At 43.1% G+C, this 284,134-nt stretch overlaps 3 protein-coding genes and 1 non-coding gene across 9 annotated transcripts; 2 read left to right on the top strand and 2 right to left on the bottom strand.

The window, feature by feature from the left end:
* Window positions 1-7,239: 7,239 nt before the first annotated feature.
* Window positions 7,240-28,100, bottom strand: THAP9 (THAP domain containing 9). Its single transcript, XM_052641784.1, has 5 exons — window positions 27,962-28,100; window positions 18,457-18,652; window positions 15,477-15,780; window positions 14,106-14,256; window positions 7,240-9,220 (listed from the first exon to the last, which is right to left on the bottom strand). Exons 1-5 carry the CDS (start codon window positions 28,039-28,041, stop codon window positions 7,240-7,242), a joined length of 2,712 nt encoding a protein of 903 aa, XP_052497744.1. The 5' UTR covers window positions 28,042-28,100.
* An 11,033-nt stretch (window positions 28,101-39,133) lies between these two features.
* SEC31A (SEC31 homolog A, COPII coat complex component) lies at window positions 39,134-98,587 on the top strand. Of its 6 annotated transcripts, none has more exons than XM_052642334.1 (27): window positions 39,134-39,242; window positions 48,151-48,233; window positions 48,901-49,024; window positions 50,312-50,510; window positions 52,954-53,049; window positions 53,924-54,064; window positions 55,357-55,499; window positions 58,586-58,685; window positions 60,206-60,367; window positions 60,565-60,717; window positions 64,796-65,032; window positions 65,947-66,021; window positions 67,445-67,483; window positions 67,840-67,917; window positions 70,791-70,866; window positions 71,305-71,483; window positions 72,573-72,699; window positions 73,601-73,746; window positions 74,977-75,150; window positions 77,049-77,225; window positions 80,262-80,388; window positions 82,044-82,340; window positions 89,564-89,622; window positions 91,069-91,332; window positions 93,682-93,801; window positions 96,401-96,472; window positions 97,851-98,587. In XM_052642334.1, exons 2-27 carry the CDS (start codon window positions 48,155-48,157, stop codon window positions 98,028-98,030), a joined length of 3,624 nt encoding a protein of 1,207 aa, XP_052498294.1. In that variant the 5' UTR covers window positions 39,134-39,242; window positions 48,151-48,154; the 3' UTR covers window positions 98,031-98,587. The 6 variants fall into 6 exon arrangements, with proteins under 6 accessions (XP_052498294.1, XP_052498293.1, XP_052498296.1 ...); XM_052642333.1 differs by having other exon boundaries at window positions 82,044-82,385; XM_052642336.1 differs by lacking the exon at window positions 67,840-67,917.
* Window positions 98,588-108,596: 10,009 nt separating this feature from the next.
* LOC128050156 (U6 spliceosomal RNA) lies at window positions 108,597-108,699 on the bottom strand. Its single transcript, XR_008199663.1, has one exon. It is a non-coding gene; the product is annotated as a U6 spliceosomal RNA (small nuclear RNA).
* A 5,491-nt stretch (window positions 108,700-114,190) lies between these two features.
* On the top strand, window positions 114,191-283,258 carry SCD5 (stearoyl-CoA desaturase 5). Its single transcript, XM_052642226.1, has 5 exons — window positions 114,191-114,431; window positions 215,121-215,251; window positions 238,762-238,967; window positions 279,404-279,636; window positions 283,065-283,258. The coding sequence occupies exons 1-5, from the start codon at window positions 114,191-114,193 to the stop codon at window positions 283,253-283,255; spliced, it is 1,002 nt and encodes a 333-aa protein (XP_052498186.1). The 3' UTR covers window positions 283,256-283,258.
* The last annotated feature ends 876 nt before the right edge of the window (window positions 283,259-284,134 follow it).

Here is a 284,134-nt window from a genome sequence, read left to right as displayed (position 1 = left end):
TGTAGTGATAAAGTAGAACCTTACATAATTATCAGGTATGAAATTTGGCTTGGATGGAGAAATAAAGGGTATTGAAGCTCTAAGAGATGAATTTAGAGGAGGATTTTTCATCTATCCATACAGTTCTCTTTATAGACTTTTGAACTATGAGGTTTCAAACCAATGTATGGCTCTTACTTGATTTACTGAAAGGGGCCTCCTAACAAAGCTTTCAGAATTATAGTGGGGTTTCTTTTTATAAGGGAAGCTTAATATGGCATTATTTTTAGCCAGTGATTTGGTAAGCCTACAGTATGAATGTTTTCATATAATTACTAAAATAACATAAATCATTTTCAATAATTCAGAATTCAAAAGCTTTATGAATTTAACAGCCCATTATAATAGGACTCTGGATTTTATGATGAGAAAAAAAATATGTTGGAGTTCAGGCATTTTGTTAGGTACCTTAATCCTCAGTAATTAGTAGTATATGATTATTACATTTCCTACAAGGAATCTATAGTTGTATGTATTAAGTGTGTATATATGTTCATATGAACATGCAAGATATAGGCAATAGAAATTAAGTAATCCAAAAGAAGATTCCATTATTAAGTATCTTCCTTTTGAACTCTGGATTTATAAAGTCATAGTGCAGTAACTTTAAATGTAGATAGTGCCGACATTCTTAGCACCTCACTCTAGTATGTTTAATTAAAATTTGTATAAATGTAAATTAGTGTAAGAGAATAAAGTAATATCTAATCAAGTTATTTTTCAAAAGATTACAATACCTTTTTGGTCTACACCTAAACTGTGTTCATTTTGTACATATTCTGTGTTTAATTCTAATTGCACCTTTGTGATGTGTATTTATATACAGTGTGCATAATATGTTTGTGAAATTTGGATTACAATTGTAGATTATGTATGATGGCATTGCTTGAGAATGTTTTGCTTGTAAAAATTTGAAGGTGCAATCAAATGCTACTAGTTTTTCTGATTTTCAAGAAGCTATCTAAAGTATTAAGCCTTTTCCTTCCTATGTAGTACTTACTAAAAAACTTTTTGTATTTAGGCATTTGCATCAAATTGCTGAACAAGATTAATATCCACATTAATTCAACAATTTTAAAAGACTATTTGGGGAGGGTTGGGTATATAATTTTTTAGCTCTATTTACATCCCAAAGTAGAAAGATAAAATTTATATTTACTAGAGCTATTCAAAGAATACACTTTTCTATATTGTAAAAACAGGAACAGCAGAGTAAATCATACAGAAAATAAACATTTATACTATTCTGTAAGAAAAAGGTTTTGCATTTTTTTCTTTAATAGTACCACTTTTAACTACTGAGCATGCAAGAAACCTTTAAAAATACCTGATATTAAATAAACTTGACATTACTTCTGAAGGCACACAACTGAAAAATAGATCTATCATTTTGCCCAATTACCATGAACATAAATTGCTGTGAAATGAGAATATCTTATTTCCACTGTTCTTTTAAAGAGAAAGTCAATCTACTCTCTTTCCTCTTCATGTTTGATGTTCTTATGGAGAGCACCTTTCTTAATTTTCTTTTCTCAAGAACTGTAGGTCTTACCTCTGGACTGTATGGGAAAACAGAAACTTAATGTTGCAGGTAATAAAACAAGCAGAGCAGTGACATTGGGGGATAGACAACTGCTTTAGCCTCCCCATTTTCTGATATGGACAACTGACATTTTCTCAGTCTTCTGTAAATAAAAATACCTTTAGAAAAGTTTTCTATTTTTATTGTTTTATAACACAAATAACTAAGATGATGAATACTTGTTATGTAAATGCAGCTTCAAACCAGGACCTCCCGCCCTGTGACCATACTGCATCCTTAAGTATTAATATTTTAAATAGGGATTCTGGAGCAGCAGCTCAAAGCAGAGGGAAGCCAATCAGCTAAGAAGCCTTTATCACTGTAGTTACTTTTCATTATGTTAATACTTAGGATGTTTTTTTTCTTGTTAGGGCTTCTTTAATGCACATTTTTTCCCTTATCTATAGACCAAATGTGAACTTTTTTAATCCAAATAATTTTTATAAAATACTAAGTTTTAAAGGCTTTAATTAAAACTTTATTTTGCATTTAAGGCATTTTTACTTTATTCAAAAACAAAGTATATTCAGGGTAACGTTTATTATAAGGCCACAAACTTTAATGTAACTGTAATTTAGTCAAACAGTGACAGATTTTATTTTCTTGGGCTTCAAAATCATTGCGGACAGTGACTGCAGCCATGAATTTATAAGACGCTTGCTCCTCGGAAGAAAAGCTATGACAAACCTAGATAGCGCATTCGAAAGCAGAGACATCACTTTGCCGACAAAGGTCTGTATAGTCAAAGCTATGGCTTTTCCAGTAGTCATGTACAGGTGTCAAGAGTTGGACCATAAAGAAGGCTGAGCGCCGAAAAATTGATACTTTCGAACTGTGGTGCTGGAGAAAACTCTTGAGAGTCCTTTGGACAGCAAGGAGATCAAACCAGTCAATCCCAAAGGAAATCAACCCTGAATACTCATTGGAAGGACTGAAGTTGAAGCTCCAGTACTTTGGCCCCCTGGTGCAAAGAGTCGACTCATTAGAAAAGACCTTGTTGCTGGGAAAGATAAAAGGCAGGAGAGGGGCTGACAGAGGACAAGGTGGTTGGATGGCACCACCGACTCAATGGACATGAGTTTGAACAAGCTCCAGGAGATGGTGAAGGACAGGGAAACCTGGCGTGCTGCAGTCCATGGGTTGGACACGACTTAGCAACTGAACAATAACAAAAAAACCTGACAGTAAATAAAAAGAATACATCATGAACAGGTTGGGTTTACCCCAGAAATAAAAGGTTGACCCAACATTCAAAGAAATCAATGTAGTTCAGTGTGTCAGCATAGAAAAGAAAAACAATCATCTCAAAAACTGCAGAAAACCACCTTTTGACTATACCAACTACTACTAGATTACAAGCTTTAAAAGGGTGAATACTATGGTATGTAAATTAGATCTCAAAAATTTTCCGCCAGAAATGTGCAGAAAAATCTGAGAAAGTTCCAATACCCATTTATGGTTTAAAAAAAACCTTATGCAATTTAGGAATAGAAAGGATCCTCAACCAAAAAGCCTGCAACTAACATCACATGAATGGTGAAGACTGTTTCCCCCAAGATTGGGAACAAAACACTCCTGTCCAGTGTTGTGTTTGAGGCCACTGTACAATAAGATTTTCTTTTTTTTTTATAAAATGGCCTTAGATTGGGAATGAATAAATAGGACAGTGTCTATTTGTGGATGGTGTGATGTGATTGCCTATATAAGAAAAGTCAAAGCATCTTAATAAAAAGGTACTAGGATTAACAAGTGCATTTAGTAATATGAGTATGCAAAAGTATATTTCTACATAGCAATGAACATTTAGAAACTGAAATTCTAAAATTACCATTTATAGCAGCACAACAAAACATGAAACATAACAAAAACATGTACAAGATCTGTATGTGAAACAAAAACATTGATTTAAAAAAATGAAGATCTATATAAATATATAATTTTCATGGTTTGGAAGTCAATATTACGATATCATTTCTCCTTAGCCTATAGAGTCAACATAACTCCAGTCAGAATCCCATAAGGAATTTTTGTAAAAACAAGCTGATTATAAAATTTACATGGAAAGGTACAACTGGAATAGCCAAACATTTTTTATAAAAGAACAAAGTTGGAAGACTCCTGCCTGACTTCAAGAATTATATAAGGCTAATCAAGGTAATGTGGTGTTGATGAAAGACCCATGGATCAAGGCAACAGAATACAGAGGCCAGAAATAGATTCATATTTATGTGGTCAATTTTTGACAAGGGATCAAAGGTAATTTACTGGAAAAAGAACAGTCCTTTTAACAAATGGTGCTGGGATACCATCAGTATGTAAAAATATGAAGTACCACACACGAAAGTCAACTGAAAATGGATCATAACCTAAATGCAAAACCTGAAACTGGAAAATATCTACAAGAAAACAGGAAGAAAAATCTGTGACTGGTTTAGACAAAGATTTCTTAGATAAGAAACTAAGAAGTATGATCCCTAGAAAAATCAATAAATTAGACTTACTAAAATTAATGTCTGTTCTTCAAAACATACTCAAAAAGTAAAAGCCACATCCTAACCTTAAAAAATTGTGAACCACTCACTATGTTGTACACTTGCAACTTCAACTATACATCAACTTTACCTCCATCAAATTTTAAAAGCCATGGACTGGGAGAAGATATTTGCAAGATACATCTAATAATGTACTTTTATCCAGAATATTTAACTAACTTAGTTTTTATTTCTTAACTGTTTTCAATAAGAACACAATCAACCTTCCTTAAAATAGAGACAAAAGACTTGAACAGACATTTCAGCGAAGATGACAGTGAATGGCAGATAAGCCTATGCAAAGATGTTCAGCATCATTAGAAAGATGTTCAGTCATTAGAAAAAGAAATGAAAGCCACAATGAAATACCATGGCACACTCATTAGAACGGCTGATTCAAAACAGAACCCTGACAATAGCAAGTGTTGGGGAGGAAGTAGAGAACTAGAACTTTTCATGTATTTCTGGTTAATGTACTGCATGGTACATCACAGCAAAAGACAGTTTGTTACAATGTAAAACGTATACCATGTGACCCACTGTACGAATACAACACATTTTTTATATATCCACTCATGAGTTGGACATTTGGACTTTTTCACTTTTTAGCTATTTTAATGCTGTGAAATTTGTACATTTCTCTTGGGTATATGCCCATTGGTAGAATTGCTGGGTCATCTGGCAATTCTATGTTTAACCTTCTGAAGAACTGCTAGGCTGTTTTCCAAAGTATGTGCATTCCTACCAACAATGTATGAGGGTTCCGGTTTCTCCACATTCTTGCCAATGCCTGTTATCTTTTTTTATTACAGCCATCCTAGTGGGTGTGAAGTGGTATCTCATTGTGGTTTTGATTTGCATTTCCCAAAAGGCTAATGATGTTGAGCACATATTCACGTATATCTCCTTTGAAGAATAACTTCGTATTCTTTACCCATTTAGAAAATTGGGTTGTTTTATCCTTTATTATTGAGTTATTTGTATACTCAGATACAAGTCCTTTACCAGACACATGATTTGGAAAATGTTTCTATAGCTTGTCTTACTTTCTTGATGGGTGTCCTTTAAAGCACAAAGTTTTCCATTTTGATGAAGTTTTTGCTTGTACTTTTGGTGTCCTAAGAAGCTATTGCTGAATCCAAGTCTCCACTATTTTAATCTAAGAGTTGTTTTACCTCTTACATTTGTGTCTTTGCTCCATTTAGAGTTAACATTTTGCACGTGTATATCCAGTTATTCCAGCACTATTTGTTGAAAGTAGGAAGGATACATTTCTGAATATTTGTTTTCTCTGAAGAAGAGAAAGAACAAGGGTGCTGAGTAGAAACTGTAAATTGTTAATTAACCTAATCAAGTATGAACAGAAAGTTCACTGTGAAGTATATCATATCAAGTAAATCAGACATCAGACTTGGAACGCTGCACTAAGGCAAGAACAATTAACTGTGCTAGTGGCAGTGATGGAAAAATCCTTGTCTTCAGGGTTTGTCCAGTTTATACCCAGCACTTAAATAAATGCAAAACACTATTTTAATAAATTATACAAGACATGGGGTCAGATGTGACAGCGAGAACATAAGACACTACAGATATGAACCTAGTTTTAAGTAAAAATAAGTACAAAACTTGACTTTATATAAGCAATAAGTTAAAGGTGGTGACATAAACAGGCTTCCTTTAAATAAGATTTATCCTGGTGCATCTAAACTCATTCTACTGCAAACAAAACCAAACCCACAGTATTCAGACTTCTTAGAAATATCTCCTTATAAAATGCAATACAGGACAATTCTGGTTACAGTTCAAAACTGAAGCCTTTGTTTGAGGTAGACCCAGCAGAAATATATCAAAATATACTATTTATGGGGAATTTCAATTAATAAAACTGAAGTTTTACCTGTCCTTAATCTTTTATAACTTTGTCTTCATATTAACTGTAGTCTATGAACATTAATGACAATAAGAGATATTTTACATACACAGGTGAATAATGTGTCTTTTTTTTTTCCGTTTAAATACCATTTCTGAAAGTACATATATGTTATCATATTTTATCTTTTCAGATCTGGATATGAGAGAACAGAGAAAATTGTTCTTAGTATGTTTTCATCTTCAGATTATTTAAGCTTCTACCAAATTTCTGAAAAATCTCATTATATGATTAAGACAAACTTTTTCATACTCTCCCAACTGACTGTTTTTTCCCCAACTGATTTATCACATATGAAACAACATTATTCCAAACTGAAAATGTTTCATTATCATCCTCTTCAGAAGAAGTTAAACAAAGGCTTCTTTTCATTCTCTGATGAGCACTGTGCTCCTCCAATAGGAGTCAAGTGCCCACTTTATTCAAAGTAGTAGTATGAAGTCCAGACAAATGGGCTGTGAAAATTACATCACCTGCATACTCCCCAGACAACATTTCCAAGCTTGGTTGTAGCACAAGGAATCGTCCATTTCATGGTTCATGTGTTTGTTTACCTTCTGCCTAATAGAGTTTAATTACTTCTATTTAAAGGTACCCCAGCAAAAGGATTTTTGTAGTGTTTGGTATTTAACTTGGCTTAATTTTCATGTGTAAGTAAACTATATTCACAGTTTGATAGGTATTCTGATTAACAGTCTTCTTTTTTTTTCAGATGTTATTCTTAAGAGTTGGGGACCAAATCTCTTTCTGGGAATGTAGTCTTTATAAAAGGAGTCAATGTTTTAATAACTCCTTTGTCATTATTCTTTTTAAAACTTTTATTGGAGGATAACTGTTTTACAATATTGTGCTCGTTTCTGCCATTCTCACTTGTTTTTAAAGTATGTCCAGTTGAATTACTCGGTTGGATAGTGGTAAATTCAAACACAGCACCTTTTGGCTAGTCTGTTCTGACTTCTTGCTTTTTACTTTTTAGGTAACTCTGAAATGCAGGCTCTACCAAATTCCATGCAGATTTGATAACGTGCATAATAGAAATTCCTAAGACATAAACACAAACTTGTCCACTGTGCAGAATTTGTAAAATAGTCAGTTGAATTTTAAAATAAATGTTGGCCAATTATTTTTAATAAAAATGTTAATATATTTTAGGTCCTTCATTTGAATGGGTATCTGTTGTTCCTTAGCAAATGTCTGAATTTATTGGTATTGGCAAAACTTGAACATCTGTAATTCTGTGAAGATGACCAGTATTTCCTTGACAAAGTTTTCAATTCAATTCTTTCTGAGTGGTGTTTTAAGGAGTACTGAGTTATATCTTTAGCTCTGATCTTTAAGAAACAGATTATGATATTCTTTAGTAACTTTACAAAGTGATTGATGGCATATACTTCTCCATCAAAGAGATGCTCATCTAACTCTACAAAAAGATAAATGTGCCCAGAAAGCTCATATAATATTTTCTGTTGAAGGTAACATTCCCTTTGTTTGGGAAGCAGTGGTTCATGAACTGTCGGTTTTGAATGGGTTCTCACAACTCGCTCACAAGTATTTATGACTCGGCACAAACTTTCAGAAGGGAAATGCACACCATTCTCCTTTTTAACACATAACAGGGATCCAATCTTAGAGGCTTTGAGATCCGATGCGTACAGCGCACTGAGGCAGTCCTCGCATGTTAAAAGAGCTGATAACTTATTGGCAATATAACCAGCGCAAGAGGTGAGATTTCGCCTACGAACTGACAGGTCTAGTAATGCCTCACTTAGCAAACAGTCAGACCAGTCTGGGCAAATATCCTCTTTGTAAAAAAGACTCTCTATAACGCTGACACCATACTCACGCTGAACTGTCCCGAGGGCCAGGTCTGTCCTTCGAGCAATTGAAATGTCAAGGCTGCTTACTTCACTTAGAAAGACCTCATCTTGTAATCTGTGTCTCGTCTCCAAATTATGGTAAGCTTTCTGGAATGCCATGCAGGTAGGGTTAGAAGTGGTTGCTGATACCTGTCTGAGCATCTTTAGAAATAATTCCAGATGATCCTGACTGAATTTGTACATCAGGAGATAGGGGAAAGGCATGACTTTAGGGAAAACATAATTTTGGTAGAGCCATTTTAAGCTCTCGGCATTAAGCAAAAATCCCAGGAATCCCAGTTTTCGCTTACCTTTAAGGATTTGATTATTGCTAGTGTCAGATAATGTAACAAAAATAGTCTTGGCTTCAGTTAACACATGGTTGATTTTATTAAAAGTTTCAGGCAATAGAGGTCCTTTAAATCCCTTTCCATAAAAGTTCCTACTATTAAAAATGTCAAACAGATTGTTAATTAAGCGTAAGAAGTGGATGGTACCAACACAGTTCTGAAAAGAAGGCAGGCCTAATGATAGCAAACACTCTAATGCCCTGACCACGCTCTCACTGAAGACTTGGGCGGCACAATTCGTTTTTAGTATGTGGTTCTTCAGATTTGCAAGTTTTCTTGGGATTCTCTCCATATGTGATAATTCCTGTTCCTCTAGCGCTGCTAACTCCACAAGGTGCTGCCAATGTGCTGTGCCATTGATAAACTGAATGCTTTGGAAATTCTGAAATGCATTTCTTATTAATTTAAGCAAGTGGCAAGAATCAAAGAAGTAGGCAATCTGTTGGCTGGAAGATGAAGGATGCTGAAATGTACACTTCGTGTTGTCTCCATCGAGATGTATCCCCAGTGCCTTTGCCATCTGAACGCTGTGAGCTGAGGCATCTGACGTGACAGCCAGCACTGTGATCCCTATGTCACTTAGTTTGCCAATCGTCAGACGAAGAAGCTGAGCTTGCAAATATCCAGAGGCCCTGTTTACAAAAAAATAACCAAGAGGTGTACTCCAGTGACCAGAAATACCCACTGCCGTGAGCAAAATAGTTTCTGAGGCGAGTGGCATTTCATCAGCATCAAGTGTGCCAAGACCAAAGTCCATAAACCCTTGCAGATGGTGACTGCTGGGGTCCCACTGAAGCTGCTGCGTGAGAGACAGTCCTTTAATCATCAGTGAACAAGACTGATATCGCTGGTCTCCATTCTCTACTTTTTGCTGAAGAAAAGAAAAAATGTTGCTGTTGAAACCTGGACCAGGTTTGCATTTGGACAGCCATCTAGAAAATGTAAAAGATGAAAAATAATAAGACACAGAAGAAGAGGGACTTTCCTGGTGGTCTAGTGGCTAAGACTCCCCGCTCCGAGTGTAGGGGGCCCGGGTTTGATCCCTGGTCAGGGAACTGATACCACGTGCTACAGCTAAGACATGGTGCAGCCAAATAAACATTTTTTTAAAAACCACTAATGAAGACATTAAAAAAGGGGAAATGCCTTAAATGGTTCTACAGTAGCCTCAACTCCCTGTTGAAATAAAGGCAAGTAGCCAAACTGTACTGACACTTTCAAGCATATATTCCTATTGTGGCCATAAAACAGTAAGATAATGGAGAAACTAGAGTGTGTGCACTCAGTTGCTCAGTCGTGTCCAGCTCTGCAACCCAATGGACAGGCACCTCTGTCTACGAAATTTTCCAGGCAAGAATAATGGAGTGGGTTGCCGTTTCCTCCTCCAGGGGATTTTCCCGACCAGGGATCAAACCAGCATCTGTTGTATCTCCTGCATTGGGCAGGCGGATTCTTTACCACTGTGCTACCTGGGAAGCCCCAGTAGAGAAACTTAAAAAAAAAAACAAAACAGAACAGCATTTTTAAGACGCAAACATACCACAAAATAATTTTAAACTTCTTATTCACTTAAAAGAAGTGTACAAATCAATTACCTACTTTGTTCTAATTCACGTGTTTATAATTTAGATGATAAACCAGCCTTCCCTGTATATTCACTGAAATGAGAAAACTGTAGAGGGAGAAGAGAACTTTGAGAAACCTAGTACATCTACCCCATTTTATAGATGAGGAGATGGTGAGGCAGCTGCTGTGCTGTGCTGAGTTGCTCAGCCGTGTCCGACTCTTTGCAACCCCATGAACTGTGGCCCGCCAGGCACCTCTGTCCATGGGGATTCTCCAGGCAAGAATACTGGAATGAGCTGCCATGCCCTCCTCCAGGGGATCTACCCAACCCAGGGATTGAACTCAGAAGGACAGGGTAAGATGCCTGGCCCATGCTGTGCTGCTGGCCATGCACAAACAGGAAACAGCTTTCCTGAGACCCTTGTTCAGTGCCTTCTTGACTGTCTTTACAGTCAAAGAATTATGCCCTTCGGGACAATTAAGTGTCTGCTTGCTCCCAACAAAAGCACCTATACTATGATATTTATCTTGGGAGTTTGGTTTGTTTTTTATCTTGACTGCACCGGGTCTTCGTTGCTGCCCAAGGGCTTCCTCTAGTTGCAGAGTGGGGGCTGCTCCTTGTTGCACGCCACGGGCTTCTCACGGTGGTGGCTCCGACGCTGCAGAGCACCAGCTCTAGGTGCACGTGTTCAGTGCTCGTGGGCCGCAGGCTTCATCACCCTGCAGCACGTGGGATCCTGGACCAGGGATTGGATCCATGTCCCCTGCACTGGCAGGCAGATTCTTAACCACTGGACCACCAGGGAAGTCTTTTACAGTTTCCTTGGCCTTTCCAGGCTGCTGCTAATTGTCTCCTGTTACTGTTGGTGATTGTCACTAACTGACAGAATGCTTCTCATCAGTTCTAATTTACCCTACCTTGCTACAGATCAGGAGAGGAAGTAGTCAAGTTTCATAACTGTCTAAAATAAGACTAAATGGATTCTGAGGTAGACTGAAGTGTCTGTCTTTGCTGAAGTTTACTTTTGTAACTCTCAAAGGACTTTTTTTAGGTTGAATTTCTGATTTGGGGGCTATATTCTAGGTTGCCAAGATTACTTCCTAGACTAGCTGATCTCTATTTAATTGAAATTTTAAAGTATGTTTCCATAAGTATTTCAGGACAGGGCTTTCCAAATTTTTGCTGCAATCTGAAAGTGTTAGTTGCTCAGTCGTGTGTGACTCTTTGTGACCCCGTGGACTGTAGCCCGCCAGACTCCTCTGTCCACGGACTTCTCCAGGCAAGAATACTGGAGTGGGTAGCCATTCCCTTCTCCAGGGGATCTTCCAGACCCAGGGATCAAACCCAGGTCCCCTACATTGCAGGTAGATTGCTGCAACCCAGAATTTTCATAAACAGAATTTACCCTTATATGCTATATCCTTACTATATGTATGTGTGCATATAAATGCATATATAAAATTTAATGTGAATTATGACTCACTAAATTGATTTCAAGATGCATTTGAAAGATTTGAAAAACAATTATAGGATGCAAAAGACATACTGTAACTATTTAGAAGGCAAAAAGTATTAATCAGTTGTTTATATTTTAAAATAGGGCAAAATAAGACAATAAGAAAACATATAGTGGCTCTCAACCAGGGTGCTACAATTCACTGGTATGGTGAAAAACCCTTTTCAAGTGTGTCACCAAATTTTAACCAATTGTTTAAAATTTATTCTTTTGCATTAGGATTCTTAAACTCTAAAGATACTGTGTTACACATACAGTAAGTACATAATGAAACTCTTTAATGCTTCTAAGTAAGAGTTCTAGCTTAAACAGGTTAAAAAAGCTTATGTTCTGGTGAGCTTGCCTTTTAAATGGAAATCTGAATGATATCTTAATGTCCACAACTACTAGACTAAAGCTTATCAGGCAGAAAGACAAGTGAACTTCTTCATTTTCTTTAAGTTTTTATAACTTAGAGTAGAAATACCCAAACCAGGTTTTCAGAGTTGTAGGGAAGCAACTGATTTCTCTCTCACACCAACTTTTCCCCTGACTCAAAAGTGAAAAAAATTTTTTTTCTGATTGTATAAAATGATACTTTCATTTTTTTAAAAAAAAAAATGAAATACAAAAAAGTACAAAATGGAAAGTAAAGAAAAAAAATCACTGTTAATAGGTGAACTTTATAAAACTAACAGACTCATAGACATAGAAGACAAAAGTATGGATCCCAAAGGCAAAAAGGCAGAAGGGATAAATTAGGAATCTGGAATTAACATATACACACCACTCTATATAAAGCAGATACAAAAACAAGAGCCTACTGTACAGCACAGGGAACTACATTCAAAGCCTTGCAATAACTGGTAATGGAAAAGACTCTGAAAAAGAATGTATATACACACATATACCTGAAGCACTTTGCTCTACACCGGAAACAAAGCCCTGTTCACTGTAAATCAACTGTGTGTGCTAAGTTGCTTCAGTTGTGTCCAACTCTGTGCGACCCTAGGGACTGCAGCCCACCAGGCTTCTCTGTCCATTGGCTTCTCCAGGCAAGAATACTGGAGTGGGTTGCCATGCCCTCCTCCAAGGGATCTTCCCAAATCAACTATACTTCAATATAAATACATAATTTTTTAAAAAATCACTTAATATTTTAAAGACATTCTTCCAGATCTTTTCCTTACATCTGTTCACAATCTTAAATGCCCATCCAGGCATTCTTTCATTCCATAAATATTTATCAAGAGACCACTGTGTTCCAGGCATCCTGCCAGGGCAGGAGGTGTAACAGAGAACCAGACGCAGACCTCGTACTTGAGCAGCTCACAGTCTCACAAGGTAGACAGTGTTTTAAGTACTAAGTACTAAGATTTTAAATACTAAGATTCAGTTCCACGTTGTGTGTGCAAGAGGGTACCTTGGCCAGAACTGGAGGGACAGCAGGCTGGGCTTCTGAAAGGATGCGACATCTGATCTGAGTCTGAAGGGTGAGGGCTAACCTCCAGGACTAACAGGGAGAATGGGCATATCAGGCAGATGGAGGAGAAAGTCTCCAAGGCCAGAATCGGCAAGAAATGCCTTATGGAAGGAACATAGACTCTAAGAGGGCAGGGAGGGGGGCAGGAGATGAGTTGCAGAGCCCAGCAGGAGCCGCATTTCGTCACAGAGGCTCCGGGAGCCACAGGAAGGAGTTAGCCTACAGTTTCCAGGTAATGGGAGGCCCAGGCAGCAGGAATGTGACTGGTGTAAATTGAACTGCATCTCTCGAAAGAGAGGTATTGTCATGCTGATCCCCAGTTCCTCAGAGTGTGCTCTTACTTGGAGATGGGAATCTTTACTCATCAAGTTAAAATGAGATCATTAAGGCACACCCGAATTCAGCATGACCACGTCCTCATAAGAGGAGGGAATGTGGACACAGAAACACACGCGGATAATGGAAGACAACGTGAAGAAACAGGGAGAAGACCACCATCTATCAGCCAAGGAAAGAGGCCTGGAACAGACCCTCACCTCACAACCGAAGGAACTAACCCTGTCAGCACCTTGATTTTGGACCTCTAGCTTCCAGAAGTGTGAGGCAATGCACTGTTGCCATTTGAACCAAATAAAAATAAAAGGATCTGTAAAACCAGTATTTTGAATAACAGTGAATAGTGAGTATTAAATTTATAAGGCATCACAGTCACTGTGTTTTTTTGCTTCCCACTAAGAGAAAATAGGGAATAATAGGGAAGCCTGGTGTGCTGCAGTCCATGGGGTGGCAAAGAATCAGACATGATTTAGTGACTGAACAAGAAGAAGAGAAAATAAATATATCTATGTATTTTGACCACAGATATTTTTCATAAATCTGTTCTCTGGATAACTGCTCTGGCACCAGTGATCTTTGCCTCAAACCAATGGTATCAGTCTAGAACTCTTCTAGATTTTCTAGATGAGTCACATATTAAAACTACTGAAGTATATGAAGTATACAAAACTACTGAAGTATATTCCACTATTTCAAGATTCAGTCTTTACCACCCAGAGGGTCTCTACCATCTGAAAAATGCAAAAAAATATTGTCAGCCTACATGCCCTCACTCTGCTGATCAAATATCGAGACTGTGATACTATGCAAATACCAGCTAGAAGTTTTTAAAAAGAGAAAGACGAAACGAAGAGTATGAATACACACAGCGTTAGTGTATAAACTGCAAGAAAGAACAGTATGTTTTATTTTACATCGAAAAGGTCATTCACTTACGTTCTGAGGATGGAAGAATGAGGCAGCTTAAGAATCTTTCTTACATAATCGTAGACTTTGCTACTGCACAAGTAGAGTGTACATGCAAACTGCTTCATTTCTGCGGAGTACTCAGCTGTTTCTCTCCAGTTATACAACTCCCACTTAAAATCTGTTAAGAGCAAATTTATTCTTCGTGATGAAAAACGTGTACAGTAACATTTTCAGACATAGATCATAGTATTTGGATATAAAAATGTGCTAGGCACCAAAATTCAAATATAATCACATTTTAACTGAGTTGGTCCAGAGGTTACTATCCAGTCTTAGAGACTATCAATTTATCTTGTTCACTGTGGACCATTTCACAAAAAAGAGGGACGAAAAGTGTTTCAACTTGAGTTATTATGTTTTACTATTCATTAGCAGCTTATGTGGATATTTTTGGAGGAACAGTAAAGAAAATGAAATAAATGAGTAAAATTAAGTCTCTGGATTGTGAGGACATTCATTTGTTTTAGTTTGTTCTAATTTTAGAGTAAAAATTAGACACGAGAAACATTTTGAGGGATATGATCTATGGCATTAATCAGAATAAACAGACAAATCTTTCCTACCATTGAGAAAACAAAATTCTTTGTTCCTGGTGAGGACCCCTATTTATAACCTATATTCCCCTCCTGGAAAAACACAAAATATGCTCCTCCACTGGAGGTATCTACTCCTTTTGACATGCTTCTTTTTTTTTTTTTTTTTTACCAGAATGCAAGTCCAAAAATCCCTACTCCTTTCATCAAAGAGTATGTTGGCAATTCTTATGTGGCTGCTGCTACTGCTGCTGCTAAGTCGCTTCAGTCGTCTTACCCCTCTTCAAATATCCTGGTTCACGAAGAAGACTAGACAGTCTTTCAATGGACATATATATACTCTATAGAGTATTTTAGAAAAAACTTTTGAGACTTACACAATTTTAAGACTCAAAGAGATTTTGCAAATTATCTAGTTCAACTCATTGCAAAAAAGGCTTTAGTGATAAATTATGGAGCAGTTGAAACTGCTTACGAAGAATTTGCAGTGACAAGAGTGTGACTATAAAAAGTGAAAAGGACAATATATGGTATAAACTATATGATCTCATTTCTGGGTTGTAGGATTATGTGTTATTTTTATCATTTATACATTTCTTGGCTTCTCCTATAATAAACACAGAATTTTTAAAAATGGACAATTGTAACCAGATTTTGGTGATTATTTTTCATTTTTCTTCTTTATGCTAGAGACTCTTTGGCTAAAGGCATATTTTCATAGGCAATACAAAATAAAAATGTAATGATATTTCATAAAAATTAGGAGCTGTGCAGTAAGTGTTGCACAGGTCGTTGGGGAACATACCAGAAAATTGTGCTCGAAGCAGACATTCTGTTTCCTCTGTAAGTAGCTTCTGTTCTATAAGCGCATCAATTAGTTGTAAGCCCTTTCTCTTCTTGATCATCCTGTAGTTTTTTGCAGAAGCAAGTCTTTTTTTGGACACTTGTAGCATCTGCTGCACCTCAGCTAGTTTCTCTGCTCCTGCTGGCAGAGGTCTCTTTAAACTGTAGTTATGGTCTTCAGTAGCAACCTCTTGAGAATTATCAGGAAGTGGCTGTTTGAGGATTTTCTGTCTTGCTTTACCTTTAAGGTGTACACCTTGGAGAACCTAGGACACAAATGGAAAATGAGGTTTATTTTAGAAATTATCACACAATGATTATCTATTAAAATATCACTGACTACAAAGCACTCACCTGGTTGCTGTGGAGAATTAGGTATGAAAGAAAAGGTAATAATCTCTGATTTTTAAAAATGTATAGTCTCCAGGACAATGTACACAAGTTTTTTGGTGGTGGGATCCATACAGAAATAGTAACATAATGCTGAGTTTCTGAAATGATTCAAGTAACTAGTGAAAGATGTTGATAATTTGGGAAGGTTTTGAGTTGTTCTTCGAAAGAGTAACAACATGGTTAATGAAGGGGACTGGGAAGTTATTTGTGCAGAAGGGAAGGCATAGGACAGAGCATGGTCCCTGGAATTAAGACTCCTGGCTCCCTCACTTAAAGCTGTAATTTAACCTCTATAATCCCTTACCTTTTCATGTATAAAATGTGGATAACAATACAGAGTTGACTTGAGGATACAATAAGCTAATTTACATAAATTGCCTAGTGCACTGCCTGGACCACTGTGAGTCTCAATAAACTGTAACTATTACTGATTGTAAACAAAATCATAAAAGCAAGGCAATTTATCATATATGCAGTGGGTCAGTATTTGTGGTTCCAAAAGAGAATTCAGAGCAGTTAGAGATGCATAAATCAATTAATAAAAAGTTCTTGGAACTTATAAGTTTGGATGTGACACCAAGTATATTCTTCTGAAAGAGGGAATGAGATAAAATAACAACAAGAGATTCCAATGAATAAGAAGATAGGGCAGTGCCAGGATAGAGTAGTTGGGTGACTATATGAAGACTGCAGACAGTGACTGAGTAATATATGAGTGAGTGCGTGACTAAGGGGTAAAAGGATAACATAAAAACAATCAAAAGAAACATAAAAATATAACACCAATACTGGTGATTGACTCATAGAAAATCTTCTATTTCCTGTATACTTCCTTCCATATCAATGCTAATGATTAGGTACATTTCTGGTCAAAATCAATAACATTTTGGGGGAGAGCCAAAATAAAGGGTAGATAATTTCAAAGTATTGGGTTGGCCAAAGAGTTCATTCTTTTTTGTAAGATGGCTCTAACAAAAAAGAGCCATCTTACAAAAAGTTGTCTTTAACCTCATTTGAAACAATTTTGTTAGACTGTTTTGAGACAGCTGTCATATCAGTATGCATTTAAAAAAACAAACCTATCAAAACTGGTGAATTTTTGTGTAGCCATTTTAATATTGAAGGTGGGGCAAAAGCAACAGTTTCAGCATATTATACTTAATTACTGATACTTCAAGAAAGGCAAAAATGCAACTGAAATGCAAAAAAAGATTTGTGCAGTGAATGGAGAAGGTGCTGTGACTGACTGAATGCATCAAAAGTGGTTTGCAAAGTTTTATGCTGCAGGTTTCACTGAATGATGCTCCACGGTCAGGTAGACCAGTTGAAGTTGATAGCAATCAAATCGAGGCATTGAAAACGATCAACATTACACCATATGGGAGATAGCAAACTTACTCAAAACATCCAAATCAAGCACTGGAAATCATTTGCACCAGCCTGGTAATGTTCATCACTTTGATATATGGGTTCTACATAAGTTAAGTGAAAAAAAACCTTGACCATATTTCCACATGTGACAATTCTCTACTGAAATGTAACAAAAGCATTCCATTTTGAAGACAAATTGGGATGGGCAATGAAAAGTGGATATTAGACAATAATGCGGAATGGAAGAGACTGTGAGGCAAATGAAATGAACCACCACCAACCACAAAGGCCAGACTTCATCCAAAGAAGGTGATATTGTATGTATGGTGGGTTTGGAAAGGGGTCCTCTATTATGAGCTCCTTCTGGAAAACCAAGTGATTAACCCCAATGAGACCAACTGAAAGCATCTCTCAATGAAAAGCATCCAGAATTACTCAATAGAAAACACACAATCTTCCACCAGGCTAACGGAAGACTGTGTGTTTCTTTAATGACCAGGCAAAGTCTGTTACGGCTTTGTTGGGAAGTTTTGATTCACCTGCTGTATTCACCAGACACTGCACCTTTGGATTTCCAATTATTTCCGTTTTTACAAAGTTACCTTAACAGAAAAAAATTTAATTCCCTGGAGTATTGTGAAAGACACTTGCAACAGTTCTTTGCTCAAAAACATAGAAAGTTTTGGGAAGACAGAATTATGAAATTGCCTGGAAAATAGCAGAAGGTAATGGAACAAAACAGTAAATATGTTGCTCAGAGAAGTTCTTGGTGAAATGAAAAATGTGTCTTTTATTTTCACTTAAAAACTAAAGGAACTTTTTGGCCAGCTCAGTATTATGAAAACTGTCTCATATTTAAACAAAACCCTGAATTCTAAGGCTATTTACATTCACTAGTTGATTTTTACGATCATGTCAGTAACCTTTACATATTTCTAGGCATGATTTGCATATATACACCTTCCAAAGCATAATTATTAATACATATGTATTTTAAAAATATTACATAATATTACATATATATTTAAAAAAACCAAAAGTATTGTATTATTGGATTACTTTTTAAGGCCTAGGTTTTTGGTTTTGCTTTTATCTCTGTAAATCCTGACTATAATGTGAGCAGTCTAGACTTTCAGTTTCTATAAAATTGAATTTTGTTTACACCTAGATTTAAGTACCTTGTATAGAGAAACGGAAGGCACAGCTCCTTTTTTCAGCTTTCTTCTTATGCCATATGACTCAAAGTCACTTTCTTGAAAATGTTTGGAACATAGCATAGCACCTGGTCCTGGGATCCAAATCTTTTTGCTTCTGGGGTCCATACGATTCACAGCCCTGATCCATTTTGAGCGCTGAATAGTATCAGTTGGAAATCTACAGCAATCATATTAAAGTTCCATTAACATGAAAACATCAGAGTAATACTACAGCATTATTTATTACACAAACCCATTTATTATTTAATGGCTTCACATAAACACTAAGTCCAGCTAAAAGTTTAACTCACTTGATCTGATTTCATTTTTCAAAGTTCTTTGACTTTTTAAATCCAAAAGCTCAGTATCAAAGTGATCTCATCTGTTACAACTTGTATGTGGACAATTCTCACATTTAATATCCTGCACATTCTATCTGCACAGCCTACACTTAACAGAATCTACTCAAATTTAACATGTGTGTCTTTCCTTTACTGTGGCAATTTTAAACTATATCCACAGAGTCTTTGGTATGCCCCCTTTCAAGGGGTGGAGCCTATTTCCCTCCCCTTGAGTATGAGCTGGAGTTTGTGATTTGCTTCTAAAGAATATTTAAAAAGCAGAGGTGATAATGGGCTATAAGAGTAGCTCAGGAAAAAATACTGAAGATTTGTCTTCCTTGCTCTATTGAATGGTTTTTCTTTGGGGGAAGTTACCTGCCATATCATAAGCAGCCCTGTGGAGAGTCCACTTGGCTAGAAACTTGAATTCTCCAGTCAAAGACCACATGAGAGAGCCTTTTTGAAAGGATATCCTTCGGCCTCAATCAAGGCTTCAAGTGACTGCAGTCTTGGCTAACATTTTGACTGCAATCTTATGAAGCTCCCAGTCATACCCAGTTAATCCACTCCACAATTCCTGACCCTCAGAAACTTTGTGAGAAAACAGATGCTTCTGATGAATTTTGAGGAAATTCATTACTAAACAGTAGAAAACAAGTAGAAAAATCTGCTGGATCACAGAAAAAGCAAGCAAATACCAGAAAAACTTCTGCTTCTGCTTCACTGACTATGCTAAAGCCTTTGACTGTGTGGATCACAACAAACTGGAAAATTCTTAAGAGATGGGACTATCAGACCACCTGACCTGCCTTAAGAGAAACCTGTATGCAGGTCAAAAAGCAATAGTTAGAATCGGACAAGAAACAACAGACTGGTTCCAAACTGGGAAAGGATCACATCAAGGCTCTATATTGTCACTCTGCTTATTTAACTTATATGCAGAATACATCATCTGAAACGGCAGACTGGATGAACCACAAGCTGGAATCAAGACTGCCAGGAGAAAGACCAACTACCTTAGAAATGCAGGTGATACCACCCTAATGGGAGAAAGTGAAGAGGACCTAAAGAGCCTCTTGATGAGGGTGAAAGGAGAGTGAAAAAGCTGGCTTAAAACTTAACATTCAAAAACCAAAGATGATGACATCCACTCTTATCACAACAAGGGAAATAGACTGGAGAAAAAATGGAAACAGCAACAGACTTTATTTTCTTGGGCTCCAAAATCACTGCAGATGGTGACAGCCATGAAATTAAAAGATGCTCGCTTCTTCGAAGAAAAGCTACAACAAACCTAGGCAGCGTATTAAAAAGACATCACTTTGCTGACAGAGGTCCACGTACTCACAGCTATGGTTTTTCCAGTGGTCATGTATGGATGTGAGAACTGGACCATAAAGAACTGGTGCTTTTGAACTGTGGTGCTGGAGAAGACTCTTGAGAGTCCCTTGGACTGCAAGGAGATCCAACCAGTCAATTGTAAAGGAAATCAAACCTGAATATTCATTGGAAGGACTGATGGGGAAACTCCAATACTTTGGCCACCTGATGCGATGAGCTGACTCACTGGAAAAGACCCTGATGCTGGGAAAGACTGAAGGCAAGTGGAAAAGGAGATGACAGAGGATGAGATGGTTGGACAGTATCATCGACTCTATTGACATGAGTTTGAAAAAACTCCAGGAGATGGTGAAGGATAGGGAATCCTGGTGTACTGCAGTCTATGGGGTTGCAAAGAGTTGGACACGACTTAGCAACTAAACAACAAAAGAAAACAAGTACATTTTCTACACTCAGTTTTTCTATTTTATTTTGAAAGGACAACTTTTTCCTACCCTTGAACATAAAAACTACCTTGCATTTTTCTACTTGTCAATCCCAGCCAAATTATTATACTCAGAAATGAGTGAGGGAAAAAACTCATGAGATTAATGTAATGAAAATCACAGAACTGCTCTTTCTGCACCTTCTTCTTTATCTTGGAGACAGATCGACAGGTATCACTCTTACACATTTTAACTCATGCTTTAAAGCACACAGTTGTAAAGAACTGAAACTGGTAAAAAAAAGTTTCATTTCCTCAGCTAATTTTGTTAGGGAAATGATATGTCAAAATGGCAAAACATAATTCTGAGATACTCTCTCAATCACTTTCAGAAACAACACTGAGTTGGAAAACCTGCATTTAAGCCTCAATTCCCTTTTATCAGCCATGTGGTATTAGATACATCTCTCAATCTATCAGCTTCCGACAGGGCGGCAGTAAGAGTATATGACACAGATGTGTTCAGAAGCACTCTGTAAATGGAAAGGTACCATCTAAAGTTTGTTCTTTGTTAGGAACAACTAATTCCACTTTGGGGATTTTTTATCTTATTGTTCCAGGAAAATGATGCTAAACAATTACGAGAGAATGTACAGGGAATTATTTTCCAATAAAGAAAGGCACATCTCTTTTCACTGGGGTTTCTTAACGATGGTACGTGTTTGTGACGCAACATTTCCAGATTGACTGTAGTCTCTCAACAAGTCAGGGGCCATCAAAAGTTGGCCGGTCTACCAAGTTACATTACTAGCCTGATTTTCTGATGCAAAGCTTCCCAACTGGCACACCTGGAGAGCACAGCTATCAACCCCCTTAGCCCATGGGTAGGGCCTGGGCCACCTGGAGCTCTTGAAGTAGTTACATTAAGCCAGTCCCAAACAGCTTTCTAGGTTTGTAGGTTTCTGATGTGTAAAATGACATGGAAAAGGCTGGTAAATACTGTAGTCTAACCAGCATGTTCTTGATGAAAGTGAAAGAGAGGAGAGTGAAAAAGTTGGCTTAAAGCTCAACATTCAGAAAACGAAGATCATGGCATCTGGTCCCATCACTTCATGGGAAATAGATGGGGAAACAGTGCAAACAGTGTCAGACTTTATTTTCTTGGGCTCCAAAATCACTGCAGATGGTGACTACAGCCATGAAATTAAAAGACGCTTACTACTTGGAAGAAAAGTTATGACCAACCTAGATAGTATATTCAAAAGCAGAGACATTACTTTGCCGACTAAGGTCCGTCTAGTCAAGGCTATGGTTTTTCCAGTGGTCATGTATGGATGTGAGAGTTGGACTGTGAAGAAGGCTGAGCGCTGAAGAATTGATGCTTTTGAACTGTGGTGTTGGAGAAGACTCTTGAGAGTCCCTTGGACTGCAAGGAGATCCAACCAGTCCATTCTGAAGGAGATCAACCCTGGGATTTCTTTGGAAGGAATGATGCTAAAGCTGAAGCTCCAGTACTTTGGCCACCTCATGTGAAGAGTTGACTCATTGGAAAAGACTCTGATGCTGGGAGGGATTAGGGGCAGGAGGAGAAGCGGACGACCCAGGATGAGATGGCTGGATGGCATCACGGACTCGATGGACGTGAGTCTGAGTGAACTCCGGGAGATGGTGACAGGCAGGGAGGCCTGGCGTTCTGTGATTCGTGGGGTCGCAAAGAGTCGGACACAACTGAGCAATTGAACTGAACTGAACTGAACCAGCATGATTGAGTTCTGGACAAAAATAAATTGGTATTAACAACTGACAATACTTTTAAAGCATTTACCTTGTGTTTTGTATGTTTTAAAGACATTTTTAGTCTCAAAAAAAAAAAAAAGGGCTCGGTAAGACAGGTTTTTATCCTTTTACAGAAGATGAAACCAAGACTGGAGCAGCCAAGTTTAGCCATCAGTAAATAGTCAGTTAAAATTGGAATGCAGGAACTTCCCTGGTGGTCCAGTAGCTAACACTCTCTGCTCCCAAAGTAGGGGGCCTCGATTCCATCCCTGGCCAGGGAACTATATCCCACATGCCGCAACTAGGAGTTGCAAAGACACAACTAAAGATCCCACATGCTGCAACTAAGACCAGGAGCTCCTGTGTCACAGCTATGACCCAGAGCAGCCAAATAAATAACATTTACAAGCAAACAGATTAACTAATCAAATAAAACTGCAATCCAGAGGTCCCTAGTCTAAAGCCACCTCTCAAAGTGAAGGTCACTTATTCGTGTCCAACTCTTTGCAACCCCATGGAATTCTCCAGGCCAGAATACTGGAGTGGGTAGCCTTTCCCTTCTCCAGGGGATCTTCCCAACCCAAGGATGGAACCCATGTCTCTCGCATTGCAGGCGGGTTCTTTACCAGAAAAATTCTAAACTAATCACCATCTCATATACACAATAATGAATTGGCTTACACTGTAACACAGAATCCATTTTCTTCCTCCTGTTGACAATGCCTGTTTTATACTGTTAGTGAGGATTTACCTCTGGCTCCCTCCACATCAAATATTTTCCAGAAAAGTGGCTAACAAAACCTCTTCTACAGGGGTTACATCCAGGGAGAGAGAGAGAAAGGACTGAAGGGGAGGGCTTTAACTACACCTATAGCTTTAGCCTCTTCCAAAAAAGAGAAAAAAGCAAACATCTTACCATCTGCTTATTCTCAGTGATAGGAAACAGATGTTTGTTACATATAAATAAAAGTTTAAAATAGAATTCATTACAACAGTTCAGGCAAAACTGTTCCAAATTACCAATACATATATTTCCTTGGATATGAAATAAATTTCTTAATCTCTTTATACCTACAGAAAGAGAATACATCAAAGTGTCATTTCAAATTTTAACTTGCTGGTCCCACTTTCCATTTAAGTCATTCAAATGTTTGACAGAGCACCAATATTCTCATAATAATATCAGAGGCATGTATTCAAAATTTTTGTTATTGAAAGAGTGCCATGATTAAATAGTTTGAAGATAGCAGCTTCAGGCAACAGCAAGTTGATTAACTCTCTCCTTCCCATACTACCTTTTTGCTGAGCCCTTACTGCAGACCAAAGCCTTGGACTGTGTGGATCACAATAAACTGTGGAAAATTCTGAAAGAGATGGGAATACCAGACCACCTGACCTGCCTCTTGAGAAACCTATATGTAGGTCAGAAAGCAACAGTTAGAACTGGACATGGAACAACAGACTGGTTCCAAATAGGAAAAGGAGTACATCAAGGCTGTATATTGTTACCCTGCTTATTTAACTTATATATGCAGAGTACCTCATGAGAAACGCTGGGCTGGAAGAAGCACAAGCTGGAATCAAGATTGCCAGGAAATTATCAATAACCTCAGATATGCAGATGACACCACACTTATGGCAGAAATTGAAGAGGAACTAAAAAGCCTCTTGATGAAAGTGAAAGAGGAGAGAGAAAAAGTTGGCTTAAAGCTCAACATTCAGAAAACGAAGATCATGGCAACCAGTCCCATCACTTCATGGCAAATAGATGGGGAAACAGTGCAAACAGTGTCAGACTTTATTTTTCTGGGCTCCAAAATCACCGCAGATGGTGATTGCAGCCATGAAATTAAAAGACGCTTACTCCTTGGAAGAAAAGTGATGACCAACCTAGATAGCATATTCAAAAGCAGAGACATTACTTTGCCAACAAAGGTCCGTCTAGTCAAGGCTATGGTTTTTCCAGTGGTCATGTATGGATGTGAGAGTTGGACTGTGAAGAAAGCTGAGCGCCAAAGAATTGATGCTTTTGAACTGTGGTGTTGGAGAAGACTCTTGAGAGTCCCTTGGACTGCAGGAAGATCCAACCAGTCCATTCTAAAGGAGATAAGTCTTGGGTGTTCATTGGAAGGACTGATGCTAAAGCTGAAACTCCAATACTTTGGCCACCTCATGCGAAGAGTTGACTCATTGGAAAAGACTCTGATGCTGGGAAGGATTGTGGGCGGGAGGAGAAGGGGATGACAGATGATGAGATGGCTGGATGGCATCACCGACTCGATGGACATGAGTTTTACTGAGGGAGTTGGTGATGGACAGGGAGACCTGGCGTGCTGTGATTCACGGGGTCGCAAAGAGTCGGACACAACTGAGCGACTGAACTGAACTACTATAGACGAGTGTTACCTTGTCACTAGGACTTACACCACAGTATCCTAATTCCTTCTCCCCTCTCTATTCTTTCCTGTCTTCCTTACAACTTTCTAGCTGTCAGGAAGGCTGACAACTCCTCATTCATACATAGACTGTGTTTAATTCTGCTCACATGTACCATTAACAGAAGTACAGATGGAATGTATTTAGGTTGGCACAGAGGTATAGAGGAAAGGCTACACAGAGGAGCTTAGACTCTTATTTTTTAGGCACTAAAGAGCCTGAGGGATTAAAACACTTCCCTAAGGGAGCAAGCATGATAAAATCTGCATTTTTAGAAACATAATTTTCAGGAATCTAGAAAATGAGGGCTTTCCTGATAGCTCAGTTGGTAAAGAATCTGCCTGCAATGCAGGAGACCCCAGTTCGATTCCTGGGTCGGGAAGATCCCCTGGAAAAGGGAAAGGCTACCCACTCCAGGATTCTGTCATGGGTTGCAAAGAGTCAGACACGACTGAGTGACTTTCACTTCACTAATCTAGAAAATGAAATGAACGGAGAAGAAATCAGGCTGGAAGAGTCACAGCACACTGATGTAATAATTGCACACCCCCCCCCAAAATTTTTTTTTTTTAATTAAGCAGGTCTTGCTTTGGTCCTCAACATATGAAACAAATAAAGCAATACGTGAGTTCCTTATTTAAAGAAACTAGGGAAAAGGCACAGGAAAAACAGGGCAGCAAACGTTGAGAAAGAAATCAAAGAAAAGGGAGAGAACCAGGGAGAGGATGTCAGGAACAGCCAAAGGAGGTGTGGGTTCCAAGCAGTGACCAGTATGATTACAGTTAAACAGGGCAAGAGAAAGACTTATTAACAGAATTGCTCATTTAGGTTTGGCAAGATTACCGATTACCCTCAGTCAGTGGGTGTGGACAGATATCTGGCTGCAGTAGGTTGATAAGTCAATAGGAGTTAGGGAAGTAGGTGCAGGCTTCTGTTTTGAGGAACTTGGTTGTGAATGGAAGGAGAGTGGTAGGGTAGTGCAGAGGTGCACAAAGGTTCAAGAGTTTGTGTATATTTAAAAGTGGAGGTAATTCAAGCATGCTCAGTGTTTTTAGGCAAGTAGCCAGCAGAGAGAGCAATTTAAAATGAAACTAGAACAAGAACTAAGTGATGGAAACAAATATCAGAGAAGAAAGGATACAATTATAGCAGCTTAGGTGCAGGAAGTGGCCTTCCTTAAAAATAAGCAACACTACAAAAGGCCTACCATACATAGTCGAAACTCCTTAACTTGACACGTTTGTAGATAATTTGTTTCCAAACTACTTTGCCCAGCTTCTACATCTTCAGTTTCCATTCTTTATTTTCCCATGCTGTTTTCTGTGCTGTGTTTCTTCCCTCAGTCCTGTCCAACTGTTTGCGACCCCATGGACTGTAGCCTGCCAGGCTCCTCTGTCCATGGGGATTCTCCAGGCAAGAATACTGGAGTGGTTCGCCATTTCTTCCTCCAGGGGATCCTCCCAACTGAGGGATCAAACCCAGGTCTTGCGCATTGCAGGCAGATTCTTTACCATCAGAGCCGCCAGGGAAGCCCTTTTCCATGCTGCTACTGCTAGGTCGCTTCAGTCGTGTTCGACTCTGTGCAACCCCATAGACGGCAGCCTACCAAGCTCCTCTGTCCATGGGATTTTCCAGGCAAGAGTACTGGAGTGGGGTGCCATTTCCTTCTCCATGCTATTTCTATTTAAATGCTATCTTCTATCCACCCCACCCTCCATTCTAGATAGGGCTCAAGGTCCAATTCAAATACCACTTGTCCCATACAGTTCTTTTTGATCTTTTCATAAAAGTCCTTTGTTTATTTTTGTCTAACTCTCTACTTCATCATATTACCTTATTAGGCTACCACTTTTAAAAATACCGTATATTTCTTTCCCTCTGAGAGGATCTGTTCTACCCACGTTTCTACCTCGCATTAATTTCAGTGACCTTTACTAGACTGTCCCACAGATGTGGGTTCAAATTTGATCGGTCTGAAAATACACCCCACTCTTGTGCCAAATGAAACTTCCTTGCCATGACCAAATACAGCCGGAATTGGACCTGGATTGTAGAGCTGGGCTAATGATAGTGAGCAACACACAGTACTAGTTAAAATCTGAAAACAAGGGCCTTCAGAACCCTCCCGGGTACAAAAGCCATGTGTCTCCTGTTTCTTATTTTTAAAAGTGGGGTGTTGTGTGTGTGTGTGTGTTGGGGGGAGGGTAGTGGAATTCAGTCTCCCAGGCCTTCCCTGAGTTCCAAAGAGTAGATCAAAGCAATGACTAATTAGGGAAGTCAGGGAAAGCAGAAAAGTAGCACTTAAACCGGAAAGCCTGAACAATAAATAGTTCAGTGACAACACAACAGTCCCAATTCCTCCTCAAGGGATACACATAACAACGTTTTGGCTATCTTTAGGTAGTTCTGTAAAAACTAAACCCCACCCAGGTGGAGAATGGTGACTACCTGCGGATCACAAGCCCTTAGAACTCAGGTTTGGAACCAGAGATCTAACCACAACCAGAAAACTGATGATTCAGCTTCTCCAAACACCAACCTGTTACCCCCACTCAATCAGAATAACGTCACGCACCCTGCAAGCCCTCATCCCAAATGCCGCTTTGAAATAACCTAAAAGCCATCAGGGAGTTCAAAACTTTTCAACACCATCTATCCATTCCCCTCGCTTGGCACCCTGCAATTAACGCTGGACTTTCCTTCACCACAACCCGCCATCAGTAAATTGGATTTGCTAACCGGAGGGAGAAGGGAGGCGAACTCTATTCCGTAACAAACGCATCTGTACTCATGCTCCCAAGCAAGACACACACTAAAGAAAGCGCACGCCTTCAACAGTTCTAAACTGCCTTCCTTTCTCCTCTCTTCAATAAGACGACGGAAAGGCAGCAAGACTCCTTTAGAGTAACTCCTGCTAAAAGCTACTGGGGTCCGGTAGGCAAGCTACAGGGCACCGGTAGGCAAGGAGAAAACAAGCACTCCGCAGACAAACATTGAGCAGAATGACAAAACTGAATGTTACCCTCCAAGTTGCCCAATTCCCTCCCCCGCCCCACGCTACGCACGACACGTCGACGGCATGACGCACCACCCGGCCCCGCCCCTACCCCCGTGGCCTGCAGCCCTCCAGGCCCTGCTGGGAGTTAGCGCGGAGGCTGTTCTCACGCACTGGTGGAAAGAGAGGCCGCGCTCCCGGCTCAGCACGGTGTCTCGGGTGCTGCAGCCCACTGCTGAGCAACTTCGAGTCATCTTCTCGCTACGTGAGGCTCCACCTCCGGTGTTCCCGCGACAGCATGAGTCGCGGTCAAGTTGGCTCCGCCCGCTGACTCCGCAGCTACCACCTTTATTTGTTTGAGAAAGGCGGGCTCTTAAGGCTCCTTGGCTCCCGCCCTGCCTCTCCGCGGGCGCTGCGCTCGCCGCCGTGACCAATCACAGAGCACGCCAAGTCGCAGCAGCCAATCGGAAAGGCCGGGGGGGGGTATTAAGTCAACCACTGGGCCTCCCCTCGCTCCTCGTTGGAGGGTGATAAGTGTATTTCGCTGCAATGGTCTGTTTTTCGTCCGGCCTGGTGAAATCTAGCGCCATCGCCCTTATTCCGAGGCTCGGCCAGAGAATGCCAAGGGGGAGAGGCAGGACAAAAGTTGAGGCGAATCCAGAGGCATCCCGATGGGTCTCAAGGTGCGAGCTCTGAAAGTGACGGGAGGGCTAGGAAAGGATGAACGTGGCGCCCTAGAAATATTGAAGGCAAAATTAGAACCCAAATAAATTCTTTAATGGGAGGCATGTCATTTTCTTGCATTTTATTTTGCAGTTATCTGATGCGGAGATAATGTCGGAGCTATTGGTAGAGTAGGTATGTGGCCTCAGGATTTAATGAGAATTTAATACCAAGATAAGTCGGTTTTTAATTCAACGAGCTCTTTCCTGCAAGATTCTTTGCCGCAACGGAAATTACGAAGGAGATAAGGTAAAAAAAGGTTCTGGAGGTTTGGGGGGAAGCGCACGGTCTAGTAGGGACTCGTCAATAGAAGTACTAGGAGGGGCAGGAGAGAGGGCAGTGAAATGGTTTTGCTTGGGATGTGGGGCATCGTGGATAGTTTTCAGGAGTGAGAAGATCTTAGAACGATGTCTTTTTCTAAGCTCTTTATGTTTACGGTATGAGACCTAAGTTTTTACAGAAGAAACAAAATGGAGCCAAGGTGAGGCGTACTTTGTATTTTGTATGTTTGAAGAGGTCCTTAGTATATTATGTAGCATCTTTCCTGCTTTAACTTTGGAGGCTCATTAAAGAAAACAGATGTTCCTAACTTTTATTTCTGTCTCTAGCTGCAAGAATGAGTCCAACACTTCCAGGCAAGGTTGTTCTTTCTCCCTTGTTACTTAATCCAGACTTCGGCTGATAAGATTTCATCTCAAGGTATTGTTCATAGTTGCTTTCCATTATAATATGCTTATGTAGTATTCAGTTTAGTCCTTGGAAGGAAAGTTATGACCAACCTAGATAGCATATTAAAAAGCAGAGACATTACTTTGCCAACAAAGATCCGTCTAGTCAAGGCTATGGTTTTTCCAGTGGTCATGTATGGATGTGAGAGTTGGACTATAAAGAAATCAGAGCGCTGAAGAATTGATGCTTTTGAACTGTGGTGTTGGAGAAGACTCGAGAGTCCCTTGAACTGCAAGGAGGTCCAACCAGTCCATCCTAAAGGAGATCAGTCCTGGGTGTTCATTGGAAGGACTGATGCTAAAGCTGAAACTCCAATATTTTGGCCACCTCATGTGAAGAGTTGACTCATTGGAAAAGACGCTGATGCTGGGAGGGATTGGGAGCAGGAGGAAAAGGGGACGACAGGATGAGATGGCTGGATGGCATCACTGACTTGATGGACATGAGTTTGAGTAGACTCCGGGAGTTGGTGATGGACAGGGAGGCCTGGCAGTGCTGTGATTCATGGGGTCGCAAAGAGTCGGACACGACTGAGCGACTGAACTGAACTGAAAAAGTGTTGGTACCAGCGAAGCACGCTTATGCTCTTTCAACCCATTAAAGGTAACATTAAATGGAGACTTGAAGTTACCATTATGGAGTATTAAAAGAGCAATGCTTGCGGGTGTTGGACATTTCTGATGGAAGTAGAGCCCTGGGCGAAACGGCTGCTGTTAAAATGGGCTCAGGGATAATCTAACCTGCTGAGAGCTGGGCATGGAGGTGGGTGCTGCTCCTAAGTGAGCCCAGGTGCAGGCACTCATTTTTCATTTTCTTAAGCTAGAGCTGCCAGTTCAGCATCAGAGTACAAAGAAGGGATTTTTTTCTTTCCTGCTGAATTAGTTCATGAGAATGTGGCTCTCAAAGTCTTGACAGTATCCATCTAATTATTTATTACAGATGGGTTTCAGAAAACTGCAATGTTGGGTAACAATTGACTTAAATGCACACCTGCTCGATGAAAGTAACCAAGTTACTTTACAGCTACCGGGGGTCGCTGCTGTGGGTATACTTAGTGTGCTTCTGGATAGGGAAGCATGCAATCCTTTATAAATGGATTCATTGATGTTGAGTTGTATTTATGTATTTTTAAATTTGCTAATAAGCTTTACATTTTGTTGCTATTTTTCATTTTTTTTCCTGGTCACATTGAAGTTCTCAATTTAATCATTTGATTATATCTTTGCTTCCTTCGGAGCCTGGTGGGCTGCCATCTGTGGGGTCGCACAGAGTCGGACACGAGTGAAGCGACTTAGCAGTTAGCAGTTGCTTCCTTCGATAGCTTCATATCCAATGATTAAACATTTTCACTGCTGTTCACATAATGAATTTATGTGATTACTGAATACACGAATGAGGATATGTAAGCTGTATTAAAGATATTATTTGTAGAAAGCATTGACCAGTGCAAAAAATAATTTGAAATAAAATATCTCTTTTCAGGAATTGTATTCTTGAAGATGTCAGAAAAAGATTCGTGGGTCTTGGAAGAGAATTACTAAAACTGCAGGGGAGGTAATCTAATGTCTTTCTGTTTTTAGCATATTAAGTATTCCTGGTACAAAAGCAGTGAGTGGAAGGGGAGGATTGTCCAAGTAAAACATATATTTCTAAAGGGTTGAGTGAAATCTAACTTTCTGTTTTAAAAAAACAGAAAATCTCATTGTTATAAAATCTCATTAATTGCTTACTTGGGGGAAAATTAGTAACAGCTAATGCTTATTGAGTTGTACTAAATATTTTGTATGTGCACGATTTTTTGTTTTTAACACATTTTTCTCAACTATGAAAGCAAAAATAGAGGCTTTGCCTTCTAGGACTGGTATCTTCCTTATTGAATACCTATCTTTTTGTCAGATTTTTAGCTAGTTTTACATTTATTTGTCATCCTGCTATAATAAAATGTAGTAACTGACATTCTCGCAGAATTTTTCATCCTGTTGGTTCTCTGGGGATTTTTATTCTTCAGAACGCCTTGGGGTTTTGAAATTATTAGTGACTGAGTATAAAGTCAGTTCTGAATCCGATCCTTGCCCATGAATTTTAGACCTTTTCCTCTAATTCATAAGTTGTACATTTTACTTTTTTGGATATGGATTATGACCTTCTGGGACTTCCCTTGTGGCTTGGTTGGTTAAGAATCCGCCTGCAATGCGGGAGACCTGGGTTCGATTCCTGGGTTGGGACGATCCCCTGGGGAAGGGAAAGGCTACCCACTCCAGTGTTCTGCCCTAGAGAATTCCAAGGACTGTATAGTCCATGGGTTTGCAAAGAGTCGGACATGACTGAGCGACTTTCACTTCACTTCAGTTCTGACCTCCTGTGTTAGTGTTTATTGCTGTGTAACAGATTGCTCAATATTTGGCAATTTAAAACAAACACTGATCAAACAGTAAGGAAAGGAGGTAGAAGACAGACATCAGCTTCCAAACTGTCTTCAGTTTGCAAGCCTCCATTCCCTGATGGCTGTTGGCTGAAGGTTTCAGTTCTTCTTCACCATGTGAGCCTCTCCATGGGCTGCCTGAGTGTTCTTACCACGTGATAGCTGGCTTTCCCCAGAGGGACTGGTCTAAGAGAAAGGCCAAGATGGAAGCTTGTCTTTTAATACTTTTTTTTTTTAATTCACTTGAAAGTGACAGCCATCACTTCTGCCCTGTTCTGTTGGCCTTAGTGTGGTGTAGGGGGGCACTATACAAAGGTGTGACTACCAAGAGGGGAGGGGTCATCAGAGACCACCTTGGAGCCTGACTGCTGCTGCTGCTGCTAAGTCACTCCAGTCGTGTCCGACTCTGTGCAACCCCATAGACGGAAGCCCACGTAATTAAATACTTTAAGTATTATTGTTGTTGGACCCATTTCCCCTCTCCTAATTCCTCCTAGGTGGAAGTGGTTAGAGAAGCTCAGTGACACTAAACTGTAGATAGAAATTGTGTATCCTTTGCCTTATTTTCCTTGGGGTGCAGAATGACTTGGAAAATTTGAAATTTCTATTTAGAGTATTTCAAGGAATATAGTCTGATTGCTTGTAGGAAGTTACACAAATATTTGAGATAGGATGGATTAAAAATACAAATACGCAGCAGCAGAATTAGAGCAGTTTGCCCTTTTTCCCCAAAGGGTGAGTATATGTCCTTTTCTTTCTACTGCTCGCCACCGCCCTGGGCTCTGTCCCTCTTAATGAGTAAAATAGACCTTGTCAAGCAGTCATAATGTTCTGCTGCTGCTGCTAAGTCACTTGAGTCCTGTCCAACTCTGCGACTCCATAGACGGCATTCCATCAGGCTCCACCGTCCCTGGGATTCTCCAGGCAAGAACACTGGAGCGGGTTGCCATTTCCTTCCTCAGTGCATGAAAGTGAAAAGTGAAAATGAAGTCACTTAGTTGTGTCTAACTCTTGGGAACCCCATGGACTAGAACCTACCAGGCTCCTCTGTCCATGGGATTTTCCAGGCAAGAGTACTGGAGTGGGGTGCCATTGCCTTCTCCACATAATGTTCTAAATAGGCAGAATTCTAATTAGTTCTGGAGTCTTGTAATCTTTTGAGTCTTTTCCCATCATCACTGCTTGAAAGTTCTTTGTTAGCAGAGACGACTCTCCCACTTTTCCTCTTTTAGTGTTTTTGATCATTGGAAACCTTGTCTGATAACAAAGACATTACACACAGAGCAAGGCATAACCAGTTTGGGGATGTGTTAAGGTATGGGTTCAGTTCAGTCACTCAGTCGTGTCCAACTCTTAGTGACCCCATGAATCACAGCACGCCAGGCCTCCCTGTCCATCACTAACTCCAGGAGTTCACCCAAACCCATGTGCATCGAGTTGGTGATGCCGTCCAGCCATCTCATCCTCTGTCGTCCCCTTCTCCTGCCCTCAATCTTTCCCAGCATCAGTCTTTTTCCATTGAGGCAATCCTTCACATGAGGTGGCCAAAGTACTGGAGTTTCAGCCTCAGCATCTGTCCTTCCAATGAGCACCCAGGACTGGTCTCCTTTAGGATAGACTGGTTGGATCTCCTTGCAGATCATCGAAAAAGCAAGAGAGTTCCAGAAAAACATCTATTCCTGCTTTGTTAACATGCCAAAGCTTTTGACTATGTGGATCACAATAAACTGTGGAAAATTCTGAAAGAGATGGGAATACCAGACCACCTGACCTGCCTCTTGAGAAACCTATATGCAGGTCAGGAAGGTATGGGTACTCTTCCAATACCAGGGTTAATGTTGAGAAGACACCTCCAAGTTAGCATAAGCTAACCTGTACACTAGGACCACAGCCTTGTCTAACTTAATGAAACTAAGCCATGCCCGCAGGGCAACCCAAGACAGGCGGGTCATGGTGGAGAGATTTGACAGAATGTGGTCCACTGGAGAAGGGAATGGCAAACCACTTCATTATTCTTGCCTTGAAAAGGCAAAATGATAGGATACTGAAAGAGGAACTCCCCAGATCAGTAGGTGCCCAATATGTTACTGGAGATCAGTGGAGAAGTAATTCCAGAAAGAATGAAGGGATGGAGCCAAAGCAAAAACAATACCCACCTGTGGATGTGACTGGTGATAGAAGCAAGGTCTGATGCTGTAAAGAACAACATTGCATAGGAACCTGGAATGTCAGGGATTGGGGGCAGGAGGAGAAGGGGATGACAGAGGATGAGATGGCTGGGTGGCATCGCTGACTCGATGGACGTGAGTCTGAGTGAACTCCGGGAGTTGGTGATGGACAGGGAGGCCTGGCGTGCTGCGATTTATGGGGTTGCAAAGAGTCGGACACGACTGAGCGACTGAACTGAACTGAACCTGTATAAAGTAGTAAGTGACATGCTTGAAATTATCCTTGAGTTTTTTCCAGTCATAGTAAAATTGGAAGTCTAATCTGTTCTACGTGTGAAAACGGAAAACTAGAAATGTGCCTATATGTATTTTTAAAAGGGAGCTAAGCAATAAAAACTTAAAACTAGAGCTCAAGTTGAAAATAAGTACAAATGTCCAATGATTAAACTTTCCCACTGCTGTTCACATCATGATTTGTTGTGATTAATGTATGTGAATGAGGACATAATGAAGAAAAGAAAATCATGATGCATATAGTTAAGATGTGGTTTTTGTACATTGACTTGCCTGTAAATATTTTTCGTTTTAGGAATAAAATTGAAGGGTGTTTTTCTTAGAGAACACCATGTGTGAGATTTATCAAGAATTTGAAGATTTATATAAGGTAAGAAGTTTAACTTATTTTTTTAAGATAGTAATTTTAGAAAAACATTGGATTTTGTATGTTATGTATTGAGCATAATGTGGATATTTAATTAAAATTTTTCCTCATTCAGCTTTGAAAGATAAAAAATATTTCAAAGATAGTATAATTTTCATTTGATTCAGGAGAGGCTGTTGGGTGGGTGGGGGGGTGGCAGGACTTTTAACCTTGATAGTCATCTTTTAAGAAAAATAATGATAATTCTTTCAGGCCCTGAAATTCTTAGAGGTCATATATTCTTCGGTTTAAATTGGTTGAACTATTGGATATTCTATAAATCTTTGGTATGCTGGTGGATGCCCATCCTTTTACTTGAGCTTTATTCAAGAACAGTAGATAGGCAGGTAGTCAGAGCTGAGAATCTCAAACCTAATACCAGATTAACCTGCTATGAATTAGGCATGGTATCTTGGGGTGTTTCTCAAATTTAACTAAGTTATTTTCTATTTCTTAAAGTTTGATGTAAACTTTATGGCCCTTAGTGATAAGATATATGAAATTAACGGATTCAAAAACAGAATTTAAACATTAATGGGCTGGATGCTACTGTTTTCCAGAAGTAAACACAGTACTGGCTGCTGTTCAGTGAATTTTATACACATATGGTCTTGTGCCTTGTGATTGTGAAGTTTTACAATCTGGACAACAGTGCAGTTATCCAGAACTTTAATCTTTTGCAGTCCTTAGGACTATTGAAAGGAGGGGAGGGGCTGTAAATTCTCAATAAATTTAAACACTCTAAAGGGTGTTTTTGGACTGTCTGCAAATCCTTATTTGAAGAATTCTATATAACATTATCTCCAAACATTCTTTCAGTGAGTATTTCAGAGTCTTAGAATTAACATTCATTTCAGAAAAACTTCAGTTTTATTTGATCTAGAACTTGGCTTGGCTAGTAGTTAACTAAATTGGGTTAAAAGTTGACTATTTTGTGAATTACCAACAGAAGTTTTTCTTTTTTAGATACAGGTCCATTTCAACATGTGTGAATCTTTTCACACGGTAGTTAAACAGCACCTGACCCACAACAACACAGCTGAAGTTTTAGTTGTCACAATATTAACTGTGTATTATCGCATAAACTTGGCTATGGCTCTTTATTCCAGAATCATTATGCAAAGAAAAGGTGTGCATCAAGAATGGATTCAGTTACATCACTTCTTTCAAAGTCTTGGTCATTGAACATCTATTAGTTACACAGATAGCAAAGCATGTAACTGTGTTGCCTCCTTGTCTCCCAGTGATAAGCCCATGGAACATTTTACAAAAATGGATAATCAGAAGAGGGAATTGGTCAATAAATATGACTGAACTACAAAGAACTGAAAAATGATTAACACTGCAGGTAAAATTAGTGTTAGAAGCTTTGAAAATGGCCACTGCAAAGCAAGTATAGGATGATACCACAACCTACATGGAGCTACAGTACAAGCCACATTTTAAGAGCAAGGTAAAGCTGGTTCAACATCTTTCAGTGTAAAGTTTCACCAAGAACAGAAAGCCACTTACGGTTGAAGTGAAGCATTTACTTCTCCTTTGTAGTGTAGTCAAGAACAAAAACCAATTAGTTTGGCATTGAAGTTAGTTGCTACATTGAAGGAAATGGTAATTACAAGGACATCTGTTTACTGCCAGTAAAGGCTGGTTTCATCGCAAAGTCAACACTAATGTTAAACTACCTAGTGAAACTACAAACTCAGATAAGGATGTTACTGTGGAATGTGCACTCAGATTCCCAGAATTACAGGCAGTCCTTGCAGTAGTGAGAGGCTGTCCTGTGGAAAAACTGCAGGATTTGGATGGGATGTAAATGGAGTTAGAAGATAGAGATGCCTGTGAGAGTGTTGACACTGCTGCCATTCAAGAAACAGTTCTAGGTGTGTAGGAGGCAGAACTTAGTGAAGTTTTACGTAGGAAAGCAGTTGTAAACAATGAATGCGTCTCAAAAGAAGTGATGTTGTTGAACAACTTCACATTGAAGGAACTTGCAGAACTGTATCATGACATTGACTGTTAAAAGATAAAATTTTGGAAGCTAATTCAAACTTGGAAATGAGAATGACAGTTTGCCAAGGCACAGATAAGATGCCTTGGCATCTCACTCCATATTATAAGTTTTATAATGAGAAAGCAAGCACATTTCAAAACTACTTGATACATTTTTTAAAATAAAGAAATAAAACATAACTTTCAGTGTCTCTAGTGGTTTGTTTTGGGGTTTTTTGTTTAGTGGGGGAGATTATTGTTGGGGTTGATTTTTTTTTTTTTTTTTTTTTTTTGGCTGCACCAAGTGGCTTGTGGGACCTTAGTTCCCCAGCCAGGAATTGATCTCAACCCCAGCAGTGAAAGCTAAAAAATCCTAACAGCTCGACTGCCAGGGAATTCCCAATGTTTGTAGTGTTACTACAAATATTAAAGCTATAAATTACAAAATTACACAAAAATTTATAAATTACATTTATAACCAACATCAAGAGGCTTTTTAATGTTTTGCCAAGTCACAGAATAGTTGGTAAATAGTAACAATTACTGTTAATCCCATAGATTAAGACTTTGCACCATTTCAACTTGCGTAGTCAAAGGCAGAACTGCCTGCGTTTAAAACAAAGTGAGTTTTTATATTCAATCAGATATAAGTGCATCAAGTCTAGCTTTATCATAACCAATTATTATTCACACTTTTCACATTGTATGCTACCACATCAAGGCTTTGAAATAAAAAGTTGTTACACAAAGTCATTTGGACTTTGCAGGCAAAATCCTGTCTTAACAGAATGAAAGAGAAAGTCACTAGCATCCAGCTCTGACTCCACCAGGCTCCTCTGTCCGTGGAATTCTCCAGGCAAGAATACTGGGGTGGGTTGCCATTTCCTTCTCCAGGGGATCTTTCGGACCCAGGGATTGAAGCTGGGTCTCCTGCATTGCAGGCAGATGCTTTACTGGCTGAGCTACTAGGGGAGCCCCCAAATATGGTCCGACTTTTAAGTTGGATTTTTATTGACACCTTTTTAGGTAAACTAGTCCTTGGAATGGTAAGTGAAAAATGGAAGGCTTTTTAGAACTTGACATTAACAACTATGGTAAGCCTCTTGAGTGGGTCTACTTCAGCCTTACAGAAATAACTATTTGCTTTTTAAACTGAACCATAAGTGTATACCACCACTAAGTGGTTTTACAACTGATGCCAAAATCTTGTCTCTGATGCTGAACAGAAATAGTATGGAAGAGAAATAGTGGCTTTATTTCTTTGGCAAGCAAAGAGGGAACACAGCAGGCTAGCACCTCAAAAACCGCCTCCTTTAGGGAATAGGGAGAGGCTTTGTATCCCAATGAAGGTCCCGCTTTTTTTTTTCTCCTGCAAAATTTCAAGAACAGCCACAGCTGGCATCGCACAACTCAGTAATCAGATCATGTCTCCCTGAAGTTAAAATAACCTGTGACCTTTTTTGAAATGTTATAAGAGAATGCAGGGGGAGAAGAATGCCAGATGCAAAGTATAATTCATACAGAATCAGAGTGATTCGTTTTGTTTATCTTTGTGGAGGACAAGTCTAGCAGATAAATAATAAACAAGATTGCTTAACTCTAGCAGTCCTGTTTGGCTGGTATGTGCCTAAGACCATTCATACATTTATGTTATTGCTAAAACAGTATAGTGAGCACAAAAACTTGCCTACTCTTAAATACAAGAGTTTGCTATGTTTTACTTTACTTCCAGTGAAGGCGTTTAGAAAAGACCGTTGACTGCTGTATTGGGAAGAGAACTGCACATGTACAGGTAGGCTCTGGCGAAACCAGTCAAGTTACAGGGTGACAAATGTTAACAGATCTCAGATAGTATCGCAGGATACTAACTATAGTACCTATTCACTCCACTGTGCCTCTAGGGTAACTCAGCTGATAATCCGCCTGCGATGTAGGAGACCCGGTTCGATTCCAGGATCGGGAAGATATGGAGAAAAAAATGGCAACCCACTCCAGTATTCTTGCCTGGGAAAGCCCATGGACAGAGAAGCCTGGCGAGCTAGTCTGTGGGGTCGCAAAGAGTCGGCCATGACTGGGCGATTTTCACATTCATGCCTCTTTAGAGTAACAAATCAAGCATGTCCACAACAGCCTTTGGGTATGACCAGATCGTTTGGTTCTAAAGATATTCTCAATAAGCAATACCGTAGAACCGAGTAGATAAATGAAATAACCCAGTAACAGCCTTGTAATAAGGCCCTTGCAGCCCGATTTTTCGGCGGCCGGTCGCGTCGGCAGCGTGGCGGGGGCCGCTGACGTCTCATAGGACCAGCGCTACGTGGCGTTTCTGCTGGCCGGGGCCGGCCTCCCGCCAGACAGCTACGCCCACCCGGACTTCTCTTTTTCGCATCATCCTGGCCACCGCACGCCGCCCCTCTGAACTCACAAGTGCACGCGCGGCGCGGAAGCGAGTCCCCCCAGACTCCCACGCGCTACAGAACCCCGGCCCGGGCCTCGGGCCCGACCCCGGTCCCGGAAGTGCCGTGGCGGGCCGCGCATCGGGGTGGGCGGGGCAGGGCGTCGCTCCCGGAAGCGTCGGCCAGCCGGCTGGGCGGGGCTGCGGCTGCCACGTTGGAGCGGAACGTGGAGGTGGCCCCGGCCAGGAGGAGGGGCGGCGGCGAATGCTGGGAGAGTCCGACTGGCGCCGCGCTCACGCAGAAACCGGTCTCCGGGGGTCCCCGCCAGGTGCGTCCTCTTGTGCTCTCCTGTCCTCTTTGCGGCTCCTGGGGCCTTCGGGGAGAGCCCAGGCCCACGCCGGTATCCCGGTTTCGGTCTCCGCTGGTCCCCTCCAGCCTGCGGCCCGGTCTCCGGCGGCGGCGCGCCCGGGTCTTCGTTTCGGGCCCGGCGGGACAGCGCCTGGTGTCACGGCTGCTTCGGGGATCGCGCCGGGCCGCATCCGCCGACGTTTCCTCCGCTGAGCAGAAGCGCCCCAGAGGCTTGCGCCAGGGTGTCCAGCCGGGGCGCGTAGCTGTCGTCTGAGGTTAGGAGACCTTCGGACCCTGGTGCACAAAGAGGCGCGGTCCCCAAGGGCGAGGGAAGGAAACAGACCTCATCAGCATTGCCTTGGTTGACTTTAGTTTGGGATTTTTTGTTATTATCTGAGCTGTTGCCAGATTTAAAGGTTCGTAGGTTTTAACTACGGGCTTCTGTCACTTAACTGGGATTGTTTTATTTTAAGGGCAGTCGCCGCCGGTCGCAGCCTGTATCTCGAAGGAAGTATCATTCAGTGTTGTATGTTTTTGCTACTGGTTTACTATAATGAGAGGTTAAATTACCGGGGCAGGTGTAAAATAAATCAAAATGTTGCCTGGGCTTGTGGGCATTGTAAACTTTTTCATAACTCGGGGAACTAATTTTACCCAGGTCTTTCTGAAGTTTCAGTGATGGTCTTTTACAAATCCTTCCCGCGAAACTGTCTTTTCTAACACAGAAGACTGAAATTGATTGTCGTTTTGGGCAACTGTAACTGTTTAATCAGTAGTTAGAGCTTCGTCCTTGAATCATACTATCTTATGTTTTCTGTACATAACGACTGTTCTAGAGTTGGCTAAAGTTTACTTACCTTTTCTCAGTAATTCTTCTGTGCGCCTGTTTTCTCATTTCTCCCTAATTACAGCCCTGGGAATGGTTTGTAGACCCTTACGAACTTTTGGATAAGTTGAAGTGTTTTTGTTGTTTTGGATTTATGTTACGCACATCTAAGGTTATTTAGGAAGTGTCAGATTTGAAATGGATTTCCAATTATATAACTTAATTTAATATAAGCAAGTTATTTTCTGAAACCAGTAAGAACAGAAAGAAATTTGTAAACTATAAAGAGCAGTGATTCTTAATCTTTTGGGATTCCTCTCTCTTTTTTCTAGAAGTATTTGTGATTTTATTTTGTTTTCTGATGTTCTTTTGATATTTATGTATTAATTTCTAAATTTTTATTGGAGTATAGTTGCTCTACATTGTGTTAATGTCTATTATGCAGCAAAGTGAATCATTTATATGTGTACCTGTATCCCCTCCTTTTTGGATTTCCTTCCCATTATAGGTCACCACAGAGCATTGAGTAGAGTCCCCTGTGTTGTACAATAGGTACTCCTTTCTCCTTAGTTATCTGTTTTATCCAGAATATCAAGAGTGCATGTATGTCAATCCCAGTCTCCCAATTCATCCCCCATCCTCCTCCACCCCCACCCCCCCACCCCTGCCCTTGGTATCTGTAAACTTGTTTTCTAGATCTCTGTCTCTATTTGTGCTTTCAAATAAGTTCATCTGTACCATTTTTCTAGATTCCATGTATAAGCGATATTATACATTTGTTTTTCTGACTTAACTTCACTCTGTATGACAGTCTCTAGGTATATCCATGTCTCTGCAAATGGCATAAAAAGGAATTATTTCATTCCTTTTTATGGCTAAGAAGTATTACCTTGTGGGCTTCTGAGGTGGCTCAGTGGTAGAGAATCTGCTTGCCAATACAGGAGATGCAGGTTTGATCCCTGGGCTGGGAAGATCCCCTGGAGAAGGAAAGGGCAACCCACTCCAGAATTCTTGCCTGGGAAATTCCATGGATAGGGGAGCTTGGGGGGCTACAGTCCGTGGGGTCCCAAAGAGTTGGACACAACTTAATGAGTAAAGAACAGCAATGACATTGTATATATCACTCCACTCTCTTTTAAGGATCTGATGAAACTACTGGATCATCTTCCTGGAAACACGCACAGACACACATACAGGATTTTCTGTATAATATGAGGTTTATACAATTCTAATGAAAGATTCTTATAAAATGATATTATTAAATTATTACATTGTTTTTCTAGAAATGTCATTCTTAAATAGATTAATTTCAGGGACTTCCCCGGTGGTCCAGTGATTAGGACTCCGGAGGGCATGGATGGAATCCCTGATGGGGGAGGAACTGGGGATCCCGTATGCCATGTGATGTGGTCTAAAAGAGGGTTAATTTTAGCTCAAAAAGTTTTGTTGTATTAAGACTGCAGATAAGTGTGACACCATTTAGTTCAATGACCAGCACACAGTTGCATCTTTGATTTGGTTTTGGCTGAGACGAGCCTAGACCATCAGTAACATTAAATAAATTCTCTGGAACAAATGTGCCCATGCTAATGAGGTGTCTTGTCCACACAAGGTGAATTTTTATCAGCTACAGTGGCAGCCGGGTATTGTGTTTCTGGTTTGGGAGTCAGAGTTTCCAGTTCTGATAGCTCTTTGACTTTTTACTTTCTGAGGTTTAGTTCAGTGCTCCATGTATGATAACATTGTGAGGTTGGAGCTGTTTAGAGGTTAGTGCTGTTGGGTTTTAGTGTTGCTTCACAAAATCAGCTTTTAGAAAATGCAGGAGGAAAGTTTCATTTCACTGCACACAATTGTTGCGGAGAGAAACTTGGATGAATAAATAAAAGTTGTGGTCTGGATCGTAAATTTTCTTCAGTAGATGTATTCTTTTGAAGATTCACTGGGGTAAACATTTTAAATGGTGACTTTTGTATTAGCTGCCGTTCACAAGCATTTATTTACCAGGTGCCAGGCACTGTTCTCTGTGAATTCTCACAGCAAACCTATGGCGTAGATGCTTTTATTATAGTTATTTTACCAAATGGTTAGCCAAGACACACATAGATAAAATTACATACCAAAAGTCAGAGCTAGGACACGTGGAACTGGGATTTAAACTGACAGGGTTGGCTCCAGTCTCCATATCTTAACTGCTCTTCTTTTGGTGCTCTCTTAGGGGGGCATGTGTGAACAAACCATTGTCCTTGCAGTTTTCTTTTCATATTTTCACAATGATTGTGTTCTGTGTAAAATAGTTCCGAATGAAATAAATCTGTGTGGTGTGAATTCTAGTCACATACAATATTGAAAAAAATTACATAGAGAATTCCCTGGCAGTCCAGTGGTTGGGAATCTGTGCTTCCCCTGCAGGGTGACACAAGTTTGATCGATCCCCTGATCAATTAACTAAAATCCCACATGCCACACAGCACAGCCAGATAAATAAACTGAAATAAAAATATGTCATTAAAAACTACAGAAAGTTTTTAAAGCAAGTCTTACTTGGGAAATTGACATGGTTTAATCTAAGACTTCATATTTTTAAGGAAACTAGTTACGACTAAATGATCAATTGTAAGAGAAGGAAATACACATGTATCTGATGAAGCTGTATTTTCATAGTATTCTTAATAGTTTTGAGAATGATTGTAGCTTATGATATTTTTGTTTAATTAGATTCAAACCGCTTAATGTAGTTCAAGGCCATTGTTGTAGTATAGTATTTGATTTTTTTTTTTCCAAACAATGGTATTTAAACCTTATGTTCAATACAGGTTATTAAGTGGAACTGCTTCTGATGGCACATTGAGTACTAAGGCCAAGAAACAGATTTTATAAATGCTTTGAATTCCCTCTTCACTCTTTTATGTTCTTGTAAATTAGTCTCTCTCTTTCAGTAAATGTTACACATTAACTAAATGCTCCTGAATTCCTGTAGCCCTTGTACCTTTCTTCCTGGAGATACTGTACTTATATTCAACTGGGTTTAAACATATATATGTGTGTGTGTGTGTGTAGCTATTTTGTTTTCAATATTAGAAATTATTCTAAAGGCATTTTAGGAAACCTTTTTTTTCTCCCCAAGCAGTACTTTCCCACTTTTTAAATAAGAAAGATCCTTTAAACAGTTAAGAATTTAAAAATTAAATATTTTACTTAAAATTTGTCTTTCTAGCGCATCAGTCTTTTTGTATTCCTCTAAATATAGACATTGAGAATCAAGCAATGCATATCTCACCCTGTGTGAAACAGTTTTAAATCCCAAAAGGGTAAAAGTTGTAAGACTTGATTGAAAACAAGACAGCATTTGTCCATTTGGTGAAACAAGATGACCAAACAAGATGAAACAAGTTGATAAAACAGACAGTGGGGAAATATGTAAACAGTATGTACTAAGAGAATGTTATAAAGTTTTACCAAGATAAATGAGTTGCTTAAAGTGTGGTACAGGCAAATACAAAGAGTTTAGATCAGTGTCGATGGGATCAGTGGAGCAGGTTTCATGAAGGAGATGGGACTTGAACTTCTTACTAAAAACTATTGACTGAGAGGAGAAAGAAGGCCTTTCATAGAAAGAAAATAGGCCTCTTTTTTACCTCTTAGAAAATTGTGGGTTTTTTTTTCCTTTTTTCCTTCACAATAATCTTAGGAAACTAGCTGTGCAATTTTCTTGATTAGTCTCATGATGATAATAATCTTTAAAGTAGTTAGTGTATTAAAATGCTTTTTGACTTATGTGCTAGGCATTGTGTTTGGACCTCTGTAAAATACATTTCTTTCATTTGAACGTCACAACATCCCCTGAGGTAGTCACACTTATCCCCATCTTACAAGTGTGGGAATTGGGGCTCAGAGAGATCAAATAATGTGTAAAGGTGTCAAAAGTAGCAGAGTCAATGTTCAGGTTGAAGGACCACAAGGACCAGAAGTCAATGTTCAGGACCAGAGGTCCTACCTCTTTGTGGTGTTATTCAGCCTCCTAATTCACCCAGTTTGCCGGACCTTGGCTAGTTTCTAAAATTCATTTCTTCTTCCATTAATTTCATCTTGCATTGTAGCTTCTTTGCCATTCATTATTTCTCCTAAATTTTAATATTTTTTTATGATTAAAATTGAATACTTGAGCTTGTAACAAGAGGCTGGACTCTGGAGCTCACTTCTGAGTTCAGATCTTGGCTCTGTCCCTTGCTGGTGTGTTCAAATTATTTAATCTTTCTGTGCCTTCCTTTTATCATCTGTTCTTCAAATGTAAACAACTTGACTGTGTAAGACTCTGGGCATATTTTTAGTCTAAGGCCCTCTTAAGAAAACTATTAGAGGATGCACTTCATCCTCCAGAGATGAGTAAGAATACTGGCAAGAGTGCTGTTGGAGAACATTGAGTATATTTAACTACTATGCACCTGAGGCTGAAACCAAAGTGGGAATAAGGAGGAAAAGATAAAATGTACATGTTACATATCTGATGATGTAGAAATTGGTCATAAAACTAAAAAATTGAGAGAACTGGGAAGCAGGAAGAAAATTGGAGGTAGAATAAATTTGTGGATTGCCTAATCTGTAATGTCTAGGAGTCAAAGGACATCATTTAAAGCTGACAAATCAGTTAGTAGAAGTATAAGTGTATTTAACAGTACAAAGGTAAACACTGAGGAAGATAATACTAATGATTATAACTGTGTACTGCAGGAGAGGCAGTAAGATTATATAAGCTGATTCTGTTAGTGCTCATAGTAATTAACTATGTAAAGAAATGAAGGATTAATGGTATTAAATGGAAATTATCTAAAATTATAGTTACAAAGATAAGACCAGAAACATACATTACAACAAATCAGTGCTCAGGGAAAATTCAAGGCCTAAAGAAATAGTAAAAATGAATAAGTGAAGCATTTAACTAAAAAGTTAGGAAAACTTTTAAAAAGTGAAACTAATAAGTAAATCCAAAGTTTGACTCTTTGTAAATACTCAGTGAAGCAGGTAAGTCACTTAGCTAAGCTAATTTTTCAAAAGATGGTGGGATAAAACATGAATATCATAAGGACTAATCACCACACACAGCACAAATTAGAAGAAGCATGAGTCTATGTTCAAGTCTAAACAAATAAATTAGAAGATTGTAAAAAAGAGTACAAGAAAGGAACATCATGGGAAAATATAATTTACAAAAATGACCTTGGATAAAGAAAATTCAAATAGATCGATATCCATAGAAGAAACGGAGAAAATTACCACTTACCTTCCCTTCAAAACACCAGACCCAGATATCTCATAGGAGAATTCTGGTAAATCCTTAAAGAAATAGTAATTTCAGTGTTGTTGTTGAAAGTGTTCCAGAGCATGGGAATAGAAGAAAACCTCCCACATTTGTTATGAACAAGTATAACATTGATACCAAAACCTGACAAAGAATGTACAAAAGAGGAAAACTATCGATTAAATCTCATTTAGGACTCTAGGAATGAAACTCTTTTTAAACAAAATCTAGGAGCTCTGTAGTAGAATCATGGTCAAGAGAAGTTTACTCATGGTGTGAAAAGATGATTCAGTATTAGGAAATCTGTTCGTGCTTTGTTTTGTTAGTAAACTGAAGGAGAAAAATCATATGGTCATCTCCAATTACCTAATGAAAAAACATTCAACAAAATTTAACACCCAGTCTTTATGAATAGCATTCAGTAAGATAGTAATCGATGGCTATTTCCACATACATGTTTGTATACATATGTATATTTATTTACTTGTACAGATGTAAGTGTGTGTGGACACACACTTATCTGTACAAATATATGTATATATATCTCAAATTCCAAAACCGTGCCGAGTGGTGATACAGTAGGCTTTCCCACTGCAGAACAGGACAAGACAAGAAATAGCGCTGTTATCACTGCTGTTGAGTATGATACTGTTAGTCCTGGCTAGCTCACACAGGAGAAAGATATCAGAGGAGTGACAATGTGAAATGAGGAGATTGGCTCTGTTGGCACATGGTATGAATATATATGTGGAAAACCCAACAGAATCTACTGAAACACTGCTCCAGAAAGAGAATTCAATAAGAAAGCAGGATTAAAAATTAATGTAGTGAAATCATTAGCCTTCATTTAACAGTGAGATCATAGACATAATAGTGGAAGGAAAAAAAGCCACATTTACAAATGAACCAAAAGGTGAAATACTTAGGGGTAAGCAAACCCAATATGTCAAAAAATTTCAAACAATACTGAAAAATAAAAAAGACGGCTTAATTCTAAAGACATGTTCTTGATAGGAAGATTCACCATTCTGTCAGTTCACCATAAATTAATTTATTAATTTGGTACAGGTTCAATAAAAAATACTAACATGCTCTTTTTTTCTGGAATTAGACAAAAAATTTTCTGATTGTTTATGTAGTTAAAAAACAAAAAATAGCAAGGAAAATGGGTGGGGATTATTGAAATCATGCTCACGTAAAGCTTCAGTATTTAAAGCAGTGACATGCCTAGCATGTAAATACATGGGCATAAGGAATGGTAATCACAGAATAAATGTAAAGGAATTCTGAAATGTAAACCTTAGCCTATATCCTGATATGTACAGGAATATAAACCTAAATATTAAATCTAGAAATAAATACAGGAAGTTGGTACATGATAAAGGTGGTATCTAAAGTTAGTAAGAAAAAAATTTCAATAAATGATTTTAAAGTAATAAAAAATACATACTTTGAACATACTCAATACACTGTATACCAGGATATATTTCAAGTGGCAATATCCATCAGAATTAAAATTACTTTTATTCTTTAACCCATCAGTTTTACTATAGCTTTCCTTGTCCATGAGTGAAGTAACATGTATGTGTGGCCATTTATTTCAGCATTGTTTGTAAAAATAATAGCTCAGTTGATAAAGAATCCGCCTGCAATGCAGGAGACCCCAGTTCGATTCCTGGGTCAGGAAGATCCCCTGGAGAAGGGATAGGCTACCCACTCCAGTATTCTTGGGCTTTCCTTGTGGCTCAGCTGGTGAAGAATCTGCCTGCAATGCAGGAGACCCCATTCAATTCCTGGGTCAGGAAGGTCTGCTGGAGAAGAGAAAGGCTACACACTCCAGTATCCTGGTGTGGAGAATTCCATGGACTCTACAGTCCATGGGGCCACAGAGTCAGACACTCCTGAGCGACTTTCACTTTCAAAAACAATTCGGGTGTTCCTCAGTAGGAGACTAAGTAAGTAAATTAGGGTACATCTGAGAGTGGAATACTGTGCCATGCAAATTCATTTATGTAAAATCACAAAGTTGTTTCTGTTGGTGGTGTTTTGGCAGAATGTGGGATCTTAGTTGCCTGACTAGGGATTGAACCCACACCCCCTACATTGGAAATGTGGCGTCTTATCCATGGGACCACTTGGGAAATTCCAACAAAGATGTTTTTAATACTGTAGCACAGTATCTCCTGAGTTTTTCTACCAAAGTAACTTGCACATAGAATATATAAAATAATAGCATATGGGATTGTAGCTTGGAGTGACCATTTAAAAATTTTTTTCTGCTTTATCTTTAAAATTCTTTGGGTTTGCTATATTCACCTCTGTCTTAGTCTGCTTTATTTAAAATTAGTTTGTCAAACTGCTCTTATTGTTGAGCGGTCCTGCTCCAGGAAAGTGCACCTTGTTTGTTCTGTGCCTTCCCTTAGCCCTGCTACACTGCCACCCATCTTATCTTGACTGAGAAGTATACTGTATGCCAAGACTAATTAACCCCATGCTATCCCTGTTTTTGCACATTTCCTTCCAGACAGATTTTTCAACTGAAGGATGATAATCTGTAAACAGAATAGCCCTATACTTGTCTCAAAATAATTTAACAAGTTTCTTTCAAATGGTCCACATTTCCCAACAAATGATACCTAGACCAATTTGATTTATTGGCATTCCAGCATTACTATTAATGTACTGGGTTTGTCCAGTATATTTCCATGTTAAAAAACGTTCCATCTTACATGTTCATTATATTTCTATGTGAAATGTTCTCTTTAGCAGGATGAAGTTAAAGGAAGTAGATCGTACCGCCATGCAGGCATGGAGCCCTGCACAGAATCATCCCATTTACCTAGCTACAGGTAAGCTCAACAGAGAGAAGACAGTATGAGTCACCTGATTTCTTCTTTTCCACATCTGACTTATTTATACTTGTCCTTTAAGATTCAGGTCAAGCTTCAGCTCCTCTAGAAAGCCTCTCCTTTCCTGATGAGCTACGTGCAAGCTTCCTGTCGGCTGAGTTCAGTGGCCTTCCCATATGCTTGTACAGCATGGTGTTAATCATGGTCTATTACATTTATAGCGTCTTCCTCACTGCAGGACCATGCTCTATCTTTATTCCTCTGGTATTAAGAAGCACAATAGATAAAATGTTAACAAGTTAGTAAATACCAATTTGAATGAATGAACAACAGTTTTGATGCTCCATTTTTATATAAATAGCGTTGAAATTATATCATTTGTGACTATAAGCATGGAACTGTTCTTTCAGAGATTTTATCTATAGACTTAAAAAATTGTCTGCACTACCCACTCTTACAAACATCATATCTGAGCCTTGCATCAGAATCTTACTGCTGTAGTAATGTAAGCATCTGTCCAGTGGTGTACGTGGTGAGATTTTAGTCGTTAATGTAGCATTCATGAGTGAGATAATTGAAAAACAAGCATTTAATTTCTATTTTGTGTGGTTTTCTCTGAGTCTGTCTGTTTTTGCATGTATAGTTACCATGAATATATTTTCTATAGGAACATCTGCTCAACAATTGGATGCAACATTTAGTACCAGTGCTTCTCTTGAGATATTTGAATTAGACCTTTCTGATCCATCCTTGGATATGAAATCTTGTGCCACGTTCTCTTCTTCTCACAGGTATGAGATTCAACCTGAAATTTACATGATTATTTGATTATATGTTGTGGTTGATGCCTAATGTGTCTATAAGTGTTCCATTATGAACTTGTAAGGAATACCATTAGTGACATATTTTGTGAAAAAACAGATGAGTTGTTTAGGCAGAAGTTTAAAAAGTGTCTATATATGTTCTGTTGAATTTCCTTTTTTTATGGACTGCTGTGTGTAAGAAGGAAAGCCTCTAGTTTCTAGTATTGTTTTCTTCATGATACAGTAGAGTTACTTTCTTTTGCTTTTGTTAGTCTTACCTCTTTACAGAAAAAGGTAGTCATGACCAGAAAAAGTAGTTAGATGAATATTAAAATGTTAATAGTGATTTTCTTTGAATAAAGGTTGCTTTTTTCCCCTATCTACTAATGTATATTTCAAATTACATTTCACAGAGAATTTTATTGACATAGTTTCTGATAAGTATTTAGATAGGTAGATTTCCAAGTACTTAAGCTATATAGAAGGATACTTTAATTTCAGTAGCAAAATGTGCTTTATAGCCTAATACCTTGGCAAATTTTGGTGAAGAGATTGTACCTTGGCTAACAATACAGTTCAAATCATGGCGTCTCCCATGGGATGGCTTATAATCATCCAAGCCCTCCCACTGTACTGGGAACCCCAGATGCCTTTCATCTGGCAGTTTTTCTACTCAGTACCATTGTTATATATCTCCATGCCACCTCCATACCAAATTGTAATCTTTTATTCTCCACCAGTGGGTGGAGAATTATGTCGTAATAGACGTAATTTTGATATCACCTTTTTACTGTCAGAATACATTATTTTTCTTAGAAAATTTCAGATGACTCCCTTAACTGCTTTACTATTTAACAGATGACATGTTACTGAGTACCTCTGTAGTCAAATAAAATCCGGGGAAGTGGTTTATTAGCTCTATTTTATAAATGAATCAAAAGCAGCTTAGGGAGATTAAGTAACTGGCTCAGGGTCTCACAGATTCTAAATGGTAAAACCATTCTTAGGCTCTTATCTTCTGACACACAAATCAAGTATACTTTGTTGTATTAGCTGTACAAAAGAGTTTTTGTATCCTTCAAGGTTACAAAATGAAACATGAGTATGAATAAAAACTAAAATGCCATTTCACCAAGTTATGTACAGTTATCAGGAATAGAGGAGAAGCAGTGTTTTTGGTGTATTTATGGAAAGGCTTAAATGTATAATTTCCAAATTCTTTTCTAAGTTTATCTGACTTCAAAAAAGAGTATTTTTGCTCATTTTCTTTTAAAGGTACCACAAGTTGATTTGGGGACCTCATAAGATGGATTCCAAAGGAAATATCTCTGGAGTCCTGATTGCAGGTGGTGAAAACGGAAATATTATTCTTTATGATCCTTCTAAAATTATCTCTGGGGATAAGGAAGTTGTGATTGCTCAGAATGACAAGCATACCGGCCCAGTGAGAGCATTGGATGTGAACATTTTCCAGGTTAGACTTTTGACGTTTATTCATATTTCTTGAGATACGTGCTGCCTATTTGAAATAAGTATATGACTCTGCTGTGCCTCAGTCTTGGAGAAAGCTAAAACTGTGGCTGTGCAGGTTGATGAGTGAGTCTATTTGTATGAAGAATGAAAAGTTCAGAGCTGGCTTCAGTAATACACTAGCCCCAGGGAAGGGATCAGGGTGATGGGTTTAGTTCTAGAAGTCTGGAGATGTCATGTCATTTTATGGACATTTTTAAAATATTAGGCACCTCAGAGGTTGAAGACCTAGTCTTTTAAGTTTGTCTAGGCTACTTCCCTGCTGGTCCAGTGGCTGAGACTCTGTATTCCCAGTGCAGGAGGGCCTAGATTTGATCCCCTGATCAGAGAACTAGATCCCACACGCTGCAGCTAAAGACGCTCCATGCCACAAGTAAGACCTGGTGCCTCCAAATAAATAAGTAAATAAAGTAATTCTTAAAATTCAAAAGTTTGTGCTAGTTCAGCATTAGGCTGGTGCTGTTGTGTGTGGGTTAATCTGTTGTTTTACTACTGCTAAGTGTATTTATGTCAGAGATTACTACTCTATCAAATAATAAGATATATACATAAATATAGTATAAATTTAATGGGCAATGAAGAGTCTTTGTACTGTTGCCATTGTAAGCATTACTGAATGTTAATTGTAGAAATGTTAAATGGCAGCCCACTCCAGTGTTCTTGCCTGGAGAATCCCAGGGACGGGAACCTGGTAGGCTGCCGTCTGTGGGGTCGCACAGACTTGGGCATGACTGACGTGACTTAGCAGTAGCAGCATACATTAATAAAAATCTTGAGTTAATAGGATATTTGAGTATAATCAGAAAATAAATATTATCTTAAAAAAGTTTGATAGTTATTTTTCTTGTATTGTAAATAGATATTTTAGATATAGAAATACAGAAACCCAGCTTCTTCATTTTCTGTGGTTTGTGGTGCCTACTCTTTAGATTAGATAGCTAATTTCCAACAACTGCTGATTTTTGGTTCGTGTCTTATATCATAGGTGGCTACTGCCATGGAATTCCTCTGTTTTCAGAGTTGTATGTCAGTTGTTATAGTAGATTAATGAGAGTGAACAGTAAAGGATGAAGGTCAGTGTATGAACCTCATTGTCTTCCTGGACTTCATATCACAATTTTAGGGTCTTTCTGATCCAAAATGTATACAACATAGTTTACCTGGAAATACTACCACCTGGCGCAAGATGGAGCATACATGAAATAGAAATAGGTGAGGACAGAAACAGAAAACAAGTTTATAGTTACCAAGGGGGAAAGGGGATTGGAGAGGGATAAATTAAGAATTTGGGATTAGCAGATATAAACTACTATATATAAAACAGATAAACAGCAAGGTCCTACTGTATAGCACAGGGAACTAGTAATATAGTCAAAATCCTATAATAAAATAAACTATAATGGAAATATATATATTTATATAACTGAGTCACTTTACACCAGAAACTATAGTTTTGTTTATTTATTTATTTATTTATTTTAATTGGAGGCTAATTACTTTACAGTTTTGTAGTGGTTTTTACCATACATTGAATGACATGAATCAGCCATGGAGAAACTATAGTTTTTTAATTGAAATAAGTCAACTATACTTCAGTTTAAAATTTTTTAAAAATAAATACATGAGGATTTTTACTAGTCTTATCTTGATCCAGCTCCAGAGGCTGTCTTTGAAGTACCTGGTATAGACACCATTATTTTAGCATTCAGCTATTTGAAGCCAACAGAGTGACCTATTTTTGTCTCCCACAATTGGTTTCCCTTCCAGAGATCCAAACCACAGGCAATAATCACCATATAAGAATTTATCCATTTAATTATTTTATTAGTGTCTTATATTGAAATGGCAGTAGATGTGTTATCTTTTTTAGTTTAATAGAGTTCTACAATATGTTTCTTTAGAAAACTGATTAAATTTCAGATTGTTATATATAGTTTTTAGGGGTTCATGCATTTTGGTTTTTTTAATTAAACAGAAAAATTATATGCCTTAAAACTGAAAGATTTTAAAAATTAATTATTTTTAATTGAAGGATAATTGCTTTACTGTATGGTGTTCAGCCATAGGGTTACCCATGTCCGCTCCCACTTGAACCATACCTCCCACCTACCTCCCCATCCCTCCTCTCTAGGTTGTTAACAAGCCGGTTTGAGTTCCCTGAGTCATACAACAAATTCCTGTTGGCTATCTATTTTACATACCATAATGTAAGTTTCCGTGTTACTCTCTCCATACAGCCCACTCTCCCTCCTCCCCAACCAACCGTGTCCCTGGCTGTTCTCAGTGTCTGTGAAAACGTACAGATCTTCCAGCTCCAAATTGGGTTATTCTGTATTCTCTTCATTATTTGTAAGTGCTATTTATTTGTTAATTCTTTCTTATTGCAGACTAATCTGGTGGCCTCTGGTGCTAACGAATCTGAAATCTACATTTGGGATCTAAATAATTTTGCAACTCCAATGACACCAGGAGCCAAAACGCAGGTATTACATTGATTTCAGTGTAATCAAAAGAACCAAAATTGGTTTTTCGGCACTTACTTGTTTTTTTCACGTGAAGTATATCTGTTTAAAATCAGTGTTTAAATGTCATTGATTTTTCTTTACCATGATGAAGGGTTAATATATATGTTTCCTAAGAGTATCAGCAAGTCCTTAAACAGTAAATGTTTAGTACTTGCCATCTCCCAGGCACTGTTTGAGGTACTAGACTTGTGGTAGTAAATAAAATAGTCTTTAAAAGGTTTTTTAGGTATAATATTTTGTGTAATATAGTGTTCTATATTATATAGTATTTTAGCAATATCCAACCTCAGAATAAAAATCATAGAGAGGAAACTTACTTAAAAAAAAAAAACACACCCTGTTTCCTATATAATTCTAATAAGCTGAGAAAGAACAGACATCTCCGCCTTCTTTACACTGTATTAACTATTCAGTTTGAGTGGCTGTTATAACAGGCCCTAACATTTTGGCGATCTGAGAGGTAGTGTAACGACAGTATATGGTTTTCTTGGTCTAGGCTGTAATTTTTGCTCTGCCTAGATGTCTGTCACTTTGACTGGCGTCTACTTTGTGGTCCATTATCTTCCATGGGGCAGTTGCAAAGTAAAGAAACAGTGCTTGATTTGTAACAGGAACTTAATAAGTGGCTGGTGAATAGACAGGGTAAAGTACTTGAACTGGTATATACCTGAGATTGAAACTGCATATGTTGAGAACTTAAGAATATAAAAATAAATTTATGGAAGGAATAGATCAGATTTTAAGTAATCCATTTTCTAAAAAGAAGAATTAGATTTTGTAGTTAAACTTGATTACAGTTGGGAAATGGTTCTTAGTAGTTTATTCCTCACAGCCCCCAGAAGATATCAGCTGCATTGCATGGAACAGACAAGTTCAGCATATTTTGGCATCAGCCAGTCCCAGTGGTCGGGCCACTGTGTGGGATCTTAGAAAAAATGAGCCTATCATCAAAGTTAGTGATCATAGTAACAGGGTAAGTATGTGATTGATTTGTGAGAACCATGTTTTGTTTCTGCTGTAGCTGTTCCTATATTGTTTGTCAGAGTTGGCAACAAATCAGATTTCCATAAAGTCAAATCCTGTTTTCTTATGGACCAATCATGTTGGAATGAGAGGTTGTTTTTCCCTTTGGGGAAAATAAGAAAATCCCTGCTAAACCACATTGGATATGTTAATGATGAAGAGAAAGATTGGTTAATCAAAGGAGTTATTCCATGATACACTAGTTGTTTTGCTTTGCCAGCTGTTCCAAAGCATTATAGCAACTAGAATGTAAAATTTTTCCCTGCTAGTAATTTTATGACTATGAAGCTGCAGTTTCCAGACTCTTGGGTTCCTCTTTTCTGATTAGGGAGTGCTAAAATGAACTGGTATTCTTCTCCCACTTGCTCAGTAGACGCTGTTGTATAACACCTTACATTTTAAGCTTACAGATTCATTAATATTATATCATCATATGTTATAAAGTAATTTAGACACACTTTAGGGCTTGCCTTATTAATTTGTTTTTAATTACTGTTTTTAGTTGGACATTTAAAAAGTGAGTTTGCCTAAATCAGAGAATGCATATATAATTTAAAAACAACAATAGCAATGAGAAAACATTATTTATAAGAATATTTCCTCAAGGTATTGTTTTTCAGTGAGTCAGGAGTTTTAAAACAAGTTTCAGTGGAATAAAGTACACAATAAGCATTTCAGTCACCTTCTAGAACACTTAACAGGATCTGAGCTTCCAAGTATTTCTCAGTAATAATGTTAATTTATCCCATATGAAAATTTAAACAGTAGTTGTTGGTTTAGTCACTTTATCTTGATTTTTCTGATAAAGTAGAGGAAAGGTATTAATTTTTTAAAATCTTCTCATCTTCATTTCTCTAAAAGTATTAAATTTTAAATTTATATAAAGCTTTTCCCCTTATTACAATTTTGACAGGACAGCTCATTTGTGGTATAGAATTACTCTGGCCTGGAATGATTTGGTGTATCAAAGGGTTGGTTGAATTGAGAACATTTAAACTCGTTTGTTTAAGACCACTGTTTAAGAGTGTTTAATAGAATTTAATAGTTTAGTGGGTTTTTAAAAAACAAATTTTAAATAAATGGAAATAATAAAATAATGACTACATAAGTAAGAATACTTTTTTCATAAGCCTGAGCTGATGTTTTCTACTATTTGCTTCAACAAACATATATTCCTCGTGTTCATTTTGGCTTTTCATAAAGTAGTGTGATTGATAAGATGTGAGCCTTGCCTGTGTGCAGATGCATTGCTCTGGGTTGGCGTGGCATCCTGACATTGCCACTCAGATGGTCCTTGCCTCTGAGGATGACAGGCTACCTGTGGTCCAGATGTGGGATCTTCGCTTTGCCTCCTCTCCACTCCGTGTCCTGGAAAACCATGCCAGGTATCTTGCTGCTCTTCCAAAAAGCTTGATTTATGAATTGTAAAAAATGTATTTACTTACTGCTTTGAATTATCAGATAATTTTTTAAAATTAGGGAATCTACTCCATCTCTGTGAAAGTTAGTATAAATAGTTCATTTCTATTTTAAGCAATAGTCATCTGATTTTTTGTACCAAAACATGATAGCCAAATCATATCACAAAAACATGAAAATGTGTTTATGGATTTTCTACAACTTATTTCAAATAATAGGTAATAGATCAAAATTCTAGTGAATCATAGCTCTTTGGGACAACTCTTGAATCTTTGGGCCATTATACAGTTTGATCTTTATTTGATTCATCATACTTACGAAGAGTCTTCCATGACATTAATGTCAAGCAACAATTGAAAAGTTTGTTTTACTTCTGAGTGTTTATCTTAATTTAAAAGCAAACATTTTTGAGATATTAAGTGGTTCATTCTGCCTTCAACTTAATAAGTGTGTGGATGCTCTAAAAAACATGAGCATTGTCTTGTGTTAACTTTAGTAGCATTAAATTTAGTTTGTGGGAATTCCCTGGCAGTCCAGTGGTTAGGGCTCTGTGTTTCCACTGTAAGTGGCATGGGAGCTAAGATCCACAAGGTGCAAAATTAGTTTGTAATTGTGAAGATTTCCTATGATTTTTATATTCAGGTACCCAGGGAGTTTATGTATGTTTTGTTCAGTGTTTTTAAACAAGAAACAAATCTCTTTTAGTGTTAAAGTATTTTCACTGCTTTGGGCTTTTTTCTTCTTTCCTTCTTAGGGATATAGAAACTAAAGCTTTAAATTTCTTTTCCCCCGTGTGTGGTGGAATTACACACTTTGAGAAGTCTTAAAGTTTGTGACCTCTCCTTGAGCTTCTTATAAAGGAGAAAAGAATCTGGTCACAATGTAATCCTATTTAGATGTTATGCTTCAGTCAGCTTTTTAGTAAAGAAGGGGTGATTCTGAGAAGTTTTAATATTGTTCCCATGTTTGGTAAGGTTTTATTTATTTATTAAACACTTGCTTATCGAACACATGCCAACCAGTGTACTAGGATTCAGTAATACCACAAAAATCCCTGCCCAGTGTTGGACAGAGTTCCCTGTGCCATACAACAGGTCCTTGTTGGGTGTCTATTTTAAATATAGCAGTGTATACATATTAGTCCCTGATTCCCAAAAGTTAGCTTGATTAAGACTCATAGTAAACCTGTAGTGTAGATGCTATTATCCCATTTTACACATTGGAAATTGAAACTTGGTTTAGATTAAAACTAGTCAGCTGCTCACTTCCAACTCAAACATCCTGGTCATTGTATCTATGCTCTTAACATTACATTATACTGCCAGTTTTCAGAGTGGCTACGGTTTAGCAAGACAGAATACCATACTGGGTGCCAGGAGCAAATCAACCTCTCTGTTTCCGTTTTCTCCCTCTAGTAAATGCAACAGTTGGATTATATGATATTTAAGGTCCTTCCAGTTCTATAGTTCAGTGATTTTTTTTAACTTGCTAAGAATTTAAATGTTCCTTAAGATGTGATATTAAATATGATACTGATATCTAAAGGCATTCTTGATGTGCCTTGAAACTTTTGACATGCATAATTGGATTCTAAAGAGAGGAGACAGTAAGACTCCATTATTCCTAAATGGACTTCCCGGGTGGCGCTGGTGGTAAAGAACCCGCCTGCCAATAGAGGAGATGTAAGAGATGTGGGTTCAGTCCCTGGGTCAGGAAGATCCCCTGGAGGAGGGCAGGGCAACCTACTCCAGTATTCTTGCCTGGAGAATTCCATGGACAGAGGACTCTGGCGGGCTACAGTCCACGGGGTTGCAAAGAGTCAAGCAAGACTGAAGCGACTTAAGCACACACACAGGCATTGCTACAGTTGGGGAAAGTTGAATATGGACTCTCTATTTAGAGTATTGCATGAAAATAACATTTTCAGTATGAGATTGTGTATAGGAGAAGGTCTTATCACCAGAGAGAAGTGTAGAGGTGCCATGTAATAATCTGCATTTGACAGATGCAATATATATATAGAGAGAGCGTGTAAAATATAAAGCCCTAAAGTGAATGTGGCCAGATTGATGAATCTAGGTGAGAAGTATAAGGGTGTACATCACACTAGCCTACAATTTTTACAAAGATTTTAATGCTTAAAAAATGAAATGTTGGAAGCAAGGGCATTCTTAAATAATTTGAGTTCTTTCCTATAGCGTATTTTTCTGATTCTGAGAGGACTTAGATTGTAAGAAATATCATCATATTGAAAACAACTTTTGGGGAAAAGAAGAGTAATATCTACCTCGATGGTGAGGTTTACCTGTATTTTGGAAATTGAAAACAAAATTATTTTAGAATTACTATAATGTTTTCAGAATAATTGAGGACCATTTGTTATGTTTTTGTTTTAAGAAAGACACAGACATAATTCTAGTTTCTAGTATTTTTCTTCATGGTCTGATAATGTTAACTTTTCTTTCATCTCCTAATAGCAGAGGCATGAATGTAGAAAAAACAAACTATTAATATTATATAGTACTTGTTTCTGGATGGTAGGATACAGGGTTTTTTAAATTTTTGCAGGGGATGCTAATCTGAATTTTTCAAAACATTTACTGAAAATGTTACTTTGTTTGAAAGTAAAAGTGTTAGTCACTTAGTCGTATCCGACTCTTTGCAACCCCATGGACTATATAGTCCATGGAATTCTCCAGGCCAGAATACAGGAGTGGGTAGCCATTTCCTTCTCCAGGGGATCTTCCCAACCCAGGGATCACATCCAGGTCTCCCACATTGCAGGTGGATTCTTTACCTGCTGAGCCACCAGGAAAACCCCGTGTAGACCATGTTGTTGGGCATTTGTTTTCATTTTTTTGCCATCATACACTGTACTCTATATTGAGCATCTTTGTAATGATCACAGAGCATACCCATTGCTAAATTGCTTTCCAGAAAGATTATATGAAATTGTACTTCTGTTAGCAGTGTGTCTCTCCAAAGCCTAGACAGAAATAATTTGCAGATTTCATTTTCTTGAGATTAAAAATTTCATCTTTGTGTTTTTAAGGGGGATTTTGGCAATTGCTTGGAGCATGGCGGATCCTGAATTGTTGCTGAGCTGTGGGAAAGATGCTAAGATTCTGTGCTCCAACCCAAACACAGGAGAGGTATGGGGAGGAGATATTTCTCAGACTTGGAGTGATTGTAATATTTAACTCTAGCTGAATAAGAAAATTTCTATATGAATTCTTTAGTACATGATTAAAATTAAGAATGTGAAAGTAGATGGAGGTGTCTATGAAATGTTAACCTAGCAGAGACTTTATCTAAACCCAGCTATTTTCATCTGGAAATGTCAGTCATTGAAAATGGTGTATTTGAACCTAGTAATCACCCCACCCCCACCCCTCATTAACAATATAAGGCATTTATCTAGACTCAGAAATGGTTGGTTGGATTTATTTAGTGTGTTTTCTGGAAATCAGTGTCCTCAGAGTAGGAGTGTTCAAGGTTTGGGTCCTGAAGGTCCTCTTTGATTTTTGGAAATCAGTAGATGTAGATTTTCAGTCTCTCTTCTGAACTGTACAGCAAGAATAGGATACTTTATCATGAAATATTTGTCATGTGTTCTGTTTATGGAAATTTAGATGGATAAGCTAAATGAGCAGGCTAAATGCCTTTTCACTTAATTCTGTTTCCTTATAGAGTAAAACATTATTTAAAATGTCACATGAAGTCCAAATTAAGCTAATTTGACTTATTTCTTAAACCCATAAAACTTATGCTCCTAAGAGCATCAGTTAGCATCACACTAACTTTGAGTTAGCAACAATTATTACATGATTACATTGTAAAGTTAGTAAACAATTATTACATTATTTATATCAGCCATTTTTAATCATTTTTCTATATTCTGTTCCTCCTAAAGAAAACTGTTTATGCCAAATTCTGCAGCAGTAAGAATGATGTGTGCGTGTTTTCTCACTTGACAAGAAAGAAGCCAGTCTTCTCAGTGAATTCTTCCTTCTCAAGAATTTTTTTTTTAATTTTTATTAGAGTATAGTTGCTTTACAACGTTGTGTTAGTTTCTGCTGTACAACAAAGTGAATTAGCTACACGTGTACATATATCCCCTTTTTTAAAAATTTTCTTCTCAGTTAGGTCACCACGGAGCATGGAGTATAGTTCCCTGAGCTATGCAATAGAGTCTCACAATTAGTCATCTATTATGCATAGCGATGTATATATGTCAGTCGCAGTCTCCCAGTTCATCCCATCCCCCACTGCCCCCCAAGAGTTGTTTTTGAAATTTGATCTTCAAATGATTTAAACGTGGTACTTTGGATCTTGGCCAGCAAAGTCAGTTGGATAGAACCCTTTTAGAGTTCAGGAAGTTGATCCTAATACAGTATTCTGATCTTTCAGATGCATCATCTATTACAATTTCAATAAAAATAGGAAAATCTCAGTTTTTAAAATGTTCTTATTCCAAATCTGGTCAAAATTTTGTCACCTTTTGGTTTTGTCATAATGAACTTGGCTTGTATTTTAAAGAAATTTTTTAAATTGTTGTTTTTCCTGGCTGTACACTTCCTAAAAGTAAATGTTTAATTAAAGTTGTACTTGTTGATCATAGTGATTCAGGTATTTTGGCTATAAAGCACCTGTATACTTTTTTTTGGTCTAGGTGTTATATGAACTTCCCACCAACACACAGTGGTGCTTTGATATTCAGTGGTGTCCCAGAAATCCTGCTGTCTTATCAGCTGCTTCCTTTGATGGGCGTATCAGCGTTTATTCTATCATGGGAGGGAGCGCAGATGGTTTAAGGCAGAAACAAGTTGACAAGGTAATAGGAAATATTACACTTTTTTTTATTACAACACCTGAAAAGAATGATATTACTGTATAATTATTTTGAACATGACTTTACAGATCAGCGATACCAATTACTTGGAAAATTGTGTAAAAAAATTTATTCGGTATGACTTGAAAACATGTAACATAGTCTTGTATAAGTTATGAAAATCCCACTTTATTTTTTAGCTTTCATCATCTTTTGGGAATCTTGACCCCTTCGGCACAGGACAGCCCCTTCCCCCATTACAAATTCCTCAGCAGACGACCCCACATAGTATCGTGCTGCCTCTGAAGAAGCCACCCAGATGGATCCGAAGGCCTGTTGGTGCTTCCTTCTCAGTAGGTGGATTTGTTTCTATGGTCCATAAACATCGAGGACAGAGTATTATTATAAGATCTCTCAGATGGAAGAGGGCCGAGTTTGAGATGTGTTTGTGAGTTTTCATCATTCAGAAAGACTTCTCAGGAAGAGTGGAACCTACTCCCTTTTTTCTTCTAAATTGTGATAAAATATGCATAACATGAAATTGATCATTTTAACGATTTTAAAATACAGCAGTTCAGTGGCATTGGGTACATTCACCTTGTTTTGCAGCCTTTGCACTGTTCCCGCTGCCCCACTTTATCATACTTGTCACCCTTCTCTGTCTCTGCTTTCTTCATTCCTTTTCTTTTGGTGGGGCAGGGTGCTGCATTCCAGTTGTTACGAGGTCCACTGTGGTTGCACATCTAATCTGTGGCCTCTCACCTTGTAGCACTTACGCCAGCACTAAAGCTGACATTTGGATTCTCTATCTCATCCTTGGTGCCAAACTCATGTGGGGAAGAAGAGAGTGTTAGTTATTATCTTCGTAATACTTCAGTACTAGTGAACCGACCTTCACTTTCCCTTCCAAAGATAAATGTATAGTGAACATCCTCTGTCAGGCACCCTCCTGGGCACTGGAAACACACCTGTCAACTAGATAGAGTCTGTGTCTCAAATAGTGTATATTGGGGGGCAGGGAGACTTTTCTGTAAAGTTTGAGTTTTAAACCTTATTCATACATAATTTTATAATAATAAGTTTTAATTACTTTGGGAAGTAGAGAACTAACTAGATGGATGGTTAGGATTCAGTAAGTAAAGTGGAAAGTCACAAGTGAAAGTGAAGATTCAGAGACAGGAGAGCAGATAGTAGAGAAGACAAGCACTAGGGATGAGAGATTAATTAAATCAAGAATGAATTTACAAGTGATGTAAGCAACCATCTGTTATTTAGGAAGATTGGTATGTAGCCAAAAGGCAAAATGATTGTCTGAGGAGGCCTTACAAACAGCTATGAAAAGAAGAGAAGCAAAAGGCAAAGGAGAAAAGGAAAGATATACCCATTTGAATGCAGAGTTCCGAAGAAGAGTGAGAGATAAGAAACCGTTCCTCAGTGATCAGTGCAAAGAAATAGAGGAAAATAATAGAATGGGAAAGACTAGAGCTCTCTTCAAGAAAGTTAGAGACACCAAGGGAACATTTCATGCAAAGATGGGCTCAATAAAGGTCAGAAATGGTATGGACCTAACAGAAGCAGAAGATATTAAGAGGTGGCAAGAATACACAGAAGAACTGTACAAAAAAGATCTTCACGACTCAGATAATCATGATGGTGTGATCACTCACCTAGAGCCAGACATCCCAGAGTGCGAAGTGAAGTGGGCCTTAGGAAGCATCAGTACCAACAAAGTTAGTGGAGGTGTTGGAATTCCAGTTAAGCTATTTCAAATTCTGAAAGATGACACTGTGAAAGTGCTGCACTCAATATGCCAGCAAATTTGGAGAGCTCAGCAGAGGCCACAGGACTGGAAAAGGTCAGTTTTCATTCCAATTCCAAAGAAAGACAATGCCAAAGAATGCTCGAACTACCGCACAATTGCACTTATCTCACATGCTAGTAAAGTAATGCTCAAAATTCTCCAAGCCAGGTTTCAACAGTACATGAACCGTGAACTTCCAGATGTTCAAGCTGGATTTAGAAAAGGCAGAGGAACCAGAGATCAAATTGCCAACATTCACTGGATCATCGAAAAAGCAAGAGAGTTCCAGGAAAACATCTACTTCTGCTTTATTGACTATGCCAAAGCCTTTGTGTGGATCACAACAAACTGTGGAAAATTCTTAAAGAGAAGGGAATACCAGACCACCTGACCTGCCTCCTGAGAAATGTGTGTGCAGGTCAAGAAGCAACAGTTAGAACTGAACATGGAACAACAGACTGGTTCCAAATCAGGAAAGGAGTACATGAAGGCTGTATATTGTTATCCTGCTTATTTAACTTATATGCAGAGTACATCATGAGAAACACTGGGCTGGAGGAAGCACAAGCTAGAATCAAGATTGCTGGGAGAAATATCAATAACCTCAGATATGCAGATGACACCACCCTTATGGCAGAAAGTGAAGAAGAACTAGAGAGCCTCTTGATGAAAGTGAAAGAGGAGAGTGAAAAATTTGGCTTAAAACTCAGCATTTAGAAAACTAAGATCAGTTCGATACAGGATGCTTGGGGCTGGTGCACGGGGAAGATCCAGAGAGATGATATAGGGTGGGAGGTGGGAGGGGGGTTTAGGATTGGGAACTCATGTACACCCATGGTGGATTCATGTCAATGTATGGCAAAACCAATACAGTATTGTAAAGCAAAATAAAGTAAAAATAAAAATTAAAAAAAAAAAGAAAACTAAGATCATGGCATCTGGTCCCATCACTTCATGGCAAATAGATGGGGAAACAGTGAGAGCCTTTATTTTTCTGGGCTCCAAAATCACTGCAGATGGTGACTGTAGCCATGAGATTAAAAGACACTTGCTCCTTGGAAGGAAAGCTATGACCAAACTAGACAGTTTGACATCACTTTGCCAACAAAGGTCCGTCTAGTCAAAGCTATGGTTTTTCCAGTGGTCATGTAGGGATGTGAGAGTTGAACCATAAAGAAAACTGAGCACTGAAGAACTGATGCTTTTGAACTGTGGTGTTGTCCTGCAGCAAGGAGATCCAACCAGTCCATCCTAAAGGAAATCAATCCTGAATATTCATTGGAAGGACTGATGGTGAAGCTGAAACTCCAGTACTTTGGCCACTGGTGCGAAGAACTGACTCATTTGAAAAGACCCTGATGCTGGGAATGATTGAAGGCGGGAGGAGAAGGGGACAACAGAGGATGAGATGGTTGGATGGCATCACCAACTCAATGGACATGACTTTGAGTAAACTCCAGAAGTTGGTGATGGACAAGGAGGCCTGGCATGCTGCAGTCCATGGGGTCGCAAAGAGTCGGACACGACTGAGCAATTGAACTGATAGTATGTAGCATGGATTGGAGGGAGGAAAAGACAACCAGTAGACATGCAGTCATACAGCAGTTCAGTGTGAAAAGAATTAGGCAGAAAAATAGCAATGTAAAAGGAAGAAATGAAAGAGGTTTAAGAAAAAATCAATACCTGAAGCTGAGGAGTGACTGTGAGCGGCAGAGGAAGAGTTCTGAGCCTGCTTATAACGAGAATGATAGCAAACCTGTACGTGGGAGCCCCCTAGAGAAATGAAGACCCAAAGGCGTGGCACAGCGAAAGTGCTTCTAGACTAGGTTGAGCAAAGAACGGCAGTTGTGGACCAGTAACTAAAATAGTAGAGAGACGGAGGAAGATGATTTCTATTTATCAAGTTCTGTTTGTGCAGAGTTCTACTGTCCTGGACTCCCCATCTCTGGAGATGAGTGGTTTTTTCCTCCTGATACAAGGAGACCAGCTCTCACATGGGAGTTTCATCTCCTACTTTCAGAGAGAAAAGAGGAGGTCAGTGTGTCTTGGTCCTGCTATTTCTCAGTATTCTTTCAGTTCTGACTGCGATCACAAGGACTGCAGCGAGCCAGGCTTCCCTGTCCATCACCAACTCCCAGAGCTTGCTCAAACTCATGTCAGCTCAAGATAATCCTTATGCCAAATGGCATGCTTTCTGGCAGCATACTCACCCCCTTTTAAAACTTAGAGCCTAGAGTAGAAGGTGAGGCAAATACAAAGGCAAATAGTTGAATCAAAAGAGGGAGAGATAAATGTAATATACTGAGGGCATCTGGGGGTGGCAGAGGTGACCTTTGCCCAGGCCTTGAGGAGGAGTCGCATTGAATATGTGGAAGTGAGTAAAAGCAAGTAGGTGAGAAATTGTAGGGTGCAGCTGCTAGGACATTGCATCTAGAAGGTGAGTGTTGTGAAGAGGAGTAAAAATTGAAGGCTGGGGTCAGATCGTGGAGTATGGAAGAGAGCATCAGCGAATTGCATGCAGAGGGAGACGTGTGGGTCACAGGTCTTTCCTTTAGCAGGTTTACAAGAAGCACGTTAGGGGGCCACGTCCTTGTGTCTCAAGCTGATTTTGTTTCCTCATCCTATTCTAGTTCGGAGGCAAACTGGTCACCTTTGCGAATGTCAGAACGCAGCCTCAGCCGGGGCCTGAGCAGCAACCGCAGCAGCACCACGTGTTCATCAGTCAGGTGGTGACGGAGAAGGAGTTCCTCAGCCGATCGGACCAGCTGCAGCAGGTCGTTCAGTCACAGGGATTCGTCAGTTACTGTCAGAAGAAGATCGATGCTTCTCAGACTGAGTTTGAAAAAAACGTGTGGTCCTTTTTGAAGGTAAAGTTGGTGATAAGCAGCTTTCCTTCATTATCTGCAAATTTAACTGTTCTCATCACATTCTAAACCTGTCGTCCTGTCAAAGAAACAGCAGGGGCAGTGTGATTTGGGGGATCTCGTGACGAAATTAAAGAAAACCTTATGAAAAGCATGTGAAATAATACTTATGTCAGGAGTTCCTTCTTGGCTTTGAAAAACCTAATATGAAATGCTTTTTAAATAATAATATGCTAGATGTTTTTAAGTGCTTAAGTGTTTTTAACAGACATAATATTCAGCAGACCTAATCTTAAAATTAGAACATAGAGCTGAGTATAATAAAAACATAGCATGTTTAATTTCCATAGTAGGTCCAATTAAAGACAACTGGGAAAGAGGGACTAGGTGTAGAGGGGAGAGGTCAGAGGTATTTCTCATCCCTTTTACTGAGTCGAGTTTATGACAGTAAAATAGCAAATAGAATTTTCTTTTTGATTATTTTGCCTCCACTGGAATGTCTGTTTCCCAAGTCTGAGTTTTGCAAAGAAAAGAGCTCTTGAATGCAATAATATTTCATTCATTTTTATATTTTGTAAGTATTAGTTTCAAGAAAGTTTTAGCATGTGACGTTGAATATTTCACATAATGTGAGTTTTGCATTTATGTAGCCTTTGGACATGACTCAGTTTGTTTTTACAAATGTTAGTTTGAAAGTAAGCTTTATTCAGCTTGGCTGATTAATTACTAGTAGACTTACTATTTCTTAAAAAATAGATTCTTTAAAAAAAAAAAACTGAATTCTCTTACAGTGAAGCTTCTAGTTGATATAGTAGACTTTAGATATTTTAAATAATTCTACTTGGAATTTGAGCAGTTAATTAAAAACTGGGCCTTCAGATGCAGTTCTTTATTTCAAGAAAATGTCTTTTTTTAAGGTAAACTTTGAGGATGATTCTCGTGGAAAATACCTTGAACTTCTAGGATATAGAAAAGAAGACCTGGAAAAGAAGGTAAGCTTTTGGGAAAGTTTTAAAGGCTGAGCTCACACAAGTGAGATATTTATGTAGTGTAGGTGTTTTTTTTTTTTTTTTAAGTTTTATACGGATTACTTCAAATCATTTAGTAAACATTTAATAAGAATTTATGCTTGGTCGCCCGAGTTTTGGATTCATGTTGTTAAAGTCGAAACTCTTCATCGGTAATACCCTAATTTAGAAGCTGCCAGAACCATCTTTAAACTTGATCTAAAGAGTTGTGTCAGTGGGCCTTGAAACAAAAAAGACAGTGAGCCTCAAACACTGGGAATAGCACTTAGAGTTTTAAAAGGATGAGTAGTCAGTGGCTCTGGAGGAAAGAGAGGGAAAAGTTTGTTTCCCTGCATTGTCTACAGCTTAAGTGATGAAAGTTAGGGTACTGTTTTCCACCCCAGCTATTTATGCCCTCAGCTCACAGTTCCCAAACTGTGTATTGAGTTGGTCCAGCTCACAAGTAACTAGTATTAATAAATACTTTGGAACAAAGGTGTTTTACTGTACTGAGCCTGAATAAACAAAAAGCCCAAGTGGTTTGCCTAATTTTTTTTCTCTTTTGTTTGTTTTTGCTTAATATTTTAAGGTTAAAAAAAAAAAGACTTTTTAAAAACAGGAGTTCATATTCCAGTTTTTAAGTTTTCTTCTCTGAGGACCTTAATAATTATTCCACAGTGTTGGCCTAACAGCAGTTAAAACACTCTGACCTTGGAAACCTTGAAGGAAATATATTGGATTCTTTGTGTAATCTGTATTAGCCCTTTGCCAGTCTTTGAAAATGACTCAGGTTTTCCATAGCATCGCAGGGTTATCACGCATGTGCAGCAGGTTGGATCCTGTGTGCTCCTGTCAGTCAGTGCTGAGCACTTGGAAGATTAGTGACTTGGGCTCACGTCAGAGGCCCCCTGCTTACTGGCCATGTGTCTCTCGCTCACTGCTTTAGATTTTTTTTATATTTAACTTTATTGTTAGTCGGAACTTCTTCATGCTATAACTTAATTTGCAAGAGATTAACATGAAAGTTTTACTGCATACCTGACAGCAAAAAATGAGGAGATAAAATTTGATCGTCAAAATACTCTTAATGTTCTTTCCATAGTGAGTATCTGAAGAAATTTTTTTTTATGGTTATTTAAGACAGAAGAATACATGCTTGTTTTGAGGTTAGTTTTACAACTGAATAGCAGAGTAAGATGACATGTGAGCAATAAATCTACGTAATTGAAACCAGCATCCTTGAGAATCGGTTCTGTACTCATTTTACTCTGCTCTTGAGCATGCTATCCCTGATTTGAACCTGTTTTGGATTTTTGCCAATGAGAATGGAGTAGTAGGTGAACATTTGCTCTATGCCTTGAAATAGAGTTAACTCCCTTTGGTAGCTGAGTTGTTGTCTTTATTTCAGATTGCTTTGGCCTTGAACAAAGTGGATGGACCTGATGTGGTAAGAGAAGGCCTGTAAAAATAGCTACCTTCTAAAATTTTGGTCTAGGTCATAAAGAAGAAAATATAATTTAGGAAATTTTTGTCTTACTGCTTTACAATTTAAAAATACTAATTGTAGATATTTTTAATACATGAATAATTCTCATTTGGCAAGAAAAAGGGGTTGGGTCTTAGCAATAATGGCTCTTTGCTTTTCCTCTAATGATGTTTTTCAAATAAATTTACTCAGTGTAACTTCTTGTGATTAAACTAGCTCTGAATGTTGTTGGTTGGGTCTTTTGTCTTCCTTGTTCCCTAATAACCTTTTGATGCTACGTTCTTCAACCCCGTCTGTCACTGTTTTGTGTACCAAAGGCTCTTAAAGACTCTGACCAAGTAGCGCAGGGTGACGGGGAGGAGAGCCCTGCTGCTGAAGAGCAGCTCTTGGGAGAGGTACTTGTTTTTCTCATCTTTAACATGGGGAAAATATGTGGTTTGCTTATCTCACAGTGAAACAAGGAAAATTTCTTGGCTGCATGTTCCAGCGTAAGGCTGGCATATATTTTCTTAGAGATGCTTAAGATAGGAGTCTGTTTACTAATTTAACAGAAGTACCATCTCTAAGGGCTTCCCTGATGGCTCAGAGGGAAGACTCCACCTGCAGTGCAGGAGACCTGGGTTCAGTCCCTGGGCTGGGAAGATTCCCTGGAGAAAGGCATGGCAACCCACTCCAGTATTCTTGCTTAGAGAATCCCGTGGACAGAGGAGCCTGGCGGGCTACAGTCCACAGGGTCACAAAGAGTCGGACATGACTGAGTGACTAAGCACATACCATCTCTAAAGTCTTCAGTTCTCTGACCTAGTTTCTGGATTATCTGGTTTAAAATTAACAGCTGATGTGAGTATATCAGGATGTCAAACTGAAAAAAGATTTTGTTCAGAAATCCACATTGCATTGCATGCAACATTAATGTTTTTTCTTGGCTTGTTAATATTTAAGGCTCACGATCAGTGGCATAGGCCTCTGAATTAATCTTGAATTTTGAGTCCAAGTAAAGAATCCACCCTGATCTCCTGCATTGTGGGTAGATGGGTGCTTTACCATCTAAGCTACCAGGGAAGCCCAAGTAAAGAATATTTCACTAATAATCTGATTGTTCTGACTCACTAGAAAATGCATCCTGAGTTATAGTGACCATTTTTATAACTAGGTAAAAAAAGAGTCCTTGAACACAGAGTTGTATCATTAATTTTTTTCCTTTTTAATCTTATGGGTTTTTTAAACCACTAATAAATAATTCTATAATTTACTTTTCTTGCTTTCTAATTATATTTCTTTCATCTTGGAAAGTTAATCAACAGGTTCTTGTTTCTCAGCTCATGTTTGACTTTTTCATTGTTCTTTTTGATATGGAGATATCCTGACTAAAGTTTCTTAGAGCCTTTTACTAAGTTATAAAAATAATTCCTCTCTAAATTTAGACTATTACAAGATGATTATTATAAATACTTTCCTTAGAATTGGATCTTCAAGCATTTATTTAACTCAAGAATAAAGGGTATGGATAAAATCTTACTAAAAATTTGAACTAATTTTGGGAATACCTAGAATTGTAGGATACATTCAAGAAAGATACTTCAATTCGTATACAGCTGGACTTACTATTTCTATACAAATAGAGAATTGTTTAGAAATCCACTCATGAATTAATAGGTATATATATATGTAACAAAGCAGTAGTCATCAATATGTGCTTTCAGAATATTTGAAAAAAATGTTTAAGGTGGTCATATCGTCTCCTTAATCCTGATGATGCTATAATTATATAAAATAAAACAGTAGTTTAGACATGAAAGATACACGTTACATAATAAATTGTGCGTATTTTGGCTTTGTGTATGTTTTAGAAGTCCATATATAAGGGTTTAGTAGTTTTTTGAAAGCAAATCTGAAAAATCATTAAGAGAAAAAAAGGGTTTTTTGGGTAAATTTGTTAGTGAATATAATCAGATCCGTATCTGATTTATTCCTCGGTGCTTCCCAGGTGGTACAGTGGTGTAAAAATTTGCCTGCTGGTACAGGAGATGCAAGAGACACAAGTTCAATCCCTGGGTTGGGACGATCCCCTGGAGGAGGAAATGGCAATCCACTCCAATATTCTTGCCTGGAAAATTCCATGGACAGAGGAGCCTGGCAGGCTACAGTCCATGAGGTTACAAAGTTAGACACAACTGAGCCCATCAGTACAATATGAATAAAGTTTTAAAAGTTTATTTCAGTTTTTAAATTCTAAAAGGCTTCTCTTTTGTTAGAGAAGGAATTAAGATTATGGTTATTTTCTTGTAATAGTCAATTTTAACTAAATTTAACATCATTCACAGATGATGCTATACTCTGTGCTACACTAAAATTATCCAGTTCGAAAATGCTCCTGACTTTGAATACTGGGTGCTAAGATTCAAATGTATAGGTAACAGGAGCACAGAAGATAATTTTTTTTTTTTTTTAGAAGATAAAATTTTATCTCATGTAAGACAGACATGTTTTTTCTTTTAGTTCCTCTATAATCTGATATATATTATTTTTTGTCTTCTTTTGAACTTTTATGCATTGAAGAGAAAACATTTAAAATATTTGCCAGCAGAAGGCCTCTATTACATTTCTTTTCTTCTAAAGAAAGAAGATACTGAATTTATTTTTACTCAGTCTTACAACTAGTTTCAGAAATTTATAACAGAACTGTGTACATTTTTACCAGACCAGCTTACAGTTCCAGGTATGATTAGTTGAAGTGAACACAAAATCTCTAATTGAATTTGAGTATATTGATAAATAACTGTTTACATTGCATTTATATAAGGATGCCAAGCATTATTTTTTTTCCACAACTGAGTCAGTTACAACCAAAAGACTCTTAAAACTACACCTCTTGGACAGAAGTTTTTAGATGTATGGAAGCAAAGTTGCTTTTAAGAGCTAAATGTAATGTAATTTAAAACATATTTTGTGTGTCTCAGGCTACTCTTAGTTGAGATATCTAAGAAAAAGATTTTTCAGCTTCAGTATCTTCTGAGCCACCACCGTGAATATGTACATTTAAGTTTGTCTCACGTTATTTCTGATGACATTGGATTTTATTTATGATTATCTGATAAGTTAATTCTTAAGGATGTCATAGATCTTAGTGTAAACTTGAATCTGAGAGCTTCTCTGGAATAACTTGGCAGGTCATCTAGGCAGTAAGTAATCATATTTAAATCTTGTTTTGCTGGTAAATTATTGTAGTTCCATTCTGGCTAAGTTGCTGCTCTTTCCATCTGTTTAGCAAATTAAAGAGGAAAAACAAGAATCTGAATTTCTACCAACAGCTGGAGGAACATTTAACATCTCTATCAGTGGGGGTAAGTATCTGTTGGTTTTGATATCAAATTTTTTAACCAGTTGAAAGCAAATAGTCCCTGAGTTTAAGTCAGAAACATTTTGTCAAACATGTGGTAAAGGTTGAAAAGAAGAACTCAGTTATCATTTAGTACATGTAATAGTACCTTAAAAATGATGGCATGATCTGATGATACCTATGTGATAAAAACTGTAAAGGATCTTTATTATTGCATTTAAGCAATCTGAAAAATATGTTATTTTACCTGATTTTATTTACATGCACCACAGTATGTTTCTGTAGATATCAGCAGTTTGTGATAGAGATTAACCTACCAGTAATATTCAGAATTCGACTTTGTGTTTTCTGCTGAATGTGTACTGATAATTGATAGATGTAGTTTTTTTTTTCTTGTAACAAAAACTTTTATTAACTTGAGTGTATTATTTCTTTATTGCAGATATTGATGGCTTAATTACTCAGGCTTTGCTAACGGGTAACTTCGAGAGTGCTGTTGACCTTTGTTTACATGATAACCGCATGGCTGATGCCATTATATTGGCCATAGCAGGTGGACAAGAACTCTTAGCTCGAACCCAGAAGAAATACTTTGCAAAATCCCAAAGCAAAATTACCAGGGTATGTTATTTTAATAATAAATAATAGCATTTGTTTGTAAAAAGCAAAGCACTCATTATAGATAATTAAAATGGAGAAAACAATGAAGAACAAAAAAACCACCCATAATCCTTTAACCCAGAAATTAGTTATTGTTAACAGGTTAGTATGATTGTCCCAGGTTTTTGTCATTTACATATATAATTTTTTAAATTAAAATGCTTTTCATATTTTTATTGTCCCAGGTTTTTGTCGTTTACATATATAATTTTTTAAATTAAAATGCTTTTCATATTTTGTATACCTCTCTGCGTGTTTGTAGAATTTTTAAAAACAGAATCAAGATTCTAGAAGTACATATGTGTGTTGTTTTACTTATAGACATTGTCACTTACATTGTAATCATTTTCCCATATCATTGAAGCTTCTTACAAAAAATTTTAATTGCCCTGTAATATTCTATAGGAGGGATGTATCATTTCTCTTATTTTGAGATGTTTAGTAGTTTCTTATATTTTCCTAATATAGTTAAGACAGTGGTAAACATCCTTATTGTGCCTAAAGATTTGTACAAATTTCTAATTGTTTAATGAGGCTGAGATCCTCAGAAAGGAATTTCTGGTGCAGAGGGTCTGTAGATTTTTAAGCCGCCTGCTCGACGATATTCGATTTCTTCCCATGAAAGTTGCCCCAGCGCTCAGTCCCACCAGCCTGGGTTGCCATTCGTCTCCAGGCTTGTGTCATGTTGGTCCCGCCTCGTCCACTTTCTGCCCCACTGGCTGCCTTTCAGTTCCTCACACAGCCTAATCCTTTTCTCTCCCAGGACTTTGCCCCTAGTACTTTCTTGGCCAGGAATGTTTTTTAACACCGTATATAGTTTTCCTTCTCAGCCTTTTGTAAAATAAGCTACTGTGATTTTTTTTTTTATGAGAGAAAATTATATGGCTTTTTTTTTTAAATGTCAGTTGGCTTAAGGATGTACTTTGCTGCTCTTTTTTTTTGCATGAAATACTGTCAATAGTAGTTTGAAAGATGTGATTGATTGGCCAGAGTTAATTTTTATTAGTATACCAAAGGCTTTTAATTGTCCCTTGGTTTTCCTTCCCCAAGCTAATCATGGCAGTAGTGATGAAGAACTGGAAAGAGATTGTTGAGTCCTGTGATCTTAAAAATTGGAGAGAGGCGTTAGCTGCAGTGTTGACTTATGCTAAAGCAGATGAATTTTCTGCCCTTTGTGGTAAGAAAATGAATTTTATATGACATACATGGCATGATACATTGTAAGTAAAATTAGTGACAGATTTTATTTAGAAATTTTTGTAAACCTACTACTAGTCACAGAATAAGCAAATGAAGTTCTCGTTTGAATGCTTTTCTCAGAAGTATTGACTGCGTTGTTTCTCCATAACTTCTAGTCATTTTTTAAAATATTGTTTAATGATTTTGATTTCACACAGACCAAACTGAGACTCTTGCATTTGCTTCTTACTAACTGTATGAACTAGGAAAAATTCATTTCTAAGCCTTAGTCTATTCATATGTAAAATGGCACATAATCAGCCCTCTGTTAATAAGTGTTAGCTTGATAAAATAAGTAGAAATTACTGTTAAAGGCCATGACTAAACTCTCAGAACTCAGACATAATGTTTATTATATGCAAGAACAGAAGCTTTAGGCTGCTGGTATAAAAATGAATAACCTTGAAAGTATTATGAGAATAGAAAAATTATAAGGTATTAACTTTATTATTATAAATAATTCAGCATAGTCCTACTTACTGATATTTATGCCAAATGTGCCATAGTTTAGTCCACTGCTTACAAAAGCATCTGGACAAGATAAAGTGCAGTTAAATGTTCATTAGGATTTTTCTGTTCAAATGTTGTTCCCACTTTTAATTTTTTCTAATGTCATAAGGAGAAATTTATTCTATGGCTAGGTATAGAATCTTGTAAAATTGTATCTAATTTGTCACACCACTTAGTATTTACTGAATATTTACATGACAGTGATTTTATTTCTGCCTGCTAGTCAATGGTTATAAAGTTTGATCCATACCTCTGAAAATATTACTGGGCAGCTCATGACCTCATACACAGAGTGCCTTATGTATAAACTTATTTGTTTTCCTCTACAGATCTTCTGGGAACCAGACTTGAAAGTGAAGGTGATAGCCTCCTGCAAACTCAGGCCTGTCTCTGCTACATTTGCGCAGGGAATGTGGAGAAACTAGTTGCATGTTGGACTAAAGCCCAAGATGGTAGCAGTCCTTTGTCCCTCCAGGTTAGTATCTTTGAAACAAAAGGTGCTTCCTCTAGTGCTGTCTTTCACCCTCCTTATATTCTAGAGACTGATTTGTTCCAGGTGTTCATTGCTTTCACCCTACTTAATTACGCTTTAGTTCTTTGGCTGGATAATTATGTGTATTTACTGCTGTATTTGGAAAGGCAACCTTTGAGATGATGGCATAGTGAAGTGGGAATGCAGCTGTTTATGAGGACGAAATTGGAATATGATAGTGAGGAAAGTAAGTGGCAGGAGCATGGGGACAGCCAGTTTCCCTCTTTGCCTCATGCTCCTCCTCTGCCTCCAGGGATCCTGTTTGCCTTGGGCCAGGAAACCCAATGGGGTCAGGAGTGGGAGGAGTCCTCCGTACCAGCAGACAGTCTTCACGGTTCAGGAGAAATGAGTGTAAGAGATCAACGGAATCCCATGTAGCACTATTACACGGCAAGAGAGAAAGTAAAAAAATCTGGGGACTATGGTCAGGTGCTGAGTACTGTATATTTAGATTTTTTTTACCCCCTAAGCATTTAGTCAGCAGAGTCTCAAGAAATCTCAGTCTGTGTTTTCTCTCAGCAAAGATTTTCTCAATAGGCTTGTGGCTTTAAAGATCACTACTGAAACCAAAAGTCTTATAGGAATCAAGGTTTTTCCTTGTAAGTGCTTCTGAGAGAAAACGCTTTTTTTCCCACAATTCAAGGTTGGATTGGTGTACTTATGAAGGGCAGTTGGGATATTCTTGTACCTTATACCTGATGCATAGCTCTCCATTGTTGAAATGGGTATTGAAAACCAATACGAGAAACTTTGAGTTTGAAATACTAAGCCCATTTGGAGGTCAACTCATCGTACTACTATTTTTATAGTATAATATTTTCTCTTCTACCTCCTGGGGCCCAGTTTCTGCCTTCGGAATGTGCCTGCCTTTTTCACTTTGGATACTTGCCTGTTTTAACTCACAAAACAAGTATCTGGCAGTTGAAGGATGTTTAGGAGAAGATGGTAACCTGTGCTTTAACCATGTGTAGAAGACCTTCCTCCTTGCTTTTCTAGTTACCTAAATGATGGTCCACTCTTCTGGAGCTTTAAAATGTCGGTGATAATGAACACTTTGCTTTTGGTAGGCTTTGGAGCTCTTCGTAAGCCCTTATCTTTTCCTGCTTCCCCTCAGGATACATCTTGGTATCGTTGTCCAGTTCTCCTTCACTCCCCCTTCTTTTTCTCACTCAGGATCTGATTGAGAAAGTTGTCATCCTGCGAAAAGCTGTACAGCTCACCCAAGCCATGGACACTGACACTGTAGGAGCTCTTCTGGCTGAGAAAATGAGTCAGTATGCCAGCTTGCTGGCAGCCCAGGGCAGCATTGCTGCAGCCTTGGCCTTTCTTCCTGAAAACACCAACCAGGTAATTAGAACTGGCCATTTTGCTTCTTTCACTGTATGAGTAAGGTGAGTTCAGTAGATAGCACACAGCATTAAACATAAATGCGTTAGTTAGAGCAGTTGAGTTTCTATCACTTAACTATTGGTGAATATTATTGACGCGTCTTCAAGGTTAATTTTAGGTGTATGCAGGCTATGTCAGAGATAGAGTCTTCTTCCCTTTGTAGTGAAGGGCATAGTATTTGAAGAAAATGAGTAGGAAAAGAACCAGTTTTTTATTTCTTAAGCCAAACGCTGATTCTGTGCATAAGATTATTTGTAGGTGTCTTCTGTGTTGAAAAGCTATAAATGTTAATACTTAGCCAAACTGGGGTTGTGATTTTAAAATCCCCACAAATGACACTCCAGGTAATAATGTATTCGTTCACTCTGTACGCTGTTTCAGTCTGGTGCTGTCTGTAAGCAAGTATATTTTTAAAGTATCCAAGGCAGAGAACACTACGTTACACACATAATTTAGTGTCCTAATTTGGTGTGAAATAACTCAGCCTTGTTCATATGTGTTCATTTCAGTTATCTATTTCATATTGTTCATTTCAGTTCAGCAAGTGACTGAATACGTAGTGATGATTAAGATTGCCAAAATCCTTTTCCTGCGGGAGTTTCCAGACTCACAAGTGACTCTGCATTGTATATCTGCTAGAGCTTAATTTTGAGCCTTTTCTTATTTCTGATCTTTTTATTCTAAACTTCATTCAGTTTTTGACAAATTTTTTAGTTGTTTTCAGTATTTTGTCTGTTCTAGGGCATATCAGTACATTTCATTGAGTAAAAATACTTATACCTAGCTCACATCTTTCTTAATTGTTAGTGAGAACATTAAGTGGAGTAGAAACAAAGTCTTTACAATGACTTTGGTTGAATAGTTTTATAGGATTTTCTACTTAATAGTCTCACTATTATATTGAGGTCTAAGACCGTTAATCTTAAGACCTTTAGATCTTCTAGCCTGAGAATTAAACTCTTCATTTTTAATACTGTTTATAGTCATATACATTTTCTATACATTATTCTTCATGCTTTTCTTTGGACTTTTAAAGAGCTTTCTTTGTGTAAAAATTTTAATTTTGACATTACTTCCTACTGTATATATCAGTATACCCTAAGTATTTTCTGGAGAATATTTTCTGAGACTTTGTAATACCATTATAGTATAGTTCTTCTCCATAAAAGGCTACCAAAGTATACCCATAGAGTTAAAGTGATATCTTTAAACCTTTAATGAATTTATAGAAATGTATAATTTTTATAGATACTAAAATGAAGTGTTGCTGAAACATTTAACATACGTATATGGTCAGCTCATACTTACTCTAGATCAATTGTAGATCTATGTGAGCTGCCCTGAATTTAACATCTGAGTCTTTATTTATTTCAAGCATCTCTCTTTTAATTAATTTTCATCTCTTTCATAGATCACCATTTTTTTCCATGACTGTCTTTAGTAGTTGATTCTCTTTTGGAACCTTTTTTTCCCTACAGAGAAACAAAATTGTATTTTTTTCAACTTTTGTGCTTTTGTGGTTTGTGAGCGTGACTCATCTGTCACTACAAGAAGACAACACACGAGCGGCGATGATGAGTGACATCAGTCTTGGGTACTGCCATGCGACGGGCATGACTCAAATGCCTCCCTCAGTTAAATGACAGGTTACAGTGTGTATAGTGGACCTTTGGTGCCAGTCTTGAATATTGGAAACCGTGATGTCAAACCCTAATGTGCCAGAGCCTGTGGTGTAATACACAGCATATGAACAAAAATCATATGGATGATCATGCTTACTTTAAGATCAATATGTCATATATAGTTGGGTGAACTCTTTAATAATTTGCTTGGCTTTCTTCCATTGCTTCTTATAGCCAAATATTGTGCAGCTTCGAGACAGACTTTGTAGAGCACAAGGAGATCCAATACCAGGACAACAGGAATCACCCAAAATTCCATATGAGAGGCATCAGGTGCCCAAGAGCAGGCCTGGACCTGTTGCTGGCCACGCACAGATGCCAAGAGTTCCAGCTCAACAATATTATCCCCATGTGAGTGATACGGTCCAGACTAAGTAGGAACGTTTATGTATGTCACATTGGTGGTTTTAGTTTGTTGGGGAAAAGGCCTGTGATGAAACTATAGACAACATACTGTTTTAATGGTTATAGTTTTTCTATCCTTGAAAGTAGCATTTATGATCCATTTTTTAAAACTATCCTTCTAATCTAGTCAAATAATTGATAAATTAGATATAATTAATTTAAGCTAGGGAGATTTCTTATTTCTCTATCACTCAAACATATTGCACATGTACGTCTGAAATTTTTACAATTTGATTCATCTAACAAACTATAAGTAAAGTGGGAACAATTTTGTGGGTGACTTGGTTACTTTCTTTTAAAACATTTTTAGAAAATAGTCTTTTTTAAAGGTATATTTTCTGAGTCACTAGTGTGGGTGTTCTGTGTCTTCGTTATCAGCACAATAGAGTATGCAGAATCCAAGTTGTTTTTTTTAACAACTTGTAAAGAGAAAAGCGAATGACCAAAGGTTTGTGAAGTTGTAGGTCATGGGCAGTGCGAAGTGTTTATTAATTAACTCATTTATTTCTTAAATAAAAATTAGCAAATGGTTAGTGGTATAAAATGGGGCCTCTTATTATCTTTTGCTATTCCATGTAGAAACTTGTATTTCCAGGCCAGATAACCTTCATGTTCTTAAATAAAATTTATTTTCATAAGTAATAAATAGTCTTGATTTTATAACAAAGTTAGCAGGTACTCTGCCCATTTTAAAATAGAACAGATTGCTAGTAGAATTGATGGAGTCATTTTTACATTTTGTTGTAGCAAAAGTAAGCATAAAACTGTAAAAACTGAAAAAGATTCATGCTTTTTTGTCAGTTATGCTTTTGCTTGGTACTTAATCAAGATTGGTTACATTTGAATATAATTATAACTATCTGTACTACTCTGCTTTGATTTTTTTTGATTCATTTGACAAATAAAAATCTAAGCACCTGCCTGTATTCTCCCTGTTGAGGGTGTATTGGTAGGCAAAACAACAAATTCCCCACTCTAACTGCTAGTCTTAGAAAGCCTGTAACATAGGGAGGGCACGTCAGGTGATGGCTGGGAAGCTGAGAGGTGGTGGAGAAGCCAGTCACTAATCAGGATTTTAAGACATGAATTTGTCAGCTAGGTAATAGTTAACAGGATTAGAACTCCTCAGCTCAGCACCTTGAGTTCGACCTCTCAGGGCACTGAAGTAAGGCATTATCTTCTTTGGGAGAATACAAGTTTACTCCCTGAATCCTCGAGTTTATCTCTCTTTCAGGGAAAATATGGAAACCTTAAAAGACTTTTGTTATACTTTGACCTAGTGGTCCGCTAGTTTAAGAAAAGGAAAACAAGTTCAATCATAAACTAAGAGTAGTTTTTCTTGATTAAAGCTTATGGTGTGCTGAATGAGGGCAGTGGCTTGTGGTTTTAAAGGCAGGCTTAACAAGCAGGAGTAAAAGGATGAAAGGGAAGCCAGATCAGGAGTTCTGACTGCGACCAGCACATCTTGGCTATTAATTGTTGATGTGATTGAGTTTCTACAAAGATTTACTTGACAAAAATTATTTTGATGGCTTTAAAAATTGATTTTGAAAGCCTCTGGACTCCAGGGTATAAGCAGCACGGTGCAGTGTAGCGAACACTGGCTGGGAGTCAGGAGATGTGGAATCAGCCCTAGCTCCATCACCCCAAGTTGTCTGGACCTCAGCCAGCCCCTTCATTTCCCTGGGCCTTGTTTTTATCTCCATGGTAAATGGTGGGAATTAGATGAGATGATCTTTAATATTCTCCGATTGTATGACTCTAAGCCTCATACAGAACTAACATGATTTTTGTAGCTCTAATGAAGTCCTGAAAAGGGAAGCATACAGCAGCAATATGTCCACAGATACAATCGTAGCATGAATACAATTACAGCTTCAAAAATCACTTTTTTCCTCAATAACTGCCCACCCCCAACCCCCCGGAATGTCTTCTTTCTTTGCCTACTTACAGAACGTACCTTTCCCCACGTACTCCTGACACTTGAATGGCATTGGTCTCTGTGCTTTGATTTCGTTTTCGTATTGATTTTTCTGCTGTCTCCCTCTGTCTCCTTCAGACTGTGTTTTCTTTTGGAATCCCAGCTGCCCTGAAACCAGTTGCCTGGCTAGTGTGTGCTGCCACCTCACTGCTTTCTCGCTTTGCATCTGGCTGTTAGTGCCTTCGGGGATTTTTTTTTTTCTTCTTTTAACATTTTCATTTTTTTATGTTCTGTGATTGGTATTTCTTTGTTCAATTCAGGTTAGAATTGCCCCCACTGTCACTACCTGGAGTAACAAAACTCCTACCGCCCTTCCCAGCCATCCACCTGCAGCCTCTCCCTCTGACACACAGGTATATCCTTCATTATCCCTCTTTGAGCAGAGTTCTGCTCACCTGAATATGTATGTAGTTATGTATCTTCTACCCACCTCCCTTGAGTTTCCCACCCCCATCTGTTTGTCTGCTTATTGCATTTTAGTGCTTTTGGGAGGCAAGAAACAGGTTTTTGTTTTGTTTTGTTTTTAGCACAACTTGAACTAGAAAAACAACCAGGGTTCTATCAATGGTTTAAATCTAATTTCACTGAAGATTTTTTTCCCTTTCCTTTTCTTCTTCTTTTCTTTTTTTCCCCCTGTTTTTAGCATTGCAAAGAAGAAAAAAAAAATTCCCGTGTGGCATGTACACTTACTTCCCAAAGCATTAGATACGGATGGAATTTAGTAGAGATGGAAAATCCTAGTGACTTTTTATAAATATCATCGATACTATTTGATGAGGCCGTTAGCATCTCTTGCCATTCATCACCGTTATTACTTTGGACCTGTCTAATCTTTAAATCAAGTAGAATGTGTTGCTCAGAAAACATCAGTATGCATAGAATGTAACTTTTTTTTTACATAAGATTTTTTTTTAAATTTCATTTCAGAGATTATAAATCCGTCTGGTAAGATTCTTGGTTCCGAAGGTGATCTTCCTTTTTACCATATTCTCATTGCCTAGGGAGAAAATCCTCCACCTCCAGGCTTCGTAATGCATGGAAATGTTAGTCCGAATGTTGCTGCCGCTCAGCTTCCCACATCTCCAGGTCACATGCACACCCAGGTACCACCTTATCCACAGCCACAGCGTAAGTAGCGTGACCCCGAAGTCCTGTCACAGCAGCATGTCTTCTCCAGAGTAGTGACTGTTTACCTTGGAGTTCCAAAGCCGCGATCAAACCAGTTTTAACAAGTGAAGAAAGAGCCATTCAGTGTAGGACTTGAGTCCTTGATGTAGAGCAACTTGGTTTCTCTGAGACGTGTTCTGAACCAACGTGCCGGGAAACAGCGCCCATGTCACTGCATTCAGAACAGTGGGTGCCCCCCCACCCGCCCCATTCCTGAGCCTGCTAGAGAGTCAGTCGTTCCATGATTTTGGCATTAAAAAAATAGAATTTTGGAAATTGCTTGGTGACATATACTTTTCCTTTAGTCAAGATGATGCAAACCACTTTTGGAAAAATGGCTTCAAGGGATGTTGCTTGTGGTTACCTTCCATTTATTTTTGTTTTTTAAAGGGATAGACCATATTTTAGAGCAGTTGTAGATTCACAGCAAAACTGAGTGGAAAGTCCAGAAAGTTTCAGTATGCCTCCTGCCTCGGTGCACAACCTCCCCCACCCAGACATCCTGCACCGCAGTGGCGTGCTGTTAGAGTCAGCGAGCCTCCGCTGACAGTCATTAGTGCCCAGTGTAGTTTACTTCAGTAGTTCACCTTTTGGCCTTGCATGTTCTATGAATATCCACAAATGTATAAGAATGATGTTTCTTCATTGGCTTTCTTTTTTTTTTTTTAAGAAACTATTTATACTTGGAAGGGAAAACATCATCACTATTTTAAAATTTAAACAAAAATGAAAATCTCAAAAGGAGAAAATTTTATGACCAACTACTATAAAACACGAACATATTGCCTAGCAAAAACGGATCTTAATGAGCCTGTTCTGTGCTAATACGATGTATGTTCCTACTTAACATGAATACAGATTTGATACAGCTTTTCACTCAGTGCTCAGTGTGAAAGTGCTGTCTTCAGAGTAGGCTGAGCAGAGTTCTAGTAGGTTCCTTCTGTGGAGGTTCACGTTCTGGGCCTGGTCCCTCAAAAGAGTAATGCTATCTTGAGTTCCAGTCTTTATATTAAAACATCAATTGACTGCCTGATTCCTTACTAACCAACTTTGTATACTGTAAGAAATATAGTTGTCAGGGATCATAGAGCGTTGCCTGTTAATCTGGAACTGTGCTCAAGCCCGGAGTGTGAGTAGCTTATGATTTTACTAGATGTTGGCGAAGGTATCTGGTTCACAGCAGTCATGCTCACCCTGCAGTTGTTTTGGTGGGATTGATCTTGAGTGGCCACCAAGGTTCCTTAACTTTCACAGTGAAGAGGAGTGTGCTTAGGATGTATCATTCCTGCATGCCTCCATCTGGTGGCTAGTAGATGTCACTGCAGTCTTTTCACAGGAATAGAAGTCCTAGAAAAAGGGTCAGTCCTTTGATTTTCATAGCCAGCAGCAATCTGGAAACGGCAAGGTTCAAATATTGGGTCCAGTGACTTTTGATATAGTTAGGGCAGCTGGAATATCAAAAGCATGACATTATTTTAAGTGGGTAATGTTTGGTTGTAACTTACTGTTCCTAGAAGAATTGGAAATTTCCATAGAGTGAGTTCACTTGGATTTTCCATTGCTGTCTGATTAAATTTGTCACTAATTAAAATTTCTGTTTCTTCTCCTTGGTGTAGCTTATCAACCCGCCCAGCAGTATTCCTTCGGAACAGGGGGGTCAGCAATGTATCGACCTCAGCAGCCTGTTGCTCCTTCCACCTCAAACGCTTACCCTAACACCCCTTACATTCCTTCTGCTTCTTCCTACTCTGGGCAGTCCCAGCTGTACCCAGCACAGCACCAGGCCTCTCCACCCACCTCCAGCCCTGCCGCCTCTTTCCCTCCTCCCCCTCCCTCTGGAGCTTCCTTCCAGCATGGCGGGCCAGGAGCTCCACCAGCATCTTCAGCTTATGCACTGCCTCCTGGAACAACAGGTACACTGCCTGCTGCCAGTGAGCTGCCTGCATCCCAAAGAACAGGTCTGCGCTTGAAAGGGGTTTGGTTTGGCTCCCCCCTACTTTGTTATTTCATGATCACATGGGTGGATGGAAGGGGATTATTTAAAACTGTAAACTGGCTAACGTGAGGTATTGATTGAATTTTACAACAGAGTCTATAACTATTTCTCAAAATGTGATTTTCCCATAATAAACTTTAGTTGCTAAGCAAGGAAAGCTTGAGTGCCTTAAAAGAATAAAGAGTATATAATCTGCCGTTGAATTTAAAATAAGCGGTAAGAAATTAGTTGGCAAGAGACATGCTGGTTGGAGTTAAATTTAACTGACACTAATTTCTTTACCAGAGTAGACCTGTGCTCTTGTGTTCTTCCTGAACTTTCCATTTTTAAAATTGTTTGTGCCTTAAATTCGTTCATAGAGACTAAATAATGCAGGTATACACATTGTGTAATTTTGTTTGTAAAGGTGAGGAAGGATCTCAACATGTGTACTGAAAGGAAAAAAGCAAAAGAACGCAACTCTTGACAGAGAATCTCTAAGACAGCAGAAAGTCAGTATACATCAATCAGTACAGGGATTCTCCATTAGGACAGTTCTACCCTCTCAAACATTTTAGAAATTTCTAGGTAGTTTACTTGTTGTTAGTGGTCAAGTTCTGCCTAAAATTTTCTAATTAAAATCATAATTTTAAATTATTTTTAGGGGCTCCCCTGGTGGCTCAGATGGTAAAGCGTCTGCCTGCAATGCGGGAGACCCGGGTTCGATCCCTGGGTCAGGAAGATCCCCTGGAGAAGGAAATGGCAACCCACTCCAGTACTCTTGCCTGGACAATTCCATGGACGGAGGAGCCTGGTAGGGTACAGTCCATGGGATTGCAAAGAGTCAGACATGACTGAGCGTAAGACAGCAGAAAGTCAGTATACATCAGTACAGGGATTCTCCATTAGGACAGTTCTACCCTCTCAAGCATTTTAGAAATTTCTAGGCAGTTTACTTGTTAGCAGTCAAGTTCTGCCTGAAATTTTCTAATTAAAATCATAATTTTAAATTATTTTTATAGTGAAATACCCAAATTCTTTTTTATCTCTCACATTGCAATTAAAGCATTATATTCATTTTTCAGAAGCAGGTAACATTATCTGATCTTCATATTAGAATTGTAAAAGGGGCCTATAAAGTATGTATTAAAAAAAAAGATCAGTTAATTGGGATTAAGAACCACTAACATACTAAAGAATGCAGGCTTTGGAGTCAGACTTCCTGTGTGTGTATCCCAGCTTCACTCTTTTCTAATAGTTACGTGATCTTGAATAAGTTACTTAATGTTAAACCTCAGTTTCCTCATAATAAGAGTGGTACATACTCATAAGCTTATTATGCAAAGGATTGAGTGCATTAATACATTGAGAACGTTTATGGACAGTGACCACAGAGTGAGTTAGCTGTGATTACGCAAAACCTCACTCACAGTTAGAGCTCTGTGCCTTTTGGTAACTGAAATTAGTTTCCCTTGCTGATTATAGTTGACGGCTTTGAACTAGAAGGACAAAACAGGAGTGAGTCTTGCTGTCGGATACCAAAGTTGCTCCTGGAAGTCCAGGATAAATTTTCTCTCTCTCTATCTGCTAAGCAGTAGCTTTAATAACTGAAAACACTTATCATATAATAAGATTTAAGGAAGTACTTTTTTCCTTGAAGCCTGATGGATCCAGAATTATACACATTATCTCTTTCTCTCTTTTTTGGTATATATTCAAACTACCAAAAAATCATACAATACGTATCACCCTTTACTGCACAAATAAAATTTATATAATTTTCAATACAGAACATTCAGATTGATATTTAGAGAGGAGTGTTAGTTCAGTTGTAAAGTTCAAAAAAAATATTAAACCTGGATGAGTGAAAACAGTATCCATTCTGAATGGTTGCGTAATAATAGATTGAGTGAAAGATAGATTTAAGTAAATCCTCAAGTAAGGAAGTAGTGCAGAGAAGTGGGGAATCAAACTGTCATTTATTGAACATACACTGGACATGTACCAGTGCTTGCCATCTTGCCATCTTTTTTCTTATTTAGTTCTCATAGCCATGAGAAATAGGAATAATTATTTTTTAAAAAATTGACATGAGGAAGCTTGAGTTTCCTAGGGTTACACAACGTTCTCATGATGGCATGGTCATGATCTTCAAGTTGAGGTGCAAACCCAGGTCTCAGTCTCCAGAGCCTGTGTTCATTCTTCACCAGATAGTCACAGTGATAAAGAACCCACCTGTCAGTGCAAGAGAAGCAGGTTCAGTCCCCGGGTCAGGAAGATTCCCTGGAATAGGAAGTGGCAACCTGCTCCAGTACTCTTGGACCCTGTGAGTCCATAGGGTCGCAAAGAGTCAGACACAACTGTGGAAAGTTCTGAAAGAGATGGCAGGGTACAGTCCGTCAAGTCTCAAAGAGGCAGATAAGACTGAGCAACTGGGCACACACTAGTCCTGATGGAAGAGACTGAAATAGCTATCAGTGTTGGAATTACAGGAACATCTAGCATCACTGTTTTTAAGTATTTGTTACCTCATCATCTAAATTAACTATTTGCATGGGTATTTTTTCCCTCCTTGGGCTGAAGTGTGTTCAGCCATATAATAAAGTACTTGCTTATGTGCGAAGTAACTGTTCTAACCTGGCTGAGAAGCAGAGTAACTGATAGGAAGAAGAAGCAATACTGAGTATGTACTAAGCTGGCTGCTGTGTTATCTCTTGCATGTTAATAGCCTCTATATTTTAATTAACGGAGCTTTACCTTATTTTTTGATTTCCTGGAAACTTTGCTTAGGTTATACAGATAATTGTCACTAAAAGTTTTACCTTTGTTCCAGTATATCTTAGATTATTATATCATGGTTTTCTATAGGACTTGGAAATTCCACTGGTAAATTGTTCTTGATAGACACTAGGATTTTCAAGCCCTCCGTTAGTGAACCAGAAGGTGACGCACCTGCTTCTCAGAGAAGCTCATGTTGCAATCATCACAACACTAATTCAGTAAATTCTTTTTGAATGCCTATTCAGTCTATGATCAGAATTACTCCAGGCAGAGGTAGGAAGGCAGAAAAGTATGTGTATTTCTAGTGAATTGCACATAGCTTTGCTGTAAGTTGGAACATAAAATTTGTATTGGGGCCAAATTTTGAAAATCATTACATTTCAAGGCAAGAAACTTTAGGTACCTGGTTTTTAACCTTTTCAACAACAGAAAGGAGCATGATAGCCTTCCTTACTTTCTCTCGCTGATTTTGTTTTACCTTATGTCATTAGAAAATGAACACAAGGATACATTCTTTGTCAATTTTAATTCTGAATTTTGTTACTCTTTTAAAAATGCGACATGCTCAGCTTACAGGGGAAGGGGGAGGTATATGGTTATGAGGATGCTCTTTTCTCTCTGTCTCAAATTATGTTCTAGCCAGAAGTCTCCATGCCATTGGCACTAGTATTTTTTCCACTGAAAAATACCTTAACCAGTGCATAGATGCTGCCATTATGTTCTTCTAGTTGTACCTGAGAAGGTTCCCAGTGGGATGCAGGATTCAGGTACGGATGGCAGCAGCTCCACTTCTCTCTGTGAGACCGAGTAGTTCTCTGTTCCCCAAAGACCGTGCAGAGGACAGATCCCTACACTAAGGTGGATAGGGGTCTGCAGTATCCAGTGAAATGCCACCACACTCAGTTTTTAAGTTAATTTTTTATTAATTTTTTACTGTAGGATTTTGAAAGAGCTCAAATAACATAAAAATCAAATTATAATTCTGCCACCCTTATATGACCACTGATAATTTAGGTGCATTTGTTCACTTCATACACATATATGCATATGTTATATGTATATGTGCATGTATTAAAGTTTTTAATGTAGAATAGACTGTAAATTTACCGTTTTCATCATTTAAGTGACATTCAGTGCATTTCCATTGTTGTACAATCATCGCTACTAACTGCAGAAGTTTTTCATCATCCCACATTGAAATTATGCAGCCTTTAAAACTCCTCGTTTTCCCAGCCCCTGGTCACCAGTGTTCTACTTTCTGTCTATATATATTCCATTTAGCTCATGTAAGTAGTCATTTTTAGAGGACATTTTAGAAGACAATTTTGTCCTCTTGTAACTGGCTGTTTCACTGTCTTTAAGATTCATCCGTGTTTGTAACATGTGTCAGAATTTCCTTCTTAAAGCTGAATAATAATCCAAATCACCAAACAGTTTGCATCTTCAGAGCTTTTAGAGCTGCTGCTGAATTATTTACGGAACGTGGTGGTCCTTTGCTTTGCATCCACTCTTATGTATATACCACGTTTTGTTTGTCCCCTGTAAATCTGCACAGGGGCGTTTTGGCTATCTGAATAACGCCGCTGTGAACAGGAGTATGCAAATACTTGCCCAGCTCCTGGTTGCAGTTCTTTGGGGTATACGCCCAGAGGTGGAACTGCGGGCTCAAATAGTAATTCAGTGTTTAATTTTTTGAGGACCCACCGTACTGTTTTCCACAGTGGCGGCGCTCCTCTGCGCTCGCACTGGCCGTGCATCAGGGTCGCTTCTCCAAGTGAAGACAGTTGAATTCCTGTGAGTCGTATGTGCCTCTTATGTACCTTCACCACACGCTTTTGCTGGAGGCTGGGGCCTGGCCCCACCCTGAATATCTGACAGTTTTGGAGTTGCTGTATTAGTTTCTAGCCTTCTTTCCTCTTGTCCACTGCCAGAACCTTCAGTTCTTTTAAGGAAGACTTGTGCTAAACAGTCTGCACATCTGTGAATTCTTACAGAAAAGACAATATGAGATGGTTACACACTCTCTGGGCCTGATCCCATTTATGTTCACATTCATGGTGTGACCCCAGAAATTACAGTTCCTCCAGAATGCAGGCCTTTGGGGCCTCCCAGATCCAGCAGCAAAGGAGTACCCCCTCGTTAAGGTTGTTTAACGTGCTGATTATGTTCAGCAGTGTAGTGCTGAAGTCTGCACAACAGGGCAGAAACCCTCCCGTTTCTTTGTAAAACCCTGCTACTTAAAAAGGGCTTGGGCCCGCAGCATTGGCATTTCCTTGAGCTAGCCAAGACAGTAGACTCTCAGACCCTATGCTGTACCTAGTGAATTAGAATCTCCATTTTTACAAGGTCCTCAGCTGATTTGGATTCAAGCTTTAAATAATGCTAAAATGGACACAGTTACAACATGTTAGGCAGTGCTCTCCTCCCTCCCTGCACTGTGATATTACTGAGTTTCATTGATCAAATAGTAGAAAAACAATCCATGCAAACAGTTGGGGAAATAATGTTATCTTAAATAGAAAGGAACAAAATTTTCTCCTTAAAGAAACAGCTGGCATAATAGAATAAAAGTGTCTGAGAGCTAATTGGATCTGACACATTTAAATGAATGAGCTTTGCCTATTAACTGATGACTTTCTTAGATAGAAACCATTTCATGTGATTTGATTTAAAAGGAAGGTTTTTTTCCTTGTAAAAGTAGTTTGTTCTTTCCTGAGGTTAACAGAGGGAGCAGAAACAATTAGAAAATGAGTAGAGTTTAGAATGTCTTTGATGATAATACTGTTTAAGTGACTTTTACATTTTGTCTACAGAAAATCAGTCAATGCAAGACCAGGCATCTATATTGGAAGGTGAATTAGTTACAGAATGTATATTTGGAAATCTTCGAATCATTGAATATAATTAATGAATGGACATTCACAATTATGCATGTAACTTCAAAGCAATGAGATCCTAAATCTAACCAGTATCATTTTTTAAATTTGGCTTCTTAATTGAATCAAATCATAGAACTGATGAAATTAACATAGTGACACAAATGATCTTGAATCAAAAAAGTTGTATATTGAATGCAGACATAAAGACAAGGCTATACCAATATTGTCTTAGATATAAGAAAGATTAGAATGTGATGGGAAAGGCTTGAATGATTAGTTTGTGTATAACCAGAAGTTTAAGAATTTAAGAATTTGCAGCATGGGGTTTAATATTTTGTGACTGCCTCCTGAGTGTTTTGAGGCTCATTTGGCATTCTGTCTCCTAGTCGACTTATAGAAAAGTAGTTCTGTTTTTAAAATCAAGGCAAATGAGTTCATGCTGGCTAGGAGAACATCTTGTTTTTTAAAAGAAATTTCTATGACATTATGTTCTTTGGTTTGTGAAGCAAGTTTGTTGTGATTTAATATTGTGGATATCAATTGAGCAAAAATAAAATGCTGAAAGAATTTTAATTTGTTAAAAGAAGAAGAGTTTTTTGCTTTTACATATACACAAAACTTATTAAAAAGTAAAATGATTATATTGTGATTTAGTAATTATCCTGCATCTGGCATGTCTTGTTCCTTTTTTCTTTAAAGATAAAGGCAATTAAGTATTCAGTACCTTAATGAGTTCTGCTACTGATGTTCTTGTCTCACTTTGAGATGACAGGTTTTGGGAGATTTGGGGTGGGGGGAGAAAATTTACCAAAGATGACAGTAGTTTAATTTTAAATTTGCTGCCAGCCTGGAATTTTTTTGTGTATGTGGCAGTGAAAAAAAAAAATCTTACTACAGATATTTGAATGCACTTTTCTACTTTGAGTTAAGATAATTCTTAACTCAAAGGTAATAAAACATACTGGTGTTGTGTAGTTGGGCTGTTTTTTATTTTTTAACAGTGTTTCTACCATGCGGGTGATTTACGTTTGTTGAATTGCTTATGTTTAAGTGCTTTCTTAGGAAACAGGAGATTGCTACTTTTATTCTTTTTTGTGTGTGTTGAATACATCAGGAACCACCCCTCCCCTTTTTTTTTTTTTAGCAGATTCAGGTGATTTATTTTTTCTTTTTTGGGAGAGAATTGTTTGATCTTTGAAAGTCATGTACCAATATAGACATAAAAGCTTCACTATCCTTAAATTTAGCACAGCTATTTCACTTTAAAAGAAACAATATCAAGATATCCTGCTTTCTAAGCCAGGGCCCTGTGATTACCAGAGGGTTTGATAATGAGTTTGTGAATCCAAGGCTACGTAGTGATCCCAGCAGCTCAGCTGGGAAAACTTTGGTGACAGTTATCTCAGGGTGAAGGTAGAATTTGAAGATATTATATGATGGATACAGTTTAGTTTCTCTTTCCAGGATTCTAAAGGAAAATGCTCTCTATTATCTGTTACAGGTCCTCAGAATGGTTGGAATGATCCGCCAGCTTTGAACAGAGGACCCAAGAAGAAGAAGGTACTAGAAAAAGATGTCTATTCAGTTGCCCCCAGATGTCCTCTCAATCATATAGCCACCTGAAGCACACCACACTTCACTGTTCTTTAAAGGCAAAGCTTACTGACTGCTATACTTAATACGTGTATTTTAACTTAAATCTTCTAATCCATGAAGGGAAGGAAAATACAGAATAGTACAGTGGTATGAATTAAACCCCTTTTAGAAGACAAGATGTAAATTCCCGACATCTGTTTCAAAGAGTAAGAAACAAAATTTCAGGTTACTCAAATGAATTTCTTTTTTAGGAGTTACTTTGGTTTTGAGTCCCAGCAGTAATCATGAATTCGTAATTATATTTTGGACTATTTTTGTCTATCACATATGATATGAAAAGAAATAGCCGTGTTAGCTGAGCATCATTTGGAGCATAGCATAAGATTCTTCTTTCCTTCTTTTACCCCAAGCCATTTTCTCCTTTTTTTTTTCTTTACTCCTAGTGATTTCTGTCCCCCAAATATAGTAATGAGAGGCCAGAACATAAAATTGGGAGATACTAAATGAACAGAATCCCCCAAATTATGTCAGTGATAATCAGAAACTTGGTCTACTACTCTGGGTGTGATTAATCACTAAGTAGGTATCACTTAATGGTCTCGGAAAAGGGTATTATATCTGATCACTTGACACCCACACACCCACACACATTTTTGGCATTTCTTATCCCAGTATAGCTAAATATAATTCTCCATCCTCTTTCAACAATGCCTTGGTTCTGGCCCATTATGGGATGAGTGTGGAAGGCAGAGGGGAGACTGAGAGATCCAGGTTTGAGTCTCCAACCCTGTTAGACAGATTAGCTTTACTTTTACGTTTTACTCTAGGATTCTGCATAAAAATCCATTTTCAAAAGTATTCTACTGTTACTGAAAATTTTTTAACCACAGAATGATCTAACTCCCTTATTTATTTTTTAAAATTGAAGTATAGTTGATATACAGTGTTGTGTTAAATACTGCTGTATAGCAAAGTTAATTCAGTTACAGATACATATGTTCTTTTCCATTATGGTTTATCATAAGATATAGAATATATTTCTCTGTGCTGTACTGTAGGCCCCTGTTATTTGTCCATTCTATATATAAAAGTTGACATCTGCTCACCCCAGCTTCCCATTCCATCCCTCACTCAGCCCCCTGCCCCTTGGTAACCACCAGTCTCTTCTGTATGTCCATGATTCTGTTTCTGTTTCGTAAATGAGTTCATCTGTGTCATATTTTAGAGCCTACGTGTAAGTGATATCATGTGGCATTTGTCTTTCTCTTTCTGACTTAACTTCACTCAGTATGATAATCTCTAGTTACACTCATGTTGCTGCAGATGGCTAACTCCTGTATTTAAAGCTGAGGAAATGTTGTTATATCATTTTTTTCTTACTCCTGGTGCCTTTTGTCCATCTTTTAAAAGATGCCTGAGAACTTTACGCCTCCTGTTCCCATCACATCGCCAATCATGAACCCCTTGGGTGACCCCCAGTCACAGATGCTGCCGCAGCAGCCTTCAGCACCAGTACCGCTGCCCAGCCAAGCTCCGTTCCCACAGCCACACCTCGCCGGTGGCCAGCCCTTCCGTGGCATCCAGCAGCCCCTCAGTCAGCCAGGCATGCCTCCGTCGTTTTCAAAGCCCAATATTGAAGGTGCCCCTGGGGCTCCCATTGGAAATGCCATGCAGGTAACTGAATCTGTGGAAGTGAGGGATGGCTCTATTTCAGTGTGTTTCTTCAACGTGTTAACTTTTGTGGTTATACCTTTATTATTATCTCAGTTTGATTTTCATTTAGACAACTTAAGTAAAAAAGAACTTTTTTTTTAAGATCACACGTGTACAGTATTTTCCAGTGACGTGGCCATATGCAAACGTTCTAGGAAGGGCTTATGTATTTACTAGTATATGTTAACAGTAGCTTGGCAATTGAAGTATTTCGTTTCATCTGATCAGTAGCCACAATTTAAGATCAGTTGAATCCATATTGGCATCCAAGGCTGCTCAGCAGAAGCTGTTTCCAAAGGGTTTTTTCCTTTAAAATGTAAGATAAAAATATAATGACTTCAATCTTTTCTTGTGTGTGTGTAAGAGCTAATAATATAGCCATATCTTTGGATAGAGATATCAGTTCATACTTGCTTTTCACATACAAGCAGCTAGTTTTCAGGGCTCTCAGTAATGAAAAAATCTTACCAGGTTTCCGTGTAACTGACTTAGGCATAAAAGGTAATCTTGATCTATTCATGAAAAATAAAGAGGTTGCGTCACAGTTCACCATAAGAAGATGAAAGAAATTCCTGCCCAAGTATATAAAACTAGTTCTTCTGTCATTGTCTTTGACTCATTGAAGTCAAATTTATAAAGATTGTGTCTATCACAAGAGTATGTTTTGCTGTTAAGAGAGTTCCTAGATATTAACAGTAGCATTATAAACTCCAGTGTTCTGATGGAGGTGGGAGGACCTGCTTCTTTTCACAAGAAGATACACTTGTATGCATTGTTAGTTACCATGATTACAAGTCTGTGCCATTTGTGAAGCCGTTCACTTGTGTTGGGACCTGGGAGTTCGTGCTACACTCGTCTGGACCAGAACTTCAGTTACCATGGAGAGGGAGAGCGCCATGGATGTGTGTGGTTCAGCCAGGCCATGATACCCAGCTCCCTGTCCACTTGTATGTTTCTGAGGCACCTCATGCTTAGTATATCCAAAGTCCAGTTCATAGTCTTCCTCCCAAACCTAGTTGTCTTTTGGTGTGTCTCGTTTCAGTTAATGCTACCATAATCCTTTTCATTTAATCCAGCCAGAAACCTGGGCATCTTTATACTCTTTTTCTTTTAACCTGTTTTCAGATCTATCCCCACATCTTGCTGATCCTACTGTAAAGTCTCTCTCCCATCCCTTCTCCGTGTTTCTAGTCTAGTCCATGCTACCTTTGTCTCCAGTCTTCAGCAGTACAGGAGCCTCTCACTGGTCTGCCAGCATCTGCTATGACCCATCTCTTCTCTGGTCTTAGCACATCGTTGCTTAACATGTTACCACATCCCACTGTTCTCAGGATAAGGACCAACATTTTTCATATTATCTGGAAGCTCTCAGCTCCTACTCCTCTTTGCTGTCTCTCTGCTCCAGCCAAGCTGACCTCCTTTCAGTCCCTATATCATGATCTTTCCTGTGTACTGTTCCGTCTGGAATGCACTTTTTCCCCTGTTTAACTCCTACTTAACCTTCTGATAAAACTTCCTTAAAGAGCCTTCCCCTCAGTTAAATCCCAGTTATATTGTCTGTTGGTTCCAGTGATGTGAACTTAACCACAGTTGCTGTTTTACATACATTTATGACATTTTTAAACTTGCCCTCCTGCTAGCCTGTAAACTCCCTGAGAGATAAGATTATTTCTGTATTGATTCATTAGTGCCTAATACATAATTGTCTAATATTTTCTACGAATGAATATAATCGATTAAAATTTTAAGCACTTACACATTCCTTCTTTGTTTATCCCTCTTATGCATTCAGTTAGGTCATGGTCTCTTCTATCCTAACCTTTGATTTAATCTCACAGTTTGATAAAAGACCAGTTAACGAACCTTCAAGACTGTTGGAATAAACGAGAAGGAGCCAGCAAGCAAAGAATGCAAGACTGTTGGAATAAACAAGGAGCCAACAAGCAAAGCAAGCAGTCACCCCCACCAGCCAGCTTTATAAACGCCTGGTTCTTTGTTTCTTACTGGCAGGGTCGTCTTGCTGATCAGTTATATACAGTCGTGATCAACATATGTTTCATGATTAAGCAAATACTTTATACCCGACCCTGCTTTTGAAAATAGAAGCTGTAGGAAGACTACCTGTATCTTCTATTGAATATCTGATTTTTCTGTTTGCTTATGCCAGGTGATTCCATGCGTTCATTTTTTGTTTGATTTTGAATGGCCTATCTATAAATTAGTTGTTTTCTCTTTATGACAGATTCAGGACTTTGTATACAGGTAGTTTCTGGTCATTTCTGCTCATTTTAATGGTATTATTTCTTCCAGCATGTGCAGTCTTTGCCAACAGAAAAAATTACCAAGAAGCCTATTCCAGATGAACACCTCATTCTAAAGACCACGTTCGAGGATCTTATTCAGCGCTGCCTCTCTTCAGCCACAGATCCTGTATGTGTTTTTTATTTTGCTTAATTAAAAGATTCCATTATGGAGCTCTTTTATATTTATTGCTTAAAGTCTTACAAGATGTATTTTGAAAGTTTTTACAAAAGTGGTAAAGCTAGCATTTATGTATGGTTTGCTTTACATGTAAAAGTATACTCAGTTGTTTTTATATAATCCTTAAACCAACCTCATGGAGGTAGGTTTGTCATATTTATTTACAGATGAGGAAGTTAAGGCACAAAATAGTTACAGTATAATCCAGGCAGAGCCAGCATTCAGACCTAGTCTGGCTCCAGAATTCATGTTCTCAACCCCTGAGCTGCACTGACTCATCAGCAGACACCATGTCTGGCACAAGAATAGGGCAGAATGCTAAAATACAAGAAACTCAGACTTGGGGTTTCTTTCAGAGTGTATGTCTAAAGGTTTTAGAAGTAGGGACTTCCCTGGCAGTCTGGTGGTTCAGACTTTGCCTTCCAATGCGAGGGATGCAGGTTCAATCCCTGGTCAGGGAGCTAAGATCGCACATGCCTCATGGCCAAATAAACCAGAACGTGAAACAGAAGCAGTATTATAACAAGTTCAATAAAGACTTTTAATATGGTCCACATCAAAACATCTTTTTTTTAAAAAAAGCTTTTAAAAATAGACAATCCAACTTTGCAAAGTCCTTAACAGTTCAGTGTTTTAGATATTGGAATCATATTCATAGTCAAAGTGACTGATGTGACTTAGTTTATTAGAGGATGTCTGTGTATTGGCAACAACAAAAATTCCACAAAGCCAGTCTTGTTCAAGATGAAATTTCAGTTTCTGCCAACAAGCATCGAATGTGTTTGTTTAGTCACTGGCCAGTTGTCTGCTTGAAAACACAGCCTCTGGGATTTGCTGTTTCATCAGACGTTGAGTATTAATATGTGCCGCCTTCTGCTAGTCTTTTGAAAAGCAGTTCCCTGTACAGACAGTATCAGGAGGGCAAAGGCAGGGGAAAGTTAACATAAACCTTAGCCCCTGGCATTCTGGAAGTGATGAAAGGACCAGGCGAGGAACAGAGAACAGGTGACGCTGATAAACAGGTAGGTGTATACTGTCTCCTGGGCACACCTCTAAACAGAGAGGTCACCATCATGCAGAGTGGAGCAGTCCTAATGGGAAAACTCTAGTCTTCCTTCAGGCGTGAGTCAGTGTAAATAGAAGCTGGCAGGACACGTAGGGCATGGCCTGGCTTAGTACACTTTTGCGGAGCTTCACCTCCTCCAGGTCACAGTACCTGTCACCTCCTTTCTGGTGACCCAGGACCAGGCAGAAGACAGGCTGTTCCCATCAGTATTTGGGGAAGAAGTTCTGACACTGCCCAGGACTTTGAACCGTCCACAAAAGTCCAGTTTAATCCATAAAATTCCATTTTAATCCAGTACTCAAAATCCTGTTTATGGTATGGCTTTGTTCTTATTTTCACTTCAGTTTAGTCCAAACGACACAAAGTAACGTTACAGCTTGTTACAGCCCGGCTTGGTTTATAAGGCTATCCTTGATGGCTTCAGCTTTTCCTCGCTCCTCTTCTGACATACGGACGTGCCTTCCTCAAACACAACAAGAGGGCGTCAGCATCGGAGGTTTTGTACCTGCCGCTTCTGCCCGGGGCTCTTCCCCGAGGAACGGCAGGGCTCCTGCGCACTAGTTCCCAGCGCCAGCTCAGGTGTCCCGTGAGCCGTCCGGACCTTCCCAGCACCTCGCACTGCTGGCGCCGCTGACGCCCTTACCCCGTGAACTTTGTTCATGCTGCTCGTCACCAGCTGACATGCAGCCTATTGTTTAGTTACCTTTCCCCCTAATAGAATATGAGCTCCATGAGACACAAAACCATCCCCAGCATGGCACACAGTAGGCATTCAATAAATATTGAAAGATAGTATCACTTCTAGGTATAATGCAGATCATTAAGTTAATCACAGTATGATTTTAAACTTTTAGACTAGTTTTCCCTCACTATACTTAGAGTACTTGGAGAAGGGTAGGAGGACTCATTTAAGAACTCTTTTTTAACACTTCCCTCTTAATAATCTTAAGACGTCAGAAGATAATTTTCTCCTTTTTCTTTTTTTGGTGTTTTAAAGGCCCAGAATAAGATAGGATTAAATGTACCCAATGTGATTGAGTGTATTATTGAGGTTAAAAAAAGATCCCACAGTTCACCCATATGTTTGCTTTCTAGCTCCCATAATATTCGTCTTATTTAATGTACAGTAACTGTTCGGCCTCCTTTTCTGTAGCGCATGACCCATTGCTGCCTCCAGGTGGCTCTCACTGTTGCTTGTGGACGTAGTGTGGTTGGACACACACACCTCAAGTGTGTCGCAGAGCCCCTGAGATCCAGCCAGGGTCCCCTTGTGCACACCTCTGGCCCTCCCTGCCTCAATAGATAACTGTTCTCTGTTCTAATCATCTGTTCAAGTTCCTTGGTATAAGGTATTGCCATTTCTTTATAAAACAAAGCTGTTCAACACCATGATTATAAGGTTTAGTGAAATGAGATGGGGTAAGTTCTTGGGATAAAAGTTATTGTTCAAATATAGCATCTCTGGTTTTTTCTCTCCTGCAGCAAACCAAGAGGAAGCTAGATGATGCCAGCAAACGTTTGGAGTTTCTGTATGATAAACTTAGGGAACAGACGGTAAGTTCGTGGGGAAAGAAGGGTTTATGATAAACATTTACTCCTGGTTGCTAGTCATATGTGTCTGATGAGCACTGGCGTGTCATAGATAGGATATCATATGCAGTGTGTAGCACGTAGTGTGGAGTGTGTTTGGGGGCAGAATGATTGTGACAGCTACAGACTTAGCTTTGCTCTGTCTAAATCTTACATTTCAGTCACTGGGGATAAGGGCATAGGGCTGTATGTGTGTGTGTGAGAGAGAAGTTTTAGCCTTTTTATAACAGAATATAAACTGGCCCACACTGGCTCTAAGGTGACTGGCCTTCTGTTCATATTTATATGTGCCTTGAGTGAGCAGATACTGTTTTTCCAGAGACCAAATCTGTCATCTTTCTCGTAGTCTTAAGACTCTAACCCTTTTCTTTGACAATAGCCGTTACCCAGAGGCAACGCCAAATGTAGCCACAGGTGGAGCGGGTCAGTGTGTGTACCTGTGAAGACAGTCAGCAGTGAGGAGCAGACACTGTCTTCTGCTCTCTGTCCCGCCACCTCTCCATGCCTCTCTAGAATTGTTTTGTTTTTTTAATGAAAACACTTGGAGAGAAAAAAAAATATTGGAGTTTTTCATCCTTTTGCATTTTAGCATTCCTCTTCCCCATTCTCCATATCAGTCCCATCAGATAAAAATAACCATTTAGCGTGAGACCCCAACCAGAGAAAATATCTATAGCAGTGGAAAGGGAGTGTAGCCCATGGACTGATCCAAAAAAAAAGTCTTCTCTGAAAAGTATGGAAGCCAAGTAATGATATGGAGAGGAAAAACAACTCTAGGTCTTATGATTTTAAGAGAGGACAGGACTATGAAAAGCAGTTAAGAGTGAGCAAATTGAGTCCATAACGAGGACTGTTGCCCTCCTGATGAAAGTGGAACAGGAGTACAGAGTTTCTTTTGTCAACAAGATCTTATAGTAAATTGGGCCCCTACTTTAGGATGTCATGATTAAGACTCTCGAACTTCTTCATGTACAAAGGAAACACTTTCAGAGGTGTGAGGCTATATCTAAAGTAATGAAGATTTAAAGCTGTTAAGTGGGGAAAGACATTAACTTTCCAATTTAAGGGAGGAGATCTGGCTGCTTTTCTCTAAGAAAATACCTGGCTGATCATACATGTGTAGTTCGTAAATAATTTCTTACATAAATCATTGTGTCGTGGTTCCATTTTATAACTTGTGTGTTGTTTGGTCTGAGGAACTTTCTAGAAATGCTCACCAGTTTATTCATTTTTTAAAATAATGTGTATTTCAAACTCCTAGTAAATGCCAGGGTTTCACGTTTATAGCGGGTCTCATGGAAGATTCTCCTTTAATTCTCTCTCTATTCCACCTTGATTTCAGCTTTCACCAACAATCATCAATGGTTTACACAACATCGCGCGGAGCATCGAGACCCGAAACTACTCAGAAGGCTTGACTATTCACACCCACATAGTTAGTACTAGCAACTTCAGTGAGACCTCCGCTTTTATGCCAGTTCTCAAAGTTGTTCTCACCCAGGCCAACAAGCTGGGTGTCTAAAGGACGGCTTTACTTTCAGCCAATATCGCCATTTTTCCAAAGAAACATGTTTTAAATGATGATAAGATATGGACCAATCCTCATTAGCATGTTTCCATAGCAGCCAGTCAAAACCATTTATGTTGTTTCTGCAGATGTATTCACGTTACTAGACCTGCTCAAAACCCTGGTGCTTTCTTTTGTTTTAATCTTTTATTGCCCGTGATGATTTTCCTATTTCCTGCAAATAATGTATTTCCTGGATTACACATAGTATGCGTTCCCAAAATATTCTGATAAAATCTGGTTTTTGAAACCTCAGTTTGCTCTTTGGAAAAGGAGCCTTTGGTTATACAGAACACAGAGCCGAAACTCAGTTTGTTTCATGTCCTCCCAACTTCCTCCATGTCGATCAGATTAAAGTGTGTAATCCTATTTATGTGTATGTAGTCTTTTTTTTTTTTTAACAGCTACTCACAGTTTAAAGTTTTATTTTTTGTGTCTTTGGCTTCACTTTGGTCCTGAACAAATAACTAAATCTAGAAGAAGCTGCTACACAGATTTTAGCAAATACCAATGAAAAGTGGGATCACTGGCTTTAAGTCTCTATAAGAAAAGATTGAACATTTTCATTCTGTAGAATGCATTGAACTTTTTTCTATTAATAAATGGTTTTAATATTCTGTTTGAGTTTTTAGACTGAGTTGTCTCCATTTTATATTTAGAAATTTTTTCTTTTTTTTTTTTTTGTAAGTTACTTGTATCTGTGAGGTTTAAGTTCAGAAAGAAAACTTTTACTTGTTTTTTTTTTGGCCATGCCATTCAGCATGTCCACGTCTAGTTCCCCAACCAGGGATGGAACCCACTGCCTCTGCATGGGAAGCACAGAGTCTCAACCACTGGACCTCCAGGGAAGTCCTCAAAACCTCAACTTCTGTCAGCTTCCTGAATCAAAGCCAGACATTTTTTTCATCCAGTTTTTCTGTCAAATGATTTTATTGTAACCTGTCTTAAGAACAGTGTGGTAAACAAAAGCTAAGGGCCCCCACAGACTTTTGAAGAGAATCAGATTACTAATAATTTTCATTGTTTAAGCATTTTACCTAACTGAGTTGGAAAATTAGAAGGTAAAGAGTGTGACTCCTGTGGAGAGAGAGATGCTGTTTCAAGGACCAAGAGTAGTTACCAGGCATTTTGCAGCCTAAGTAAATTAGTTTGCAGGAGCCTGTTAATTGCCTTTCCTGGGATTCCCTGCTCATGACATAAAACCCCTTTTTAAAAAATAAACGTAGTTTTGTAACTAAAAAAAGGAGGACCTCGACAGCATGTATGAGCATTGGAGCCTCACGAGTAGGGTGATGTATCTGCCCCCTTGCCCTCAGCCTCCTGGGAGTTTGGTGGTCTAGGTCAGCCCTACTACTCACTGAACTGGCAAGTTGAACTTCTAGACCTGACCCTTGACTGTGGTGTCAGCCCACAACCCCATCCGAACAGCAAGCTGGCCTCTAGTAATTGTCTTGGTGTTTTGCCCTTACAGTTAGGATTTGTGTTATGGCTGCCGATGACCTTGACACGACAATGGCGCAATTGGCAGGACTTTACAAACAAGCATGTTCCAAAAAACGAGAAACTGGAGTAGGTGCTAGTGGGGGCCTGACCAACCGCAAAGATTTCACAAGAGTATAAAAATCTATTTGCCCCAACATGCGAACAGCTGTTATCGCTCCTTTTTCAGTACAGTATTGTGATTCATTTTTCCCCCACCATGGAGACATTTTTCCTCATGGCTAATAAGCCTGGAGAAATTTCATATAAATGGATGCAAGTAAGACTTGAGCCCAAAGTACTGTTTAGTTTCTGAAGTAAGAAGATAACAGGAGATGATAGGAAAAGAACAGTTTGTTTTCCTTTTAAGGAAGCAAACAAGGAAAGGGGTGTGAGGCTGAGTGTTGGCTGGGAGCTGGACCAGATCTCTGGGGACGTGCTTTCTTATCCTGCATCTGCTCCTCTCCTCCACTCTGCCTTCTGGGCTGGGGGGTTGGTGGGTGTACCTTGGGCCCCTCGGCTGATGGAGACAGTTGTTCATTTGAATAGTGAGGCAGCAGGAAAGAAGTTGGGAACAACCACTCTGCACCTGATCGTTGAGGGTCCAACAAGCCTATATATTGCTTTGGATTCAGAAAATTCCCATTTACCCTGGGAGGACAGAAAGACGCAGTGGGATTCCTGGCAAGGCAGTGTACGCTGTCCGTGTAACCCCTGCCTAAAAGAGAAAGGGAGGGATGGTGACTGGTTCACGCTTTTCTCATAAACACTCTTCATTTCCTGAACCGGACCTGGATTCGTGTAAGAATGGCTGCAAGGCCGTCTCTGGACTGCTCAGCCATAGTGGAGACTTCATTTAAAACTTCTCTAAAGATGCAGCACATAGCACATGGACATGCATGTGTGCACACATCCATATTTCAGGTGTCTTTCCACTGCTGTTGTGGGCGGCTGCCTTCCCAACCATCAACCCTGACACATCTGGGGGGGTTCATCAGATGCCAAAGGTGTCTCTCTCAGGCAGGTGGTATCTCCAGTTACCCAGTGAAAAGTCACTGTGCAGGGAAAATCTCAACTGTTGTCTGTAATAAATAAATGCTCCAAACTAGATTACAAAGAAACTGATCAAATTAGCTTCCTGGCAGTCTGGTTGCTCTACACACCTCTCTGTAGCATCTTTTCTGCTTGGGGCTTTTGGTGACCACACCAATTACTCAGGCTCAGCTGAACAGTACACTTCTGAGCTGACTGGGGTCAGGCTGTGCCATTCCTTAATTTCCAGCCCTTTTCCCCATTAGGAGATAGGGAATGTGTGAGTTCTACGCTGTTGAGACAGATCTTGAAAAACCTAATAAAATCAAATAAAAGGAAATAGACTTTGGTTTAACCGTGGTACATGTTTTTTGCACCCCGGATTAATGTTTCCAGCGGTCTGCTAAAGTATTTATTTAGCAAGCAATGTTAATGAATCCCCTCAAATGACTTTGTACAAATATCATTACTCAGTAATACCTCAGGGCATTATTTTAATGGTGAAGCACACCTTGCTGAATTTGAATTCAATTTTTGACTGACATTCCACAGGCTTAGAAGCATGCTGTGCTTCAGGTCGGCCTGACTGCTTTCATTGCTGGTGCCTTATAATTTCCCAATCCGTGAGCTTCTAAAGCCACCTTTTGTGTATCACTGGACTCACTGTGCAGTTAGGAGAGGGAGAAGCCTTGTGAAATAGAGCAAACTTTGCTGTTTCCGAAAGACCCAAGAGCTTGTTGGATTTTTGGTTATTATATATGAAGTTAAAGGCAATGGAACTGGTGTCTCAGGTATATCCATGTTATCACTTCTGTATCTGTAAAGGCTATTACATTTCCTAGCTCCTGAGAGTGGCCTCTTAGTGTTGTCATCAACTTTGCTTCTTTGCTTCGTTAAATACTCACGAAGTCCTTTACTCGGTTCAGTAGAGACTTCATGTCCAAATAGATATCCTTCCAAGTAGGCAATGTAAATGAATCAGTAGGGAGCCTATCACAGGATCAGAAAGGATTCAGATTTGATGAGAAAACGTCCAGATATTTTTTTTTTTTCCTGAATAGTGCAAGGGTAGTGAGTGAGTATATAATTTAAAGGCACCACTAAGGATGACCAGTAAATATGATTGGGCTGATGGTGAAAAATAATTTCATCTTGTACTTGGTCCAATAAAGGAACTACCCACTCCAAGAAAATTAGAATTTATGGTGGAATCAAATCTAAAAACATTTCCATACTAAAGAAGGAAAGCAACCACCTCCTAAAGGTGACCTAAAAATAACTTGCTTTCTGGATTGTTGCTGTTTTAGTCTCTAAGTCCTATCTGACTCTTTGTGACCCCATGGACTGTAGCCCACCAGGCTCTTCTGTCCATGAGATTCTCCAGGCAAGAATACTGGTGTGGGTTGCTATGCCCTTGCCCAGGGGATCTTCCTGACCCAGGGATCGAAGCTGGGTTTCCTACAATGCAGGCAGATTCTTTTCCATTTGAATCACCAGGCAACTTCAGTTGCCTCTGCTTGGGTCTCATGCCCACCACCTGCCTGATCAAGTTCCTGCCCAGAGACATAGGGTATCAGAATTGGCTGGCCCAGGTTGTCTCCTCACCCAAGCAGAGTGATGTTAAACCCACCAGAACCACATGAAGCGGTTTCCTAAAGGAAAGGGTGCCATTTTCAGGAGAAGAGTGGAGAAAAGAGTAGGCAAAATGCTCCATTACCTCCTGTAGATCACAAAAGGGAAGTTATGGTACCAGGGTTCTAGACTAGAGAGTCACAGTAAAAAGCTGTTAGGGAAATATAGATAACAAGGGCCTATTGCATAGCATGGGGAACTAAACTCGGTACTCTGTAATAACCTATCTGGGAAAAGACTCTGGAAAAAAAAAAGGTATATGTATAGCTGAATCACGTTGCTGTACACCTGAAACACACAGCATTGTAAATCAAAACATTGTAGTCCAAAAATAAATAAATAAATAGATGTGTTTGAAAAGAAAGCTGTTAGGGAGCCCACTGTATCCCAGTGGCTGTAATTGTAACCTCCCGAGGGACAGTGCAGAAGAACACCTATCAGAGTCAAGGAGCTGGGTTCCAGTGTCTTCTCTGCCACTCACTGTTGGTCAAACCACTCCCTTCTTTCTCCCTCCACTTCTCACCTGTAAAATGAGGGGGTAGGACTAGATGATCTCTCAGGGTCATCCCAGGTGGCACTAGTGGTAAAGAACCCCCTGCCAATGTAGGAGATGCAAGAGACACAGGTTCGATCCCTGGGTTGGGAAGATCCGCTGGAGGAGAACATGGCAACCCTCTCCAGTATTCTTGCCTGGAGAATCCCATGGACAGAGGAGCCTGGTGGGCTACAGTCCATGGGGTCACGAAGAATCGGACACAACTGAAGCAACTTAGCATGCTTCAGTGCTAAGTTCACTTCCAACTCTAGGAGTCTGTGACCCACCTCTTTCTCACAGCATCTTTGTATTAGTATGTTACATTCCAGAAGGAATGGAAAACAAAGTTTTGTGATAAGCTCTGAAGCTTTGAAGAAATACGATGAAAACAACTCAGGCCTATTTATATTTGGAAACTTATTTTCCTCTTGTAGAGTTTCTAACTGGAGAAAAGTCAGTGCACCACTTTTCTTTGTTGGAAATGAATGGCAGGCATTTAAGAAATAGTTGGTGACTTGCGGACTTGGGGACAGATGTATTTGCTTGGCCTTGAGATCCTTAAGTAGTGAGTCCCGCAATTAGCTTTTCCTACAAACCCATTTGTTCCCTCACATCAAGGATACGCCCCATTTGACTACACAGGATATTCGCGATGAGCCAGTTTTCCCTCTGGTGCTGCAAATCTGGGTCACCCTTTTGACATTCCTGAACTCCACTGAAAAATGCCCTCTCCGGGCTGGAAAACCACAGGGCCTTCGCCTTCAGAGCAGCCCATGGTAACTGACAACAGCGGGAGGACAAAGAGGTCATTGACACAGAAACAATGACAGCAGCTAACGCTGAGAAGTAAATAAGAGCTTCTCTGCATTTATCTGCCCTTGGAAAACCAAAATAACGATCCTGAACGAAATGGGGGTGGGCGTTGTGGGGAGAACGGGGCCGGAGAGCTGGAAGAGATGTGGGTGAAAACTCAATGCTGTCTTTCTTCTGCCACAACAAACGGGATTGTTCTTTTGTTTCAGAGAGCTGGCATTTAGGGGCTGGGAAAGAGACAGATAGGGGAGGAGTGTGTTTGGTTTATGGACCTTGTTTTGAGCCAGATGTTGGTCACAGGGGGACGTGGTGGAATATTAACAAACTTCACGTGTCATGGCTGGGTCATAAAAAGGATGATTCCTCCATAGCATTTGTTAGAGTCTGCGGCATACATTCCTTTTATTTTTTTAATTGGAGGATAATTGGACAATATTGTGTTGGCTTCTGCCATAAAACAATACCTCTCCACACCACCCCTCTAGGTTGTCACAGAGTACAGCGTGGAGCAAAGCCTGTGTTACACAGCCGCTTCCCATTAGCAATGTAGTTCACATATGGTATAGCGTATATGTTTCAGTGCTAATCCCTCATTGCGTTCCCTCCCTCCTTCCCCCTATGTGTCCAGAGTCTGTTCTCCATGTCTCTATTCCTGCCCTGCAAATCGGCTCATCAGTACCATTTCCTGACCATTTTTCTAGATTCCATATACATTGTGGCATACACTTCTTGTAGTGATCATTTGATTCCTCTTTGCCTCCCCTACTGGGCAGTGAGTCCTGGAGCTGACTGAGCTCAGTGCTTGCTTCTGGAGGAGACTAAATAGACAGATGCCTAATGAAGGTCTGTTCACTGAGTCAACCTGAAGACAACTTGGAAAGATGGTCGAGGCAGGATGTCACTGACAGGTAACATCAGAGTCGGGTTTGGGTTGGTTTCAATCCTCAGTGGTTTTTCGTTAAGTGGACCCCCTCTGATCTATGAATTAGGAACTAAGGGCCTTCATGGGCTATTTCCAAGGCCAGTTTCCTGCTGCCAAATTGCAGCGCTCTCTGAAGAGTGATCAGGAAAGGGGGGGGAAGTGCCTGAAGCACTAAGGCAGGGGGTTTTTGTTAAAAAAAAAAAAAAAAAAAAACCCTTCCTGGGCTTCTCTGGTGGCTCAGTGGATAAAAATCTGTCTGCCAATGTATAAAATCTTAATGGGAAAAATTTTCCAACCCGTTTAGTACAGAAGCAGGAATGCCAACCCTTCTGTGAATGGAGAAAGCTGAGAAGATGCATTTTCAATCCACCGTGTTGTTGCTGTATCTGAAAACCAATCTTCCCATAATCTTAGAGGGTAACTTCCCAACTTTATGCTCCTCTGAAATCACTCTCATCTAAAGCCTCTGAGTGGTTTTCTCATCCTAAGAGCAGAAAGAAGGTTACGTTTGAAATTTCTGTCCATGCACACCTCACCTGAGAGGCAGGATTTCTCCTCACGCCCCTGCCCCCACCCCCTTCATCCAGAGCCCATTCCTTCCTGAGCTGGAGGAGTTGCTCTAAATGATTACCTCTGATAAAGGAGAGCAGGAGATTTTATTTCATAGTTCGCTTAGGGTTAAGCGAATCCTGAACTCCTCCACCTCACCCAGTCTGGGGCCCCCAGAAGCACCATGGCTTCCTGGCCAGGCAGGTTTTGTAACTGCATGGAGCCTATCTCTCTGGCCTGATTAAAAAACCATCAGATATCCAGCACTTACGAGGTATCAAACCCCGTCCTGAGCTCTAGTCCAGTGAGGAAAGGGGATGTCTCCATTTTGCACATGAAAAAAAAAGAAGTTAGAGCATTAGGTAAACTGCACAGAGAGCATTCCCAGCACGGAGCTGTCTTATTCTTATATTCTTATTCTTACATTACGTATGATGAAACTGAAGGGTTAAGAGACCATCATCATCCAAACCACCAGAGTACTCAGAATGGCTAGTTCAGAGTGGTGAGGTCACACTCAAACCCAGTTTTCAGATGCCAAACCTGGATCATTTTCTCAACACTGTAGTTCCTGTCGCCAAAATATAGGTTTACTTAAGAAAACCATAGGCATGTAAATCCACAAGCCAGGAATTGAGCTTGCGCCCTTGTCAGTGAAAGTGCAGAGTCCCAACTGCTGAACCACCAAAGAACTGCTTTCCCTCCACAAACATCTTTTTAACTGGAATGTGATTGCTTTACAATGTTATGTTAGTCTCTGCTACACAACAACGTGAATCAGCTATGTGCTGTGCTGTGCTTAGTCACTCAGTTGTGTCCGACTCTTTGCAACCCCATGGACTATAGCCCGCCAGGCTCCTCTGTCCATGGGGATTCTCCAGGGCTGTGGGATTCTCCAGGATTGTCCAGGGGATACTCAAGTGGGTTGCCATACCCTCCTCCAGGGGATTTGCCCACCCCAGGGATTGAGCCCAGGTCTCCTGCATTACAGGCAGATTCTTTACTGTCTGAGCCCCCGGGGAAGCCCTGAATCAGCTGTAAGTGAACTCATATCCCCTCCCTCCTAAGTCTCCCTCCCACCCCTCCAGGTCATCACAGAGCACTGAGCTGAGCTCCCGGTGCTCTAAAGTAGTTTCCCACTAGTTAACTATTTTGCGCATGGCAGTGTACACATGTCAGCGTTACCCTCAATCCATCCCACCTTCTCCTTCCCCTGCTGTGTCCACAGTCAAATATTTTGATGCCATTTTTTTTTTTTAATTTTGTATTTACGCTTTAGAGGAATACACCCTTAGATAGACAGTCAATCCTTTGCCAGGCTCACTCCAGTCTCTGAGCTGATCCTTGCACAGTTTTCCAACTGGGGGTTGCTACCAGGTCATTCTATCTTTCAGGGCCTTGTTGGCTGCTACCCGCTCCGTGAAGCCCTCCTGACCACGCCAGACTACACACCTCACCAGCAAGTCTCACTCACAGTTCCTATAGGTAGTGTTACCATCCAACACTTTCATCTTCTGTCTTCTTTCTCTCTCTCTCCCTGAAGCAACTTCTAATCCAAGGCACATACTACTGGCCAGAGCCTTGGCCCCTGGCTATGACGGTTTTCTTCCAGTATCTCTCAGAGTTGTTTTTTCCAGTGGTCATGTATGGATGTGAGAGCTGGACCATAAAGAAGGCTGAGTGCTAAGAACTGATGCTTTTGATTTGTGGTGCTGGAGAAGACTCTTGAGAATCCCTTCGACTGCAAGGAGATCCAACCACTCCATCCTAAAGGAAATCAACCCTGAATATTCACTGGAGGGACTGATGCTGAAGCTCCAATACTTTGACCACCTGATGCAAAGAGCCAATTCATTGGAAAAGACCCTGATGCTGGGAAAGATTGAAGGCAGAAAGAGGAGGGGACGACAGAGGATAAGATGGTTGGATGGCATCACTGACTCAATGGACATGAGTTTAAGCAAGCTTCAGGAGTTGATGAAGGACAGGGAAGCCTGGCGTGCTGCAGTACATGGGGTCACAAAGAATTGGACATGACAGCAACTGAACAACAACAATAAAATATATAATCTTGTAACCACTCAATGATATCTGAGAGCTGTTTCCTGTCCTGGTTTCAGAAGCGTCCCCCTGACCCTTGGGCACCTGACTCACCATCTTCTCCAGTTAAACCTGGATGCCACCCTGTGGGACTTCAGTCCCCTGTGGAGGTGCCGTCTTGATCCATCAGCCTCCTCAGCTGCAGCCTCTGCCCCTCCTCTAGAATCCTGTGCCTCCCCTTGGAGTTAATCAATGGAAACTCTTCTGCCTCTGTTGGTCTGAAGTTCCAAATCCCACTCCCTCCTGGTGCACAATGGCCACTGCTTCCTTTATTCCCGTTTCTTTTTCTCTTTTTGGCTGCACCGTGCAACATGGGGGATCTTAGTTCCTTGACCAGGACTTGAACCCACGCCCCCTGCATTGGAAGTGTGAAGTCTTAATCACTGGACTGCGGAGGAATTCCCTATTCTCATTCCCTAACAAACAGAAATCTACCTTTCAACTTCTTTAAAACCTCAGCCTTTGCTTCCTTTGCTACCTGTGAGTTCTTAGCTTCCTTCTGATCACATTTCCTTTCCCTCCCAGCAGCCTGGACTCCTTACAAACTTCTGACTCAGGTACCTGGGTCTCCTGTCCCCCTCTTAAGCCCCAACCCCACTTCAATCTGGAGATCCTGTCAGTGAGGCTGCATCACTGCGACTGTGTGGACTGATGCCATGACAAGCTCATGGCATCCATTCTACGTTGGGCCTTTAATTTGGCTCAGCAACCTTTTTAAGGTCAGCTTCCTTTCTCATTCTGCTCAACAGATCTTGGGATCTTTCATCACTTTTCTCCAACTTTGCACCAAATTCCCACTCTGCTTGGCTGGCAGGTGATCTGACCTTCCCTTTGGAGCCAGCCAGCCATCAGTGCACCCTGCCTCACTATAGCGGCTCCTTCAGCAAGCTCAGTCTACCTTCATTCTCGTTTCCTTCCGTGCCCGTGTGCTAAGGCGCTTCAGTCATGTCTGACTCTTTGCGACCCCATAGACTGTAGCCCTCCAGGCTCCTCTGTCTTTGGGATTCTCCAGGCAAGAATACTGAAGTGGGTTGTCATTTCCTTCTCCAGGGGATCTTCCCGACCCAGGGATTGAATCCAGGCCTTCTGCATTGTAGGCGAAATCCTTATCACTACACCACCTAGGAAGCCCCATTTCCTTCCAGTCTCCAGGAAGAAATTGTCCCTCTGTTCAAAGTTGGCCAACCAGCTGATCACCTGATCCCACCTTGTCTAACCTTCCCCCAGCCCTAGGAAAATAGCTCCATCAAGCATCCTCTTTCTCATACATTTGAACTCTGACCTTTCATTATCTTTCCCTCTCCCCAAATTTGAATATACTCAAATCCTTCACATTCAAATCCATAGACGCACACTAAATTTCACCTCTCTGTTCTTCTCTTCTTAAATATTGCCAAGCTTCTTAAAGCTAACTTATACAGGTATACCGTGCTGTCTCCTCCTCCTTATTATTATTTTTTTTAATATGGAATGCTTCACGAATTTGCACATCAGGCTTACGAAGCGGCCATGTTAATCTTCTCTGTGTCATTCCAATTTTAGTATGGGCTGCCTAAGCGAGCATCTCCTCCCTATCTTAAACGCACCTCTGTGTAAGGACAGTTCCCATCACTCACTGAAAAGGCCTCGGCAAAGGTCAGTGATAGCCTCTTTGCAGTGGACTCCTCATTCCCATCCTCCCCAGCCTTTCTGTAGTGTTCGAGGTTGCGCTCCCACACTCTGCTCCTTCTTCCCCACCTCTCTTTTGTCCTCGGTCCACACTGGCTTCCCTTTCTTTGCCAGTCTCATAGATAGCCGTTCGCTGGAAGTCTGTTCTGAGCCTCGTTCTTACCTTCCCTGGGCGACTGCTTCTACTGCCGGGATTTTACTAAACCAAACTACAACTAAGTTACTCTCTGCAGGGGCGTCCCTGGTGCTCCAGTGGGTAAGACTCCACACTCCCAATGCAGGGGGCCTGGGTGTGATCCCTGGTCAGGGAAATAGATCCCACATACTCATCTGAAAAGACCTTGATGCTGGGAAAGATCCAAGGCAGGAGGAGAAGGGGACGACAGAGGATGAGATGGTTGGATGGCATCACTGACTCAATGGACATGAGTTTGGGTATCTGGGAGCTGGTGATGGACAGGGAAGCCTGGCGTGCTGTGGTTCATGGGGTCGCAAAGAGTCGGACATGACTGAGTGACTGAACTGTCATTAAGAGTTCACATGCTGCAACTAAGACCTGATACAGTCAAATATATATATATTTAAAAGTTATTTTCTCCAGACTAAACCTTTGCTGGGTTCCAGGTCTATATGTATATTTAACAACCTACTGGACAGTTTCACTTGGGTGTCCAAAACAAGACTTTTTTTTTTCCTTATTGAGCTTGCTCTTATTTCTTCAGTCCCATCCCCAAAATGATTGATAAGATAATAATGTTGATGATGACTAATATTTATGGATTCTTTACAACATGCCAGAAATAGTTCTAAACTTCAGTCACCATGAAAATATTGTAAGAGAGGCATCATTATCCCCATTTCACAAAAATGGTAATAAACACAGTATGATTTGGCACTCAGTAAGTGGCATTGTGTTTTACCTGAATACCCAATCCAGAGACCCCCAGAGGAATCCTGTCCTTTTTATTTCTGCTCCGTCGTGTTCAGTCGAGCATCAAATCCTGTTGGCGCTTCTCTTTGTGTTTCTCTGGCTTTATCATCTCCTTTCTAACGCTTCTTTTTCGGAATCTGTACCTGTGTCTTGCTTCAGATCCTCCTCATCAACTGACCAGATTCTTAACACGGTGTCCTAATAGCTCTTCTTGCCTCCAGTCTTAGCTCTCTCTACTTGCCGTCCAGTCATTCTCCACAGCTCCCCCAGAGTGGTCCTGCTGAAATGCAAGCTTGATCATATTATTACATTGCATAAAGCCAATCAGTGACTCCCCTCACCTACCACGTTGCTTGCTCTGCAGGGCACGAAAAACACCCTCCATGGGCCACCCGCTGCATGACTTTTCATCTTCATCTCGCACTCCTCTTTCTCACACACCCCTAGTTTCACTTTGGATATTCCAGATACCTCTCTAGATGGAAAGGCAAAAGCTTTTGCTCACAGTGCTTTCTCTGCCAGTAATGCCCTCCACCATGTCTCTGTCTAGTAAACTAGTCATCCTTCAAAACTGTGCTGTCTAATATGTAGCCAGTAGCCACATGAGGCTACTCTGAATTAAGATATGCTGTGCTATAAGTATGCTCACGCTCAGTTGCTAAGGCGTGTCTGACTCTTTCATGACCGTGTGTACTGTATGGAATTTTTCCAGGCAAGAATACTGAAGTGGGTTGCCATTTCTCACAAAATGGAATATTATTTGGATTTTTTTTTAAGGAAGGAAATTCCGACACATGCTATAATATAGATGAAACTTGAAGACACTATGCTAAGTGATCTGAACCAGTCACAACAAGGCAAATACTGTATTATGAGATATCTAGAGGAGTCAAACTCAAAGAAAGAAAAAACACAATAGTGGCTGCCAGGGAGTAGGGAGACAGAGGAATGGAGAGTTGTTTGATGTGTATAGGGTTTCAGTTTTGCTAAGTGAAAAAGTTCTACAGATTAGTTACACACCATTGTGAATACATTTAACGCTACTGAAGTGAACACTTGAAAACGGTTAAGATGGTAAATCTTATGTTCTGTGTACTTTACCACAGTGAAATTTTTTTTTTAAATCAAGTTCCAAAAAAAGAAAACCCTTCCCAGTTACCACAAACCTCCTCCTCTCTAGTGTGAACTAACTACTCCTTCATCATGCCCCCACTTTATCCTGCACATACCACATTTTTGGTAATGATTTGTTCAACAGAATAAAAAAGTTATTGTTCCATGAATGAGATGATCACACATCCACTTCTAGGGTCTTGACCAGAAGCTATGAAAACATACTAGGGTCTTTGGCAAGATGGAGAAAAGAGACAGTAGTCCTGATGGCGTAACATACTACAGGGGATGTTCATTATTAGCAATAGGATAACACCTTGTTTCTGTAGAGGTTTCACTCTGAGGCTAGACCTGGAGGGGCTGTTTTCTGTCACCCCTCTTTTGTAAGTATTATCTGAAGGGCATGAAGAGCACTTCCTCCCATCTCCAAAACATAAAAACATCCCCCTCCCCATCCTGAGTTCAACCAGCTGAAGTGGTTGGCAGTACCCAGTCTGACCTGTGGGCAGGACGACAGGAAGATTCTCACTTAAGCCAGATTCAAGCTAGAGTAGTTTAACTAACAGATAAGGGTCTCTGAGGCCACATGAGGAATGATTTGGCCACCCCTCACCCAGACTCTTTGTAGGTATTGGATTGGGCAAAAAGTTCATTCAGGGTTTTCCAGAAAGTCTTACAAAAACCCGAATGAAGTTTTTGGCCAACCCAAATCCACTCGATGCCTGAAACTTTTTTTTTTTTTCAGATAATGGACTGGACCTTGCTGCCCTTCCCAGTTCATAGCCAAGAGGTAACATTTATTTAATCTGTCTTCTCTCCTAAATGGAGAGTTCCTTTAGGGCAGGGACCACATCTTATCCATCCTCGTATCCTCAGCATCCATCCGTTCTAGCACCTAGCAGGTACCTAATACATGCCCAACCAATGACTGAATGGTTAGAGTGATGGTGGGGTGAGTCATCATGATAACCCAGAGAGAGGCTTTTGACAGAGCAACTAGTCCACCCTGAGATAAAGGACAGGCTGAATAGAGAGCCACAGGGAGTATGTGGGTCTGGGGTTTGTGGGGAGCAGAGGGAACATGAGAAGTGGTTCAGTATGAAACCAAAGTTGAGCAGGTTGATGAAACTGACACCCTCAAGTTTCAGGTTCTTTTGTCTCACAGGTCTATTCTTGCCTGGAGGATCCCATGCACAGAAGAGCCTGGTGGGTCGCCAAGAATCAGACGCAACTGAGGCAGCTTAGCACGCACACAGACGTTTCATGTTCTGCTGTCTCACTGGTCTAACAACAGTGCTGACATTTATCTGATGGCCCGGCAAGCATCCTTTCATTCTATAATTTCAGCTTTGTCTGAAGCAACACCCTAACACTCACTCAGTGGCCCCCATTCCACAAGTCACATATCTTGGGTCGATTTTAAATTATACATTATTTTCTTCTGGCTGATTGGACTGATTCAGGTCTGCTAACAACAAGACGCTCATGTGTGGCCCTTTCAAGTAATCAATTCTGGGTAATTTTTTTTTTCTGTCTCAGACAATTCGAGAGGGCTTCCCAGGTGGTGTTAATGGTTCTGCCTGCCAATGCAGGGGATGCAAGAGACACAGGTTTGACCCCTGGGTCGGGAAGATCCCCTAGAGAAGGAAATGGCAACCCACTCCAGTATTCTTGCCTGGGAAATCCCATGGACAGAGGAACCTGGGGGGCTACAGTCCGTGGGGTCACCAAGAGTCGGACATGACTGAGTGCACAGCATGTTCCACAGAATGCTGCAAAGAATTACTAACAGTGGCTGATTCCGAAGTCAGCTTTGTCAACATAATAGTGTCCTTTCAAACTCACATTTATAGAATTTGCCAGCTGGAAAGAAGAGCAAAGATTAGATGGTTAGATAGCATCATTGACTCAATGGACATGAATTTGAGTAAACTCCAGCAGATAATGGAGGACAGATGAGCCTGGTGTCCATGGGGTCGAAAAAAGAGTGGGACATGACTGAGCAACTGAACAACAACAAGGAAATTCGTCCCTAGGGGACTGAGTTGGGTCACAGTGAATAAGAATTAGCATTCAGGGCCCCTGGCTTCCATACCTGGGCCTGTCTCCTTCTGCTCACTGCAGGTGCAGCCACGGCTGTTCTGGGCACAGCCAGCTGCCCCTTCTTTGCACTCCTGTGCCATCAGGGTGCTCTCCGAGGAGCTCTAAATTATCTGCCTTAGGGGGAATGAGCAGACAAGATTTTTTTCTTAGGTTCATTTGCCTTGGAACGTTCTGCGTGATTTTTCTTTTTTCCTAAAGCCCCATTCTCAACGGGGGCTGACTTCAAGGCTAAGACAGTCCAGAAGCCGACTGGCTAGAGGAGAATTTGCCACGAACAGCTGCGAGGCTGAGGCGCCGCGCAAGTGGGCCGGGCTCGACTGGACACTAACCGGCCCCTTGATCATTTATCATCTGACAGGCGCTATCTGAGCACCTACTGTGTGCCTGGCTGCAGTTGTTCAAATAAGAACCGAGCGAGCGGCTGCCTCCATCCCCTCCACACAGGCCCCAGAGCCATAGGAGCCGGGAGACACAGGAACTTCTGATCGTCATCCCAGATCTGGCCTTAACTTGCGCTGCGATTTGGGAACAAGATTGCAAATTCTCCAGCCTGTAGCTTCAAAGATGGGGGGGGAAAAAGAAGTCTTTTTCAATAGGGAAAGGTATTTCGGGGAACTGGAGAAACCACCTCAGCAGCGCACAAGTGGTGTGGAGGCTCTGCGGGCTCCCTGACCTTGCAGCCACAGCCCCCTCGACCCACTCCCCCGCGCCCCGCCCCCGGCGGAGGCTGCCCACTGCCCCGCGGACTGCCCGGTCCGGCCCCGGGGAGCCCGGGCAGCCGAGGCCGAGGGGGCGCCTTTCTCTTTAAGAGCCGCAAGGGCGACCCTGATTGGCTGTAGCTATGCAGGTCTTTCTTCCCCGCTCCCTCCGAGCAGTCCCTCCCCCGCCGCGCTCTCGGCTCTTTCCACACCCCCTCCCCTCCCCCGGCGCCCCCTCCCTCCCCGCGCGCTCGCCCCCTCTTCTCTCCGCCGCCGAGTTCTTCTCCGGCAGCCGAGCGGGTGATGCGCCAGCAACAGATGCCGGGCACCAAGATTGGCATCCTTAGGCCACGCTGAACGCCTGAAGAAGCGAGAAGGAAGCAGAGAAGGGCCGGGAAGGCGGGGACAGGAGGTGCCGGAGATCCCCCCCACCCAATCCCCTCAAAAGAAGGCAGAAGCCGCCGCCCCCACCGGAGAGCTCCGCGCCCCGGAGATCGCCGGCTCGCTGCCACTGCCGCGGGCGCCCAGGTCTCCCCAGCCATGCCAGGCCCGGCCGTGGACGCGGACAAGGTCCCCTTCCGCAGCGCCAAGGAGGAGATCCGTGCGGGGGTCGGGGTCGAGGGCTCGGAGGGCGGCGGCGGCGGCCGGGAGAGGCCCGGCGCGCGCGGGCACCGGCAGGACATCGTCTGGCGGAACGTGTTCCTGATGAGCCTGCTCCACTTGGCGGCCGTGTACTCCCTGGTGCTCATCCCCAAAGCCCAGCCGCTCACTCTGCTCTGGGGTGAGTAGTCCTGCCCGCGCCCCCCTGCGCCCCCGGGCACTGAGGCGCGGTGAGGCCGGCGGCGCCGGGGCGCGCGAGATCGCGGGTCGCCTCTGGCTGCGGGCCGTGTGGAGCCCCCGCGGCTCTCGGTTCGCCTTCTCTCCTGCTCCCCCCGCTCCTCCCCGCCGCCCCCCGCTCCCAGGCCTGTAGTTGTCCGGCCTTTGGGACGCGAAGGTATTTCTATCCAGATATTTTCAACTTCTGCCCCCTCCTCTGTCTCCTTGAGTAGGCTCCTTTGGCGACCCCTGGATGGAGAGCGAGAGGGACTCGGGGTCCTGCGGCGCAGAGGCGCGCGAAGGGGGATGCCAAGCCCGGGCTCCAGGGCGGGGAGACCAGCGTGGTGACTGTGTAGCCCCTGCGCGTCCCAGGGGCGCTCCTATCGGCCGCCTTTCAGCGTCTCAGTCTCCTCCATGCGCCACGGACCTAGAGGCCGAGTGAAGGACTAGACAGGGAGTTGTAGCGGGGGTTGGAGAGACCACAGGCGCAGGTTCAGCGTTGATTTTCGCGCACGAGATGGAAGAAGCCAGTTCCCTTCCTGCGCCTGTAAGGCCCCTGTCCCTGCCCTCTCCGGGATCTCTTGTGCCCAGTTGCAGTTTTCCGGTCCCAGAAGTTTCTCGGCGAGCTCTGGCCCAGCACAAAGCTCCGAGGTGGCTGTGTAGACCCTTCCAGGCCTGTCCCCTTCTGACCAGGTGCCAGTCTGTCACCTGTAGCGCTCCCTCGCGCCACCCACTTTCCTAGCACCCCCACCCCTGCCAGCATGGGAGGGAACCCCGGAGCCCACTGCCCCTCTAACCCCTCCCCAGCTCCTGGGGCCGGGGACGGGGCGGGGGGTGGGGGGGGGCTTCAGAGCCTGCCCTGCATGACTCCAGTGGCTGACTCAGAACCGCTTCCAAACCCCCTTCCCTAGTAACCGGTTTTGGCCTCAGTCACTATAGTGGCCACCTTAGCCGGGACAAAAAGGCTCCGAGGGCTTTGGTATCCTGGGTTGAGAATCTGGTGAAGTAATTCGAAAAGCCCTTTCAGGTCTCCTGAAAGGAACAGGGGAGCAGGAGAAACATAACCTCCTTTTATTTCCAGAGGGGAAGAGGAAGGAAGAAAATATGAAGACCTCTTTCGGCAAAGCTTCCGACTTGGCATAGTGCCAGCTCCAAGTGCCTGGGTTCAGAATGGGACCAGTCGGTTTTAAGTTTTCCCTTGAAACTCTGTAGTCTGTGCTCTTGCAAGCAGACCCTTCCAGAAGATGGGTGCCTCTTGGGGAGGGTGTGTGGCTGAGCAGGGTTGAGGAATGTTGGGAGGGGCAGGGGTCTTTGGGAATCTGTGAAGCCTTTGAAAGTCCCCTGAAAGCTTTGAGTAACCTCTCCGAAAGTCAGTACACTTCCTCAATTCAGTGTCCTTTTCTCCATCTTTTTTGTTATGTATTGGTTTCATTCTCCTATCTTCCTTCTTCCTTTACCTCTAGATGATTAGATCGTAAGATGCTCCGCCATTGCTTCCTAGACACACTTCCTCCACCAGCCAACCAAAGCTCTTATTGCCCTGCATCCCCTAGAGCGGCTCCCTCTGCACCCCTCCTCTCCCTGTCCCTCCCCCACCAGGGGCAGGACTGTGCCTTTGGACTTCAGAGCCCTCCTGGCACCAGGAGATTAGGGCTTAGTCTTAATAGCTGCAGTGTCAGAGAGAGCTCAGGGAGAAGTGAGCACTTAAAATATTGTCTTACATGCCCGGAGCTCCACAGGCCCACAGACTCCACCATTACAGCCACCCACCCCCTGGTTTTGGCCTTCCCCCAAGAGCCACAAGGACAAGGCCTCCTCTCCAGGTTTGCCAAGTCACCTCTGCCCTTTCCCGGCCACTCATGGTGGTGGAGGCAGAATCTTTGTTCTGAAAGACCTTGGCCCGAAGATGGCATTCTGGCCCCAGACTCCTCCGGCTCCCTGGAGAAGTCAACACACTGCAGAAGTCTGGGATCCACCTTATGGGTGATGTTGCCAGGCCCATCCTTCTGCCTCCCTGCAGAGTCTTCTGCTTTCAGTTCCATTCCCCGAATCTTGATTCTCTCCCCACCTGGGCTTCATTGCCCTTCCCACCCCTGCTCCCTCCCCTCTACCCCCCAAAAAGAACAGACAATGGTGAATGTTGTAGCTTCAAGATCCAAACTTGTGACTTAGAAACATTCCAAATAAGTGAATGTTATCTGATGGATATCTTGTGAGAGAAGAAGTGAGGGAGAGAGACAGCCAAGATTGGTGTGCTGATGGTTAAAGGTCTCCTGGAGGACTGTTGATCAGGATTATTTTTGTTGAAAACCCTTGTGCCTTGAGCTACAGATTTCTCCCCACTGGATGCCTTTTCCATCCTCACTCCCACTGGCTCTGTCTAGTGTTAGGGCTGAGCTCATGCACCAGTGGGTTGTTCATCCACTTCAGGGACCTGGGTTGTCAAGGCAATAAGGCTTAGCCAGCCCATCCATTACTTGCCACCCTCCACCCCAGGTATGGTTGCCCTGGAAACAGGAGGCATCCATGCAGCGTACCCAGCAAAGGATGTGTTAGGTGTGCAGTGTGCGGAGAGTAATTTGCTTGGCAGTGAAATGTCATCCATGAAAGATCTCAAGTTGTTCAGTCCAAACCTCCTCCATTGCCTCATCCCCCGCCTTTTTATGACTCTCCTTGGGGCCAGAGCAAGTTGTTTACTCTTCTTATCCTTACAGTTTTCTGAGTGGGCAGGCTGTCAGAATGGAATGCTCTTGGTGCCCACAGGTTCTAAGGGATGAGTTTATGAGTTTCAAGGGCACAATATGAACTCCAACTGAAGGAAAAATCTTCACCTGAAGGTTCGAGCTCACAAATGGGCCTGCTTTGAGGATTTTTGACCAAAGGGGCAGTTAGTTCATGCCCTGTCTCCCAAGATGAGTAGAATAAGGGAGTGAAGTGCAGCGGTCATGATTCAAGGCCAAAGTCCTAGTGCTTTTTCCCAGCAAGCTTTGCCCTGTGTCTAGGCATTCTGGCCATTGGTCTCCAGACACATGAGGAACTTTGCTGGTTTCCCTTGAAAGTCATTCGAGTCCCCTAAATATGCTTTGGTGACATCATGACTACCTCAATGAGAGGATCAGGCATGCGAAACAAGTCATCTTCCCTGCTCCTTTGCATCTTGCAGTTCTTGTTGTTGTTCAGTTGCTAAGTCGTGTCCAATTCTTTGCGACCCCATGGATTGCAGCACTCCAGGCTCTTCTGTCCTCCACCATCTCCCAGAGTTTGCTCAAATTCATGTCCATTGAGTCGGTGATGCCATCCAACCATCTCATCCTCTGCTGCCCCCTTCTCCTCCTGCCTTCAATCTTTCTCAGCATCAGGGTCTTTTCCAGTGAGTTGGCTCTTCGCATCAGGTGGCCAAAGTGTTGGAACTTTAGCTTCGGCATCAGTTCTTCCAATGAATATTCGGGGTTGATTTCCTTTAGGATTGGCTGGTTTGATCTCCTTGCAGTCCACGGGACTCTCAAGAGCCTTCACCAGGATCACAGTTTGAAAGCATCAGTTCTTCAGCTCTCAGCCTTCCGTCTTGCCCCAGGCCAAATGTGTCCATTGCTGAAGTAGATACAGGATTCTCTGGTGCTCTTTTGGTTGCTAGAATCCAGCCTATGGGAGGAAGCTGAGATGTGGCAGAGGTGGAAGGCAGTCTGGCAGGAGCTTGGGTCAGGATAGGCAGGGGTTTGGAACCTGCTGGTCCACCAGTCAAATTCTGTCCAATCCTATGAGCTGCCCAAGGGTGAGCTATTTTCTGTCAGACATTGGGTAGCCTGAATCCACACCTTCGATGGTCCTAACGTCTTTGTTGAGCTGTGCTTCTTTTGTTCTGTCAAATCCTTAATATTGTTGAAGAGCTCCAAGAATGCGTGGCCTTGGACTTCTGTTTCATCTCCGGATTTTCTAGGGTGAAAGTGAAAGTGAAGTCATTCAGTCCTGTCAGACTCTTTGAGACCCCATAGACTGTAGCCTACCATAGACTGTAGCCTACAGGTTTCTCCATCCACGGGATTTTCCAGGCAAGAGTACCGGAGTGGGTTTCCATTTCCTTCTCCAGAGGATCTTCCCAACCCAGGGATGGAACCAGGGTCTCCCGCATTGCAGGCAGACACTTTACCCTCCGAGCCACCAGGGAAGCCCACAGCTCAAAAGAGAAACAGCTCTCAATGTGAATCCCTGCTCTTCTACTTGTTCACCAACTGCATAGCCTGATGGGACAAATGAACATCTCCAGACCTCAGCTTTCTCACCTGTAAAATGGATAGATCCGTACTTCTTGCTCATGAGGTTGTGAGAAATAAATTCGATAATAGGTGTAAATTACTTGGCACAGTGGCTGGCCCTTGGTTGATGTCCAGTAATTGTTAGCTCCCCTTATTATTCCTGGTCCTGATACTGGCTTTGTTTTCTTTAGTAGAGGGAAAAAAAGGCCCTCTTGCAGCACAATCGGTTCTACAAAGCTGGCATACAACGTGGCTTCGTTGCCTCTTGCATGGAAAAGATTGCTTTGGTTTGGGAAACAAGGGTTCTTTCTCAAAGTCTCCAAAGAGAAATGAACACAAATAGCCCTGTTCCTTCTTTCTCCCCCATCCCCTTCTCTTTCATCCTCTCTTCCTCCCCTTTTCCTCTAAAAAGTCACTATTTTGTAAATAAGTACCTTTTTGTTCACCTGGTCTCTAGTGTTTTCTTTGGGGCTTTTTGAGCGGAGCCAGTTGCAATTGCTGTAAAAACAGGGCTTAATCATTTCTCTAAATGTCTTAGGTTCTCAGGGTTGAATTTTTCCCACATTTGTCTTCTTGAGTCATCTTTTTAAAAAAACTAAACTTTAATGTTCAAACTACTAAAAAACTGAAAAACATCGATGAGACTTCCCTTTAAAGTCTGTAATTCCCAGCCCATTGTTGCAACTCTTCCATTTTTAATAACCAGGCAAGCACTAAGGGCCGCTCCCCAGGCTGGGTGGAGTACAGAGAAACCCGAGAGAATGGAGTGTGCTTTTATTGGCTTCATAGTCTCAACAAGTATAAATATAGGTTGAGATTAACATTATTAACTCGGTTCTTTTTTTCTTCTAAAACTGGTCAAGGTCACTGCCAACTGCACTGTGGTCCTAAAATGTGAAGTCCTTCTGCAGAGTAGGAACCAGGGCTGAGAACCCAGCTTTGCCTCTTAGGTCAGCTTCAGGCAAGTCTCTTTCCAGTGTGTGAGCCTTGGGTTCCTGGTCTCTGAAATAGAGATGATAATACTGAGCTGGTAGTTCCTTTAAGCATCAGGGCAAATGTCAAAGAGGAGCCGCAGGGTAAAGAGTTCTCTCTACTGCTTCTAACCCCCACCGCGGGGGTGGCCTCAGGAAACTCACAGGGCTTCAGTGTCTGTCTCTCTGGGACCTGGAGTTCTTGTGGCTCCAATATAATGCACAATGTTTAAATCCGAATAAAACATCACGACCTTTCCTGTATAACATTTAGTTCTCATCTTGTCCTGAATTGTGTATTGTAGAAAATTATAATAATTGCTTTAAAAAGCCAGTGATAAATTTACAGAACGGTGACACAATGTGAAAGTGTTAGTCGCTCAGTCGTGTCTGACTCTTTGTGACCCCACCAGGCTCCTCTGTCCATGAAATTCTCCAGGCAAGAATACTGGTGTGGGTAGCCATTCCCTTCTCCCAGGGATCTTCCCAACTCAGGGGTTGAACCCCAGGCTCCTGCATTACAGGCAGATTATTTACCATCTGAGCCACCAGAAATTTTCTAAAAAGTGCACCATTATCTTTGGCTGGCATTCTTGTTGAGCATCTATTTTGATGTCCTGTCTTCTGTGATGTCAGTCTCCCCATCCCTCTGCTGTGACGTGTCCCGTTTCTGTGGAAGTGGCACCATCCTGGGATTGAGAGTATGGGTATTGGAGTCTGAGTGTCTGAGTTCAAAGCCTAGCCCCCCAGGTACAGTCTTGGGCAGATCAGTCACCCTCTCCAGCTTCGGTGTCCCCAGTTGCCCTGTGAGGATGACAGCTCTGCCAGCGTCAGTTCGCAGCTGGAGTGAAATGAAACAAGACAGTAAAGAACTTGACCCTTGCTACTTCCCTTCACTCCTTCCCTTCCTTCAGCTCCTCCTTGGTAGTTAGGACTTGTTCCAGCCTCCACACTACCCCCGACCCCCAACCCTGGTTGTCAGAAAGCCCTGGTCATGGATAAAGCAGTTGGTTTCTGATTTGTTTCCCCTGGCAATGGGCTGGTGGCCACCACAGCAGGGACCCATTCTCCTCCCTTGTAAATGCCCATGGTTTGTTCACTCTGAGTGTGAGAAAGCCACGGGAGAGATCCTCACAGTTGCACATGCAGTCATGTACTCATTAACCCACGAATTCATTCATTTTTTTCCTTTTTCCATTTCAACTATTGTCAAAACATCAGAATCACTTGGATGTCCTTTACAGTATTCAGAAGCCTGGGCCCCCACCTGGACTTAATGAATTGGAATCTCTAGGAGGGAGGCCCTGACTATTTTATTATTATTATTTTAAGGCATTTGGGTGTTTCTGAGGCACAGCTGGTGCATTTAATTCCCTGCTCCATATTCAGTTACGCTTATTACCACCCATGACTTGCCAGGCACCCGTGCCGTCCCTCCCTGACTTCATGGCACTTAAGGCCGGTTGGGGAGACAGAGAGGTGAGAACCACCAAGGCAGCCTTAGCTGCAGAGCACCAGCCTGGAGGAGTCAGGAAGGTGCCCTTGAGGAGGGGACTTCGCAGGGGGCTCAGTGGTAAAGAACCCGCCTGCCAATGCAGGAGATTCAGGTTCAATCCCTGGAGAAAGAACTGGCAACCCACTGCGGTATACTTGCCTGGGCAATCCCATGGACAGAGGAGCCTGGCGGGCTACAGTCCATGGGGTTGCAAAAGAGTTGGACACGACTTAGCGACTAAACAACAAGCGAGAGGAACAGGTGCCTGAACTGAGCCTGGCTGGAGACCCCTGCTGAGGGGTTCAGGTGAGATGGCATTGCAGCCACAGGACAGAGGTCCCCAGGGGAGAGAGAAGAGCTGGAGCAGGGCCAGTCCAGGACCTGAAGATTCAGAGGGTTGAAGGTGATCGGGGCAGGCAGTCAGTAGGACCAGCGGGACTGGGAGGCGATCAGGCTTGCAGAGCGGCTGCCCTTATCCTCTACTTGCCTCTCACCTCTGCTCACCCATCACACACGCCAGTGGTTCTGAGCACATAATTTCTAGACCAGTCACATGCTGGTGGGATGAGTGAGCCCAAAGGTTTTCAGGAAAGACCCTAAGGCAGACACCTTAGAGCGAGTGTGCAGTGGGGCTGGGTGCCTCCCTCTCAGGCTGGCCAGAGTTCAGGGAGAGCTAGAAATAATGTCTCAGCTGGGCCTTTGATCTCACAGACTCGGGGGTATTGTGCCAGGACTAGATTACTAATGTGCCCCCAAGGGTATAATAGCGCTGGCATCCCAGACCCAGGGTGCTCTTCTCCTCTTGTGCTCGTCTGCTCTCTTTCCTCTTTCTCTCAAAGGTACAGGTGTGTGTGGGGGTCATCTGACCTCCCTTCCTCCGTGGAACCTGAGTTTAAACAGCTAGTTCTCACTATCCTCCTTCCTACGTCCTGCTCCCCTTTTCTGCAGCCTGCTGTTAAAGGCTGATGCTTACATGCTAAGTCCTTTTGGTCATATTCCATTCTTTGCATCCCTATGGACTGTAGCCCACCAGGCTCCTCTGTCCATGGGATTCTCCAGGCAAGAATACTGGAGTGAGTTGCAGTGCTCTCCTCCAGGGGATCTTCCCAACCCAGGGATCCAACCCGTGTCTGTTTTGTTGCCTACATTAGCAGACAGGTTCTTTACCACTAGCGCCAGCTGGGAAGCCGGTTAAAGGCTGAAGGGCTCTGTAAGTCCCAGCAGGCTGTGGTCCACCAATCAGCAGCAGCATCATCATCTGGGAGTGTGTTAGAAAGACTCTCAGATCCCATCCCCGACCTATTGAATCAATACCTGCCTTTTGATAAGGCCTCCGGGTGACCCGTCTGGGTTGAACTTAGAGAAAACACTCCGTTAAGTTGGGCCATAGACTGACAGGTCAGAGAAACTGGACAAGTGGGATTTGTCAACTCTTTCGTCGTCCTTCTAATGGCCTCTTCCCCTTGGTGTCCCCTCCTCCCCTCTTGCCTCCTTGTAGCTTATTTTAGAACATGTCGGGATCCTGCTTCTCTTGCCAGCAAAAGGCTGTTGCTAAAATCTTTCAGCCGGCAGCCGTGATGTTTAATTCATGGGCTAGAAAATTATTTTTATTTTCATGAGTAGAGCTGGGGAAAAATAACAGGGAGGCTCAGTGCATGGCCCTTGGGAACTCAGCTTGAGTCTTTAACAGATGAACTGGTAAAGGTGAGGAGGCCTGGGGAAAGGGCCACCTTCCACAAAGGATGCTTTTGGCTGCAAGTAGCACAAAACTCAGTAAGCCATAAAAGACAAGGAAAATTTCTAATTTCACAGGAAAGTAATCCTAAGGTAGGGCGCTTGTAGAATGACTCAGAAATGACATCAAAGAGCAGATTTCATTTCTGCCACGGTGGTCCTGTGGAATTTCGTTTTCCACGTGGTTGCAGAATGGCTGCCAGATTTCCAGCAGTTACAACGATGTCCTACAGAAGAAGAGAGAGACTCCCCACTCCTGAAGTTTCACCAGAGAAATTCTCTCCTGGTTGTCTTACAGCTGTTGTCTGCTCAGGATCATCAGCAGGACTGGGTCCCAAGTCCCTTGTTAAGCCATCATTGGCAAGGGATTCAAGCTAATCAGGGTTGGCCTCTGAGCCACGTGTCACATGAGGTGGGGTTTAAGAACCAAACAAAACCCAGGCTCTGGGGGAGGGAGGAAACCCAGGCTCTGGGGGAGGGAGGAAAGGGCCTGGCTGCTGGGACAGCCAGCACCTCTGCTGCAGGGCCTGCCTTCACTCCCTCTGCTACCCGCCCCCACCCCTTGGTGTCACCTCCATCCCATGGGAAGGCCCCGGATTCACGTTTCACGTGCTCTTCCCCTCTACTCCCTACCCGTTGGGCTTGTCCCCACTCCTGGTGTCATCACAGTGAGTTGTCAATGTCTGCCCTTTCCATGAGGCTCTGAGCTCTTTCCTGGCATATCTGCCTCCCCAGGCCCCCAACACATGGCCTCTGCTTCATAGACATGGTGCTGGGAGGGTGGATGAAGGAAGAGTTGAATGAATGAGTTTGATGTCTGTGTGGCCTTTTTTAAAAATTGGAATACAGTTGCCTTACAAGGTTGTTGTTCATTTCTGCTGTACAAGGAGGTGAATCAGCTACATGTAAGCATACATCCCCTCCCTTGTGGACCTCCTTCCCACTCCCACCTCCCCTATAGGTCAGCGCAGGGCACAGTTGAATCCCTGTGCTGCTCAGCAGCTCCCCACTAGCTGTCTGTTGTACACAGAGCAGTGTGTATACGTCAGTCCCAATCTCCCGATTCATCCCACCCTCTCCTTCCCCTGGGCTTCCCTTGTGGCTCGGCTGGTAAAGAATCCGCCCGCCATGAGGGAGACTGGGATTCGATCCCTGGGTTGGGAAGATCCCCTGGAGAAGGGAAAGGCTACCCACTCCAGTATTCTGGCCTGGAAAATCCCATGGATAGCATAGTCCATGAGGTCGTAAAGAGTCGGACATGACCGAGTGACTTTCACTTTCACTTTCTCCTTCCCTCACAATGCCCACATGCCCTTCTTCTACGTCTGTTCCTGTCCTGCAAGTAAGTTGATCTGTACCATTTTTCTAGATTTCTGTGGCCTTTCTTTCTAAGGAAAGTTTTCATTTTGTCTCATCTTTAGAAGTGGTGTTTTTTTTTTTTTCTCTCCTGTAAGAGAACTTTCCATGTGATTTTGGAGGATGGACTGGGGAGAGAGAAGTCATTCTTAGTGCCCCAGGATTCTGCATGCCCCTACAACATTTTGCATGATATACTCTGCACGTAAGTTAAATAAGCAGGGTGACAATATACAGCCTTGATGTGTTATTTTTCCGATTTGGAACCAGTCTGTTGTTCCATGTCCAGTTGGTCTCTACCCTCCTTTTATAACTCAAAGGAACAGCTGTAATTTTCCCTAAATAGTATATACAATTTAATGTAGAAGTTCCATGCATGAAATTAGAAATGAATCCCTAAAATGTAACTGTTCCCTGGAGTAGTTAGTCAATTTACTCTTCTAATAAATATGTTCATAAGAAGCTTTACAGATGGTTATGATGAAGATCGTCCATATTCCCAGCCTGTGAGTCACTGGAGTGTCCCCAAAAGCAAGTAGCTTTGCCCTAGAGTCTCTATAAGCAAAGGAAGATATTTATTAGCAAGTGTGAATAATACCCACATCTGTCCCCCTCCCATCACCCACCCCCAAACCCATTGTGTTTGGCTCCCTGGCTCTTGACAAGTGGATGAGTTATTAGCATCTTTGAGCTCTACTGGAATTACTCTAGACTCTCTTGACTCTAATGTGGAGCTCTGGGGAGATTTGTCTCTACCTCTCTGAGTATAGACTGGGTATGAACCTAAACTTAGCAGAGCTCCCACGAGGGCTGGGATAAACCACAGTTATTAGTGCTAATATTCCTTCATGCACAGAGCTGGTATTCAGTCAGCGTGTGCCCAGTGGTTAAAATCATTGAACAGCAGTGCCTTCCCTGGTACTCCTGCAGTTCCCAGCAATCCAAGAACTACAGCTGCAAAGCTTAAATCTGAAACTAAATTTGTTCTGATTGGTTTTGATCGGGTGGTGCCCTGGTGGGTTGTTAATTTTTTTTTAATTGAAGTACAGTTGATATGCTATATTGTGTTAGTTTCAAGTGTGTAGCAAAGTGGTTTGGAGATACATACATACATATGTATATATTCTTTTTTCTGTTCTTTTCGATTACAAGTTATAATGATATTGAATATAGTTCCCTATGCTATATTCAAATATTTTTATGTCATCGCTGCATGAGCATTTCTTGTTATCATATGATCCAAATAATCATTACTTTATATCCTTGTCTAATTGAATGAGAACTCTAAAAAAAAATCAGTTGATCATTCTGACTGAAATTTATATTCTAAACCATGTAAGGAAAGGTACTGCTGCTGCTGCTGCTGCAGCTGCTAAGTCGCTTCAGTCGTGTCCGACTCTGCGCGACCCCAGAGACAGAAGCCCCCCAGACTTCCCCGTCCCTGGGATTCTCCAGGCAAGAACACTGGAGTGGGTTGCCATTTCCTTCTCCAATGCCTGAAAGTGAAAAGTGAAAGGGAAGTCGCTCAGTTGTGTCCGACTCTTAGCAACCCCATGGACTGCAGCCTACCAGGCTCCGCCGTCCATGGAATTTTCCAGGCAAGAGTACTGGAGTGGGGTGCCATTGCCTTCTTCCAAGGAAAGGTACTAGGACCCAATTAAAATTCTGGGGTTGAAAGTAACTCACCTGTCCTAATAAAAACTTCTTTTGTGATAGAAGCAGTGTGTATCTAAAAGGTGATTTTTATTTTCTAATTTATAATTGCCTTTATGTAAGGTTTCCCCCAGAGAGATTTGATACTAATTTTATTATCAGAAAAAAAATGACATTGTAAAAATAAGGTTGTAAAGGTGTATCTCTAGGTGTCGGGAGTGGGGAGTGCAGAATTGGAGGACCTTATCGCTCATCCAGGTGGTACTCCTAGCTCACAGGTCATTGCTCATGACGTAGTAGATGGTATCTGGGCACCCAGCAGCCCAGGATTCCTGCCACTGAAACCATACCTGAGGCTTGGTACAGGGAACTGTCTTATTGATGCAAAATTCCAAACATACACAAAAGTAAACAGAATGGAGTTTCTGTATTCTCCCACACTCCCTGCTCATCTGGGGATTTGTCTTTTTCCTTGTAGCTTTTTACTTAGATATATAATTTCAGACACACAGAACCAGTGTTAAGTTCCCTGTTCGTACAGGTAGCTCCCATATAATCTAGGCAGACTGAACTATTTGCATCTTATCCCATTGGCTTTATCGTATTCTCTATGCATATGTGTGAGAGAATATGATAACGCCAATGGGATAAGATGCAAATAGTTCAGTCTGCCTAGAGTATATATATGTGTACACATATGTGTGTGTGCTATTTTTTTCTGAGCCATTTGAGAATAAATCAGAGCTATCTGTCCTTTTATCTCAAAATACTTCAGTATATATTTCCTAACAGTAAGAATACAATGAAAGGGAATTTCCTGGTGGTTCAATGGTTAGGGCTCCACATTTTCACTGCCAGAGGCAAGGGTGGGGATCTGAGATCCCACAAGCAGGGAGGCTAAAAATAAATAAATAAAAATAAAATATTTTAAAAAAGAATGCAACCACTGTACAATGTTCAAAACTAGGAATTTAACTTTGATATTATCTAATCCAGGCTTCCCTGATGGCTCAGCGGGTAGAGAATTAATCTGCCTACAATGCAAAAGACACAGGAGATGCAGGTTTGACTCTGGGTGGGGAAGATCCCCTGGAGGAAAGCATGGCAATCCACTCAGTATTCTTGCCTGGGGAATCCCACGGACAGAGGAGCCTGCTGGGCTACAGTCCATAGGGTTGCAAAGAGTCGGACACGACTGAATCGACTTAAGACACACAGGCATTGTGTTGAGGTAATTCTGGCTACACTGTCCACATAGAAAACCTCGAGGAACAGCTTTTCCCCAACTGCCCCCAGCTCTTTGCGGGAAAACAGCTTTGAGGAGCAGTTTTCAGAAGCAGGAAGGGGTAGAACCCGAGAAGCCAGCATAGGTAATGAGCGAAGCAGTGGTCCCCAGAGTGGTCTGTGGACTGTTATGGGGCTCATCTGAGCTACTCCTCCCGGAGCTGCCCGGACTCTGCATTTTAACAGGTGCCCTGGGTGGCTCTTCAAGTCTGTGGGTTGGAGGTGCTCTGACCTGGGGGACAGGTGGCCTGGGAGTGATGCAGTGTCCCTGGCAGTTTTACATCACATCCCCGCCCACCTGTCCTGTCTCAGAAATGATGCAGGACTGTCACCTTATCCGAAATCCCACTGGCCCGAGATGCCTTCGGGTTGATAAAAGACAGCTTTGTGGGAATGGGAAGAGCCGCAGGGGTTCTCCATGCAGGGCTAATCCCGAAGGGCTGGTTGTCTCACTGCAGAGAGGACGTTAAAGCAGATGGAGAACCGCCCCCCGCCCCGGCCACGCCCGGGGAATGTGGTCCTGGACTGCTTTGCGTGTGGTATGTTTTCTGGGGGTAGGGGCGAGGGCAGAGATGCTTGGCTCATCCCTGAGTCTGTGGTGGGGAAGCTGTTCAGAAGAGGTGGGGGAAAAAAAAAACAACTCAGGAGAAAACCTCAAACAAATAGCCCTAGGCTTCAGAAACCCCCGCCTTCTCGGAAGAGGGCTCTGAAACCGTTTCTTAGGACGGCGGTAAGGACTAAGTTAGGTGCGGCGTCCACCTGCGCAGCCTCAGCGCCTCCCCTTCCCCAGCTTGCCCTCAGGGAAGGACCAGCCCCAGGAGAGTCGCCGTGGCATCATTAGTAGGGCCCCCAGGACCAGACATGCGCTTTGGTGCTGGAAATCCGCTGTACAGATGTGAGTTCATTCAGTAAATGTGTCTTTTCTAAATATGTAAGTCGATGGAGCCCTGCTCTCTGGGCCCTTTCATCTCTGAGGGTGGGTGACTTTCCAGACATCTTCATTTGAGGAGGAGCAGATACCGCTGGGATCAAGCGGACGGGGGTGCAGTGCAGCTCTGCCTGGGACAGGACACCTTTAGGGACATCCTGGACCCAGGCTCCTTGGCCACCTGAGATATGAGGGCCCTTGGAAATGTTTCTGACTCATCAACAGATGACAACCATTGGGAAGACACTCTAAATCAGGGGTCCCCAACCCCAGTGTTAGGAACCCAGCCGCACAGTAGGAAGTGAGTGGTGGACAAGAGAAGCTTTGTCTGTATTTACAGCCGCTCCCCGTCAGTTACATTACCACCTGAGCTCCGCCTCCTGTCAGATCAGTGATGGTGGTAGATTCTCATAGAAGCTCGAACCCTACTGTGAACTGCCCAGGCGAGGGATCTAGGTTGGGTGCTCCTTATGAGGGTCTAATGCTTGATGATCTGATTCTGCTTTATGGTGAGTTGTAGAATTACTTCATTATATGTGTGTGTGCGTTAGTTGCTCATTCGTGTCTGACTGTTTGTGACCCCATGGACTGTAACCCACCAGGCTCCTCTGTCCATGGGATTTCCCAGACAAGTATACTGGATACTGGAGGGGGTTGCCGTTTCCTCCTCCAGGGGATCTTCCAGATCCAGGGATGGAATTCAGATCTCTTACATTGCAGGCAGATTCTTTACCGTTTGAACCACTAGGGAAGCCTAACACAAGGTAATAATAATGAAATAAATAAATAAATTCCCTGGTGGTCCAGTGGTTAGAACTCTGAGCTCAAAATGCAGGGGTTTGATCCTTGGTCGGGGAACTAAGATCCCATAAGTCACACAGCATGGCCAGATCAACACACAATAAATGTAATGTGCTTGAATCATTCAGAACCCCCTCCCCCCAACACCGTGTCCATGGAAAAATTGTCTTCCATGGAACCACTCCCTGGTGCCAAAAAGGTTGGGAACCACTGCTCTAGATGTTCACTGCGCATCCAGTGGGAGGCAGTGGGTTAATCCTAACCTGCATCCTGTCAGCGTGGCCATATGACTGAGGTGACCACCCTCGCCTAGGACAGTAATCAGTTCCCCCTGCCGAGGAACCTTCCCCTCCATTCTCCTGGCAAGTTGCTGCTCTCTCCACGTCCTTTTCTCTTTTAGCACCCGTGCGTCTCAGGCTACAGCCGGCACCTGTGTAGACAGCCGCCTGTGTAGACAGCTGGGCTGGATTTCTCACAGTGATGTGTATGAAGAGGCAGCGAAGAGCCTTCCAAACCCAGCCAGGCTTGGAGTCTTCCCGGTGAAAGAGGAATGCAAAACCCTGAAAGCAGAGCTCCTGTTGGCCCTGTGCCCAGGCAGCCGGGCGTGTGGGAGAGGCCCCCGGAGCGGTAGACAGACAAGCTGGCCTCACTAGGCTCAACCCCCCTTCCCCCCCCCCCCCCCCCCCCCCGCCTCCGGAGGCTGCCAGGTGCTTCTTTAGTCTAAAGGTTGGAGGCAAGACTTTGGACTCAGGTAAATTTTTGCTGGTTAACAAACTCCCAAGTCTCTCCCTGGTCAGAGCCATTCCTAGTGGTCATTAATCGGGTCTATGACAAAAAATACTTTAGGAAACTCCCTGGTGATCCAGTGGTTAGAACTCTGAACTCCCAATGCAGGGGTTTGATCCTTGGTCAGGGAACTAAGATCCCACAAGCCTCACAGCATGGCCAGATACACATGCAAACCGATAAATACACAAATGAAAATGTGTTCCTCTGAGCTTATTTTTTAAAAAAAAGCTCAAAGTATTTTAAAGTGTAAAAGAGTTTCCTCTGCACCATGGTGATGTTGCTGACTAAGCAGATTGGTTTCTGATGTGTGCTCGGGTTCTAGGAACAAGTGAGGGTACGCTTTTGGGATGCACTTTTCCATCTTCTTGGAGACAGGGAGGTGGAAAGATTTAGATGTCTAATTAAATTCTGTTTCACACACATTTGTGAACATGTGCCTGAGATTCCCTGGTGGCACTGGTGACAAAGAGCTCGTCTGTCAATGCAGGAGATGTAAGAGACATGAGTTCATTCCCTAGGTGGGAAAGATCCCCTGGAGGAGGGCATGGCAACCCACTCCAGTATTCTTGCCTGGAGAATCCCATGGACAGAGGATTGGCAGGCTACAGTCCGTAGGGTTGCAAAGAGTTGGACACGACTGAAGTGACTTAGCAGGAGCACCAGCCTAGTGTGGGCCATCTGCTGGGAATACATAGATAAGCAAGCTGTCATTCCTGCCCACAAGATGCTCAAAATCTAGAAGGGGAAACAGACTGAGGAGAATTGTAATTCAGTGTGATAAACTCCAGGACAGAAGTGGGCCTGAGGTATGCAGATGGCCGGAGGAGGTGGGCATGGTGGCTCTTTGAATCCACATAATAGTAATCCTTCAGGGCGTTCGTATCTTCACTGCAGTTCTGAACAATAGCAAAACTTTGCAAACAAAATTATTTCACCACTAAATAATAGTGGGAAAGTGTAACCCAATGAAGCCATTTGGTGGCAAAGTCTGACCTAAACTATTTATCCTTTACAATCTGAATAGTCATACTGATGTGCTTAGAGCTTCCCAGGTGGTGCAGTGATAAAGAATCTGCCTGCCAAGCAGATGTGGGTTCGATCCCTGGGTCGGGAAGACGCCCTATAGAGGAGGAACCCACTCCAGTATTCTTGCCTGGAAAATTCCATGGCGGGCTACACAGTCCATGGGGCCACAAAGAGTCAGACATGACTGAGCACGCACACTCGCCATTGATGTGTCTGATGAAGGACCCACTGTGGGTATTACTGTAATGGATAGGCACTGTATTACCTTTCTCAGATCTGAACAATTCTGAATCTTGAAGCACATCAAACCATTGGGTTTTGATGGGGGCCTGGGAACTTGTCCTGGCATCGTCTGCATTTTGCGTCTGAGAAGGCAGAATGCAGGGCGGACTCGTTTGCCTGAGATCAAGAGCTATAAGGGGTGGTCAGGGCTGGCGGGAATGTCCTTCTGATTTCCGGACCCTGCTGGGCAACCCCAGGTGGCACTACCTTGAGAGGCTCCGACTTACACTGCAGTGGTTTGGGCACTGGACTCCTGGGTGACTCTGGAGTGGTGATGGATTGAGGTGGCATTGCCCACGGGTGTGCCCAGGCAGCTGTGATGGGGATGTGAGTGTCAGTTTCCCCCCGTTGGTCTGGGCTCGGCCACCTCACTCTGGTGGTAGTCAGGTCCTGTTCGACAAGGAGTGGGTTTTCTGTGCTTCTCTGCCTACAAGACCTGCTCTTGCCCTGTCCAAAAGCTGCCCACTTCCCCACCCTGGGTTCTTTCTCACTGCTCCTTTCTGCCGTTTGTCTCACATTTTGTTCCCATCACTGTCTTCCAGTCTGTTACCCTTAAGGTTTCTCCAATCAGCGGGAAAGATGTACTTGCAAATAATTATGGAGTTTTGTAGGTCAACCCCAGGATCAGCCTTGTGTTCAGATAGGGCGTAGCCAATGGTGAGAAGTGGTTTTAGGGACCCAGGACGGGCCTGAAACAGCCCTCAAATCACCTTTCCCAGCTCTCCTACCCACTGAAGCAAGGATTCTGGACTGAGACTGCATGCTTCAGGGGTTTCATGAGCCCCTGAAATAGGTTTTGTGTGAGTTGGCATTTTTTTCTATTGGATTCTCAGCAGAGCCTGTGACTTTAAAAAGGTTAAGTGCTGCTGGACTGGAAAGAGCCTCATTAAACATGTCAGTGTTTCCTAAAAGGATAAACAGTAAATGAGTGTTCATTTATATACTCTCATCCATTATCGCCTCCTGTATCTATAGTCAATATGACCACTTTCATGCTTTATTTAGTAGGCAGGGTAATTAAGCTTTGATAGGCTGAAGGGCGGGGGCTTCCCAGGTGGCGCTAGTGGTAGAGAAGCCTCCTGCCAATTCAGGAGATGCAAGAGAGGTGGGTTCGATCTCCAAATAGGGAAGATCCTCTGGAGGAAGGCACAGCAACCCACTCTAGTATTCTTGCCTGGAGAATCCAATGGACAGAGGAGCCCATAGGGTTGCACAGAGTCAGACATGACTGAAGTGAATTAGCAGTAGCACGTGCTGAAGGGAAAACCTGATCGCTTCTGGATTCCATAGGTCTTTATCAGGCAGGCCTCCATAGAACACACCAGACCCCCTGCCAAATGGGCTTCCCTAGTGGCTCAGAGGGTAAAGAATCTGCCTGCAATGCGGGAGACCTAGGTTCAGTCCCTGGGTTGAGAAGATCGCCTGGAGAAGGGAATGGCAATCCACTCCAGTATTCTTGTGTGGAAAATTCTATGGACAGAGGAGCCTGGCGGGCTACAGTATATGGGGTCAAAGAGAGTCGGACATGACTGAGTGAGTAACGCTTTCACTTTGTGGAGCACCCCGCCTCTCCCACCTCCACCACCAAATGAGGAATCCACTTGCACTGTGGCACATGCCAAGAACAAAAAACATAGGGTGTTTTTCATCATCTTATTTCATTCACAGTTCTGCCAGGTCTGCTCATTATGAGGGAAGCAGCGATGGTCCCTCCAGGGGCCTTTCCCTGCTGCTGCTTTGCTGTTCAGTCGCTCAGTCTTGTCCGACTCTGCGACCCCATGGAGTGCAGCACGCCGGGCTTCCCCGTCCTTCACCATTTCCCGGAGTTTGCGCAAACTCATTTCATAGTCAATGATGCCATCCAGCCATCCTCTGTTGCCCCCTTCTCCTCCTGCCTTCAGTCTTTCCCAGCATCAGGATCTTTTCCAATGAGCTGGCTCTTCGCATCAGGTGACCCAAGTATTGGAGCTTCAGCTTCAGCATCAGTCCTTCCAATGAATATTCAGGATTAAAGTCTCTGCTTATCTCTGCTTATTGAAACTCATAATAATTATTGAATAAGAGCCCTTTATTTTCATTGTACACTCAGTCCTGTAAATTATTTAACTGGTCCTGATACTGGGAAAGATTCTTGGTCACCTTCTCCCTTCCTCCCCTGTCCCCAACCTCAAGGCTTCCTTCAGGGCCAGGACTGCACACAGTCACAACAAAGGGTATGTTCCTAGAACTTCCCCGGTGGTCCAGTGGTTAAGACTCTGCACGTCCAGTGTGGAAGCCACAGGTTCGATTCCTGGTTGGGGAACTAAGATTCCACGTATGGCATGGTATGGCGAAGTTAAAAAATAAATAAAAACTTTTAAATGTCCCTTTTTGGTGATGGGAAAGTATTTAGCCAGACTTACTCTATGGCCTTGCGTTCTCACCCTGGTCATGCACCATGAAGCGTGAAGAGGCCACTGCCCAGGATAACGTTCGTAGTGTGTGTCCTTGGCTCCCTCTGATATCACAAGAGATGTTCCAGGACTGTTTCCCAGAGAACTGCCAAGACCATGGGCCTTGGCCCTGAGGACTTACTTTCTTATCATAGAACTTGTCTTGGTTGCACTGGATAAATAGAATAATGATGCCGCTTGACAGGCACTTTGCTCTGTTTGGCAGGAACCCACATTCCAGGAGCAGGAAGGGAGAGGGCTGTGAGGAGGAGAAACTTGGGATGCTCAGAGCTTCCCGTTCCGATAGCGTGACCTTGGACAAGCACCGGAGAGTCTCCCCATCCCAGTTATTCATCTATAAGGTTACTGACTCCAAAGTGACTTTGTGAGGCTGGTTGGTTAAGGGGCCCGCTTGTAGGGCCACCAGCTCCCCCACCCATCCAACAGGTCTCTGGACAGAACAAATGGCCACAGAGTCTGCAGATGAGTGTGGGTGCAGTCCCTGAGGACTAGCCTCATTCAGTGTGGCTGACCTGATGTGCTTGCCTGCTGCCCTTTACCTGCCCTCAGCACACCTCCACCCACACCCCCACACCCGTGGAGGTGCTTTCTTCTGCAGGACCGGGAGCCACTGATCTGAGCTTCCCCAGCCCCAGCCTGCCCAGAAGCCTTCCAGCCTGAAGCAGACATCTGAGGAAGACTCAGGATGGACAGGGGAGGGAAACCGCAAGGGAGGAAGGAGACCTTTGTGGCCAGACAGTCATCTCCACAGACTCATCCCCACCAGCACTTGCTGCATCTTTCACAGCAACTGGTTCATGGGCACTGTTGGCGAGAGGCAGAAGGATGGCTAGTATGTCATCTCCCCCACCCACCTGGCTCTGGCCAAGCCCGGGGGGCTAATCAGCAGTGCAGAGGCAGGCTGTACGAGGGAGGGGTTGCCTAGAGGATCTGGAATGTGCCCAAGGAGATATCCCTGCTACAGAGAGTGGACCGTGGAGAGCCTGGGGCAGCCAGGCCTGGCTGGTGCAGTTAGTACATCTCTGAAGCTTTCCTGGTGGTTGAGTGGCCAGTGCATCTCTTCTCCCAGCTGATAACCTCGCTTTTAAGGGGCATTCTGGGAGGACAGGGTGGGTGGAACAGTGAGCAAGGTTGGAGAGAAGCAGAAGGGGAAGACTTTGGATCTGGTTAACAGCTTTCTTCAAGCAACACAGTCCATTCACCAAATAGGAGGAGCAAAGAGTGGGAGTGGGATGGGGCTGGAGACATGAGGGTGCTCTTTTTCTCTCTGAAGAATCTTATTTTACATCTTTCTTGTTGTTGTTTTAACACATATTTACTTTATTATTTATGTTTAAAATTAATTTTTCCTGGAGCATAGTTGCTTTGCAATAAATAGTTTCTTTGTTATTCAGTCGCTAAGTCGTGTGCAGCTCTTGGCGACGCCATGGACTGCAGCATGCCAGGCTTCCCTGTCCTTCATCATCTCCTTGAGCTTACTCAAATTCATGTCCATTGAGTCGGTGATGCCATCCAGCCTTCTCGTTTTCTGCTGCCCCCTTCTTCTCCTGCCTTCAATCTTTCCCAGCATCAAGGTCTTTTCTAATGAGTTGACTCTTTACATCAGGTGGCCCAAGTATTAGAGCTTTGGCTCAGCATCAGTCCTTTTCATAAATATTCGGGGTTGATTTCCTTTAGGATTGACTGGTTTGATCTCCTTGCTGTCCAAGGGACTCTCAAGAGTCTTCTCCAATCCCTCAGTTAGAAAGCATCAATTCTTCAGTGCTCAGCCTTCTTTAAGGTTCAATTCTCACTTCCGTACATGACAACTAGAAAAACCATAGCTTTGACTAGACGGACCTTTGTTGGCAAAGTGATGGCTCTGCTTTTTAATACTCTGTTTAGGTTAGTCATAGATTTTCTTCCAAGGAGCAGGGGTCTTTTAATTTCATGGCTGCAGTCACCATCCTCAGTGATTCTGGAGCCCAAGAAAATAAACGTATCACACTGTTTCCATTGTTTCCCCATCTATTTGCCATGAAGTGATGGGACCGGATGCCATGATCTTTGTTTTTTGAATGTTGAATTTTAAGCCAGCTTTTTCACTCTCCTCTTTCACCTTCATCAAGAGGCCAAGAAAATAAAAGTATCTCACTGTTTCCATTGTTTCCCCATCTATCTGCCATGAAGTGATGGGACCGGATGCCATGATCTTTGTTTTTTGAATGTTGAATTTTACGCCAGCTTTTTCACTCTCCTCTTTCACCTTCATCAAGAGGCTCTTTAGTTCCTCTTTGCTTTCTGCCACAAGGGTGGTATTATCTGCATATCTAAGGTTATTGCTGTCTCTCCCAGCAATCTTGATTCCAGCTTGTGCTTCATTCAATGTTGTTAGTTTCTGCTGTACAGCAAAGTGAGTTGGCCATACGTGTACATAGATCCCCTCTCTTTTGGATTTCCTTCGCATTTAGGTCACCACAGAACAAGAGTAGGGTTCCCTTATTTTATATCTTATAAATACTTATTCCTTGTAGACAGCCTAGGAAAATGCAGGCATGCCAAAGTAAAAAAAAATATCTCCCCATCTGAGAGATGCCGTTTCCTTCTCTAGGGGATCTTCCAGACCCAGGGATCGAACTCGTGTCTCCTGCATTGCAGGCAGATGCTTTACCGTTTGAGCCACCAGGGAAGCCCACATTGCTAACATTTGGGGCTATATCCTTCTGGACATTTTTCTCTGTGCATAACGAAGTTTCACTCTCTGCGTTTATACCACAGTGCTGTTTTGTTATCAGCTTTTGTCACTTGTTGCCACATCAGAGACTTATTTCATGCCCATAGATGTGGATCACGGAATTTTTAAAATGGGAATGGAGTTTTGCAAAGTTTGGGTGGAGTTATTCCCCTATCGTTGGAAATTTAGAAGGTCCTTTTCCTGCTGTTGTTACTCTTATCAACAGCACTCTGCCCTGGTAGCTTCATCTTCATATGTGTCCTTAATTGTTTCCTCAGAAGACATTTGGATAAGCTTTCCATAATATATATTTCATTCTAAACTTATTTTTTTCAAAATTGAAGTACAATTGATTTGTAATATTGTGTTAGTGTCAGATGTATCGCAGAGTGATTCACACACACACACACATATCTGTGTATGTATATTTTCAGATTCTTTTCCATTATAGCTTATTACAAGGTATTGAATATAGTTCCCTGTGCTATACAACAAATCCTTGTTGTTTATCTATTTTATATGTAGTAGTTTGTATCTGTTCATCCTGTACTCCTAATTTATCCCTCTCCCTCTCCATAGGATATATTTATGTGTGCATTTTTAAAGCTTTAGACGAGTGGTTCTCCAGCAGAGATGACACTTCCCTGGCAAAGGGCATTTGGCAATGTACAGAGACAATGGTCAGATGGTAAAGCGTCTGTCTACAATGTGGGAGACCTGGGTTCGATCCCTGGGTCGGGAAGATCCCCTGGAGAAGGAAATGGCAATCCACTCCAGTACTATTGCCTGGAAAATCCCATGGACAGAGGAGCCTGGTAGGCTACAGTCCATGGGGTCGCAAAGAGTCAGACACGACTGAGCGACTTCACTTCACTTTCAGAGACAATGCAGGAGACCCGAGTTGGACCCCTGGGTTGGGAAGATCCCCTGGAGGGGAGCATGGCAGCCCACTCCAATATTCTTTCCTGGAGAATTCCATGGACAGAAGAGCCTGATGGGCTGCAGTCCATGGGGTCTCAAAAGAGTCGGACATGACTGAGTGACTAACATTTGCACTTTCAGAGACATTTTTGCCTGTCACAGCTAGAGGTGAGGTTGCTGCCAGTATCTAGTGGTAAGGAAGCATGGTGCTTCTAAACATCTAGCAATTACAGGATATGTCTCACATCAAAGAATTATCAAGTTCAAAATGTTGATTAGCACTGATGTTGAGAAACTCTGCTTTGAACACATGAATTCCACTTCTCCCCACCGAGCTTTATTAGGATATAATTGACGCATAACATTGTATAAGTTTAAAATGTATAATGTGTTGATTTCATCTATTGATATCTTGCAAAATGATCGCCACCACAGCATTAGCTAACACTTCCATCCTGTCTCATAGTTACCATTTCTCTTTTATGGTGAGAACATTTAACTTCTACTCGCTTGACAACTTTCAAGTGTAGGTAGATCCCCAGAGCTTGTTAATCTTGTAACTGGAAGTTTGTACCTTTGACCAACATCTTCCCGTCTACCCCTGGTAACCAGCCCTTTACCCTCTGGACCTCTGAGTTTGACTTTTTTAACCTCCACACATATATGAGATCATGTCATCTTTCTCTTACTTCACTTAGTGTGATGCCCTCAGTGTTCATTCAGATTGTCCCAAACAGCCGGATTTCCTTCTGTCTCATGGCTGGATAATATTCCAGCACACACACATGGATATTTTTAGTTTTGGCAATATTTGTGGTGCTGGAGCTTGCAAGTGTCCAAGGAAAACAAGGTCAAGGTACTCAGTTTAATTGGCATGCAACTCAGACCAACCCAGTCCCATCCTGTCTCCCACTTGCAGCGTGCCCGCACTGTTTTGGAGAAGGGAAATGACTAATGTGAGCCACTTGGAGTCTGTCCTTGCATCCAGGAGAGAAAGAGGGGCAGAATGCCCCAGGAGGAGGTGCAGGAGAAGGGGGCACCGAGAGAGAAGGAATGGGGAAGGGGGTGGTGCTGTCTGGACAATGCCATCCTTGTTGCAATGAAAAGAGAATTGTATGTATTCTTTAGGGACCTGAAGGCCAGTTCCGGGCACTGAGGACCCAGGCAGGGAGAACACACGCCACTGCAGAGTGCAGGAGCAGGGAGTGATCAGAAAGCCTCTATTGTCTCCCTGAAGCTGGCATGGGGAGCAAGAAGTCCTGTGTCCTGGGGCGCTGGCCAGGGCCCACCCATTGGGAATGGAAAACATCAGCGCTCCCCATGCTGTATGTTATGAGGTTGTGAGATAACCCGAAATGTTATCCTATCCATAAAGTCTCCTTTTCAGGCAAACCCACGGCTCTAATGGAAACTGGCCACTTCATTTATCTATCTTTGAAATGTGTTTTAGTTGTCCGAAGTGAAAGTGAAAAGTTAAAGTGTTGGTTGCTCAGCTGTGTCCAACTTTTGGCAACCCCATGGACTGTAGCCCACTAGGCTTCTCTGTCCATGGATTCTCCAGGCAAGAATACTGGAGTGGGTAGCCTATCCCTTCTCCAGGGGATCTTCCAACCCAGGAATCAAACCAGAGTCTCCTGTACTGCAGGTGGATTCTTTACTTTTGGAGCCACCAGGGAAGCCCTGTAGTCATCCATTCATAAGATATATATTTCCCGAGCTTCTTTAGATGCCAGGCCCCAGGAAACCCAGGGAATCACACATAGTCCCTGTCCTCATGGAGCACGGACCCTCCAACAATGTGTCAGGCAGTGTGTGTGCTATGAAGAGGGACACACGTTAGGTGGGGACACTTTACCTAATGGGGACATGGAGGTGGGTGGAAGGGGCCTGGTGTCAGCGAAATTTCTCGAAAGACGTGGTGTCTTGGTAGATACAGAGGCCAGAGTAGTGGTTACCAGAGGGGAAGGGGCCTGGGGAGGGGCACAGCGAAATGTGTGAAGGGGGTTAACTGTATGCTAATGGATGGAAACTGAACTTTGGGTGGTAAGCAATCTGTAGTGTAGTTATCACACGTGAAACATACAATGTTATAAACTGGAATAAAGCGAAAGTGAAAGAAGTTACATCAATAAAAAATCAACTTAAACAGTTAAAAAGAGGGCTTCCCTGGTGGCTGAGTGGTAAAATATCCACCCGCCAATGCAGGAGACAGGGTTCAATCCCTGATCTGGGGTGATCCCACATGCTGCGGAGCAGCTAAGCCTGTGTGCCACAAGTACTGAGCCTGGGAGCTGCAAGTACTGAACCCACGTGCCACAGATACTGAGACCCGCATACCCTAGAGCCTGTGCTCCACAACAAGAGAAGCCGCCACTGTGAGAGGCCTGTGCACCGGAGCTAGAAAGAAGTCCCACCCCGCCACAACTAGAGAGAAGCCTGCCCAGCACGGAAGACCCGGCACAGCCGGCAGTAAAAATAAATAAGATATTTTTTAAAAAATTAAAAACAAGTGGTGTCTAAGTCAAGAACAGAAGGACCAAATGGAGTTTGCCATAAGCAGAGGAAAGTAAAAAAAAGGTTCTGGTCTCCCAAGGCCATTTCAGTGTGGTCCTCTATGAAGGAGTGCAATTGGACTAGGTATGCCTTCAAAAATCAAGGTTGGGGACTTGCCTGGGAGTCCAGTCGTTAAGACTCTGAGTTCCCACTGCAGGGGACACGGGTTTGATACCTTAGTTGGGAAACTAATATCCTGCATGCAGCCTGTTAAAGCCAGATAAATAAATAAATAAAGTGGAAACAGTGACAGACTTTATTTTCTTGGGCTCCAAAATCACTGCAGACTGTGACTGCTTAAAAGACCCTTGTTCCTCGGAAGAAAAACCATGACAAACCTAGGCAGCATATTAAAAAGCAGAGACATCACTTTTCCAACACAGGTCTGTGTAGCCAAAGCTATGGGTTTTCCAGTAGTCATGTATGGATGTGAGAGTTGGACCATAAAGAAGACTGGGAGCTGAAGAACTGATGCTTTCGAACTGTGGTATTGGAGAAGACTCTTGAGCATCCCTTGGACAGCAAGGAGATCAAACCAGTCAATCCAAAGGGAAATCAACCCTGAATAGTCATTGGAAGGGCTGATGCTGAAGCTCCAATACTTTAGCCACCTGATGTGAAGAGCCAACTCATTGGAAAAGACCCTGATGCTGGGAAGGATTGAAGGCAGGAGGAGAAGGGGATGACAGAGGATGAGATGGTTGGATGGCATCACCGATTCAATGGACATGAGTTTGAATAAATTCCGGGAGATAGTGAAGGAAGGGAAACCTGCGACCCATGGGGATCACAAAGAGTCGGACACAACTGAGCGACTGAACAACAAATGAAATATGTGTTAAAAGGTAAATTGAAGCATAGTTTAAAAAAAAGAAACTTAAAAAGAATCAAGGTCTTCTTTAGTCATCTTTTCATCACTATAAATACTTCCATCATGTAAAAGTGAATGGGGTAATAGAGAAAACACCTTTTGCGCTGCCACCACCCCGTCCAAGTTCCCCTGCATGAGTCTCCCCCTGCAGTGTCTCCCAGCTGCTGCTCTTCCTCTTTAGTCCATCCTCAACACAGCATCCGGAGTGGTCCTGTTAACACGGAGCCCTGTGCTACGGAGTGCTTAGTCGCTCAGCCATCCCCGGCTTTTTGCGACCTCATAGACTGTAGCCCACCAGGATTCTCTGTCCATGGGATTCTCCAGGCAAGAAAACTGGAGTGGGGTGCCATGCCCTCCTCCAGGGGACCTTCCCAGCCCAGGGTCACCCGCATCGGACGCAGATTCTTAACCAGCTGAGCTACCAGGGAATCTTGTGGTTCTCTGATCACACCTCTTCTCTGCTCAAACCCCTCCTACGGCCCCCATCTCACTCAGTGTATGTGCTGTTCCTGAGTGTCCACCCTGTTACCTCCTTGAGCTCATTTCTAGTCCATTCCTTGCCCTTCCACAAGCATCCCAGGCACAGTCCCAGGAGAGGCTATTCTCTCTGCCCTGTGATCACTTTGGATGGGATCGCTTTGGATCACTCTAGAAACGCAGTGGTTTCCTTGCTTTGTTCTGGAAGTATAGTAGGAGCAGCTGAAGAGCTATGAACATTGGTTAAGTAGACTCTCAGCCTCACCTCTTCATCCTCTGGTGCTTTCAGGCACTGAAGACGCACTCAGGGAGGAGAAAGGGGATCAGGAAAAGAAAGTGATGTGGAGAAAAATGTTGCAAATACTCTTATATTTCGATATGGCAGGAAGTTTACAGGAAAGGAATGGGAGGAAAATAAATATCAGTTATTTTTCTGAGCATTTGTTTTGTTTTGTTTTGGGGATGTTCTCTTATACAACTATGATGGTGGTTTAGTCACTAAGTCATAGCTGACTCTCTCGATCCCATGGCCTGTAGCCCGCCAGCCTCTTCTGCCTGTGGGATTCTCCAGGCAAGAATGCTGGAGTGGGTTGCCGTTTCCTTCTACGGGGGATCTTCCCTACCCAGGAATCAAACCTGTGTCTCCTGCATTGCAGGTAGATTCTTTACCATCTGAGCCACCAGGGAAGCCCTCCTACCACGATATATCATTTACCAAATGGGTTGACTTGGCACACTTGTCAATTTTTATCCAGTGAGATACTGAAACACAGCTTATGGCTCAACAGAGCTTCCAAATTCTATTGATTTTATTTCAATCTGTAAAAAGAAAGAGAAAAGATATAATTCTCTGTAAAGTGGTGAAACATTTATGGGCCTTGGGAAACACTGCCTACTTGGCTAATATCCTTTTCCCTTAATAGCCTTCTTCAGTGCAATGGTATTTTATTAATTTATTAACCATCAGAATCCTATTAAGAGACAGTGCTAGAGCTGGAATGGATCTTAGAGATTTTTCCAGCCCTATGTGTGTGCATGCAAAGTCACTTCAGTCCTGTCCGACTCTTTGTGACCCCATGGACTGTAGCCCGCCAAGCTCTTCTGTTCGTGGGATTCTCCAGGCAAGAATACTGGAGTAGATTACTCCTCCAGGGGGTCTTCCCAACCAGAGATTGAACCCAAGTCTCTTGCCTTGTCAGGTGGGTTCTTTACCACTAACACCATCTGGGAAGCCCTTTCCCAGCCTTCTTTACAATTAAGCAAACTGGGGACCAGAAGGACACAGCCCTAACAGTCTTAGGGCAGTGCTTGGGACTGGAGCCTAGAGATCTGAACGCCAGATTTGGGAGTCTTTCAGAGACCAGTCTAGTGTCTGTGAGGGGAGCCTGTGAGGCTCCTGGGAACGCACTGGCTCTAGAGGGGGTATGGTGAGTGAGGAGAGCCACACCTCAGCCTCCAGCCGCCGTCTGAGAGCCTTGCTTCCTCTTTTGTTTTACATATACAGCTTCTGCATAAGATTTTTTTTTTAATTAATGTATTTATTTTAACTGGAGGCTAATTACTTTACAACATTGTAGTGGTTTTTGCCGTACATTCACATGACTCAGCCATGGGTGTACCTGTGTCCCTGATCCTGAACCCCCATCCCATCCCTCAGGGTCATCCCAGTGCACCGGCCCTGAGCGCCCTGTCTCATGCATCAAACCTGGACTGGCAATCTGTTTCACATACGGTAATATACATGTTTCAATGCTATTCTCTCCAATCACCCCACCCTCGCCTTCTCCCACAGAGTCCAAGAGTCTGTTCTTTACATCTGTGTCTCTTCTGCTGTCTCACATACAGGGTCAGTGTTACCATCTGGGCTCAGTGTTACCCAGCAAGTGGATATCAGGGCCAGGTTGCCTGTTGAGTGCATGTCCTGGTCCACCTCCACACTACAGAGCCACCTCTCAGCCATCTTGCTTTGCTTCTTCTTTTCAAAGGAAAATATTTGCCTTGGGGGAGCAAAGAGCAAAATATTTTAAAAAAGAATACCTCTTAGCAAAGGATGACTTCATTTCTCCAAAGCTGTCTCCCTACCATCCATTGCTCTCTCACATGGACCTTCACTGTGACACTGACAGAGATTCCCAGGACACGATTCTCAAGACAGGACATGAATCTTGCTCCCCTAGAGGATCTCAGTGTTTTCATAATAATGCATTTCATTGCAGAACGGTCACATCACTACTAACTCCCCTGTGTAATGCCAAACCCACCGTCCTTCGGAAGTCTTACTTTCGCCTTTCACCAGCTAGCCGTATAAGAGGTGATGGCTTGTTTTTCCTTGCCTTTTCCTCATTACTGGTCAGACTTTTCATCTAATAAAGACTACTGTTCCTTATTTGGATTGTTATTCTAATAGTTCTTTTAGGCCAATGTTATTTTTCCTCAGTCAGGCAGTAGTGTTTCTGACTTGCCAGACCTCTCCTATTAATGATGGGTTTAGTGTCAAACACGGAGAAGGCAATGGCACCCCACTCCAGTACTCTTGCCTAGAAAATCCCATGGAAGGAGGAGCCTGGTGGGCTGCAGTCCATGGGGTCGCTAAGAGTCGGACACGACTGAGAGACTTCACTTTCACTTTTCACTTTCATGCATTGGAGAAGGAAACGGCAACCCACTCCAGTATTCTCGCCTGAAGAATCCCAGGGACGGGGGAGTCTGGTGGGCTGCCGTCTATGGGGTCGCACAGAGTCGGACACGACTGAAGTGACTTAGCAGCAGCAGCAGCAGCAACAGCAGTGTCAAACAGACTTATTCCCAGTTCACCCAACTAGTGCGTGTCCCTAAGCTAATCTTAAGTCTCTGTTTCCTCATCTATAAATGAGAATAATTATACTGTTTAGTTTATTGCTGCATTATACTACAATTCATATGAAGCACTTTGAAGAGTATGTGATATGTAATGAGTATTTACTGTTTTTATTTTTTATTGGAGTATAATTGCTTCACAATGTTGTGTTAGTTTCTGTTGTACAACAATGTGAATCAGCCATATCCCCTTCCTCTTAAGCTTCCCCCACCATCCCACTTACGATTTTTATATAGGAGCAATTTTTGGTTAATCTCAGTTGGCCAAATAAATGAGAAAATCCAGGGTTTTTTTTTCCTTGTAGGGATGAATCATATAATATACCTGGGATTACTTTTCCCTTCAAGAAGTGAACATATGGAGAATGTTTATGTAGCATGGGGTGAGTAACCTGATGAAGCCAAGGTTTCTCTGTAGCCATGCAGCATATGGACTTGACACTGCTGCTAACATCCTTTCTGGTAAATTCCATCATTACCTTGTGATGTGGGTTTTCAGAGTGATACTCCATTTCATGTACCTTTAGTTTTTAGTACCAATCAAAGAATGAAGAGGCAAAGATAACGTACAAAAGACTACTTTTTGAAGAACAAGGAGAGAGAATTTTCAGGCAGCAGAGCAAGGAGTGGGAACCCAGGTGATGTCTAACCTTGAGTTGAGGGTATGGAGCTCAACTAACCTTGAGTCTAACCCAGGTGATGTCTAACCTTGAGTTGAGGATATGGAGCTAGGAATTCAGGGAGGCCAGTGTGGCTAGAGTTCACAGAGAAGAGGACCAAGCAGCAGACAGTTGCACAAAGGGAACAAGAGCTCTGGAGATGTGCAGGGAGTCCTCCCCAAGTGTTCCAGCTAAGTGCATGTGAGGAGACTACCCGAGGGCAGGAAGAAAGCCACACAACAGGAGCGGAAGGAACAATCCCTAGAGCTCACATGGGGCTGGAAATAGTTTGTCTTTCCACCAGCCACAGTGGGGAGCCACACACTTCAGCATTGGGTACAGTGCTTAATGAGATACTGCCTTGTTGCTGCTAAGTCGCTTCAGTCGTGTCCGACTCTGTGCGACCCCATAGACGGCAGCCCACCAGGCTCCCCCGTCCCTGGGATTCTCCAGGCAAGAACACTGGAGTGGGTTGCCATTTCCTTCTCCAATGCGTGAAAGTGAAAAGTGAAAGTGAAGTCACTCAGTCGTGTCTGACTAGTAGCGACCCCATAGACTGCAGTCTACCAAGCTCCTCAGTCCATGAGATTTTCTAGGCAAGAGTACTGGAGTGGGTTGCTATTGCCTTGTTAGTCGGGTATAATTAGCCCTAGACTAAAGATTGCTCTAGTCCCACCTGACAAAGCTTGAAAAAAAACCTTGAGATATAGAGATTCAATTTCAGAAGTTGAAAAGAGTTCTGGAGATTGGTAGCACAACAGTGTGAATGTACTTAAGACTACTGAACTGTTGTTAAGACAGTAAATTTTATGTGTATTTCTCTACAATTAAAAATAATATAGCCCACACACAAAAAGAAGCCTCAAAATGATGAAACTATTTATAGGTAATGTAACTGCATCCTAGAACACAGATCAAGAGTATAATTATAGGATGTAATTTTATATAATGGGATATAATTTATAGAATAATAATAATATTCTGTAAAGAAACAAAAATATCTAGCACCAGACAAGGAGATATTCACAATGTCTGACATACAATCAAAAATTACAAGACAAATAAGAAGGAAAAAGACAGCCTATAAAGAGGCGAAGAGTCAGTCAAAAGAAACAGATCCCCAAATGACACTTATATAATGGAATTACTAGACAAGAACACTAAGACTATATCCCATATGTTCAAGAAAGTAAAGCATGGACATGAAAAATAAAGAGATGCATGACATCTTTAAAGACAAAAATCAAGTTTTTAGAGGTGGAAAATGTAAACTCTGAGGCTAAAAAAGTACACTAGGTTGAACTTATGGCAGACTAGACACTGCAGGAGAAAAGATTAGTGAATCTGAAGACACCGCAATAGAAATGATTAAAAGTAAAGCACACAGAGAAAAATAAAAGCTGAAAGAAGTGTAACTAACAGCATCAGTGAGCTGTGAAACAGTTTCAACTGACCTAATACAGAGTGTAATTAAAGTCCTCAAAGAGGGGATGAGGAAGAAAATATTTGAAGAAATACTAGCCAAAATTTAAAAAATTTGATCAGAATGAAAAACCCCCAGGTTCAAGAAATTCAACAAACCCAAGCACAAGAAATATGAAAAAAAAAAAAATTGAAATTGCTTAAAACCAGTGGTAATGAGAAAACCTTAAAAGCATACAGAGGGGGAAAAAACACATATTACAGACAGAGGAACAAAAACAAGGAAGAGAGCAAACTTCTTGCTCGGAACAAGGCAAGACAGAAGATAGAGGAGCAATATCTTTATAGTACTGCAAGAAACAAAATAAAGCTGTCAATTGAGTACTTTGTATCCACCAAAGATATCTTTGAAATAAGAGGCTGAAATGACTTTTACAGACATGCAGAAACAGAGGATCCATTGCCAGGAAACCTGCGCTAAGAAATGTTAAAAGAAGTCCTTTAGTTATTAACAGATGGAAAATGTACCAGTTTGAAAAACTGATCAACATAAAGGAATGCTATTTATTTCTGATTCTATTTAGCATAAAAAATGTGAATACAATGATAGATATAAAAGACTTTTTCTTATCTTTAAAAGATAATGACTTTTTAAACAAAAATGGTAACTATGTAATTTGGAGTTCAAAACATATTCATATGTAGAAGTAAAATATTAAATTGCACAAAGGCCAAGAAGTACATTATCATAAGATTCTTATATGATGTGTGAAGTGTTGTAATTATTACTTGAAGGTAGATGATGATAACTTGAAGATATATACATACTATTAACGCTAAAACAACCGCTGAAGAAAACAAAACAATTATCACTAGTAAACCAACAAAGGAGATTAAGTGAAATCATGAAAAATGCTCAAGTAATTCAAAGAAGACAGAAAAAGATGAAAAAATGAACAAATAACAGTTGGACAAATAAAAAATGCATAGCAAAATGGTAGAGTTAACCAGCCGTAATAGCACCAAATATGAATGATCTAAAGCAGGTTACCCAGTAGAACTGTCTCTGATGATGAAAAAGTTCTTTGTCTTCTTTACTACTCAGTCACATGTGGTTACAGAGTGCCTGTGGAGGGAATTTTAACTTTCGTTAAATTCTAGTTAATTTAAGTTAAAATAATCACATGTGGCTAGTGGCCTATTGGGCAGCATAGTTAAAAATACCCAAATTAAAAGGAAAAATTGTTAGATTGGATAAGGAGCAAAACCCATCTGTATGCTGGCAAAACAAACTAGTTTTTTTTTAAGGTACAGCATCTTTTAAAATAATTAATTAATTGATTTGTCTTTGGTTGTGCTGGGTCTGCATTGCTGCGCGTGGGCTTTCTCTAGTTGCAGTGAGCGAGGGCTTCTCTTGTTGTGGAGCACATTCTCTGGGAGGCACGGGCTTCAGTGGTTTCAGCTCATCAGCTTAGTTGCTCTGCAGCGTGTGGAATCTTCCTGGACCAGGAATCAAACCCATGTCCCCTGCACTGGCAGGCTGATTTTTATCCACAATACCACCAGGAAAGTCCAGAAACTCTCTTTAAATCTACAGACATTAAATAAATTAAAAGTAAAAGGATGGGAAAAAATGTATCAGGCAAACATTAAAGGCTGAACTTTCTATGTCAAAATCAACATCAAGAGAACATCACAACTCTTGTGAGGACAAACATTTTATTTTGTCATCCTTGGTGTTACATTGTTGCTGGTGGGGACAGCCAAGGAAAGAAGGATGGCATATTAGTTTGCTAGAGCTGTTGTAACAAAATACCATGGACTTGGTGGCTTCAACGATGGACATTTGTTTTCTCACAGTTCTGGAGGCTGGAAGTCCAAGATCAAGGTATCAGCAGGGTTGTTTGTCCTGAGGCCTCTCTCCTTGGCTTGCAGATGGCCACCCCCTTGCTGCCTCTTGATCTGTTCATCCCTCTGTCCATGTGCACCCCTGATGTCTCTCTCTCATTAGGACACCAGTCATATTGGATTAGGGCCCACAGTCATGGCCTCACTTTAACTTAATTGCCCCTTAAAGGTCCTCTCTTCCAAAGCAGTCATATTCTCACATAATGGGGGTTAGGGCTTAACATACGAATATTGGAGTGGAAGGGATACAATTAAGCCCATAACAGGAAGGGAGATTATTCATCACCACTGTTCTCCTAAGCACAGTGTCTCCCAGCTTCCAGGGTATGGTGTAACTGTCTAGGAACAGGCAGAGACCTCCTTGTGATTACCGTGAGGCAAGGACCAGCCCGAGAGAGAGGAGGGCCCAAGGGTGGGGGGCTATGGTTCACCTCTCAAGAGAGTTGTGGAGGAAGATAGAGTGAGGAGGAGGGGAACCCTGCCCACTCAGAATCTTGTGTGACTGCTATTATTTATGTTGAACCTTCTGACAATAAATCATTCCTCTCAGATACATCTTTTTTGTTGCTTGAAGTATTACTATATATTTTTCCCTTTTGAATAATGAAAGAAAAGCTTCAAATAAGCAATGTTGTTTCTTCTGATGTGGAAGAGAGGAACCAACTGAAAATGCTGACCCTTCCCTAAGCCCACCAACTCTCCTCACCCACAACCAGCTGCCTCTTGTTGCCATGACAACATTCATGTGGAGATGCTAGTTTGGGCTTCGCTTTGTTAATGTTGGGAGACTGGAGCAAGTTGATCAATTTAGCCCCTAAGGTGCAGGGTTTCTAGGTGAGGCTTGAAATTTGGAAGAGACATAGGGGAAGGAAGGTCCTGCAGGAGGGTCCTGTGGGAGCGAAGGCTTTGGGGGCTCTGGGATACATGATCTGTGAAAGAAGGTAGAACAGCTCTATAGAGCAATTTAAAACAGATGGATTTCCTGAAGTCACCACTGTGTTTCCATGGTAACATCTCAGCTGACTCTGTCAGTTGCTCTAAAGTGTTCTCCCCTCTCTGTGGACAGAACCTGGGTGTCAGTTGGAGGAGAGGACCCAGGACAGAATCTATTGGACTAACCTTAGAAGGGAGAAATTTGGGTTAGCTTCTAGGGCTTTTTGGGCTTCCCTGGTGGCTCAGACAGTAAAGAACCTGCCTGCAATGCAGGAGACCCTGGTTCGATCCCTGAGTCAGGAAGATCCCCTGGAGAAGGGAATGGCTACCCACTTCAGTATTCTTGCCTGGGGAATTCCATGGACATAGATGCCTGGTGGGCCACAGTCCATAGGGTCTCAAAGAGTGGGAGAAAACTGAGAAACTAACGTACAACATGTATATTAGGGCTTTGGGAAAAATCTCCCAAGAGTCAGGCCTCACGTCACCAGGGGAGATGAGAGCAGTCACCTGGTCTAATGACTTTTATGGGAATGGTGACAGCCATTCTTGGTGGAAAAGCTGTGGCGCCTTCCTGCCTGCCTCTAGGCTTTGTTAACCAGGGGACACTGGCCAACCTGTAATTTGTTCATTTAGTAAAATATTTATAGAGTGGCTCACATTAAATTCTGCTAGAGTCATCCATCACACGGTAAAATGCATGCCCGTCATGATGAATGCTGGTTGCCTACACCCTCCTATGATAGATCTGTAGCAAATAAAGGCTAATATCTTAAATCCTCTAAACAGCCGCTTGCTTCCTTTCACCCACAGTCTTGTGATGCTTAGGGCATCATGTTAGCTATTAAAGTTACAGAAAGGCATGCAGTCAGGTACATTTCCTGCTCATGGATGCTTACAACCTGGATGGGATGATGAACATTTTCCTGAAAAGAATAAATATCAGGACCAGGTGGTATATGCTCCACATTCATGGTGCAGACAGTAAGCGTCATAGGAATTCCAAAGAGCAGCCTTTCTTCCAGGGCTGGGGTCATCAGGGAGTTCACGGAGGGGTGGGACTTGAATAAAGAGCAGTACTTGAGTAACAGATCTTGGAAACCAGCAAGGGGAATGGCAGGAAAAGAAGTACTGAGACAGGAGTGTGGGTGGCTGTTCAGGAGAAGGAGCAGATTTATTTGAGAATGGTTTGTGGCATGGAGGGTGGAAAATAAACGTGACAAGGCAAAGTCAAGGGCTCTGGTTGTTGGGATTCTGAAGGGCATGGCAGGGAGTTTAGGCTTTATCCTGTAGGCAGTATGGTTTGTCAAAGGTTTTAGAGCAAAACAAACAAAAACCATAATACTGTAGTAGGGTGCTTAATCTGGTAGCTGTGTATAGGATTGAAGGAGGGAAGAAACAGACAGAAGGGCTGAATGGAAAACTGATTGAAGGGTTGGATGGTGGTTGAGGAAATGGAAAGAGGAATGCTTGGGTGCATGGATGGACTGAATGGATGGGAAGGAGGGACCCCAGGGATACTGACAAGGAATAGACTGTAACTGGCTGGACACAGCAGAACAGGTGAGGGAAACTCTAATGTTTGAGCTTCGGTGAGTAGCCAAGCAGTTCATAACTTTAAAAGAAAGGATGCTTATGAAACCCTGTGTTAATCAAAAACACAAGAGGAAAATTCTCGCCCTTAAGTAACTCACAGCCAAGTACGAGGAGACCACTGTGATTAGAGATGCCAGGTCAGAAGCATGTGCAGAGTCCAGGGAGGGGCTCACAGGAAGGAGTGGTCCTCGATTCTGGGGAGGAGGCGGATTGTCAGGAAGAGGTTTATAAGAGATGCGCTTGAACTGAATGCTGAGGGACTGCTTGTTTGAGGAAGAAATCTGATGTTAGGGGTTGCATTTGACTTCAGAGTTGACTTTGAGGTGAAGCATAACATCTAAGTAGAAGCATTCATTCATTCCATTCATTGTTACACAGGGACTTCTGTGTGAGGCTGCCCTTGGGCAGGAACGAAGAGATGAATGAGGCTATCTCCCCACCCTGGAGGAACTGCCTGTCCAGAGTGGGGAGGAACATTCACTGTATCCTTCAGAGGTCTGTGTAGAGACTCGTAACCAACTGTGTGCTGCAGAGGACACTGGATCACAGGAGTGAACAGAACGGACCAGATTCCTCCTCTCACAGAGGCCATCTGCTAGTTAAGAACTTTCTCATCAACAGGCAGAATTAGACTAGGTAAGAAAGGACAGGTTGAAGGGAAGTGCCAAAGATGCAAAGAAAAGGAGTAGTGAATTCTTCTCAGACCATCTCCATCCATCACCAGAAGGAGTGTCAGGACGTGGGGGCCACCTGATGAGTGGTTTCATTCACCTCGGTTGGAGCCATCAGTCTGTCTGTAGGGGCTGGGGTTGGGCTGAGAATTAAGTGGCTCTGAGGGATGGATCCCAGTGTTGTATGTGCCTCCTGATTGCGAGGTGATAGCCGTGTTCCTTTGAGAAGGCACCTTTGTAGCTGGCACCCTGAGCCTGGCATGCACGCCCTGGGTGTTTTGTGTACCAGGGTGGTGCAGCACCACCCATGAGCAGTGCGTTCACCTGCTCCACGTCCACGGAGCCCTGGCACCGACACCAATGTCTGTCACAAGACCGAAGGCTCATGTCCTGGTTGCAGAGTGGTCTCTGGAGAGTGGATGTTATGGGCTGAGTTGTAATCCCACCTCCCATTTATATGTTGAAGTCTTAACCCTCTGCACCTCAGAAGGTGGCTGTATTTGAGATAGGTCTTTACACGGTAATCAAACTAAAACGAAGTCATTGGCTATGGTTTTACCATCCATGTACGGATGTGAGAGTTGGACTATTATGGTCCAACTATAAAGCTGAGCGCTGAAGAATTGATGCTTTTAAACTGGTGCTGGGGAAGACTCACGAGAGTACTTTGGACAGCAAGGAGATCAAACCAGTCAATCCTAAAGGAAATCAACCCTGAATATTCATCGGAAGGGCTGATGCTGACTCTGACGCTCCGATATTTTGGCCACCTGATGTGAAGAGCTGACTCACTGGAAAAGACCCTGATGCTGGGAAAGATTGAAGGCAGGAGGAGAAGGGGTGGCAGAGGATGAGATGGTTGGATGGGATCACCAACTCAGTGGACATGAGTTTGAGCAAGCGCTAGGAGGTGGTGAAAGACAGGGAAGCCTGGTCTGCTGCCGTCCATGGGGTTGCAAAGAGTCGGATACAACCGAGCGACTGAACAACAACAAGGGTGTGCCCTATTCAAGTAGAACTGATGTCCGTATAAAGAGGAAAGTTGGGCATAGATGTGCTCACAGGGAGACGCCAGGTGAAGATGAAGGCAGAGGTGAGGAGTGATGGGGGCTGACTGAAGAACGTCAGAGGTCGCCCACAAACCAGCTTTGAGGGGAGCGGCCGGGCAATGAACCTCCGTCCAGGTTCTCAGTAGGAAGGTTACTTGCCCACACCTTGATTTCAGGCTTCCAGCCTCCAGAGGCGTGACAGTAAATGTCTTGCAGCCACGCAGACTGCGGGACCTACTATGGCTGCCCTCGTAGACTCAGACAGAGGCTCGGGCGCTCAGGAGTCCGTGGGCCTCGAGACCACAGTGACATGGTCCCTGGTCGCCCTTCCCCTCCCCATGCTGTGGAAATCTGTGTTTTCCTTACGGGCTGGGAGAGTCTCAGTCAGAAGTTTTGCTGTGACTGGCCGGCCCTCAGCTCCTTCAGAGACACCGTCGGCAGAGGATCCGCCTTTCCCGCTTGTTTATTTGCTCAGGATTGTTGTTGTTGCTCAGGTGCTCAGCCGTGTCCGACTCCTCAGGGTTGATTTCCTTTAGGATTGACTGGTTTGATCTTGCAGTCCAAGAGGCTCTCAAGAGTCTTTTCCAGTGCCTAAATACAGCAGAAACTCTGCAAATGCTCTGCAGGTGTTAGATTTGTGAGTAGGCGAGTTAGCAAAGAAAAAACTTTCATACATGCTTGTGGTGGCATTTGGCAAGATTTACTCTGTTATGCAGCATTTTAATGAACTGAGAGTATTTCCACTCCAGGTCCTGGCATGAAGGGCGGGGAATCATTTCTGATCATCTTCACCCACCGCCGACTCTGCTGGGGCTGGAGGTGTAAGGAAGTCATGGAAACAGATTGGTTAAGAAGGTCCTCTGGGCAAAGTATGGATCTGTTACCCATTGTTAGAGTTTTGGCAAAGCTTAGCTCTGGGGAAGGCTTCCCTGGTGGCTCCGACAGTTAAGAATCTGCCTGCAATGCAGGAGACCTGGGTTCGATCCCTGGGTTGGGAAGATCCCTTGGAGAAGAACCCACTCCAGTATTCTTACCTGGGAAGTCCCAAGGACAGAGGAGTCTGGCAGGCTGCAATCCATGGGATTGCAAAGAGTCGGACACGACTGAGTAACACTGTAGCTCTGGAGAGTTAATCTGCTCTTGTAGAGACTAGCAGGAGGGTCCAGGGATCTGTTGCCCACCGCCTGCTGGAGGTGAGTAGCTTGCTCTGGGCTCACTGTTGTCCTCCGGAACTCTCCAGGATATGTCCCCTGGCTCCTCACAGGGACTGCTCTCAGTAACCCAGTCTCTCGGGAATGGAGCGTAATCACTCCACCTGCTGATTCAGCCCTTTTCTCTCGCTGACTTTTTGGAAGTCTCAGAAGCAGCCAAATGAACATCATATCCAAGATTATCTTGGCATAGCCGTTTGTGAGTTCTGCCTATAAAACTACAGCTAGTGGCCATCCTTTTTTTTTTTTAATTTGCATTCTATTGCTATTTTTCATTTGTTAGGATTTTCCCCACTCCCTTGAAGTTTATATATGAGTTTAGGCTGTGCCAGGCACCAGGCTAAAGGCTCTCTGTTAAATTAACCTTGTTGTTTCTTCACAATACGTCTGTGAAGGAGGTACTGCAGTCATCTCCGTTTTACAGATGGGGCTTCACAAGGTCAGTGACACGATCAAGGTCATAGAGCCAGTAAATGCTGGATACGTGCCCAGCACATGGATTCCAGAGTCCATGTCCTTAACCCTTGCATCACACGGTCATCTGTTCGGGTTTGAATATATTAGAGTTATAAAGGTGCTTGGAATGAGTCCTGCTCTCCAGTTTCAGTCTTACTTGGTGGATGTGGAGCAAGAGAAACACACGGAGCTTTGGGAACCCAGGAGGAGTTTGTGCAGGGTTGGGATTCTGGAAGTGAAAACGTTAGTCTCTCAGTTGTGTTCAACTCTTTGTGGCGCTAGGGACTGTAGCCCACCAGGCGCCTCTATCCATGGGATTCTCCAGGCAAGAATACTGGAGTCGCCATTTCCTTTTCCAGGGGATCTTCCTGGACCAGGAATTGAACCTGTGCCTCCTGCTATGGAGAAGGCAATGGCACCCCACTCCAGTACTCTTGCCTGGAAAATGCCATGGATGGAGGAACCTGGTAGGCTGCAGTCCATGGGGTCGCTAAGAGTCAGACACGACTGAGTGTCTTCACTTTCACTTTTCACTTTCATGCTTTGGAGAAGGAAATGGCAACCCACTCCAGTGTTCTTGCCTGGAGAATCCCAGGGACAAGGGAGCCTGGTGGGCTGCCGTCTATGGGGTCACACAGAGTCGGACACGACTGAAGCGACTTAGCAGCAGCAGCAGCTCCTGCGTTGGCAGGTGGGTTCTATCCCGGCACCTCTATCCATGGGATTCTCCAGGCAAGAATACTGGAGTCGCCATTTCCTTCTCCAGGGGATCTTCCTGGACCAGGAATTGAACCTGTGTCTCCTGCATTGGCAGGTGGGTTCTTTACCACTGAGCCACCAGGGAGTTCTGGAAGGCTCTCTGAAGGTGATGATGACTAAATTGGGACCTGGAGAACTTTTCCATAGAGAAATCTTGCAAACTAAGGCATGGAGGCCAGACTCCGAAAGACGGGGGGTGAACAGCAGCTCAGAGTAGCAGGGCAGTAGGGGCACGGAGAGGAGAGGGGGCGAGAGAGGAGTGGCAGAATTGGAGATGGAGAGAGGGGGGAGGGCAGGCTGGGGAAGGCGCTGTCTGATGCACTAAGAAGTCGGGAAATTTCTTCCTGTGGAGAGCAGGGTGCTGCTGAAGGGCTCTGAGGATGAGTGAAATGTTTGGTTTTGTGGTTTACTTGTTTATTTAAAAATATTTATTTGTGTGCAACCGGGTCTTAGTTGCACCATGTGTGATCATGTAAATGCTTAGTCGTGGTATGTGAGATCTAGTTCCCTGACTGGGGATTGAACTTGGTCCCCTCTTAGCCACTGGACCCCCAGGAAGTCCCTGGTTTTGTGTTTTACATACGTCAGTGCCGTTGTTCGAGGAAGCTTGGTGGCTCAGATGGTAAAGCGTTTGCCTACAATTCGGGAGACCCAGGTTCGATCCCTGGGTTGGGAAGATGCCCTGGAGAAGGAAGTGGCAACCCACTCCAGTACCCTTGCCTGGAAAATCCCATGGATGGAGGAGCCTGGTAGGCTACAGTGCCACTGTTCTATGGAGGATGGCTTGGAGGGAACAAGAGTACAGACAAGAAGACCAGGGAGGAAGATGTTAGTCCAGGTGGGAGGTGGTGAGGGCTACGAGAGGAACGAGGATGAAGATGGAGAGGATGTTGAGATTGGCCGGTCCTGACAATTGAGTCCACGAGGCGCTGAGGACTGGGAACTCTAAACCGACACTGAGTGCCTAATGTGTACCAGGTCTGGTTCTTAGTGGCCTATTTTAATTCATTTACTCCCACAACAGGGCTTCCCTGGTAGCTCCGTGGTTAAAGAATCCGCCTGCCAAGGCAGGGGATGCAGGTTCGATCCCTGATCCGGGAAGATCCCCTGGAGAAGGAAATGGCAGCCCACTCCAGTATTCCCGCCTGGGAAATCCCATGGACGGAGGACCCTGGCAGGTTACAGTCCATGGGGTCGCAAAGAGTCGGACACGACTGAGCGGCTAAACACCGACAACTCTCCCAGCTTTCCGAGGTCTCACAGGTGAGGATGTTGAAGCACAGAGAGGCTGGTGACTTGGCCCAAGGGCAGGCTCGTGGCCAGCCAGGGGTGAAGCAGAGACTCAAGTGAGTCTCTGTCACCTCCCGTCTTTGTGACCCTGCAGCATCTGTCCTGTGTGAGCTCGGGGGGCCGGGGGGCGGTGCAGCGAGGAGGCATCTAGATGACCCCTCCTCCCCTCACCACTGTCGCCCTTGCTGATGACTAAGTGCATGGTGGTGCCGTTGACCAAGGGTTTAGAAGGCAGCAGAGGAAGATACCAGGCTCTGATTTATGTGTTTAGTGGGAGATGCTTGGGGAACATGCAGTGGAGACGTTCAGCTCAGTCCCTTCCTCTCGGAGCCTCTTGTCATGGAGCCCCCGGGGGCTTGTACACCTCCACTAATCATTACACGGCTTTTCATTTAGATGACAGCCAGATAAGCAAAAAAAAAAAAAAAAATTGGTGGTGTCGAGTCTAAAGTCTCATAATCTGAAGTGATTCCTCTCTGTTTCCAGTTCACTGACTGGTTGGCAGATTAAAATGTGAAGGCTTGACGAAAAAATAATGAAGTGCTGCCAACCTTCAGTGTCTGAGGCATAAAATTAAATTTAACGTTGTCTTACATGTCTGAAGCCTTGTCATCAGAAGGCTGGCCAGACAAATATGATTTAGAGGGTTAGGTTTTGAGAAATGAGTAGGAAAAATAAAATGTGGAATAAAAGAAGAGTGGGGATAATGCATTTAAGAAAAAAAAAAAAAGCATATCCAATGGTTTTAAGCAGTCCTGTCTGATGGCTTTGTTTAATATTGCTTCCTCTTTTGCCTGCTTGGCCAGAAAATTCTGCTGTGTTGTGCTAGTTATCATACTGGTATTGGGAAATTCAGCCCCTCCTTTACCTCGTCCTGACCACCTTATTCACCTCTTTCACCTCTCCTAATTCTCTGTACATCCTATTGATTTTCTCCTTTCTTGGGCGTTTAGTCCCTGCCCACCTCCCCATATTTTTTTGGTCAGCTGCATGCTCAGTCTGGCTGGGGACTGATTTCCAAGCTCTGAAGTTAAAAGCTAAGATCTGGCTGTCCCCTTCCATCCTAGCTGAGTGCACCCTTTACCCAGCTTTTCCGTCCCCTTCTGTTTCAGCCTCGCGTCTCTGTCCACAGTGGGATCTGGGATCAGCTGCTGCTCCTCCGTGTGACGTCTTCAGAGGGTGTGGGCCGGTTCTGTGTCCTGGCCTTCGAGGCTTGTCATTCCTGTCAATATTAGAAGCGAAATATAGGTCGGCCTCACAGCTCCCAATGTTAAAAATAAAAGCTTCCTCCCCAGGCCGTGCGGGTTTGTAGATGCACATGTATTTTTCCCCCTTCCCCCCAGCCCCCCTTCTCAGTTGCCTCTTGGAGACTGGCTGATGCTGCTCTCCGTATAAGCATGCGAAGTCGCCTCAGTCATGTCCGACTCTGCGACCCCGTGGACTGTAGCCCACCAGGCTCCTCTGTCCGTGGGATTCTCCGGGCAGGAATACTGGAGTGGGTTGCCACTCCCTTCCCCTGGGGTCTTCCCGGCCTGGGGAGCGAGTCCAAGTCTCTTGTGTCTCCTGCCCTGGCACCGCGTTCTTTACCACTAGCGCCGCTCTGTGTGAGAGGGAGCCTGAAAATAGAAGAGGGGCTGGAATCATCTCCCTCGCAGACTCCATTCCCAAACGTGAGGATGGCCTAATCGGAAGTTGTGACTGGAAGCGCTGAGCAAGCTTCCTCCAAGCTGTGGGGTGACGCACACTGACTGCTGGTAACTGGGGGGAGGAAACTCAGGTTCCTTTTTCTACAAAAGGCGGTCCTGGGATGGAGCCTGGGCCGAATCCCTCTGCTCCAGGACCGCCCAGCACAGCGCTCCTGCCGCAGCCACGTGACCGGGCAGTGGGATGCCTTACACCCTTGCTGCTAGGACCTGCCCTCTCAGCCTTGGCATCCCTCGTCCCTGCATTTGCACGATCTCAGGGGCCTCGGCCCTTGTTCTGTGATGTGAAGATGCAGGAGGCGAAAGCAGAGCCTTCTAATGTATTGTTAATAACGTTCGCTTCTCTCCTCCTGCCCTCTCGTTTCCTTCTTCTCCTCTCTCCTCTTCTAGTCTGATTTGCCCTCTGATGTCGTTTCACCTTCATTCCATTTTGCCCTTCGACTCCTGCAAGACTTGGGAGATCAGTTTTCCTCCACATGAAGAGCCATGGAACTCTGAGACTCAAACACTTAACAAAAAATTTTTTTTTGGTATTGGAGTACAATTGCTCTACAATGTTGTGTAAGTTTCCGCTGTACAACAGCGTGAATCAGTCACAGGTGTACACATATCCCCTGCCTCTTGCGCCTCCCTCCCACCCCCTGGGTCATCACAGAGCACCGAAGTGAGCTCCCTGTGCCTGTGCAGTACAGCAGGTTCCCACTAGCTGTGTTTTACACATGGAAGGGTGTACATGTCAGTCCCAGCCTCCCGGTTCTGAGTCTTTGAATAGATCTTCACCTCTGCATTTCTCAGACAAGTCTACTTGACAGGTGACTGCAGTGTCTGCTAGGGGACCGCAAAGGGAAGGCTGCTTCGACCTTTGGACTTCTCATAAGCCACCTCTGCAGTGTCCCGGCCAATCTCAAAACCCAAGCTCATGCCTTCCTTCCCATAGCTGGAATCAGTGTTGCTTTTCTGGTTGAAAATGGAACTCCCGAGTCAGCCTCGGATGTAAGCATTTTCCAAGGCTTCAAGGAAATGGCACATATCCTGATTTGTCTCTCACCCTTCTGAATTGGATTTTCTCAGGGGGTTCTGTTGGGCTGGTGTGTGCTGGTTGTTTTTCTTAGAAACAGGAGTAGGGGAGAGGGGGAGAGAAAAACAGCTAGGAGGGGGACAGGCCGCTATGGATGCATTCACCACATAAATGGTGGGTCAAGCAGAAGTGTTATGGGTCCCTGGTTTTCTAAAGCTGTACTTCAGGCCAAAGTGAAGATGGTTTCTTAGGGAGTAGACTAGGAGGGCTCTAGTGGTGAAGAATCCTTCTGCCAATGCAGGTGGTGCAACAGAGGCAGGTTTGAGCCCTGGGTTGGGAAGATCCCCTGGAGGAGGAAATGGCAACCCACTCCAGTATCCCATGGACAGAGGAGCCTGGCGGGCTACAGTCCCTGGGACCGCAGAGAGTCAGACACGACTGGGAGACTAGACAGCAGCAGCGGCTGTAGGAACAGCCTTCTCTCTCAGCCCAACAAGCGCCAGACTCCTGAGGGCACGGGAACAGACCCTTCCACGGCTGGAGCCTACCCTCTGGAGGAGACCCTAGGGCGCATCACCTTATGGATTCAGCCTGACCCCTGGTTTACACTGAGTCCTTGTCAGGTCACTTGGCTTTCTACAGTTCCATTTCTTCATCTGGAAAATGGGAGGATTGGGCAGGAGCTGTGCTACTCAATACTGGCTGCAGAACAGAATCACCGGGGACCCTTAGCTACCCTGCCTCTAGAAATATGCCAGGTTAATTTGCTCTCAGGTAAGAGAGGCCTGGCGTTGGAGGCTTATAAACCTCCCCAGGGGATGCTTCTGGGGAGCCAGGCTGAGAAGCTCTGCCCAGCTCAGGAACAGAATGTGCATGTGAATTACATGGATCTTGTTCAATTTCAGACTCTACTTCCGCGAGTTCCTGGGGAGCCAGAGGTTCTGTCCTTCCAGCAGGCTTCTGGCAAGGCTGGTTCTCAGACCGTGCTCCGAGCCGCAAAGGCGGGGATGGTCTTCAAGGTCTTTGCAGCACTGATATTCTGCTGCTGCTGCCAAGTCACTTCAGTCGTGTCCGACTCTGTGCAACCCCAGAGACGGCAGCCCACCAGGCTCCCCCGACCCTGGGATTCTCCAGGCAAGAACACTGGAGTGGGTTGCCATTTCCTTCTCCAATGCATGAAAGTGAAAAGTGAAAGTGAAGTCGCTCAGTCGTGTCCGACGGCGACCCCATGGACTGCAGCCCCCCAGGCTCCTCCATCCATGGGATTTTCCAGGCAAGAGTACTGGAGTGGGTTGTCACTTGCCTTCTCCGTCTGATATTCTACACTTCCTTAATTATTTTCTTGGCAGGGAGAGGGCAGGGAGTGAGTGAAAGAGAAATTATTTTAATGGTGTAGTGGGAGTAAGTTCCCGTTCATCACTGGAGTGAAATGATGTCTTTGGGAAAATGTGACAGCATTTGGCAGGTAGGGTTTAGTTTGTATCTGTTTTCAATACCGAAATCGGTTTAATTAGGGAGAAAAAGGAAAACAATACCTGCGTGTTGGGATGTGTGTGTGTGTGACAGAGAGAGAGAAAGAGAAAGAGAGAAATAGAACTTGCATACGAGCATGTGTGTGTTCAGTCGTGTCTGACTCTTTGCAACCCCATGGACTGTAGCCCTCCAGGCTCCTCTGTCCACGGGATCTTCCAAGTCAAGAATGCTGGAGGAGGTTGCCATTTTCTTCTCCAGGGGGTCTTCCTGACCCAGGGATCAAACCACATCTCCTGTGTTTCCTGCATTGGAAGGTGGATTCTGTACCACTGGGCCATCTGGGAAGCCTGGGAAATAAAGAGAAATACAGAGACAATGAAAGGGGGCAATGAGTGAATGTATGAATGTGCCTAGGGTGAATGTTCTGAAGAAATGAATTTTGAGAGGGGATCAAAGGGCATGTGTAGCTTCTCCAGGCCCAGCTATGGTGAGGAGACTAGCGAAGAGGGGCAGGTTTTATTCAGCTGGGATTGAAGGTGGAGCTCTCGCTCCCGGAGCAGTTCAGAGGCCAGGAGACTCCATCTCCTCAGCACTGTCTCATCCCTGTGCTAAGCAGCTCTTTGCTTAATTTATTCCTGAAATTCTAGGGACACCTTTGGGCTTATCAGAACTTCCCATCATTTGAACCTAGGAGTAGATGTGAGATTGTGCCTTTCTTGGACAGAAAATTTCAGCTGGCTGCTTTCAAAAGGCTCTCTCCTTGTACCTCCCCAGCCCTTCAGCCTGACCGTGAGCCACGAACACTATCTTGGAATGTGAAGACTCAGTCCAACTTCTGCACAATTAAATATATATTTTAAAGTCAAGGTCAGCCTTAGAGATGGTGCCTGCATTTTTGCCTTCTGCTTTTCCTCATCTTGATAGAAGTACAGATTCCTATACATGAATGAATTCCCCCTGGTTTAAAATTATATTTAATTCAGATTAAACACTTCAGACTTTGTGATAGTGATTCTCCTGCCCACGTAATTATGGGAATTGGTTTTGCTTGAGCACAGGTCTCACGCACAGCAGTATTTCTTGCTAGAATTCACAATCCAGGATTTTGTTACTGTCCTATTTCCAGAGATTCCTCCAACTTGTGGTTAAAGGGAGAAGAATGTTTTTGTGATAAAGATATTTCCCAGTCTAGAAAAAGGCAATTTCTCTCTCTCCGTGGCATCATTTTAATCCCCTCCCCTCCATAAGAAGGATTCCTCATAGCCTCACTTTACACATCTGTCTAATGGGAATACCAATTCTATCCCACGTCTTGTGCGGATCAGCTGAGGTTAAAGTCCTGAAAGCAAGGCTAAAGCATCAGGTAGTAGTCACATCTTTTCCTCCTCCTTCCTTTCCTCCAATTCTTATTTCTTTCTCTGCCTCAAATGCATTAGCTCCTGGCCTCCTTGGCACTTTGATCAGTCATTAGGTCATTCAAGAAACATTCTCCAAGCACTTATGAGACCGGCCTTGTGCCAGGCACCGAGAATGGAGCTGAAAGACCACCTCTGTCCTCGAGGAGGACACAGAAGGAGATGACCAGGATAGCAGGTTGGATTATAGAGAAGGGGCGCCTAACTCAGCCTGGCTGAGGATGGAAGGAGGTGGGAGCAGAGGGCCCAGGTGGTCGCGGAAGGCTTACAGAGAAGAATGATAAGTGGGAGTTAGCCAGACAGAACAAACGGGGAAGTGAAGGAACATGTGATTTCAGCAAACTGAAAATAGTTTCGATGGTTCTTGTGGGGACCAAACTATCAATAATAAGATTCCCTGAAGGTTAGGACTGAGTTTAGGGGCTTCCCCAGGGGCTCAGTGGTAAAGAATCTGCCTGCAAAGCAGGAGACGGAGTTCCATTCCTGGGTCACGAAGATCCCCTGGAGAAGGAAATGGCAACCCACTCCAGTATCCTTGCCTGGGAAATCCCATGGACAGAGGAGCCTGGCGGGCTACAGTTTATGGGGTCACAGAGAGCCCGAGTGAGCATGCATGCACGCAGGACTGAGTTTGTCTTTCACATGGTATGAGTGATTTTCTGACCCCTTGTGGAAGAATGAGTATTTTGAATTATCCTTTTTGTGAGAATAAGGGATCTGCTTGTTCCCAAGGATGTGCCCTGCTGCCAGGAGTTAGCCATCCACTTGTAGCTCGAAGAGCAGAACTGGAGGACCCTGGTGGGGAGTGAGCTCCTGACCGTGGTTCCACTAGTCCAGTGCTCTGTCCAACTGAGAAAACTCATGCAGGCTCCTCGTGGTGTTGGCCCTGACCTTCGAATTGGGAATTTGCAGACGTAATCCTTTACAGCAAGACCTTTCAAACTGCAGATTGCAAGCCATATTTCATGTTATGTAGGTTAGAAAATCAATAGGTTGCAGCCAGCATTTTAAACAATGAAGTAGAAGAGAATAGAATATCAGAATACAGCCCACAAATAAGGACTAGTATTGTTTAGTGAAACCTGTGCTAGTACTTGATGCAAAATGCCTTTATTTTTGGCTGTACCAGATCTTAGTTGGGGCATGCAGGGTCTGTTTCCCCGACTAGGGATTGAACCTGGGCCCCCTGCATTGGGAGAGCAGAGTCTTAGCCATTGGACTACCAGGGAAGTCCCCAGAATGCCTTGTTTTACTGAGGATCATGGAAAAGAGAATTTGAAATACACTGGACTGTATAGTGCTAGGTCAAGGAGGCTAAGATATTTCCTCTTGTTTTCTAACTTCAGTTGATTCATCGTGGCTGGCTGGGGGACTGGAGTGAAAACAGTTCAGAGGTGGTGCCTAGACTCAGCGAGAAAGTGCATCGTGGATTAGCGGTGCCTAACGTGGCCTTACACCAGCGGCCGGGGACCACAGGGCCTGTGCATTTGCCCTCCTTGGGGAAGGCTCTATACAGGTTAAAAGCAGTTGCTAGGGCCTTCCCTGGTGGTCCATCATTTGAGGGGCTTCCCAGGTGGCACAGTGGTAAAGAACCCGCCTGCCAATGCAGGAGCTACAGGAGATGCAATTTCCATATTTGGGGTTGGGAAGATCCCCTGGAGGAGGAAATGGCTACCCACTCCAGTATTCTTGCCTGAAGAATCCGATGAACAGAGAAGCCTGGTGGGCTACAGTCCATAGGGTCAAAAAGAGTTAGACACGACGAAAGCAACTTAACATGCATCTGCGGTGCACACACATATATATGTAGTTACGTGTGCATGTACACACACATACACAGATACCTACACATACTTCGGTGTACTTTTCATTAATAAGAAACCTCATTATAACAAAGAATTTAAATGGCTATTATTTGCTAATGAGATAGCTTTAAACATTGCAGCCTGTTAAATAGTTTGGAAAGATACTTTTAGGGCTCATCTAGTTGATTTCCATTTAGAAAGGGAAAGATTACAAAGACTGACTTGATTAACCCTGTGCTCTGAGACAGACATTTGTATTAATAACTTGAAAATTTCATGAATTAGGAAGCTACTGCCCAGACTGGTGTTTACAGGGGCTGGGTTTTCTCGGTCCTTTGAGACCAAAAGGCTTAGTGAAACATAAAGAAAGTGTTTCAAGTCGTACCAACAATGGCCCATATAACAAAGAACCAAGTATCTGGTCCTCCCGACTCTGCTTTCCAGCACTTGTTCAGCAGCTCGTTCATTTATTCCACCAATATTTATGGTGGACCCAGTGTTCACTTGATGCCATGCTCACAGAGCTCTTTGCTAAGCACTTGAGGTACAGCAGAAACCAAAAGCAGGCTTGGCCCCAGTTCTCGTGAAGTTTGAAGGTAGTGAGAGAGACAAGCAGAGATAGAGGAGAATGCAGGTGTGCGATGTGAGGAAGGAACACAGGTCTCTGAGCGTAGAGCAGAGATTCCAACTTAAGACTCTTTTTCTCCAGTCCAGGGCCTCTGGGGAAGGCACATTCTTTGGGATTTGCTGCAGAATTTGAGAGGAACTTTGTACCACAGAGCCCTCAGCAGACGATTTCCACTTGACCCTTAAACATGAACTTAACGCATGTGATCTTCAATATATGCAAATCAATCAATGTGGTACACTATATTAACAAATTGAAGAATGAAAACCACACGATCATCTCCATAGATGCAGAAAAAGCTTTCGACAAAATTCAACATCCATTTGTGATTAAAAAAACTCTCCAGAAAGTCGGCATGGAGGGAGCCTACTTCAACATAATAAAGGCCATATACAACAAACCCATGTGTGTGTGTGTGTGTGTGTGTGTGCATGCTAAGTCACTTCAGTTGTGTCTGACTCTTTGCAACGCCATGGACTGTAGTCTGCCAGGCTCCTCTGTCCATGGGATTCTCCAGGCAAGAATACTGGCTTGGGTTGCCATGCCCTCTTCCAGGGGATCTTTTCAACCCAGGGATCAAACCAGCATCTCTTACATCTCCTGCATAGGCAGGCGGGTTCTTTACCACTAGTGCCACCTGGGAAGCCCACAGCAAACCCGTAGCAAACATTGTTTTCAATGGTGAAAAACTGAAGGCATTTTCTCTAAAATCAGGAATAAGATAAGGGTGTCCACTTTCACCACTATTATTCAGCGTAGCCTTGGAAGTCCTTGCCATGGCAATCAGGGAAGAAAAAGAAATAACACGGCATGTGAAATGGGCTTCCAAACCCTCCCCTCCTGGTCAGCCTTCAGACCTTTTAATCAGAGCTTTCTCTTCTTCCCCTCAATACCCTCTCTCAAAGCAGACATAATTACCTGCCTTTTGATCCAACAACTCTGGTTTTGCTACCAGCAGCTCTCTGGTGCAGGCGGAAATACAGCTGTATTCTCTGAGACTCAAAAGGCTCTTCACAACTTCCCTGAATCTTTAAGAACATTTTTCTGGAAACAGTTTTATTAGCCTTGAAGCATCCTCTCATCCATTGTCCCTATCACCCTCTTTTATCAAAATTTTATAATGTGGGATTTAAGTATTTTTGAATGGTTTAAAAAAATTTTTATTGGAATATAGTTGATCTACAATCTTATGTTAGTTTCTAGTGTAGAGCAAAGTGATTCGGTCATACGTATACATCACAGTCTTACTCTTTTCAAAGTGTGCTTATTTATTTCTAACTTCAAATTTCTTTTTATCACCTCTTGCGTGTGTGGACCAATAATTCCTTTTTTAATCTATTTTTTATTGAAGTTTAGTTGATTTACAACGTTGTGTTAATTTCCGCTGTACAACAGCGTGATGCAGTTATATATATATATTCTTTCTTAAAGTATTCTTTTAAAGTATTGTTATGGTTTATCATAGGATATTGAACATGGTTCTCTGTGCTATATGGTAGGACCTTGTGGTTTATCTACTCTCTATATAAAAGCTTACATCTGCTAACCCCAAACTCCAACTCCATCCCTCCCTCAACTCCTCCCGCTTGGTAGGAGTTACCACCAGTCTGTTCTCTGTTGGATCAGTAATTCTTAAGCAGACATATTGGATGTGTTATTTCCCCACGTGTTGCTCACTCAGACTGTTACGTGCCTCTTCCCTGTCTCTAGTCTGCGCACTCACCTGTCTTTACACACTGAGAATGGGGAGGTGGGTCTCCGAGTTACCAGTGCAGGGGACCCTTGGCTGTGCAGTGCCCTGGCCTCTGCCAATGGCCATCTCACACCAGCTCTGGCTTAGCCACCTTGTTGAAAATAGTCACTAGGGCAGGTATTTTTGTGGACTATGTGCCATCCACAGAGCTGTGTACCTTATGTGCTATGTATTGCTCACCATGATTATATGAGGCAAATCTTTTATTCTCACTTACAGATGAGGAAACCAAAGCTTAGAAGAATTAAGTAACCTGCCTCAGTTACACAGCTGAAAAGTGTAGAAATGGGATTTGAACCCAGGAAATCTGTTCCATAGTCCTTACTCCTAGCTACCAATTTATATTGCCCTCACAAATAAATATAAAATATCGTTAGGAGTATAAAGCCTATAGTCATTTCAGATAAATAACTCTGAAATCAGCATGAGGCTAAAACTGACCATTTTAAACAGGACATAAGGCGATTTTTTTCTAAATGTATTTTTGGCTACGCTGGGTCTTCACTGCTGCACAGGCTTTCTCTAGCTGCGGTGAGCAGGGGCTGCTCACTGCGGTGGCCTCTCTTGTTGCAGAGCATGGGCACTAGAGTATGTGGGCTGAGTCATGTGGAATCTTCCCAGACCAGGGATCAAACCCACGTTCCCTGTATTGGCAGAAACGTCCTTAACCATTGGACCACCAAAGAAGCCCAAGGCAGTGTTTTGAACGACTTCTAGGGCAGTGATTCTTCATGTCTCCATCTCACAGGTCTCCTTGAAATGTGAGTCTGTGGTGTGGTTGGATGACTTAGAGTGAAACTATATGGTGTTGGCACTCAGGGCTCTTCCTCTCTAGAATCATGGTGTGGTTTCTGCAAGATGGATGTGTTTTTGTAATATGGAGACACTCAGCAGTTTCCAAGGATGATACATTACCCATTTGACCCAGTTTGTATTGTTCTTTATTTTTTCTTTTTATGTGCATGCTTTGTTTCCTTAAATAAGACCCTAAGCTTCTTGAGAACAATGTCTTTGAATGACTCACCCGTTGTGGTGAATGGTGCTTATTGATGGTGGTGGTAACAACTGCAGCTACTGCTGTCTCCTCCCACTGGCCTTTCCCACTGAAGGGTGTTGTTCTCTGAGTACGTGACTGGCTGCCTGCTAACCCAACCCAGTTCTGCAGCATCTAATGATAAATCGAGCACACTGAATCCTCTTTGCTTCTTCCCATTTTGTGTTCTTCTTCCACTAACCTCTGTAAATTCACTTGCACTGTTTCTTGGGTCTCAGAGTTGTTTGGATTCTGCTACATACAGTAGGGTCTGGGGCTTCCCTGGTGGCTCAGTGGTAAAGAATCCACCTGCTAGTGTAGAAGCCTCAGGTTCAGTCTCTGGTCTGGGAAGATTCCCTGGAGAAGGAAATGGCAACCCACTCCCGTACTCTTGCCTGGGAAATTCCAGGGACAAGGGGTCTGGCAGGCTATAGTCCATGGAATTGCAAAAGAGTTGGGCACGACTTAGTGACTAAACAGCAACAACACAGTAGGGTCCAGACTATATATTATATCCCAGCATCTGTGGACTCAATAACAAATTTTAAAATTCCACTTAGTTGGAATGATAAAGATGCTTTGCAAGCTTTTTGCCTCTGTAGCTCAGAGATTGCAGCAGTTGTGGTCATCCTCAGCCATGCAGGTGTTAAAAGTAAATGTCACTCCCAATGGATTGTTCCAACTTAAATTTAAAATCCTGGCATCTTTAGCCTGGAAATTAAAAGTACACACAGCTGAATTTGATGTCCTTTTCTAGGTGTGTCTATGTGTGTGGAAATAACTGTTCATTCCTGTATCTCTCCCTCCTCCGACTCTCTCCACTGTGCCCTGTGCTTACTGAGTTAAATTTGCTCTTAGACCTGAGCCTGGTAAATTCTCCCTTCTGGAGAAAGGTTTATTTAGGTCTTCTGCCCATTTTTTGATTGAGTTGTTTGTTTTGATGGTATCAAGCCTCATGAACTGTTTGTATTACTGAATTTTGGAGACTAATCCCTTGTCAGTCACATCACTTGCAAATATTTTCTCCCAATCTGGGGGTTGTCTTTTCATTTTGCTGTGCAAAAGCTTTTTGAATTTAATTAGGTAAATTCTCCCTTCTGGTTTCTGGACAGTGCATGGGCCCGGCTCACCTTTTCCCTTCTCCTAGTTTGGCTCTGTCTAAATTCTGGTTCCTATTTAAGTCTTGGAAAATTAAATCCATCTCCTTGAGGTTAGAACAGGGCTCAGGAAACTGATTAAATTCTTCCCAACCCTAAATCCTCTGTTCTTCTGTGGGGTTACTTCTTCGTGCAGCAAAATGAGCCAAAGCCTCCACTCAAATCCCCAAGTAATTCTTCCTGCCTTCTGCAGTTATTGAATTCATCCTTCTTGAGACTGATTCGACTGTGGTCTCAAACAGCAGCTCTGCCTTTCTGCCTTCCCAGCTCCATAGGCCTGAGCTAAAACCTTTCAGGAGTGCTGGTTTCCTTATTTTACCCTGCTTCTCCACGCTTTTGCCCTCACTGATGTCTGGTTTTCTCCTAATGCCAGGGGCAGGAGTGCAGTGCTAGGGAAAATGTCCTTTTAAAAATTTTTTTTTTTTCGCTATGCCGAGTCTTCGTTGAACTCGGACCGCCTGCATTGGGAGCACAGAGTCCCAACCACTGGACCACCAGGGAAGTCCCAGTCCCTCATCTGCTAAGTGTCACTTTCCTTACTTTTCATTGTAATTAAGGTCATCTGTCTGTAAGAGGCACTGTGAAAATCGTGAAGTGCTTAGCACTATGCCTGGTGCATAGTAAGTATTCAGTCTATATGTATGGTCAATGTTATGTTAACTTCTGTTTGAATATTATCAAATCGCTCCCATTTACTCGATCATTTCTTTGGAGAAGATGTTTTAGTTTAGCAAACATGATTTAGTCTCTTGCCTTTACCTTATCAGTCACCTTCTATTTGTCCAGATTTTCATGGAACGTGTAACATGTATGAAAGAAGGGCTTGTTGTATGGGATGGAATAGTCAATTGATAATAGCTGATACTATTCAAAATTGAGATGAGAACCTGCCTGATCTGAACAGAGGAATTTTATAAGTTCAAGTTTAAACTTGATGATCCATTCTAGCACATCAAAATATGTCATCATGGTCTCAGAAGAAAGGCAAAAAGAAAGAAAAAAGGCAAAATGTACATCAGAGAATGAGAATTCTCTCCAGGAAAGAGAGATTTACAGCAACTCATTTCAACAGCATCATTTTTTTTTTAATTAATTGCTTTGCAGTGTTGTGTTTCTACTGTACAGCAGTGTGAATCAGCTATTCATATACACATATTCCTTCTTTTTTGCATTTCTTTCCCATTTAGGAAAGAAGTCACCACAGTGCATTAAGTAGTGTTCCTGGTGGTATACAGTGTGTTTGCATTAGTTATCTATTTTACACATACTATCAATAATGAATATGTGTCAATTCCACTTTCATCTTCCTTCACTGAAAAGCATTCCTCAACTTCTGAGGGCTCAAGCCCGGTCACCTGGGATGTCCCTTTGGGTAATTTCCCCTGCTTCTCATTTTCCGGCAGCCTGGTCCTGCTTCCATAATTCTCTAATTCAAATACAATGGAAACCACCCTTCAGATACAAGGGAAACTGCTGTCCCTGTCAGCATGTCTGACTCCAGTTGTCATAGGAAATCAGTTCTCGTATCTCTGGTGTGGGCAATAGTTTCACAAAGCAATTCTTGCTAATAATGGAAGCTTATACAGTACTTTTGGGGACCCAGGCATAGTCCTCTGCCCTTTAGAGGCATTAAGCCATTTAATTTTCACAGCCAGCTTGGGGGTGAGTACTATTACCTTCCCATTTTTGCAAACAAAGAAACTGAGATATAGATTCAGTAACTTACTCAGGGTTGTACACCTGGTGTTTGGCCAAGCCAGCGTGTGATCCTCTGGAGCCTGCCTTGAGTGTCTGTCCTGTTCACCACCCCTCTTTACTGCCCCTTACCTCTCTTAATTACATGCAGTGCACTCTGATACTTTCTACTCTATAGTTTTTTTACATATTTGAAATTTTTAAATTTTCTTATACTTTACAATGTTGTGTTAGTTTCTGCTGTACAGCAAAGTGATTCAGTTATGTGTATACATATACCCCTCAATTTTGGATTTCCTTCCCCTTTAAGTCACCACAGAGCATTGAGCAGAGTTCCCTGACATATACAGTGTGTTCTCATTAGTTATCTATTTTATACACAGCATCAGTAGTGTACATATGTCAATCCCAATCTCCTAATTCATCTCACCGCCCCCTTTCCCCACTTGTTGACCATACGTTTGTTCTCTATGTCTCTGTCTGTATTTTTGCTTTGCAAATAAGGCCATCTATACCATTTTTCCAGGAGAAATATCAATAACCTCAGATATGCAGATGATACCACCTTTATGGCAGAAAGTGAAGAGGAACTCAAAAGCCTCTTGATGAAAGTGAAAGAGGAGAGTGAGAAAGTTGGCTTAAAGCTCAACATTCAGAAAACTAAGATCATGGCATCTGATCCCATCACTTCACGAGAAATAGATGGGGAAACAGTGGAAACAGTGTCAGACTTTATTTTTTTGGGCTCCACAATCACTGCAGATGGTGATTGCAGCCATGAAATTAAAAGACACTTACTCCTTGGAAGGAAAGTTATGACCAACCTAGATAGCATATTCAAAAGCAGAGACACTCCTTTGCCAACAAAGGTCCGTCTAGTCCAGGCTATGGTTTTTCCAGTGGTCATATATGGATGTGAGAATTGGACTGTGAAGAAAGCTGAGCACCGAAGAATTGATGCTTTTGAACTGTGGTGTTGGAGAAGACTCTTGAGAGTCCCTTGGACTGCAGGGAGATCCAACCAGTCCATTCTAAAGGAGATCAGTCCTGGGTGTTCTTTGGAAGGAATGATGCTAAAGCTGAAACTCCAGTACTTTGGCCACCAGATCCGAAGAGTTGACTCATTGGAAAAGACTCTGATGCTGGGAGGGATTGGAGGCAGGAGGAAAAGGGGACAACAGAGGATGAGATGGCTGGATGGCATCACCGACCCAATGGATGTGAGTTTGAGTGAACTCCGGGAGTTGGTGATGGACAGGGAGGCCTGGCGTGCTGTGATTCATGGAGTCCAAAGAGTTGGACACGACTGAGCGACTGAACTGAACTGAACTGATACCGTTTTTCTGGATTCCGCATGTATGTGTTAATATGTGACATTATTATTAATGTGTCTCAATGTGACTTGAGAAATGATCCCACAGCTCTGATGGTACTGGCACAAAGCTTCAAAACCCTCTGTATTGGGAAAGGACCTGCCAGACTGCCTTAGTCCAGTGCCTGAAACGTTCCATTCTTGTGTCTCTTTGTTTGGAAGCCACGCTCACCCAGCAATGCAGGGCTTAGGATTTGGTCTCCCATAGAGGTCTGCCTGCAGAGAAAGAACTAATGTCGTATGGACTTCAAGTATCCCTGTGAATTAATAGATTGTCCCTCTGGTTCAGGCTCTGAGGCTGGAAGATGTGACTCTGTCCCCAGGAAATGGAGTTTTTGAGAAATGGAGTCATCAGATCAGGCTTCAGTGCCCAGGAGGCTGAAGGCCGCACCCTGGACCTTGTCAGAATCTTCAAGGTCCACCCCAAGATGTCTTTCGTAGGACAGCCTGCAAGATTTCCTCCTGGGGTGGCAATTCCCAGCGTTGAGGAGGGGCTGCAGGAGCACGATTTATGCTTCCACAGCACTGAGCACCGTTTGCTCCGCAGTCAGAAACAGAGCTCTGCGCCCTTGTTCCTCGTCTAATATATATCCTCATTGACTCACATAGCTTCTCACAGAAAAGAAATGCATGCTCCTTTCCCACCTGAGCTTTATTATGCGGCATGAATAAATGTAACACATAACCTGCAAATAACTGATTGAAATGCGATTCCCCTTTTCCTCTCACGCCAGCAATCTCTCTCTCGGAAGACGGTCTCTAGTGAGGCCAGGTCTGCATGTGTTATGCATCTCTATGATCATGCATTAAATTCTGGAGAACTAGCAAGTGATACCTAAATTCTTCAAGCATATTTGGTTGTGCTAAATAATTGATGGCATCTTTTATTTATAAAAATTTACCTGCTGGAATTTCAGAACCAGAGGTTCTGCCAACCCATCTTCTCTATTAGATTTCAGCTTCCCGGCATGAAGTCCAAAGCCTCACCCACAGATCTCAATCTTTGAAAGCTCTTAGGCGGGTCGCCAGGATGAAGTCCTGCATTTCCAGACAAGTGAGATGGACGGATCTGAAGCCAACACCTGTTCTGACCTCTTCCCGCGGTCATGGGGACAAAGCTTACAAAGACCTGAGGAACTTACTTCCAAGTTTATAGCCTCAGTAGCTCGAAGATCCTAAATGGTGAACAGCGAGGGGCTTTCTGGATTTGGACAAATGTAATTATGTAGTGAGATAAGTTATAAGCCCACCTAGTTTGTATGAAGGGAAGGAACATGTGAGCAAAGAGAAGTATGAGTAACTGTCTTGGGAAAAGGAAAATTGAACAAAGAGGATGTTTTTTGTCTTGAAAAGTATATTCTGCAGGGGTAGGGTTGGGAGGAATTGGGAGTTTGGGATCGACCTATATGTACTATTGATACTATGCAGAAAATAGGTAACTGATGCGAACTTACCGTAGAGCACAGAGAACTCTACTCAGTGATCCGCGGTGACCTAAATGGGAAGGAAATCCAAAAAAAAGAGGGGATGTATGTATACATATAAGTGGCTACCCATTCCAGTATTCTTGCCTGGAGAATTCCATGGACAGAGGAGCCTGGCAGGCTATATAGTCCATAGGGTGGCAGAATCAGACACGACTGACTAACACTTTCACTTTCAAAGAAGTTGATACAAAAAAAGAAAAACGTATATTCTGGAGAGATGGTGAACAGAATAAATTAACCAGCACGTCCAACAAACACAATTAATGGTGTCATCAAAATATTGCTTTTTCTCCTTGTCACCCTTTAAATTTTATTGAATAGAGGAAGGTGGATGTAAAAACTCAGCAGGCCTGTGACTTTTCAACTCGTTCTTAGAAAATAGTCCTCATGTCATTCTAAGCTGCACTCTGTCTCAATTCAGAAATTAGGATGTCCGGGCCAAGGTGAGAATCGAACCTTCGAACTTGAGTGAACGTTGACCCTCTTCTCCTTTCTATTCTGAAGCCCGCGTCAGGCTGGGGGCCTGCCTTGGGAGCGATGGTGGATAGGTGACAGTCATCCGTGGTCTCTCCCTCGTGCCTTTCCCCTCCCTAGAGTTTTCAGTTTGCCAGCTGGTTTTTGAGTCCCTGAGGATTGGGTGGGCAGGTTAGGAACAAAGGACTCAGCAAGGTTGGTTTCCCACTCTCTGAAACAGGCCAGTGTTTGATGGACTCTTTCCCTTGTTGGGCCTTGCTGCGGGATCTTTAGAAACCCGCATTATCGGCCATCTCTCTCCTACAGTCCTCTGGGCATTGTTGTTGTTGTTCAATCGGTAAGTCATGTCCGACTCTTTGTGACCCCATGGACTGCAGCACACCTGGCTTCCCTGTCCCTCAGTATCTCCCAGAATTTGCTCAAATTCATGTCCGTTGAGTCGGTGATGCCACCCAACCATCTCATCCTCTACTGCCTCCTCCTCCTGCCCTCAGTCTTTCCCAGCATCAGGGTCTTTTCCACTGAGTCGACTCTTCACATCAAGTGAGTGAAGTATTGGAACTTCCGCTTCAGCGTCAGTCCTTCCAATGAATATGCAGAGTCGAGTCCCTTAAGGATTGACTGGTCTGATCTCCTTGCTGTCCAAGGGACTGTCAAGAGTCTTCTTCAGCACCACAGTTTGAAAACATCAGTTCGTCAGCACCCAGTCTTCTTTATGGTCCAACTTGCACATCTGTACATGATTACTGGAAAAACCATAGCTTTGACTACATGAACCTTTGTTGGCAAAGTGATGTCTCTGCTTTTTAAAACGCTGTCTAGATTAGTCATAGCTTTTCTTCCAAGGAGCAAGCGTCTTTTAATTTCATGGTTTCAGTCACTGTTCGCAGTGATTTTGGAGCCCAGAAAATAAAGTCTGTCACTGTTTCAACTTTTTCCCCATCTAGTTGCCTTGAAGTGATGGGACCGGATGCCATGATCTTCGTCTTTTGAAGGCTGAATTTTAAGCCAGCATTTTCACTCTCCTCTTTCACCCTCATCAAGAAGCTCTTTAATTCCTCTTTGCTTTCTGCCATAAGGTTATTATGAGGCAGATGTTTGTTGATGTATATCTGAGGGTGTTGATGTTTCTGGGCATAAGAAGGTGCATCTGTATTCCAGGAGATCTCTTTTGTTTTCTTTCTAAGATCCTATCAGTTCAGTGCACATCTCCACTTTCTTGCTGCTGAGGTCTTTCTGCTCCTGTAGGTGGGCCTATGAGACAGGAGCCAAGCTGATCCCACCCCAGCTTTCTCTTTGGAGTGATCACAGTTGGTCCACAAGACACACATCAGCCAGGAAACCCCAAAAGAGCATATGGCCCCCCCACACCTCTGCCTTACTGCCACAGCCCTCTCTTTATATAGAAAGCATGAATCTAGGGCCCACCGTGTGTGCTGTTTGCCAGCTCTACAGTAAGTCCCCTACATACAAACCTTCACGTTACAAACTTTCAAAGATGTGAAAGTGCATCTGGTTCCAGCAAGGAACCAAAACCTGTGCCATCAGCGTCAGACGTGAGTGATACTGCAGCTTGCCCTTCATCTCCTATTGCTGACAATCCTTCAGCTCTACCGTCTCCCACCTCCTCTCCTCCACTCAGTAATTCTCCTTGTCTGTTCACTTGATGTCAGCCGCTGTATGCCAGCTGTTGTACCGGACTACTGTACTTTTCAAGGCACTGTACTGTAAGATTCAAAATATTTTCTTTATTTTTTGTGTTTGTTTTTTTATGTATTATTTCTGTGAGAAGTATTATAAACCTATTACAGTACAGTGTTACATGGCCTACTATGTCAGTTGGTACTTAAGCTAACTTTGGATTTATGAACAAATTGGATTTACGAATGAGCTCTCAGCGTGCTGCTGCATATGAAGCAGACTTACTGAATTTCAAATTTCTCCAAGGGGTCCATGTAAGCCCACTTCACTGGGCTTGAGATGAAGGAGTCACAGCTCTCTGCCCTCTTTCCTTGGGAGTATTCAGCTCACAGCTCATTCACATTTCTTTCTAACTCTTTGCTATTCTTCATCTGAATGGGGCGTTCGGGAATGGTGGAGCCAGGTCTTGATAATTTCCTTTGTGAATTCTGTGTAAGGGGTTTGTTTCCCATTCACGTGGGTATCTGATATCTATCATATTGGTGCCTCGGGCAAAAGAAATGCAGAAAGAATCCCATTCTGGTATCTTATTCCATAAACCACAGAGAAACAATAGAAGTGTACATGTTGGTTATTTCTTGCTGCCGAAATACCCCGAAACTGAGCAGCTTTAAATAAGAGCGATGCGTCCTTTCTCCTGCTTCTGGGCTGGCTGGCCTGCTTCTCTGTTGGTCTCACCTGGGCTGGATGGGTAGTCATCACTCAAGCTCACACAGTGGGCACTGGGCGCTGACTGCTGGCTGGACGCCTCGGATCTCTTTCTCAGGGCCTCTCATTCTCTGTTAGGCTAAACCAGCTTCCTTCCATGGTGATCCAGGCAATGTTTCAGGGAAGCAAAGCAGAAACTATACAGTCTCCTAGGCTGTGGAAGTCACACAGCATCTTTCTATAGGCCAAAGCGAAATTACAAGGCTAGTCTAGATTCAAGAGGTGGGAAAAAGACTCTACCTTCAGCATTTCCAGTTTGGGGCCCTCCCTAGTTCACTGTAGATAACCCACCTCTGTCAGCTCTTGCTCTAAACTTTTTCCTGAGCAGACGTGGAGTTAGGGGAGGAAGAAAAATGAATTTATATTGGCTTTAGTCAGCTTACATTTGGAAGAATAGAAAGGAAGAGAAAAGATCCAGAAGATGGGAGAAGAAGCAGAGTCACTGTGGCTGACTTTGGGCAAGCATTCATTGTGGGGGGGGGGGGGGGTGGGAAATGGACCACAGGTGGGGAACTGGGAGAACAGGCTAAACTTCCGGTCATGAAGATGAGAGCAGGTCAACATCTCCGTGAATTGGGCAAATGAGACCTTCGGACCTGGGAGCCTGGCAGACTATAGTCCATGGGGTCGCAAAGAGTCGGACATGACTTAGAGACTAAACAACAACACCTAAGACCTTCTGGAACCTATTATGAAATAGACTTCCGCACAGATTGAGTTCTCCTTGGGGCGTGGCCTGAGTGGACACCATAGGATGCTATCTTGATACTGGCTCTTTGATGCCCAAACCCTGTTCTTTCCACCTGTCCCCTTGGATGCAACCCACCCACCCCCCCACTCCACTCCACCCTTTCTCTCCTCTGATCTTGTGCTCACAGGAGGAGGTGAACATCAATAAAGAGGGGTACAGGGTGGTGGCAACACAGCTCTGTCTTCAGGTGGGGTTTCAGGACCAGGTGAGTGGGAGGAGCAAGGCAACTGAGGCATGATTAAGCCCATTGCTCTGCTCTACTGTGGGCTGCAGATTCAAGGCTCAGAGGTTGTCATTTTAAAAAAGAAAATCTCTAAAGCCTTTAGAAATGGTTTGGACTTCCCCAGCGGCTCAGAGGGTAAAGAATCTGCCTGAAATGCAGGAGACACAAGAGATGTTGGTTCGATCTCTGGGTCGAGAAGATTCCCTAGAAGAGCAAACGGCAGCCCACTCCAGTATTCTTGCCTGAAAAATCCCATGGACAGAGGAGCCTAGCAAACTACAATCCAAAGGGTTGCAAAGAGTTGGATACAACTGAGCAATTTCTCTCACCTCAAGAAATGGTTTTAAAATGGTCTTTTAAAAAATATGTGAATACTTTATGTGTGTTTATCTAGAGTGTAAGTTGAAAGGGCCCACGCTCCCCATCAGATGCCCGCACGAGGAAGGGAGCTCAGGTGGGAGACCTTGGAAGGGCAGGTTGCCTTGCTGAAAAATGAAGTGCCTGGGGCTTGTTTTCAGCCTGCAAGGTGAGCAGGCTCAGAGGACAGACTGTTGAAGCTGACAAGCACAGCTTAGAGGGAAGCTCAGAATCTTTACTTGCCTGATATTTTAAACCAGCACACACAAAATCTATAAAGGAATTTTCCACTTTCAGAGAATAGATGTATACCTGCCTTGGAGAGAATATTTCTTTCTTTCTTTTTTTTTTTTTTTAAATGTTTTGTAACTTGTGGCTTTTTGTTATCAACAAGGGTGAGCACAAGACTTTCCAGCTGCCCCACCCGCACCATCTGCTCCTGCTGCTGTGCAGTCATGTCCGACCCTTTGCAACCCCATGCACTGTAGCCCGCCAGGCTCCCCTGTCCATGGGATTTTTCAGGCAAGAATACTGGAGTGGGTTGCCATTCCTTTCCCCAGGGGATCTTCCCGGCCCAGGAATTGAACCCACGTCTCCTGCATTGCAGGTGGATTCTTTACCGCTGAGCCACTGGGGAGGCCCTCCACCCATCTGACTCCCACCTAAATGATTCTTTAATCAATGAAACCTTTGCCCATCTGATTTCCAAGCACGTTTGTTTCATCGGAACACAGGGCAGTTTAGAGAGGGGAGGAAAAGAGGGGGGATGAGCTGAGGGCAAGTCTGAACCACTTTCCCCCTTGCTACCCTTTCCCACCGTCCTCCCAGCTCCGGCAGCTCCAAGGCAGAACCAGCAGGCAGTGTGTGACCACGGCCTCACTGCCCAGAGGCTGCCGGTAGGGGGTGCTGTGCCCACACCTCCGGGCACCACCACTGCGATGACACTCCCAAGCTTCATAAATCGTTAGACATTTAAAGCTGGCGGGGATATTTCCTTTTGGCCATGAGGAACCTGTGGTCCAGAGAGGGGAGTTCGTGGTGGGAGTAGGGCTGAAATACAAGCCTCTTGACTTCCGTGCTGGGGTCCCCAGCCTCCATCTTCCTCCTTCACACATTCTCACCCCCAACCCCTCACGTGATGTCAGGGATCTTGGCAATGTTGAGAGGAAGATGGCTTGCATGTGGAACTGTTAGAAAAGAACAGAAGATGGCAAGGTGCTTCCCGTGGTTCGCCTGGGAAATCAGTCTGGGGCTTTTGCATTTGACCTCGCAGGAACAGTCATTTGGAAAGTAAGAGGGATCGTGTTGAAGTGCTTTTTTTTTTTTTTTTTTGTAGTCAAACCTCAGACTTGTGGGAAAAGTTACAATTGATTACAAATCATCAAAAAGTGACAATACCTTGAGAGGAGATATGTTACGATGTCTATTCCCAGTTGTTATTACTAATACTTAGTGGGTGATATTGGCTAAGTTTGTAAATTTCACTTTGTCTCATCTGTAAAATGGGTAAAATAATGTTGGTGAAGATTCAATGAGATAGGTGTATAACTGCTCATCTCAGCTCATGGCTCATTCTAGGCACTCACTAATTATTGTTGTGCCAACAGCACAATTATTATTGCACACAATTATTGCAGCAGCAATAATAATAACAAGAGCATCTTTTTGTCATCTGTAACTTGGGCCCTCAGTGTAGCTAATTCAGTGGAGAAATGCCCCTGCTGCTCACCAGTTGGGTAGACAGGTCTCCAGAGTAGCGTCTCTGTCATCTCCTTGGGGCATCTCCACAGACCAAAGTGGCTGGGAGTTGGCAAGTGTGAGGGAGGAGCTGTGGAGGGGCAGAAGTGATGAGTGGGTGGCCTTATAGTAACATTTGTAAGTCAGAAATGTGGAAACGTGCTGGGGTGCTGTCTTCCCCAACTGGGGATCCTTCATATAAGCAAGGGGAAAAAAGTCAAGAAATGACTTTTTTAAAAAGAAATCTTTTGGCTTTTTTTTTTTATCAAGTAATTTGATAAATGATTAGCGTTGCTTATACAGACAGAGGAGCCTGGTGGGCTACAGTCCGTGGGGTCATAAGAGTTAGACACAGCCTAGTGATTAAATCATACAGTTTTTAATTTTTATTGTGCTTGTTTTACCATCTTTAGTGATGCCCACGAAAGGGAGATACATTTCTAGATAGTGGGTATTCTTTGAGCTAATTAAATTGATCTTATGTCCATTCTATAATGTGTTTCAGATACTTAAATTTAAAAATTTAACAATTGAGATATAATTAACATAGAACATTGTATTAGTTTTATATACAACATAATGATTTGATGTACGTGCTCTGAGTGCCTAACTGCTTAGTCGTGTCTGACTGTTTGTGACCCCATGGACTGTAGCCCCGCCAGGCTCCTCTGTCCATGGAATTTTCCAGGCAAGAATACTGGAGTAGGTTGCCATTTCCTCCTCCAGGGACTCTTCCTCACCCAGGGATAGAACCTGCATCTCTTGAGTCTCCGGCATTGGCAGGCAGATTTTTTTTTACCACTGCGTCAATGATTTGATATACATAGAGCTCAAGGATCATCACAGGAGGTCTAGCTAACATCCATCACCACACATAGTTACAGTTTTGTTTTCTTGTGATGAGAATTTCCACTCTCTTAGGAACTTTCAAAGATATGTAAGATAGTATTATTAACCGTTTACTATCCCAACTCTCAAATACGTTCTGCTTTCGTTTGTTTCATTTCATCTTGTCCATGAGCTTGTTTTCCTGTTCAGCCCTCCTGCTACCAGAGATGACATCTTGACTGTGGTTCCTTCTTCTCTTTTCAGAGTCTGACCCAGTAGGTGTAGAATGCATGGAGACCACAGTATGTAAATGCTACCTTGGCGGAAAGGCACAGTTATTAGTCAGGGATGGCCAGGAAGGCAAGCATGAAAATAGCACCCTTGATTTCTTTTTTCCAGTAGCACATGATACAACATTGAATAATTGCTGGCTATATTTGACAGATCGGGAATACAGTTCATTAGGGAGCTAGGGGACTCAAAAAGCAGGCTGCCTTCAGGAAAATTTATGAGGGGATTACTGTGTGCAGCCACCAGTAAATAGGGCGCTGGGAATCTGAGCTGAATTGATGATCTTCTGCCTGAGTGGGACCTGTGTCCACCAAGCAAAACTTTCTTGAGTCAAAGTGACTTAGGGGAGAAATTGTGAATTTAACAAAGGAAGGATGAAAAAAAAAAAAAAAGGAACATTCAGAATCTCTAGGGAATGGAACCACATCTGTAAGAGCAATGTTATTTTTACTACCTTCATGGTCAAGAATATCAGAATGCATGATTCACACAAGAAAACAAATCCTTGCAAAAGGATGCAGCCTCCCTCGTAATCGTGGGAACTTAAAGCACAAAATTATACAGTGCCAGCAAAGCTGGTAAAAGTCCATCATAATTACAAAATCAAAATCTGGCGAGGCTTTGGAGAAAGCTGCATTCTCATACTGACATCAGTTAGTACAATATTTCTGGAAAGCAACATGGCAAAGTGTAGTGAGCCATGGATGATCACATCCTTTGGCCTGGTAAACATGTGTTTGAAACCATATCCTGGAGAAATAACTCAAAAGAAGAAAAAATAAGAGGAAAAAACAGAAAGAAAGAAAAAACAATACCTAAAATTTTAAAATAAAAACAAACTATTGTATAAAATGAAATTTAATATTACTATTAAGGATAGTAAGTTTGTCTATTATGAAAGCAAATGGAAAAGTTGATATAAAATAATGCTAAGTGAAAAATGTGCTGTGCTTTGTCGCTCAGTTGTGTCTGACTCCTTGCGACTCCATGAACTGTACCCGGCTTTGTACTCCATGGACAGGCTCCTATCTCCATGTGATTCTTCAGGCAAGAACACTGGAGTGAGTTGCCATTTTCCTCTCCAGGGGATCCTCCTGACCCAGGGATGGATCACTGGGTCTCCTGCCTTGCAGGCAAATTCTTTACCATCTGAGCCATTAGGGAAGTCCAAGTGAAAACCAGCCTGAGCTCAGATTTTTTGAATATTGACTATAGATATGTGAAAAAAAATTCCCCAACAACAATAAAGCTAAGAAGAGATTATTCGGTTTTGTTACATCGCAGGGTGAGAAGTGAATGTGAGTCTCTGTTGCTTTGATGTTTGTGTTTCGTCTGTCATTACAAAATTGGTTAAAAACATGGTTTTATAGGCTGCACTGTATATTGCAGTTTATCAAGGACAGAAAAGAGGTAAATCCTTCCATTTGCATCTTGTGGTTTTTGACAGCTGCACAGATTGTAAACACAAGCTGGAATCACACCAAAATGGCATCCCTTGCCGTTGTTCAGTCACTCAGTCATGTCCAGCTCTTTGCGACCCCATGGACGGTAGCGCACCAGGCTCCTTTGTCCTCCACTGTCTCCTGAAATTTGCTCGAATTCATGTTCATTGAGTTGGTGATGCTATCCAGCCATATCATCCTCTGCCGCCCCCTTCTCCTTTTGCCTTCAGTCTTCCCAGCATCATGGTCTTTTCCAGTGGCTTTGCCTGCTGATTGTGCAGACAGGGGACATGTGATTACCAAGAGCCTGGAGTGGTTGCAGAAGAAAATCAGGTCGGGTAAACGATCCAATTGACTCATCTAATGCCAGAGCTTTACCTCCTTGGATCTCATGCTTGGATTGTTTGGGGGTTTCTGGAGGCAGAGCATCAACTCCTTTCTCTCCTTGTAAGAATCTCTCCCTAAGTTAAGCTAATTTCACATTTCCCAGTCACAGGCTTCTTTTTCCTTCTGGTCTGATCCTTCTTGTCCCTCAGGCTTGGCATCCTCTTATTTTTCCTTGCATCCACCTCTGACAGCAACAGTAATCCTAGTAAAATATAGTCATACATTTCCTCAAAGTCGCAAGATGCTCTCAAGGTTGAGATAGAGATGTCATTTTATTCAGTAGAGGCCGTTTTTCTTTTCGTCCTTACACATGTGTAAGCAGGCCTTACATTTCATTGGTTTGTTTCACATTTGCCTCTTTGCAGCAGCAGAGATGCCCAAATCTCTGTGCTTGGACACAGAATTCTGCTTGCATCAGGCAGTTCTACAGAGACAGAGGCTGGCGGGCCTGTTCAACACCATCTGCTTTCACGGGAAGATTAAATACACGCATGAGACCCAGGATGGACCCACCGTCACACGTGCACAAGATGCTTCATTAGCGTGTGCTTCACAAGCAGATGAGAGAACCAGCAGGGCCCTCCATGAGTTTTTACCAGAGAAATTGTTGGAGGGTTTCCAACAGTTCCTCTGCTCCTTGTCTCATATTTTTCTTCCTTTTTCTTCCCTCCCCTAATTAGAGGCCTTTGAGAGAATAAGCTGACGCTTACTAAGCATCTGCTCTGCATCAGGCATGCTGACATATATTAACCCACTTTAGCTCCACAAAATATGAAGATGACCCATTTTATCTTCCCTATGAGGTAGATGGGAACAGTTGGTATCACTGTTTCTTTCTTTCTTTTTATTTCATTTATGTATATATATATGTTTAATCGATGCATAGCTAATTTACAATGCTGTGTTAGTTTCTGGTGTAAGGCAAAGTGATTCATATATATGTATGAATATATATACATACTTGTTTTCAGATACTTTTTCATTATATATTATTATAAGATGCTGAATATAGTTCCCTGTGCTGTACAGTAGGACCTTGTTATTTGAATATTTTCTATATAGTAGTGTGTATCTGCTAATCACAGAATCTTAATTTACTGAGAGGTTCCCCCAACCCCTGTTATCCCCTTTAATAACCATAAGTTTTCTATGCCTGTGAATCTGTTTCTATTTTAAATAAGTTCATTTGTATCATCGGTGGCTTCCCTGGTGGCTCAGACAGTAAAGAATCTGCCTGCAATGCAGGAGACCTGATTTGATCCCTGGGTTGGGAAGATCCCCTGGAGAAGGGAATGGCTACCCGCTCCAGTATTCTTGCCTTGAGAATTCCACGGACAGAGGTGCCTAGAGGGCTGTAATTCACGGGGTCATGAAGAGTTGGACATGACTGAATGACTGACACACATTTGTATCATATTTGAGATTCCACATATTAGTGATACCATGTGATACTTGTCTTTCTCTGACTTCACTTAACATGCTAATCTCTGGGTCCATTCATGCTGCTGCAGATGGCATTGTTTCTTTCGTTTATGGCTGAGTAATATTCCATTGTATATGCACCACATCATTTTATCCATTCTTTAGGTTGTTTCCGTGTCTTGGCTATTGTGAATAGTACCGCTGTGAACAAAGGGGTAAGTGTATCTTTCTGAATTAGAGTTTTCTCTATATATGCCTATTGGTGGGATTTCAGGATCATATGACTATTTTTAACGTTTTGAGTAACCTCCATACTATTTTCCATGTGGTGCTAGTGGTAAAGAACCTGCCTGCCAATGCAGGAGACTTAAGAGATTCAGGTTTGATTCCTGGGTCAAAAAGATCCCCTGGAGAAGGGCATGGCAACCCACTCCAGTATTCATGCCTGGAGAATCCCATGGACAAAGGAGCCTGGTGGACTCTAGTCCACAGGTCGCAAGAAGCTGGACCTGACTGAAGTGACTTGCGCACCCTGTTTCCCATTCTGGCTGCACCAATTTGTCCTCCCACCAACAGCATTTCTCCATACCTCCTCCAGCCCTTGTTACTTGTAGACTTTTTACTGATGGCCATTCTGACTGGCTTGAGGTGATACCTCATTGTAGCTTTGATTTGCATTTCTCTAATAATTAGCGGTGTTGAGCATATTTTCACATGCTTATTGGCCATCTGTATGTACTTCTTTGGAGAAATGCTTCCTTAGGTCTTCTGCCCATTTTTTAAATTGGGTTGTTTGTTGTATGAGTTCTTTGTATATTTTGGAAATTAAGCCCTGGTTGATTGCATCATGTGCAAATATTTTCTCCCAGTCCATAGGTTATCTTTTCATTTTTCTTCTGCACAGCAAAGGAAACCATAAACAGGTTTCCTTTGCTGTGCAGAAACTTTTAAATTTGACAGAGGTCCCCTTTGTTTAGTTTTGCTTTCATTTTCTATTGCCTTGGGAAATGGACCTAAGGAGACATCACGACAATTTATGTCAGAGAATGTTTTGCCTATGCTCTCCTCTAAGAGTTTTATGGTGTCATGTCTTATATTTAAGTCTTTAAGCCATTTTGAGTTTATTTTTGTGTATGGTGTAAGGGTGTGTTCTCACTTCATTGTTTTACATACAGCTGTCCATCTTTCCCAACACCACTTGCTAAAGAGACTGTCTTTTCTCCGTTGTATATTCTTGCCTTCTTTGTTGAAGATTAATTGATCATAGATGTGTCAGTTTATTTCTGGGCTCTCTTTTCTGTTCCCTTGGTCCATATGTCTGTTTTGGTACCGATATGATGCTTGTTTTGATTATTGTAGCTTTGTAGTATTGTCTGAAGTCTGGGAGAATTTGCCTCCAGCTTTGTCCTTTTTTCTCAATTGCTTTGGCAGTTCTGGGTCTTTTATGGTTCCATATACATTTTAGGATTATTTCTTCTAGTTCTGTGAAAAAAATCCTGTAATTTGGTAGAGATGGCGTTAAATCCCCTCTGCCCATTTTATAACTGAGGAAATAGGCACCAGAAACCTAAGTGACTTGTCCAAAGTTAAGATGTGGTAGAAGCAAGCTTCAGACGCAAGCAGTTGGCCCTAAGTGCAAGCTTGGAGCCACTAAACTTCACCATCTCATGACAGTGAACCAAGCTTACCTTGCCCACGCTCTGGGAAAAAAGACCAAAGCCAGAGAGAGGAGTGAGGTAAAGTGTTGTGTGTGTGTGTGTGTGTGTGTGTGTGTGTGTGAGAGAGAGAGAGAGATTGTATGTATAGAGCCTGGCCTGCTGTTCTGTCATGTACTCTACGATTAAACCAAGTTGCTGAGCCTCTCCATTTCTCAGTTTTCACATGGGTAAAACTGCAGGATTTATGAATCGTACTTAACTCCTCCGAGGGTTGTTGTGATGATTAAATATGCTATAAAGTTCCGAGAACCGAGGCTGGTACAGGGCGCCTATGCTTAATCAACGTTAGCCATGATCCTCCTGCCATCATTCATGCCAGTGCTTGGGGACCACTGCCCCGCCTCTTTCTCCTAGACTGATGGAGATGCAAATAGCACTTCTACCACATTCCAGGGCCGCTGCTGCCTCTAGTCTGGGATCCACACTTCAAGGATCACTGAGGAAGAGGATCCAGAGCTCTCGCCATCCTAGCAGCCCACATTCTATTTCTTTCCATGAGCTCTGTTGGAGTCTTTTCGCTTTCTAGAGTGAAGGGACCCAGGGACTGTGCCCCAGCCTGGAGGGCTGTCAATGACCAGTGATGGATGCCATCTCAGAAGCTAGCCAGGGCCTGAGTTTCAGCAGGATCCCACAGGTGGTGAGTTTCAGCCATGAGGAGACTCACGTCGGTGGGGATAGCAAACGTGGAACATGAAATAGGCAGTGGAACGCTTCTGGAGAAGCAGCTCCATGGATAAAAACTGGATGATTTTAGAAGTAATAGGAGAAGAGAGAAAAGAATCCCCCTCGCTCTGAAAAAAAATGGCCTTTGAGCAAAAATGCAAGCTATGAAGGAAAGTCAGGAGAGGAGGAGAGGGACCCTGATCACAACATTCATAGTTGTAATTGTGGGGCTTGTAAGAGGCAAAAGTTGGTCTGACCCAGGCAGATGACAACTTGTCTTTTCCAAAGTAAAAGGAGAGATGATATAAATGAGAAAAAAAGTGGAAACTGCAGTCATTTTCCTGCTTCTGGGGAGGAAAGGAAATGAGAAGTGAGTTGGCCTGTTCGGGGTCCTTACATGGTCTGGATTCTTTCTAGCTCACTCTCTGTCTTGGTAGGTGGAGTGTGATGGGGTTCCCCTCCCCAGACTCCAGACCCTGGAGCCCCTCTGCATCCCAGCACCTGGAGAGGCTCTCTGCGGGATGCAGAGCTCTGAGAAGAAGGGCTCCACTTCCAGACTGCGCGCACACAGCTGGATGTGGCCTGTAGCTGCTGGAGCGGCGATGCTTGCTGTGTCCAGGGCTCTCATAGCCCCAGGCTGTGTCCTGGACTGACTCACAGCAGTGGCTGTGAGAAAGTTCGTCTGCGTTGGCAAGAGAGAGAGGGAGGGAGCTGGTGCCCTCTCTTGCTCTGCCCTCACTTGCCCTTACAGACTCCTCGGAGCTGTCCTAGCCAGGCTGAGTATGTGCCGGGTCTCAGCCCAGCAGCGGTGATCTGCACCTTGGATTCCTGATGAAGGCAGAATAATTGCCAGTCCCAGCTACAACCGGCTGACTACCAGGAGAAGGCGCTCAGCAGAGTCTGCTGTACCTCCACATTTCCATATCCTCAGCTTTCTGCTCTCGAGGATGGCAGACCTGGCTAGTCCACTACACATCAGTCGTCAGCTCTCACTGAGTGAAAATGAAAGGAACTGAAGAGCACTAAAACACCTAAATGCCCATCAGCAGATGAACGGATAAAGAAGATGAGGCATATAAATAAAATGGAATATTTCTCAGCCATAAAAGAGTGATATAATGCCATTTGCAACAACACGGTTGGACCTAGAGATTATCATACTAGTGAAGTAAGCCAGACAGAGAAGGGCAAATATATATTGCTTATATGTGAAATCTAAAAAGAGGAAATGATACAAATGAACTTATTTCTGAAACAGAAATAAAAACTCATAGACCCAGAAAAGAAACTTTTGGCTCCCAAAGGGGGGAGAGGGTGTAGAAGAAGGGACAGATTAGGAGACTGGGATTAACATGCACACATATGTGCACAGTGGGTATAAAACTGATAACCATCAAGGACTTACTATATAATACAGGAAACTGTGCTCAATATTATGTAATGACCTATACAGGAAGAGAAGCTGAGAAAGAATATATATATATATTTATATATATATATATTTATTTATATATATATAAAACCAAATTCTTGTGCTGCACACCTGAAATTTACATGATATTGTAAATCAACTTCCCAGATAGCACTGGTGGTAAAGAATCTGCCTGCCAATGCAGGAGATGCAAGAGATGCAGCTTCAATCCCTGGGTTGGGAAGATCTCCTGGAGGAGGGCACGGCAACCCCCTCCAGTACTCTTGCCTGGAGAATCCCATGCACGGAGGAGCCTGGCAGGCTACAGTCCATGGCGTTGCAAAGAGTTGGACATGACTGAGCACACACACTGATTCACTGATACTTCAATTAAAATTTTTTTTCCTTTTTAAAGAAAAGTGCTAAAACACCCTAGTCGGGTGGAGCATGCCAACCTGGTCTTCGATGGGTCTCATGGTGGGGGTAGGGGTGTTTCTATACAGACAGGAAGCGACTTATTTGGAGACTCTCAGCTCTTGACTGGAACCTTCCTTAGAAGAAGCAGGTTTTCAAGAGAGTACGCTTTTTATGTTCAAGAAGATGATGGTGTATTTAAAATGCTTCCTCCTAAACATATCCCTTCCACTCCTCCCTCTGCTTCCATTAATTCCGAGGAAATCTACTATTCCACTGACAACCTCTTGTCGGCTCAGACTTATGGGATGCAGAGCTGTGTGCCCATACTCTTGCAGGAGGGGTGACAGCTGCTCTCAGAGAGCTTACAGTTGAGCTTGTCAAATAAAGTATAAACACAGGAAAAGGTAACTGACTTTTTACAGGACTCCCAGGCTTCCCTGGTGGCTCAGGTGATAAAGCGTCTGCCTGCAATTCAGGAGACCAGGGTTTGATCGCTGGGTCAGGAAGATCCCTTGGAGAAGGAAATGGCCACCCACTCCAATACTCTTGCTTGGAAAATTCCATGGATAGAGGAACCTGGTAGGCTACAGTCCATGGGGTTGCAAAGAATCGGACACGACTGTGCAACTTCACTTTCTTCTTTCTTTCAGTAATCCTAAATGAAATCCTAAATGCTTTCCAGTGTTCTTGTCTGGAAAACTCCATAGACAGAGGAGCCTGGAGGGCTACAGTCCATGCGGCCGCAGAAAGTCTGACGTGACTGAGCAGGCAAACACACACACACACAGAGTAACCCTAATCTGGTGCTCAGCAGCCACCTACCCAATCTCCAGCTCTGGCCCAGGCTCCGTGCTCCCCTGATGGGCCCGCATGGTCCGTGACTACCTGAGGTGCAGCTTCTCGTCTCTGTTGGGAAATCCAGCTTTCCCCTTCCAGCCCAGTCCCATCCTTCTCCCTTCTGAGCAACAACCTACTCATTTTCCACGGGTTTGGTGATCTATGGTGAGGCCACAGCTTCCAGCATTGGTTGGGTCCCTTTGGAGATCAGCATACTGAGAAGAACTGGCTTGATTTCATTATTTATTTTTTAATTTTTAGGGCTAAGTGATTTTATTTTTGTTCTTTTAAATTTTTCATTAATTAATTAGGCTGCACCAGGTCTTAGCTGTGGCACTCGGGATCTTTAGTGCATCATGTCTTTCCCTGTGTGTGTGTGTGTGTGTGTGTGTGTGTATGTGTGTGTGTGTATGTGCGTGTGTGTATGTGTGTGTATAAGTCACTTCAGTTGTGTCTGACTCTTTGCCACCCTATGGACTGCCAAGCTCTTCTGTCCATGAGATTCTCCAGGCAAAAGTACTGGAGTGGGTTGCTATTGCCTTCTCCAGGGGAACTTCCCGACACAGAGATCAAACTCCCGTCTCTTATGTCTCCTGCATTGGCAGACCAGGAATCAAACCTGGGCCCTCTGCATTGGGAGGGCCAGAATATTAGCCACAGGACTACAGCAGTCCCCTTGATTTTTATTTAAAAGACTGTTTTTTGACATGAGATCTAACCTCTGCAAGTGACCTTCCTGGACAATGAGGATGAGATAGTCTTCACTCTGGAAATTGGAGCATCTGCTCTCCTACTGGCTAAAGAAGCATCTTACAACATAAAACCTGCTGTAAATGGGAACAATAAACAATGATTCTCAATCTTGCCTACACTTTGTAATCACCTGGGGAGCTTTAAAAATACCAGGTGGGGCCCCACCCCCAGAGGTCTGATTTAACTGGTCAGGGTGCATTTGTGGCTCCAGAGACGTTCGAAAACACCCGGGTGACTCTGGTGAGCCGCCAGGTTGGGAACAGCTGTTTGGACGGCTGCCTGCTGACCCTTTTCAGGCAGGAGGAGATCTTTAATTGGTAATTGGGGGACACGCAATGGCAGGGAGAATAGTGAAAACTAAAGCACCTGGGAATTGATGTTTTTGAATTGTGATGTTGGAGAAGACTCTTGAGGGTCCCTTGGACTGCAATGAGATCCAACCAGTCCATCCTAAAGGAGACCAGTCCTGAATATTCTATTGGAAGGACTGATGCTGAAGTTGAAGTTCCAATACTTTGGCCACCTGATGTGAAGAGCCCACTCACTGGAAAAGACCCTGATGCTGGGAAAGATAGAAGGCAGGAGGAGAGGGGTGACAGAGGATGAGATGGTTGGATGGCATCACCGACTCGATGGACATGAGTTTGAGCAAGCTCTGGGAGTTGGTGAAGGACAGGGAAGCCTGGCATGTTGCAGTCCATGGGGTCGCAAAGAGTCAGACAGGACTGAGCAACTGAACAGCAACAACAGAATATGTTAGAGGAAAAAAAGGGACAAGGAGACAAAAACAGGACCTGCATAGGTAAATTCAGAATGATGATTCTTAACTGGCCTAAACTTCTGGACTAATGCAAGGTGGCAAACGGTGCAGAGGAGATGAGAGACAGTCTTGCTCACAAAAAAGCTCAAGGCCAAAGAGGAGACACTGAGAGCAGCTGGACTTCCCCAGACCAGGGAAAGTCTGGTCTGGCACGCTCCCAGGGGAGCACCGGACGGTGAGGGATTTACCTGTGGAGTCAGAGCCGTCTTGACTGACCACTAGGGGATGTCTAAGGGGGCAGACAGGAAGGACCATTAGTTCTCAAAACAACCAAAAGGGAACCAAAGCCTAGAGCAGGCCCTCTCCCTGGAAGATGAAAGGAGGGACGTTCACAGAGACTGGGGGTGCATGTGAGCCATAACCCCTGACTTGAGGAGCCCTCAGGTGGGGCCTGGACACTCAAAGAGGGTGAGGATATGGGGTGTCCCTGTCGGTCCGGTAATTAAGACTCCACGCTTCCAATGTAGGGGGCTACGGTTCAATTCCTAGTCAGGGAACTAAGACCCTACATGAAAAAAAAGTGAAAGTGAAAGTGCAACCCCATAGACTATAGCCTACCAGGCTCCTCTGTCTATGGTATTCCCCAGGCAAGAGAGGATTGCCATGCCTTCCTCCAGGGGATCTTTCCAACCCAGGGATCCAACTGAGTCTCCCACATGGCTGGCAGATTCTTTACTATCTGAGCCACCAGGGCAGCCCAGATCTCACATATGCCCCCTAAGAAAAGATAGGGTGAGACAAGTGCCTCTCTTGAGTGTTCAGCTGCGGGGCTGGGGTGCACAGGGCACCACTCTCTGTGATCAGGAAGGCTGGCCTCCCTCCATGGACTCTTCCAGAGACAGTGCTGGGTGTATGTTCTGCAAGTGGGCAATGCTGGGGCACGTCCACTGCCTATCACTGTGGCACCCAAATCCTTACGTCCTGTGGTCAAGCTCAGGTTTCCCGTGAATCCAAGGATGAGGACACGTGAGTGGAGGATCTGATGGGTCTTCCGGTGGAGAAGTCTCTCCTCACTTAGATGTGAACCCAAGAGTCTCAGACACAAAAAGGAGTTTCCCCTTCTGTAACTCACCATTCATTATTCCTGTAAGGGAAAATAGACACCCCCTCCCCCATTAGACCTGGGTCAGCCTCCATGATGGATGCCCTTCAGGACTTTGGAAATGCAGGAAAAAGAAAACCTGTCTTGTTTTTCTTGACCAATCAAGGTGGGTTTCTGGCAGCTCCTAGGGAAAGGGACTGGGTGAGGAGGGTTAAGATGTGACAGGACTGTACCAAGAGGCCCAGGCTTCATCCAGCCCAGCGTATTTCAAACAGCACATTGTAACCTAGTAGACGGTATGAAACTTCAGTTTGAATTGTGACCAACATTTTAAAAATAATAAACAGAAAGTATCAGTGCACTGCATATTGTAAGGATTATTTGGGGGCTTCCCAGGTGGCACAGCTGGTAAAGAATCTGCCTGCCAATGCAGGAGATACAGGAGACGCAGGTTCAAACCCTGGGTCAAGGATATCCCTGGAGAAGGGAATGATGCCAGAACCCACTCCAGTGTCCTTGCCTGGAGAATTCCATGGACAGAGGAGCCTGGTGGGCTACAGTCTGTGGGGCCAGACATGACTAAGAGTCAGATACAACTAATCAGGTATGCAAGGATTGTTTTCTGAAAATTTGCTTCAGTTCTGTCTGCGTCTGTGTTCGACATTGCCGTGTGTAACACATTTTACTGCAAGTCTCTATGAAATAAATAAATAAACAGCTGGCTCCTTAAAAGCAGAATAAAAATAACCACTTTTTTCTACTCAGGGTCTGAGTAATTCAAGTTTGCCTGGTTGGGAGAGTTCTATTAGCCTTGCTGTGAAAATTCAGGGTTATTTTTTAGTAACAGACATGCTGGTAGCAGAAAGTAGCTTGCCTGTGCCTCTGAGAGCCTTTGGGAAGGACGCTGTCTCTACTCCTTTGGTTCAGGCCCCTGGGAGCTTCAGAAGCTCGTCAACCTTTCAGGTGGCTTTTCCTCACTTTTTTTTCTGTGACTCATCTTGTCACTTGTATGCTGCTCCCCTTAGGTTTGGACCCAAATCAAATGCCTCTGGAAAAGGGCTTTATCTTCACAAGGCATCATGTCTTAGAATTTTCATGGATGAGCTAAAGCTGTCACAATAACAAATGGGGAAAAAAAAACCCTGCCACCCAAAGCTGTCATTTGTGTTTGCTAGGCGAGACAAAAAGGTACCGTGGAGGTACCTTGAGTAGCTGATGGCGAAATGAAAAGAAAACTGGGATTTGGATTTTACCTTCGGAAAATTAGTGTCGGCTGATGGGGAGTGACAGCTATCTTGGGGTTTGAGTTGAATTCACATTCAAGGTTTTATTTGAAACATCAAAAGCCTTTGTCCTTCGGTACCTTCCATTCCGAGAATAGCCTAATGTCATCTACATTGCATGTGAAGTGGAAAAGTTTCTTTCTCTTCTAAAGCTCAGGGAAGTTGTTTTTGTTTTAAGCAATACAGTATTACAAGGTCTTGACATAGATTACAGGAAAACTTTGGCCTCTTTCTTGTGGAACTATTCTAACTTTTTCTTTTTTTTTTTAAAACAGATCTTTGAGAAACCCCGCTTGAGGGGCAAGTCTGGGAGGTGGGATAAATTGGGAGATTGGGATTGGCATATATACACGGAAAGTGTTAGTGGTTTAGTCATGTCCAAATCTTTGCGACCCCAGTGACTGTAGCCCTCCAGGCTCCTCTGTCCATGGAATTCTCCAGCAAGAATACTGGAGTGGGTTACCATGCCTTCCTCCAGGGGATCTTCCCAACTCAGGGATCGAACCCAGGTCTCCCGCATTGTAGGTGGATTCTTTACCATCTGAGCCACCAGGGAAGCCACTACTTTGTATAAAATAGATAACAATCTATGAGATTGAGAACCTACTGAGAGACCTACTGCATAGCACAGGGAACTCTATTCAGTGCTCTGCGGTGACCCAAATGGGACAGACATTCGAGGATTCACTTTGCTGTACAGCAGAAACTAAGACACCACTGTAAAGCAACTATACTCCAATTACAAAAAGAAAAAAAGGAAACTCCTCTTGAGTTCTTCCTGATTATTATCCTAAATATGAAGTGTGCCATCTGAAATGTAGACAGAATGTGTGTCCACTTTTCTCTGCCTAGAGGAGAGTGAACTGCCCGTTTGGTTACCCTTGTTGTGCTCATTAGAAGAAAATGCACGTACAGTTTCTCTCAGAGGCAGTACAGCCCAGCACCAGCTGGAGGACAGGCGCTCGGGCCAGGATGTCTAGCTTATTACCTTCCTGCTGCTGCTGGCTGCCCCCACAACTCACAGTTAGAGTAATAACAGCAGTTCAGAGGATATTTATCACCTGTCTACTGTGCGTAGACACTGGGCATCCCTCATCTTTAACCCTGAAAACAATCCTTCCTGATTTGTTTTATTCTCCCCATTTTACAGATGAGGAAACTGAGACTCAGAAAGAATCAGAAGGAGACAGAAGCATAGCCACCTGTACATCTTTTTACAGTATTTCTTGTTATCTGGCTTTGCATTCCCCACTTATCTTAGAGCCTGCTTAATTGTGAGCAGAAAAGTGCAGTGGTCGCTTAGTCATGTCTGACTCTTTGTGACCCCACGGACTGTAGCCCTCCAGGCTCCTCTGCCCATGGGATTCTCCAGGCAAGAATACTGGAGTGGGTTGCCATGCCCTCCTCCAGGGGGAATCTTCCTGACCCAGGGATTGAACCAGGGTCTCCCGCATTGCAGGAGGATTCGTTAAGTATGAATATATTTAATTTCTTGAATATAATAAAGCCAGCACAAAGCAAGATTTAACCCATATTCCCACATATTGGCCCTCTGTGTTCAACTGGTTGGTATGTTAATGTGTGAAGCAAAAGAAGAAAGTTGACATTTAGTGTCTGTGTTTTGGCTCTCAGTGACATTTGTTTCCTCCAAACTTTTAATATGAACATTTTCAAATACAGAGAATTTTAAAGAATAGTACAGTAAACACCAGCACATCTGCTACCAAATTTGACAGTTATTAACATTTTGCCACAGTTGCTTTATCTTTAATTTTTTTTCTCAGTCATTTAAAAGGTCTGGGATCTAATACTGATGATCTGAGCTGGAGCTGATGTAATAATAATAGAAATAAAGTGCACAATAAATGTAATGCGCTTGAATCATTCCAAAACCATCGCCTCCCACCTCCACCACCCTGGCCCATGGAAAAACTGTCTTCCCCCAAACCAGTCCCTGGTGCCAAAAATGTTGAGGACCACTGCTTTAAAACTAAGTTACACATGTTGTGGTGCTTTAATCCTAAATAATTCCACATGCATCCCCTAAAAATAAGGATATTATCATAACTTAATAATAATCTATCTCCTTTATATTAAAATTTCTCCAGTTCTCAAAATATCTTTTTAAATTTATTTTTTGACTCCAGATTTAATCAAGATTATTGCATCCCATTTGATATTTATTCTCTGTCTTTAGGAAAGGCTCTCAACTTTGACACAAATGTTTTGAAGAGGACAGTTTTTTCTGTAGAGTGTCCCACATTTGGAGTTGTCTGATTGTTTTCTTTTCTCCCTACTTTCTGTATACCAGGAGCTGAGAATACAAGCGTATGGAGATTACAGTTAAACCTAGGTGGCAGCAGTTCCTCCAGGGTGATGTGATGTGCTTCATATTCATCGTGTCAAAAGACATCTAATGTCAAGTTCTTCCACCATTCCCGATGCTAAATTTCTTGGTTGGGTGCCAGATTCCTCCTTTGTAAACTTTTATTTTCTGCTTCACAATTAGTCTGCAGTCCCAGGGGTGATGCTCTGAGACCTTGAGGGTATCCTGCTTTGCATCACTCCTCTGATCTGATTATCTGAGTATCTGTATTAGTTTGGTAGGGCTGCTATAACAAAGAACCATAGACAGGGTAGCTTAAGCAACAGAAGTGTATTGTTCCTCTGTTCTGGAGGCCAGAAGCCTAAAATCAAGATGTTGGCAGGGCTCGTTCCTCCTGAGGGCCCCGAGGGAAGGATCTGTTCCAGGCTTCTCTCCTTGGCTTGCAGGGGGCTGTTTCACTTTGTCTTCCCTCTGTGTATGCTTGTGGGTCCAGATTTCTTCTTATAAGGACACCAGTATACTGGATCAGTGGAGAAGGAAATGGCAACCCACTCCCGTGTTCTTGCCTTGAGAATCCCAGGGATGGGGGAGCCTGGTGGGCTGCCGTCTATGGGGTCGCACGGAGCCAGACACAACTGAAGCGACTTAGCAGCAGCAGCAGCAGCAGCATACTGGATCAGAGCCTATCCTGTCCTACACATTCCATCTGTAAAGACTCTATGTAAGGTTACATTCTGGGTGCATCTGGGAGTTAGGAATTCAATACATCAATTTTGGAAGGACAGAGTTCAACTCATAACAGCATCCATTGATGATTCTTGCCAGAATCCATTACTTATTGGGATCTCAGGTTGGGTTCTTTGGGAAACAGATTTTAAAATGCAGATTCAAAATCTGTTTATTGGGGGGAGTATATCAGGGACTGGGCTTGGTTATGACTTTTGCTGTTATGGGCTCCTTCTGCCATCAGAAAAATTAGAAATTATATTTTATAACTGCTGGTATAAAGACACATATAACCTAGGCTGGATTCATTATTATATATTTACTGTTATGTTTGTTTTCCTTCTGAAGAAAATATATAGTGGACTTTCAGAGCTGTGTCTTCTGTGCCTAGCAGATAAGGCCGTGGCCCTGCTCCAGATCAGAGGCTGGGTGGGTGATAAGCGAAGACGGTTGACCCTACTGTGTCCTTGTGTACGCGGTTAGTGGGGGTGGCGTCAGAAAGGAAGGGCCATTTAGCTCCTGATGTTTCCAGATCTATTTTTGAGAAGAAGGTAGAAACTGAAATTTTAAATTTTGAATCAGCAGAAACTAACACAACATTGTAAAGCAGTTATCCTCCAATTAAAAAAAATCCTATGATTACAAAAAAACTATATATAAAATAAATAATCCATAAGGATATTGCTTCTAGGCCTTTTGGCTAAGATCAAGGGTACAAGGATATATTGTATAGCAATGGGGAACACAGCCAATGTATTATGATAAGTATAAATGGAATATAGCCTTTAAATTTTTTAATCACTATGCTGTATGCCTGGTGTGTGTTAGTCGCGCAGTCGTGTCAGACTCTTTGTGACCCCATGGACTGTAGCCCTCCAGGCTCTTTCGTTCATGGGGTTTTCCAGGCAAGAATACTGGAGTGGGTTGCCATTTCCTTCTCCAGGAGATCTTCCCAACCCAGGGATCAAACCTGGGTCTCCCACATTGCAGGCAGACTCTTTACTCTAAGCCACCACGGAAGCACCTGAAACTAATACAATATTGTGTATCAATTATACTTCAATAAAAATAATCCTAATAAATGGGCTTCCCAGGTGGCTCATTGGTAAAGAATCTGCCTGCACTGCAGGAAACACCAGATCGATCCTTGGGCCAGGAAGAGCCCCTGGACAAGGGAATGGCAACCCACTCCAGTATTCTTGTCTGGGAAATCCCATGGAACCTGCCAGGCTACAGCCAAGGGGGGACAAAAGAGCCAGACAAGACTTAGCACCTGAACAACAACAACAAATAAATAAATAAAATTTGAAATCCTTTTGCTTTTTTTTTTTTTGCCACACCACTGGGCATGTGGGATTTTAGTTCCCCGACCAGGGATGGAACCCACGCTTCCTGCAGGGGAAGCACAGAGTCCTAATTGCTGGACCACCGAGGAATTTCCTGAGATCCTGTATTTTTAATTTTCAGTTTTGTTTTATTTTGTTTTTTTAATCTGTGGGCTGATTGTGGCCTCAGGGCTGCCAGTTTGAGGAGTTGTCCTGCCATGAGGCTCCTGGGAGACGGCTATTGACCATTTCCGTGCTGAGTACCTTCTAGACAGCTGGGCACACAGAAGGCGTTGGTGTGTGCTTGTCGAGGAAGGAAAGAACCAAATATTTTGCTAAGGCAACTTATAAAATCAGGTTGGACTTTTTGCTTCAGAACCTGTGACGATCAGAAAATCAGGCCCTGGATTATGCTGCAAAGAGAAGACAAACCCAACCCGCCTTGGGTTACTCACAATAACTTAAGGAGACTTGGCAGGAATAGAAATGTGTGAAGGAATCTCTTGAGACTGGAGCTCATGAACTAGGTCAGGCTGCCCTGAGGATGTGGTTGACAATCAGAGTCGAAGGGGATTTCTTGGTGTCTTGATAGAATGCTGTCTTATGAAAAATTTAACTCTTTTCTTTAAGGCAGAAACATTATTGTGGTAAAATAATGTTGGAAGAACTGTGTTTCATCATTTTTCCCTTTGGGGGCATCAAGACACTTCCACCGCCAAATGGGTTTTGTCTCTGTCCTATGGCTGCTCCGTGGGGAGGTTTGTTCCAAGCCTACTGTATTCACGTGGAGCCCTGGGGAGGACTCTTCCCTGATCAGAAGAGTGAATGAAGACAGGGAGGAGATCCTTGGGGAGGAATGAAGACAGACAGAGAGCTGTGGCTCCCAGAAGCTTTCCCTACAGTCACTTTAATTCCCTGCCCTTCAAAGGGCTCAGACATCAAAGCAACAGAGGTGCCTTGGGTTTCTTCCGGCAGAACTTTCCTCCGAGACACCTCTCCAGGCCCAGCACTCAGCCCTCTGAGGGTCTGGTTGACACACCTTCATGGTTCACTGCTGTTAATGCCTGCTGACGCCTGCCTAAGCTTCTGGCGTGGGCTTCAACCTCTGGCTGTCTTAATCCCTATAGGGAAATAAATAGCTTGTTAGGGGAGAGAGAGAATGAAAACTCATAAGTACCTGGATAATTCAGATGAGAAGGGCCGAAATTATTCTTTTTTTCCAGTTCCCTCAAATGACCAGTTTGGGTGCTGTTTCTAAATTTTGGTCTTCCTTCCTTCAGGGGGATTGACATTTTAGGTATTGCAGTTTTCTATTTATGGTTAAAGACATTAATGAGTGTGCATATATTTAGAACAATATGATGTATATGAATCCTCTCTGTCTCACTCTCTCTCTCCTCTCTCTTACACACATGCAGTTACTGCCCAGGAGAAAAATCACAACTGAATAATTGATGAAAAAGGAAGTTCAGTGTGCCTATAGTTCCATGCACTATTCTCTTTGTATTCAGTTATCTCTAATTCTAATTTTGATAGTTTTCTCCTGATTTTGACTGTGTGTGTGTGTGAGAGAGTGAGTGAGAGGGAGAGAGGGAATGATGGGAGTTACTCTGTATCATGAACTCTCCTTGCTTTTGCCAAATTCACCTCCAAGAACCTGGGAGGGCTGAGAATCAGTGTAAGGAAAATTGGTGCTTTGAAACTTGGGGCACCTTTCCTCTGAAGACCCTGCTTACTTTCCTCTGTCTGAAATTCTTTGCCTAGCAATAAGAATAATGGTGTTTTCAGTAATGTTGATTAAGATATTACTATTTGTTAAAACCACCTTATATATATTTTTTATTTGTCTCATGATAACTTTCTGAGATAGTCTTTTGTTAGCTTGTGTGCTTCATAGATAAGGGAACTAAGACTAAAAAAAAGTAAGATGGTATCCCCCCATCCCCAGCTAGGAAAAGACAGTCAGGCAATTCACTTGTGAATTGTCGGATTTATCTGTGCACCCCCGCACTTCTCTGTATAAAGAGCCAGCATTTTCCATGAGCCGTTCCAATGAGCTCTGATTCCCACACCTAATAAATGATCCCCTCCACCCCAAAGAAGGTTTGTGTTATTTGAGGGAGAGAAGTCTTGAGAGCTTCCCTGGTGGCTTAGTGGTAAAGAACCTGTCTGCCAGTGTAAGAGCTGTGGGCTTGATCCCTGATCCAGGAAGATCCCCTGGAGGAGGAAATGACAACCCATTCTGGCATTCTTGCCTGGAAAATCCCATGGATAAAGGAGGCTGGTGGGCTACAGTCCCTGGGGTCACAAAGAATCGGACATGATTTACTGACTAAACAGTAACAAGAAGTCTTGAACAAGAAAGTAAGAAGCACAGAGGGAGCAGGAAGCCACGCTGAAAAGGTCCCATTCTGAGCTAGTTTGTGCTCTGAAATGGTTCTCTCTCAAGGACTTGCTTCAGGGTCGAGTTGTTGTTTTTCAGTCGCTCGGTCATGTCTGACTCTTTGCGACCCCTTGGACTGCAGCACGTCAGGCTTCCCTGCCCTTCACTATTTTCATAAGTTTGCTCAAACTCATGTCTGTTGAGTCAGTGATGCCATCTAACCATCTCAGTCTCTGTTGCCCCCTTCTCCTCCTGCCTTCAAATTTTCCCAGCATCAGGGCCTTTTCTAATGAGTTGGCTCTTTGCATCAGGTGGTCAAAGGACTGGAGCTTCAACTTCAGCATCAGTCCTTCCAATGAATAGTCAGGACTGATTTCCTTTAGAATGGACTGGTTTGATCTCCTTGCAGTCCAAGGGACTCTCAAGAGTCTTCTCCAACATCACAGTTCGAAGGCATCAATTCTTCGGCACTCAGCCTTTTTTATTGCCCAACTCTCACATCTGTGCATGACTACTGGAAAAACCATAGCTTTTGACTATACAGACCACTATTGGCAAAGTAATGTCTCTGCTTTTTAATATGCTGTCTAGGTTGGTCATAGCTCTTCTTCCAGGGAGCAAGCATCTTTTAATTTCATGGCTGCAGTCACCATCCACAGTGATTTTAGAGGCCAAGAAAATAAAGTTTGTCACTGTTTCCAATGTTTCCCCATCTGTTTGCCATGAGATGATGGGACTGGATGTCATGATCTTCGTTTTTTGAACGTTGAGTTTTAAGCCAACTTTTTCACTCTCCTCTTTCACCTTCATCAAGAAGCTTATTAGTTCCTCTTCGCTTTCTGCCATTAGGGTGGTGTTGTACTGAACAAATATTGATAAATCATAAAATCATAAAATAATCCTGATTTTTATGTTTTTTGCATTTCTAGTAAAATGTTACATGATTGACAGCTCCAAATATAGCTCTTCTTATACATGTGGCCACTTGCATTAGATGCCAGATATTTTTAGAAATGAACTGGAAGCGGAACAGTGTAAGTTTCTGACATTTTCTTAAGAACCAAAAGAAAATAAACTCCTCTTTTCTCTTCCCCCAACAATTCAGCTTGGTCAACATGTTTTACTTACTTTGCTTCAGGGGAAAGGCTGTCAACACCATTCAGTGATGATTAAGAGCTCTTAAGATTCAGTTTAACAAATTCTTGTTCATACCCAGGGACCTTTTTTCTTTAATCAGACCTCTTCCACACTAAGGCCTGACAGTACTGCAGTGCGCAGATGTCTTTAGCCATTGTTCTTTAAGCAGTTCAGTTCTTGTGTTCTTATGTCATGGAGTTGTTTTAGTGATGCTTCGAAGGCAGCCCTTTTCTTGTCTTCTAAATTTTAAAATCTACCTGAAATAAGGATTTCCATGGCAGTTCAGTGGTTAAAACTTCGAGCTTCCACTGCAGAGTGTGTGGGTTCAATCCCTGGTCAGGGAACTACTAAGAACCACATGCTGCATGGAGCAGTGAAAAAATAATAGATAAAAAATAAATTTAAATAAAGAAACTTTTTCACTCTGTACCCAAGAAAAGAAAGAAGGCAAGGAAGAGTGAGCACCGGTTGTGGGTGGGGAGATGAGACCTCGCTCCTGGGCTTCTGTCCTAAACATCCTTTTGCTTGCATAAGAAGCTAAGAGGAGAAGCTGGGTTTCCTTGGTCCTAAACTCTCTGCAGGAGCTACCCAGTGTCTTGCAACTTGGAGTGTGGTCCCTGGGATAATAGCAGTGGCATTACCTGGCAGTTTATTGGAAACACAGAATCTCCAGCTCTGCCCAGACCTACTGGATTAGTATCGGCAATTTAATAAAACCCTTAGGTGATTTATGGGGCTTCCCAGATGGCTCAGTAGGTAAAGAATCCTCCAGCAATGCAGGAGACACAGGAGACCTGGGTTTGATCCTTGGGTTGGGAAGATCCCCTGGAAAAGGAAATGGCTACCCACTCCAGTATTCTTGCCTGGAGAATCCTATGGACAGAGGAGCCTGACGAGCTTCAGTCTATGAGGTAGGACAGTCAGACACGACTGAGGGACTGTGTACGCATGCGCTAGGTGATTGATGGGCACATTAGTTTAAGGAGCACTCTCCTTGTTCGCCACTCTCCTTGTCCATCACTCCCATAATTGGCTATAAAACTGGACCACCTGGAGTTACGTACTCCAGCCTCGTGGGCGTAAGGATCTAGAAGATGTGTATAGATTTTAAAGCTCCTCAAGTAATCCTGATGCAGCTAGTCCAGCTCCAGAAGGAGCCCTTTGGTCCAGCTGATAGAGGCCAGCCTCCTAGGGCACAGAACAGCAAAAAAAGAGAAGGTGTGTGTCTGCAAGGGCTGGTGGAGAGTATTCAGCACAAGGGATAGTTTCAGCCTACTAGATTCCATCTTCCATAACACACTCACATCTGTCATTCTAAACTCGATCATATAACATTATTTTTAAATTTTGTTCATTTATTGGTCGAGAGGGCTCTTCATTTCGGCATGCAGGCTTTCTGCTTCTGGCTGTGCACACGGGGTTCTCCAGGTGTGGAGCATGCGGTCTAGATCGTGCAGGCTCTCTAGCTGCAGTGTGAGGGCTTAGTTGCCCCATGGCATGTGGGACCTTAGCTCTCCCAACTGGGATAGGACCCACGTCCCCTGCCCTGCAAGGCAGATAGATTCTTAACCACCAGACCACAGGGAAATCCCTGACCATGTAACATTCTTTAGTGGTACCCTCTTGTCCTCAAGATTAAATTCTTTATAACATTAAGCACCTTCCTGGTCGGGTCACTGCCTGTTTTTTGCATTTCATTTCACTCCACATCCCCTCCCAGGAGCCAGACCCCACCACTTGGCAGGGCTCCTCCCAGGAGTCTCTGTGCCTTTGCACACAATGTCACCTCTGCGTGGAACGTCAGTCCCTCCTTTGCGGGCTCCGGTAGCACCTCTGCCGCTCCTTCACTGTGTTCCTCACCCACATATCAACTTTCTTAATATACATCTAGAGATTGCCCACAAGGAAAGGGACCACATCTGTCTTGGCTGGACTGGTGGGAACAGTTTTGATTGGGATCAGAAGTGAAGATCTGTAATCCACAATCAAGAGACAAGCCATCAATGAATTCTGTGTAAAGAGGAACAGAGAAGGCGAGGAGGTTCTAGTTGGGGGGAGAGTGTCAAGAGAGGTTTTCTAATTTTTGTTTCTCAAAATGAGAGAAATAACAGCTTGATTGTAGGCTATGGGAGTAGTAAGAGGGTATTCCTGATGCAGAGAGAGGGGTAAATGGCGGAGCAACTGAGTAGGATGGAATGGATAAGATGCACAAGAAAGGGCTGGCCTTAAAGGATGTGTGGACTGGCCATCTGTAGGAAGGGAGAAATGCAGGGTGCACAGCCTCAGGCGCTGAAGGGCAAGTGGGTAGAGGTGGTGGGGCCTGGGGAAGTTCTGCCCTCAAACAGAAGCAATGTTATTATATGAAGTGGGGGAGGGAGACTGGCGGGGGGGGGGGGGGTGGGCAAGGTGATCAGAACAGGTAAGAAACAGTTGTCTAGGAGGGAGGGAGCCCATATGGACCAGGGGAAAGTAACATGATCTCTGGGTAATACGCAAGCTGAACTATAGTTGTGGTTTATGAATTTTAAAGTGAAACCAATAGCATGGTTGCATATTTTCCCCTAGCTATGAGATGGCTGGATGGCATCACGGACTCAATGGACGTGAGTCTGAGTGAACTCCGGGAGATGGTGATGAACAGGGAGGCCTGGCGTGCTGCAATTCATGGGGTCGCAAAGAGTCGGACACGACTGAGCGACTGAACTGAACTGAACTGAAGTTATTATAATGGCTTTCCTGATAGCTCAGTTGATAAAGAATCTGCCTGCAATTCAGGAGACCCCGATTCAATTCCTGGGTTGCAAGGATGCGCTGAAGAAGGGATAGGCTACCCACTCCAGTATTCTTGGGCTTTCTTGGTGGCTCAGCTGGTAAAGAATCCGCCTGCAATGCGGGAGACCTGGATTCAATCCCTAGGTTGAGAAGATCCCCTGGAGAGGTGAAATCCTACCCAGTCCAGTATTCTGGCCTAGAGTATTCCATGGACTGTATAGTATATAGGGTCACAAAGAGTTGTTATACAATTATATACATACATTATATAATTATAATAGTTACACAAGTACCAGCTGACAATACATGCAAGGACAGACAAGATTCCTGCCCTCCTAGAGTTTATGTTTTAGATGGTATTAGATGAACAATTCCTTGTTTAATTACAATGTGATGATTTGCATGTTGGAAAACACAGAGGGCCAGGGAGCATCTAACAGGGATGCCTGGCTTAGCCTGAGTACCTGAAGTGACACCTGTGGATACAGAATGAGGTCCTGGAAAAGACTCGGATGCTTACTTTCTTTTTTGTTTATGAAAGTGAAAGAGGAGGGTGAAAAAGATGGTTTAAAACTCAACATTCAAAACACTGAGGTCATGGCATCTGGTTCCATCACTTCATGGCAAATAGATGGGGAAACAATGGAAACAGTGACAGACTTTTATTTTGGGGGGGCTCCAAAATCGCTGTGGATGGTGACTGCAGCCATGAAATTAAAAGATGCTTGCTCCTTGGAAAAAATTGACCAACCTAGACAGCATATTAAAAAGTAGAGACATTACTTTGTCAACAAAGCTACATCTAGTCAAAGCTATGGTTTTTCCAGTAGTCATGTATGGATGTGAAAGTTGGACTATAAAGAAAGCTGAGCGCTGAAGAATTGATGCTTTTAGACTGTGGTTCTGGAGAAGGCTCTTGAGAGTCCCTTTGACGGCAAAGAGATCAAACCAGCCTATCCTAAGTATTCATTGGAAGGACTGATGCTGAAGCTGAAACTCCAGTCCTTTGGCCACCTGATGTGAAGAACTGACTTATTAGAAAAGACCCTGATGCTGGGAAAGATTGAGGGCAGGAGGAGAAGGGGACGACAGAGGATGAGATGGTTGGATGGCATCACCGACTCGATGGACATGAGTTTGAGCGAGCTCTGGGAGTTGGTGACGGACAGGGAAGCCTGGTGTGCTGCAGTTCATGGGGTCGCAAAGAGTCAGACACGACTGAGCGACTGAACTGAATAGAACGTAGGGTGCAACAGCAGAGAGGAAACACGCTATGCTGTACTTTGTGGTTGTTCATGATCTGCTGTGACTTTTATACTACTTGTCATATATTTTGTAAATCAACCAGGAAAAGGAGGCTTTGCCCAGGACTTCAGAACAGTCTAAGTGAGCCTAACTGAAGGCAGGAAGGATGCTGGAGGAAAACAGGCAGTACCTGTGAAATCTATCTTCTCCCTTCTGTTCTGTTCCCTTTCCGTTGAATCTAGAAGATGTGGGCACTTCCTTCAAGACGCCTGCAGCCCGTGTGTCACAGAGGAGAAGGTGGCAAAGAGGAAGGAGGCAGGGATCACAAAGGCTGTTGGTTATTGTGCCAGATGCTGGAATTACTAAAACAACACTGTAAATCAACTCAATTTTTAAAAATACAACAGAATTTGGAAGGTTTAATAGTCAAAAGAAGCCCTTTGCCTCTAAGCCCACACTTCTAATGACCTTGTAAAAATGTTCTGATTTCGAGTCAAATGTTCAAATAATATCTAGGAGGAAATTGCCTCAGAATCTCAAGTGTTAAAAATCCAAACCTTTCACTGGAAGACCTAAGGTCTAATTGCAACTCTTTGTTACAGCGTCTCATGAGGTGAGAGGCCCTAGAGGGCCAGCCCCTTATTACCCCCTCTCTCTCACATCTGGTGGGCCAGCCAAACACTCACTGGTGGATGGGCTAAACACTCAGACCCTGAACCAACAGCACCAGAGCCGCCTGCAGACTTGTTAGAAACAGAACTTCTGGGTCTCTTCCCCAGACCTACTGAATCTCTTGAGAGTGGAGCTGGGCATCTGCATTTTAGCAAGACCGCTGGCCCTTTAAAGTTCAAGAATCAATGACCTAAAATCCTATTGGCTTTTTGTCCTAGTTCTTTGTTTTCAGCTTGTTTATCACATGTTATATTACATTGGGTTGGCCAAAAAGTTCATTCCAGTTTTTCCATATGATGCAGAAAACCTCAACAAACTTTTTGGCCTATATTGCATTGCATTACATTATGTGTATATGTGAAACATGAGTTACTGCTATAACTCCCCATGAAGTCAGAGGTGTGAGGAAGCAAGGCCCGTGTAGTCACACTAGGTTTTGAGAACTGCCCCAAGAAACCAGAACAGGACTCTCTACTGCGGCACGCCTGACATTTTGGTTGTGGTCCCTCTTTGTTGCAGGCATTGCTGACTACTCAGCAGTATCCCTAGCCTCTACCCACTAGATGCCAGTAACACCCTTCCAGCTGTGGTTTGTGACAATGAACAGTCTGGAGTCTTTGCTAAAGGTCTCAGGAAAGGGAGTAGGCAAGATTGCCCATCCTCTTGAGAATCTCCAGCTCAGAGTCATAAACAGCATGGGTGTCTTCACGGGGGGTTAGCCGGGACAGAGCTAGTTTCAGAGGCAGTGGGCTGGCATTCATACTGGGGCAGTAGCACCTGCCAGTGCTGCTTGCCAGGCCCGGCTCACATTGTACATTCACTGCTGCGTTCAGCCCTTACGGCAAGCCTCTAGGGCAGGCTGTGTTCCCATTTTATGGATGAAGAAACCAAGGTTTAGAGATAAAGTCACACTGATAGGTGATATACCAGGGATTCAGCCCAGGTTCATCTTAACCATGCTATAGTGCCCATCATTTACTTATTTTATTTTTTGGGAAGACTTTCTCCATTTTAGGGGTAAAGATATAAAGCCCAGAGAAAGATTCCTTTTCTACTGTTAACTTCCTTGTTTTCGGCTGCCTCGGGTCTTCCTTGCTGAGCACCTTGCTGAGCGTAGGCTTCCTCTAGTTGCTGCGAATGAGGGCTGCTCTCTAGTTGCCGGTGCACAGGCTTCTCGTTGCTGCGGCTTCTCTTATTGCAGAGCACAGGCTGTAGGCGGGCAGTAGTTGTAGCCCACGGGTTTAGGTGCCTCGTCACATGTATGATCTTCCCAGACCAGGGATCGAACATGCGTCCCCTGCATTGGCAGGTGGATTCTTAACTACGGGACCACCAGAGATACGTGCTAAGTCGCTTCAGTCGTGTCTGACTCAACTGGTCTGTGGACTGTAGCCTGCCAGGCTCCTCTGTCCCTGTAATTCTCCAGGCAAGAATACTGGACTCTCTTCTCCTTCGGATCTTCCTGACCCATTTCCTTCATTGGCAGATGGGTTCTTTACCACTAGGAAGTCCGCATTATTTACTCATATGTGTATATGTATCTCTGTGTGTATGTCTCGATTCATCTGTGGCTGTGTCTGCTTTCCTCCACTGATCTGCCAAACCTAGCAAAGACTGGAGAAGAGAAACAATCATTTGTTGGCCAGAGCCCCAAAGTGACCTTCAAAACACGAGCCAAAAAGGCAGATATCCAAGTGCGCTGTTTTCTCCCATGCAGGCTCTGCCCTGCCCCTGCCCTCCCCCGCGCCCCGCCCCCCCCACCCCTGCATGTGGCCCTGTCGCCAGGAGCTTTCACCCTCTGATTCCTGCCCCCCACCTCACCTCCCTGCTTCCCTGGTGGAAGACAAGTCCCTGCAAGCTTGGGTTCTCCCGCCTGGGACCGCCTGCATACCTGCCTTCCAGTCCGGTGTGTGGATATCAAAGCCTCCAGCGAGGGGACCTGGGGATCATCTCACACCATCAAAGGGAGCCGCCAGGAGAAGAGCACAGATGGCCTGGGTTCACATGAAAGGACAGCTTGCTGTCTCCTGCTCCCAAACTGCTGAGCATATACCAAGCCCCGTGGGAGTCAGCGTGGGATGGGGTGGGGGGCTTGGAGGGAGTGCAGTGCACTCTGGGTTTAGGTTTCTCCATTTGTAAGTTCAGGGGATGGGACCAGATGGTGTCTAAGGGAGGACGTACATTACAGGGCAGTGGTTTCTCAGCCCCGGCTGTGCATCACAGTCCCCTCTGGAGAGAGACCCCTGCTCTGTGGGCCCTCATCTCAGATTCACTGGGCCCTATGGATCTCTCAAATGTTAAAGATCCCAGATGACTGCGGTGGGCAGTCAGGGCTGGCTACCCTGGCACCAGGGGAGAGGGCTTGGGCTAGACTGAGCTGGTTTTTGGGCCCCAGCTCTGTCCTTGTGAGATCCCGAGGCATTTAGGCTTTGGGCTTCAGTTTTACACATCTGTGAAATGGGAATTAGATATCTACCACATAGAAACAAAACAATAAAGTTAGACATATTGGTAAAGTGCAGGTCCATGGCAGGCAGGCAGTGAGAGCAGACCCCCTTCTCTAGCCTCCCTGCTGACAGTTAGGCAGTGCAGTGCATTTTTCTTTTTTTAATTGGAATTTTACTGTGCGCTCATTTAAGAAATTATAGAAACCAACTTCTTTTTGCACATTCTGTCCCCAAATACCGATTTTTTCATCTTTATTGCTCCCGTAATAGAGATTGCAATGATCTTATGTGTGCAAAGTATTTGAGGGTGAACGAAAAGAGGCTATTTTAAGATGTACTATACACACTGAACTGAAAATAAAGTGAAAGAGTCACTCAGTCATGTCCGACTCTGTGATCCCATGGACTGTAGCCCAACAGGCTCCTCTGTCCATGGAATTCTCCAGGCAAAAATACTGCAGTGGGTTGCCATTTCTTTCTCCAGGGGATCTTCCCTACCCAGGGATCAAACCTGCATCCTCTGCATTGCAGGTAGATTTTTTACCATCTGAGCCACCAGGAAAGCCCAAACTATACACGCTGCTATATACAAAATAAACAGAGAGCAAGGACCTACTGTACAGCATTATTAATCTATAACGAATATGCATACCCCATATATATACCCCATATAGATAATGAATATACATACCCTGGTGGTGCTAGTGGTAAAGAACCCGCCTGCCAATGCAGGAGATGCAAGGTTGATCCCTGGGTCAGGAAGACCCCTTGGAGAAGGAAAAGGCAACCTGCTCCAGTATTCTTGCCTGGAGAATCCCAGTGGAGCCTAGTGGGCTACAGTCCATAGGGTTGCAAAGAGTCCAACATGGCTGAAGTGACTTAGCACACACATACGTATGTATATCGGAGAAGGCAGTGGCAACCCACTCCAGTACTCTTGCCTGGAAAATCCCATGGACAGAGGAGCCTGGTGGGCTGCAGTCCACAGGGTTGCTAGGAGTCAGACAGGACTGAGAGACTGACTTCACTTTCACTTCCATGCATTGAAGAAAGAAATGGCAACCCACTCCAGTGTTCTTGCCTTGAGAATCCCAGGGACGGGGGAGCCTGGTGGGCTGCGATCTATGGGTTTGCACAGCGTCGAACATGACTGAAGCAACTTAGCAGCAGCAGCGGCAGCATGTATATATATATATATATACATTTCCCCCCCTCTGGACTGTTCTCTGGTTTTGTGGTCCAGAGAGGGTCACTTCAGTTATTTTCCACACATTGCTGCAATGGAGGAATCCAGATCGGTGAGAGACTGCCTTCCACCATGGAAGCCAAAGAGACCATAGATTCTCTCTTTTGTCGGTAGAGCGTGGACTGTGATCTGAACACTGGTAAGTAGGTGATTCTGCCTTGGAATCTTTGGTCTGGATAGATTCATGCATAGGTGTAGGGTCAAACAGACACTCTTCTTGGCAGCTATGAAAGATTTAAGGGCCCATGGTGTGATATGTGTGCCCACTGGTAGCAAGAGTCCATCCTAGGCAAATGGTTGATTTTTCTTTGTTTTGTCCTATGTTCTTTTGTGACATGTCTATTTTATTTACACTGAGAAAATATACATAATAATAAAATCTAATAGAAGCTCAGTCAGTTTTTTCGTAATGACTTTATTGAGCTATGTAACTCAAACCATACAACTCAACTATTCAAAATGTGCGATTCATTAATTTTAAATATATTCACAGGTTTGTGTAACAGTCACCAAAATCAATTTCAGAACATTTTTATCACTCTTTAGCCCCTAAAACCCTATACCTATTAGCAGTCACCCCATGCTTCTCCTCCCTGCCCCCCACCCCATGCAACTTGAATCTACTGCCCGTCCCTATAGATGGCAAACCATTCTTAAACTGGGATTTAGACTGTACCTTCCTTCCCTCATGGGAAGTTTCCTATTCAGGTCTTATATTAATCACTTTCAGCTACAGAACAAAGTACTCCCTAAGTCAGCGGTTTAAAACAACATAGATTCGTTTTCTCATAGTTTATATGGAGCAGGGATCCAGATTCAGCTAGGCTGGACTGTCTGCTTCAGGATCTCTCATAAGGCAGCAGTGTGCTGGCCAGGACTGTGGTCTTAACTGAAGGCTTGACTGGGGAAGGAGCTACTGCCAAGCTCACTTACACTGTTGTTGGCGGGACTTGGTTCCTTGAGGACTGTTGAACTGAGGGCCTCATTTCCTCACTGACTGTTGGATGAAAGCCATCCTGAGTTCTTTGCCAGCTTAGCCTTCCCAATATGGCAGCTTAGTTCCCCAAAGCCAAGGGAAGAAAGAATCTGCTAGCAAAATAGAAGTCATATCTTTTGTAACCAAATAATTGAACTGATATTCCCTCAATGTTGCTATGAGCCTTTGGCTAGAAGAAAGTTACTCAAGGGGAGAAGACTACACAAGGCTGTGAATTGAAGGAGGTAGGCAGCACTGGCGCCATCTTGGAGGCTGTGAACCAAAACCCTATCCTGCAACCTCCTCGTGTGTTCCATAGACTACTTAATATCTATTTAATACATGTCTTTTTGGCTTCAGCTAGCCAGAATTGGTGACTCTTATTTGCATATAGACCAGTCCATGTATTTCTTACTGTTCTGTGATTTTGTGAGTCCAGTTTCAATTACTTTAGCACTTTGCTCTGTGAGGTATGAGTTACTTGGTAAAGTTATTGACACTGCCCATTACTCCTTTTTTTCAAAGTCATCAATTCTGTATCTGATTATTCACTACCTCAGAGCCAACTAGCCAGCATTCACTGAAACATGTTTGGATAGTCAGTTCAGTTCAGTTCAGTCACTCAGTCGTGTCCGACTCTTTGCGACCTCATGAATCACAGCACGCCAGGCCTCCCTGTCCATCACCATCTCCCGGAGTTCACTCAGACTCACGTCCATCGAGTCCGTGATGCCATCAAGCCATCTCATCCTCTGTCGTCCCCTTTTCCTCCTGCCCCCAATCCCTCTCAGCATCAGAGTCTTTTCCAATGAGTCAACTCTTCGCATGAGGTGGCCAAAGTACTGGAGTTTCAGCTTTAGCATCATTCCTTCCAAAGAATACCCAGGGCTGATTTCCTTTAGAATGGACTGGTTGGATCTCCTTGCAGTCCAAGGGACTCTCAAGAGTCTTCTCCAACACCACAGTTCAAAAGCATCAATTCTTCGGCACTCAGCTTTCTTCACACTCCAACTCTCACATCCATACATGACCACAGGAAAAACCATAGCCTTGACTAGATGGACCTTTGTTGGCAAAGGAATGTCTCTCCTTTTGAATATGCTATCTAGGTTGGTAATAACTTTCCTTCCAAGGAGTAAGCGTCTTTTAATTTCATGGCTGCAGTCACCATCTGCAGTGATTTGGGAGCACATACCTCATAGAAGAGAGGTTAAGAATCTCTCCAATTAGCCCTGTCAAAGTAGGAAAACTGAGACCTGTTAAATGGAACATCCCATAAAGCCTCATAACCAGCCCAAGATTTTTGCTGTTTATCCTCATTTGGACTATGACCAAAAGATTGCTTTCTTTCCTAGACGTTCTGCAGAATTTTAGTTATCAGAAATCTAGTGCAAACTAGCAAGAAAAGGGAATTTGTTGGCTCACATTACTGGGAGGAATACTGGGGAGGATAAAAGGATGAAAAGAACAACTGTAGAACTCCAGGGCCTGCAGCCAGTGGCTCAGTGCAGGCAGCTGTCCTTCTGTCTCTTGTAGAGCTGGCTCTGTCTGTCATCTTCACATCTTGCTCTCGAGGCCTCATTCTTTGCTGTTTCAGTCATGCATTAGTCTTTAAGCCAGAAGAGAGGAAGCTTGGGTCAGGTTTGTAGTCCCAGAACAAGGTAGATGGGGGTACAATGCAAGGCCAAGGCCTGGGTCAAACAGCTACATTCTTGTTGCCAAAAGAAGGACCATGGGAAACCAATAACCACTACTGCCCAGTGAAGGCTCTGACTCAAACCCATTGTCAGGGACCCAGACATGAACAGATCAACAAGGTAAACGACTCCTGAAATACTGAAGATCTTGAAAAGGACAAGACAATGCCATAGTCATGGCAAGGCCCTGAGAACCATGGTTTGGAGGGATTGCTTTAAGGCCAATATGTTTCATGGAGCCTGGGGAATTCATCTTATTGCACCCAAGGTTCAGTGTCTTAGCCCACTGGCAAGATAGGGTCACATTGAATTTTTCCATCATAGATTTCACTTGACAGAAAAAAATTATTGGCAGAGCCATGAAGGCCAGGGATGACATGGGAAATAGCTGTCCATTTCATGGACTCATGACCAAGGGTAAATTATGATAAAAAAAGAGGTCAGAGTGTTTTATTTACTACTACTTTCTGTGATTTATGGGCAGATTGTTGCTTTTTGTTTTTAACCTTTCAAGGAAGGAATAATTTGTCAAGTTCATGAAAACCACACGTACTCAGACTCATTAATCTTAGTGCCAAGGGTGAGTCTTGTTTTTAGACCCATATAAATATCAGGGTCAAGATTAGTCAGGCTTGACTTTTGGAAGCTGTAATATTGTACTCCCTTTAAATACATATATTGACACTGAAGTTGCCCTAGTAATACTTCCAAAGAAGTCCTACAAGGGCCTTCCTAAGAACTTGGCCTGGGTACCATTCATGACTACTCATGTATCTACTCACAGCTGGTCACTTGGTCTTTGACAATTCCTTATGGAGGGCCTTGTATGTGCTAAGTGGTAGAAACAATTGTCTAGGACTATCTGTCTGACCCTGCTTACATATAACCTAGTTCAGGACTCTCCCCTCTAATAAAGAAGCAGCTCACTTTTAAATTTAGATTGGGATCCAATATTAAGGACGTTGGGCTTCCCTGATGGCTCAGATAGTAAAGAATCTCTTGCAATGCAGGAGACCCAGGTTCGATCCCTGGGTGGGGAAGATCCCCTGAAGAAAGGAATGGCAACCTCCTCCAGTATTTTTGCCTGGAGAATTTCATGGACAGAGGACCCTGACAGGCTGTAGTCCATGGAGTCACAAAGAGTCAGACATGACTGAAGTGACTTAGCATGCATGCGTTAAGGATGTAGGGTGTAGAAGTGGTAGTGGTGGTTTAGTCACTCAGTCATGTCCTACTCTTGCGACCCCAGGGACTGTAGCCTGTCAGACTCCTCTGTCCATGGGATTCTCCAGGCAAGAGTACTGGAGTGGGTTGCCATGTCCTCCTCCAGGAGGGTGTAGAAAATGAAGATAAAACTTACCTGATATCTCCCGGAGGCAAAGAAAAGTATAGAGGCCAAGTACTCTGTTTTTGGTTCAGGCAGACTCAAGTTTGACTCTTAGCAAAGACACTCCCCAACCTTGTGATACTGGGAAATTAGTTAACTTCTTTAAGCCTTTGACTCAATAATAATATAGACCTATAAGGGTTGTTTGCTACGTTTTAATAAGATAATTCAAGTAAGACATTTAGCATTTTGTGGGAACCTTGCTTTAAAACCACTAGAGGAAAATAATCTCAGGAATTGTGATTTTTGGTCTCCTTTCTACCATGCCCTCAACCTTTCCCAAGTCTTGTACAAAGAACAAATCACCACCACCACGTAGGGGCAGCATGGGGTCTCTGGGCAGAGGCTTTAGAACCAGGCTGACTCTGGTTTATATGAAGGATTTAACTCAGAGATTTAGTTTCTCAGCTGTAAAATGAGATGCTAACACATGCTATGAAGACTAAAGATAATATATTTAAATGTGTGGCAGATAATAAGCTCCACTGTAGGTTGACTTTAAGAAAATTCCCACCCAGTGTGGAGAAAAGGGAACTCTCCTACACTGTGGGTAGGAACGTAAACTAGCACAGCCCTTATGGAGAAGAGTATAAACGGTCCTTAAAAAACTGAAAATAGAGCTGCCATATGATCCAGAAACCCCTCTGCTGGGCATATGTCTGGAGAAAACCATAATTCGAAAAGATACATGCCAGGGTCCAGCCCCGGTGGATCCAGGGAAATTCGAAGCAGGGATGGCGTGGGCGAGGAAAAACTTATTTACTTATAAATATAAGATTAGATTAGGAAGAAATAGTGTAGTAGGAAAATTTAGTGGAGAAAAGAGGCTGAATAACTTGGTTTACGTGGAAAGCCAATAAAGTTCCAGACAAAGAGCTTGCACCATCTATGTTAGGCCACCGGCGTCCTCTTGAATAGCGGGGGATGCCCCACCTTGGGCTCCCTCTCGTGTGGATCTTAGAAGCCGGGGCAAGTAAGTAGACATGGCGAGCCTCCACGCCCCAGATGGGAATTCAGCCAGAAAATAGAGTAAAGAGGAGACACGGGGGAAACCAGTCCAGTGACTGGCCCCTCCTCTATTGTCCAGAACGGTCTTTTATACCTTTTATTGTACATAGAGATTAATGGATAATATAAAATTATGTAGCATCAGCAGCCCTGACTCTTACCGAGACCAGGCTTTTTCTCTGCATACTTAGTTGTATACACAAGTCTTAGGTGATTTACATCATCTTCTGGCCAGAAGGCCAATTAACATTTTATGGCCCTTTTCTGATAAAGATTTGTCAACCAGAAGACTTATTTGTGTTGTTCTTCCCAAAGTCTGGTGCCACTCTCAGAAAGCACTAAATAAAATTACATTCTTACATAGCAAAGATACAAGAGTGCAGTGATATATAACAAGGAAAAATAATTAACTGAAAAGTCTAGTGTTGCTAACATCAAAACTACTATATTCCTATTTCTATATCCCAATTACATTAATTAATATCCTTCAGGTGCCTAAAAGATAAAAAATATGGAGGCCTGGTAGCAGTCATTGACTCAACAGTGAAACCCATCACCAGTATAATTTTTAGCTCTTTAGAAAAGGCTCTATATCTTTAAGATGCTTTAAGCTTTGTGCCTCTCATGGTTGGGGGGCTGTAAACAATTCACAAGTTGTCAAAAGTCCAGGGGAACCTGTTAGGCAAGTTAGAGAGCCGTCAGAGGGGGTTAAGCCAAGACATTCTTTTTATATGTAGGAGACTGAAGCCCTAAATTAACTTTTTCCAGAGAATGTCAGAAGAGTGGAAAGAAGGCAGACTCTGGTTTTTTGGGGGGTTAGATGCAGCAGCAGTAGCAGCTCAGGCAGAGGACCCCTTGAGACCTGACTCGCCTTGCCCATCAGGTCTCTCCGCATGACCTTGTCATGGGTGGGATCTCCCGTGCCGGCTCCCGGCAGATACATACACCCCGGTGTTCACTGCATCACTGTTTACAATAACCAGGATGTGGAAGCACCCTAAATGTCCCTTAACAGAGGAATGGATAAAGATGTGGTACCTATATGCAATACAATATTACTCAGCCACAAAAAAGACCAAAATAATGTGTTTTGCAGCAACATGGATAGAACTAGAGATTCTTAAACTGAGTGAAGTAAGTCAAACAGAAAAAGACAAATATCATATGATATCACTTATATATGAAATCTAAAAAAAAAAAAAGGCTATGAGTAAACCTGTCTATAAACCCAAAATAGAGTTACAGATATAGAAAATAAACTTATGGTTACTGAGGGGTAAGCAGAGTGGGGCGGGATAAATTGGAAGATTGGGACTGACACATACACACTTCTATAAATAAAACAGATAACTAGTAAGGACCTACTGTATACCACAGAAACTCTATTCAATACTCTGTAATGGCCTATGTGGGGAAAGAATCTAAAAAAGAGTTGATCTATATATTTGCATAACAGATTCACTTTCTATATACCTAAAACTAACACAACACTATGAATTAATTATATCCCAATAAAATTTTTAACAAATAAGTAGATCCCCGCCTGGCCATCTCTACCAGCCCTGTCATAGTGATGGTGATGGTATAAGTGAGAAGTGCTAGAAGACAAATCTCAGCTGTCCTTGATATCAGTTTTAGTCTCATTCTTACTGGCCCTGAGCCAGACTTCATTGCTTTTAGGTCTGGCCTGAGTTCCTTCAAACCATTTCGAAGAGCCCTGAAAATGGGCACTGTCATTTAAAAGAGTCATCCTGGCATAGATGCCAATTAAGAAGCAAGATTAGAGATCTATTTCAACTCCACCAAGAGTGGACACGTAAGAATTACAAATGAACACTAATAGGGCTGTGATTTTGTATCAAGACTGGCAAGAAATAGATTCCTTTGACATAGAAAAAATGGATGTTCCAAGGTCTCAGTTTCTTAAGCAAAGTTCTCTCTCTGTCTGTCTCGTACCGGAAAGCTAAAAATCAATAAAAAAAAAAAAGCCTGCCTTTTCTAAAGTTATTGATTCTTCACACTGCATATGCTTCTGACACCATTCCACATGGATCCCTATTCAGAAGACAGAAAAGCTAGGGGAGGTTAAAAGCTCCGACACCTGCTGACTCTCTCTCTGCTTGTGTCTTGCAGCCTACTTCTGCTTCCTCCTGACTGCTCTGGGTGTGACAGCTGGTGCCCATCGTTTGTGGAGCCACAGGTCCTACAAGGCCAAGCTGCCCCTGAGGATATTTCTGGCTGCTGCCAACTCCATGGCTTTCCAGGTGGGAATGGAGGGTCCTCACTCTCAGGGACTCAGCGCGGACGGCAGTGTGGGAGGAGACACAGACACGCTTCCTGTACAGTGGACATCCTCCACACCCATTTTAGGCCCAGGCACTCTCTGCCTGGTCAAGTTTTTATCTTCTTGTGGCTTTTGATACTATAAAATGTTCCCTGGGGGTTTTAAGCCCCAAGGCATGCTAAACTACAGAGGAGGAAAGGCAATTCCTTCATCCAAAGTCCATGCTGTAAACATGACCCTGAAACCCTCAATATCTGTCTGGCTCTAATGAGGGTCAGGTTCTATGCTGAGTGTGATATATGCATATTGCCTTTGATCCTCACCGTAACCCCACGAGCTAGGTGTGATGCATGTTCCCATTTTACAGATGAGGAAACTAAGGCTTCATGCTGTTAAAGAACTTTCCTAATTATATGGCTAAAAAATGGTACATCTGGATAGGCCAATGCAAGTCTAACTCCAAAGTCGTTGCTCCTACAACACATATTCTTGAGGTCATGCTTTAGACTTGTGGTGAAAGGTCTGTTACTCCGCGTGGATTAGGAAGACTCAAGATTTCATTCTTACTCTGATGGTTGCTGGGCTTCCTTGGTGCTCAGATGGTAAAGAATCCACCTGCAATGCAGGAGACCCGGGTTTGATCCCTGGGTTGGGAAAAGTCCCTGGAGAAGAGAATGGCTACCCACTCCAGTATTCTTGCCTGGAGAATTCCATAGACAGAGGAGCCTGACAGGCTGCAGTCCATGGGGTTGCAAACGAGTCAGAAACGACTGAGTGACTTCCACTCCACTCCACTCTATTCCTTATGGTTGCTGGGCTTCCCTGGTGGCTCAGATGGTAAAGAATCTGCCTATAATTCAAGTTCGGGAAGTTGCCTATAATGCAGACCCAGATTCAGGAAGATCCCCTGGAGAAGGAAATGGGAACCCATTCCAGTATTCCTGCCTGGAAAATCCCATAGACAGAGGAGGCTGGCAGATTACAGTCCATGAGGTTGCAAAAGAGTCAGATATGACTGAGCGACTAACACTGACGGTTGCTAGCTTTGATTTAGTCATCTCTAGTTTCTTTATCTGTAAATATAAGAATATGACTTCAATTTCAGAGTCATTATGAAATCATGACACAAATGTAAGAGGGATCATGACCACAGTAGGATTGGGCCATATCCTTGAAGTATTTGGCTTTGTTACCTAGACCAGTTCCCACCCCCGTGGGCACTTTCTGAGCTAGAATTTTGTATTGATCATGAATCTCTGTTTTCCCAGTTCCTCATCTGATCTAAATAAAGTGGGTGAGAATAACTTGCTTTCAAAATATCTGCCCATGTTATGAGGACAGATGATTCCAGGTCCTGTGTATTTTCAACCTTTTGGGAAGAAATGGTGATTCCCAAAACTACTTTAGGGCCCAGGGAGACAGGCGACCCAGAAGTCTCTCTCTGACCCTCAGATGTGCAGGTCAGGTGGCTACCTGTACAATGGGCATTCTATCCCTACAGGACAGCCTGACCTTGAATATTTCTCTAAGTTGCTCTTGTGTCTTAAGAATTCGTTTCCCAATTCAGGCTTCCCTCCTGTTTGTGCATTCATAAAGCAAAAAGAGTCTAGCACAATACATCACTTAGGGATCACAGTTCACATTATGAATATCTACCGAACAATTCAAGTGCAGTTGGGAATAAGAACCAGCATCCCAGGAGGAAGCTGTTTGCACAAAGGAGCAGCTGGCAGCCTCTCAGTTTTGTGTTCTTTTTGTTCACTGTTGGCAGTGGGAACTATACTGCCCTTCACTTTGAATTCAGCCATCTTAGTTCAGTATTGTGCTTTGTTTACCCTAACAATGAGTTACGATAATTATAATTTAGAAACTCACTGATTTAGGTCTTAGATGCTATTCAGGACTTAACTCAGTAATTTTCATTTATTTTGTTCAAGCAATTTATTATTTTTAGCCTTCAACTACATGAAGCCTTCAAGCCTTCATGTAGTTATAAAGCACCTCTATTACTGGAATGTTTTCCAACATAAATAACTTGAAGTTGAGAGCCTAAACCTCTTTTTCCAAACGAAACTTGGAAAACTTGTATGTAACTTAGTTTTTAAAAACTTAAGTTTCCTTAACAAAACATCACATAGAGAACATCACACTGTGATTTTAAATTCCACTTTGAAGAGAAAATATATTGTCGAAGGAAGTATCCAGGTCATTGAGTAAATTCTTGGCTTTGCCATTTGCTAGGTATAGGCTTTGGTTCACGTCTCTGTTCCTTCATCTGCAAAAGGTGAGTTGGGGAGTGTAATGATATTTACCTCACACAGTTATTGGGAGGATGAAATAATGAATAATAAGTGCCCAGTTTATAGTAGCACTCAGTGAATACTGTTCCTGCCTTCTTTTTGAGAATTGGCAACCATCTTACTCATTTCTGTATTTTAGTACCTATCACACAGAAAATACTCAGTGACTGTTAAATGAAATAATAGATGAGGGTAAAAGAGGAGAGTGAAAAAGCTGGCTTAAAACTCAACATTCAAAAAACTAAGATCATGGCATCCAGTCCCATCACTTCATGGCAAATAGAAGGGGAAAAGTGGAAGCAAGGACAGATTTTATTTTCTTGGGCTCCAAAATCACTGAAGATTGTGACTGCAGCCATGAAACTGAAAAATGCTTGTTCCTTAAAAGCAAAGCTATGACAAACCTAGACAGCATATTAAAAAGCAGAGACATCATTTTGCTGACAAAGGCCATATAGTCAAAGCTATGGTTTTTCCAATAGTCACGTACAGATATGAGAGTTGGACCATAAAGTAGGCTGAGCACCGAAGAATTGATGGTTTTGAACTGTGGTGCTAGAGAAGACTCTTGAGAGTCTCTTGGACAGCACAATGGTCAAACCAGTCAATTCTAAAGGAAATCAGTCCTGAATATTCATTGGAAAGATTGATGCTGAAGCTGAAACTCCAGTACTTTGGCCACCTGATGCCAAGAGCCAGCCCTGATGCTGGGAAAGATTGAGGGCAGGAGGAGAAGGGGGTGACAGAGGATGAGATGGTTGGATGGCATCACCGACTCGATGGACATGAATTTGGGCAAACTCCAGGAGACAGTGAAAGACAGGGAATCCTGGCGTGCTGCAGTCCATGGGGTTGCAGGGTCAGACACGACTTAGCAACTGAACAGCAGCAACAACAAAGTACTTTTAGAAATCTTCAAGTGTGAACTATGCATGCTTCTTCCAGGCCCGCATCTGTAGTGGATTTCTTCATTAATTCAGCACATACTTACTGGGCACCCGCTATGTGGCAGGCCCTGAACTAGGCACACTGGCTACAGTGATTTGCAAACATAGTTACAAACCTTGCCTTTATGTAGGCTTCCAGCTAATGAGATGTTTCCCAGTGGAAATGTAGGTGCTTTTGGCATCTGCAGTTTTGTAACAATGGCACTTCGACTTAGATGAGCTTCCCTAAGATCAGCAAAGGGCCAGGTTCTATATAATGCCTGAGTCAGAGGAAAGAATGCAGTTGATTCAGGCCACTTAATCTTAGGAAGAGAACCACCTGGGAAAGTAGCAAAGTGTGTAACAAAGTAACAAAGTGCTGTGACTGCCAGTCTAGGTCTTTGACCTACAACTTTAACTTAAAGCGGTATCATTGATTCAGTTTCCGTTTGATGTCCCCTTGCATTTTAAAAGATCCTTTCAAAGGTTCTCTTCTGCTTTCTTCCATAAGAATAGTCATGCCTTTGGCCAAAAGAGACAAGTCATGCCATGTTTATCTCTGTTTGAGGATCAACAGGGTTTTTGCTAGATGCTGCTAAGATCTTGATCATCAAGAACAATCTTAAAAATATGACTGAAATGTTCGAAACTTCTTTTTCTGTTTCTTCTGCAGAGGACCTGTGTATAGGGGAGAGGGCAGTAGTGGGAAAGCTGAGTCTGAAAAGATGATGATGGGCAAGGAATGCCAGATAAGGAGCTGTAATAATCCTCTGTCCCGTCCATACCCTTGCATTCAGCAAAGACCCCATGAATTCCTCTCTGGCTTGTACTCCTTCCTTCAGTTCAGTTGCTCAGTCATTTCCAACTGATTTAATCTCCTTGCAGCCCAAGGGACTCTCCTTCCTTACCAGTAGGATATAAGTCACTCAAAAGGTTTCTTGTGAACTTTTTAATAATTTTCTCCAGTCATCTATGAACCTGGGTAAGGGATTCCTGCCATCCAGTGGTCTCCAAGAGTTTGGTTTTCACAGAGTACCCACAACTTTGGATTTGGGCTGTCGTGTTCATGCACACACACCCCTGCTGGCTGCAGCTGGGTTTGTGGTGACCTCAATCCAACCAAAGCACCTGTAAATGCTTTAGTCCCCTCCCTTACTGTCCACATTTACTCATCAGACCCTAGTAGAGATGCACTGGATTTCAATCTGTAAGGGAACTACAGGGATTTGGCCTAGGTCCTCCTATTTTATGGAAAGATAAAGAGAGGCAGCAGGTATGGGGTTTGATTCCAAACACAATTTTGCCCTGCATACTGTCTCATTGATGGGCTTCCCTCATATCTCAGTTGGTAAAGAATCTGCCTGCGATGCAGGAGACCCCGATTTAATTCCTGGGATGGGAAGATCCACTGGAGAAGGGATAGGCTACCCACTCCAGTATTCTTGGGCTTCCTTTGTGGCTCAGCTGGTATAGAATCCACCTGCAATATGAGAGACCTGGGTTTGACCCCTGGGTTGGGAAGATCCCCTGGAGAAGGAAAAGGCTACCCACTCCAGTATTCTGGCCTGGAGAATTCCATGGACTAAGTCAATGGGGGTCGCAAAGAGTCAGACACGACTGAGCAACTTTCACTTTCACTGCCTTGTTGGGGCTTATGCTTTGCCCTTGGACGTGGGGTATCATTTTTTGGTGGGATCCAACTTTCTCCTGTTGATGGTTGTTCAGCAGTGAGTTGCAGTTTTGGAGTTCTCAAAGGAGAAGGTGAGCACACATCCTTCTTCTCCATCATTTTGTGTAGGGAAAAGAAAAAAGCTATAGTCAAAGCTGTGGTTTTTCCAGTAGTCATGTTTGGATGTGAGAGTTGGACCATAAAGAAAGCTGGGTGCCAAAGAATTTATGCTTTTGAACTGTGATGCTGAAGAGTCCTTTGGACAGCAAAGAGATCAAACCAGTCAATCCTAAAGGAAATCAGTCCTGATTATTCATTGGAAGGACTGTTGCTGAAGCTGAACCTCCAATACTTTGGCCACCTGATCTGAAGAACTGACTCTTTGGAAAAGACCCTGATGCTGGGAAAGACGGAAGGCAGGAGGAGAAGGAGATGACAGAGGATGAGATGGTTGGATGGCATCACCAACTCAATGGATACGAGTGTGAGTAAGCTCCGGAGTTGGTGATGGACAGGAAGCCTGGCCTGCTGCAGTCCATGGGGTCACAAAGCGACTGAACTAAACTGAAAGAATATCAGGGACTTGTTGAAGGTCACAAACTAGTTAGTGGATAGACCAGACTGAAACTAAAGTCTCCTGACCCTTGGTTTACACATGGATGTTCTCTTGTGATGCTCAACAGTGTGACTTGTAAACAACTTTTAGTTGGATCTTGCTCTTTTATCCACCCCAACAGTCCCTGTCTTTTAATTGGTGTATGTAGACCATTCACATGCAAAGTGATTATTAAGATATGTGAATTAATATCTACCGTATTTCTGTTTGCTATTCATTGCCCTTGTTCTTTGTTTCTTTCTTTTGTCTTCCATCCATTTTCCTGTCTCCCCTGGTTTTATTTGAACATTTTACAGGGTTCTATTTTCTTTCCTCTCTTGACATGTCGATTATACTTCTTTTCGGATTCTTTTAGTCATTGCTCTAGAGTTTGCAAAGTACATTTAAAGGTAATCCAAGTCCACTTTCAGATAACACTGTACCATTTCATGGGACTGCACTAATATTCCCACTTCCTCTTTCTTGTCCTTTATGACATCACTGTCATTCATGTCATACATCCATAAGCTATAATCACCAATTTTATTTTTTCTGTTATTATTGCAAGTCAATTATTGTCTATTAGATCGATTAAGAATAATAAAATTTGAAAGTTTTATTTTACCTTCATTTATTCATTCACTAATATTCTTTCTTTGTGTAGATCTGAGTTTCCAACCTGTGCCGTTTTCCTTCACTGTGAAGAATTTCTGGCATTTCTTGCCAGGCAGATCTACCAGTGACAAATTTCTTCAGTTTTTGTTTGTCTAAGGAAGTCTTTATTTCCCCTTCACTTTTGAGGAATAACTTTCTGAGTACAGAATTCAAGTATGTGGATTTTTCTTTCAACATTTATAATAGTTTACTCCACTTTCTTCTCGCTGATATGTTTCTTAAGAGAAACCCGGTATACCTGGTGCAATTCTTATCCTCACTTCTCTACAGGTGTTTTTTTCCCCTTCACTTTTTGGTTTCTTTCAAGACTTTTGTTTTGTTTATTTTTTTCCAGGTGAATATGATACACTCAACAATAGATTTTTTGCTATTTATCCTGCTTGGTGCTTGCTCTCTGAACTTCCTAGATCAGTGGTTGGGTGTCTGTCTTTAATTTTAGAAACATCTCTTTCAGCCATTATTTCTTCACATATTTCTACTGTTTGTTCCTTCTTCTCTCCTGCCTACCCTCTTTTGCTCTTTCCTGCCCTCCCTCCTTTCTTTCCTTCCTTCTCCCTTTGGTATTCCCATCACGCACAACTTACACCTTTTGTAGTTGTCCCACAGTTCTCAGATACTCTATTACAATCTTTTCACATTTCAGTTTGGGGAGACTGCCATCCACATGTCTTAAAGTTCAGTGATTCTTTCCTTAGCCGTGTCCAGTCTAGTGATGAGCCAAAGACATTCTTCATTTGTTACAGTTTTTCTGACTTCTGTCGGTTTCTTCTCATTCTTTCTTAGACTTCCCATCTCTCTGCTTATAATATCCATATGTTCTTTCATTGTAGTTTACTTTTTCTATTAGAGTCCTTAGCACATCAATTGTAATTATTTTAAATAGCCAGTCTGATAGCTCCAACATCTCTCTCATATCTGAGTCTGGTTCTGATGCTTGCTTTTTCTTTTAAAATGGTATGTTTTGCTTTTTGACATATTCCATAATTTTTGTTGAGAGCTGGACATGATGTACTGGGTAACAGGGACTGAGGAAATAGGGTTTTAGTGTGAGGGTTTTTTGCTTATCCGGCTAGGAATTAGGCTGTGTTACTGTGTGCAGTATCTGTAGTGTTGAAGGTCCAGTGACTTTCTTTTTGTCCCTGCATTGTTGGGTTTTCCTAGAGACTTCTTAAACAGGAGTTAAAGCTTTCAGTTCTTTCAGTTGAGCCCCCTGTTGTACAGAATCCTTTGAGAGGACACCTCCTCCATCCCATGATTAGGTCTCAGTCTTCCATTGACCTGGAGCTGAGTATTTCCCTCCCCTGCCCCCAGATTAGTCAGGCTTTGGTAAAATCCCAGTTGATTAAGCTCTGCTGAAATAATTTCTCTTAAGAACAGATCTTGCTAAGGGGAACAGAGAGCTCTGTCCTGTATTTCAAAATGTTTACTTTTCTCCTCCTGCTGGAAGAGCAAGGGGATTTTTCTTGGTTGATCATAGCAAGAACCTGGAGGGCTCCTGGAGGGAAGATTCATGAAAGTGTGGGGGTGCCTGCACTGGACCCCCTAAGAGTTTTTCACTCTCATGCTCGCCCACACTAAACCTCCAGCAATTCATCAATTACAGCTTAAAGTATTGCTGCCACACTGCTGCCAGCTGCAGGCTTTTCCTCCTGGCCTCTGCTCCTGCTAGGCTGTGATTCTGTCTGTCCATCTAGGCTCTGATTTTGTTTGTCTGTCTCTCTAGCTTTTGAAGCAGCAGTTTGCCCTGTGACCTCAATTCTCTGATAGATCTAAGAAGACTTGTTGATTTTTCAGTTTACTGGGCTTTTTTCTTTCTTGTTACAAAAGATAAGAGTAAATAACTTCCAAGCTCTTTACATATCAGATCAGAAAGTGGAAGTTGCAGTGTGATTCATAAATACAGTCAAGTGAATCTCAGAGTCATGGGCCATGAACTTTGGCAATTATATAACAACAAAACAAAAACAGTTACTGAGGACTGACTACATACCAGCACTTCATTTAGTATTTTAGCCATCTGACAATACCCATACAAAGTAGATACTGTTCTTTTCCTCCTTTGATAGATGAAAACATTGACTCTTTCCAAGGACATACAGATTTAAGTAACAGAAGGGGAATTTGCATGCAGACACCTTTACTCTAGAGCTCACCCTCTCCCTGCAATGCCCTCATGCCTCTCCCAGCATTCAAGTGTCTATTTATCTTTCATTTGGCAGATACATGTGCCAAACATCATTTCCAGCACTGGAGAAGTAAAGGCCAAGGTCTCTGTTCTCATGAACATGTATATTCCAGTGGGAGAGACAGCAGATAAACAAGCAATGAATAAACAAGCTTATTCAGAAAGAGAAGGAATTCTCTAGGCCAGAATACTGGAGTGCCTTTCCCTTCTCCAGGGGATATTTCCAATCCAGGGATCGAACCGAGGTCTCCCGCATTGCAGGCGGATTCTTTTCCAGCTGAGCCACAAGGGAAGCCAAACAAGCAATGAATAGACAAGTTTATTTAGAAAGAGAGAAGAGCTGAAGAATTGAAACACAGTATAGGATAAAGAATGCCAGGGAGGGTGACTCCTTTAGAGAGTATGGTTAGAGAAATTGTCACTTAGGGGGTGGTCTGAGAACTGAGACCTGATGGAGGGGACAGGTAGGGGAAGAGCATTCCAGACAGAAGGAGGAGTCAGAAGTGGGAACAAGTATGGCACGTTCAAGGAGGAGCAAGATGGCCTGTGTGACTAGGCCACGTGAGTGAGGGAGAAGGTGGTCATAGGAGAGGCCAGAGAGGAGGGCTGGGCCACACCAGTGCAGGGCTCTGCCAGGAGTGGCAAGGAGTTTGGATATTCTTCTAAAAGCCCTAGAGGCCCTTCCCTGTTGGTCCAGTAGCTGAGACTCTGTGCTTCCAATGCAGGGGGCCTGGGTTCAGTTCCTGGTCGGGGAACTTAGATGCTGCATGCCATGTGATGTAGCCAAAAAAAATAAAATAAAATAAAGCCCCAGGAAGGCACTGCAAGCTTTTAGGCAGTGGGGTGACATGCCTCACACATTTCGATGGCACATATGAGCCTCAGACCGCCGTCATGAGACCCCAAAGATGTTGTACCAGATTCAGGATCGGGGACCCACCCCTAAGGCTGGGTCTCTCTGGGAGACTGCATGTGAGGCAGTGCCCTCGAGGACGGCTTGGGGTGTTGGCAGCAGCATGGAGTGACCGTTGGTTAGAAGGAGAAGAAAACCCCAGAACGTGCCACAGGCTCAAGAATCCCGAAGCTTATGTGGCTCTTGGGTCCTGACTTTCACTGCAGAGCTCCTCTTTCAGGTTCTACCGCCTTCCCTAACAGCTACCCTAAGTTTCAGATGTACAACCTTTCTTCCCCATGGCGGAAACATGTTCTCCTTCTTCTGTTGCGACGGGTGAATGTGGTTGGTTTCCTCCCACTGTGTCAACAGCCAGCGCAGAAGTGGTCCTGACCCCAGTGCCCAGAAAAGACTTCCCGGTATGGTTTCGGAAGATGACTCGCATGCCTGCCTCACACCGTCTCCTTCTTGGAGGGCATCTTGCCCTCCTGGTCACCTCTGGTATCAAGTAGAAATAGGGCTTCCCAGGTGGCTCAGTGGTAAAGATTCTGCCTGCCAATACAGGAATAGCAGGAGACGCGGGTTCAATCCCTGCATCAGGAAGATCCCCTAGAGGAGGAAATGGCAGTTGTTTCTGGTGATATACGGATTCATCAAAGCATTGTTACATACATGCTGCTTTGTGACTCCATCAGGATCGAGAGACACTCCGAGAGATGACAGGGAGGTGGTTGGAGGGAGGAAAGAGGAGAAATTCTCCCAGGGCTGCTGCATGGGGCTCAGCATTTTCCTTCCTTCTGGTAGGATTAACTACATATTTCCTGCCAAGAAAAATGTACCATTTAAGGTAGAGATTAAGATGGCTCTGCTACTGCTGCTACTGCTAAGTTGCTTCAGTCATGTCTGACTCTGTGCGACCCCATGGACTGCAGCCTACCAGGCTCCTCCATCCATGGGATTTTCCAGGCAAGAGTACTGGAGTGGGGTGCCATTGCCTTACCCGCCTAAAATGCTTCACCTCCTTCTTTGTTATGGATCTAGGTCAGTGGAAACAGGTGACGTGAGGGAAACCATCTCAAGGGAAGGAAAAGGTAATCGCCTGGGGTGGCCTGAGAAGAGAGAGTAACTGCAGATGGACATGCCAACCAATAAGACTAGTCTGGTCTCTTGTGTTACTCTTCCCAAATATAGCAAGATTTTTTTTTTTTACAAAATCTTACCCTCTTTGTACTACAGATGTATTCCTAAGCATTTCAAAGTGATTAAATTTTGTAAGCAAATAATGACAGACTTTCAAGGCATACAGAGAGCTTTTATTGAAAGAAACACTTGGTAAAGTTGAGGGGGTTTTTGCAAACAAATAGCCACCAGATTTTTACTGATACATGTGAATTTGGCTCCACACCTTTACTGAAAGATACTTTTAAGGTGAATTTCACATGCAGTTCTGTCCATTTGGAATCTGTCTTGAAACATATTTTCAAGCTAAATGTTTCTTTCTCCCTTCTTTTCACACCTTAGATGTTTAGAAGTGCAGAGACAGGGCATCTTAACAGTATTCAGTCCCTACGCTCTCTTCACCTCTCTCCCCACCTCCACTCCCCACTGCCAGTCTCTTCTGAAACCACAAAAGTTCGAAGCTGAGGGACATTAAAAACTAAGTCATATTCCTTTTCTAACAACTGAAAAGTGCTGAGTCGCTCAGTTGTGTCCGACTCTGCAACCCTGGGGATGGTAGTCTGCCAGGCTCCTCTGTCCATGGGGATTCTCCAGGCAAGAATACTGGGGTGGGTTGCCATGTCCTTCAACAACTGAAAAATGAAGGATCAAATATCATACTTATTTTTGTTTATTTTTTCCACATTGTCTCCAAAAAAATGCTGGTGGGTGTTGAAGGAGACTGTGTCATAGTGCCATTCCCTGACAAGCCATTTCTTTCCGTACCTGCCACCAAGCGTTGGGGCTGAGCCAGCAGGTTGTCACTGCTTATTCTTCATTCCATTGCTCTCCTGCCAGAAGCTCTTATGTTGCTGCTTTCTAGGTTTCCCAACCCACTGATTATTTTGCATATTGGATGATTTCTCTCCCAGCTGCCTTCATTTGCATTTTGCCTAAATCAAATCTCATTGTGATAATTTCTCTTCCTATTTCTAACCTCTTTAGATCCATCTGTGTTATTTCTCTGTCCCTCAATGATGTCTGCAGCACCCCCTAATTTGGCACCAGCCAAAAATGTTATTAAATGTGTACGGCTTGTTCCTAGTCATTAATGAAGATGCTAAATAAAGCTAGAGCTAACAGCTACTTTGGAGCCTTCCATTAGCTGCATCCCCAACCCGATCCCCATAGACTCTGAGCTGTTTTTCATCTCTGGTTCTTGTTTATTAAAGTTCAGGCTTTTCAGTCATACTGTTCTAGTTCCTTCTAGTGCCAACCAGAGCTCTTGTCACAGGAATTTTTCAAGGATGCTGTTTTATATGCTTTATTAAGCTCCAGAGGTACAATAGCTACAGAAGTCACTGAATCAAGAATTTTAATTAACAGTAAAATTTATAGTTTCATATGCCAGAGGAAATTTTTCGCCTTTTAAAAACTCTTTTGCAAGGCAAACACATTTGATTACCCTTTATCTTCTCCTATTTATTCTTTAGAGCTTTTTGTGTAAATCTGCTAGTTAATTCTCTTTGAATTTAAAGGTGCATAAACCATTATGTGCTGGTGAAGAACACAGGCTATGAAAATGAAATGGCCCTTGTTATGAGAAACTTATGATCTGCTAGAGCAGGCTAGATTCATGTATAATGAAGAAGGACTCTACCCAGATGATGTGGCATTAAATTGCTCGAAAGTTTCAAACTGACTATTAGGGCTGCAAAAATAGGAGTATGGGTTAGGATATTAGGATAAAGCCTAATGCAGAAGGAAAATTTTGAGCTGAAAACTCAAAAGGAGAAAAGGATTTGCATTGGCAAGGAAGAAGGGGAAGATAGAGAAACATTTGAGCAACAATGGCACCCCACTCCAGTACTCTTGCCTGGAAAATCCCATGGACGGAGGAGCCTGGTGGGCTGCCATCTATGGGGTCGCACAGAGTCGGACATGACTGAAGCGACTTAACACAGCATAGCACTGAGAGAGAGAAATGATTGTGACATACTGCATCGAGTCCCTGAGTAGTAGAACATCGGTCTGATTGAAGAAAAAACTGGGGTGGCGCATTGCAGATGTACGGCATCTCTCACCGCACTGTACGGCATCTCTCACCGGACGTGTCTGAGGCGTCTTAAAGCCAGTGTGCCTTGAATCAAAGTTGTTACTCCATCTTCTCCCCGAAACTACTTCTCTCCCAGTTTTGCCCGTCAGAAATCTGGATGCCTTCCATGATTTCTCTAGCTCCCTAATCATCCCTCACCCAGTATTTTAGCCCATCTCTTTAGGTTCTGCTGCACAGTTGTATCTTGTATTTGCGTGCTTCTCATTTTTGCCACTCTCTAGTCTCAGCCTGGACTACTGCAAAAACCCCACATACGTGTCTTCCTCCTCCAGCAGTTGCCCTTCTCCATACCGCAGCCACACAGAACTTACTGAAAATGAAACCACTCTCTAACAAGAAAAGAAAATCTTTGAGTGACTCAGCAGTGCCTTTGAAGTGAAATCCAACCCTGTTATCATGACATAGATAGCCTGGTACAGTCAGGCTATTACATACCAATGCTTTTTCCACGACACGTGGGTGCACTTCAGTAAAATTCTAATACTAACCACTCACATTGGCTTCAGATACACAAGGAAAGACACCACTTTGCTGACAAAGGTCCGTCTAGTCAAAGCTATGGTTTTTCCAGTAGTCACATACGGATGTGAGAGTTGGACCTTAAAGAAGGCTGAGCACCAAAGAGTTGATGCTTTTGAATTGTGGTGCTGGAGAAGACTCTTGAGAGTCCCTTGAACAGCAAGGGGATCAAACCAGTCAATCCTAAAAAAATCAATCCTGAGTATTCATTGGAAGGACTGGTGCTAAAACTGAAACTCCATTACTTTAGCCACCTGATGCAAAGAGCTGACTCATTGAAAAAGACCCTGATGCTGGGAAAGATTGAGGGCAGGAAAAGAAGCAGAAGCAGAGGATGAGATGGTTCGATGGCATCACTGACTCAATGGACATGAGTTTGAGCAAACTCCGGGAGATAGTGACGAACAGGGAAGCCTGATGCGCTGCAGTCTGTGGGGTCACAAAGGGTCAGACACGACTTATTAACTTAGTCAAAAAACAACACAAGGGAAAGCCCCAGTCTTCCATATGGGTGCCCCTACTTCATATGCCAGCCACAAGCCGGGGTCTCCAGTCCCCTCATACCTACAGATTCAGGGATTCCCACAATTCCCTCTGGCTTAAAAATTTGCTAGAACAACTCACAGAACTAGAAAAGTGTTATACTTACTCTTACAGTTTTGTTATAAAGAGTGGAATAGACACACAGTGGGAGGTCTGGGAGGATTCCTCACGCAGAGCTTCCTCACCTCTCGGCATGGAGTCAGGGGCCTCACTTTGCCTGCCTGTCTGTGGGTTCACCAGCCAGGGAGTTCCTCTGAACCTCAGCATCCAGAGCTTTTACTGGAGTTTCATTACAAAGGCTTGGTTGATTAAATCATTGGCCATATTACCGAGCTCCATCTCCAGTCCCCTTCTCCTCCCAAAGTGCCAGCACTCTAATCATATGCTTGATCTTTCTGGTGACTAGCCCCAATCCTGAAGCTATCCAGTGGTCCGTACTGAGTCATCTAATTAATGCAGTAAAGTCACTTCTATCATTTAGGAAACTCCAACAGATTCTGAAGCTCTCTGCCAGCAACCACTGGGGACAGGTATATCTTTATTATATCACAATACTTCTCAGATCTCATCTTGTACCACTCTTGCACCCCACCCACCAGACATGCTGGACTTCTCTTAACTCCTGGACTGTGCCAACTCCTTTCCTCTCCCTGAGATAATTCCTTCTTCCCTGTTTCATTCCTGCCCTATCTCCCCCAGCCTAAGAATATATGTCCAGTGCAATGGACATGAACTTGGGCAAACTTTGGGAGATGGTGAGGGACAGGGAGGCCTGGCAAGCTGCAGTCCATGGGGTCGCAAAGAGTCAGATGCCACTGGGCAACTGAACAACAACAGCAAGATTATCTGATTAGAAAGCCTTTGCCTGTCTCAATGTCATCCTTTTATCTCCCCATACTTATCTGCTTCATGGGACTAATTCCAAACTGAAATGATTTATGTTTATGCCTCTATAAAATGTAAACTCCTTGATGACATAGCCTTGATTGTCTTGTTCCTTCTTTATCTTCTAGCACATACCAACATTCAGTAAATATTTATCAAACTAAAGAAAGTGGGAAAGATAATAATCAGGCCAGTTGAAGCTATTTGATTGCTAAGAAGAAGAAATGTTTAGGCTTGATGAGAACAGTGATATGGTGAAGTTGTCAAATCAGAAGCAAGAGAATGACAGATATTTGGGGAAAATGAGTATGTCAAGTGTAATCACAGTTTATCAAATGCATTGTTGAGGGAAAGGACTACAGGCAGGAGGCCCTTCCAGGAGTCCAGGTAAACTGATGGAAGTCTGAACAAGCATGGTGGAGTAGGAACGGAATGAAAGGGGGAAACTGAGAATTTTAAGAAAGATGCCCTTGACATTCTTTCTTTTTAGGTTTAACTTTTTATTTTGAAATAATTTCAAACTGACAAAAAAGTTGCAAAAACATTATGAAGGACTCCTGTGTACCTTCACCCAGATTCACTCATTGTTAACATATTGCTTCATTTGCTTTATTATTCTCTTTCTTTCTTTGTATGCGTGTAGAGTATGCATTCTTCTGTGTTATTTTTTTCATAAATCCTTTGCAAGTAAGCTATCAACTCCATGCCTCTTCATCCCTAAATACTTCAGTGTGCATTTCCTAATGGGAAAGACATTTCACAGTAACACAATGCTTGTACCAACACCAGGGAATTTAATGTTGTTACAGTACTATATCCAGGGTCCTAGCCCAGGAACCAGCTCAAGATCCTACATAACAGTGAGTTGACCTGTCCCTTTAGTCCCTTTCATTTGGAATAGTTCCTTGGTCTTTGAAGTTAGACACTTTTGAAGTATGCAGACCGTTTATTTTGCAGAATACTCATTTTTGGTTTGCTCAAGTTTCCTCATAGCTTCACTCAGATTGGGCACTTAGGGCAGGAATGCTACATTAATGATCTTGTGTCCTAGCATCAGACAAGAGGCCCATGATACCACTTTGTCATATTATTGGTGGTATGAACATAAATCGCTTAGCTAAGGTTGTGTCCACCCTGTTTCTCCACGGTAAGATTACTATGTTTCCATTGGTAATCAATGAGTAATTTATGCTGAGATCCTATGAGCCGATGTAATATGTTTTTTATTTTAATCAACCTTTTGATTTTAGTAATTTTAGCACACCTTGGTGAGTCTTGCCTGAATCGGTTATTGCCAAGGCACCTGCAAAATGATGATTTTTCTAGCTCCATTATTTTTTCTACATTTGTTGGTTGACATTTTACTTCTTATTTATTTATTGCGGGTTCATGGGTTCTTATTTTATTAATCCATTCCTGTTAGCATTCATCGTAACACACCCAAATCATTCATCAGAGGACCCGAGTTTGTTCAGTGGGAGCACTGGAGATAGACTCCTGTGTCTTTTTGACAGTCCCTATCATATTTTGGAGCAATTCCTTACTTTTCTCGTGTAACAAAATATACCAAGTTCCTCTTGTGCTTTTCCTGCCTTCGTCCTGGCACCAGCCATTACACCGAAGAGTTCTGATTCCTTTTCAGTGGGGAATGGTATTTAAAAACCAAGATCTGGGAGTGAGGTGTATCTGCGGTGACTGGACTGTCTTTGTTTCCCAGGTCCTTTCTTCCCTGAAATTTTGACTCATTGAGTGAGAGAGATCTAGGTTAGGAGACTAAACAATGGTCACCTCACAGACCAAAATCATCCAAAACCCAAACTGGAATGATTCACAGAAGGCAAACTAGTCTACCAAGGTGCTGGTGCTCAGTCTGACTCTTTGCGACCACATGGACTGTAGCCCGCCAGGTTTCTCTGTCCATGGGATTCTCTAGCCAAGAATACTGGAGTGGGTTGCCATGCTCTCCTCCAGGGGATCTTCCCAACACAGGGATAGAACCCACGTCTCTATGTCTCCTTGTTGGCAGGTGAGTTCTTTACCATTGAGCTACCAGAGAAGTCTACCAAGAGGACTACCTAAGCCATCTTAAAAATGTGTCTTAAAAATATGTCTTACACAAATATATTCTTTGTGTAAGAATTTAAGTACTGGAGGAATAAAAGAAAACATGAATCACCCCTGCAGTCTTTAAGTTTTGTCAGCAAACACTTTCTAAATGCTAAAACTGGTTTTTCAACATTTGCCCAGCTCCTAAAACTTCCCCAGGCTTAGCACTATATGAGGGCCAGACAGCAGGTGGGGACATGTTCTGTTGAAGCTGCAATTTGCCAGGTGGTGAAGGCTGATGCCAGGCCTTCCTGGGGACTTTCTGGGCCCTTCTTACAGATTGTCAGTGTTATCTGGAGGGAAATCAATACTGACCCAGTATCAACTGTGGGGAAAGCACCGAACGTTCTTCACTGTTTGAATAGCACAGTGTTGTCATCTGAACTGGGGGAGATGAGATTCAGACTTGGAGACTGAGATAAAGTCTGTTTCGAATGGGTCTTCGGGTCCCTGAAGAGTGGAGGCCACAGCGTCTTTCCCTCTTTGATAAAACGACTCCTTTCTCAGATAGGATGCCATTACTCACAAGACTCACACACATACACACACTCTAAAACTTGCCTGTTCAAAGCTGACATGGTCCTAGTTTCTTTTTCACTGCTGACTGGAAACAAAGATGTATTACGAATACAAGTTGGAATTACCTGGGGGTGTGTTTTGAGACCACCTGGTAAATGTTCCCTTTAGGAATTGTAAGCAGCCGCACACTCGAATTAGGGGACAGAACAGCCACACGGGTGTCTGGTCAGAAGCAAGCATCTGTTTGCAGTTCGTTTAGGGGAAAGGCAGCCAGTGATGCCAGTGATGCCAGTCTCAGCAGGGAACTCTGCTCAGTGTTATGTGGCAGCCTGAGTGGCAGGGGTGGTGGAGTTTGGGGGAGAATGGATACATGTATATGTATGGCTGAGTCCCTTTGCTGTCCACCTGAAACTATCACACTGTTAATCAACTGTACTCCAATACAAAATGAGAAGTTAAAAAAATGATTCTGGTCTTAGATCTGCTGACTGGGACAAGCTCAATGCCATTCGCACTTGGTCTTCCTCTCACTACCCAGAGCAAATGAGGCGGGCCTTAAAAGACAGGTTCCCCTACTGCCATTTGGGGGATTAGGCTCAAGAATTTATTTTCAATATAAAAGGAGGTTGGGAGAAAAGTAGTTCTTATAGAGCTGCTGCAGCTAAGTCACTTCAGTCGTGTCCGACTCTGTGCGACCCGACAGACGGCAGCCCACCAGTCTCCCCCGTCCCTGGGGTTCTCCAGGCAAGAACACTGGAGTGGGTTGCCATTTCCTTCTCCAATGCATGAAAGTGAAAAGTCAAAGTGAAGTCGCTCAGTCGTGTCTGACTCCTAGCGACCCCATGGACTGCAGCCTACCAGGCTCCTCAGCAGGTTCTTTCTAATCTGCATCAGTGGAGCTTTTGAGATTGATTACCTTTACTCAAGTCCCAGAGAACACGCAAAGGCTGAGTTTATGGAGAAATATTACCACAGGATCAATTTCAGTTTCTACAGTCTCAGCAGGGACCCAGTTAGGGATATTATCTCTGATGGAGAGTGAAGTAATAAAGGTACAGGACCCAGGGTGAGTTTCAGCGAGGGCACTGTCACTGTACTTCAGTTGGGATTGGTTGATTAGTGCTCATAAGAGATGGAAGAAGGGTGATATAAAGATGTATCTCTGACTGCCTTACTAGATGAATATTACTGCCTCATCATTTTTTCCTAACACGGGGCTGGTGGCAGAAGCTGATTGTTTTGATTCAGGTATATAGAAACTTAAAAATAATTTGTTACCCTCATATTACAGACGAAAAACTTGATTATTTTCAAAATGTAACAAACAAAGAAAAAAATTAAGTCATCCACTGCCCCACTTCCTAGGGAGAACAGCTGTAAACAGATTGACATATACTTGAACATTTTTCTATGCTTAAATACATATTTTTATCAAGAATCCATTCATTCCTGTGTTCATGCCCATTCGTGTCTGACTCTTTGCAACCCTATGGAGTGTAGCCCACCAGGCTCCTCTGTCCATGGGATTCTCTAGGCAAGAACACTGGAGTGGGTCACCATTTCCTGCTCCAGGGGATCTTCCTGACTCGGGGGCCAAACCCGTGTCTCCTGCGTCTCCTGCATTGGTAGGTGGATTCTTTACCTGTGAGCCCCCAGGGAAGCCCAATGCATTCATTATTCTATCATTTATTTTGTCTTTCACTTAACTACTTTGTACCTCACCTCTCCATGTCAATGCTACAGTATCATTTTTTGGTCAGTTTTTTAAAAATATTTTTTTGGTGTGGACCACTTTTAAAGTCTTTATTGAATTTGTTACAATATTGCTCCTATTTTACGTTTTGGTTTTTATTTTTGGCCCTGAGGCATGGGGGTTCTTATTTCACCTGCCAGGGATCGAACCCACACCCCCTGCATTAGAAGGTGAAGTCTTAACCACTGGACCACCCGGGAAGTCCCTTTTTGCTAGTTTGAAATACAAAACCAACAGATGCTCTTATTAAACATTTCTGAGTATAGAATAAAAAGTATTTCTCCTATCTTCCAGTCTTCCTTCCTTGATGTAACCCTAAGACCGTGTACTTCATGTTTCTCTCCAGAAAATTTCTATGGACACACACACACACAAAAATAGTATTCAATTAATGAATGTATCACAAGGTAGTAAGTAAAATCCTGTTACGTGGAAAATCAGGGTTTTTCCAAGTTCAGTGGACGTCTTTGTGATTAAGCATTTGCACAGAGCCATGATTATTTCCCTGAGATAAACTCCAGAAAACAAATCGCACCATTTTAGCACGTCTGATATGTGCAGTGCATTCGCCTTTCATATGATTTATGCCAGTTTCTCACTGTCATCCATAAGCAACTTTTACTTTTTAAAAATCTTTAAAAGTAGAACACATATAGAAAAGTGTCCAAATCACGGGTTAAACCTGCCCTGTCCAACACGGTTACCACCAGCCACACGTGGCACACTAGTACTGTGGATGGTCCAAACTAAGGTATGGCTAGAAGTGTAAAATATCCAGTTTCAAAGAACTGGTCCAGAAAAAAGTCCTGGGAAATATTTCATTAATGATTTTATGCTAATAATATATTGAATGACATTTTGCATGTAGTCTGTTTAAGTAAAGATACATGAGTAAAATTGATTCCACTTGTCTAATTTCACTGTTTTCGTGTACTTACTAGGGAAATGCAAGTCACATGTGTGGCTTGCACTCTGTGTGTCGTGGACAGCACAGAGTAGGACCCCGTACAGATCCTCAGATAATAAACCCGCCACTGAGGGATGCACTCCTGATAGGCTCTCTTCCTCTCCCGCTCCTCCCGCCCCACGCCCACCTGTGCCTCAGTTACAGCCAGCGCTCTTAGCACTAATGGAGCCCCCTTCACCACCAACAATCCTCTGTCAGGTTCAGTTCAGCTGCTCAGTCGTATCCGACTCTCTGCGACCCCATGGACTGCAGCACTCCAGGCTTCCCTGTCCATCACCAACTCCCGGAGCTTGCTCAAACTCATGTCCATCGAGTCAGTGATACCATCCAACCATCTCATCCTCTATCATCCCTCTTCTCCTGCCCTCAGTCTTTCCCTCTGTCAGGAATGATCAGTACACACATGGCGAATGCCCACTTTTGAAGGTAACGGGGTACTAAGAACGTAATCTACTGGAACCGACCGGAAGTACAAGCTCTAAGGTGCATCATGTGCTAATTGATTGCTGAGAAAGGGTATGTATTTCGACTTCAGGAATTGCTGCTGGATTCAACATCATGCTCCTGCTAAAATGTGCACACAGAGCATGGAAAGACGGAATATGCAGACTTGATGGACAGTTCATTGATGGAAGGCTGCCGTCTCTTATCAGCCCTCAGCTTTCACTTCCTCACTTACTGATTGTACCAGACACACCCTTGGTGCACATACCTTTTCATCAAACACGAATGCTGTTCCCACGTTGGCTTCCACACCCAACCTGAAGTATGGAAACAAAATGCAGAGAAGTAGGAAGAAAAAGCCCTAGGGATTAGCGTGTGACTCTTGCTTCCTTTCTGCCCTATTGTTGGCTTATGTCTTGTTCTTTGAGTCACTTTTTCACTGGACTCATTTTTAGAGTAAGAAATAAATAAAAGATTTTTCAAAGTACCTCATAAAGTATTTGGGCTCGATTGTATGCTCAATTATTTGGAATGTGGCCAAAATCCTTGCTTCATTCCATTGCTTCACTCAGAGTAGCTTCTGTAGGGAAGGTCTCCAAGGTGAGAGGAATTAAAGAAACATCTCTGCTGCAACTTGTCCTCATTATCACTCTTTTGTTATCATTATATCATGCTTAATTTTATAAGAATAATGTTTCTAGCCCTTTGGAGCCCTCCACTTAGTTTTTATAAAATTGCATTGTAATAAATTCAGGAGTCAACATAGCCTTTTAACAAGAAAAATGAGACTTCTCTTTCAAAGATTCCCTCTCCCCTGAACTTGAAGGATAAGGGAAATATCTTGCTGAAATTAGTGTGAACTAAGAACCGAAAGAGCTCTCTTTGTTCCGTGATTAGTTTAACTTACTAGATGAACTTGAATACATATCTTCTAAGCCTTAATTTTGCCATCTGTGAACTGGGGAGAGAGTGTTCCCCCATAGTCCTATGTTCAGATGGGTTTGCAATAAAAGCAATACATTGGATGAAAAAGTAATAAATTATTCCCCAGGCTGCAGTGATCTTGACATTTACAGTTCCTTCCTGACTCGATTCTGTGATTATAAGTAATGAATGCTTTCACTCTTTCCAACCACTGTGTTTCAACACACTGGTAAAATTTAAAGACCCTCACAGTAAGCCAAGCTATAATTTTTGCCTTACACAGACTTCTAAGCACCTTTCTTCCCTCTTTGCATTCAAAGCTGAGCATATACTTTTTAAGGTCTTTCTACTTTCCCTCTTTGTCCCATTACCAAAATGTTAAGCAAATTTTTAAAGTTCTAAGATAAAGAAGATTGCATCACCTTCCACCAGCACTGGGTGAGCTAGAGACACACACACATACAAAATTCCATAAATCCTTTTCTGATTAAAAGAACTGTTAAAACTTCGAGAAAAAAGCAGTTCTCTCTCTTCTCATCATTAGGAAGAACCCAATATCTGTGAAATGACAGATTCCTAATGAAAGCATGACTCAGTACTGAATAATACAGTATAAAACATTATTACCTCTTTTTAAATGGCTTATACACTATATACATTTATTTTTATTTTCAGATTATAGTCGAGCCCTGAACAAGTCGGAGGTTAATCCACCTATAATTTTTTGTTGACTCTTCCTATCTGTGGTTCCTTTACATCCTCAGAGTCAACCAACCGCAAACCATGAAGTACTACAGCATTTCCTATTGAAAGATATCTGTGTATAAGTGGATCTGTGCAATTCAAACCCATGTTGTTCAAGGGTCAGCTGCAATTTTCCTATCAAAAATGCTACTTCCCGACTTAATTTGCCATTCTCAAAGTTTTGAAAGCATTATCAAATAATAGCAAAACAGAGTATAAACTGAAAAAGTCTATAGGTCTCTCTGGCCCATGGCTATAATAGTTAAGGTTTCATTAACAGTTTCAGCTGAAATACTTCCTTGGATAGCTTACCTAGGACCTCCAGACCCTGACACTGTCTCCCATCATGAGGTCAACAGCCGATCCCCCATGTGCCTGAGCCCCGCCCCATCTGTGGGTTTGGCAGAATCTGCTGGACTCCGATGTGTCTGCTTCTTTGGGCACCAGAGTCTCTCTTGGGATTCCAGTGAGTGCTGCCTGCCTCTCCACATGGGATGCTGCCAAGCAGACCAGATTCCTCAAAGAGCTAAGTCCCCTCCCTTCCTGTCTGTGACACACTGTTAGAGCAGTCCTCAGACAATGTTATTTGTGCCTTGGCATTTTGCAGAGATTTGGTCAAGTAGCTCTTTGGGCTTTTACTTATTGACTTCCTGTTCTCTGGTGTGTTGGACAGGAAGCCCATTGAAGAGAAGGAGGAAGGATAGAGAGAGTCAGGCCAAGAACTAACCCCCTTCTATACTCAGGGTTGCCCCTTTCCTTGAGGATGAATGTCTCTTTTCTGGACATGAACGATCTCTCAGTGGGCTTCAGTTCAGTTCAGTTCAGTCACTCAGTCGTGTCCGACTCTTTGCGACCCCATGAATCTCAGCACGCCAGGCCTCCCTGTCCATCACCAACTCCTAGAGTTCACTCAGACCCATGTCCATCGAGTCGGGGATGCCATCCAGCCATCTCATCCTCTGTCGTCCCCTTCTCCTCCTGCTCCCAATCCCTCCCAGCATCAGAGTCTTTTCCAATGAGTCAACTCTTCACATCAGTAGTCCCCACCAGAACTTTCTTCTGGCTTCCTTACTAGTTCACTCATCAAGGCAGAACCTCCTACAGTGGGCACATCCTAATTCCCTGGTGACTCAATCAGTAAAGAATCCACCTGCAATGCAGGAAACCTGGGTTCAATCCCTGGGTGGAGAAGATCCGCTGGAGGAGGGCATGGCAACCCACTCCAGTATTCTTGCCTGGAGAATCCCATGCACAGAGGAGCCTGGCAGGCTGCAGTCCATAAGGTCTCACAGAGTTAAACATGACTGAAGTGACTTAGCACACACGCAAGGACAAGCTAAGATGCCTACTAAGTGAGGATGTATTTTTGTTTGGATGAAAACCACCCCAAACCAACCCCCGGCGATTGAACTTGAGGTTGAGAGACTGTGGGTTGAGGATGGGAGCAAGTCTGCCAGTGATGAGGATGGAAGTGGGGATGGGAGTAGGCGGGGGGTGGGGGAAATTGGGGAACTTTCAGGAAACGCCAGGATGCTTGATCCTTTCACTCAGGTCTGCCTTCTCCCTGCAGAACGACATCTTCGAGTGGTCGAGGGACCACCGAGTCCATCACAAGTACTCGGAGACGGATGCTGACCCGCACAATGCCCGCCGGGGCTTCTTCTTCTCCCACATCGGCTGGCTATTTGTCCGCAAGCATCGGGACGTCATTGAGAAGGGGAGGAAGCTTGACGTCACCGACTTGCTGGCTGACCCCGTGGTCCGGTTCCAGAGAAAGTAAGTGAGCAATCACTATCGATGTCCCTGAGGGACAGGACCCAGAGACAGAGCCCAGTGAGGTGTAATAATATCCCCAGGCAGTTCCCCTGCAGATTGGATCTTCCTGCAGTCACTCTCTGTTGATTCATTCCCTTTTGATCATGATGTTTTTCTCTGTTCACACATTTGTTTTCAATCTGACCTTGATTTTGAAATGGAGTTCCTGTAAGCCCACTTGTCATTTCTTTCCGACCCATCTGCATGACTGATTTCGTGGAATGTTTCTGTTGTTTTCCTCACTCGCTCATCCGTGTTTCCCTGGGCTGGCGAGGAGGGCAGAGAGGATTTGCTTTGTTTTAGTGACACGCTGGACTCCAATGGGACTGGCCTCCCTCTCGGTCCCCTGCTCTGTGCTCCCGGAATCCTCCCTTCCCTCACTCCTGGAACTGTTAACACCAGAAGGTTTCTGTGCAGAGAAAACATGCCCGGGTAACAAAGAGCCTCAAAGTGCTTGTGTGCATGCACGGTGTCAGCTGAGTGGTTTCCGCCCGTCAGCGTTTACAGGGTGACTCTCCTTTCAGCAGCCCGCCGGTGATAGCCTGCCTGTCACTGCTGCAAGTGGGGAGCATCCAACGTTCACATTTCCACTAGGAACCTGGCTGCATCCATGTTGCTCTAGATCCGCAGAGCTGGCCACAGTGTGTTAGTTGCTCAGTCATGTATGACTCTTTGCCACCCTGTGGACTGTAGCCCACCAGGCTCTTCTGTTCATGGGATTCTGCAGGCAAGAATACTGGAGTGGGTTGCCATTGCCCTCTCCAGGGGATCTACCTTACCCAGAGATCAAACCCGGGTCTCAGGCATTGTAGGCAGATTCTTTACCATCTGAGCCACCAGGGAAACTCATGTTGGTTTAAATCAGCAGAGTTGGCCACGATGAGAGCACTTATAAATAGATTCCTTGCCCCCAAAACAATGGATTTATGTGCAAAGAGAGATGATTTGAGAATGGCATTCTAGTGAGATCCTTGAGTTGGTATGGTGGACAAATGGTCCCTGGATACCATCTCCACTGACAGGCAAGAATCATTTGAAGTGTTCTCTCAAACAGAATCTCCTGATAATGGAAATGGAGTCTGCACCTTTGACGCAAAGTTCCTTGCGTGAGAGGAAGTATGGCTTAGAAATGTGCCCCTTTGATCCTTTAGCCTCTCTCCTCACATTGAAGATGGTGGTGAGAAAAGGGAGGGTGGAAGAGACAGATCGCATAGGCCTGCACTTGAGCACCTCCACATCCTTGCAAAAGATCTGACTGCTCTCAGGGCTCAGCTGTGGCTGTAAGATGGGGGTAACAGTAGCACCTGTCTCTTACAGTTTTTGTGAGGACATACTGAAAACAAAAAGGATGGGAAATGCCTGGCACATGGTATAGATTTGTGATGACTCACGCCCTGGGCGGGACCTACTCCAATCCCCCCAACCTGCTTCCTTTCTTTTTTTCAGTTGTGCTGGGTCTTTGCTGTGGTGGGCTCAGGAGTTGTGGCGCATGAGATTAGTTGCCAGAATGTGGGATGACCTTAGTTCCCCAACCAGGGATCGAACCTTTGGTCCCCTGCATTAGAAGGAGGATTCTTAATCACAACACCATCAGGGAAGTCTGCGAACCTCTGCTTCTGTTGACTTCACCACAGGCTCTTCTTTCTCTCCTCCATACAGTTCTTTCAGGCGGATGCAACAAGTTATCGATAGCCAAAAGTTTTATAGCAGAAAATAATAAGACGCTTTCAATTAAATGACTTCTTGATTTCTAATTTTTTTGTCATGAGGGTAAAATAGGAAAATCTGCAAAATTCAGAGAAGTAGAAAGAAAATCACCCACAGTTCTAACACATAAACACAACCACAGTTTAGATTCTGTAACATCTTCTACATTTATGCACACATTTGACATATTTTTACATGATGAAAGTCATACTGCTTATGTAATTTTATGTCTTGCCTTTTAACTTCAGATTATGTTGTAGGCACCATTATCAAAGGCTGCATGGGTTCACTGTTTGAGTGTCAGAGTTTATTTAACCATCACTCCGTGATAGGATATGTATGTCGTTTCCAATTTTGTGATATAAATGATGTTGCTAAATGATTAGTAATGCTTTGGGACAATCAGACCTTAGATTAATTTGAAGAGCTCAGATGAGAAGGCAGAGGATCTTCTATTTTATTCATAAGAAGTGAGCCGAGTATAATAGTGTGGTTTCTCTGACCATAAAAATGGAAAATTGTTTTCAAGTTTTCCCTTTTAAACAATGTGGTAATCTGATTCTTTAGGTGTATACTCATGGTACATATGTCCAAAGACTATCTCTAAAGGCAGGCAGAAGAACAAAGACTATTTCAGCATGTTCCCTGAATAGATGTCTGAGAACATCTATCATTACCAGTTCAGTGACCGAAGGATTGCAGTATCAAAAACCATTCATTCACAGTATCATTTCACATATCATTGAGCTCCTGCTGGAAGTCAGAGCTGAGGATACAGTGTTGAAGATTGGTCTCAGTTCCCCCAGAGTTTGCAGACTAGCAGGGAACCCACAAATTAACTTACAGACAATTATACTCTAGATGGAGGAGAATGACGTATTATAGGGTAGAGTAAGGCACCATGGGAACACAGAGAGGGGTCTCCTCGCCCACCCTGCAGGCTGGAAGGAACCAACTCCCAAGCCAAGACCTGAAGGATGAGAAGTTAGATAAGGATGGGGGCTAGAATATTTATTATGTCTGTCACTTCATAGAAGTCTATAGAGCCCTTGAGTTTTGGAGCTTGTTACAAATCAGTTAACCCATGCCTTCCATTTTTCCTATGAGAAAACAAATAAACAAAATGTAAATAGAAAGTTGGGAATCGAAGTCCTGTCAGTCTGTGCTACTGTAACAAAAATACTGACGACCGGGTGGCTTACACAGCAGACATTTATTTCTCACAGTCTGGGGGGCTGGGAAGCCCCAGATCAAGGCACCGGAAGATTTGGTGTCCGGTGAGAGCCTGCTTCCTGGTTCCTAGATAGCTGTCTTCTTGTGTTCTCACAGGGCAGAGGGGCAAGAGAGCTGTCTGGGGTCTCTCTCATAAGAGCCCTAATTCTGTTCATGAGGGCTTCACTTTTGTGACTTACTCACCTCCCAAAGCCCGTCATTACCTTGAGGATTAGATTTCAACATATGAAGTTCGTTGTTCAGTCACTCAGTCGTGTCCGACTCTTTGTGACCCCATGGACTGAAGCCTGCCAGGCTCCTCTGTCCATGGGATTCTCCAGGTAAGAGTACTGGAGTGGGTTGCCATGCCCTCCTCCAGGGCATCTTCCTGACCCAGAGACTGAACCCGCATCTCCCGCGGCTCCTGCATTGCAAGCAGGCTCTTTACCACTGAGCCGGCAGGGAAGCCCTAAGACCTGATGCAGCCTCATAAATAAATAATAATAATAAAAGAATCACTGAACTACAGGAAGAGAGCTACATCCATGAAGCCAGCTTTACCCATCCTGTCATTCAGGCCCCATAGAGGAGGCAGATTCCTTAAAGAGTGAGTCCTTGCTCATAGGGATGGGAGCTGGAACAGTGGGTCCCATCATGGGTGGCACTGCCACGTCAGGTCTCAGACCTTGCTGTTCTGTGCCAAGTTGGAGGGGCATCTTGAAAAACAGAAGATGCTCACTTGGAGCCCAGTCTTGTGCCATTTCAGCAGCACTCCTTAGAGAGTCCCTCTCCTGGATGGAATTCCCATCCCCTCTGTAGTCCTCTGAGGGCAACATTCCTTGTTCCATTTTTAGTGGCTGGGGTTTGCCGCTGATTCACTACCTCCCGGAGAGCAATGTTTGTGCAAAGAGACCCAGCTAAACACTTGGAGAGTTTTCTCAAACAGGCAAATGTGTAAATGACAGAGACCCAGGATTTAGAGACTCCTCCTTCAGTCAGAAGTTTGCCCAGGTGGCACAATAGTAAAGAATCCACCTGTCAAGCAGGAGACTCATATTCAGTCCCTGGGTTGGAAAGATTCCCTGGAGGAAGGAATGGCAACCCACTCCTTATTCTTGCCTGGAGAATCCCATGGACAGAGGAGCCTACTGGGCTACACTACAGTCCATGGGGTCCCAAAGAGTTAGACACGACTCAGTCAGCACACACACACCTTCAATCAGAACATGAGCACTGACAATTTTAGTTTATTTATTCTTTTGGCCACTGTGTGCGGCATGTGGGATCTTAGTTCCCCAACCAGGGATTGAACCAATACCTCCTGCAGTGGAAATGTGGCATCTTAACCACTGGACCACCAGGAAAGTCCCCTAGCACTAATATTACAATTGATGGATCCACTGTGCTTGGTCATCCTAATGACAACCCATCAAAAGAAAAGCTTGCCTGAGAGCCAAGCTTGCTCAGCTTTCCATTATACAGTCTAATAAAAGAGAGAAAATAGTGGCCTTAAGGGTAATAGGGCTTCCCTTGTGACTCAGCTGGTAAAGAATCTGCCTGCAATGTGGGAGACCTGGGTTCAATCCCTGGGTTGGGAAGATCCCCTGGAGAAGGGAAAGGCTACCCACTCCGGTATTCTTGCCTGGAGAATTCCATGGACTGTATAGTCCGTGGGGTCGCAAAGAGTCGGACATGACTAAGCGACTTTCACTTAAGGGTAATAGGAAGGTGGCACAGTTCAGTCCTGGTTCCAAACTTTCCCTCTAAGAGATCATTCTACCAAAGTGATTACAAGCAGGAAGCTGGACAACTTCAGGTTTCGCTCTGTTGTCAAGCTGTGAACGCCGACAGGGCAGGCATTAGGAGATGAGAGGTTGAGAAGCCAGTGGTGTCACATTTAGACAGTGGCGGCTCGGGTCCCTGCCTGGCTCCTGTGCCTTCAAGAGCTGTGTTTGTCCTCACAGGGCAAGAAGATCACAGAGCAAAAGGGCTTGCCACCTGGAACCTCCTTCCACTTCTAGACCTTGCCTTAGGGTCCTAGGGTCCTGGAATTCCCTGCCCAAGTGTCTCTGAGCTCACTTTCAGAGTCTGCACCAGCCTCTCCCAGGCTCTGTCCTCCTGAAGGGAAGTGCGTGCGCCCTAGACTGAGAGTGGCTGAGTGGCCATGTTGGCGTGGGGAGGAGCTTAGACACCTGGGCCTGGATTTCAATGCAGAGAAGACAGACGTGGGAAGAGAAGGGGTTCAGCCACAGCTAAGGGCCTCCACCTCTTCTCTTGGCCTGGACCCTGAAAATGTTGGGGGTGAGCCTAGAAGGGGCTACTCATAAGGTTGGCAGTGGGTCTCTCAGGTGGGAATTGTGTTTGTCTTAAGATAGAGGTTCGTTTCTCTCGCATATGAAAGAATTGCACAGGTCCAGGTTATGGCAGCCATACAGAGCCAGGAGAGGGCTGGATTCTTTGGTCTTTCTGCTCCATCCTTAGCATATGACTTTCCATGTTTCATTCTGTGGTCCAAGGTCACCACTAAAGTTTCACCCAAAGGAAGGTGGGGGTAGGGATGGGGTTGTGCTGTCTTTAGTCCCTCAGTCATGTCTGACTCTCTGTGGCCCCATGCACTGTAGCCCATCAGGCTACAAGCGATTTTCCAGGCAAGAATACTGGAGTGGGTTGCCATTTCCTCCTCCAGGAGATCTCCCTGACCCAGGGATCGAAGCAGCGTCTCTTGTAGCCTCCTGCATTGGCATATGGGTTCTTTTACCACTGAACCACGTGGGAAGCCCTTAGAAGAGATGAAAATGTGTAAATCTTGCCATTTCAGAAAGAAAGGCATTTGAATCTTTTTGAGGTCAATTTCACCTCTCTTTGTCTCCTAATTTGTTATCGTTTGTCTTTTTTTTTCCTCCCCTTTCTTAAGGACAAGCACCAACTCTCTCAGTAATACCTTCCTTCCTATGACTTCGTTCTAGTCCTTTCTGTGTAAACCCTAAATGTATTTCTCTGTTGGTAACATCACATAACCAAAACAGAGCAGTCAAACAAGTCTACAATTGACTCATCTTTACTTCTCTGTCCTCGCAGCTTCATCCTCCACTTGGGGGATTCCCTTGGGGCGGGGGTGGGATGAATCACCTGGGAATTTACAAACAAGTTGGCTCCATCTCTGTTGACCAAATCCATTGCCCTCTGGTTCTGGCTTCATGCTGGGTCTTGGGGAATCTCTCTCCACCCTGAGTTCTTTAGCCTTTCGGCCCTACTCTAACTGTTGCTAGAGTGATACAACAATTCTTGTCTAGAATTTAGTGACTTTGAATGGCTGAGCACATTGGTTGGCTAATTGTATTTTATGGAAAACTCTATAGAAATCCCCTGCGAGAGATTCTAGATAGTGAGACATTCAAACATCCAAACGTGTGCATGAGATGTTGGGGACAGAGCCTTTCAAACATAAATACCCTCTGTAGCTCCCTTGCTCATCAGTCACTTGTGGTATGACCACTGCCTGTCTCACTTGGGTCCTTGATGGTCTTGCAAGAGCAGAATCAAACCGTCCCCAGGGTGAGCATCACTCAGGCATGCTGTATGCAGAGCCCAGCTCTTGGGCATCATCTCTGCCCACTTACACCTCGATAATGAAAGTCTTTGGATTTCCCCCCATGGTTCAGTGGCAAAGACTTCACACTCCCAATGCAGGGGGGCCAGGTTTGATCCCTGGTCAGAGAACTAGATCCTGTTTGCTGCAGCTGAGAATTCAAACACAACTAAAAGATCCCACATGCCTCAAGGCAGATTGAAGATCCCGAGTGCCACAGCTAAGACCTGGCACAGCCAAATAAAGAAATATTAAAAAAATAATGGAAGCCATGAGGCACATGGGCTTCCCTCGTGGCTCAGATGGTAAAGAATCTGCCTGCAATTCTGGAGAACCTGGGTTCAATCCCTGGATTGGGAAGATCCCCTGGAGAAGGGAATGGCAGCCCACTCTAATATTCTTGCCTGGAGAATCCCATGGACAGAGGAGCCTGTCGGGCTGCAGTTCATACAGTGGAAAAGAGCTGGACACAGCTGAAGCGACTAATACGCACGTGAGACACGTGGCGTTTCTAGGGCATCCAGCCTCCTTTTCCTTTCTACGTGTATCACTTGTCATTCAACCACTGTGCTTTGAATATTTGCTGCATACCAGGCTTTGCTCTAGAAGCTGGCAATGGAACAGGAACAAGGGAACCAGATTCTGGACAGAACTTGCTCCTTCTGTCTAGAGCCCACATTTGGGTTTGGGAAAGTGAGAAAGGAAGCCTCGCCAGGCACCCGCCCATGGCCTGACTGGGTGTCTCTCTCCACGGACGCCTTGGCTGCCCCCTGTTCCACCTCTCCTGTTACTGAGTCCTGTCCCCCGAAGCTGTCTCCAGTTCATGCCGTCTTGTTGATGGGCCTCTTACCGTCTTGGCTGTCTTTGTCTCTTTCCCTCCCAGAGGGCTTTGTTCCTTGGTGCCCTTCTCTGCATGAGGACACTTTCCCTCTTCTATCACACAGCGTTCTCCTGTTCTCCTGTCCTCCTTCTTTGATGTTCCCCATGCCTTCCTCTCCTCCAGCCTCTTGAGGGAACAAAAGCCATTCAGCCTATTGCTCAGGCGTTTTGTTTTTGATGGCGTGAGGGTTTTGTCCTCTTGTAATCTCTCCTCGCTCCATTGTCTTGCTCAGGTTTATTCTTTTCACACATTCTTTGTATCTGTAAATGTTCCTTCTCCTTGAATCTTTTCTTCCACTTGAGCGCCCAGTCGTGTCCGACTCCTTCTGACCCCACAGACTGTAGCCCGCCAAGCTCCTCAGTCCATGGAATTTTCCTGGCAAGAATACTAGAGTGGGTGGCCATTTCCTCCTCCAGGGAATCTTCCCAACTCAGGGATCAAACCCACATCTTTTGGGTTTCCTGCACTGGCAGGTGAGTTCTTTACCACTAGCATCACCTGGCAATGGCACCCTACTCCAGTACTCTTGCCTGGAAAATCCCATGGATGGAGGAGCCTGGTGGGCTGCAGTCCATGGGGTCACTAAGAGTCGGACACGACTGAGCAACTTCACTTTCACGCATTGGAGAAGGAAATGGCAACCCACTCCAGTGTTCTTGCCTGGAGAATCCCAGGGATGAGGGAGCCTGGTGGGCTGCCGTCTGTGAGGTCACACAGAGTTGGACACAACTGAAGTGACTTAGCAGCAGCAGCACCACCACCACCTGGGAAGCCCTGTAAGAGACAGCCTATCTCTGGTTAACAGCTTGGGCCCTGGAATCTCTCCCACTCTGTCCTCACTTTAAAACTGTCGCATCTTATCCAGGCTCTGTAAAACTTTAAAGAATGAAATAATTTATTTCTTTGAATAGTTTTCTCTACATCCAGCTGTCATTGACAGGAGTTAAAATTCTGAATTTCTGAGGTCCAAAGACTTGATAAAAATCAGTGGAAGAGGTTAGAGCTGTATTCAGTTAGATCCCTTTGTTAAAAGTCAATAGGAAAAAAAAAGAAAGAAAAAAGTCAATAGGAAGAGGTGAAACATCCCAAGCCAAACTTCTGGCCTTTCCTTTAAAAACATTTTTATTGGGGTATTGTTGCCTTACAGTGTTGTTTTTGGCCTTTCTAAAGAGACTGCTGTAGTCAAACACCTGGATGACACTCTGGGATACAGGACAGATATGATTCAATATTGAGGTGGCAGCACCAACAAAGTTTCCCGGTTTAGTGGCTAAAAATTTGGACAGGGAAGAAAACATGTGACCCATAGTTCAAGAACTCATTTTGACTTTTTAAAAATTTCCAAGTGAAAATGTCATTTGTTTGCCTCTATAAGGGGTACTTTTCCTACTAGGACTTTGGGAGAACTTGCCTGAGTGTGTGTGTGTGTGTGTGTATGTGTGTGTGTGAACACACACATCAACCGCATTAGTATCATTTTTCTTTCCCCACACTGACCATCCATGTCTATGTGTGAAATTCCCCTGCAAGATAAAGAGACAGTGTCTCAAATGTCATCTGAATATTCCAGTCACGAGCATGTTAGACATATCAATCAGTAGGTGTCAATGGATTTTTGAACCGCTGTTTGTAAAGTGTTATCTTTGCTTCATTGCTGATGGCAATAAGGCATCTTCTTGCATCTTCGAGTCAGTTCAGGAGGCAGTAATAGCTGCTGTTTAACCTGGTGGCTCAGATGGTGAAGATCTGCCTGCAACGCAGGAGACCCAGGTTCAGTCCTTGGATCTGGAAGATCCCCTGGAGAAGGGAATGGCTACCCAGTCCAGGATTCTAGCCTGGAGAATCCCATGGACAGAGGGCTACAGTCCGTGAGGTTGAAAAGAGTTGGACACGACTGAGCAACCAGCACTTTCACGAACTGCCTACTGTGTACTTACATCATGTCTCTGTTCTTGCTGTTCAGTCTATTTCTGATTCTTTCAATAACTCTGTCATGTAAATGATGATACCTGGATTCTGTTCTTGAATTTTAAAGATTCAGGCTCCCCATGGCCTTGATTAACCACGTCAAAAACGAAGAGCACAGTAAAAATTCTTAAAAATTAAAAAAAAAAAAAACAACGTAAAGAAGAACAGCCCATATACCTGCACAAAATTATTCTGTCAAAATCACTGTGGACAGTGACTGCAGCCACGAAATTAAAAGATGCTTGCTTCTTGGAGGAAAAACTATGACAAACCTAGACAGTGTATTAAAATGCAGAGACATCACTTTGCTGATAAAGGTCTATCTAGTCAAATTTATGGTTTTTCCAGTAGTTATGTACTGGTGTGAGAGTTGGACCATAAAGAAAGCTGAGCGCCAAAGAATTGATGCTTTTGAACTGTGGTGCTGGAGAAGGCTCTTGAGAGTCCCTTGGACTGCAAGATCAAGCCAGTCAATCCTAAAGGAAATCAACCCTGAATATTCATTGGAAGGACTGATGCTGAAGCTAAGGCTCCAATACTTTGGCCCACTGATGTGAAGAGTCAAATCATTGGAGAAGACCCTGATGCTGGGAAGGAATGAAGGCAAGAGGAGAATGGAACGACAAAAGAAGAGATGGTTGGGTGGCATCACCGACTCCTGGACATGAGTTTGAGCAAACTCCAGGAGATGATGAGCGACAGGGAAGCCTGGCATGCTGCAGTCCACAGGGTCACAAAGAGTCGGACTTGACTTAGCGACTGAACAACAAATAAAATATTAATGTGCTCAGTTATGTCTGCAACCTCATGGACTGTAGCCCACCAGGCTCCTCTGTCCATGGAATTTTCCAGGCAAGAATACTGGAGTGGGTTGCCATTTCCTTCTCCAGGGGATCACTCCAACCCAGCGACTGAACCCGTGTCTCTTGTATCTACTGCATTGACAGGCAGATTCTTTTACCACTGCGCCACCTGGGAATCTACCAAAACTAAAAAGTCTTAGTTAGTTTTCATGCAAATTTTGAATAATTACAGAGATGTCAAAGCAAAATTAGAATGACATTTGAAAGACTGACAAAATGAAAGACATTTTGGTGCAAGTAGATAACATTCTCACTAATATTTAGACATTATCAATTCCTGGCTCTATTTCTAGACCATATAGAGATTAGTCTTTTAATATTTTCTTGGAATAAACAACCCTTCAAGTCATGTATATGGCTCCAGTCCCAAAGTTTCATCCTGCAAAGAGAACATCCACAACCTTTCTAAGAGGCTTCTAGTTAATCCTTATTTATTATCTAGAAACTTAACTTTATTACTATTGGCTTATGCATCAAAGAAGCCCGTTTTGCCTTTTCTTTGCCTCTTCTTTCCCATATAGTAGGGAGAAAAAAGTGGGAAAAGTTTTTCATTACAGAAAATTCATTTCCTAGTTATTATTTCTTCTAACAACTTAGAAAATTTCTCTAACCTCTGAGCTCTTGAAATCTGCACATTATCTTTAAAAGATATTTTTAGCACAAAATGTAACATAAACTCAATGCAAAAAATTCAGAAAATGCAAATAAAATTTGTAAAAAATAAAATAATATGTAGTCCTTCCACTCAGAAAAACTTAGTTGAAATTTTGATGTACAGCCTTCTAAAGTTTTTTAAAAGTACATTATGCTGTTCTTTCTACAAAATATATCCATACTCTATATACTATTTAAAAGTGATTAAAATAAGAAAAATATATTTAATATTTCCCCTAATTATTTCCTTTCCAGCCTATTTACTGTGTGTGTATCCTAATTTCCATTTGATATCATCCTTCTACCCAAAGAATTTTCTTTACTATTTCTTGTAGCACAGTTTTATTGGCAATAAATTCTCAACTTTAGTTTGTTTGGAGGTCTTTATTTTGCTTCCATCTTTGAAAGGTATTTTACTGAACATAAAACTCTGGATTAACACAATGTTAAAGCAGACTTTCAGAACAACAAGATGTCAATCTTGCCTTGTATAGCATCTGAGAAGTCTGCTGGAATTCTTAGCATTATTCCTGATCTAGTTCCCTGACCAGGGTTGAATCCGGGCCGCTTGCACTGGGATCGCAGAGTCTTAGCCATTGGACCACCAGAGGTCCATAAGCAAGATCCAGTGTCAGTCACTCAGTCGTGTGCGACTCTTTGTGATCCCATAGATTTTAGCCCTCCAGGCTCCTCTGTCCACCGAATTCTCCAGGCAAGAATTCTGGAGTGGATTGCCATTTCCTTTTCCAGGGGATCTTCCCGACCCAGGAATCAAATCCGTGTCTCCTGTACTGCAGGCAAATTCTTTACCTTCTGACCCAGGTCCTCATATGATGTTTTTCTTGCTGCCTTCAAGATTTTTTTTGTCTTTGGTTTTAAGCAGTTTGACTCTGCTGTGTCTAGGTTTTGTTTTTTTTTTTTTTTTGAGGGCAGAGCAAGAGAGTGCTATCCTGCTTGAGAGTCTTTGAGCTTCCTGGAAATGTGGCTTGTTGTCTTTCATTAACTTTTTAAAATTCATTTTTTATTGAAGTATATGTGAATCACAATACCGTTTATTATAGGATACTGAGTATAGTTTCCTGTGCTACACAGTGGGACCTTGTTGTTTATCCATTCCATATATACCAGTTTGCATCTGCTAATCCCAGATTCCCACTCCTACCCTCTTTCATCCCCCCAAGCCCTTGGCAACCACTGTTCTCTCTGTCCCCTAATTCTGTTTCCCTTCATAGATAGGTTTATTTGTGTCTTATTTTAGATTCCACATGTAAGTGATACTGTCTGGTATTTGTCTTTCTCTTTCTGACTTGCTTCGTTAGTGTGGTAATCTCTAGCTGCATCCATGTTGCAGCAAATAGCATTATTTTTCTACTTTCTTATGGCTGAATGTGAAATGTATATATGTACCACATCTTCTTAATCCAGTCACCTGTCGATGGACATTGGTTTCCATGTCTTGGCTATAGTGAATAGTGCTGCTATGAACATAGGGATGCAAGTATCTTTTTGAATTATTGTCTGGATATATGCCTAGCAGTGGGATTCCTGAATCATATGGTAATTCTATTTTTAGTTTTTTTCTGAGGAACCTCCATACTGTTTTCCACAGTGGCTGCATCAATTTACATTCCCACCAACTGTATAGGAGGGTTCCCTTTCTTCCACGCCCTCTCCAGCATTTGTTAGACTTTAATGATGGCTGTTCTGACCAGCATCAGGTGGTATCTCATTATAGTTTTGATTTGCATTTCTCTAATAATTTAAGATTGCAGCCATGAAATTAAAAGATGCTTACTCCTTGGAAGAAAAGTTATGACCAACTTAGGTAGCATATTCAAAAGCAGACACATCACTTTGCTAACAAAGTTCCGTCTAGTCAAGGCTATGGTTTTTCCAGTGGTCATGTATGGATATGAGAGTTGGACTGTGAAGAAAGCTGAGTGCTGAAGAATTGATGCTTTTGAACTGTGGTGTTGGAGAAGACTCTTGAGAGTCCCTTGGACTGCAAGGAGATCCAACCAGTCCATTCTAAAGGAGGTCAGTTCTGGGTGTTCAATGGAAGGACTGATGCTAAAGCTGAAACTCCCAATACTTTGACCACCTCATGCGAAGAGTTGACTCATTGGAAAAGACCCTGATGCTGGGAGGGATTGGGGGCAGGAGGAGAAGGGGATGACAGAGGATGAGATGGCTGGATGGCATCACCAACTCGATGGACATGGGTTTGGGTGAACCCTGGGAGTTGGTGATAGACAGGGAGGCCTGGCGTGCTGCAATTCATGGGGTCACAGAATTGGACACGACTGAGCGACTGAACTGAACTGAACTGAATAATTTAAGATGTTGAGCATCTTTTCATGTGCCTGTTGGCCATCTGTGTTTCTTCTTTTGGAGAAATGTCTCTTAATGTCTTCTGCCCATTTTTCCATTGGGTTGTTTTTTGTTGTTGTTGAGTTGTATGAGCTGTTTGTATATTATTTCATTAATTTTTGAAAATTCTTGGTCGTTAGAGCTTCAGATTATTTTTGACCTTGTTTTCTATCTTTGTCTGTTTCTAGGACTCTAATTACACAGATGTCTTACTGTTTCATGTTCCACAACTCTTGAAAGTGCTGTCCTGTTTAATTCACTCTTTTTTATCTTTATATTTCAGTTTGAATAATTTCTGTTGACATATCTTCAAGTTCATGAATTCTTTTCTCAGCTATGCCCTAACAATATGCCCATCAAAGAAATTCATCTCTGATACTGGTTTTTGTGTACAACATTTGCATTTGACACATTTGTACTTTCCATCTCTTTGCTGAAATTTCCCGTCTGTTCATGCATATTGTCTATCTTTTCCACTAGATCCCTTTAACATGTTAATTATAGTTATCTTAAAGTGCCTATCTGATTGATACAACATCTGGGTCATCCTTGAGTCCGGTTCTATTTATTACTTATGTCTTGATAATTTTTTTCCTGTGCTTTTATGTGATTCATAATTTTTAATTATATGCTAGACACTGTGCCTGGAAGAACAGAGAGACTGAGGTAAATACCATTTCTTACTGAGAATGGGCATACTTATCCTTTCAATCCATCAATGTTGGAGGTGTGTGGCAGAGGGTGGAGGGTGAGTCAGTGAATCAAGAGGTGAGCTGGATTTGGGTTTTGTTGTTGCTATGGTTACAGTTAGTGCACCACAGATTTCAATGGATGGTTGCTGTTACTGTGTGTGTGTGGAGTGGAACCTGGGGTGTGAGAGGAGTTTTCTAAGCATTTATTCTTTACCCTCAGCTTTCAGCTGTCTCTGCACACCTGCACACAGAGTAGATCTCTCTTGTACTCTTGTCCTCTCCCGTTTCTCTGGGCATGGCTTGTTGTAGGGGTAATGGGGTTTCTTTGTTGTCCTGGCCTTGTATCAGTCTTAGGCAAGCCTGAACCTTGGGGTTAAGGCTTTCTAAGCATTCCTGCCTTTCTCTGCAGTGAGAGACCTGCTTTGGAGCAGTGCGTAAGCCAGTGGACAGAAGATTTTTGCTTCCACCCTTCGCTAAGCTGCAGTGGCTCTTTGCTTATGTCTGGGGGAGAGAGACTCCTACTCCTCCCTTAGAGAAAAGCAAGTTTTGCTTTTATTCTTCTCCCAGAAGCAATGGACTTCTGCCTGGTCCTAGAGGCCAGAGGGTTTTCTGCCCTCCCCACTGGAGCTTGAGACTTTTGCTTTGCAAGAGAAGGCTCTGGGAAAGAAGATGAAGCTATCTTGTCTCCCAGCAGCAGCTGCTTGTCTGTGTCACCTCCTGCATGTCTGTGAAGTGGAGGGGGCCTTGCACCAGTTTCCTCCTCTGCCTCTAACCTTTCTTATGAACACCCAGGGGAGGTCTGTAGCAAAGAGCTTGAGAGTAAGTGTGAGCTCCCTCTTGTCTGAGACTCTAAGCTATTCCGCATCGACACTCTAACCCACCCTGCGCCTTTAAGTACGCCTTGAATGTTTAGCTAATTACATGGTGACCACCTCCTGTGCTTGTGCTCAGCCAAAAGTGAGGCCGTTCCTGGATGGACCTCTCCTTCTTTGAAATTCAGTTTACTTGGTTGCCTTGTGACCTCAACTCTCTGATGGGCTCAAGAAAAGTTATTATTTTGTAAATTACTCAGCTTTTTCTCATCATTCAGATGGAAACAACGTTCTCTTAGGACTTCTCACATTGTAAGTAGAAGCAGAACTCAGCATCCTACTTTATAATCTGCAGTTTTCTCTTAACAGAATACTGTGAAGTCTTTCCAGTTTTAATTTTTTAATTTATTTTTTAAATTGGAGTATAATTGCTTTGCAATGTTTTGTCAGTTTCTGCTGTACAACAGCATGAATCAACCATAGGTATACATGTATCCCCTCCCTCCTGGGCCTCCCTCCCACCCCCCATCCCACCACTCTAGGTCATCATAGAGCACCGAGTTGAGCTCCCCGTGCTATACAGCAGATTCCCGTTAGCTATCGACTTTATACATGACAGTGTATTTATGTTAATGCTATTCTTTCCTTCATCCCACCCTTTTTCCCACCCTGTGTGCACAAGTCTGGTCTCTACATCTGCATCTCTATTCCTGCCCAGCAGATAAGTTCATCAGTACCATTTTTCTAGATTCCATATATATGTGTTAGTATGTGATATTTGTTTTTCTCTTTCTGGCTTACTTTGCTTTGTATTACAGATTCTAGGGTCATCCACATCACTACTGCTAAGCTAAGTCACTTCAGTCGTGTCCGACTCTGTGTGATCCCAGAGACGGTAGCCCACCAGGCTCCCCTGTCCCTGGGATTCTCCAGGCAAGAACACTGGAGTGGGTTGCCATTTCCTTCTCCAGTGCATGAAAGTGAAAGGTGAAAGTGAAGTCGCTCAGTCGTATCTGACTCTTAGTGACCCCATGGACTGCAGCCTACCAGGCTCCTCCATCCATAGGATTTCCCACATCACTACAAATGACCCCAATTTTGTTTCTTTTATGGCTGAGTAATATTCCATTGTGTATGTGTACCATATCTTCATCATTCCTCTGTTGGTGGACGTTTAGGTTGCTTGCATGTCCTGGCTGTTGTAAACAGTGCTGTGATGAACATTGGGGTAGTCTTTCCAGTTGTAATCCCTGCTTAGTATCTCATTGTGAAGGTGTATTGTAATTATTTCCAATGAATAATGAGGGATTCCCACCCCTTTAAATTCCCACCATGCTCCACAGCTAGAGAACAAAGCCCGTGCTCCACAACCAGAGAACTAAGCCCATGCACCACAGCTAGAGAACTAAGCCCATGCTCCACAACTAAAGAACTAAGTCCATGCTCCACAACCAGAGAACTGAGCCCGTGCTCCACAACCAGAGAACTAAGCCCATGTGCCACAACCAGAGAACTAAGCCCATGCGCCACAACCAGAGAACTAAGCCCGTGCGCCACAACCAGAGAACTAAGCCCGTGCTCCACAACCAGAGAACTGAGCCCATGCGCCACAACCAGAGAACTGAGCCCGTGTGCCACAACCAGAGAACTGAGCCCATGCACCACAGCTAGAGAACTAAGTCCATGCTCCACAACCAGAGAACTGAGCCTGTGCTCCACAACCAGAGAACTAAGCCCGTGGGCCACAACCAGAGAACTAAGCCCATGCACCACAACCAGAGAACTAAGCCCTTGGGCCACAACCAGAGAACTAAGTCCATGGTTCACAACCAGAGAACTGAGCCCGTGCGCCACAGCTAGAGAACTAAGCCCGTGTGCCACAACCAGAGAACTGAGCCCATGCTCCACAACCAGAGAACTAAGCCCGTGCGCCACAGCTAGAGAACTGAGCCCATGCTCCGCAGCTAGAGAACTAAACCGGTAACCCACAGCAAGAGAAGTCTGCATGGCACAGCCAAGACCCAGCAGAGCCAAAAAGTAAATAAACTATAAATGCAAGAATTTCATTTTGTTTTTTTTTAAAAAAGAGAGACTGTCTCCTCATCTCTCTTCCTTTCTTTTTGTTGTTAAAGAGAGATATCTGAGAAAGTGAGGTGACAATGCCTACTTTTTCTTTAATGGTTTTATTTATTTGTGGCCGTGTGGGATCCCTGTTGCTGCCTGGGCTTTGCTCTAGCTGTGGCAAGCAGGGGCTACTCTCTGGTTGTGGAGCACAGGCTTCTCACTGTGGTGGCTTCTCTTGTTGCAGAGCATGGGCTGGGCTTTGTGCCCACAGACTGAAGGAGCTGCAGCTCCCGGGTCCTGGAGCACAGGCTCAGTAGTGGCGGCATGGGCTTAGCTGCTCTGTGCCGTGTGGGATCTTCCCGGGATGGAACTCGCATCTCCTGCATTGGAAAGTAAGGATCCTTTACCACTGAGACACCAGGAAAGCCCTCAGGAATATTTTAGATTCTAGTTTTCCACACTCATATCTGGTGAGAGAGGCCAGGATGAAGAGGCCTGGGAGCTGGGAGTCTTCAGCCACAGTTCTGGCTCTGCCATCAAAAGCTCTGGGGCCTCTGGAGAGTGCCTGCTGCTTCCTCAGTCATGTCCAACTCTTTTGCGAGCCCATGGACTGGAGCCCCCCAGGCTCCTCTGTCCATGGAATTTCCCAGGCAAAACTGCTGGAGTTGGTTACCATTTCCATCTCCAAAGCCTACTTTTTTTTAAATCCAGAATCCTGCCTATCATGGGACAAGAAGGTAGAACAGTCACAAGTGAGTCTGATGTCTAGATAGGCAAATTCACCCATGGAGTATGTTACACGTGTCTTGTCCATCCTCCCTTCAGTGGTCTGAGCTGGGATATGTTAACATAGGTTATGAGTCATTTTAGTGCTGTTTTTCTTCATGCAAGATTCTCTCCTGTTCCAGCTCCTCTCCACATCTATCTGGAGAGAACTACTAAGCTAGAAAGAAGATGTTTAAACAGGCATCTGAAACCGCCAGTGCATACATTTAAAGAAATAGACTAGTTAACCGGAAACAGATCCATTACTTATCATATGGGGCTTCCCTGGTGGCTCAGACGGTAAAGTGTCTATACAACCATAATTCTTGCTGTGAAATGATTTGCAAAGTTTATGTCATTGTGACAGCTGTTTTGTGAAAATTTTCAATGAGGCTGACTCTGTTTTTGAAACCAAAAGAGTATGATGCCTGCGTATTTGTGAAATTCAAGTATGTTTCGCTCTCTTACTGATGCAGACTGCTGATTGGTAATTTATTATGGAGCTCCCTTGTCCATTGACAGTAGAAGCGAAAATATTGTCTTAAGTAATGAATTTATTGGTAGCTGTTCCATTACCCAAAATGAATGTTTAGATTACTCATGAGAGTCTGTCATGTCAGAGCTACCAGGGAGCTTTTCCTGTGACACAATTTATTCTAATTCCTAAGTCCCTGTCTCACCATGTTATAGCCTGTTAAATGTGTCATGGAATGATTAGGTAGAGAGATATGAGGTTTTGTTATTAACACAATTTACACAGGAGCACTGCAGAAATGAAACCCCTGCTGAACAAACTTGGGTTGAACTCTCAGCCGTTTTCTCTGTTTTTATCAATACAAAGGATGTCCAGAGGCAAATCAGGATTCTCAACCCTGAGCATGCACTACGAGGTGCTCTGTGAATTGTATCAAGGGTGCATACTGAAAAGTAACCCTCATGGCTTCATCATGGACTTCTTGAAACCACTCCAAACAAAGCGTCTCGATGCCCCCTCCCATGCCCCTTCTAACATCCCTGGAGGTATTTTGAAGGTCAGAAGAGAGACAGAATATGGGACTTGGGGCATTACATAATGTAACATTGGCGGTGTATATATTACATGTGCTGACAACATTATATACAACAACAGACGTGCATTCAGAAACCAAGCCATTTTTAAAACTATGTGAAGCATAGAGAGAATTATGATCTGTGTTTTCATTCATTTAGTTGACCCAAAGAGGTAGTTTTGGAGAGGTTAAATACAGTCTTGGAATCAAAAGATCTGACTTTTACATTCTCTGAGATTCTGTTTCTTCCACACCCATAAAATGATGATAGTGATATCTACCTGACAAAGTTTTTGGGTGAGTAAATTAATTTATATGAAAATGTGGGGAACTATTCAGTAAACATTTGTGTAATTAATCACACATCCAGCACTCCATGAAAGCCATACTGTTTGTGAAGACCTTAGGGTTTTTTTTCTAGTATTCTAGTTATTTTGTTGTTTATTTATTTATTGGCTGCTCTGGGTCTTCATTGCTATACACGAGCTTTCTCTGGTTGGGGCGAGTTGGGGCTACTCTCTAATTACAGTGCATGGGCTTCTCATTGCAGTGGAGTGCAGGCTCTGGGCACGTGGGCTTCAGCATTTGCAGCACTTGGGCTCAGTAGCTGTGGCACATGGGCGAACTGCCCTGCAGCAAGGGGATTCTTAACCACTGGACCATCAGGGAAGTCCAAAACCTTAGGTTTTAAAAGCCTGTTCATTTGCCCGGTTTTCATATAAATCCAAAGTGACTGAGGTTTTATATCTCCATAAATAAAAACATAAGTGGATCCTTCACCTTCAAAGCTTTAAAACCAGAGTACACTTCTCTTTCATGCATTGGATCCAACATTTCCCCCCAGATGTGAACCTCCCAGAGCTTGCTCGAACTCATGTCCATTGAGTTGGTGATGCCATCCAACCATTTCATCCTCTGTCATCCCCTTCTCCTCCTGCCTTCAGTCTTTCCCAGCATCATGATCTTTTCCCCCCAGATGTGGGCCTTATTTTTGGGGCTCCAAAATCACTGCAGATGGTGACTGCAGCCATGAAATTAAAAGATGCTTGCTCCTTGGAAAAAAAGCTATGACCAACTTAGAAAGTATATTAAAAAGCAGAGACATTACTTTGCCAACAAAGGTCCATTTAGTCAAAGCTGTAGTTTTTCCAGTGGTCATGTATGGATGTGAGAGTTGGGCTATAAAGAAAGCTGAGTGCAGAAGAATTGATGCTTTTGAACTGTGGTATTGGAGAAGACTCTTAAGAGTCTCTTGGACTGCAAGGAGATCTAACCAGTCTGTCCTAAAGAAAATCAGTTCTGAATATGCATTGGAAGGACTGATGCTGAAGCTGAAACTCCAATACTTTGGCCACCTGATGCGACAAGCCGACTCGTTGGAAAAGACCCTGATGCTGGGAAAAATTGAAGGCAGAAGGAGAAGGGGATAACAGAGGATGAGATGCTTGGATGGCATCACTGACTCGACGGACATGAGTTTGAGCAAACTCCAGGGGTTGGTGATGAACAGGGAGGCCTGGCGTGCTCCAGTCCATGGGGTTGCAAAGATTTGGACACGACTGAACAACTGAACTGAACCGAAGTGAACTGAACTGAAAAGAGACAGTCCTTGTTTTTATTTATCTTATCATTTAAGTAGAGAAGACTCTTCAGAGTACCTTGGACAACAAGGAGATCAAACCAGTCAATCTTAAAGGAAATCAACCCCAAATATTCATTAGAAGGACTGATGCTTAAGCTGAAGCTCTAATACTTTGGCCACCTGATGTGAAGAGCTGACATATTAGAAAAGATCTTGATGCTGGGAAAGCTTGAGAGCAGGAGGAGAAGGGGATGACAGTGGATGAGATGGTTGAATGGTATCACTGATTCAATGGACATGAGTTTGAGCAAACTTTGGGAGATAGTGAAGGACAGGGAAGCCTGGTGTACTGCAGTCCATAGGATCTCAAAGAGTTGGACAGGACTTGGTGACTGAACAACTAAATCTTTTAATTGAGAAGACACTCATGAAATCGCCAGAGACCTCCAAGTCCACGTATGAAAGTAACACTAGTAGACGATTATATCATGAACTGAGAAAATCCACGATAAAGTAGGGAAGAAAGAACAGGGTTCTAGAAGTCTGCATGAGAATGATGGTTCTTTACAAGGTGAGGGCATTCTCCTGAATCTCTTTGTCCAGGAACAGAGTTGATTCCTTTGTCATACTGTCCTTCAGTAAATGTTCATAGTTTTCTAAATATAGATCTTGCATGTTTCTTGTTTGGTTCATTCCTAGGCATGCTACAATTTTTGTTATTGTTAACAGCACCACTGAATTTGTATCCCAGGGACAGGGAGTGGATGGCAAGACCTTAACTTATTGCCCTAGGTATCTCAGGTAAATGACAGGAACTGGTGAATTACTAGGAAATGGTGAATTACCCGGACTTTTCACAAAACACCTCGGAGGCTCATACCTGTAGAGAATGTGGAGGTTGTTGCCCCAAGGGGTGCTGGCAGGAGGCGTGCGTGCATGCTCAGTCATTGCAGCCTCATGGACTGTAGCCCACCAGACTCTTCTGTCCATCAGATTATCCCAGGCAAAATTACTAGAGTGGGTTGCCATTTGCTTCTCCAGGGGATCTTCCCAACCCAGGGATCGAAACTGAGTCTTTTGCATCTTATACATTGGCAGGCGGATTCTTTACCACTGAGCCACCTGGGAAGCCCCTCTGGCTAGAGGCAGAGGGCACCAACCCAGAACCACCATCAAGACAGGTAGGGTAGCTACCCCAGCTTTCAGTTCAGTTCAGTTCAGTCGCTCAGTCATGTCCGACTCTTTGTGACCCCATGAATCACAGCACACCAGGCCTCCCTGTTCATCACCATCTCCCGGAGTTCACTCAGACTCATGTCCATCAAGTCTGTGATGCCATCCAGCCATCTCATCCTCAGTCGTCCCCTTCTCCTCCTGCCCCCAATCCCTCCCAGCATCAGAGTCTTTTCCAATGAGTCAACTCTTTGCATGAGGTGACCAAAGTACTGGAGTTTCAGCTTTAGCATCATCAGAGTCTTTTCCAATGAGTCAACTCTTCACATGAGGTGGCCAAAGTACTGGAGTTTCAGCTTTCGCATCATTCCTTCCAAAGAAATCCCAGGGTTAATCTCCTTCAGAATGGACTGGTTGTATCTCCTTGCAGTCCAAGGGACTCTCAAGAGTCTTCTCCAGCTTTAGAAATTAAAAATTCACCCTCCTTCCCTCTTTGCTTTCTTTCAAGAGATGCTTTTGTGGATTCAGAGATTCTTAAAATGAGTGAGTGGAGACTTCCCTGGTGGTCCTGGGACTAAGACTCTGCGTTCCAAATGCAGGGGGCCCAGGCTCAATCCCTGGTCAGGGAACTATATCTCACTTACCACAACTAAGACCTGTTGAAGCCAAATAATTAAGTATTAAAATAATAAAATAAGTAAAGTAAAATAAAGCACAGGCTAATTCTCCCTTTGTGGGAAGTTCTAAGAGCTTACGGCAAGGATGTTCCAAGAGCCAAGTTCTCGTAGAATACGGAAATTACAAAGATTAAGAAAGATGAATTCCCAGTGATTAGAAAGACCCAGGAAATCACCATTAGCCCCCTAGCTGAGGAAATTGGCTTTGAACTGTCTCCCTGTCCAAGTCACTTATTTCTCCTCACACTGCCCATTTTCATATAAAACAATAACAAATCATTCACACGGATACAGAGACTCGTAGTGCTGGGATAATGTGGTTTGTCCAAACATGCTCACTGACGACTCAGATGAAGCGAGCTATCTCTTCTGACATTTGGCTTTCTCTCATAAACCTCCTCTTATCTTGCCTTTCCTTTCAAAGTAAAGAAAAACAATTCCTCAGATGTCCTAACTATTAAGAGATTTAGGCAAACCCCATATATGTCTTTTCTTCAAGATAAATTAATAGCCTTTCAAATTCTGCCCAAGAATCTGTTTTTAGAGTAATGAAAACTTTCATTTACGGTCAGACGGCCAATGGTTGCTCTAATGGAGTGAGAAAGTGACACCTTATATGTGACTTCAATAACTCACACTTCAAGCCAAGAATGAGGTGTTAAGAGTCTCAGAATCCCAGGTGGTGCCAAGGGAATTTCTGGATTCTGCAAGCCAAGCGTTATAGAGAAAGAGGACTAGAAAGACCTACAGGGAGTGCTCAGGCAGAGAGAGCGCTTTTAAACCTGTGGTGGCTGTATTTCATATGCATAAATTTTTCCTCTCTGCCCTTGTATCTTTGTCCATTATTATCTGCCATTATAACCACCAGGAAACTAGAAGGGGGAAAAATAATCTAAGATTTAAACCCTTCAACTTTTGTATTGGAACTTTGGGTCCAGGTTGTATTAAAAAATAATTAGCTTGAGGCCTGAGGTCCTTCTCTTCCAATTGCCACCAGCATCTAATGTCTCTCTCCTTTTCCATTATTTTTGATTTGATTTGATTTTTTTTTTTCAGCCACAGCTTGAGGTATGCAGAACTTCGCAGATCAGGGGTCGAACCTGCAGTGGGAATGCAGATTCTTAACCCCTGGACCACCAGGGAAGTGCAGCTCCTCCATTACTGAGGATGACTATGGGCTGACACTGTCTGGCACATCAGTAGGAAAACATTTACTTCTAGGTGATTCCCCTCTGTTTTTCATTCTGAATGTTTTTGCTCTTGAAAAAAACAAAACCCTTAAGCCCCATTGTCTTGTTTCATGCTTTCCTCTAATGTTAAAATGACAGCAATAACTTCCAGTTTTTATTTTTAAAATTATCTCTATAATTCTTTATTGTGTTCATTTCAGCATTTTGAGTACCTACTATGCACCAAACTCATTCTCTGTGCATGTAATTCATATCTCTTTACACGGCATGGGATCTGAAGCTCTGAAACGTTAACTGGGTGGCATTTTGATCTTAGCCAAAAGGCCAAGAAGCGATTCGGTAACATTTTGAAGAAGGCAAAGTTGGAATTTAGACAAACTCAATCCTCATCCAAAGCACATGTTCTTCGCAATAAACTCTGTTGTAATAATATCCACTGAGAATATTACTTCCTCCACTTCATCCTTTTCATGCTTACTTTGCTCATATGTTTTGTGTTTATTGCAGTTCTGAGTTATTTTTTGTTGTTGCTGTTGTTCAGTTGCCAAGTTGCGACCCCATGGACTGCAGCATGCCAGGCTTCCCTGTCCTTCACCATCTCCCGGAGTTTGTTCAAACTCAGGCCCATTAAGTCAGTGAAGCCATCCAACCGTCTCATCTGATACTTCGTGTGAGCCAGACTTGTCTCCTGCCTAAGACCTTTCCGTGGCTTCCCCTCGGGAAAAGTTACCACTGTCATCTCCGAGACCAGGCCTGCTTTCCTTACCCCTGGAACTGCCCGCCTTGTACTCTTCTCTTGAGTCATGCCATTCCATTGCACTTTAGCCTGCTCTCTGACACTTTGCCTTCGATTCCTGCTTTTTCTCTGGCTTAGATTTATGCTACTCAAACTGCAGTTCTGGGGACCAGCAGCATCAGTATCACTTGGGAGCTTGTTAGAAAAGCAGAATTCCAGCCGCACCCTCAGATCCCAGGTGATTAGGATGTGCTGTGATTCTTTGGGAAGCACAGACCTAGAACTGGAGGAGGGCACGGCAACCCACTCCAGTATTCTTGCCTGGAGAATCCCATGGACAGAGGAGCCTGGTGGGCTACAGTCCATGGGGTCTCACAGAGTCGGACACAAGTGAAGCAACTTAGCACGCGCGCAGGACCTAGAATGTTCTTGTCTTGTCATGTTGCCTTGACAACTCTTATTCTTCACAACTTACCCTTGGAGAGCTGAGGTCAGTTTTCAAGGTCCCTCCGGGTGAGAGGTCCCTAAGCGTACAAGTTTTATATGTAGCATATAAGCTCTTGCCTTTTTGGAGGGGGGTGTCTGTGAGGTTCTCCTGTTTCTACGCACAGAGCTGTGTAAGGCAGCTTTTCTTCAGTCATCAAGCAGGGATATTACAGCAGACTGACTGCAGGCACAGATATGTCAATCCAGCTGCCTCTGTTAAGCCAGATGTTAAAGAGAGTCTCAATTATGTAAAATGAGGCCATTCTTCATACTGAAACTCTTTTTTTTTTGTTTCGGAAAATAGTTATTTTTCATCAACATGTGTTATTTATGCTAACATGTAATAGGTTTATTGTTATTTTAATGAACCGATCAATTTAATATTCCTGTATGACATGAACAAACACATTTATTTACTTTATATGTAATCTTGTATTATTGATATATATTAACATTTAGTATTTATTCAATCAAGGAGATATTTTTATTTTAATTTCCCTTATAGTTAATGTTGGGCTTCCCAAGTGGCTCATTGGTAAAGAATCTGCCTGCCAATGCAGGAGACGAAAGAGACGTGGGTTCTATCCCTCAGTCGGGAAGATGCCCTGGAGAAGGAAATGCCTACCTGGCATCTGGTTCTGGTGTTCTTGCCTGGCCCACATGTATAGTTCTCTCATTAGATCATAAGCTCCTTGAGGACTATGACTATGACCAATTCATCTCTCTTATTTATTGAGACTAAAAAAAAAAATGCAGCATCCTCCCTGAATACTTTGGGGACTAAGGAGTATGTTTACCCTCCAGTTTATAGAGAGAGCCCTGGGCAGCCTACATCCAAGAACCGGCTTCAGGGGTGATGATTTGTGTATGGTGCTCTAACCCTCAGTTGCTAAAGTGAGTGACTCATGGACGTTACCACCAGCCCCGGGGGTACTCTGCTCCATGTTTCAGCTGCCTGGAGTCCCACCTCCCTCGGGAGGTAGGGGAGTTCCATGAGCAGCAGCACCCATTTGTGCCTGGCATCATCACACCAGCAGTCATCTTCCCCTGCGTCCATGGTTCTCTGACCCGGAAAGGTACAGTGAGAGAACTGGTACAGAAACATAGATGGTGCCGCAGGAGACTCATTTGGCCACGTACGCTGGGAGCTGACTTTGGCCAACTCCAGTGTGAGAGGAGGAAGAAGCCCATGGGAACAGAATCCCACATCACACAAAATTCTACCGCTATGAGGGACAAAAACAGCCACGTACCACATCTGCAAGCTTCATGAATCCCTGATTCCTACCCTTTAAAATTTTTTTTAAATTTTGTATTGGAGTGTAGCTGATTAACAATGTTGTAATAGTTTCAGGTGGACAGCAAAGGGACACACCCATACATATACATGTATCCATTCTCCCTGCAAACTCCTGTCCCATCCAGGCTGCCACATAAGCAGAGTTCCCCGTGCTATACACTAGGTCCTTGTTGGCTATCCATTTTAGATATAGCAGTGTTTAGATGTCCATCCCAAACTCCTGAACTATCCCTTTCCCCTATCCTTCCCCGCCGTACCCCCAGGGCAACTGTAAGTTCATTCTCTAAGTCTGTGGGTCTGTTTCTGTTTTGCAAGTAAGTTCATTTGTATTTCTTTTTAGAGTCTGTGTAGAATGTATGTCATTTGCTATTTCCCCTCCTCTGTCTGGCTTGCTTCACTCAGCATGACAATCTCTAGACCCATCCATGTTGCTGCAAATGACTTTATTTCATTCTTTTTAAAAACCCTGCTTCCTGCCCTTTTGAATGCCACAAGCCCCTTGCATGGAAGCCATGATGCAGTCATATCCTCTTCCTGTTGGAATCCAGCAACAGAATTCTCTCAGTGGCTGGGCGCAGGGTGGAACAAAAGCTTAGGTGATACCACGCTGATCCTGCTGAGAGGTACCTACCTAGTATTTCTAGCCGACCCACGTGTTTGGACCACTCATTTTATCCGTGAAAATTTATTTTCCTTATCCTAATTACAAACTCTTTAGGCTGGACTCTTTAGAGTTCAACAGTAGTTGAACTCTATAACAGACCTCTGGTTTATGAACTATGAGAGTTTGTCAAATGCTAACTAATGAAGTGTGGGTTCCTGATGAGGGTACTTCAGATGTTAATGGACATTCCCTAGGGTGAAGAATAAAACGTGTGTGCGCACGCGCGCGCGCACACACACACACACACACACACACATACACATCCCTGTCTCACACTGTTTATGCTGAAGTATCTTCAAGTAAATCACAGACAGTATAACAATATCATTAAGTTCAAATACACACAGTATAGTGAAAACTAAATATGGTAGAGTCTCATTTATCTGAAATTCAGCTATGCCATCATTTCATTTAACTGGAATAAAGCCAAGAACCTGTGAATAAACAGAGAGAATTGTCACAGTAGATGCTCAGTACCAGATTCACTGTATTTCACAGAATCCTCTAACCTCCATAGAAAGATCTTTGAATAAACATCACACTCCTAGTAATTCTGTATTTTCAGTCTCAGCCCCAGTTACCCTCTTTGGCCCTGACTCAGAGCCTGTGTGTTCTCCATCTGCATGCAAATACAAGTTCAGCTCTCTAGGGTTTTCGGACCCTTCACAGATTAAGAGGAGCAAGTTAGGAGACAGGGAAGCTGCTGCAGGTGGGAAAACTGACAAATGGAAGTGGCAGCTTTTCAGTGCACCTGAAAATAAAGGCGGAATCGGCAAAGTTTAATAAGTAAATATAAGAACTCAGTTCTTGTAGTGGCTGAGTCATATAATAAGTCAGTTACTTGAGGCCAAGAGCGCTTCGTACCTTAACAGACCCTGTGGGCAAAACAGAGTCTAAGGCTCACGCTCATTGTATCAGACAGCTGTTAGGCAACATTACAGACGTCTGGACCGCCTCTATCCTGAGGCTGAAGCCCCTCATTCTTGGCAGTTCTCTGCGCGCCAGTTGGTTTCCGGCAGGTTCATCCTGACAGCGCTATCCTTATGCCCGAGCCTCCTGCACTGGGGCATCTCTATTGGTGCTGGAGCCTGTGACACCTCTCAGCACCCATGTTGACAATCCAGAAGTTTCCGTGTGGTGGTAGTGGGGATGTGGGCAATGTAGGGCGGCTGGTAGATGCACTTTTCCCCCTTCTTCCTCCCAGAAGGGTTGTTCCAAGTCTCCGTCACCCATCTGGCCTCTTGGAAGATGGAGCCCCCAGGTTGAGGGGTCAAGCAGTGGCCAGCTCAGGCCAGCCCCTGACTTTCCCTGCTGCCCACATTCTGTTTGCCTGGGACTGAGCCCTCCACATAGAGTAATTCATAGAAGCTTTGCTTAGACTTGCCTTTTGAGAAACCCAGGCCAAAACACTCATCACCATCATGGAAGGTCAAGTTATTTCAAAAAATTGATGGTGAAGAATCTGCCTGCAGTCAGGAAGACCTGGGTTCAATCCCTGGGTTGGGAAGATCCTCTGGAGAAGGGAAGAGCTACCCACTCCAGTATTCTTGCCTGGAGAATCCCATGGACAGAGGAGCCTGGCGGGCTACAGTCCATGGGGTCACCAAGAGTCGGACATGACTGAGCAACTTTCACTGATTAAGATGGACCAAAAACTGGGCACTGATTTCCACATACTATTTATTTGGCACATAGAAATTCCCATTAAAAATTTTTATTGTTTATTTTATTTATTTTTGGTTGCACTGGGTCTTGGTGGCTTTGCTCAGGCTTTCTCTAGTTGTGGCAAACAGGGATTACTTTCTTTTTTTTAATTTATTTATTTTAATTGGAGGCTAATTACTTTACAGTATTGTAGTGGTTTTTGCCATACATTGACATGAATCAGCCATGGGTGTGCATGTGTTCCCCATCCTGAACCCCCCTCCCACCTCCCTCCCCATCCCATCCCTCAGGGTCATCCCAGTGCACCAGCCCTGAGCACCCTGTCTCATGCATCGAACCTGGACTGGCGATCTTTTTCACATATGATAATATACATGTTTCAATGCTATTCTCTCAAATCATCCCACCCTCTCCTTCTCCCACAGAGTCCAAAAGACTGTTCTATCATCTGTGTCTCTTATGCTGTCTCGCAAATAGGATTATCATTACCATCTTTCTAAATTCCATATATATGCATTAGTATACTCTATTGGTGTTTTTCTTTCTGACTTACTTCACTCTGTATAATAGGCTCCAGTTTCATCCACCTCATTAGAACTGATTCAAATGTATTCTTTTTAATGGCTGAGTAATATTCCAATGCAGCCATGAAATTAAAAGACGCTTACTCCTAGGAAGAAAAGTTATGACCAACCTAGATAGCATATTCAAAAGCAGAGACATTACTTTGCCAACAAAGGTCCGTCTAGTCAAGGCTATGGTTTTTCCTGTGGTCATGTATGGATGTGAGAGTTGGACTGTGAAGAAAGCTGACCACCAAAGAATTGATGCTTTTGAAGTGTGGTGTTGGAGAAGACTCTTGACAGTCCTTGGACTGCAAGGAGACCCAACCAGTCCATTCTGAAGGAGATCAGCCCTGGGTGTTCATTGGAAGGACTGATGCTAAAGCTGAAACTCTAGTACTTTGGCCACCTCATGTGAAGAGTTGACTCATTGGAAAAGACTCTGATGCTGGGAGGGATTAGGGGCAGGAGGAGAAGGGGACAACCGAGGATGAGATGGCTGGATGGCATCACTGACTCGATGGACATGAGTTTGAGTGAACTCCTGGAGTTGGTGATGGACAGGGAGGCCTTGTGATTCATGGGGTTGCAAAGGTTCGGACACAACTGAACTGGACTGAATATTCCACTGTGTCTATGTACCACAGCTTTCTTGTCCATTCGTCTGCAGATGGACATCTAGGTTGCTTCCACGTCCTGGCTGGGGGTTACTCGTCATTGCAGTATTCCGGCTTCTCATTGAGGTGGCTTCTCTCATTTTGGAGCAGGGGCTCTAGGGCTCAGGCTCAACAGTCATGGTGCACAGGCTTAGGTGCTCCACGAGCTTAGGTGCTCCGTGGGTTTGTCCGCTCCACAGCGTGTGGAATCTTCCTGGACCAGGGATCGAACCCATGTCCCCTGCATTGGCAGGTGGATTTTTAATCCACTCTGCCACCAGGGAAGTCCGGAAATACCCATCTTTAATGAGGTATAATTGACGTAACATTATATTAGTTTGAGATGAACAACAACATGCTTCAGTATTTGTAAATAATACAGAATGATCACCACAGTAAGTCCAGTTAACATGCCTCACCATACAGAGTTACAAATCTTTATCTCATGATGAGAACTTTCAAGATCCATTCCCCTACGTACTTTCAAGCATACATTAGACACCCAGGACTTACTAATTATAACTGGAAATTTCTATCTTTTGGCCCCTTTCATGTAGAAATTTCCCATTTTGATTCAGATTCCATTGGATGGAATTCCATCTTATCCTTTGCCACAAACAATTTAAAAGAAAGTAGGGGTAATTAAACGTTTATATCTTCAACTAGCAAGAAAACCCAGCTGAGCTGTCTAAAGTAGTTGTCTTCTTGAGTCTTGACAGCACAGTTGTACTGAGGGGTATTGGAAAATGCAATCAGCAGACTTGGGAGGAGATTTACCAGAATAGGCTTTCTTTCTTTTTTCTATTTATTTACTTTCGGCTGCGTTGGGTCTTAGTTGTGGCTAGTGGGCTTGGTTACTGCGCAGCTTGTGGGATCTTAGTTCCTCGAACAGGAATCGAACTGGCGTTTCCTGCACTGGAAAGGGAAGTCCCAGGATAGCTTTCTGCAGGAAATCAGACTTCAGCTGAATTCTGAAGTCCTGGAGACCTTTGAAAAGATGGTGCAGCTTGAGTTTAGGAATGGAAACCATGGCTAGAAAGCATGCATTGTGCACAAGGGTGATACTTCTTCCACGTGAAATGGAAAAAAAATCATGTTTTGTCAGCCTGTTCATTTTTGCGCACAACAAGGAACATAGTCAGCCCACCTAAATCAATTCATCTGTAACAGTTGATATTGATCATGCAAATAGCCAAAATTACTCCAGTGGCTTCTTTCTTGTGCAGAAACCAGCTACTGGTGAGTAACTTATCATTGATAGTGTTTGGGAATCAACCTTACTCCCTTGGGTGGGGCAAGAGGATTGTACTCTTGTCACTTGGCTATTGTCCTTTTAGCACAAGATCCACATGTGAGCAGACACACACACACACACACGCACACACAGAATGCTATCTACTGTCACTAATTCTATAAAAATTTCACCTTTAAATAGAGAAGGGAGGACAATCTCATATTTTAAAGGACCACTCTTTAAAAAAAAAATTTAAATACATCAAAGGACCACTCTTTAACATAAATTAAAATTTTCTTGCTTAAATCTTAGGCCAGATCCTAAAGGAAACAGAGAAAAAAAGACTTAGATAACAACAGCACGATCAAAGCAGAAAGTAGTAACCTAACATATTGGGCTTTCATTCTTTTGGGAATTGAATATCTCTTTGAGAATTTGATGAAAGCTGTGGACCTTGAACCCCAGAAAAATGGAAATGCAAAAAAAAAAAAGTTTGCATATATTTTCATGGGTCCCAGGTTAAAGAAAATGGTTATGTTTTCCCATGATGTTCAGTTTATCTCAGATAGCAAGAGTCGAGGTGGAATGCAGTTTTAAGGGTGCAGTCTTACGAGAGAAAGTAGATGTACAGTGACTTTGTTTTAAAGTTATTTTGTAAATAATTGTAATTGTTCATCTTTAGTCATCATATTCTGTTACCATCGGGAGTTAATCTGTCATTCTTATAATTTATTGAGAACGATTGGTAACTAATTAGGAAGGGAGGGAGGAGAGTGGGGGAAATGAAGGACAAAGACAAAAAATCCTCAAGAGAGACACAGATTGACATAGTGTCTAAATCAACTTAAATTTCTAGAGGAGACTGGAGAAATCCTAAATATCAAACAACTGAGGGTGGACTGACTTAATATTTTTTGGCTAAAGACAGGTGGATTCCTGTCACGCAAGTCAATAATTCAGCTACTTATTGGGCACCTGCTGTGTTAACCAGCATTTTGTGTTCAAGGAACAACGAATGATGTGAATTAGATCAAGGCAAAGCCTAACCTCAAAGAATTTGTCCTGCGCTCATTATAATGGAATCAAAGCTTTGAAAAGGGAAAAAGTCCTTTTAACCTTCCTTCCATGGTCTTAGCAATCAATATGTCTGGGCATTTTTCTTCAAGTCCTTCATTGTTAATGAGGTAGGAATAATGCTCTTTTGTGTTAAAATTCTGCAGTGATGGTGTTTATCTTTTGAAACGCTGCTTAGTGAGCTCATGCAAGCTGTTTGTACAAAGACAAATTAAAATCAAGTAGATAGATGCAACTAGCCTCCACATTCAGACCTCAAAAGCAAATAAAGCTGAAGTCAGAGAGAAAATAAAAATATGTCTTTTTTCCCACACGTTGCAAGTTTCCGACAGAGATGCTTTCATGGAGAGGCTGGTTGCTATCTCTGGTTCCTCCATGTGAGGAATTAGCCAGGATATGAGAATTATGCATCTAGGTAGTGTAGTTAAAGGTTTTCTTCTAAGGGAATGCTTATTGTGAAGTAGCACAAAGTGATGTCAAGTGATGTCAAGACTAACTAAGGGTCAAAAACAAATCTGGAGTGATTAAAACTTTCTGAGAATACTTTGAATGCAGCCATCGTGAAACATTCTCACTTAAAGACACTGAAGCATCCAAGAAGCAGGCTCCAGGGTACAGCGGTGAAGCCTCTTTTCAACTTAATTCAGAGAGTCTGGAAGATTTTCTGAAGCCCATCAATGGGCTTCTGTCTTCAGATCTGCCTCCAAACAAATCACATATTCCACCTCCTGGTGGTCAATAAAAGAGGAGGCAAAGGAAGGAGGAAATGGTCCATTCATTTAACCAGCTGCCAGGGCAGATCATCTGTCCTCAAAATAAATGTTTATTGTAAGCACCCAGATGATTTTGCCTGGTCCCCTACAAGATGCGAAAATTGCAGGGAAGATGAATTTCTGACTTGGCCGTAAGTGGAATCACAGAAGCAAACATATTTAATCAAGATGCCAGTGACGGCTCATCCCTCATCATTACGATACATTTGAGGACTGTAATTTCTCTCTCACCCGTTATATTTGCTTCTTTTCACATTTCCTGAACTGACTCTGTTTGGAAGTCAGCAGGTCATTTCCCCTTCTTTCATGCTTTAATAGATTTCACTCTCAAGATCTCACACCCCAGCAGCACCGGACTGCTGTGCAAGGGTTAGTCAAGCAACAAGAAATGCTTGCAGACAGAGAACAGCAATTTCTTTTTCATCTGAAGAAAAATGAGAGTTTTAAGATGCTTATCACACCCAGATTTGAATATATATATATATGAAATCCCTGATTCTTCTCCATAGAAAAAACTTTTGGTCTCAAGGCCTTTAATGTTTCAATTCTTATTGTGATCCAGTTTATTGGCATAAGGATATTCTTCAAAGCATTGAAAGGTTAGGGCCTGTGTCAATATCTATGTCCTGTAATCAAAGCCTAGTTGGACGGGAGTGTTGTGGCGTGATGGCATTTGATGTGTGAAATGGACTGCACGTGCGTGCTTGGTCACTTCAGTTGTGTCTGACTCTGCAATTCCATGGACTGTAGCCCACCAGGCTCCTCTATCCGTGGGATTCTCCAGGCAAGAGTACTGGAGTGGGTTGCCATGCCCTCCTCTAGGGGATCTGACCCACCCAGGGATTGAAACTGCACCTCTTAAAGTCTCCTGCATTGGCAGGTGAGTTTTTTGTTGCTGTTTTTACCACTAACGCCACCTGGAAAGCCCAGTGGACTGCATATCTTGGAATGCTGAAAACCATCTTCCCACTTTGATATTGGTGTCATGAGCAACTGTGAGATGGGATCTGAAAGGTTTCCAACATCTATTGTGGGCCTCCTCTTATAAGCTGTCACTTTGAAGCTCTAGGACATGCCTCCCAAGTTACTGTAAGGTGAGCTTGAGTGTTGACTTTTGTGATTTTGGCTTAAACGTTTGAGTCTCTGGGTGCAGCTACTCTTCCTTGGGTCGTCCTCAGATTTCTACCGCCCCTTCTCTCTTCATCCCTTTCTTTTCCTTTCTCCCTTGATGGTTTTAGGAGGCTTCTCCTATCTCCTTTCTTTTCCTATCAGATAACTCCCATCTGAGCGTTCACAGAAAGACAAAGAGGAAGTCACTCACATTCCAAGAAAAGACCAAACCTGTTAGACTGGCTGTTAATCTTAAATGTTGCCAAAAATGTAGCATATTTGGCAGCTCAGAGAACGACCTAGAAGCTCATGCTCAGAAATCACTCATTAAACTGGAGGTAGGATGTAAGATATAGTTTGGGCCAAGGCAGAAAAGAAGGAGAGACGACCTCAATGGGTTGCCATTTCCTTCTCCAATGCATGAAAGTGAAAAGTGAAAGTGAAGTCGCTCAGTCGTGTCCGACTCTTAGCGACCCCATGGACTGCAGCCTACGAGGCTCCTCCGTCCATGGGATTTTTCAGGCAAGAGTACTGGAGTGGGATGCCATTGCCTTCTCATTGGAGGTAGGTTACCTTTATTCAGGCAAGGAGGGGCAACAGTTGGCCTAAGGCTGAGCACGAGAGGGATCAGGGAGGCTTCATATTTAAAGGGAGGTTTGTGGAAGCGATAAGGGAAGCGTTAGTCAGGCGAGACATTTTGGGTAATCTTTAGTTGAGATGGCATTTGTAGTTGAACAAGGGATGGGAGGTTTTGGGCAGGGGGTGATAAGTCCCCTGGGCAGGGGGCAGTAATTCCTGGGCAGATGTAGGGGGTGGGAGGTTTCTGGGCAGGGGGTGATAAGTTCCAGGTAGATGCAACCGGCCCGGAGCATCAGGGCAGGACTTAAAGTTCAGTTTTGTTTTCCCCAAAGTTAGATGATTCAGCACGGGCCTTTAAGACCGTTGTTTTCTTTTCCAGGCCCAAGGACTCCTCCATAGGAAGCCTCACAGTGAAACCTGTTGGTGGAAGCTGGGGGTTGAGTCTCAGGGAACAAAAATGTCTTTAATCGAGTTGTTGGCTTCACATACACAATCCTGTGTTGGCACCAGTCCAAGAGATGAACATCTCATGAGGAACCCAAAAGCAGGCTGAACATTCATTGTGCAGTTTGTGGTTTTTTTGGAAAACCTTGGCATCTTATCAGTCATACTCTGAACAGCCCTGCTGAAGTCACATAAGTGCTTTTATTTTTCTGAGAACTCAGCATTGACTAACCGTTCCTGTAAACAGATTTAGGAGTGCCTGCTCTGTGCAGGGCTCTGTGCTAGACTCTGCAGAGTCTGACTTTATGCCTCACTCTACAGGCCCAGCAGTCTATCCTGTGGCAAGACAGATTACCCTGAAGTTGCCTCTGGGATGGATATTACATTGTAGAAAGTTTCCTGGGGAGGGTTGTTGGGGTCAACACCTATGGAAGAACGGACAGAAACAGGATTGAGGAAGGGAAGAAACTGGGCCTTGACTGGTCTCAATGGAGGCTTCAGCCAGCCCTGCAGGTGGTTTATTCTTCAGAGCCATGGTGAGTTGGAGCGGTGGTACTCCACCTGGGTAATGGACTTCTGCCCTTTTAGGTCAGTCACTGGATGGAGTTGTTGGAAAATGGTGTGACTTGGGGCAAGATGACTCAGTTGGGCAGAGACAGCATTGCCATCGCCTGGGAGATGAAGCCTTCTGATCCTAAGAGGAATCTGGATGCCTCACCATAGTGTCCACTACATTATGCTAGGAGGCTTTTGGCTACTCCACAGAACCTCTTGACTGTCTTGTCCCAGAGTAATACCTCAGGAATAAAGCCACTGAAGGGGCAGTTAGTTTGGTGGCTCAGCAGCATATTCAAGAGCCTTTCCATCTTTCTGCTCCGTCAACTGAAGAGGTCTCCTTTCTTTTCTGATCCTCCTTCCTGTCGCCGTCGCAAGGGTAATGACGGTGGAGCAGGTCCAGGAGACGCTATGAAGAAAAGAGACGCCATCTTTCCCTCTGAGCCCTTTCTGTTATCAAGGAAAATGTTCCTTCATCACTCTCTTTTTTTTATTGAGGTAAAATATACGCAACATGCTATTTATTATTTTAACCATTCATGAGTGTATTAATTCTGTAGCATTAAGTATATTCACAGTGTTGTATGTGGACTTCCCAGGTGGCGCTAGCGGTAAAGAATCTGCCTGCCAATGCAGGAGACCCAGGTTCGATCCCTGGGTCTGGAAGATCCCCTGGAGAAGGACATGGCAACCCAAGCCAATAAGATTCCCATGCCTATAGAATCCCTGTGGACAGAGGAGCCTGGTGGGCTACGGTCCATGGAGTCACAAAGAGTCAGACATGACTGAAGTGACTTGGCACGTGTCACAGTGTTGTATACCTATCTTCACTTTTATATTCAAATATTTTTCATCACTCTCAAAAAAAAAAAAACCCCTATACCTATGAAGCAATAGGTATTGCTTTTCCTTTCCTCTTCCTTCCCAATTCCTAGTGATCTCCATTCTACTTTCTCTATGAATTGCCTTTTCTACGTTCTTTGTATAAGTGGAATCGTAACCATATTTGTCCTTCTGTGCCTGGTTTATTTCATATTTTCAAGTTTCATCCATGTTGTGACTTGTATCAGAAGTTTGTTCCTTTTTATGGCTGAATAGTATTCCATTGTATGGATGGACAGCATTTTGTTTATCCATTCATCTACTAATGGACACTTGGGTTACTTCCACCTTGCGGCTATTGTTAATAATGTTTCTATGAACATTGGTGCTCAAATGCCTGTTCAAGTCCCTGCTTTCCAACCTTCTGAATAGATACATAGATTTGGAATGGCTGGATCATATGATAATTTGATATTTAACATTTTGAGAAGCTTTTATTTTTTGCAGCAGCAGCAGCTTCACCACTTTCCATTCCCATCAGTGATGCATAAGGGTTCCAGTTTCTCTACATTGTAATTAACACTTGTTATTTCCCTTTCAAAAGTTATAGCCATCCTTTCTCTCTGAGAAGTACAATAACCTGGGGCTTCCTGCCTGGTCCAAGGGGGCTATAGAAATCCTCTGAGAGAGAAGAATGGTTAGACTGAAGCCGAAGCCTGTGGGCTGCAGTCAAACCAGAGACGGTGGATTCCATAGGGTGGGGGCAAAGCAAGAGAGTCACGGCAAGGGCCAGGCTTCTCCCCGGGAAACCACAGCCCCTCTGCACCACGGCACAGCACCCTCATTGACGGAGTGTGTCCATCCTGAGTCCATGGCGAGGAGTAAATGAGAGAAAGCCTATGGTATGCTCAGCCCAGCATCCAGCACAGAGTCAGCCGTTAATATGTGATTTCTGTTTCCTTTCCAGGAGCAAAATGAGGGTCCCAGACTGTGGCTCAGAACAGGACTAGGGGGACTTCCCTTGTGATCCAGTGGTTTAAGAACCCGACTTGCAATGCAGGGTACATGGATTTGATCCCTAGTTGGGGGACAAAGATCCCACATGCTTTGGGGCAACTAAGCCCCGGTGCCGGGAAAGGTAGGAAGGAAGAAACTGCATTTTAAAAAAGAACAGGACTTCGAGAGGCTCCTTTCAGAGGTACTGGATTGTAACCCAGAGTGGAGGGACGGAAGGAACCACCCCGAGTTGCAGGGTGCCCTATGGAAACATTCAGCTGCTTCCTGTCTTTCCCAGAGGCACCCACAATGAGCAGCCACTGCAGACCATCGTCTCTGGGCTTCCCGTCAGAGCCCCTGGCTCCTCACACACCCGCACAAGCTCCCAGGACCCTTGGCCACGGCCTGTGTGGTTCTTGCAGATCCCCTCTTCAGTGGATGCTCCCACCCAGCTGCTGTCCTTTCTGGGGAGTTGCCCTTGTACACAGGTTCACCCAGCTCAGGAGGCACCCTGAGGCCAGGGGCTGGATGATGCAGAGTCACCTGGCTCCACGGGATCTGTCAAGGCTCACTGTGCATGAGCTTCTCCCCGGGCCCATCCTGCCTTCCTTGCTTCAAGCATCTCCCCAAAAGCCTTCTGCTTCGGACTCTGGGAGCCCAGACTCAGACCAGCAATCTCTTCACTGTGTGTTGTCTTTGCCCCTCCAACTACAGCCACTCATCTGACCTCCCAGGCACCCTCCTTCCACTAAAATGCAGTCACATCTTATGCCGAAATGGGTGCTGATAGGTTAACGTGCATGCGTGATAATCTCTTCAGTCACGTCCAACTCTTCAACCCTATGGACTGCAGCCTGCCAGGCTCCTCTGTCCATGGGATTCTCTAGGCAAGAATACTGGTGTGGGCTGCCATGCCCTCCTCCAGGGGATCTTCTTGACATAGGGATCGAACCCCTCTCTTTTATGTCTACCTGCATTGGCAGGTTGGTTCTTTACCACTAGCACCACGTGGGAAGCCTGATGGATTAATATGTTGCCCAATAAAAACAGTGATAATTATGTGGGAACTGAGCCTTATGTGCATCTAGCAATCTGCAAAACCTACATGATTTTATTTGCAAATCAGAATAGCCTGATAGTCTCTGAAATGCTTCTGCCTGGATTTGAATCTTGGTCCTGCTACTTATTAGCCTTGTGACCTTGACCCAACTATATAACCTATAAAAGGCTCAATTTTCCCATCTGTAAAATGAGGATACTACTGGTGCCCTCCTCCTAAATTTTTGTTAGAATTAAATGAGCCCGTACATGGATGGGTCTCAGAATAACCAGGACATGTAGTAAGCACATAGTATCCATTAGGCATTAGTGTTTTTCAAATTGGAGTATAATTGCCTTACAATGTTGTGTTGGTTTCTGCTATACAGCGAAGTGAATCAGCTATGTGTATGCATATATCCCCTCCCTCTTGAACCTCCCTCCCATCTCACTCCCATCCCACTCCTCTGCTGCTAAGTCACTTCAGTCGTGTCCGACTCTGTGCGACCCCACAGACAGCAGTCCACCAGGCTCCCCCATCCCTGGGATTCTCCAGGCAAGAACCCTGGAGCGGGTTGCCATTTCCTTCTCCAATGCATGAAAGTGAAAAGTGAAAGTGAAGTCGCTCAGTCGTGTCCGACTCTTAGCGACCCCGTGGACTGCAGCCTGTCAGGCTCCTCCATCCATGGGATTTTTCAGGCAAGAGTACTGGAGTGGGGTGCCATCGCCTTCTCCGATCCCACCCCTCTAGGTCATCACAGAGCCCCGAGCTGAGCTCCCCATGCTGGCATTCGTACTTGCTCCTCACAAGAACCCCATGTGTTATTGTAATTCCTGCCTGTGTTGGACACCTCTTGTGCCCACCTCATACTCCCAGCCCACCTTTTCACTCCAGCTGTTCCTGGGGCACAAGTGTAACTCACCAGCAACGTGCCCAGCCACACTGCCTACTTCCTGCCCTGGCTTCTCTGCCACCCCGACCTGAGATGCCCGTGACTACACTCAGCCATTCTGACCCAAGCAAACCTGAAAGTGTGAGAGAGCTGACCTCCCATGTAGACTCCTTGACCAAAGAGGAACTGGGGCCAACGGGAAAACAGTCCCCTTTTCATTCCTAGAGAGAATTCTGAGCTGTAATGTGTCCCATGGAGGTCCCGCAGCAGTGGGCACCCACAGCTTGACTCTTCCCTCCTTTCATTTCCCTCTTCCCAGCTGCCCACTTCTGTGACTCGAGGTCACTTCCCCAAATGAACTACCCACATACAAGCCCTTGCCTCATGCTCTGTTTGGGGAACCATCTCACTGTGTACACAAAGAGTGGAAGAACAAAGAGAGGCTTGTTTTCCGTGAAGAATCAGACCTGGACTCAAGTCAGATTTCTTCCACCTCCCACATCTTGTTTCCTCAAGCTGCTCCCTGTCCCGGTTCATACATGCGCCTTTTAACGGAGGCCTCCCACGAGCTGGGTCAGCCGAAGGAAAACCGAGGAGAAAACAGCTGTGACCAGGCAGCTTTGTTTTGTTTTGCTGTTTTGGAGTGGGGCAGGGGTGGGTTTATTTTTTAGCCAAACTGCGTGGCATGTGAGATCTTAGTTCCTTGACCAAGGATAGAACCTGTGGCCCCTGCAGTGGAAGTGTGGAGTCTTAACCGCTGGACCTCCAGGGAAGTTCTGGAACAGGCAGCTTTGGACATTTTCATTTCACAGCCCCTTCATGTCCCTGCTAAGAGCCTGTGCCACATAGCCAAAGGTTTCACATGACCGGAGCAGGGACTCTTCTCAAATTTGTCTTGGTACCACTGGCCCTTGGGGCCTGGTATACAGGAGGCACTCAGGAAACACTTGCTGGGTACACAAGTCCAGCAAGCAAACTATTGATGGTTTATTTTTAATCTTTGCTTTATATGTGGCCATGTTTGTTCATATATTTGTTCATTTTTATGCTGGTTTGGAACATAATTGCGGATGGACAGAGAACATTTAAGGAAGGGTTGTTTACCTTTTTCCCGAGCTACATTAAAACAGGTTCACATACCTGCAAAGTATTCAACGAATATTGGATATTTCTTGAAATTATGGTTAAAAAAAAAACAAACAACTGTCTGTCGGGTTGACTGGTGAAAGAAATAGAAGCCCTCAAACTGTGGCTTGTAGGACACACGTAGCTCGGAGATGCAGGGGTTTCACCTGTACCTATTGTTTAATACTTGAAATTCTGAAGTTTGCAGAGGGTCCTACCACTTCCTATAACTTCTGCCTGCCCTAATTCTCAAGTTGGTGTTACCTGCCTAGCCCTGGTAGGTGGATGGGTTTGTGACCCCCATACAGAGACACAACAGGCTCCAAGAGCTGACGGAACTGACTGGCATCATTCCTGACTCCCCCTGCAGCTTGCTCACTGCCCCCCACCACCATCAACAGGTGCCCCATGGCAGCGTGACCTCCTCCTCTTTCCAGGTACTACAAGATCACCGTGGTGCTCATGTGCTTCGTAGTCCCCACGCTGGTGCCCTGGTACATCTGGGGAGAGAGCCTGTGGAACTCCTACTTCCTGGCCTCCATCCTGCGCTACACCATCTCACTCAACGTCACCTGGCTGGTCAACAGCGTCGCCCACATGTACGGAAACCGGCCCTATGACAAGCACATCAGTCCTCGGCAGAACCCGCTCGTCACCCTGGGTGCCATTGGTGAGTGTCACGTGGGAACCCCTGGGGACAGTGGGTGTTCAGACCTTCTTGACTTCTCCGGGGTTTTGCGGGACATGTTGAGGGAGGCAAGGGAGTGGAGTGGACTGAAATGGATTTGGGCTTTGGCGTTAGGATCCTGGCTCTTGGACAAGCCTCTTACTCTCTGGTTTACAGCTTTCTTATTTGTGAAATGGAAACAGGAATACCTGCTTCATAAGGGTGTTATGGGTTCAATCCCTGGGTTGGGGAGATCCCTTGGAGAAGGAAATGGCAAACCACTCCAGTATTCTTGCCTGGAGAATCCCCATGGACAGAGGAGCCTGGCAGGCTGCAGTCCATGGGGTTGCACAGCTGTGTCTTGATAGAAGCATCTCGGGCTTCTGTATAAGCTGAGCTTGAGCTCGAGACCAAACCCAGGAAGGAAGTTTCCTGCTGTTAAGTATAAACAGTCTCTGCATCACTCTGCAATGAATTTCTGCCATCGTGGTGTACGGGTCACCCATTCATTAAGACCCTAGGGATCTTGTGTTGACAAGAGCAATGTAAGTTGAATAAAGACCCGATTTCGCTTTGGGAATAACTTGATAAGCAGAGAGAAAAGTGTGAGCTTCCTGACCCCTCCTGTTGTTTTCTCTTCCTCTCACTCTTGGTCTTTAATAAGAATCGTGGTGAGGGAAGCCACATCCAGTGGTGACTCTGAGAGCAACAGGAGTGGGCCCCATGCGTCTGTTACCACCTTACATAGGGGATGGTGGGCCAGGAAACCCAGGGAATGTGCCCACGACACAGGTCCTGAAAAACTGGGCGTTGGCTTGAAGACTCTCAAGGTCTACACTGAACTCTCAGCCAGCTTTCCTGATAAAGGTCACCAGAAGACTCTTGTTACACCAGCCATATGGGAGACCAGGGGCTATGTTCAGCGTTCTTAGAACAGTGCCTGTTTCTGAAAAATAGGGGGAAACTCTAGAACTCTAGTCCAAGAATGATGGGTAGAAAAGACCTAAATTGAAAAGAAGAGCACAGACCACAGACTGATCCATCTGATTGACTCATCGTACAGCAGATTCTTCCAAATGTGGTCAGTAGAAGAACTGTATGGTGACCAGTAGCCACTTAAGAAGTAAAGGAGAAATCTGGCGGTTCCTCAAATGGTTAATAATGGCTACTATAGGATACAGGAACTCCACTCCTAGATTTATACCCTAGAGAAAAGACAATGTATGTCCACATAAAAACTTGTATATGAGTGTTCATAGCAGCATTATTCATAACAGCTAAAAAGTAGAAATACAGCAAATGTCACTCACCTGATGAATGGATGAATGCAATGTGGTATATCCATACCATGGAATACTCTTCAGCAATAAAAACAGATGAAGTACTGATACCTGCTACAACCTTGAAAACAGTATACTGAGTGAAAGAAGCCAGTCGCAGAAGACGGCATATTATTTGATTTCATCTACACGAAATGTTCAGAATAAGCCAATCTATAGAGACTGTATTAGTAAAAGTAAATGTGAAAGTTGCTCAGTCGAGTCCGACTCTTTGTGACAGTATATGTGTGTGTATATTTATGAGAAGAAAATGGCAACCCACTCCAGTATCCTTGCCTGGGAAAACCCATGGACAGAGGAGCCTGGCAAGCTATGGTCCTGGGGTCACAAAGAGTCAGAGACGATGTATATATATACACGCACGTGGTAGTTTAGTTGCTAAGTTGTCTCCAACTCTTAGCTCCTCTGTCTGTGGAATTCCCCAGGAAGGATACTGGAATATATACATATATGTAATTATATATATAATATTGCTTATAATAAGTCTCTCTCTACCTATATATTGGGTGTGTTCTGTAAGATCACATGGAAACCTGACCGAACTTTTTGGCCAACCCAATATACATCCGCATAGAGGCAGATGTGTTCTGTTTCTGCGTGTGCCTATGTGTGTGTTTATGGGAATGGGGTGGGGGAAGGAGGAGAGATTTATGATGAGGAACTGGCTGGTGAGATTACGGAGGCTGAGTCCCACTGTCTGCCATCTGCAAGCGGGAGACCCTGGAAACCAGTGGTATAACTAAATCTGAGCACCAAGGCCTGAGAACTAGGGAGCTGATGATGCAGATCCCAGTTTGAGGGCAGGAGAAGATGAAATATACATTCAATCAGTGTCCAGAAAACAGGGGGCAATTCCTCCTCCAGGCCCTTAAGGCACTGGCTGATGCCCCCTCACATGGAGGAGGACCGTCTACTTTACTGACTCCACTGCTTCAAATGCTAATCTCATCCAGAAACACCTTCACAGACACCCAGAAATAAGGGTTAATCTGAGCACTCCTTGGCCAGTCAGGTTAACATGTAAAATTAACCATCACAGAGAAAGAAAGTAGGACTGGAAGGATTGGGGGATGGATGGGGCTCAACATCCATCCATCCTTGGGGAGTGGAGTTTCTTTTAGGTAGTGAAAATGTTATAAAGATCGTTCTGGGGATGCCTGCACAACTTTGCAAATATACTGAAAGCCATTAACTTGGATACTTTAAATGGGTGAATTGTATGGTGAATTACATCTCAATAAAGCTGTTTGAAAAAAAATGAAAAAAGATGTGAGACTCCTCCTGAAAACACCCTGGGGGAGGGGCAGTAAGGGAGGAAAAGTTACTCACTGTGAAGGGAAGAGTAATATATAGGCAGATTTTGGATATTTAAAGATCCAACTCCTTAATTCACTTACTTATGGGAACGATTATCATTTATCTCTTCCGAGCTTTCCCAAGAAGTCTTCCTTTAATCCCTTCAGTCGACAGAGGCTATTTTTCTTTTATGAACATACATCAAAATGATGATCTGTTATCAGCCATTCGGCATTTAGCTTCCGAAGTACAGCTCTAAAATCATGGGAGCATGTCACCAGTTCACAGGGAAAATTCATCTTGAGACTTTATGCTGATAACTTTATTGTTATTTTTCTGTTCCTATCGTTTGTCTAGCCAATTCAGTGAATGCTCCCTAAGGGCAGATGGCAAGTACAGTAAGTCCCCTACATACAAACACGTTCTATTCCGAGAGCAAGTTCGGAAGTCCGGTTTGTTCAGAAATCCAACAAAGTTAGCCTAGGTAGCCATCTAACACAATTGGCTATATAGTACTGAACTGTGATAGGTCTCTAATACTTTTCACATAGATAATACATACATAAAAAGCAAACGAAAAATAAAGCATCTCTAATCTTACAGTCCAGTATCTTGAAATGCATGCGCAGTACAACAGATGGCATACCACACATCTTTGTAGGTTTGTACACAGGGGACCTTCTGTAAGTTTTTTTACCCCATGGAGCCTAACACAGGGTCTTGCAATCTCGTGGCATTTAAAAGCTCTGCAGAGAGGTGCTGATAGTGTTATTTCAAGCCTACTTTGTCTTCCAGGTGAAGGTTTCCATAACTACCATCACACCTTTCCCTTTGACTACTCTGCGAGTGAATTTGGCTTAAATTTCAACCCAACCACCTGGTTCATTGACTTCATGTGTTGGCTGGGGCTAGCCACTGACCGCAAACGGGCAACCAAGCAGATGATCGAAGCCCGGAAAGCCCGGACTGGAGACGGGAGCGCCTGACTTCTGGACCCTGCATCTGCGCCCGCTGTCAATGACGCCTCGGTTCACGGCCTTTGTTACTACACTACTCTTGTTCATTGGATCGTGGGAGGGGGCGCAAGCTGGGGAGAGAACAGAATCCACGCAGTTTGCGGATTTTTCTCGTTGGTCTCAAAATAATGTCAAGATACAAACTATCAATGAAAAGAATTTTTTAAAAGTCAGTGTAACTATGCTTTAACACTAGAACGCGGACATGTGATTTAATCGCTATAGCTACAACATGTCATTCAAACATACATCGTCATGTGCTTGTACTTGTACGTGATGTTAACCCTGACAGGATGAAGGAATTTCACATTCTTTCAGTGTGATTCAGGAGAGCCTTTGTTTTCTGTTTTAAACCCAACCTTATTTTCAAACAGACTATCTGAAGGAGCAGAGAGGCAGGGTGGAAGACAAAAGAGAGGATCTAAGTAGCAAGGAAAGAATGTTTCTGCTTTGTAATTATTGTGTGTGTTTGTTGTTGCTTTAAAGTAAGAAAATTGAAAATGTTAAAAAATGAGAATACAGGAAATGGCTCTCTTATTTTTTTGCCCTGTTTCCAGCTTGTTGATGTTCCACTTTCTTTGCTTCAAGGGGTCTGTTCACTGCTCAGCTAGTTTTGTGTCCTGAGCTGTCCGTCCAGCTGACCCTATAAATCAGTGCCTGTTTTAAGTGTTTGATTTTGTTCTCTTTGCTATTGTCATTTTAAGATGTAGAACTCAGAAGTGCCAGACATCAAATGAAGCTCAAATGAAGCTCTCATTTAAATGTTTAGACACCTAATTTATATTCTAATTGATCCTAGCCACTGATGCATGTACTTTACCTACTCCTGCTAAATAAGCATATTAATTT

The sequence above is a fragment of the Budorcas taxicolor genome, chromosome 6 (assembly GCF_023091745.1).
Source record: "Budorcas taxicolor isolate Tak-1 chromosome 6, Takin1.1, whole genome shotgun sequence".
Lineage (NCBI taxonomy): Eukaryota > Metazoa > Chordata > Mammalia > Artiodactyla > Bovidae > Budorcas > Budorcas taxicolor.
This window is presented reverse-complemented; position numbering and strand designations above follow the sequence as displayed.

Coding starts and splice junctions, on each gene's coding strand:
- THAP9 (XM_052641784.1), bottom strand. CDS start 28,041: ATGACTCGAAGTTGCTCAGCAGTGGGCTGCAGCACCCGAGACACCGTG. Junction 14,257..15,476: donor GCTTCGAGCACAATTTTCTG/GTATGTTCCCCA, acceptor TGCTCTTAACAG/ATTTTAAGTGGGAGTTGTAT. Junction 9,221..14,105: donor CATTCTTCCATCCTCAGAAC/GTAAGTGAATGA, acceptor TACATTTTCTAG/ATGGCTGTCCAAATGCAAAC.
- SEC31A (XM_052642333.1), top strand. CDS start 48,155: ATGAAGTTAAAGGAAGTAGATCGTACCGCCATGCAGGCATGGAGCCCT. Junction 58,686..60,205: donor CCAACCCAAACACAGGAGAG/GTATGGGGAGGA, acceptor TTTTTGGTCTAG/GTGTTATATGAACTTCCCAC. Junction 66,022..67,444: donor AAGAAGACCTGGAAAAGAAG/GTAAGCTTTTGG, acceptor TCTTTATTTCAG/ATTGCTTTGGCCTTGAACAA.
- SCD5 (XM_052642226.1), top strand. CDS start 114,191: ATGCCAGGCCCGGCCGTGGACGCGGACAAGGTCCCCTTCCGCAGCGCC. Junction 215,252..238,761: donor CCAACTCCATGGCTTTCCAG/GTGGGAATGGAG, acceptor TTCTCCCTGCAG/AACGACATCTTCGAGTGGTC. Junction 238,968..279,403: donor GTGGTCCGGTTCCAGAGAAA/GTAAGTGAGCAA, acceptor TCCTCTTTCCAG/GTACTACAAGATCACCGTGG.